This window comes from Ostrinia nubilalis, chromosome 6 (assembly GCF_963855985.1).
Source record: "Ostrinia nubilalis chromosome 6, ilOstNubi1.1, whole genome shotgun sequence".
Classification (NCBI taxonomy): domain Eukaryota; kingdom Metazoa; phylum Arthropoda; class Insecta; order Lepidoptera; family Crambidae; genus Ostrinia; species Ostrinia nubilalis.
The window spans coordinates 7,344,607-7,632,964 of NC_087093.1; the positions used below are offsets into that span (position 1 = coordinate 7,344,607).

A 288,358-nucleotide genomic window follows, 5' to 3' on the forward strand; every position below is an offset into this window, starting at 1 on the left:
CGAAGAAGTAATTATTTGTCGTCTAGAATATCTTGTTTACTTCAACAAATTGACTTACGACTACTAGCAAATAAAAGCAGGTGAACGAGGGTTTGTTTTAATCAGCCTTGTAGCTATTGAAACCGAAAGTGCTCGTAGGAAAACTACTTTCAGTGTAATAAAGTCAGAATAAGAAAATGCTATAAGTGAACAAAGAAGTCAACTAGGAGATAGCAACGAACATAGCTTCGGCCTCCCTTTGTCTAGGGAAGAATCGGCACATATCTACGCTGCGGCCATTAAGGTAAATGCGTTGGATAGGGAACGGCGAATTCAAGTCAAGGGCCCTAATGATTCAGTAAGTAGCTCGCTTCATAAAATAATACATAATTCAGTTGGTACTGTTTCGAGATGGTGCAGCCTGGTGTGAAATATTGTACAATACGCCTATTTACAAAATCTGGTGGGGAATTTATAAACCTTTTTTATTCAATTTTTCTACGGCTAAAAATAAAAAATACCTACTCAAAAGCAGGTGCGCCGCGCCGGTCGGGACTCGGCGTCTAAGTAGCAATATCGTCGTGACGCTGTCATTAGTTTTTAGGAGAATCGCATAGGTAATGATACCGTAAAGAATACAAAAAAAAATCTGAAATTAACTGTTTGTTTCATAAATGCGGGTCTAAGGCTGAGTTGCACCACCTTAATTAATCATAACCGGTGTTTTTGTATAGAGTTTGAATGACGTTTGACGTTTGTTATATTCGTAGTTAAAATAAGACGATGCGACCCAGCCTAAGAGTGACTGGTGACTTAGAAAAAAATCTACATATTTAGTAATAATCACCAGTTGCTGTGTAAAACATCATAAAGCTTCATTCAATAACTTTAATATACTTACTTACTGAATTTTACTTATATTCTTGTGACACGAGTATCAACTAATCGGCTTAAGTTTATACATCATATATTCCTATAACATTTTTCGGATTGGTTAGGTAATATGGGTACATAATACCAATTTATTTACATACCTATTAAAATATTGGCGTATGGGCCGTCTAATATTGTTACAGTATGAAAACAAACCGAGCAGCCGAAGTTAGTCAAAGATAATATTATTAGTACTGCCAGCAGTTGGTATTAGTTGGTAAAATGTGAATATTTATGAAATGTTTTAAGAGCACACTGTGTTGTTTTATTCACTTTTCATAATTAAAGAGCAAATCTCATTAAAACATAAAGGTTTTACTAAGGGCTCAATAATAAAATAGACAAAAACAAATAAAATTATCCCATAGTTAATTTTACGCCGACGTATTAGAAAAGCGCTGAAATAAGAAGTTATTAAGTACTTACAAACTTTTATATGTTTATATTCTGCCTCCATTGTGATAGTCACTTATTTAATATATTCACATTATTAAATTCAAAGAATGACTAAATACACAAAGTAAAAGTTATAGTGTAGAGAGGCTAAACTAACTTCATTAATTTATTATAAGATCTACGATTTGGCCCGTCTAATAGCAGGGTATGTGTATAAAACTTGGTCACCCCTATTACCATAACTAAGTACAGTCAGCCGCAAACATGTCTAACCGTTCCGATTTTGAAGTGCTTTGATTAAGCTGCTATTTAATTAATATGGTATCCAATTAAATGCCTAGGCTGGTCGTTGAATGAACAGGATCCTATAGAACGTATAACGAGTTGGCTGATTGAAAACTAGCCCTTTAGAAACTGGCTGGATAAAGCTGCCGCGTGATTCAAGTTTAGTTTAATTTTGGATGGCTAGCAGTTAAACAGCGACAATTATTTGATTTATTTTTGAGTCTGTGGGGCTTAAGTGATGTAGATAATTAAAATTAAATACTTAATTCTTAATTTGAGTTAAAAATAATTATGAGCGAACCGCTCAGTCGCTCAGTAAAAGTAGGGTAATTGCGCCGGTTTTCCGTCCAGCTCCTGTTTTCGTCCATTTGACCGACTTGCCACAAACAAATACGGAAAATTAGAATACAAACCTAACTTTCCGTGCAAGTTTGGACTTTTTACAATCTATAATATCTAAGTAACAGTTCTGCCTGCATGAAAATGTAATTTGACAAGTAATAAATCCAAAAAAATCTACGGAAGTTGCTGCTGCATACAGGTGAATGGAAAACGTCGTCTAGTTAGAAAAAAAACGTGCCGGTAGGGAACTTTCATGGAATGTTTAATTACTGTTTTAGCTACTTTACGTAATGTTTTTGGCACGTATGTCTAATTATTAGCATAATAAACACTATTTTAAGGGTTTATTAAAGGTTTTTTATAGAAATCTTAGATAATTAAGTGGACTAATACTAGCATAACAATTTTGCAAGATTTTGGTTTTCGTCCACGTGGACGGAAACCCTGACACCTAGTTAATATTTTTAATAATCATTTTACTTCAATTGACCTACAAAATACAATGTTTTTTCTTCCAATATGATCTTTATTGCTATTACATTAAACATTTTAGTTTACGTCCACTTTTTAACAGTGATAAACCCATAAAAACCGTTAAAAAGATGTGGACGAAAACAAAAAACAGCTTTAAACGTTGTTGTGTTTTCGTCCATGACGTCATGAGCAAGCACTGGGGTGGACGAAAACCAAAATTAGCTATTCCTGTAGATTAGTTTTCGTCCATTTGTCCTTCGACCTATTGAAATATTTTCCTAAATTTAGGTAAGAAACTTATTTAAATCTTTTTGATATCATTTGAAAGCTAACAAAATTACCTTTCAAATGATATACCACAATCCATATTTACTGTATTGTAGAATTCGTTTTAAGTGAATAATTCAACTGCACCCTTTTTTCTACACAGTGGTCGAAAACTAGCGTACACTAGGACGAAAACTGATTTTTTTGGACGAAAACTTGTGAAATCGCCTCTTTTGCATAAAATATTTTTTATAAAAAAACCCGTGGTATTTACTTATTGTCATATAATATTAACGTAAAGTAGACTATATAAGGACTAAAATGACATATGATACATATGAGTAAGGGTATTTTAAGATATTCATTTCGCATCACAAAGTTGGCAACTCCGATAATTGGACGAAAACTAGCGCACTTACCCTATATTCACATTTGTAAATGGTGTGTGTGGTTCAGGCCGACGCGGCGACGTTTGTATGCAGGATAAATATACTTTTGATTTAACCATTTGGCTGCGACATAAAAGCCTATTACGCTGTTGCAGCCGATGCGCACTGCTTATCCGAATCGAAATAGGTATATCCGACGTCCGTCCAAAATAGAGGAATTTACACAAAACTTTTCATTGAGTAGTAGTCCAGTCATTATAGTAAGTTCACCTCGGAATTCGAGATACCCAGCTGTAAGTCTGTAAATACTTGTATATTGACACCCTAAAAGTTGTCTCAAAACCTACATATGGTAGGGTGTAAGCAACTATTAAATTTTAAGGTCAACGGTCACAAAAATCGGTTTTTTGCGCTTTTTTTAGAAATATCTCATTTCTTATGGGTTTTTTGCTATTTGTATTTATTATCAATATTGTAAAATACAATATTCTCTACAAATTTTGTTTAAAATTTTTTTTTATACGGTGAACCGTTTTTTTCGAAACCTAAATTGAATCAACATTTTACACAAATTATTTATAAATTAACATTCTTCCGAAAATAATTATCGTGTTTATGTAAAGTTGTTTGCAGCTGTAGCATTCATTGAACAGTAAAATACTTGAAATACGATTACTGAAATTAACTTTATTTCTCAGTAAAAATAACATAGCAATGGAATTTCTATCTAAATGTAAATTTACTGTGTCCCAGAAAGTAGTGTTAAGTGGTGAACAACAGAAAAAGGCCTTCTAGAGCTTCCCTAATGACACGCAAGTGTTCTAAGAATTTTTGTTCTTCTTGAGAGTATTTTTGCAAAATTGCTATTTGTAAAATAGTACAACACACCAAGTACAGCTGGTAAAATTATTTTTTTTTTAATCATGTTAAAAATGAGAATCACATATTTTTGAGTGTGCAATCTTTAGCAATCGAAATTAACCGTCCATTCAAACACGGTAAAATCAATATAAGCAACAGTATCTACAACTTATTACGGCAATATTTATTCTTCATCCGTACTAAGTAGGCCTGACAGTTGCACACAATTTGGGTACGAAATATTTTTAAAAGACTGAGATAAATGATTGCAGAAATAAATACCTACTTTGAAGTTTGCAAGAGCGACTGCCGGCACCCTGAAATATCTCTACCTTCATAAATTTAAAGTAAGCATGCAAATACTACACGGTAACAAACAAAGCCGAGCTCGGAGCGAAACAGACAAAAATAAATATAAAACATTTCCAAAATAATATAACAACTTTGCAACTAATCTAAAACTTTCGCAAGCCAACTCACCCATTAGCGTGTGTTCAAAAATCATCCATTACAGTCCCATCCAGCGAACTAGGGAAACAGTTTAAAAACTTTTCAAATGCACAAAACTCCGTCACGGCACTGTGTAAACTGCACAAATTGCATCCAATTTCGCGTAGAGCACAGCGCACTTTTCTTGCTAAAGCTTCAGTTTGTAAGTTCGGCAAAGTTTCCGCAAGTTGCGTGTCTCGCTCGCGCGTGGAGCGCAGGCCGGGCGTGCAGGCGGCGGCGCGAGGTCGGCGCGACTAACGCGCCCGAGCGAACAGCGCGCGATACAAGCTCGGGCGGGCCGCCCACGGACGAAGCTCGCGAAGCTCCCCCGATCATATCGCCGCAACCCTTTAGCCGTTTCCTTGATTAAATAACAGTAATTACTCGAATGATTTCCGATATGTCACGTAAATTAGCCTTCCGGTTATGCTTGATCTCACATAAAAACATTCTTGCTTTACAAAGTGCTGAGTAATGGAGTGCGATTTATCTTAGCCATGAAAAGTTTGAGGCTTCCTCTGGGCTCCTAATACACTTTGTATATTTTCATTTCCGAAATAACATAATAGAAAAGTTTTGTTGTTCTTTTAAAATGATACGTTTTATTAACATTCGGTTGTGGTAGAATGTTGCAACCACTTAAACGTATTAAACTTTTACGTTAACTTTGATTTTTTCCTGTAGAACCAGTACCCTCATGTTGCCTTTGTTTATTTATTTTTTTACAATTTTGCCACGTGACTTTTCTCCATGAGGGTTGATACAATTTGGACACGGAGTTTTTCCCTGATCTTTCCGTAAATAAACCTACATTATGTTCATAATTACATATCTAATTATTGTTCTATCTATAATATTAAGTAGCACCACTTAAATACAATACTAAAAAAATTTTCGTTCAATCACATTTACACCGCACACCATACGCCGAACTAACCTAATAAATACAACAAGAAAAAGGCAAATTGTGCCTGTTAATTATTCACGAAATTTAGTTGTTGACGACAGCGGTACCTCGCTACATACCTCGACATAGAAGCATCAGAGGGCGGACCAAGACCCTAGATTAATCAATTCCGTGTTTGAATTTGAACCACGAGCTTCATTAAATATTTAAGCAAGCCTTTTAACTTGTCCATACGAAATGATACGTCCGGAGTACGCACAATTGTTAACATAACTATTAGTCGGGTTCACGGAGCTTTCAGCCCGTTATCTGGTTTGACAGTTTGCTTTCGAGGGACGGAAACTTTATTGAGACCTTATTTGTATTCAGAGAGACGCATGCTCGAAAAGTATCCAACATAGAGCATTATTGTGAAGCCCACCTGTTAAAATGGCCACATAGGACGATAATCACGTACGTAGCGTGAAATCTGTCGTCAAATGAAAATAAAGTTTGCAGCAATTCGTTATTTTACTCATAGTTCTATAAAATATAGACTCTATTTGGATACTTTATAAAACTGATATTATACTTATGCGTATGCCTTAATTAATTTGATAAGCTAGTTAATATTTTGAATCCGATCTCTCCACAGTGACATTTTTCATCTCTACAAAGTTTTTAAATGTTACAAAATGTAAAAACGTCTTGATTTCATGTCTGTAAAAATATATCTTATTAAAGTCATGGATTGAGAGGATAATGCGAAACAAAAAATACATCTTTGGGTTGTTTAACAAATAGGTCACGTTCTGCTTATAAAATCAAGTAACAAAGAACTCATAACCGCGACGATGAGGCAAAACATTATGGCCGCTGGATAAAAACATTGCCTTTAATTAAAAGTAAAAGCACGTTCCATTTATTGTAGAAGAATCTAAGTTATTACCATTTTTAATCACTTAATTAAAGTCATTTTACCATTTGCAAAATGTGGACAAAAGTATTTTCGAGAATTAAAAGTCTTGTGAGCTGTGAGGCTCTGACACGCTTGAGGCACCTTGAGACATAATGCTGCTATAATTGACGCAAAATGCTGTAGTTATACCGCATGTATCTAGCACAGTTTCGCTGCTCTAGCGCTGCTCATGCAAGTGTCAGTCACACAACACAATTTGATTCCATGGAACGCGACGCAACCTGACACACTAAGACCCTTATGAACGAGCTTTTTTGTATGAAACCCCTGTAAATTGCTTAATTTCGATATTTGGACCAATAACGTTTGAACAGTTTTGGCGTCATTTTATAATAAGGGTCTAATTTTCCTATGGGATGGGAAAATCCCCATGGCTGCATCAAACTCCGAGATTTTATTCCGAGATCCCAGTATAGCAAACTACGAGTTTATGAATATCATTAAAACTCATTAAAAACTCATTAAAACTCATTTATTTCTGTAAATAGGCTTAAAAAAAGGACTTTTACTAATCAAATCAAAATTTCTCTAATAACCTGCTATACAGGGTGGAAACGATAAGTGATCTCATTCGATTATTTCTAAACTATACAAGATATCGAAAAACTGGTTACTGATCCTGAAAGTGCTTCACGAGCTCTATCCAACGGTACCAATAATAGGTTACAGAATTAACTGAATCTATCCGAAAATTAAATGTTTTCAGCCTCCATACTAAATGTATGCCAGCCAAACAAAATTAGAAGTGTTATTTTTTTATTAAACAATAAACACTTAAAATGAACTCGTAAATTGCATTCTTATTTAAAATTATTCATGGAAAACATTGGTTTTAGGCTTTACTTGCTATAATATTATCAAGACATGAGTGCCATGACTGTGGCTGTACTAAATGTATGAAAGCTGGAAACATTGAATTTTAGGATGGATCCAGTTAATTTTGTAACCTATTATTGATATCGTTGGATAGAGCTCGTGAAGCACTTTCAGGATCAGTAACTAGTTTTTGAATATCTTTTACAGTTTTTAATATTATGTGATTTTACTAAATGTATGGACGCTGGAAACATGGAATTTTTGGATAGATCCAGTTTATTATTTAACCTATTATTGGTACCGTTTGAAAGAGCTTGTAAAGCACTTTCAGAATCAGTAATCAGTTTTTCGATATCTTGTATAGTTTAGAAATAATGGAGTGAGATCACTTAACGTTTCCACCCTGTATACTTAACTAAAGGAAAGTTTGGTTTGACCTAAGTATTATTACGCAAACTACAATATGGGGAGGGCTACTAAAGCTGAAGCTAAACTTAGGCATAAAATGTAGATCTGGCCCATTCTATAATTAATTCGAAGGGCAGAACTGAACTAGAGAATTGTTGGTGTTTATGACTGGACCGGGAGCACGCCCCGGTTTTGGGTAACTAAATAAACTAAATCGTTAAATCAAGCTTGAATAAGCCGGACAAAACTAAAATAAATTAATAAACCCAATGTTGTCAATGTTTCAACAGTTAACAATGGTAATAATTTACGATAGTAAAAATGAAATTATGAAAACCCACAGGTTCAAACTATCAAGAAATACAATTGCTAGTGATGATAGAATCCTCCAGTTAAAATATGACTACACAGTTACTTATATGACGATTATACGCTTTATCGTAACTCAACGACCGGAAAATTGTTACTTGTTAAGCTATTTATAAAACAACAACATGCTCTAAACAACGTTGTTATTATTTATGCTATTGTCTCGAAGTACATTAGCTGTAACAAAACGTTTTTAGTACCCATAATTTAGCGGTAGGCATGCGCCATGCAAAGCCGATTACGCACTCATAAAAGCCTTATTTTGTAAGCTTTGGAATAAACTTGCCGGCATATAGGTATGCGTAGGTATTTGTGCACGTGCATATTCTAGCAGCCTGATTCAATTCAATAACTGATAAACAATATCTTTTAAATGTACCTAAGTATATTATAAAATAGTGTTATTTTTCATGCAAATGATCCACTGAATGTAATAATAAGAACTTATGATTTAGTAGTATTTTGTGTGTTTTATTTTTATCATCCTATTATTTTTCGTTTGGATTTAAGCTCAATTGCACAACAATAGTCACACCAATTTATTCACTCTTGTTATTTCAGCGGAAAAAGGATTTTCATGCTCATAGTACAGCTCTGCTTTTATTGAAAATTTTATTAAAACAGATTAAAAATACCAAAGATTGCTTCGCAAAACTCGGGCTTATTTATTTAATGCTATTTCCTGATCAAAATATAAGGATGTTTTATCATCATCCCCTGAATTTCTAGTGCATGCGATGGGGCTAATAACCTGGCAGTGGCAGAAGCGAGAGTTGTTAACAACAACAATAATTGCTGCGCCTGAGAAGACAACTTGACTTTTTGCGGCTCCGGCAAACGCCTCGCCTGAAAGTTCTAGTTTATTAGACGCGAAGTTTCTTCGTTCGAACCAACTACATCCATGCAGCTAGCTCATAAACATGCATTATTATGAATTCATATTCCCATTACGTAGGAAACAGATGCCTTGGCCTAATTAGTGCTAGAAATTAGGTCTGATGTTCTGCCAAAAGAAATTCTCTCGGCACAGCTCGCGATAGGAAGTTCCTTCTAACCGCATTATGAAAGCTAGCATAGCATTAGTTATATGTTTATCATATAAGTGTAAAATAGTCATGAATTTCCCATTTAAGTTTTTTATTATTCGTTATTGTATAAACTTTACCGATATTTTCTTTGGCTCTTTGTTTTTATTCGCCCTAAGATAATAAAAATATTGGAGAAAGGTCGTATCGACATACATATTCAAACCAATGAGGCATTCCATGCATGAACACAACTTTAACAAAAAGCAGTGCTACGTATTATTATTATGTCCATTAATCAATTCCATTTAATTGCATTGAGCGATATAATTATAGCAAGCAAAATCGATCGTGAAATAAAATGTATGAACTCATTTCCGAGCGCGTCCCCTCTCGTCCGGCCGAACTCAGTTTTTATCATCACAAAGGCAATTTCCATCAAAATGCACGAATTTGGGACTTGGAGCGTGAAGCTGTGCACCGCTGTAAACACGTTATTCAAAGCTACGTAAAACATTACGGCACACGGAATCACTATGACGCCTGAATCCTTTCTGAAATCTTAACAATATCGGATTCACGGAATTATTTGTGTTTAGGCGTTTATTCGGTATTGTTTGAAGTCTCTTTTATTTAGGTTACTTATTGATGTTATGTAAACCTTCAAAAACGGTTTTGTAACATGAGATGGCGGGATTTTTCCGTTAGGCATTATACTTATCAAAATAATTTATTTGCTTAGTTTGGTACCTAGTCGCTGAAAATTTACGGTTGCTTTTATATGATCGCTTAGAATTAAAATCTGTAAGTAATTAAGTATTCCGGGAATTGCCTAAGCTGAGGCAGCACACGAAAAATATTTATAGATTTTGTGACTGATGGAAGACTAAAAGAGAGTAAGTATATGCTTTGAAGCCCAATATTCCTCTCAACCCCTGTATTTATTACCATTTTGACCGGCTTTTTAAAATCTAATTATACATTCTCTGTTACAGCCGCCCTCTGCAGCTCTCAGCTCCGAACCTGCTACATCTCAAGGGAAATGCAAAGAAGATTCGGTTAGTATATTTGGGCAAATTAAATGCAAATATGACGTGCTCGTATATCCTCAACGGCATTATTATAATATAGTGTGTTTTTGTAACATGTATGTTACTACCTTGTATACAAATTTTAAACAAGATGATTATAATGTTAATTTATCGGCTTAGTTAATAGTTGAAAATCACATAACTGTTTATGTTCGTTTCAGCCAAATCGTAGAGACGATGGCCGTTGAGGCAGAAAAGTTCTCGAGTGGCGACCACGGGCTGGAAGACGTAGCGTGGGCGAGCCTCCAGCTAGGTGGACCGACGATCTGGTAAAGGTCGCGGGTAGAACCTGGATGCGGGCAGCGCAGGACCGTTCTTTATGGAAAGCCTTGGGGGAGGCCTTTGCCTAGCAGTGGACGTCATTTGGCTGAAACTGTTTATGTACCTACTCGTAATGTCAATAAAAAGTAAGTTTTCTTAAAGTGGATGTAAAGCTACATAATTTAATTAGTCATCCTAGTCAGGAATCAAAACTGAAATAAAAAAACAGCAGCTGTTTATAACACACACTATCACATAAAACACACATACTGTTTACCTTAACTGTACACCTATCAATTGCCTCTACACAACGTACCTACTGACTTTAGTGGAAGGTAGTCGAGACCTTTTCCCGTAGAAAACCGCTAGATTACGTTCACATTTTCGCCGCAATTGAAAAGAATTAGCTTACCTCGGCGGATCATTCTGTACATTCCCGCTACAAACAACCGGCTATGCTGTTCTTTTTCAATGTTCTTGATTTTTAGAGGTCCTTTAATAGATATCACGTTTATGATGTCCAAAATGTATTTCTCTACTTTATAAACAGTAGCTACGTACCTAATGTATAAAATCAAAAAGATAAGGTAAAAGTTATGGTATTCACGAGTAAATATTTTTTCTGCGAAAGATACTCGTACTAAAGATTTCACAGTTTTAGAATAACCTCGGTGAAAAGAATTTGAGATAATATTTTCAATAGGGATGGAAATAAGTAAGAGTATCATAATATGTTTCTACATATTTAGTAAATTCAGGTAAGAAATGAACCTACCTCGAGAATATTTTATAAGAATAGTATTTTCTGTATAATAAACTGTTATATTTTCCTCAGAAACTTAAATCCTCACGTGCGTATCCCGAGAAAAGTATTATAATTTAAATATTCTCTTGGATCTGCCTACCAAAGCTCGAACATTTATTTGCGAACAATGACGTGTTCATACGGTCCTCAATCGCGGATGGAGAGCAAATCTTCGCACAAAACACATGTATCAGATTAAGTTAACTTAATTCAGACGTATTAGGCTCGGCGCTGGCAAGTTCCCAACCGTTCATCACGGCGAATGGCGTTCGCAGCGAAGATGTCGAGGGAATAGAGCTAAACAATATTGTTTGAAAAGTTTTCTAAATACTAGGCATTTTCGGCAGACACTCAAGCTTAGCACTAGCCACAAAATTAATTAGTGACATTAAATTTCCCTTGCGATTGCCTCCAAAAATACAGGATTAATTTTTCAAATATTATTAGTTTAGATGGCATTGGGGAATGCACTTTGTAGTCTAGACATGAATTGAAATATTATTGTAATTTTTGAAATTAGCTTCAATTTTCCGTGGGAAATGTAATACATATTCGTCTTTGACTGTAATATAATTTCAACTATGAATATTATTTTGTTTGATCAACTTGATAAACAGTTAACACACAACGAATCGTTTATATGAGCCTATCCAAATTATGAGCTACATTAGTAGGGGAGGGTTTAACTAAATGACCCAAACAATCTGTCTTCGTGATACGACGTTGCGTGTGAACATGACGCCCCGCGATAACATTACAAACAACGTGGGTCGACTTCGCAAACCACTATAATATTTCTTCTATTTCGTCTCTCTCGTTGGTGTCAATGTTCCAGGGTGTATGAGGGAGGCAAATAGAGTCGTATTGGTTAGTAATTTGAGTAGAATCGAGCCTCAGCTAAGGCAGGGCAAGTGATCCAGATACAAAAACAAAATAATGCCGCGCAGCCGTCAGGCGCGTGCGCGGGCGCCGGCCGCCAGGTGAGCCGCGGAACATCTGCCGCGCGAGGGTGGCCAGGGTCACAACAACCCCTTGTCGGACAGACGGACGATAAGCTCATTAATAGCTTTCAAATCACTATGTTACCATTCGGCAACTGATTTAGGAATCAGTTAATTACATGCAGCTACTGTCTATGATCATCTAGTAAGGCATTATTTGGTGTTTAATTTATTAATTATTTTTACAAACAATTTCTAAATAAATTAATGTTAATTTTACAAAAAAAAATTGCGACGGTTGAAAAAACCTTTTTTTTTCATATGCTATATTGTAGAGTTTCTGTCTGTTTCAAGCAAACAAAATCAAAAATCAAAATCAAAATTTTCTTTATTTGTTTAGACTAATTAAATTAGTTCTTGCAAATCGTCAAATGCTCTTAGGCCTCAGCCTCGAACTTAGCGGGCAGCGGGGCGGGAGCTGCGGCGGCGCTGGAGCGGGGCGGGCAACGCAGACCCGTTCTCGAAACAAGCGGGCAGCTCGCGCGGCGCTTTAGCGGCGAAGTGTTGTGTTCGGGGTTGTGTTGTCGAGATATTTGTTTTTATTCGCAAACGAAATGTCTGAACAACGGCGACAATTTTATTTCGATTCAAATTTATTCCTAACGCTCGATTTATTGTGGGCAAAAGAAGGAGTGCGCTGCCCGCTCGTTGCCCGCTCCCTCGCCGCTGCCCGCTCGTTGCCCGCTCCGGCGCCGCTGCCGCGCCGCTGTTTTCGAGAACCGGTCTATTTGATTTTACGCATAAGATCCTGCCGCTCCCGCGCCGCCGCCGCCGCCTCCCCGCTGCCCGCTAAGTTCGAGGCTGAGGCCTAAAGGAGCCTATACATGTCTCATTCTTTTTTTGCCCTACCAGCGCTTCGAGGTAACATTTGGCAAGTGCTGAGAAGAAGCTCCGCAACAAACTCAGTCACCACTGTCTGCCGGTTTAACAATACCTACCTAATTCCTTTTTGGAACTAAGTATGATACCTACTTCCTATAGTTTGGTAACCCTACGCGCGGTCATACGCTGTATGAAATCAACTCTACCTACAGTATGTTTACTAAAAAAAATATATCTTTCCTCCTCATGTCGTTTGTCTCTACTTCCACTGAAGTAAATCATTAACATCATCAGTATTTTGTAATTCCAAAAGAATCTTGAACCACATTAAATTCTTAACTTTTTCAAGGGTACAGTAATAATTTATTGTAATTCTCCGAATTATAAGTCAAGTAAATATAAAATGAATTTAAAATACACAAAGAAAACTATTAGTAAATATCAGACAGCACCATTTGTATAAGCCTACCCCAGCTTATTGATAAGGGAACAACTGTATAAATATGGGTCGATAAGAGTATGCGAATGCCTGTCAGTGGTCAATTGATTAAAACCCCGCGTTGACCTGATCATCGATCAGGCAGACGCTGCTATAACTTTTATATGTACGAGTATTTGCCGTTTTATAAAACAACGCCAATTTACACATACCTATGCCTTATAAAACAAACTAAACTTTATATTACCTACAGATAAGTAGGTATGTTGGAGATTCAAGAAACATTAGCGTAGAATAAAACAACAAAAAAGTTTTACTTCAAAAACAAAACCTTTTGTAACTAGTTTTTCTTAACGTCACATAAATTCGTTTTTCTTTGTAGATTCTATTTTTACTACATATTTTGCCATACCCACCGAGTATTAGCAGATTATTGTATCACAAATCAAAGGAGCGGCATGCCCTAACGAGGAGAGCTTTGTGTAATAGGAACAACAACGTCTCCCTAACTCCTTTACTTTTTCGAGGCAGCGACAAAAATTCAATTTACATCGCCTTGCTTGCCTCACAGTTACTTAATTCTTTCTCTCGGTGAAAATAAATCTCCCGTAATTGATTCCGCTTTAGTTCAATTTGTCTTCGTTAAAACTCAATTTCCGTAGTCTATTTGTGAATAATAAATTGCGTACTTCAGCAATGTGCCAGACTGGTTGTTTTGTGTATGCTCCGCACCGAAAACAATTTCGCTGCGCTCGAAACAAGTCAATCTAAATTACCGTGAAACAACCTTGACACAGCACTCTTCACTTCGGATACATTCGTTTCCAATGAATCAAACGGGGAATTGTCTGTTTATTAATGTACGTGCAGTCCCAGGGCGGGCCCCGTCTACGCCCGTACATCCGACCTGTGTCTGTGCTCGGTTTCACTCAATGCTTTTAGCAAGTCGCTATATGTATTGTTTCTGTTGATGCCGACGTGTATGACAGGGCCAGATTGCGTCGAGCTCTACCGGATGAAATCATTACTCAAATTGAACAAATATTAGATGTTACGCGAGAATAAATAACAATAGAATAAGAATAAGTATTGATAAAAACCGGCCAAGTGCGAGTCGGGCTCGCACACCGAGGGTTCCGCCGTACAAACGTAGCGGTTTACAATTTATGACGTATTAAATCAAATTACTTACTTGATTCCGTTGCGAGTAGTGGCGAATTTCAAAATATGCGGTATGATTATTTTTTATTTATTTATTTTTCCTATATTTGCATTATAGGTAGGTACCTACCTCAGCGTTTTGAATTTTTGCGTTGATTTAGAATTTCTCACAGTTTAGAGGCAATTAGATTTAAGAAGTGTTTGATATGAATTTCAACTTTAATATCTCTACGCGTTCATGTGGAAAAGGGTAGGTAGTAAGTTTATAATTATTAAAAAAATATTTTATGTCATGTAAGCAAAAATAATATTTTAAATTTTATATAACTTCAAATTTATCATTTTCGCAATTTTTCCTTTATCTGTACTATATAACGTTGCTTCGTGCCGAATTTCAAGATTCTGAGTTCACAGGAAGTACCTTGTAGGTTTTGATTCCCTAGCGTGTGACGGAAATTCGTAGGTGGTGTCGGTATAAACTGCTGTATCTTTTGATCGCGTTAACTTAGAAGTTTGATTTTTTTACTTCTTAAAGGGACAATAGATCTAGGTATTTGGTATAAATTTCAATTTGATACCTTTATTCCTTCGTGAGAAATAAGGTAGTAAGTTTCATTTTATTAAAATATTTTTATTATATTATATAACTAAAAAAATGTAATTTTCGCAATTTTTCCTATATTTGCATTATATGACAATGCTTTATGCCAAATTTCAAGTTTCTGAGTTTACGGGAAGTATCCTGTAGGTTTTGATTCCTTTGCGAGTGTCGAAAATTTGTTGAAAATATCGACATAATCGGCTGTATCTTTTGATTGGCTTGGCTTAGAAGTTTGATATTTTCACAGCTTAAAGGGACAATAGACCTGAGTATTTCATGTGAATTTTAGCTTGATACGATCACGCGTTCTTGAGATAAAGGGTCTTGACAGACGGACGGACGGACAACAAAGTGATCCTATAAGGGTTCCCTTTTTTCCTTTTGAGGTACGGAACCCTAAAAATACAAAATTGACTTACCTACTTAAAATTTATTTGTTACTTAAACTAACACCAGTCTTTTAGTGTAGAATATGGGGCAACCTTGATTTTTCAGTTTTCTAGATCTTAATCCAATTACTTTAGTTTAGAATGTCCAGTGGGAGATCCATACCTTACATTTATTTAAATTAATCTCATTTCTTACAGCATTCTATATTCTCAAGATGACTGCTTCTGATTCTTTCGATACGGAAGATTAACCTAGTTTGTAGAGTTAAATCGGAACAAAGTGAATTTACTTCGCTGCTCACTAACCAAGCTTTAGTTCATGTGATCGCTGGTCCGGTACAGACTCCAACCCTTAAACCCTTAATTTTCACTGAGTTCCACTTACAAGTTCATTAAAATGGTCTTATTTTTTATAGAAAATATTTTCAATTCGCACGAAAAAGAATATTAAAGCTTTGTTGTAGTTGAAGAAAAAACTGTAATGACCTGCCCCTTTACGTTAGAATTTTGTAGGCAGACACTCAGAAAATACAGTTTTTAAAACTATGATGAACGCGTTTGTTCGCCGCTGCAAACTCAGTGCAGCTGCGGTGAGAGTGCACGCTGCATAATAATGCCAGGTCAAACTCAACTACACAAATTTGGAGAAAAAGATTATGTTCAACATTATTTGCAGACATATTACGCACTTCCAGTTATCTGGAATTGGACAGTAAAAAGATAAGGCGAGCAGCGATGGAGTCGTCAATGTAACGATTCCCACATATTGGGTCCCCTTCGGCACGTCTCGAGCGACCCGGGCTTATCGGCGGGACATCGCGGCCGTAGGGTAAACATCTAATCTACCGCACAAACAAGCTGTCTCAATTGCCTTAAGGTTATCCAATACTAAATTAAATTGGTTACCACGTTACGATAAACCCTCTTCTGCGCTAACCGTATCCGGGAACGAAATTTACACGCACTTGTATGGACAGTGGCCTGATAAAAGGCCCTTGTTGTGGTGCCGTCTAACTGCTAAAGTTTTATCAGACCGACTGAGAGGAGTGCCGTCGTTCACATCTGGAGATAATCAAACCTGTGCAGCTGTACATCGCCGCCTGTGACTTACGATTTTTATTAATCTCTGTACTGTCGGCAGTCGGTGGTACTTTTATACATATACCTTTATGTAAAATATAAGTTATGTGAATTATTATACACACGTTTTTATTTCCAATCAGTGTTACTTAATATATTTTCAAAGAGTAGGTACACACCTACTTACCTGTAAAGCAAAAATCATGTAGGTACTTTTAGGGATAAAAATATATTTCATTACGGATAAGCATTACGCATGTAAAAAATAAACGAGCACTTAAAGTTAAGGACCTCTAAGATAAGCAGAAGGTAAAAATAATACATAAATAAAATAAATATCTTCGTGCCGAACTTAGGGGTGGGCAATCTCCAGTAGCGATCCCGGCCCTTTTTCACTATTTTTAATCCCGGGATTATTTTATGCGACAGGAGGCAAATGAGCAGATGGATCACCTGATGGAATTTCAGCAATATAAATTATTGACACCTAAATACTCGTACATTCATGGCAGGCCTACTTACCTGACTATTTGTAAAATATTTGTTAGAATCAATAATCTGACGATTGCGATATTGTTATGTACACGCTATCAATTATTGTTCTGAAGATGATGGGTCGTTTAAGGGACAGAAGCGCTTTGACATACATACTGATACTGGGTGCTGCGGAACTGTATCGCTGTTTCCGTATTTTCAGGGTTATCTATCACTGTCGCACATGCAAGCATATTTCTAGGGCTGACTGAGATGATGCATCTAAAATAAAATCAAAAAGTTGTTACTGAGAAGCTCTACTACCACTATGTCTTTAGTTCCTTGAATTTTATCTTTTAAAACAAAAAAGTGTCATTAATACAGTGTACAGTTTTTGTTTTTACCGCAAGTGGAAATTCTTTAGGTATTATATGCCAACGACTTCTCTATTTTTGCAACAGCTTCAGGGAACAGTGCGGGACAGGTCGCGATTGCTCTTGCGCTACCCGCTCATCTTTTATAAATATTGCAAGCTATTTGAAGCAAATTTCATTTATTTTCTATCTTATATCGAAAGCCCAGTGATAGCATCGATTTCGAAAAACTTTTGCTGATCTATGTTGAAGCTGTCCGTTTTTTAAATTTAATACAGACTGTAAGGAACTACCGCTGCAGTAGCTGCTACCTGCATAGAGCGTATTAAGTCGGTATATACTTAAATGGTTACGTGTGGCTTTAACCCATTTAGCCCTACCGTACCCTATGTGGTACGGTATCTTTTTGAAAATATTTCGAAGTACCAAACTGTTGTTAATTTGTAAAAATGATTGTGATAGTAAGCTTCAAGTGATTATTTTACATAAAAATATTAAAAAATATGTTTTAACAAGTGGTTTCGGAAATATTTATAAAATTCCTCGACAGAAAACCAAAAAAATATTTACAATGTATTTAAGAAGGTATAATTTCTTATTATTTATGGTAAATTTTGTTATTTATCAATTTTATTTTAAAAATAGAGTATAATAGATATCATGACTACAAAAAAAGTATTATTGAGATTATTTTTATACGGTTTATTCCAGTCTAAAATAGGTGTACCGTATAAGGTACAGTAGGTCTATGCATGAGCAAACCATGCTAAAAATATAATTTAATATTTATTATTATTATTTGTTTTAGGGTATTGATGCTTCACTATATTGTCATAAGTCATGAAAAATTTGATAATTTCAGCAAACATAAAGCAGTCTTGGTATTTTTCTACTGCTGTCTTGTCAGATGACCGCTAATGATGATCAGATTGACGAAGATTTAGGCGATAAAGATAGTGTCAATGTAAATAATAACCCTCAGAGTTTTCTTCGATGGATTTGCTAAATTTCCATCATCGTGTTGCTAAATGCGATTATGGATAGCACTAAACGTAATAAATCAGAAGAAGCCAGGTCTTCTTCAGCTATCCTCACTAACTTCGGAGAAGGTAGGAAAAAAGAACCAAATGTGGTTAGTATCACAGAAAACGGCTTACAAGATATGCCAAATTTGATACTAGTGATCATGTAATTTTATTTTTATTTTATATCATACAAAAATAAATAAAAATCTTCTTTGAACAACGACTATGTTTTGCTTGCTTATAGACCTACTGTACCCTATATGGTACGGGCTCCCCACGGCCCCCTATTTATGGAATATTTTTTTGAATATTTTTTTCATGATTTTTAAGCTTCCCTTTGTAAGTTTTTGGTGAAAAAACGATTTTTATTTACAAAAATAATTATCGGTCTAAATGGGTTAAATTAAAATAGACTTTCCAGGTCCATAATGCATGAGCGAGTAAGCAGACAATTTTCTCGTTTTACAAAAGTCAGAGCACGCGCGGCTAAGGGTCGACATAAGGTCAACAATCCTAATTAATCTTAGGAAAGCGAATTGATGAAGTTTGTTACACTGCATGGGGAGTGAAAGTTTATAAATTAGTGTTAACAAGGACGCGTTTTAATAAGCAACGTGTTTGCTCGTCGCGAATGGCAATCAGTTTCATATTGCGTCACGCGTGGACTTAACGTGTCTTCTTTGAAAAGTCAGACCGCGTCTCGGTTTTAATGAGTTTTCGTCTAATGCCTTCCTTGCCGAGCAAATTTATGTCATGAATAATAATAGATGCTAACAGAGCACCGTTTAAATCCCGTGCAGACACGTCCGACGCTAATCCTTCAAAGAAATATCTTAATAAACACTGTTAACGAGTTGACGACAAGCGAACGCGGCGAAGATTTCAGCCAGCGCGGCGTTAATATTAGAGATTACAGATCATATTATAATCATACCTATTTGCGTAATCGGTTGTTTACCATATGCGTCAAATACGTGAACATAATAATAATATTCGTTGAAAATAATTTCTTGCTTACTAAGAGATACTCTCTGAGCTAGACTCTGCAATCACTTTCACGTCCATGTGACGGAACTTCTTAATAAACGTTATGGAAATATAAGCTTGTCATAAGTACCTACAAGTTCCACGAAATCACGTTAATTTAGTTAGTCAAAAATGCAAGCATAGCAAAGAGCAGACCTTAATGACACGCCGCGCGATCTACTGATCGATCGATTACACATCTACAAATCAATATTTTAATAAAAAATACAGTTTCGTTGCCTTATTCTCTTTTTCCAAAAGTGAACCTCTAGTATAGTAGCAGAAGCTGAGCGTTAAGTATTCATATGAATTTCTAAATTTGAGCAGTAGGAATAGTGGTTAAGGTACATAGGACCTAAAAGTCCTTTGTTCTTGAATTCACACCAGCCACGTTAAGCAAATAGTGCAGTCGTGGCTTGGGATTCTGCTCTATGGAAGCCGCTTAATATTTAATTTTATAGTAGGTACTGTCCTAACATTCATGTTTTAAATTAAAATCGAGCGAAAGAATTCGCTCAAGGACTGGTTATTTTTTCTATCAATAAAATATTTAACCTGACTGATCTGACAACGCACTATATTGAGTCACATAAGTAAACAAATGTTACCTAGGAAGGTACATAATTTTCAAATTGCAATGCATGCAATGGCATTTTATTTAAAATACCACCAATACCACAAACCTCAATTTATAATTCAGTAATGAAACCATCGCATATTACAATTGTACATATTTTGTACTGTAACACTCGGAAAAACATATACGATCAGACTGCGACTTTTCGCGCATATGTCGGATTCCCCTTTCAGCGTTTAGTAGGTAACCAGCCTTTCTCACCTCTTCAGGGATGGCATTTCAAAAAGTCCCTTCAGTGCCCCTCTAGGGAACTCTAGATATTATTCACTACATACTTCTGGCTCCACCGGCTTAGGCTGTGTGTTGCCTGTCAGCCTGTAACTATGGATGATTGACTGAAAAGTAAGTTTATGAACACGTCACTTAGCGACCTTATAAAGATCGATGCTAAGGAGCTTGGAAGGTTCGTTAAGGGATATAATCCGGAATGTCACGTGATCAGGCCACCCTTCAAAAGATGAAAATATAAAAAATAAATTGTAGGTAGGTACTAAGTAATAAATAATTATTGTGATTTTTGTCCTCTTTAAGAAGTCAAGTCTAACACTTGCCGTCGATATTTTTTTATGCTTTCATAAATCTTATTTAGTCCAACACAACCTTTCTTCTTAGTAAAAACATTATTTGTCATTGTAGGTAACTCATTTTTTAAATAAATTAAATATTATGTGATTGTACAACTATAAAAATGCTGGTCTCCCACTCCATTGCAATGTTCAATCGGATTTTACGTACGCGTTCCGATGGCTCGTGAGTTCGTCAAAGGTGGTCAAAGGATTTCATTTCGTGCCGTATTGTATTATTTCCACGTGGACTCGCGCCCAACAGTCTCACTCACCGTGATACCAATATTATTATGTTTGTTTAAGCCTCTGTGGCTTAATGGTAGACAATTGGGCTTATGGCTCGTCTTCAATTGATCAACTTTTGTGGGGATTTTTCATTGACGTCAGCTTGATAAGAGTGAATGATTTTCAACAAACGCAAGTACCTGTGAACTATTACCCTGGTGTTGTAATATTAATAGTAATAATAAAATAAAATGTGCCTACGAATATTCTTATATTCCGCCGGTCGGCATTTACTATTCTACCAATACTTCCTGGAATCGTATTTCATTTTAAAGGTGCCATAAAGGGTCAGTTTTTCGTCATATTTCATTCGGTCATGTGGAACTGAAGGAAAATCGATTAACAATATTAAAGTATAGACGGGAAATATTTTCAGTGGCTGAAATTTCTTACCTACCTAAATACATGCATTGTAACGATCATGTCCATAAAAGTTTGAATAATAATGAAGTAAAATAAAATTCATTAACTATTTTCCGTTAGTTGGCTTTTAAAGAGCACTTCTTAATTACTTTATGCTGCACATATTATTATTAAGAAACGATATCCCAAAAGTCGTGAAAGATTACTCTCACTCTCTCAACCCCATGGTTTAATATTTGAGTTTTTATGTGAGCATGACATTCATTTTATAATCAATTCAGTTGAACATAGAAGAAGCCAGTTATTGTACTTACATATTTTCTGTTATTGATTCGGGAGATGGGTATTCGTACCTACTTATTAAACATTTCGCAATAAACGAGTTAATGAAATAACTTGAAATAATACAATTAAGTAATTACTATGCTCCAAATAAATTGAGGGGCGTGGGTTTAAAAAAATTTGAATAATATAACTATTTAGCATAATAGCGTGGGAGTCAGTGGCTGAATAATCAGTTTTGAATTCATGGTATCGAAACTATCGGAGCGGACGGGCGGGCGGGCGGCGGCCGCCCTCGGTCCCAAGTTTTCCCAGGGAGTGTTTTAGCGACATAAATTGCCAGCGCCTATTTACATTACGCTCTCGTAAATTAACATATCCGCGGGTATTCCCAAGCCAACAACCTGAATATCCCCGCAAAATTCACACAATTTACAGAAAAAACAGGAGGTACCTACACTGTCCTACACTCACGCAAACGAAATTGTTGAACCTTTTTTAATAAAGGAGGGTTTTTCACTTATTTTGCTTCTTTTCTGACGTATTTTCTGTTTCGCTGCTGCGGTGCATGTGTTTTAATTACGAATGTATTTAGGGGAATTTCTACCCGACCTCTCAGGCAGTTTACTTATGTCTATTTTTTTAAACATGTGTAAATACCTAGATGAAATTAACCTCTTTTAAACTTTTGATTTGGGTGAATCTTCTAAACTGTGTACATAATTAAGTTATTTCTCAAACTAAATTTACAACAACGTTTCCATTTGTTTAAGCCTCCGTTCGAACTTTATTAGCCACTACAGAAGAGTTAGACGGCCTGGGTCACTTCTCAGAAGGGACTTCGACACTATCACTTAGTTCCCAATTTAGTTAAGTGTATTATTTCAGGCTTAAATCGATCAATCTGGAAAATAAAGAAACATTGGTAAAGAACAATAGACTCATTCTTAATTAGGCCTGTAACTAAACTCACTCAACTAACTATAACGTAATTCGTTTAAAAAAACCTGCTTTAATTGAATATGTAATCAGTTAACTGAACTAAATCTCCGAGAAATGTAACTCAATTTCTAAAATACACAATGGCAGTAACAAAAAAATGGCGGATCATAGTGGCAACACGTTGTTTTTGTTAAAACATTCTCATATTTTTTGCAGGACCAATTCCCACAAAGTGCGGTGCACGTGAAAATAGACGAGACGAAATTGATAAAGCGTTCGCGGATGTTTTCAGGCGGCGACGCACCGGCCGCGCTTTGAACTTCCAGCCGATTAAAACAGATATCATAATATTTAATACATTTACCAATGTGATTTCAGGATTCATCGACACTTTGATTGCGAAAGGATCCAAAAGGTCAAGTTTATGGTAATATCAGAATAACAGGCGTTGTATTTTGTTTTTTACTTTTACGTCTGGCACAGTTTATTAATGTTTTTAAAGTTCTACTGTTCTAACCATGTTTATGTACCTATGTGTGTGGAGCCTTTATCCCCTGACCACTCTTGTTCTAGTTCAAATACTTTTTCTCAAAATAACCGAACGTTTTCCGCGGTGTACACAAACATGCAACAAAGTGCAACCACACGCGTCGACCTCGGGACGAAGTTTTCGATTTTGTATGCCAAATAGCATTTACTCAGATTAGGCACAACAATATGAACTTATGAATACAGAATACTTAACCAGCACGCAGTACTAGTGTAGTCGGCTCACAGATTTTTTTATAGAGCGAGAAAAAAGTGTGAAACTTTTAACTACATTTCACGTAAGCTTGTTATCACAGCTAGTTGTGTCTTCTATTCGGTAAATAACTGAAACTTTTTGAAATATAATTTTAGGCAAGTACTTATTAGCCTTAAATGAGTTATTAGATTTTCCTTCGGTATTTGTGGCAAAAAAGCTTTTATCATATTGTGAATGCATCCTTTTACTTTGCTTAGTACCTAACAATAAATAATCGGTTCATATAACAGTAGATATTTACGAAAAACAAACGAAGACACAATAGGAGATAATATTAGCAATCTAAATGGAACAAAAAGTTAAAATTCAACTACTACGGCTTACAATGCGGCACGTTAGACTATAAATCATTTTAGTGGCCAAATACCGTATTGCGGTGCAGTAGATGCTCCGTAGCAATATGTCACGCGCCGAGCGCTGAATGACGGGGCATCGCTCATATAAGGCACTTATTAACGGGGTACGTTCTTGTTTTCATGAGCCTGCACGCGTCGAGTGCACACTGGCGAGTTTACACCACTCTACGTAGCAATCGTGCATTCAATTACTTATCTAATTCAAATTCAAATTGTCTAATCCCAATTATACGATATATTTTATTTTTATTCAAAATCAATCATCCATATTGTATTTTATAAAATGTAGTCCACGTCATGCTTCAGCATGTAGGACTAGTTAGTTATTGTTAGATTAGATGGCATATTTTATTTTAAAATAATAATATTTTAAAGAGTTACGAGTGGTGTACGAAAAAATTTGATTAGTGCTCTTATTAGTTATTTACTGTTATGTCTAATTTACCAACTAGCACCTCTACTTAAAGTTATATAACGTAAACAAGACGATAGTTGCAGAATACCTGGTATGAAACTACAAAATTAATCAGTAGCTCATCTCAGAAAATAGTTCTTCTAAGAACTGAAGGAAGCTTGACGCTCACACTTCACCCGAAGGTTATTACCTGTATTTATTGCAACGATATTGCGCATTCAGCCGATACAGTGTCAGCGCGGTAAATATTATGATGTGGAGTGTGTTCAGTAGCCCGCCAGTATAATAATTTGAAGAGTGCAAACGCAGCCGTGAGCCGCAATATCGCGGCGGCAACGTTGCGTGCTTGCAACACCACAGATTACCGTATCAATCAACGGGCCTTTTTTCATCCCGACTTTCGCATGCAGTTTAATGACAAAATATTAAAGTTTTTCACATTTTGCATATTATTTTTGCTGTAAATTGCGCTACCGGCAAACTTTTTTAAATAGCATCGAAATAAGTCACATTAATTTTTATGTAGGTAACAGACAAATTATCAAATTACCTCAAACAGGAATAAAACTCAACATTACTTCACTTCCCACCGCTAAGCAACTTAGGTACGCTTAGATTTCTGAGAGTGACTAATATTACACAAGCCGTAACATAGGGGATGAATAATAGGCCCGAGCACGTATACGACGAGCCTAATGCTAACGTTTGTGTTGGTAGCGCAAAGGGTGTCACATAGCGAATTTCGCTATGTCCCGTTTTAATAAATCTCTATTTACAATGCCGCGCGCGCCGAGTGGAAGGCTTAAGCTAAGACATTTTTCTTCATTCGCGAGTGTGTGCTAACAAAGTCGCTGTCGGCGGCGCGGTGGGGGACATTTACCCTTCTCAAGCTCTTGAAATTCGGTTATACTGCGTTTTCACGTGACGCCCGAGCATAAATACAGATAAAGTGTGTCTCCAGTTGCCCAACCATTCAACTCTTTTTATTCCCAAATATCAAAATAAATTATTTTCCAATATGTTTCCAATTCCTATCTTTCAAAATATTTTATCGCAGCCCTTAATACACAATACCGAGAAGCAACCTAAAAAGTCCATGTTTTCATCATCTCGTTTGCTAGTTGGGAGGTAATTAATACAATAATGCAACTTAATACAAGCCACCGTTTATAGGAATCGCAATCGCAAAAACTATGGCTCTACAAATTTTTTGCATCCCACCAGCATGTATCACCATCTTGCGTTGAAGACCTACCTATGAGTTGAACACGTTACTCACAGCATGTCAGTTTCGTCATATTGTGCTCGCCATATGGTTTCCACCTTTTCCGTCGACACGGGAACACAGACCCGCGTGAATACCCTATTCCGCTCGATTAACTAAAAATATACAAATAGGGCACAATATCTAAATTAGCAATTTGCTGTGGCTTACACTGCCACTGATTTATTCAGCGTTTTGCCTTTCTGTTTGATTTATTGTACGAAATCGATGTTTCACGAATTCAGCCTTAAAGGGTAGAAAACCTTTGGGTTCAAAATTGGATTTATAAATGATAACTGGAGTTTCCTTCTTCGTTTTATTTGGAGGCATGTTGTTATGAAGAGATCAGTCTTTTGGAAAAATAAATAAAATAAAATCGAATAATCATTTATTTTGCTTTATTACTTGTAGCTACGATTTAGGAACATATCTCAGGGTTGTAATATGAAAAAAGAATTCAGAGTAAAATTATGAATTGGTTTTACAATTTTCCTAGGTTTTATTTTTTTTTATAGATAAGAATTATAACTATAGAAAACCATTTCCTCCACACTACAAAAACTGTCAATTTTATAACAAGTGTTTAACACAAAATTTTAGTTTCAAAGTTTATTTATTTGTGACTTTTATAATAAATAAAAAAAACTAAATAATAGTTTATTAATTGTACAAACGCATAGTTACAGATTTATGAACACTTGTATTAACAGCTGAAAGAAGTCTCTTGCTTTGCAGTTAATCGACTTGGAAGTGGAACCCGAGAGGGGCTTAAAAATAATGGAATGTAATACAAGCTCAGTAAATTTTATCCTCTTAACGTGAGAAATGGGAAATTGGACCTGCGGTGCAGCGCCTACAAATATCACCGCCGTAGCCTTATTTAATTTGAGACCACAATGCTTACTAACATGTAGGTTCAAAATCCCTAGGCATGGTATATAGATTCTTAGAAAGGTTTCCGTGGTAATTTTCAACTAATTGCATCGCGAAATTTTGGACAATCTTTTTTGTCTCTGGTAATATTATTAAAGTTGTTTATATCCTACTCCAGTTTATACTTCGTAGTGGCAAATATTCTCTCTTGACACTGTCACCTGTTACACCTATTTATCTTACTATACTCGAGTTTGGATATCGAATTTAAAGTTGCATCATGAACCAGATGCAGGTAGCAGAGGGAGGTAACAAGTACTTAGCAATTAACCACCAACTTTACTTGAGACCATTTTCCCAAAGCTCCCAACGCGTTAAGTTGCAGCACTCAAGCGGCATTTCTAAATGATCGCAATATCGAGTTAACTTATGTATCGGAAAAGAAATATATCACCAAATACGACATTATCGTCTATCCGCTAACGCCGCCCAAAATGATCCCATTGCGTTTTATATATCTTAAGCACTACTCGTATTCAAGACCGAAACCCACTTCCATACGTTGTCCGCGGGGTCACTCATAAATTTCAATGTACTATTCTGGCCTGCGTACTTTAAGTGAAATATCTGCTCCATTTGGGGATCCAAACACCCAAAACTACTTGATGAATTCCAATACTCTTTCGTAACTAAAAAAAATGCGGAGTTCTTTCTCTTATATCGGATTGGAAGGTCTATTTTTCTCAAATCCCGACGGTCATCCTGATCTGTTTATTCAAATATAGTTTAATATATCAAAAATAGTATATTTTAAAACACTTCTGTTTCTTGCCTCTAAATATTTATAATACCATTCTATTCGAGCACAAAAGCAGTGTACATACTCGTAGGTATACTCTAACAAAGGCACGCGGCTAATCCCTTTCTAATAAAGCGTGAGCATTGGGTAAGCTTTACATAATAAATGCAATGCTATCGACCAAATTCCTAGAGCCAAAAGAAAAGGATACTTCCTTATTCGGCAACGCTTGAGAGAGATTTATCAGTGTTGTCCGTAATCTTTTCCAGATCGAGATTCATTACTTATGAATAGGTTCGGGTGAGATTCAAAAAGTCTCCTCTGGCTAGAACAATGAAAGAAACAGGCTAGGTTTAATTGGGTCACGAACAAACCGGTGTCGAACATGGCGCGATTAATTGAACGACTCTTCCTTTACATTATCACAAGAACTCGCCCCCAAAATAATGGCCTGCGATTTGTTCCAAAATGAAAATGACGATTTTAATTTTGTGCCAATTATAAGACTAAGTTGTTTTTAGAGGTCGAGACCAGATTTTTAAGTAGCCGTTCGCTACTTCTCCTATAAATCGAGCGAGATATCGATCTCGTACTTCGTGAAATAATTTTGATTGTAATTGTGTTTTTGTGCGCCATCTCATCTGGAACCATGCATACTCGTAACTACGAGTAGGTAGGTATTAACTATCTATCTGTTCTCTCTACTTTATATAAAAATTGTCATTAAATCTTCTAAATAATAAATAAAATACCTAAAATTATCCTAGTCTATTTCCCATAGTCCCAATTAACGTAATAAACCTTCATCATATGGGGTGAAGTTGGACCCAACTTATTAAAACAACACTTTTAAGTGTGGAAGTTTAATTACTATGAATCACAACTGGGTTCTGTCCCCAGTCCCAGCGTCTACGTAATATTAGGATAAGTAATCCTAGGTTGGCAAATATTTGTGCTGCATGCTGATAATTGGAATTGTTAATTACTCTACTTGGGAATGTCGTAATGAACCGCGCATACAAAAAGCTAAGTCAACTTGGGAACTAATAAATGTGTAAAAAATATTATTCGGACTGTTGTGAAAGAAAAAAAATGATATTTTTTTGTTGTTCGGTGTTCAGTGTGGTGCTCTATATAATGTACAATCTTTAAATGCTGTATCATGAGATTTTAAGTAGATATTTACACATATTAATAAGATATCATAATTCATTTAACTGACTCAGTTATTTTTATTATTTTCCTCCTCAATCAAAAATCACTAAGAAGGGACAGCTTAGCTAGATAAAGTACCGACCGGTTCATTTAAAACTCTTACGTATTATGTACAAATAAATTCAAAGATACTGCACCTACGACTCGCTCAGAGAAATATCAGATAAGTATGTAACATGAATTGAACGCAAAAGTTGAATAACTAATTAATGTCTCTTGAATACTGAATTTGTGTAGATGAGCTAAGGAGTATCTAGAGAGCTTATATTGTCGGGCGCAAGTTGTGAAGGAGTTAGAGAGTATGGTTGTGAAGGGATGAATACAAAACTTGATCTGAGAGGAGATAACAAAAACTTAACATTATAACTTATTTATAAGATAGTAATATGTTGATGAAAATAAAAATAATAAATAAACATTTCGTAAGTTAAGATGTTACCTACTCGTATGTTAATAATTTTTGCTAACTCCCGAAAAATCTATTACACAGCTATTACACAATCACTGCTACGTAACTACGACCTTGCTACAGTGAAATGCTACGAATAACTTTGCTTTGCTACGGTTCTACAGAAACATTGCAGTGTAGCAATTGACTTGTTCTGTACAGTCGTAACGCTTAGGCCGGGGCAAAATCGTAGAATGTGATTTAATTTTATTTCAAGGGACATTAAAACTTGCTGTCACGAGTGAAAAATAATCTCGCTAAAATTATAGCTTACAAGATGAACGGCGGCAGATAAGGCCGCGGATTACCGACAACCCTAGGGGTGCCACAGGGAATACCCACTCCTATTTATATTTTTAGGGTTTATTTTTTGTACACTATTTATAAATATACCTACGATTGATTTGTATGTGCCTCTATTTACATAGCCGTACTCTAACACGTGTCTTAATATTACATTATGAGCTTTAAGAAGTATAACCAGCAATTATTTCCTTAAAGTTGGTAAACATTCTGGCAAAAAATGGCTAATCTAACATGATCTAATTAGACTGACGTAGCTTTACATAACCTTCGAAATGCGAAATAATCACACATATGAGACAAATGGTAACCCCACAAAATTAAATTAATTGCACCACCTAAGGAATTCAGATCTCCTTTTCGGAAACAAACCCTTTGTATTACAGAGGTGTGAGACATTTCGCCACTAGTCTTACTTGACATTACTACAACTCTATGTAAGTAGTATCATGAAGGTGACAATCCTGGAGCGCCCCAGAAACTTGTAGGTAATTAGTTCGAAACGAGTAAAGAGTTAAACAATTTTCCCGTGTTCGTTTTCTACTGAGATCTGCTTATTAATATGAAGTTACTTTTGAGAATTATTGTTAGAAAAATATATTACCTTTGTTAATTATTTCTTACTAAATAATAGGATTTATTGTATATTCCTTTTTAAAACCACTCGGCAAACGTATAATTACCTACCTAAATCAATTTGTTTTTTCTCATTACCTTTTCTTTTCTAGTTAATTAATAGTATTAATAAGAAGAGTAGAGAATATTTTTACCAAATACCGATGTGTTTTTCTATACTAGGTAGTAGGTAAGTAGGTACATAGCACTTGTATTTATCCGTAACAAATTCGCAAAACTTTTTGTTTCATTAATGTGAATTTTTGTTGTCTGTCTTCTATGTCAAGTATCTACGGTAAATAAATAATAATACACATGACACATCCTACCTGTTTCATAAAAATAATTTACATGGAGAATTGTAATAAGTACCTACTTAATTGTCGAACATACATAGAGTCTAAGTGATCTTCTCAACACTAAAGGAAAACATGTTTCAGTTACCTTGGACACTAATAAGCTTGAGTGGCAATTGGCTAAATAACAGGTAACGTTGTCGAACCTTCATAAAAAGGCTACCTTATGCTCCACCCTCACACACGATGGAAAGGAAATGCTTAATTACGGATGTTGTCAGACCTACGCAAACTCGTTCGCTTGCTCACGCGCCCAAGAAACTTATCGGCAAAGCGTGCCCTTCGTCCGTACCATTCGGAAAATATTTATTTAGCATCCTTTCCTTAAGCTGCCCGAGCTCAGGTGCGAGATCGCCCTAACTCAAACACAAACCAGCCATTTAAATAAGGCGCGATCTCATTACACTTGGAGCAGCATTGATCAACCTTAGCTTGGCATTTTGGGAATGATAGAGATATTTTCAGACAAAATTGAAATTATTACCTGACTGAAATTATTACTAGATACGTAAGTTAAATGCAAGAATAGGTACATTACAGTACCTACAGGGTCTACATGTTAAGTTAATGTTTAATTGAACTCGGGTCTCTGTATAACTTGTCAGGGTTTTCTTATAAACGAAACGACGTTTTTTATGTACTTACAGTTGACAAACTATTAATTATATTTATTATTTTCAAATAAATTAATAGCAGCTAGCAGGTACGGCTAGATAAGATGCTTCAGTCGTCACCTTGTCATACTCACAAAATACGGAAGAACTTCGTTCTAAGCTTCCCCATTTCATAGAAATGTACTATTACTTACACTTAAATGATAATGCACAGAGCAATAAAATAAATCAAGAGCTTAATTCTCTTTAGAAAACAAGTTATCACAAAACTTAATAATTTTAGTAATGTTTTCTCAATATCGTGAAGTTATGAATTTTGGCAAGCTGATCAAACAAAGGCTTACAAATTAATTGGTTGCGAAATAATAATGAAATGCAACGCTTTCTACTTGAAAATTTAATAAATTCTTCGACAGACAAAAGGCTAACGCGAAATAACTTGTTCAGTTAGTGGCCCTTGAGTCGCAAAGCTAAAATTGGTGGAGGATCAAAGTGGGCAAGATTTTTGTTCCCTTAATTAAGTCACGAACGTCACACAGTGCCCGCCGGCCGTTTCTGGCACAGGTAATCACGATCGGCAGCATTAATTCAAAACTCTAGTGTGCTTGTGCGGTTCGTTAACTGGCCCACTTGGGCACGTCGCAAACGAACTGACTTCAACAGGTCACCAGAAAGAAACGATTTCTTTCTTCTGGACGGACGTAAACTCTATCAAGCAGGCAAATACTACTCGCCACTTACTATTTAAAACCATTTGGTTTTACATAAAAAGGAACTTGTCAGTTTCAGGAGTAAAATGAGTAATTTTAAAGAATAATAAACTTGACAACAAGTAAGTAGGTACCTTACATTCGAATTGAACCTGCTGTGCTACACATAGGCCTTTTCTTATCAAAGGAGTGCCGTTAAGCTTGAGGAAGGAGTGAAACAAAAACATCGAAGTTGTTCTTATTGTTGAGAAGATAATTTGTGGCTCCAGTTATTTCGTTATCAGGCGTCGAGTCGTCGCGCACTAACAATTTGTTGCGCTGGCTGCGGGTTTGATGTGCTAATGAGCGGCATTAACGCTTAGTCAACGCCAGTAAAAGCCTCTTTGTCACGCGCCGAGCAGATGTACAGCTAGTAGCTACTATTTGCTCAACTGTGATGTGCGCCGTTTGATCTGTCTGCCATCCTATATGCGTCCGTAAAGTAATTCGTAGAATTTCAATATCGCTTTCAATTCAGCAATGAATTTGCCGTCACAAGACATTTAGGTATTCATACGAGTACCTACATTGCATGCAGTTGATAAATAGCGAATATTCTAATTTATTTTGCATGTTACTTAGTAGTAATAAATAAATGGTACTAAATGTTCTATTTGATGGGTGATTTCATCCATAAATGTATATTATGTATATGCTTATGCACTTGCTGTAAAATAATTTATTTAAAGCTTTTCATTGATTGGCATAGCATATTATAGAATGTAGAGCATTCAGTAGGTAATGCAAGGTCCTGTTTGATCAGGTTCGTACTTAATTTCCTGCACCAAACTATGAGAACGATATTAATTTGCCGTAGGTACCTACCTACCAATATTCTGAAACCAAGCAAATGAAACCTCCACTACATGTTTGTCTAATAACTATACATTTCTGTTTTGATTTACAATGCAAGTAGGTGTGCAATCAAACATAGGCCAAAGCTCGAATCCTTATTATGATTTAGTATGCAACTGAAGCAAGCGAGCTCCGAAAACCCGCGTCCATTTGCTAGCACTGTGTATTTTGGTGCCGCGTCGGTAAATTCCTTTATCCTTAGAATCTGTGTGAGCTGAAATCCGTGTATCTGAGCATTGAGAAATGCATGACTATGTTAGTGGATGCAAAAAACATGGCACAATAAATCTCGGTACGCGTCATAGAGACGCGCGCGGCGACCGGGCCCTGAAGTCGGGGCCAGCCGGCCGGAAAATTGCGAAATACCCATCTACTGCACAATTCAAAGTATCTACCTACTTAGTTGCTACGTATTATCGGGAACCTCATTCATAACGCCATATTTTGTGCTGGCCTATACCTACCTACCAATACTTCATTCTATGCTTCTGACAAAGAATAAGTATCAATTTCTTTCTGGATTTATCACGTTTATCCTGTCTTTTATTGACCTCGACGCCACTCCTTGTTTTATATCAAGAACTTGTGAACGTGTCAATCGTGTGCTAACATAGTAATAAGGACATCCCACTGAAATCACAAATCTTTAAGGCAAAGTGCTTTTTGTCTTTATCATATCTCAATTCTTACTTATGAAAGTTCGGCACAAATACAGGTGTCTACTTAGTCCATCAATGTTACGATCTGGATTCTTGAAATAGGTAGCACTAAAAACGCTTAGGTAAGTAATTTCATAGACTGGAAACGGAACCATGCCTAAGCTAATAAATAACTACCAGGGTTGGTTGTTGGTAGGTATGTATTCTCCATTAGCGTTAGTGGTAGTCATATCGATAGTGGAAATATCAATTACTGTAAGGGACAAAACACGACTTTTCAGGAGAGCCAAAAAACGATTTTTTTTTTCTTTATACTTCAATATCTTTTTATGTGATGTTACGATTTAAATAGTTTCTATGGCAAAGTTTCTTAGAATTTTCTGTTCTTTCATAATATAAACGCCAAATTTTCGAAAAATGGGTAGTTTAAAAGATAGCATGTCCCTTACATTAAAAAAACGAGCTTGACTGTACCTTACAATGTTGAAATTTCACAGTATGGAATGTCATGTATGTTGTAAGGTACATTTAAGAATAAATACGACAGTAATATTATTGTAACTTGACAATTTTAACATTGAAACCTGATGTAAGTAGAGGTTGCATTCGAGTATTCATTAACAAAACGAAGAGAAGAGATAGAAACAAGACAACTCAGTGTTCACAAATGCAGTTGGAGGCATCAAATACACATCACCAACAAAACATTTAGTCACTGATGATGCCTACGTCTGCATTTGTGAACAAGTTGTCTTGTTTCTATCTTTTTCTGTTCATTTTTACGCAGTTAGGTTTTTTTTTTTCAATCATCGTTCGTTCGTTTTAGCCGAATGACGTCCACTGCTGGACAAAGGTCTTCCCCCAAGGATTTCCACAACAACCGGTCCTGCGCCGCCCGCATCCAGGCACCTCCTACAACCTTCACCAGATCGTCGGTCGACCTAGTGGGGGTCTGCAGCACATTACGTCTTCCAGCTCGTGGTCGCCACTCAAGAATTTTTCTGCCCCAGCGGCCATCAGCTTTCCAAGCTACGAGCTCCATCCACTGCCACTTGATTTTAGCGATTCTGCGGACTATGTCAGTCACTTTGGTTCTCCTGCGGATCACGTCATTTCTGGTTCAATCACTACGAGCATAGCACGCTCCATCGCCTTTGACCTTGAGTCTTCTTATGAGGCCCACAGTAAGCGACCACGTCTCAGATCCATATGTTATCAAAGACTTTTGTCTTGAGACAGTGCGATATTTCAGACGTGAGAATATCACGAAGCTTCCTGAACGTTGCCAGCCGAGTTGGATTCGACGATTGACCTCTTCCTCGAAGTTAGACCTACCTAAGGCTGGTTTTAGTGTTACGCAGACCGTCAGTGCGGATCGCTCCGCACAGCCAATCTGTATGAACTGATAGGGAGCGAGCGATTCCTGCGGACCGCATTACTCTAAAACGCTTCCTCGAAGTTTACAGATCGGCTGTGTGAAGCGGATCCGCACTGGACGGTCCGCGTGACACTATAACCAGCCTAACTGGACTGTTTGTACTAGGTATATAAGTGTCAACAACTGCCGAGTGTAGAGTATCCAACCTTAAGAGGAGTGGGTGCAACACGGACATTTGACATGATTTTGTCTTGTCCATGTTTCATTTTAAGACCCCCTTGTTGAGAGGCTCGACTCAGGCCATTGTGCATTGTGCCTAGATCTTCCACGGTCTCAGCCATGGCTATGATATCGTTTGCGAATCGAAGGTGGGTTATTTACTCACCGTTGATATTTATGCCGAATCCGTTCCAGTCCAGAAACAGTTTCGGAGTTTTCAGTTCCCCCTGTCTGCTGCTGCAACTGGTTTCGAGTCTTGATCCTGGAGACGGAACGACATTGTGGCGTTTTCGTACAAGCCTTTCAACATTTCGATGTATCGATATAGGTAGTCAATTTGACACCGTTGGAGAAACTGTAGTAGGTACTGCCCAGGTCTCGATCGAAGCTTTCTCATAGTCCACAAACGCCAGGCAAAGTGACTGACTATACTCCTCGGTCTTCTGTATAATCTGCCGTGGCGTATGTATGTGGTGTACTAAAGCGATTGAGAGGCTGGAAGTCATCGAGCTTACGAGCGAGACGATTCGTAATGACTCTCGAAAACAGCTTGTAGACATGGCTCGGAAGTGAGATGGGTCTATAAAATTCTTCAACAAGGTTTTGTCGCCTTTTTTGAAGAAGAGTGTCACCACACTTCTGTGCCATACCGTAGGCGTTTTTCCTTCGAGGATGACGGAATTGAACAGCTTCTGAAGAGCCTTCAGCCCCTCGGTCAAAAACCCAACTGCGTAAAAATGAACAGAAAAAAAGGTAGAAACAAGACAACTTAGTGTTCATAAGTGCAGTAGGAGTTGGAGGCATTAAATGCATATCACCACCAAAAAAAGTAATTGATATCCTATATGCATATTAACGTAAGGGCCTAATTATAATAAATCAAAAAATTTTAAATGAAGTAAGGTTCAATGAGTTCAAAAGTTAAAACCAACAGTTTAGGGTAAGGGCTGAATTGTATTATTAAAAGGAATTTACGTCCTTTAAATCATTTGTTTCCCCAAAAGTCGTATTCAGACGACTAAAAATGTTTAAGGTAAGGGACATTTTTTTAAAGATATCAACATTTCAAGTATACCAATCGATAGAGCCGAAAATTCTGAATGCGTTGGTATATATAACTCATTTTGGCCAAAATGTCCCTTACATTAATTGATACTTCCACTATCGATATATTCTCCGCCTACCTGCATATTAGATTACTTTACAACAAATAACTTGCATCTCTGGCTGCTGCAGTGTAGGTAGGTACGAGTACGTCACAGAATTGTGATTTATGACGGCGCATTTGTGAAACTTTTAAACAAGCCTGTTCGAGTGTGGTCTTAAAAGCTTTTCCACGCGTATTTTAATAATCTTAAAGTACTTATTACGATTCGATACCATAACACAAAATAAAGCATAACGCAATTTAAAACTTAAAAAAATTTCGGTAACCATTAACGACCCACTTAATATGTAAATGAACCATTATCCATTTTTTTTTTTTTTTTTTTTTTTTATTATGGCTATGCTATGCCTCTTGCCAGTGTCGAGTTAAAAACGGGGAAACGGGAATTAAAAGGAAAAATGCCTACTTTCGGAATTTGGAAAGGAATTAATGATCAGGAAAATGAGGAATATACAGGAGATATTTATATAATATACATACGTTTATACAAAAATCAAAGCTTTATATTATTTACAGTTATAAACTTGGCTATACAATTATATACAACAGGATCTTTATGGAAAAGGAGAGACATTATAGAAGACGGGAAAGGAATGTGTAAGGAAGAGAGTTCCCGAAGGAAAGCAGAGCGGTCAAAACTAGGACAGGAGAAGAAAATATGGTTGATAGTGCCTGAATCGGTGCCACACTCACAAGAATCATCATTAATGATATGGAGTCTTGCGAGGTGAGTGGGTGTACACGTGTGACCCAACCTCATGCGTATGATAGATGAAGAAACTCTCTTATCAAATTTCAACTTGAAAAACCAAGGCTTTGTAGGTATTTGTGGCTGAAGAAGTGAAAAAAGAAAGCCTTTTGATTTGCAACTAATTTCCCAATCCGATTGCCAGGAAGAGTTTAAAGAAAGTTTGGGCAATGCTAGGAGATCATGACAATAACTCTGATAGGGAAACAAATCTCCACAGGAGACCGCCTCATTGGCAAGACGATCTGCAATTTCGTTACCTCTTATCCCACAGTGACTAGGAATCCAGGCGAAACAAACATTCAGGCCAAGTGAAATACATTCATAAAATAACTTTCTAATGTCATATATTACAGGGTACTGGTTTCTGGATTTAAAAGGAAATTGATTTAAAGCTTGAAGTGCGCTCATGGAATCCGTAAAAATGACAACATTTTTAAGTCTATATAATTTTGCATATTCTATTGCTCTGAAAAGGCCAAAGCATTCCCCCGTAAAGACGGAGGATTCTGGAGGTAATTTGACTTTTTGGACAATTTTATACTGCGAGTGGAAAACCCCGACTCCAGTAATTTCTGTGCAAGAATGTTTAGATGCGTCTGTATATATGTGATGAAAACCATTATAATCTGTGTCTAAAATTTCATTAAATTTGGATACAATGTTTAGATCTTGCTTATCAATTGGGAGAAAACAAATATTTATAGGGACTAAGAGAGATTCAATACTGCAATGAAACAATGGTAAGTGTTTTAAACGGAATATGGGAGAGGACAGAGACATTAATTTATTGTAGCTGTGCAAAAGACAAGGAATAGTTTTATGTTTCCAATAGTCTGAAATGGGAACTTTTTCTGATAAGCAGTGAAGTTTTGGGAAAAGTTGATGATTTGAGAAATTGAATGTACGAAAGAGGAATTTATCACACAGAAACTGCCGTCTAAATTTGAGAGGAGGATCACAACATTCAACTTGAAGCGCATTTACTGGACTACTTTTCATGGCACCTGTTACAATTCTGAGAGCTTTTGACTGTATCAGATCTAATTTTTTAAAAGCAGATTTATTGCCTGGCTCGAGAAGAAACATGCCGTAGTCCAGAACACTTCTGATGAGAGCATTGTATATAAGCTTCATTGAAAAAGGGTGAGCTCCCCACCAAACTCCAGATAAACATCTGAGAATATTTATTCTTTTTTCACACTTTTCTGCAATATACTCGCAGTGTTGATTTCCAGTCAGTTTTGAGTCTAGAATTACTCCCAGAAATTTGTGATGAGGTTTTACAGGAATCAAATCATTATCATAAGAAATTTGGACAGGAGGTGGATTTCTCAATCTTGAAAAAATTACTGTGGCACTTTTATTAGCAGATAAGTTTAATCCATTATTATCAAGCCAGGATTTTAAATTAGATAGTGAAGAAGTAAGTGCTGACGCAGCAACTTCTATTTTCTTATCAATATTATAAAACAGCAAGTCATCAGCATATTGTAAAACTTTTGTATTATTATTGGAAATTGATGATGCCAAATCGTGAGTGTAAGCGTTATATAACAAAGGGCTAAGAACAGAGCCTTGTGGAAGTCCTTTCCAACAAGTGCGACTAAACGTGGAGCCATCCTGTGAAAGTTCTAGACACCTTTCATATAAGATGTTAATGATAAAGTTACTAAGCATTGTGGGAACTTTTAAGGCGTAGAGTTTTTTAAGCAATATTGGAATTATCACGTTATCATAAGCGGAATTTATATCTAAAAAAGTTGCAACAACTGACTGGTTATCAGAGAATGCAAGCCTAATATCGGTGATAAATAAACTAATATTGTCCATAGTACTTTTTCCCTTTCTGAATCCAAACTGGTTAACAGCCAGTAAATCATTACTCTCAAAAAACCATTCAAGCCGATTCTTTACCAGATGTTCAGCTAATTTCAATAATACTGAGGACAGAACTATTGGACGGTATGAAGATGGGACAGATGGGGACTTATTTGGTTTAAGAACTGGCAACACTTTTTGGGACTTCCATGACAGAGGGACACTATTACCTGTCAACGCAATAGAATTGATAATTTGTAAATAATAGGAGAGAACATGATCATTTAAATTATGAAAGAAGGAGTACGGAATACCATCTACACCTGGAGACGAATCAGTTACATTTTGGATGATTCCCTTGAGTTCAAACAGTGTAAATGGCTGTTCAATAACAGACACAGCGACTGGCGATGGAGTTATAGTTAGTTTTTCAGGGACCCATGGAGGAGCCAGTTTATCAACAAATGGACAAGCAATTTCTAACGGGATAAATGGGTGGGAAGAATCTGTCATTGCAGATTTAAATCGACGAATGTTTTGCCATACTATCGAAGATGGCGTTTCAGGGGAAATTGATAAGCAAAACTTTCTCCAGCTCTCAAACTTTTTCTTTTTAAAAAGTTCTCGAGTTTCTTCAATAACTTTACCCAATTCTGAATAATTTTCATTTGTCATATTTGCTTTATAGTTGCGCTCAGCAGCCTTTCTTTTTTTGATGGCCTCTGTACAGTCACTGTCCCACCATGGTTGTGGGGGAAGCTTACGATTAGGTACTTTTAACGGAAAAGCTCTGTTCGCAGATTCAACTAATATATTGGTAAAGGACAAGGCACAAGTGGATTCATTTCCTGAAGAGACAATTGGGAGAGACGATAGATAGTTCTCAACACCTTCTTTAAAAGTATTCCAAGCATTACTAGTTTTGTCTGGTAATCTGTGTTTAAGTAATGGAACATACTTAGATGTTATAGGACTATTAAATGGAAAAGTAATTAATATGGGGAAGTGGTCACTGCCATATGATGAGGGTAGAGTTTGCCAAGATAACAGAGAGGCTAGGCTAGGGGAACATATTGACAAATCAACAGCACTTTGACTTTGGCCTGGACTGGTAAAACGGGTAGGAGATCCTGTATTTAATGTACATAAGTTATGAGTGTCAATTATATCTAATAACATTTCCCCATAGTTATTTGAAATAGAACTGCCCCATGCACGATGATGACAGTTAAAATCTCCTAAGATGATCAGAGGTTTAGGGAGAGTTGAGATTAATTGATCAATTTCACTTAAGATAGAAGAAGAGGGGTGAGGTATGTACATAGACACTAAACAAAAATTATAAATATTTATTGCTATAATAGAAAATTCGTTACTATGATTAGGGATTGGAATTGGACTAAAAGAGACAGATTTGTTGATAAATATGGCTACTCCACCATATCCATCAATTCTGTCTTCCCTGATAGAATTATAACCATTAACTTTAAATTTTTGATTGGGTTTAAGCCAAGTTTCTGCCAGAGCAAAAACAAAAGGCTCAATCTTATTAATCATATGAAAAAAGTCACTCTTTTTGCTGATGATACTCCGGCAGTTCCATTGCATTGCCTTCGCAGCCATTTTGCAGGAATCTAATTAGACTTTCAATTAAAGGGGCAACGTTGGACGGTGATTTGAGATTACACTGAGAAAAAACATTAATCAAAGTCATTATAAGGCTAGATAAATTTGTTGTTGAGTCTTCTTTAGGTTGGTTATTGATAGCACATCCATCCCTTGGGGAAGGGAAAGAGTAGTCACGGATTAAATTATTATGGGCTACCTTATCATAGCCTTTTGAATGTGAAGGAGAGGGACGGGGTGGAAGGAAGACAGTCTTTTTGTAAGAACTTGAGGTTGACTTTGAGGAACCAGAATTAGTATTATAGTAAGGCATATTTTTAATAGGTGTACTTTGTTTTACAGGACTAGAGGACAGAGCGTCTGCGTAGGACTTGGAGACTGGAGGGTGGAGCTTGGATGCCTCTGCATACGAGATGGAATTTTCAGCCATATAAGCCTTGATTTTCTTTTGGCGGACAAATTCTGGGCATGACTTACTAGTTGCATAGTGGAAACCAGAACAAAGACAGCAGGAGGCTTGGTCTTCATGGATGGAGCAAGAATCACCAATGTGGGCTTGCCCACATTTAAAACAGCGGGGCTGGGACCTACATTGGGCCTTAGTATGACCAAATCGGCAACAATTAAAACATTGAATTGTAGGGAAAATGTACAATTCCACTGACAAAGCATTATAGCATACAAAAACTCGTTTAGGTAAAGATTGTCCGTCAAATGTTACTACGACTGATTGGGAGGGTTTCCAAGAAACTGTACCATTAATATAAGACTTAAAATTCAATCTACGAACTTTTATTATTTTGCCACCACCTAATGGAACTGTCATGTTTTCTACGACTTCCTCAGGGGACCATTCTGCTGGAACTCCTCGAACTAGTCCCATCCTAGTAACGTTAAATGTGGGGATAAAAGCCTTATAATCATTGGAGTCCAGTTTAGGATGACTCATAAATGAATTAGCTTGAGAGAAATCTGAAAATGAGACTGAACATTTGTTTCGTCCAATTCTCTTTACACTTCCATCAATAATGTTGTGAAAGTTATGTCTCTTTAGAAAGTTCCCAAAAGTCACCGGATGCAAATAAACGCTGTCACTGGGAGACGATTGATTGCGTTGGACATGGACAATGTATGGAGCCGTATCAGAGTCATTGTAGAATTTCCGTCCAATAGTGGCGGGAGCAGAGCCCGAATTTGGCAAATCCTGGTCAATTGGAGTGGGAGTAGGAGGATCTACTGAAGGAGTTTTATCATCAGCGTTACTCGTACGACCATCAACCTTTTTCTTTTCCTGTCCATGAAGTTTTCTTTTCTTGTGGCTACGTTTGAGAGCGGGGGGAGCAGTAAATGAATTTTCGGAATCTGTATCATTAGTTACCGTCACATAAAACCCTACTGAAGGAGAAGAGTGTCCAGGTGAGCTGATAGGCTCATCAAAAACAGGGGGAACTGATCCCCCTGGGTCAGGAGGATCGTTCATGGTGAGAGACGAAAATGAAAAAAAACTTACCGAATATCAGCTCAAATAACACTATCTACACAAAATATACGTACACAATAATAAATATTTACACTAACACTACTTTCCTGATCACAATTACGCGAAAATTTATAAATAAAATCGGAAAGTTAAAAAAGACACCCGCCAAGTTTAACGTTTCCCGCGCTTTCCCATTATCCATTTATTACCTACCTACTATGTACCTACTTGGTGTAAAAAAACAGACTAAGCTGAAAATAACCCCCGACTGAGACAATAATTCTCATCAAAATAAATAGGTTCCGATAAATTCCCACATGCTAGTTAGGTACTGTCTGTACTTAGATCAGCCAATTTGTTCGCAAGCAAACGTAACTCCCAAAACAATTAGAAAGGATTGAATTTAGTTCGATTGAAAATGCCAACAACAGACATCCGCTAATCATCCAAATGGATGAGGTACACGACGCTTTGACTTAATTTATAGCGTTTAATGAATCAGAACCGAAGCTTAGGGAAAAGCCAAGCCGGAGAATATAGGTACTTCCTAATTGAGAGCCTTCTCCAGATGACAGCTGTTTCAGCGATCAATGGCGCTTTTCATTCTTGGGAAACTTCGAAATATCCCGTCTACCTCGAACGCTAGACAGCCTCCGAGACTTAAAGTTCCTACTTTATAGTACCCATCTACAATCTAATTGGATGAATCGCGAATCGATTAGCAACAACGTTTTGTTTGTTTCACTTCTCTTGTAGCTTCAACGAAACTTCTAAAAATAAATGTTTCATTATTAGTTTACTAGCGGCCGCCCGCGACTTCGTACGCGTGGATCTCGTTTCACCCCCCCTTCATCTATCTTACGCGGTTCAGATTTTTTCATACAAATGTTTTTTCCCGCTAACTCCCGTTCCCGTGGGAATTTTGCAATATCCTGTTGTAACTAAGCTTTAAGTTTACTAAGGTACCTGCATGCCAAATTTCAAGCGTCTATCTTACGCGGTTTAGATTTTTTCATACAAATGTTTTTTCCCGCTAACTCCCGTTCCCGTGGGAATTTTGCAATATCCTGTTGTAACTAAGCTTTAAGTTTACTAAGGTACCTGCATGCCAAATTTTAAGCGTCTAACTTAAGCGGTTTAGATTTTTCATTCAAAAGGATTTTCCCGCTAATTCCCGTTCCCGTGGGAATTCCTAAGTATCCTATAACCTGCCCAGGAGTATGAAAAATAATGGTACCAAGTTTCGTTAAAATCCGTCGAGTAGTTTTTGTTTCTATAAGGAACATACAGACAGACAGACAGACAGACAGACAGACAGACAGACAAAAATTTTACTGATTGCATTTTTGGCATCAGTATCGATCACTAATCACCCCCTAATAGTTATTTTGGAAATATATTTCATGTACAGAATTGACCTCTCTACAGATTTATTATAAGTATAGAGTATAGATGAAAATTGTTTGCTCTAGTGAGAAATCTGTACAGAAATAAGAAAGCATCAAGGCTAGCCATCTACCTACGAGCATTAGGTACTTGCAGTAGAACATCATAGTTTAAATAATTAACTATTAAAATATTTATCGCAGTCCGCCGTTCCCTTCCAGTTTTATGGAGACATTTAAGTAGGTACCTAATTGCAAACTGCTGGCAGCAAAAGTTTTAAATGACATGAAAGATAGATAAGAAGTACCTACCTATGTGGCTGGTTCGCAGTAAGGTGGTTCAAGAAGTAATAATATAAATGGTAAATCTAATGACGTACCGTACCTATACATAAATTACAAAACCTTACGTATAGTTTTGTACTAGACACATTAAGGCAGGTAGGTAAACAATGTCTCTATTCTTCAAGACAGGTAACATCGAAAAGCTTCTTAGCGAATCAGAGCGCTTTACTTTTTGCATCTTTGCACAGTATGCTTTATAAAAGTACATTGTAGGTAATAGCATTTTTCTTATAGACGCGAAACAATGGCCTAGCTAGACACAGGGCAATGTTAAGCACGACTGCATGGAGATAGCTGCCAAAAGTCAGGTCGGTAGAGTTTAAAATCCTTTAGAGTTTCCTAGAATAACAGTAGCCGTATAGGTAAGTAATGAGCCGACTATTGGAGAGCGCAGCTAAGGGCCCTCGGTAGGACAGCGCCCCTGCGAAGTCGCCACTCGACCTAATGTAACGTGACTTCGGCAGAGCAATACGATTCAGATCGAGGCTCTGACATTCCTGAGGTCGGATGCATTCTGACCGGCATCGCGGCACATTGCTCGTAGGATATCAGCTTATCTCAATTAGAGACACACTCAACGTACTGCATTTTGTGGTACTGCGAATATTAAACCAAATACAGTTTATTTAAATGTAAGCTATATTCCTAAAGCAGTATTGCACCTGTTCATTATGCTAAAATCTAATTATTTCTAACGAATATGGGAAGGTATCATTGAATTAAAACAAACCATTTTCTTCGTTGTTTTTATTGTATGATAATGAGTTAATGACAGTTCTTTAACTACCGATGTTAGTGATATACCTAACCATGGATCCAAATAAATATTAAAACCACCCCTATGAGATAAAATATTAAAATGTTATTTTATAAATTTTGGTTACACACATTAAAGTAAATTGCCAATATAGAGCCGCACACCGCAAAATGTATCAAAATAACAATATTAAATGTCTGTTACAATAGTTTATTTGTTTTCAAGAGTAAATTTTTACCTACTTACGTAGTTAAAAATAAACTAAAAAAATACTTTTTAGAGTACCTAAATTGAAATAATTTAAATAATTATAGTACTTACTTATTATATTATTGTCAAAGGAATATTTGTTTTTTTTTATGTTTGTCATGTTGATACAGAGTAGAGAGTAGGTAAATTATAATTTTAGTAAGTAGGATTGTAATAATTATATTACTGTCAAACCAATATTCAAAGTAATGTTTGTCATGTTGATACATTTATTATGCGCAATGCCTTGTAACTCTTATTAATTGAAAATATCCAAAACTATCGCAAGATTATAAATTGCTAAATATACTACTTCCAATATAACAGTAAATATTATAATAACACTCCCCGATCCGATTAACATCTTTAACAATAAAACAATAATTTCGTTAAATAAACAATAATACGTTTCTAGCGTATGAACGAATAGGTACAAGTTTTATTTAGGTACATGCATACATAAAAGTACTAAAAATATACCATTAACACAATAACATAACCATAACTGCCTGTTATTCATAATAATTAAACTACATTCAAAACATCATATAAGATTTTAAATAAATCTTCTAGCCTGTATGTCTTTTTTAAGCTTCTCAAAATTAAGATATTTTTTGAAATAATAACACTATGCAACAAATTTTAAAAAAAAATCACTGGGTTCACAGTATGTAATTATGATTTACCACCTTAATACTGTTTGAAATATTGAAATAAAATTGTTGTATCACATCAAGTTTATTAGTGAAACGCATTTATTGATTTTATTTAAAATTGTGTGAAATATGGACATAGATTGTTATTCTACATTAAAAAATTTTTTTTTTTTTATCGATTGGCTTTCCTCTTATGGTCGGTAGTGTCAGTATCCCTCTGGAGGCTCCAACAGTAATCTGCAAGCATCGCTGGCTCCCATCTACCTTGGTAACGCTTCTCATACTCTGCTATTTCTTGATGAAATCTTTCTCCGTGTTCATCACTTACTGAACCCATGTTATCCAGAAAGAAACTTAAATGGGAGTGTAAGAAATGAATTTTCAATGACATAGGTATTGCATCCTAGTTTGTGATACGCATCCAGCATCCTGTAAATTTTTTCATGAAAATCTGGTGATTTGTGATTGCCTTTTAGGAGTAAATTGACCACAAACGTAACAAAATAAGTCAGGAGAATTAACACAAACACGCGGCATTTTGTAGATTTATGAGTAATCTAAATGTTCTGATGACTTTTGTACACATCAATGATAACTACCCTCAACCAAATGTTGCGGAACGTAAATAAAGTAAGATTTCTATTATTTATGTTTTGGGACGTGATACAAAGTTATGAATTTCTTTTCTGTTGTTTACTAAGTATACCTAATACGAATCATCACTCGGGGTATCAGTGATTTTTTTGGTGTTGCATAGTGTAATAAGACCACTACAAATATGAATCACGATGTGGTATAATTGTAAATTATCTAAACTTCACGAAACCTTAGAATAAATGATGAAATAATTTGGTGTGCAATTCAAGAAGGGCTTTGAAAAAACAATCAATGTTGAGAATAAAACATTAATTGATCCACAGAGGCGTATCTAATTGTAAACAATTTCATAATTAACAATACAATAAAAGGGGGCATTTTGGTGGCATAATTTTAGTATTTATTCCATTAATAGAAAATTTAATCGAAATTATGCCACAATATGTCGCATCTAAATTTATGAGACCTATCGTTGATCCATATTATGATAGACATATTATAATGATTCATAGAGCATAAGAAGGAATGTCATCAGTAGAAATTCTATGAGATTACACAATATTAAGTCTTACTGTTAGTATAAATTTACATTACACTGATATGGCAACATCATCAAGTTATAAGAAAGTGTATGGTAACAAATGTCGTCTCATAAGATAAAAGCCTAATTCCGAAAGATTTTAAAATACGGTAACAAAGTTTAGAGTAAAAAGTCTTCGTGTTATGTGTAAGTACTTACAACTAACGACTGATCGCTTGTGATGAAAGAGCACAATAACACCACGAATATTACACACTGCGTATCACTCCGACTTAACTATCCATATAAAGAAGGGCAACACATTTATTTGAAACATGCAACATTTTTTATCGGCACCGACATCGGCAAATTTTTATTTATGATAAATCTTGCACGTTCCAAAGATTAAATGGAAATAGTAAGTAGGGAACTATATTTATAACCATTGCCAGAATGCAACTCTGATTTATATAGAAGCAGCATTTTTTATAGTCTAAACGAGTTTTATAAATTATACAGTAATTTGCTTTTTGACATAATTATAAAACGCTGTAAAAAATAACTGATTTCTTGGTAAAAGTTGGGAACTACATTTGTTCCAGCCAGCCAATGTACAGCTTAGTGATCGTAATCTGGTTGACTACTTTTGGGTAGTCGCCGATCAATGACGCAAAAATGATAACTTTCCACAATTCTCCACATTTTAACATTGTTTATAAATATAGGAATAGATATTTATGAACAACAACTGTTCGTTAAATTATAACGGTATCATCTACAAATATCTATCACCTATTAATAACCTGACCATGACCTCTTAAAGCAAACTTGTATATTTCTGGTACTAAAATAAATATTTCTAACATGTAAAAATTTATCACTTTAAATATTGCCCGTCCTTAGTTGTATAATTACGCTATTAGCAACACAATATACAGTTATTATTGAAATCTTACTCTAACTTATTCGAGATAAAACACTACTATTATATTTAAAGCAACTCTAATGTACTACATTCTGGGAATGTTGTAATTATAATAATAATCAATAGGCATAACTACGAATATATACATAACACAAATTATACAAATACACTGTGATTACAATTCATAATGCTAACATTAAAAGTGAAATCGCGTTCTATTAAGAATATAACAAAAATATATTAAGAGATTCGTTCTTTGGAAGATTGTTGTTAGTCTTATATACGGATTAAATAATCCGCAATAAATAGTAAAAGTGCCTTCAAAGATCACTGAGAAAATGAGATACCTACGTCTTAAACGACAACCCACAATGTAAACCAATGAAATATAAATGTAACATTATACACAATATAAATACTCCATAAGGCGAAGGCAATAATTTGCTACATGATTCTTTCGAATGCGTCAGTTCAAAGATGCTAGCGATTTTACTGAAATTTCGTTGAGTTTTAGAGCGCTCTATTTTACCGAAATAAGTCTCTATCACTACTCGCAATGCTAACGAAACTTACTGTCGATATACATCTTAGAAGAATTAATAGTAAAAATTAACCTAATTTCACAAGATATTCTCTCTCCAGGGTGGCGTTTATAACGTGTAATATTTAGGATGTAGTATGCTCATCGTAACTAACACCTTTCATTATCGGAGAAACATCAAATTCTTGAAAAAATACAACTAGTCATACGACAAGGTAGTTGAGCATAGTCACCGTTTTAAATATTACAGCTTCTAAACCACCACTAGTATATTTGGTATTTCATAACGGAGAAAGAGTAGTCCGCATGACAACTGTTAAATTAGCTCGCTCGATTACTAGCCCTGGACTGGAATGTAATCCTCGTCTTAAATGTACTTGTCAAATGTTAAAAAATATACATTCATGATTTAGCATTTACAAAATTCGATATGGAAAGATTATCCTCATGATAGAGATGTGAATCATCACAGATTGACGTCGTTCAATGATAAACACGACGACACACGAAGTTCACGAACTACATTGACCTCAATACATTTCGTTACTTAATTATAAGACTTTCGTAATCAGAATTTAAAATAGCCTTTACAACTTTACCTTTACAAGAGTACACATCTAATGTCGTCATTGAAGCAGGACATTTAGCTAGCTCCGCATAACCTACAGAACCTATTTACTTCACCAGTAAAGCCTTGGACTTTAACAAAGCCAAAGCAAACTTATCTATCATGTTTTAAGACCGCGCCGCGCCGGTTCGCTTATTTTTTGCACATTTATCCTAATCATGTTCATTTCTTGCTTATCTCAGACACTAATCTCAATAAACAGATCTTAGATAACTTCAGAGGTATTTCGACAAAATAGCTTAATAATACGTTTACATTTTATTTAACCATTCAGCTACACCGAAATCTTTGAATCAGCGGATTTTTGTAGGAATAATAAAATAACTAAATACACAAAAATATTTGATCGTAGTATATTAAATTAAACCACTGACAAATAAACGGCGTTGATACGTTACCAATCTAACAAAAAAATTGTGATGAAAAAAACATATAGCGACGTCATGTGCGAACGTAGCGTTTGAGGGATTATACTTCCGACATTCATACTAAAAACGTCGAATCCCGGTTGTCACAATCGACGTGAATCACGTCCGATACGCCTCGGCTGTCGCGATCAAAATGACCGACGTCCGACACGGGTCGAACGTCGCGATCAAAATGGCCGGCGTCTAACACTCGTCGGGGGTTATGATCTATGTAGCCAGTAACCGATGCGTCTAAGACATCGCGCTCAGTGTAACCGGCGTCGGACGCGCGTCTACGGCCACGAGCGTCGGGCGCGTCGGAGGCGGGTTATAGCGGCTGCGCGGCGGCGTCGGGCGGGAGCGCGTGCACGCGCGCAGACAGCAGGTTGTGCAGGATGAACACCGCCGGCTTCGGGCTGCCCTCCATGTCCAGCTCCTAGTTGAGGCATTAGGGTTAATAACCTATTCTGTCCCACTGACCAACTACAATATCCCTTCAAAGCCCCGCGAATCAAGACGCAATAGGTAACATGAATAGGGTATTTTTATTTGTCAATTTAACAAATAATTACATAGTTATGGTGCGTTGAAGTTCCGCGAGACGTCACAAAGTGCGGCACTTTTATGCACTCATTGACGTCACGGGCCTCTTCTTATGAACTTTGGCGCGCTTTATCTCTTTAAATTTTCATTAGTTTGAAAAAGTGAAAAATACGTGTAGAGTATTTTTTGATAAGTTAACTGACGGACTAATTAAAACTCTTGCTTTTTGACCCAGGAAACATCCCTATTGTTACTTGGGGATTGATGGGCTATGCCACGGAAATCATGCAACAAGTGTCCACTCGGCACTGCATAATGTGTCACTCAGTAGAGGTGTTTACTATACAGGGGAAACGATAAGTCATCATCATCATCTCAGCCATAGAACGTCCACTGCTGAACATAGGCCTCCCCCAATGCTTTCCATGTTGCCCGGTTGGTAGCGGCCTGCGTCCAGCGCCTAAACGAACTAAAGTCGCTGACATAGCCCGATGGATTAGCAAGCTGAAGTGGCAATGGGCAGGGCACATAGTACGCAGAACTGACGGCCGATGGGGCAGCAAGGTTCTGCGTACCGGAAAACGCAGCGTGGGACGTCCACCCACAAGGTGGACCGACAACATCCTGTATATTGGTAAGATAACAACCGATTCTAGACATAGTGAAAATTATTTTATTTAAATAGAATTTGGGTTTTCAATAAATAAATGATTTCCGATTTGTCTGTTTACAACAAAATTCACGAGGTATCGTCTTAAGGTAGTGACTCACCAGCGTGTCGGGGTCGGCGAAGTGAAGCCAGAGCGCGGCGCGGTCGTCGTCGGCGGAGGCGCGCAGCGCGTGCAGCGGCCGCCGGAACAGCGCGCGCGCGCCGCCGCGGCCCAGCGAGCCCGCCGCCTCCCACACGCACACGCCGCCCGCGCCCAGCGACAGCCGCGCGCACGCGCCGCGGAAGCGGCAGCCTGGGGGCGCAACCGAACTTAATGGCGGTTATCACACTGCGCCGCGCTCCGCCGCGGAGCGCAGGACGACATATTTAATCATTGTATGCAAGTATCTCAGTTTGTATAGAAAACACGCGCTCTTACGTAAAATCTGAAAATATCTCAGAGTTCCAATTTTCAGCGTGACAATAAGTGCCTCCGTACTGTCAAATAGTTGCTAAAAACGGTTCTGTTTGACGTGACAGAGAAGGCATCACGCATCTCTTTTTATCAAACAGTGTTGCTGCTAGTGTCATTTTACTCGCTCAGTTCTTCTTTGTTGTTCTATTCCGCTAGGTATATTAACTTAACGAGCCGAACATGGCTGCGTGTACTCACGGAAGATTAACTCGGGCTGCGCGCGCATAGCATGGTGCGTCCCGTCGACTAACGCGGCCAGTAGGCCTAGGATACACGCTACGATAAACTTTTGTCGAAGCATTTTATCGATTTTAAACTAAATCGATAAAATGCTTCGACAACGTCAACTTTGTACGATATACATTTGTCGTCTAAAATCGTCGATAAGATTTTACCACGGCACGCATCCTAGCCCGGCAGGTATTGCGGCGTGTCTTCATTCCTCGATAATAACACTGGTCAACAAAATTTTAACTTTATCGTGCCACACGGACTTTTGTGATATTTTTTACTTTAATTGGTGATTGTAAGAAAAAATAAACAGTTAAAAAAAATTTGCTAGACAAGGATTTTATTATATTGAATAATTTAAAATATTAAGAAAAAACACAGATCTCGTATATCAAAAGCTTATTTTTTTATAAATGACTTAATAATCTAAGATTTTCTTGATATATTTAGCTTCTGGTTGGTCCCTCTTAATTGTCCAGCAGTAATCTGCGAACATAATTGGGCTCCATAATGCCCTGGTACCGCTTTTCCATATTAGAAATGACCTGATGAACCTCTCACCGTGCTCGTCGCTGACAGCCCCTAAATTTTCAGAAAAATATCCAGGTGCGAGTCTAAAAAATGGATCTGAAGTGACATGTTGCAATCCAACGCTTGATATGACAATACTAGCTCGCTAACCAACTCTCTGTAGCTGTCACTCTTGTGGTTATCCAAAAAATTTACAACAACATTTTTAAAAGCCTTCCCTATGCAGATTTTTCTAAATCGCTTAATTTTTCTTCAAATCTTGAATCATTCATTAACACCCTAATTTGAGGGCCAACAAAATTAGCCTCTTTTATCTTTGCATCAATTTTTACGGACAACAGATTGACCTGAAGTGGACGGTTGTGAATTGTCGTTCTCAACAGAGACGTAGTTGCAACTGGTATTAGTTCTGGCAATTTTTTACAATGAGAGACTGGTCTGAAAGCCGAAGATAAGTTAGGGTAAATAACTGTGTTTTTTTTTTCTTGTAATTTATACCTTTTATGTCAGTGAGACAAAAATAGCAATCAGAAACGTGATCTCGCTGTTCAGTCCATATCATAAGTCAGCAAACGGCATAGATCGTGCACCTTTGTTCAAGACATGAGGGGATATTATGCAACAGACATGAGGGGCCCCCAGGATTTGTCTTGATAACTACAGAAAAACCAAAACATTGGTGATAACTGATAACACTCCAACACAAGATTCGTAAAATTTCGTTTTTGTTTTTTGAATGTAAGTTCTCCGCAAACATAACAAAAAGAGTTAGGATCATTATTACACTTCCTCGACATGTTCACAGGGTTAATAAATCCAAAAAAGTGTTCAAATTCAACGACAATTTTTTTTTATAACGATTTACTTGTAAGCGTTTCTGTTAATTTACTGCCGTAGTGCTAGTTATGAGTATTACCGTATCACAACAAAGATGAGGCTAATTGACATATGACAACTGTGTTTTAATAATGAGAGTAGATTGATAAAACAAAATTAGCTATCAAAGTTCGTGTGGCAAAACCAGTGTTGACCAGTGTAATATGCAACATCTACTCACGGAAGGTGAACTCGGGCTGCGCGCGCACAGCATGATGCGCGCCGTCCACCAGCGCGCCGGCCACGGCGGCCAGGTCGTGCGGCGTGTCGGCGCGCAGCGCGCGCACGCACAGGCCGGCCGGCGTGCCCGCGCGCACGCCCAGCGCGGCCGCCTGCGCGCCGCCGCGCCGCCACCACGCCAGCCGCGTGGCCGCCAGGCTGAAGCTCTCGCTGGGCGCGCACCACGCCTCGCCCGACCACGGCGCCGCCTCGTACAGCCTGCGTCAACCAGCGCAACTTGCATTATGTAGTAGTAGTAGAGTAGATGTTTTTAACCGCCTCTGTGGTCTAGTGGTAAAACCACCTGCTTCAGACGCAGAGGTCCCGGGTTCGATTCCCAGTGGGGGCAGATTTTTCTGTTCGGTTTGGTTGGTGGTAGGGCTTGTTCTAAGTCCGCCTGGCTAGCTACCACCATCTTACCTAAGTCTGTCGCCATAACAACAATGTTAACAGCATTGTTGTGTTCCGGCAGTTAGAGGTAAGATAGGCAATTCCTCCGTGGTTGAGGATTCCGGGTGAAGCTCGCTTCCACCTTCGGCCTGATCGTCACTTACCATCAGGTGAGATACAGGCCAAGAGCTTCCTCGTTGTGGATAAAAAAAAATTATACTTGTCAATTTGAACATAAATTATTGTAATGCAAGTTATCGTCGCTAGTGAGCCTCAACAATAGTTTCTACAATGTCTAATGTAGGTCTGGCGTTCACTATACTCGGCGCAGACTCGTGGCAGGCGGTGTCAAAACGTGTCAAGTGACAAGCCCCGCCCACCAACTTGACAGAAAAATTAAATAAAAATTTAGTTACCTGCTTATCTACTTAACAAACACGTGTAAATCAGCCTTAAGACTTTGATAATATGGTACTTGCGTCATTTGTTTGTTAAAAATACAGGTAAAATTACGTACCTCAACTCTCTGTCCGTTATAGCCACAAAGGTCGGCTGCCAGCCTTCTGCTTCATCGGAACTGTCTGACCCGCCAGATGCACTTATCTGAAAAAAAAAGATTCTTGACTAAGTCAAAGTCAACTAACAATTGCAATATGTAATAGCATGTGTCGTTCCTAATGCAGAAGTGTAGTTACGATTCATAAGGCCAATCTTATTTAATTTTTATTTCGCAGTAAGCAAATCATGGTTTTTTTTTATGTGTGGGAGGCAAACGAGCATGCAGATCACCTGATGGTAAGTGATTACCGTCGCCCATAGATACCCGCAGTCCCAGGGGCGTTACAGGTGCGTTGCCGGCCTTTTAAGATGAAGATACGCTCTCTTCTTGAAAGCTTGCACGTCGTATCGGTCCGTAAATTAATTCAAACATGATAATTACAATATCAAAATTCTATTTAGTCCATCAGACAGATAATAAAAAATGTTGGACAATATTTTTAATTTTTTTTCATAATCGAATAATTACAGTTTTACATTGAGTTGAAATGTCGCGTGACGTCACTTTTGAGTAAAAAATCTACTCAAGCGTGACGTAACAAAAAAGAAAATAAAAAATATGAGTCTTGTATTTTCTAATTATCTGTCTGATGGACAAATAGTTGAAATTTTGTCATCTTGACTATTATCTCACATGATCCTGCGGCGGGCGGCGGGCCAGCCAGCCGGCGTAGCGCACGTCGCCGACGAGCGGGCGCAGGCGCGGGCGCGCGCGGGCCAGCGCGGCGCGGGCGGCGCGGCGCGCGGCGGCGTGCAGCGCGCGGTGCCAGCCCGCCGCCGTGCCCGCCGACCCCGCCCGCAGCGCCAGCGCGTGCACCCCGTCCGGAGAGTACACCTCGATCGTGCGCTCCTCTGCGACAAGAGATTGGAACATTTTCATACATTTTTCACAAAATAGGTAACAAAGAAATAGTTTATTTCATTTTCAAACGTTCATAATTTTTTTTTGCGTCCATTTTGTGGTTGGGGCGTTCGTATAGCTGGAGATAGAACCTCCCTAAATTCATTCCGTTAGTTAACGTATTGTGACTCCGCTTGCGTAGCGAGATACACAGGCTTCAAATTAAAACGGGTCATTATGACCCGGCGTCATCGGTGGCGCGGTGATTTTGTGACTTACTACTTTATTCGCTTATTTTGTGTTTAGTGCTAGCTCATGTTGTTCTTTTTTAAGTTTTAGTCAAAATGTCTTTGTTAAATGATCCAGCAAGAATGTAGCGTTGCTGGAAGAGTCGGATTCCGAGATTGAAGAATTTCAGGCTGTAATAGCCAGAACTTAAAAATGGCAACGAATGTGAAAAAGACGCAAGTAATGGGACTCAGTCTTCGGATAATCTCGAACTTGCATTAGTACGACGCCGGCAAGTGCGTCATGCCACATTTACATGCCCAGACCATTTGATTACATACTGCACCAGTTGCAGCAGTTCCATGGCTCTGAATGATGAAGTAGAAGACTGATCTCATTGTATCTGCATATAAAAAGTTGATTTTATCTCTTTTTCACTATATAACATTGTTGATTCCTATTAATATTAAAAATCTTTACCAAAAACAAAAAATATAGACTCAAATGTGTTTCTATATAGCCTGACCAGGAACATAAAAACCCTGGCATAGAGGCGCGTCAATTGCATTTGATAGTGCAACACTGAGTACAGTCGTACCTGTGTTAAATTAATAGGCTAACTTTATGTATCAGGATTCAGGATTACGCGCTAATTTGTTATTTTCATAAATTAACGAAAAAATATTATTATAGGTAACCTGATTTAAATAAATTAAATGAAACCATCAATCGAGCTAGTAGAATTTATTTTATTATTCATCAATAATCAAATTCAGAACTTGAATACTCAACTGCAATGTCTGCTCATGAACGCTTCAAACTCGGTACTTCTTTCCCAATCCCATAAAATTCAACACTTAGAAAGTGACAAAAAAATTTAAAATAGGTAGTTGAAACAAACCACAGCTAATTTTCGTAGTGGACTGTACTATACGATAAACATGTCAGACAATTTGACAACCTTTGTCGGAAACATTATTCAATGAAAATATTGTCCGAACCCTTAGTATTTCTCTTCGACAAATACTTTTAACACATTGTGAACCACTTTTCTTTCACGACTATAAAAATATTTTAGCAATTTAATTCATAAAACCAATTGCGCACATTTAAAATAAAGTTTGTTTACACTTTGACAGCAATAGACTGACATGCAAGGTGACATGTCAATGAAGTTTTCAGTTACTGTTGCCATTAAAAGAAATTAGTACCATTAGTTTTCCGCAACATGGCGAGGGTTTTTATGTTCCTGGTCAGGCTATACATGATTTTTTCATGTTTTGTTTAAAAATTCATAAAAAAATATTCATTTCATGTATTCGTTTTATTTTTGTTTAATTAGCTCAGTAAAGAACCCTATATACATAGACAGTAATTAAAATTAAGATTACTTGTACAATTTCCTGAAAAATGATCTATGAAATGTGGGTCAATATGACCCGGGGTCATCGTCTTTGCAATTATTTTCACGTCATTGGCGCCGGGTTAAACATTAACACAGAATTAAAAATTAATTTTCCCTTCTTTAATGCATAACTATGGAGACTATGGTAATGGAGTGCCTACCTGGGTCATGGTGGCGAAGGTTTTTGGCTACGCAGGCCATCAATAATGGCACGTATCTCGTGTCGGCGCGGCGGCGGCGCGGTGACGGCGGCGACGGCGGCGCCTCCGCCATGTAGCCGCGCTGCAGCTCCCACCCCACCTCACTGATGATCGACGCCTTCCGAAAGTATGGAGTCACTTCTCTCAAATATTTCACTGGAAAATAATTTTTAAACATATAATATGGCAATATAGGCAGGACAAACAAGAACTTACAAAACAGCAGTGTAGCAAAATGCCATCTACAATGTTAATTATTAGAAGCCAAGAGTCAATTGAGAGACAAGATATTATGATGCTTAATTAAGAGTCAAAAGTCAACTGGTGACTGCTTAAATGTTCAAATGGTTTAAAAATATGTTAAAATTAAGATCACACAAAACTTCACACTTATAAAAAGCTTAGAAACAATTAGCAGATGCAACAAACCTTCAAGTTGGACCATTTTTCCAGCTCTCTTCAAAGCTTTGACTGCTTCTTCATGTGTAGCATCTTTCAAGTCTTCCCCGTTGACTGACAATATTGCATCACCAACATACAACTGTTCTGTAAGATCTGCAGCCATTCCTTTAAATATTTTTGATATTAATATAGGCATATTGTTTTCTATTCCACCTTTTATTGATATACCTAAACCATTATTGTCTGATTTCACTACTTGTACTAAACGTTTCTGGTTTGCAATAGCTTCTGGAACTTCTGTGAAATCACTATTTGGAGTCTCAACGTTGTTGTTATTAATCGTCCCGTTTAGAGTTGTGGTAGCGTCGTATCCATCATCCAAACAAACACTAAAATAATCATCTTCCAGTGTACAATGTACGCGGTACCAAACACCACGCACCAAAGTCTCCAAAAGCCCAGATCTTGCACAAGTTGCGCTTGGGCTATCACTGCCCCCACTGGAGGCACCGTTTTCTACCATAATTTCAGCAACGGAGATAAAATTTGTAATTCAAAGTAATAAGAGAAAATTAGTTAATTTCACTAAACCACCATATCTTACACGTTCAATTCATTTTTGGATTGAAAAGTAAATATTTTAGATAGTATAACAATCAAAAATAGGTGATCTTATAGCGAATAATGCTAATTATTTAAATAAAAATATGAATCCATTTCACAATCAATAAACAAAATTGACAGAAATTTGACATTGTCATGTCCGCCCATGGCAGCACAGATTATGTTTAGATTTGTTGTCTATTGTGAATTTGTGATATTTTCAGTCGCAGGGTGACTAGGAGTAAATAAAACACACTATAATGTAGATAGACAATAGCCCTGGTGTTCTATGAAGATGCCTTATAATATCTTTGGTTTGTCAAACTGCTGTCAAACTAACGTCAGTCTGCAGTCAATCATTTTTTTTAGATTTCCGAGACGTGCATGAATTCTTCGCTATAAAAATGTCGTCTCAAATGTCCGCTATTGAACTCCTAAATTTAGGAGATCAAGGAAGACAAAAACCATTCCTTAATAAATTTTGGCCAGAAATTATAGGTGTTGCATTCGGCATTGGCTCAGCAGCGGCAGTTAACTTCGGCACGAGACGTCCCATTTTCAGCGGTAATAATTACATAATAACAATATTAAAGCATGTAAACAAATGTACCTACCTAGTAGGTACGAGTTAAATTATGCACCTATTTTTCTTTCAGGAATTCAAAAACATATTATTGGTGTAGCTGGTTGGGTGGCTGTGTTATCATATGTTCAAAAGAAACGTGATGCATATCTGGCTGAAAAAGATGCAGTGTTGAGACACTATGTAGAGTTACATCCAGAAGATTTTGCTGTACCAGGTATATATATCAATATCAATATTTGATAATAAGAACAATCAAGTCAAACTCAATCCATTATAACACTTTATTTTTTGGTAAAAATGACAATAATGTTTAATTATTAAACTTATTAAAATAAATGGTCTTGTTGCTTGTAGTCAGTGGCAAAAAATTGCATGCAAGGTTAGCAGTGACACTGAAATTCTTTTCACTAAACATGTTATTAGTTACTATACCAATTTTTTTAATAATTGCACTAATTTATTTTCTTTGTTTTTTCCAGAAAGAAAGAAAATAGGTGATATTTTGGAGCCTTGGATTCCAATTCGTTAATGAAGATAATGGTAAATTGTAATTATATTATATTAACTTGGTAGTGCAAATAAAACAGGTTTTAAGTTTAAGCTTGTTTTAATTTTTAAACTACAACTACAGACACTACAGTTCACAAAGTTTACTATAATTATTACTAGGTATGCATTTGCACATCATATTAATTTATGCATAGATAGAAATATCTTATTAAATGTTTAATAATTTATTGGAATAGTATTTACTGTAGGGCACTGTAAGTTTTTGTATTATTTAAAGAATCATAACCCTTATTATGATTGTGTAGGTAATGTTGGGCTAATTCATTTAAATAATTAAAACTTTCACCACAAATAGCACAGTTGTGGCCTCCAACAATTTCTTTAGGTAAGACATATGGATGATGTGGAAAAGTATCTTTAACATCTTTATTTTCATATCCAGAATTTAGTGATAGTACATTTGGATTGTGTACAGATGAAGAACTGGCATTGTGTTGAGGTTTATCATTAATCAAATGTTGTATGTGATGGTTGATCTCTTTGTGCTCACCCATGGACATCTGTGACACATCTTTACCTACATCTATGCCAATAATATCTATATTGGCATTATTGTTATAATTTTCATTTTGCGCATTTAAATTTTTTATACAAACTTGATGTTTTTTCATTTTATGTAATTTCTGAAACAAATCAAAACAAATAATTTATCATTACAATTTATTCACACCTAAAAGCCTCAAAAGGCGCTCCATCGACATGAGTTAATAATAATAATCCAATTTTATTTGTTTTAGCAGATCTTTTATACTTACTACTACTACATTAAAATAAATCAATAGTACTTACAAAGTCTCTTGAGTGTATGTAAGCAGCTCCACATAAATCACATTTGAAATTTTTAACACCTCTATGTTTATTCATATGCCGTGTAAGCTCACTGGATGTAATAAAAGATTTGCTACATAATGTGCATGTCTGAAAGATAATTATTATTATAAAGTATTTTTATGGTAAAAAGGCCAATGTATTTTCTTGGTAAACTATAAGCTTACATGATCTCTTTGTCCAGTATGAATTTTCAAATGTGCTTGAAGATTTCCTTGAGCAGAAAATCTTTTACTGAAAACAAATATTAGTTTCTGTTATTAAACTTTATAACCCAAAATATCTATTTAATATATTTTTTTTTTTCATTTCATTTCATAGATTGATTGGTAAAAAATAAAAATGTATATTACCTGCAGACTTCGCATTGAAATGGTTTCTCACCAGTGTGAACACGAAGATGAATTGTCAAATTGTGTTTTTGAGTAAAACGTCGCGGGCAATACATACAAACAAAGGGTTTATCTCCAGTGTGAGTTCTGAAAAATGCATAATAAATTGTTATATACATATATTGAAAGTAAAACAGTAATATTTGTTTAAATGACTATCACTAAATTCTAAACATTGTTATAGTGGTTTTATTTATAATTTAAAGACTGAAATATAAAGAAATACATAATACCTTACATGCATGTCCAACTGTGCCTGGCATCTAAATTGTTTGTCACATTGGTAACAGCTATGAACTTGCTTGGGTTTTGGTTTTGGGCCTCGTTTCAATTTCTCAGTTTCCAACTTTCGTTTGTAGTTTGTACTACTTTTACGTTGTCCCTGCTGGCATTTACTAGAGTGCACAAATTCAAAAATAAGAAAATTAATTAATTTATTAAACTGGCATAATAATATAGCCACGATAGGGAACAGTGAAGGGGTCGGAGTGGCCGACTCGAAATCCGAGGAACGCGGGTTCGAATCCCACCGCCGCTCGACTATTGTGGTGAGCCCACTCGTAACACAAGCTTATTTAGCTTACCACGAGGGGCTAACGGGACTACCCAAGTAACATTTTACTCCATTTAAGAGTTCAATAGTCGTTCACATGTACTCCACAAGCTGTGTATGTCAGCTGTATACGAGCTGTATAGCTTGCTATAATGCTTTTATAGAACCAGTTTGGGCACAAATTAGACAGCTTTAAGTTCACTATGGCTGTACATTAGCAGTATAATAGCATTATAATAGCAGTTTAAGTAGTAACATCGTACTTAAGGCTGACTTACGGCACTATATGGGACGCAGTGTGAACCATACAACGTACGTGAGGACAATAAAGAGTAACAAGTGGCTAAATGCACAGCTTTCAAAGTTATAAAGTCCGACAAAAGTACCTACTCCAATGCTACCTAAAGTTCACGTGTGTCTTAAATTATTTCCACATTTTAATATTAGTTTGGTATTTGTACGTGAGTGCCAAGAGGGAAACAACTCGGGCGGATAATCATTTATGCAAATAATAACACGGGTTTTAAATACTTAATAATGTTAATGCCATTGGGAATGCAACTTTATCGTGAAATGTATACATATTTACAGCTAAAATATTTACGCGCCTCTGTAAAAACGCGATATTCATTTTAAAATATTTAAAACTGGCTGAGAGGAAATCTACAATTTTCAGTTTTTGATATTGGATTGGCATTATAATTATATTACGGTAATTAATTATAACATGAAACCAAAACTCAATCGCTCTATCTGCGAATTTTGTGATAAATCTGCATTAATTTTGGAGATTTATTTGGTAAATATTTTAGGTTATGTAGAACAAAATGGTGGAAATGAAATACGGCTATGTGAACTGTTATAACTCCAATTTAATGCGGTGAGCGTATATTAGGTTCACATGGTGTTCTGTTAGAATGCTGTTATCTATATGAAGTTCCACATTTGTACTACTACAGCGCTAATGTCTATAAATTTATTCTAATGTGAACTTATGTACAGCTTTAAGATGTTCCTAGTTCAGGTCAATTGTGTATCTTTAATTCTTTCAAATACTGAAATTTTAGAGATCCGCAATAAAAATTATTAATGTCCGTTAAATCGCCTAGCCCAGGTACTAATAGTCAAGTATGAATACCTAAAGCATCAGACGGTAGTGTTCCCGGTTTAAATTCGTTTATTATGCTTGATAATTTATTCAAAGCGGAATGAGGAATACGATTTTCAATAGCCCATGTTCTTATTTTTTTTTGCGAAAGGTTAAATAATTGTCCAAATCAAAATGGTATTCACTATCACAAGAACTGCAATCATCACACTCTGATATCTGGTATATTTTGAAGGGAAATTTCAGGTTCAGGCATAATATTTTCCTCTGCATCATGTACAGAACCACCATGAACAACTAAAAACAGGCTTGGGGAAATGTGTAATAGAATATCACATTCACATTCGTGTTCAGCTTAAAGCAAATAAGAGTAGTACTTGTGGACAAATAAACTGCTATTGATGTTAATGGACAACACATATAGTCCTTTTAACAGCCTACAGTGTACATGCGAACCATTGAAACACTTTTGTACAGATAGTAAAAAAAGGTTATTTTAATTATCACAAACAAGTCCTACTACAGCTACTAGCTGTATAACAGTCTAAAACAAGTAAACATAACAGCCTTTGGCTTTATAAATGACCACGTGTGTTCTATTAAAATGCTAGCTCTATAACATCGTACAAGTAGGCCGTTAAACAGCGGTTGCCGTATCTCTACCCTCCTATAATGCTCTTAGTCAGATGGCTGACTAAAGGATAGTTGTTAGAGTATTATAACACCAACAATCGTATAAAAGTATAACTCTACACTAGTCTACACTCCTATAAGTCCCTTAGACAGGTGTATAGGTGTAATTAATTGCAATAATACAGCTTATACATCACGAGTGAACTGTACTAATGCTTTAAGTACACATTGGAACTAAATGTGAACTCTTAAATGGAGTAAAATGTTACTTGGGTATTAGTAATTTGGGCAATACAAATTGCTAATAATCTTTTATTGAAAAAATAAATAATAATATTGGCCCTCTCACCAAGGAGTTGGGAGGATATTTTGTCCAGCAAGTTAAGGAAACAAAACTTTTGAAGATTCTTACCATTTTTTTATGATTGTAGCGTGAGTTGTGACCTGATAAAATGCACAATACGTTATTCATAATTCAAAACAATCATAATTAAAATACTTGTTACTCTACTTGATTGTAAGGTTTGTTTTGGCATTGCCTATGTTACATGCCTGAGAGCAGTAAAGCAAGCAAGTGTTAAAATTGAAAATACCATTGCATGTTTATCATTCATGGAAATAACTTATGTATTGATAAGCAAAAAATTGCATGGATAGATCTAATAAATCTGATAAAATACATACAATTGGATCTGTCATCACAGCCACATCAGTACGCCTGAAAATCATTAGAAATAAAATAAATAAATTATTTACTGACATAGGAGTGCTACACTTAAAACATACAACACAGTAATGCATTAGTAAGTCTATAAAACATAATGATGATATCAATGTTAATAATTATTATTAGACTAATAGATTACTTACTTTTCAGGAGTCTGTAGTCCTAAATATTGCCTCAGTCGCATGTCAGCACTCTCACAAGTTTGCTTAAAATGATATGCAATACCCAATTTGTAAATACAGTTGCTGCACATCTGTTCAGGCAAACCATCATTTTTTCCAATCTGAATTAGAAAAATTAAACATTACCTATCAAAAGCCCTTTCCACTATATAACTAATGAGAGGTTTAGACTAGTAATAAAACTTGCAGAAGTTGACTTCCGCAAGCATACAAGCAAGTACAATATTGGTACAGATATTAGTCCTCCAACACCATGTTATTATATTTTGTTTGCCCACCACGTTGATTGAATACCTACAAAGCAATTTCAGAAATTATAAGCCATTAGTCTTTATACTAACTTAGATTTGATGATTTTAAATTACCTTTAGGTTGCAACAATATTCAATCATGTCACTTAGAGACAAATTAAAATTCTTAGTAAAAATTGATGATAGTACACCTTCTTCTAAGCATATTCTACATATTTTATTCATGTTTGTTTTAACAATGACAATTATTTATACATAAAGAACGACACACATGAACGACAGTGCCTCGCACAGATCACAGACGACGAAACGAATTTTAAATTAAAATAAACCTCCCTATCACAGATATGGATTAGAGTAGATACAGCAAGTTGATCGTCAAAGCGTGCCATTCCGATATGTCCAAATGGACATACATGGTCGAGTGATGTTCATGTAATCCGATTACAACAATCGGTTACGATGATTTTACGAGGACAGTAGTTCGAACACGGTAGAAAGAAGAAATTATTTACGGATTGAGAATTGTAATTAACAGCACAAGTAACAAATAATTAATTAGAATAAAGTAGCAGTAGAAGAAGTATAAAGTAGCATTGTTTTTAATACATATCCTGCGATGTACTCTTAAGAGTTAAAACCATGGTCCCTGTATGTGGTGCACTCATACCATAGAGTTATTAACCCAGGAGTGGAACTGACAGGCAATCCCCTCTAGCAATGTGAGTAGACCAGTGGTTCACTCAGTTTATAAAAACTAGTTGCAGCGCCACCAATGACATATTCCAAATGTCACTATTGATGAGTAACGTGCTGAGACAAAAATGGTGAATTGCAGTGTATTTTATTGTAAAAAGAGATCTGAAACTTCAAATCTTGAAAAGGACAATATTACCTTCCATCAGTAAATATTATTTTATTTATTTTACATTAATTAATACACTAAATTTGCAAAAAAACTAAATTTCAAGAAGTGTTGCCACTGGAAAGCACAAATTCCTAATTTTGTAATATTTTTAAGAATTGTGTACTTACGAATATAATCGAAATTCTATGTTAAAAATTTGATACTGCCTACCTATTGGCAGGAAGTAAGTATTTGGAAAATAATTGTTTTTTTTTTTATTTGGTCAATATACTAATTAATTAATGTAAATAAATCCTATGTCCAAACGTTTGTAATAATACAATAAAACAATGTTCGTCGAATCTGCCTATTTCATTATTACATACGGTCAGTGTTTGGTAACCCAAAAGTGTACATTTTTATTTCAATACGCTGGCCACCCAGCGGAAATTTTAGTGTGGTACAGCACAATATGAAATATCGATATCGACATCGACTTGGTGATTGTATTGTTAGAAAAATGTAAGAATCTCACTTCTCCTGTAAATAATTTTACGTATAAACCGAACAAAAGAAAATTGAAACAGAGTTCCATACCATCTTTTAAAGTTCAATTTCGACGTTGAGCTACCCTTCTCAACGTCGAAATTCAATATTGAATATTGAAAGAGAATTAATACTCCAAATACCACCTCCTGTTCATCCTCTAAGGTCCGGTTTACACTAAGGCAGAGCGGAGCAGAAAAGTTTTTGAATAACCAATCAGATTCCCTTATTTGCTCATCGCCACTCCGCTCCCATGAAGCTAAAGATAAAAATGGAGGCCAGACTTGGAACAAAAACTTGAGTCAAATACCTACTTATCTCTATCTCGCTCTCTGTGGGCCGACCTCTCTTTTTAGTGTGGACTGTAGTATTGCTATCTCCTGATTTAAATCTCCTAGTAAATTCTTCGAAATAGCTAATTCACAAACCAAATCAGAAGTTAAACATATAAATAATTAAATATTTCTTTTTGACATCCCATAACTCTAGGGTATTAATACGACCACATAATAGGATCGAATGGCATATTTAATATGTTTCAATTCATTATTTCTTTTTCATTTTTCATGCAAATTCATTCGCCAAAAATACGACTATTATGTAAAACACCGTTACATTTCTTTTAAATTATGAATAATACAAACGAAGAATAAACCTCACGACATGTTGACTTAAAAATCGTCTTTATCTCCTACAAAATAAAAGCGCATATTGCATTGGAACGGTTACACTTACTGTACTGTGGTCTGTACTAGTGTAATTATTTAAACGTCGCAATTATAAAAACCAGTCATAGCGGTGACAGTTTAAGAACTAAAAATGATGATATCTTCGAAAATATGCATTTTGGGACACATGATTCTTGGACATTATAAATTATTTTTATGTACAGAATAAACCCTTAAAGTAATGGGATATCAAAAGGTTACACGTTGTATAAATATTAGGTACCTATTTCATGGGTAGTAGGGTAATGGTGGTAGGGTTAATACTGGGACGTTTTAAATTGCTTTTTAAAAGCCCTACTTGCATAAATAAATGGCTTGTTAGTTTTTTTTTTTTTCATGTAACTCATAAACTTCACAATTCGTATTGGTGCTAAGGAAGAAATGCCAAACTTCTGCGTATTTTCCTGTAAATAGAGATCTGAAACATTGAATCTTCCTTATGATAATAAATTAATTCATATTATTTAAAACAAAAACCATAGACTATGAACCATAGAGCAATGATTCTCATCGACAAAAATATCGATAGTGTCCCAGCGCCATCAGCTGTTACACAAATGTCATTACGAAAAAAGCGCGGGAAACGTTAAACTTGGCGGGTGTCTTTTTTAACTTTCCGATTTTATTTATAAATTTTCGCGTAATTGTGATCAGGAAAGTAGTGTTAGTGTAAATATTTATTATTGTGTACGTATATTTTGTGTAGATAGTGTTATTTGAGCTGATATTTGGTAAGTTTTTTTTCATTTTCGTCTCTCACCATGAACGATCCTCCTGACCCAGGGGGATCAGTTCCCCCTGTTTTTGATGAGCCTATCAGCTCTCCTGGACACTCTTCTCCTTCAGTAGGGTTTTATGTAACGGTAACTAATGATACAGATTCCGAAAATTCATTTACTGCTCCCCCCGCTCTCAAACGTAGCCACAAGAAAAGAAAACTTCATGGACAGGAAAAGAAAAAGGTTGATGGTCGTACGAGTAACGCTGATGATAAAACTCCTTCAGTAGATCCTCCTACTCCCACTCCAATTGACCAGGATTTGCCAAATTCGGGCTCTGCTCCCGCCACTATTGGACGGAAATTCTACAATGACTCTGATACGGCTCCATACATTGTCCATGTCCAACGCAATCAATCGTCTCCCAGTGACAACGTTTATTTGCATCCGGTGACTTTTGGGAACTTTCTAAAGAGACATAACTTTCACAACATTATTGATGGAAGTGTAAAGAGAATTGGACGAAACAAATGTTCAGTCTCATTTTCAGATTTCTCTCAAGCTAATTCATTTATGAGTCATCCTAAACTGGACTCCAATGATTATAAGGCTTTTATCCCCACATTTAACGTTACTAGGATGGGACTAGTTCGAGGAGTTCCAGCAGAATGGTCCCCTGAGGAAGTCGTAGAAAACATGACAGTTCCATTAGGTGGTGGCAAAATAATAAAAGTTCGTAGATTGAATTTTAAGTCTTATATTAATGGTACAGTTTCTTGGAAACCCTCCCAATCAGTCGTAGTAACATTTGACGGACAATCTTTACCTAAACGAGTTTTTGTATGCTATAATGCTTTGTCAGTGGAATTGTACATTTTTCCTACAATTCAATGTTTTAATTGTTGCCGATTTGGTCATACTAAGGCCCAATGTAGGTCCCAGCCCCGCTGTTTTAAATGTGGGCAAGCCCACATTGGTGATTCTTGCTCCATCCATGAAGACCAAGCCTCCTGCTGTCTTTGTTCTGGTTTCCACTATGCAACTAGTAAGTCATGCCCAGAATTTGTCCGCCAAAAGAAAATCAAGGCTTATATGGCTGAAAATTCCATCTCGTATGCAGAGGCATCCAAGCTCCACCCTCCAGTCTCCAAGTCCTACGCAGACGCTCTGTCCTCTAGTCCTGTAAAACAAAGTACACCTATTAAAAATATGCCTTACTATTACTAATTCTGGTTCCTCAAAGTCAACCTCAAGTTCTTACAAAAAGACTGTCTTCCTTCCACCCCGTCCCTCTCCTTCACATTCAAAAGGCTATGATAAGGTAGCCCATAATAATTTAATCCGTGACTACTCTTTCCCTTCCCCAAGGGATGGATGTGCTATCAATAACCAACCTAAAGAAGACTCAACAACAAATTTATCTAGCCTTATAATGACTTTGATTAATGTTTTTTCTCAGTGTAATCTCAAATCACCGTCCAACGTTGCCCCTTTAATTGAAAGTCTAATTAGATTCCTGCAAAATGGCTGCGAAGGCAATGCAATGGAACTGCCGGAGTATCATCAGCAAAAAGAGTGACTTTTTTCATATGATTAATAAGATTGAGCCTTTTGTTTTTGCTCTGGCAGAAACTTGGCTTAAACCCAATCAAAAATTTAAAGTTAATGGTTATAATTCTATCAGGGAAGACAGAATTGATGGATATGGTGGAGTAGCCATATTTATCAACAAATCTGTCTCTTTTAGTCCAATTCCAATCCCTAATCATAGTAACGAATTTTCTATTATAGCAATAAATATTTATAATTTTTGTTTAGTGTCTATGTACATACCTCACCCCTCTTCTTCTATCTTAAGTGAAATTGATCAATTAATCTCAACTCTCCCTAAACCTCTGATCATCTTAGGAGATTTTAACTGTCATCATCGTGCATGGGGCAGTTCTATTTCAAATAACTATGGGGAAATGTTATTAGATATAATTGACACTCATAACTTATGTACATTAAATACAGGATCTCCTACCCGTTTTACCAGTCCAGGCCAAAGTCAAAGTGCTGTTGATTTGTCAATATGTTCCCCTAGCCTAGCCTCTCTGTTATCTTGGCAAACTCTACCTTCATCATATGGCAGTGACCACTTCCCCATATTAATTACTTTTCCATTTAATAGTCCTATAACATCTAAGTATGTTCCATTACTTAAACACAGATTACCAGACAAAACTAGTAATGCTTGGAATACTTTTAAAGAAGGTGTTGAGAACTATCTATCGTCTCTCCCAATTGTCTCTTCAGGAAATGAATCCACTTGTGCCTTGTCCTTTATTTACCAATATATTAGTTGAATCTGCGAACAGAGCTTTTCCGTTAAAAGTACCTAATCGTAAGCTTCCCCCACAACCATGGTGGGACAGTGACTGTACAGAGGCCATCAAAAAAAGAAAGGCTGCTGAGCGCAACTATAAAGCAAATATGACAAATGAAAATTATTCAGAATTGGGTAAAGTTATTGAAGAAACTCGAGAACTTTTTAAAAAGAAAAAGTTTGAGAGCTGGAGAAAGTTTTGCTTATCAATTTCCCCTGAAACGCCATCTTCGATAGTATGGCAAAACATTCGTCGATTTAAATCTGCAATGACAGATTCTTCCCATCCATTTATCCCGTTAGAAATTGCTTGTCCATTTGTTGATAAACTGGCTCCTCCATGGGTCCCTGAAAAACTAATTATAACTCCATCGCCAGTCGCTGTGTCTGTTATTGAACAGCCATTTACACTGTTTGAACTCAAGGGAATCATCCAAAATGTAACTGATTCGTCTCCAGGTGTAGATGGTATTCCGTACTCCTTCTTTCATAATTTAAATGATCATGTTCTCTCTTATTATTTACAAATTATCAATTCTATTGCGTTGACAGGTAATTGTGTCCCTCTGTCATGGAAGTCCCAAAAAGTGTTGCCAGTTCTTAAACCAAATAAGTCCCCATCTGACCCATCTTCATACCGTCCAATAGTTCTGTCCTCAGTATTATTGAAATTAGCTGAACATCTGGTAAAGAATCGGCTTGAATGGTTTTTTGAGAGTAATGATTTACTGGCTGTTAACCAGTTTGGATTCAGAAAGGGAAAAAGTACTATGGACAATATTAGTTTATTTATCACCGATATTAGGCTTGCATTCTCTGATAACCAGTCAGTTGTTGCAACTTTTTTAGATATAAATTCCGCTTATGATAACGTGATAATCCCAATATTGCTTAAAAAACTCTACGCCTTAAAAGTTCCCACAATGCTTAGTAACTTTATCATTAACATCTTATATGAAAGGTGTCTAGAACTTTCACAGGATGGCTCCACGTTTAGTCGCACTTGTTGGAAAGGACTTCCACAAGGCTCTGTTCTTAGCCCTTTGTTATATAACGCTTACACTCACGATTTGGCATCATCAATTTCCAATAATAATACAAAAGTTTTACAATATGCTGATGACTTGCTGTTTTATAATATTGATAAGAAAATAGAAGTTGCTGCGTCAGCACTTACTTCTTCACTATCTAATTTAAAATCCTGGCTTGATAATAATGGATTAAACTTATCTGCTAATAAAAGTGCCACAGTAATTTTTTCAAGATTGAGAAATCCACCTCCTGTCCAAATTTCTTATGATAATGATTTGATTCCTGTAAAACCTCATCACAAATTTCTGGGAGTAATTCTAGACTCAAAACTGACTGGAAATCAACACTGCGAGTATATTGCAGAAAAGTGTGAAAAAAGAATAAATATTCTCAGATGTTTATCTGGAGTTTGGTGGGGAGCTCACCCTTTTTCAATGAAGCTTATATACAATGCTCTCATCAGAAGTGTTCTGGACTACGGCATGTTTCTTCTCGAGCCAGGCAATAAATCTGCTTTTAAAAAATTAGATCTGATACAGTCAAAAGCTCTCAGAATTGTAACAGGAGCCATGAAAAGTAGTCCAGTAAATGCGCTTCAAGTTGAATGTTGTGATCCTCCTCTCAAATTTAGACGGCAGTTTCTGTGTGATAAATTCCTCTTTCGTACATTCAATTTCTCAAATCATCAACTTTTCCCAAAACTTCACTGCTTATCAGAAAAAGTTCCCATTTCAGACTATTGGAAACATAAAACTATTCCTTGTCTTTTGCACAGCTACAATAAATTAATGTCTCTGTCCTCTCCCATATTCCGTTCAAAACACTTACCATTGTTTCATTGCAGTATTGAATCTCTCTTAGTCCCTATAAATATTTGTTTTCTCCCAATTGATAAGCAAGATCTAAACATTGTATCCAAATTTAATGAAATTTTAGACACAGATTATAATGGTTTTCATCACATATATACAGACATCTAAACATTCTTGCACAGAAATTACTGGAGTCGGGGTTTTCCACTCGCAGTATAAAATTGTCCAAAAAGTCAAATTACCTCCAGAATCCTCCGTCTTTACGGGGGAATGCTTTGGCCTTTTTAGAGCAATAGAATATGCAAAATTATATAGACTTAAAAATGTTGTCATTTTTACGGATTCCATGAGCGCACTTCAAGCTTTAAATCAATTTCCTTTTAAATCCAGAAACCAGTACCCTGTAATATATGACATTAGAAAGTTATTTTATGAATGTATTTCACTTGGCCTGAATGTTTGTTTCGCCTGGATTCCTAGTCACTGTGGGATAAGAGGTAACGAAATTGCAGATCGTCTTGCCAATGAGGCGGTCTCCTGTGGAGATTTGTTTCCCTATCAGAGTTATTGTCATGATCTCCTAGCATTGCCCAAACTTTCTTTAAACTCTTCCTGGCAATCGGATTGGGAAATTAGTTGCAAATCAAAAGGCTTTCTTTTTTCACTTCTTCAGCCACAAATACCTACAAAGCCTTGGTTTTTCAAGTTGAAATTTGATAAGAGAGTTTCTTCATCTATCATACGCATGAGGTTGGGTCACACGTGTACACCCACTCACCTCGCAAGACTCCATATCATTAATGATGATTCTTGTGAGTGTGGCACCGATTCAGGCACTATCAACCATATTTTCTTCTCCTGTCCTAGTTTTGACCGCTCTGCTTTCCTTCGGGAACTCTCTTCCTTACACATTCCTTTCCCGTCTTCTATAATGTCTCTCCTTTTCCATAAAGATCCTGTTGTATATAATTGTATAGCCAAGTTTATAACTGTAAATAATATAAAGCTTTGATTTTTGTATAAACGTATGTATCTTATTATATAAATATCTCCTGTATATTCCTCATTTTCCTGATCATTAATTCCTTTCCAAATTCCGAAAGTAGGCATTTTTCCTTTTAATTCCCGTTTCCCCGTTTTTAACTCGACACTGACAAGAGGCATAGCATAGCCATAATAAAAAAAAAAAAAAAAAAATGTCATTACCTCGTCCCCCTCAGGAAATGGCGAAATTTTTTGTATGGAAATAAACGCGCGCTGCTACTCCTGAGCCCCGATTACGGTAACTTTTAACGTCAACAATCCAGACACGCTTCTCGATTCTGCGATACGATTGGTCGTTCAACAGCGTACAACAGCTGTTTTGACCAATCATATCGCAGAATCGAGAAGCGTGTCTGGATTGTTGACGTTAAAAGTTACCGTAATCGGGGCTCTGGTTGGTTAATAACTCTATGACTCATACCGATCCCAAGGAACCGTACTTACTCCATAAAGTTAATATTCCTTCGGAATAGAGCAACAAAGAATGAGCGAGCGAGATGTCACTATCTGCAACCCTGTGTGATAAAAAGAGATGTGTGATGCTATCATCGTCACGTCAATAGAACCATTTTTGCAAAAGATTTGACAGGCAGTGACACATAGAGGCACAAAGCAGAATTTCAAATCACAGTTTTTTCTAAAAATTTCGTAAAATCCTGTATAGTTTTGGAATTTTTTTATTGTAATACAATGGTGACCTGTTCCGTCCTGGATTGTGATATAAACCAGAGAAATAATCCCGCAAAATATTCATTTCACAGGTAAATTTATTGAAATCGACACCTCCAAACTTTAGCTTTATTTTTGTGAATGCGCTTAGAATTTTAAGCACTAAGTGTGATAATTATGTTCTTTAAACATTAATTTAAGTTGTAAGCAAAGATTTGATGCACATAATCCAGAATTTATGAATATTTTGTGTAAAGAAATAATTTTCGTTTTACACTAGGGCTGTACCACAATCGATAAATATATTTTGTGCACTGTCTATCACAGTCACCTGGGAATGTAATAATATGAGTTTCTGACTATTATAATAGGTACTAATTAGTAAAGTATCTTTCAGATTTCCGACTAACGAAGATGTAAGAAAAACATGGCTCAAATTAATTAATCGTCCAAATTGGATTCCAACTAAATATGCCACTTTATGTAGCAAACATTTTGATAGTAAATGTTTTCGAAAAATTGGAGCCAGAATCACGTTGAAAAAATGTGCAATCCCTACAGAGTTTGTTCCGGTAAGTTTAATTAAAATAATACTATTTCTGGCAATAAATATTTTCATTTTCATTTTCTTCTGATGATGTTTCGTTGGTTAGTAATGTCAATTTATTACCTTGATCTGGTTGTTTTCATTGTTTTGATAAAAAATGTTTAACTATAAGTTATAATTAAACTATGATTTCTATGAAATAGTCAAACACGGGTCTTAACGCGACGTTTATTAATGAGTTACATTATGTACTCACGGCTTGACGTTTCGGCTGCGATGCTGCAGCCGTAGTCACAAGTAGACTGGCGGTTCGCGGCGTTGTCCGTTCGGGTGGGCATGAAGATTTTCAACTACCCTCATAATAATATAAAATCTTATATGATTTCTATAGTCAATTCTTTCTTTATTTTTCACAGGTGAAAGTAAAGCCAACACGCACAGTTATATGATTTCTATAGTCAATTCTTTCTTTATTTTTCACAGATGAAAGTAAAGCCTACACGCACAATGTCGTCGTACGTGAACAGAGATATTTTACCAGAGGGATCTACATTATCGTCTAGATCTCCGCCGCCGACACCACAGCTTCAGCCCACACCAGAGGGATCTACATTATCGTCTAGATCTCCGCCGCCGACACCACAGCTTCAGCCCACACCATCGACCTCTTTCCAAAAACTTAAATCTAAATGCGCAAAATTGCAAGAAAAAATAAAAAAGAAAACGCAACTCATTAGACACTTAAGATCACAAAATAAACGAACTAAAATTAAAGTTGTAACCTTAGCATCTTTGCTTGATGAATTTAAAAAATGTCCTCGGCTTTGTGATAATTTAAATGACATTGCCGCAACATGCAGTAACAAAACTATTCAGGCCTTAAACGACCGAACGAATGCTGTAGCTCGAGGTGATATATCTCAGTCAACTACATATTGTGACGAATTGAAAAGATTTGCATTAACGGTTCATTTCTATAGCCCGAGATCATACAGTTACATTCGCGAAAAATTTTCTTTTTGCTTGCCACATGTAAATACTCTGAGAAACTGGTATAAACGCGTAGATTGTGCTCCTGGATTTACGGAAGAATCTTTTAATACAATTAAAGAAGTAGCCAAAACAAAAGATCTTCTTGTAAGTTTAACTTTCAATGAAATGAGCATCAAAGAATATACTGAGTTTGTAGGTAAGAATCACTATGGCCATGTTAATTTCGGGAACGATTCACATGGGGATGAAATTCCAGTGGCAAATCAAATTCTTGTATTTATTGTCGTAGCAATCAACCACTTTTGGAAACTACCCGTAGGTTTCTTTCCAGGGCGGGCTTTTACAGCTACTCAAAAAGAAAACTTGCTGAAAATATGTCTTACTCTTTTAATTGAAACTGGATGTACCGTTGCTTCAATAACTTTTGATGGCATATCCTCTAATTTAAACATGTGCAAATTATTGGGATGTAAATTTACAACTGAATCCATCATTCCTTATTTTTATCTAAAAAACAAAAAATATTACGTTTTATTTGATCCGTGTCACCTTTTAAAACTTATAAGAGGTATATTTCATGATAAGAAGACATTTATAGATTGTAACGGAAAGAGAGTAGAATTTAAATTTGTAACAGAACTATACGACCTTCAAGTAAAAGAAGGCTTGAGACTTGCCAATAAGTTAACTTTCAGACATATAAATTTCATGAAACAAAAAATGAAAGTTAAATTAGCCGTACAATTGTTATCGGAGTCTGTTGCCACAGCCATAGAATATTGCCAAAACTTTTTGAATTTACGCCAATTTCAGAACTCAGAAGCCACTGTTAGATTCATACGCATGGTTAACGAATTATTTGATATTTTTAATTCACGGAATTTCCTTTCATACGGTTATAAAAAACCGTTATTTGAAAGGAACAAGGAAATTATATTTCAAAAACTTGATGAAGTTTACGACTATTTCTGTAACTTAAAATACGAAGATGGTACTTTAATAATAAATTCAGCAAGACATCTCGGATTTTCTGGATTCTTAGTTAATATTAAAGCTTTGAAAGGGCTGTATGTAGATTATATCGAGAAAGGTCCTTTGAAATTTTTGCCTTTATACAAACTTTCACAGGACCACGTAGAAACTTATTTTAGTGCAATTAGATCTATGGGTGGTTTTAACAACAATCCTACAGTAAGAAATTTTGTATCAGCTTATAAGAGATTGCTTTGTCACACTGAGGTCAAGCTTAGTGAATGTGGAAATTGCTTAGAGCTGGAAAAAGTAACTTTACTTAATGGTGCAACTTCTACGACAGACAGAATTAATTGCTCTATAATATTTAACAAAATGAAACAAGAATTTGAAATACAAGATCCTTTAGAAAAAGACCAGGAATATATATCAGAAATATCAGAATTAGATAGATTACCAGACTCTTCACAAGATTTTACACAATTTGTTAAGTCAGTCGTACAATACATTGCAGGATTTGTCATTAAAAAAATTCGAAGGAACATACACTGTGAAGTTTGCTTGGAATCCCTCACACAGGCTCGGGCCGACTCATTAATAAGTAGGAAAGACTTTGATAAAACTGGTGTTGGTTTTTTAATATATCCTTCTGAAGATGTGATAAATGTTTGCTTAAAGTGTGAAAAATATTTTCGAGAAAAATTAAAAACAAATTTTAATTTTGATGAAAACAAATTTGATAAGACGGTTCTAGATATCATTCGTCATATTGATTTGCAAAATCATTTTGATTCTTTGGTTGTCCATTCATTCGATCAAGATCCACTTAACAGTCACAGATATCTTATTATCAAATGTATCATTGAAACATATTTGCCTGTAAGATTGAGGTACGAAACAAAATTAAAAAATGTATCAAAGTTGACTTTGAGAAATTACTTAAACAAAATAATACTTTTCCGAGGGCAATGAGAAGTGCCCTTGGAAAAGTATTATTTTGTTATTACCTGTTAGTTAACATACTAAACATAATAATAAAATGTTCATGCACACAAATGTTTGTACTGTGCGGGAATCGAACCCGCTACCTCCGGAATAGTAGTCCGTTTCGAACCACTACGCCAAACGGCCGACAACGATAATTTAATAAATTTAACATTTAAATGAATAGACAAAGAATCAATAATGATAAATGAATAGCTGTCCTATCAAATGGCAATGCCAGATTTTGTATGGAAGGTGGCGTCTTTTTTTTTTCGCGCGGCCATCGACCAAACTTTGTTTTTTGATTACAAAATAGTGGAATAAACCAAACTTACTATGGCATGTATACCTCTAAACTCAGTCTGAACTGAGTTACGAGCATTAGAAGTTTAATGATTTTCATACTAGATTTGCTTTTTGCCCGCAAGTTTTGTAAGAAATTGTAACAAAATATTGCGCTATTTTTTTATTGCGCTGCTGCACACTGATGTCTGGATCCTTTAATGGATGGTATTGTTTGTTTACACATACAATGTCATTATTTTGTTGCAATTTCTTACAAAACTTGCGCGCAAATAGCAAATCTAGTATGAAAATCATCAAACTTCTGATGCTCGTAACTCATTTCAGACTGAGTTTAGAGGTATACATGTCATAGTAAGTTTGGTTTATTACACTATTTTGTAATCAAAAACCAAGGTTTGGTCGATGGCCGCGCGAAAAAAAAAAGACGCCAATTTCCGGCATTGTCTTTTATTATTACATCGCATTCGTTAGAATCCTATTTTTTACATTATCGTCAGAATTATCATTTTTAATTATTGACTTACTCTTACTAATTAGAAATCAGAAAGTTTGTATGGATGTCTTGATGTTTGTTGCTCTTTCAATTAAATCAGTTAAATCATTTTAATCTTCTGAGTTTTATTTTTATTTTCCACTCTCCCATATACGGATTGTATATGGACATTCTATCCTATTTTAGTTCCATTAATATTACTACTGTTAGGTGTTAATTAATATAAATCGATATCGATATTCATGTGAAAAGTAACGACATACATACATCACTAGCATGCACACATATTTATATTTACACACACAAATGACATCTCATTTTTGGTTTCGTTTGACAGCTCGTGATTGTTGCTCTATTCCGAAGGAATATTAACTTTATGACTTACTCATAACAATAAGACACACACTGATCCATGTATTCATGCACTTGACAAATTTTTATCTTGAAACGCTGGTAGGGTAAAAAAAATAACGAGATTTGACGATTTGTAAGAATTAATTTATTTAAAAAGGTAAATAAAGATGTTTTTGATTTTGTATTTAACAAATTATCAGTTTTATCGGAATTAATTAATTTTCGATTCGAGTCACACGATATCTCTGTACCCCCAGTGAAAAGGGAGTTAAGTCGAAAATGGTGATTTTTGGGAAATCGCATTTGAAGTTAAAAAAAATCCTGCTTCGTCGCTATTAGAGATAACTTGGTGAAATATTTTTTAGGTGAAAGGTAATGTTAGATATAATTAGGCAGTGTGCCAGTTTGGGAAATATAGCATGTGGTTTTTTCGTAATTAAATAAAAACCTAGTTATATCACCATGCACGACAACTTTACATTCGTGTAAAGTGATGTAATGGGATATAAATCATTTTACACCACACTGAATTAACCACACGCTAACAAGTGTAAAGTGATACATTTTCCACCATTTCTGTTGATAATTTTTTTGTTTCTTCAATTTTAGAAAAAGTTGTAAAACAAACATAAGTAATTACACTATGAGGAATCATTATTTCAGGTTATTTAGGGTAAATCGTCCAAAAATTGTTACTTATATTAATATACACCAATTTTGTGGAGAGAAAAAAAATGTGTAAACTGATCTAACTAACATAATAGCGATCTAAGTATCCTAATAATTTTGTGTAAAGTGATATAAGTGGCGACTGTAAAGGAATAAGGCTAGAATTTGAGACTGAACTCTAATTATTTACTCCTTAAATGTTTATTCTGATCTGAAACTACAATTTTATTCATTATTACACCATATACCATGAATGATATCGGCCTAAATCACATACATTATCTCCTATTATAAAGTAAGTATAGCTGAGCAATTGTGTAGTAAAGACCAGAAACAACAATGGTTTCACATGAACTAATTAGACAGGAGACAGAGAAAAGTTTGTTTTCTACAATTACCCTTTTAGGAATCAAACCCTGGACCAGAGATGGTGATGTCAAGGTATATTGATTGCCTTTTGGCTACAGAAGGATAATATAAAAGTAAATTCATAAAATGCATTTGTTTTCAACAAAGAGGCTTTTAAACAGCTCTTTAACACGTCCTAGTATTACTTGAACCCTACAATAATTTTGGGACATAAATGGACCAGTGCTGAGAAGAAGCAGCGCAAGAAATTTAGCCACCCTTGTCAGACTCTTCTTAAATAATAAATAACTTGAAAAAAAACCGAACTGCCTAGGGCGGGAATCCTCTTAAATCAATAGAGACATGAATTAACAAGACATGTTATACTTACGAGCTAAGCAGGTAAAGTCCAGCAACACATGCCATTTACATAATTATTTACTTTACACATAGTATCCATTCATAAGGACTTTCGTAGATAGTTTCTCAGGGCAATCAAATATTGCACTTAGCCTCTTGATTAGACCATTGTGTGCTATTTGTAGTTTTTCTTCCTATTCCAATCGCTCCAGATCCCCCCAAGTAGCAGCAGCCTATCTAGGTCGCTACAGGCCTTCTGCAGCGACCCTGGTGATTGGAGAATTTGAGCCTGTTGATCTGCTACGCTTGTGCACTACTTGCGCACGTGCTGCGGTTTTTCTTCTGCCTCCATGCATATTCTACACAGTAGGCTGTCTGTAACAGCTATATTGTGTAGGTGTTTGTTTAACATACCTGTTATTACACTTAGGACCTTGTGGATGTTGTCCCTGTTTAGTCTTATGAGGCTGCGGGAGAACTTTTTCGATATATCCACAACTGCATCTTTTGTTTGCCTGCATCTTTCACAATCTTTCCATTCTGTGTGGTGTTATTTTTCTATTTTGGAGCGCAGCCAGGTCTTGATCTGTGCTTATGGTATCGGCATTATAGGTAATTGTTCCGGACCAAATACCGTCGTGTACGATCCCTTTCTGGCCAGTTCATCTGCTGCGTCGTTGCCCAAGGAGTTACTGTGCCCTTTGATCTACTTCAGGAGTGCAGGGTAACGCCATTTGCGTCTGCAATGACTTAGGAGCGCGTCATGGCATTCCAATATAAGTATTATAATGTAGTATATTAAGTTGCTTTGTATTGCTTGCACTATCTGAGATTATTTTTATATTCAGACCTCGGATGTCTATGGTTGCAACCGCCTGTGCTGCTCTGATTGCATTCTGCTTGGAAAATTGTATTGTGTTTATCTAGTGTTGTAGATATTCTTAGTATATTTAGGTAATTCGAGAAGACACCAGCTCCTGTACCTTTTTGGGTTTTGGAGCCATTAGTGTATATCCTAAGTTCATTGATTCCAGAGCAATCTTGCGTTTCCGCTGTAAGCTGGATATTATATCTTCAGTCGAAGATTTGAACACAGGGAATTCTGTCGATGGGTGCCTCGATGAGAGGTATTTCTTTTATTAGGGTTTTGTGCAGGATCGTGGAATGTCCTGTCTCCTTGTTTTGCTTCTTATATTATGTCCTTGACCTTTAAGTCTTAGAGCGGCTGCTTGCGCTTCCTCCTGAATGAAGAGGTCTAAAGATCTAAGATTCAGAAGGTACTCAAGTGATGTCGATGGAGTGGTTCTCAAACAACTAGTGGCCGCTATGCTTACTAGGCGTTGCAGGCTTTGGAGTTTTGATCTTTCTGTGGATAGTTGTGTTCTATGCCACCATACAAGTGATCCATAATAATATGTGTAAGAGGGCCATATAACCGACGTGTACGTACAGCCAAAGTGTTATCTTTGGGTTGAGACATCATCTACTACCAATGAGTCTCTTGCACTGATGGAATGCTATACAGGTCATTTTTATTTTGTTCTCGACATGACTCGCCCAGTTCAATTTGTTGTCAAAGGTGATGAGTTTTGTTTATAAAGAGTTCTGGTAGTTGGAGCTCTTGTAAATTCTATAATGCACTTATTAAGTACTTTTATTGACAACGTTAGGCACTTTGAATTCAATTATATGTTTTACTAGTAGATGTTCACCATTATTTATTAAAACTATTAACTAAAGTTCTTTGATTTATAAACTACGACATTATTTTTTCCTTTAATCTGACGTTTGGGCTAAGTTATAATATCATTTTACACCAAATAATTAACCAAATTATTAGTTGCGATTTTCAAATGTTTCTGATCTAAGTAACTTATAACATTTTACACATGTACGAAACTTTTGTGGTTAATGGTATTAGTCTAATTGAATCATTATACACAAAAAAAATTACCTTTTGTTTTTTACTTTTTGTGATATAAATTAAGTTACATTCTTTTTCACCAACCAACAATACATAGTTTTTTTTGTGTATATTAATATGAGTCATCTTATATTGTTAATCACAAATTCAATCTGAACAACTTCAATCGTGTAAAAAGTAGTAACACGAGTCATACCTCTTGACACAATAAAAAATTGAAAGAAGCCTCCGGTACACTTTGTTAAAAGTAGACATGTATCAATATACACGAAAGAAAACTCAAAATTGGTTCACAAAGCCTTACTTGTATCATTTGGCACAACATTATTTTCTTTTCTATACGTCGTAGAAACATACCGATTAGATACAAAAATAGCTAATTTTTCAGAGATTCACATTATGTTATAAAGTCAATTTTGATCTAAGTCGAGTTAGATCCCTTTTCACTGGGGGTACAGATCTTTCGATGACTTTGCGAATGCAGTACGATGATACGATTATTTTTACGTTGCGGCAATCACTAAAATTCGCTAAAATGACACTAATGACGTTTAAAAAGTGGCACGCTCGGCTTCATACAATTTTTTTCACATGCTGCATCTATCCATATCTGCCCCCCTAGACAAAACGCACTTTTTGATCGAATCGAAAATCGAATCCGTCAAAACTCCATACAAAAAAGGGGGCTTTTCGACCACTTTGCGACTGGTTTGCGATTATAATTTGCACTTTGTCTAGACCCACTGTGCTCCCTATCGTTTCGTCTGCTGTCGGTCGTCGGTCGGCACCATGAAGGTCGGCACTCGGCGGTCCCACACGACTAGTGTTGCCCTTGCCGATCGATAGTCTATCGATAGCCAAACTATCGCAAGACTATCGATTGGCCTATCGATAGCTCAAAACGAGGCAATACTATTAAATCGATAGTATTGTTGCTCGTGAAGAATAAACTATAGATAGTTAGATAGCAATAAAAAATTTGAATTTGGTATTGTCGCTTTTGAATAAAAAGCTATAGATATTACCGATAGTATCGATACTATCGATTGTTCTAGACTATCGATAGTTTGGCAATTTACAATAGTATCGTTTACAATATTTGAGTATATTTCATTCATTCATACTAGCTTTTGCCCGCGGCTTCACCCGCGTGAAATTTCGTTTGTCACAGATCGTCTTAAATTATAGCCTTTATGTTATTCTGGATTTTAAACAATAATACTGCAAAGTTTCATCAAAATCCGTTTAGTAGTTATTGCTCGTCGAATCTAACTCGGATGGGCAGCGTTCGGGAAGCTTCGCCATATACTCACGTCCGAAATACCGCAGTGTCTCAAGTCAAAAGTCTGACCAGTGTGTGTTGCCAGTGATGGTATACGGATCTGAGACGTGGTCGCTTACTATGGGCCTCATAAGAAGGATCAAGGTCACCCAAAGGGCGTTGGAGCGGGCTATGCTCGGAGTTTCCCTGCGTGATCGAATTAGAAATGAGGAGATCCGCAGGAGAACCAAAGTAACCGACATGGCTCGCAGAATTGCTAAAATCAAGTGGCAGTGGGCGGGGCACATAACTCATAGAGACGATGACCGGACGAGTGGCAACCACGGGCTGGAAGACGTAGCGTGGGCAGGCCTCCTACTAGGTGGACCGACGATCTGGTAAAGGTTGCGGGAAGAGCCTAGATGCGGGCAGCGCAGGACCGTTTATCATGGAAAACTTTGGGGGAGGCCTTTGTCCAGCAGTGGACGTCATTTGGCTGAAACGAACGAATATGTTTAGTTGGTCAGTTTTATAGTGTTTTTTATCAGATCACTGCACTGTTAAAACATACCCAATACTATTGAAAATTTACAGAATATCGATAGTCTTAAATAATCGATAATATCGATACTATCAATAGTTTTTTTATTTACTAGCAACAATACTATCGATAGTATCGATACAATCGATAGTTTATTCTTCGCGAGCAGCAATACTATCAATAGTATCGATAGTATTGCGCTCATCCAATAAAATTGCCTTGTTTTCGAAAGATAAGGCTTTTTCAGATGAAAACTATCGATAGTTTTACTATCGATAGTTCGGCAACGCTATCCACGACTGTCAGTTGTCAAATGTCAAGCAAGACACAGTTGACAGAAAGACAAAGATATCATATTGAATAGGTCTACGCACTGTAACAAGGACAGCAAGCCTAGACAGTTGTTGTAACTTGTAATAATAGAGGAATTAATTCCTCTATGCTTATAATGGTATAAAATGTCTAGAAAAAAAGTTGTTAAGAAATTATCAGTGAGTGAGTAAACAACTAACGTGAAAATTGTGGTTGCAAATCAGTCGGGGCTGCCCTGCCACGCGCCTGTGTACACACGATTTCACGAGTGCCACGCTCGGTCGATCATCGTCGCAATCAAGTTTTATTGTTCCAACAGCACTGTTATTCGTCTTTATAATGAAAAATCGTAATATTTAGGATAATTAACTGTAGTAAATCTATATTTAAAAAAAACTACATTTTTTAAATTAATTTGAAATACTTATGACAACAAGCTGTAGCAAAAAAATTATTTTAGCTAATTACTTCACCGTGTCTATTTTCCGACACTACCCCTTTTAAAACTGTTTATCCAATTTCAAATTATCGCAACACTGAAGTTCAATAGTAAGTACAAAATATACAAACAGCACTAGATTAACGTTTACCAATCGTAAATTACAATCAATGCTTATTAAAATTAAGTTTTTATTTATTTTACTTAAACAACCCTGACGCTTGAGCGGTGAGGTAGATCAGATCTGAACACAAAAAAATTGGCTCCCCTCTATCTGGCAGAATCTTGTTACGCAGAAATACATTTGGCATAACTGACTTGGCATAATCTTCTTTAACCGAATATTTATAAGGCATAAACATTGTTAAATGGGTCATTCCACAAAAATATGTCAACTCTTAGTCCGCGCCACATTTCACATGGAATATTTGTTAATATTTTATTCCAAAATGGTTAAATAACAGCTCGCAATGTGTTTTATTCATCACCCATTTATATTTTTTAAAACTATTTTTCAAACATCTTAAATTCCTTTTAAATGACCCAAATCGTCATTCCCTAGGCATGTCCGTTCTCCAAAAGTTTGTATTTTGGAACCCATATTAACAGAAACATCAACTTCATGCTTTGTTTTAAGTAACGAATAATCTATTTAAACGTATATTACACCAAATTCTATTAATATTTTGCAGTTTCAATAAACAATAATTTGATTTTCTTTAGTTGAAAAAGAGTCCACAGCTTTTAGCGTCATTCCCTCGCCACGCACTGATTTTATAATTTTGCGCTTTTATATGTATTTAGAGTGAATGACTTTTAGTTGAGTTTAAAGTACGATACGAAGTTATCCTCAGACCATACTGGCTTTGCGGCAGCCGCTTTTTGAATTAGTGCAAACGTGCCAGTTGTTGCGGAAACATGTGTTGATCCAGTCACTTCGTCAGTCCCTAGTTGAGTAGCTTTATTGATTACAATAGGAAATTGTCTATAATTTAATGGTATTTACTGGTGGTTTTCGGCTATTTTCGGCACATCGTATTAAGCATCTTATATTATAAAGTTAATCTGCATTTGTGTTAAGTTTTACTCCAAATCGTCAGTCCCTAGACCGTCAGGCCCTAGCTTTAAACGGCGCTAGGGACTAAGTTACTAGTTAGGAAATGACATTTTTTATATAGTGATAATAACAAAACAACTACATGAAGTATATTAACTTATCTATAAATGTTAAGGTTATAAGTTTTATACTTTATTAAAAGTCATATAGGAGTAATGTAGTATGAAAAAATTGAAAGTTATAATTTCTCCTAAAATAAAGCATAAAGTGACTGGCCCTTTTAGACATAACATAATTAATAAATAAACTATAATTTACACTAATAAAGTATTCAAAAGCATCTTTAAAAAGTTTGGGACAAAATGACGTCGAAAATATACAGATTTTCATGGAATGACCCAAATACATATAGATGTTACGGTCAAAGTGATAAATGTGAAAATTATGAATAATCGCCGGTTATTATGAATAATTACCGCATGATTTGGTAAATGTGATTAATATGAGGTCATATATGTGTGTATAAAACTAAATAGGCGGCTTAGGGGTGGCCCAAGGGCCACCCCCGCCGCACCTTAACCTATTTTTCACTTTAAATCAAAACATTATGTTATAGGCATCATGGAAAAGTAATATTATGCAAGAAACATTCCAAACTCATTTTGCCAAATTATATTAATATATGATATCAAAACGTTCAAAAGTTTGGCTGTACACGAACACGTACACAAGATGTTGTTCTCTTTTATGAAATTTGTTAGTACCTACTAAGGTTGAATTATTAAATAATCACTGTTAAATGTGATTAATTTATCACTTTCACCGCGACTGTCGGGAATTATTCATAATAACCGGTTATTATTAATAATTTTCAATTTATCACATTAACCGTAACATAATCATCGTTTGGCAGAATGTATATGTTACGGTCAAAGTGATAAATGTGAAAATTATGAATAATCGCCGGTTATTATGAATAATTACCGCATGATTTGGTAAATGTGATTAATATGAGGTCATTTATGTGTGTATAAAACTAAATAGGCGGCTTAGGGGTGGCCCAAGGGCCACCCCCGCCGCACCTTAACCTATTTTTCACTTTAAATCAAAACATTATGTTATAGGCATCATGGAAAAGTAATATTATGCAAGAAACATTCCAAACTCATTATGCCAAATTATATTAATATATGATATCAAAACGTTCAAAAGTTTGGCTGTACACGAGCACGTACACAAGATGTTGTTCTCTTTTATGAAATTTGTTAGTACTAAGGTTGAATTATTAAATAATCACTGTTAAATGTGATTAATTTATCACTTTTACCGCGACTGTCGGTAATTATTCATAATAACCGGTTATTATTAATAATTTTCAATTTATCACATTAACCGTAACATATATATACCCGAATTTTCAATAGCATACTTTTAAGATAGCAGAATTTTATTGGGCATAATTTCGATTACGGGACTATTCCCATCTCTCGTTCCCACCACTGCAACTCCTGTGTAGCCAGGATCTACAGCTTGACCGCCACAAAAACCCAACCAATGAAGGTCAAGTTTGTCCCGGGGGAAAGTTAAACTGTCATTGGACCCGCAACGAAATTAATCAGCGGGTCTAGTCAAAACGCACTTTAAAATCGCAAACCCATCGCAAACCAGTCGCAAACAAATAAACAAATCGCAAAAGAGGTCGATAACAAAAAAGGCTTAGTCAAACGGCAAAAAATCGAATCGCAAAGCCCTACCTATCGATAATCGAAAGACTGGATTGAAATTTCCCATACAAAGGCTTAGCCAACATGCATTTAAGACTCAATCAAAATCGAATCGAATCGCAACACCCGCCATTTTCATTGCGATTACTAAAACCCCGGTGATAAGCTTCCATTTGATCGAAAACCAATAGGGTGAGTTGCACCACCTAACTTTGACCGTAACTATGACGTTAACCGGTGTTTTTTGTATGGAGTTTGACAGATTTTAGACGTTTGTCAAAGTTAAACTAAGATGGTGCAACCCATCCTAAGGCTGTTTTGACAAATCCGTATCGCGATGTCGTTTTGACAGTTAGTTTGACGGCGAAGCATAGACGTAAACAGAGAGCAGTGGGTCTAGTCAAAATGCCATCGCAAACCAATATGAAGTTTTCACTAATGTCAGTCGCCGCGTCACCAGTAATTCGATTCGATCGGAAAATGGCAGCCAAAATGCACATTGAACCACCAACGACGCGGCGACATAAAAGTTCATTCAAAATCGAATAAATGTTAAAAAATGTCTATGACTTTGCGATTGTTTTTACTTTTTTTAGCTTTTTTTTTTTAAATTAGTTTCTTCCTTCTTTCTGCTCTCTGTTTACGTCTATGCTTCGCTGTCAAATTAGCTGTCAAAACGACATCGCGATACGGATTTGTCAAAACAGCCTTAGGGTGGGTTGCACCATCTTAGTTTAACTTTGACAAACGTCTAAAATCTGTCAAACTCTATACAAAAAACACCGGTTAACGTCATAGTTACGGTCAAAGTTAGGTGGTGCAACTCACCCTATTGGTTTTCGATATAATCGAAGCTTATCACCGGGGTTTAAGTAATCGCAATGAAAATGGCGGGTGTTGCGATTCGATTCGATTTTGATTGAGTCTTAAATGCATGTTGGCTAAGCCTTTGTATGGGAAATTTCAAACCAGTCTTTCGATTATCGATAGGTAGGGCTTTGCGATTCGATTTTTTGCCGTTTGACTAAGCCTTTTTTGTTATCGACCTCTTTTGCGATTTGTTTGTTTGTTTGCGACTGGTTTGCGATGGGTTTGCGATTTTAAAGTGCGTTTTGACTAGACCCGCCGAAAGAAGGAAGAAACAAATTAAAAAAAAAAGCTAAAAAAAGTAAAAACAATCGCAAAGTCATAGACATTTTTTAACTTTTATTCGATTTTGAATGAACTTTTATGTCGCCGCGTCGTTGGTGGTTCAATGTGCATTTTGGCTGCCATTTTCCGATCGAATCGAATTACTGGTGACGCGGCGACTGACATTAGTGAAAACTTCATATTGGTTTGCGATGGCATTTTGACTAGACCCACAGAAGAACATAGGAGGAGTTCGAAATTAAGGTTCGACTTCCCTCCATTGCATAGCGGATGACAGGTGACAAACAAAGGTTTAAAACCTTTAAGAAAAGATTATGCACCACGGACAATAAATTAAATTAAGGGGGCCTATCTTATGAGCAATTAGCAACTATTTATACCTGCCAATAATATTTTTCACAAAATCGCTTAAAAGCACGGAAATTTTTCCTTGTCGCGACAAGATCGGTGTAATAAATTGCGGAAACAGATGTAATGTTGTATTGAATTAAGCATTATATCACGTTCATGTTTCCGAAGATCACACTCCCACAAGATATGATGGGCAGACTGCTCATGACTGACATCATCAGTGGAACACTCGAAAAAAGGAGACGAAACTAGTTTGAATTCGTGAAGTTTATGTTTAAAGTTGCCATGTCCCGTGAGGAACTGCGACGAGCAATGGTCGATTTCTAACCATCGCCTAGTTAGACGTTCGCGTACATTCGGGAAGAATTTATATAAGTGACATCCTTTGACTGACGTATCCCATCTTTTTTGCCATTCATTAAGTAATTCTTCTTCAACGACTTCTCGGGAATCAAATAATCGACTTATTTTAGAACGATCGCGGCTATTTAAGAAATCGGAGGTTATATTTTCCCTTGATGCGAAGTACATAGTCGCACGCTTTTGTACCTCTAAGTCGACCGGCAGTACACCAGCCAGAGCCCCGATTACGGTAACTTTTAACGTCTACAATCCAGACGCGTTTCTGATTCTGCGATACGATTGGTCAAAACAGCTGACGTACGCTGTTGAACGACCAATCGTATCGCAGAATCGAGAAGCGTGTCTGGATTGTTGACGTTAAAAATTACCGTAATCGGGGCTCAGGACTGGCAGAGCCTCCGTGCTCACAGTTCTGTAAGCTTTGCAAAGAAAAATCAATGCAAGGCGTTGACTTTGGAGTAGTTTCCGTCGAGCGGTTCCTATAGTAGCTCTGTCAGCCCAAACTGGTGCACCATAGCAAATGGAGCTTAAATAAGTGGCCGAATATATTACTCGGAGGATTTTAAACGTTAGACCCCACGTCGAGGCGTCTTTCCGTTCTATACATGGCCAGAACGCACCCATAGGAAACTGCTCGTGTATATTTTGTAGTGCCCGTTTGTAAATCTGTGACTCCAAACTATACACGAATTTTGCGTACTGATCGTGTATAGTTTGGAACAGCTGCAGCTTAGTAAAAGAAGTCATATCCAAACTATACTCGATTAGTTTCTACTACACCACTTACACTTGACTAGTGTGTTTAGTTGATATTGATTTAGTAAAATATGGAATTATATTTAAAATTACATATTTTATTCGATATTATTACATAAAATATTATTATTTTACTGAATCTATAATAAATCTAGATTTTTAACACTATTGTAAGTGGTTTTTGAAATTAAATTGATTAGGTAGATTTCAAATTAAATAACAATTATTAGTGTAATCATAAATTCATTTAAAATGAGAGAGAGTGAGAAAAGAAAGTTCAACGTGCATTATTAATACATTATGCGAGACTTTAAATGCTAGGTTTGTATTATCGGCCGTTTGGTGTAGTGGTTCGAAACGGACTACTATTCCGGAGGGAGCGGGTTCGATTCCCGCACAGTAAAAACATTTGTGTGCATGAACATATTTGTTTGTATTGGACTGGGTGTTTTCTATGTATAGTAAGTATGTATTTACAAAAAAAAAGTATTTAAGTAGGTATGTATGTTTAATACTTAGTATTATGTACAAGCTTTGCTTAGTTTGGGACTAGAAGCGCAGTGTAAAATGTCAAAGGATATTTATTTATTATTTAATAATATTATTTATTATTTAAATTCAATGAAAAAGGTGAGTAAACAATCATTATTTTCTAAATCCTTCTTATTTTTTTAAATGTTTATGTTAAACCTTAATAAAGAATACACTGTCTAAGTGGTACTAATGATATTTTATCGCTATTTGTTTATTAAGGGGTTTATGAGAGGTGGCCACTAATGGAGCCAGAATGAATGAATTTTCCCATCTTTGGCCACATGAATGGCCAAAAGTGGTGCACGAAGAACCCCACTTTTGGCCATTTAGTTTTTATCGTGATTTTTCAATTTAATTACTTAGCTATTTTGATATAAGTAATCGATTCATTTTCAGAGTTACGATTATAATGCCTCCATCGAAACCAAATTAATACTAAAAAAATCGGTGTTGTGAAAAGAAAATTGTTCCAGTATTAGTACTGTTAGTATTAGTTCCCGTTCCCGTGGGAATTTCGGGAATTCCCGTTCCCGTGGGAATTTCGGGAATTCCTTGTTTGTAACTAAGCTTTAAGTTTACTAAGGTACCTACATACCAAATTTCAAGCGTCTAACTTAAGCAGTTTAGATTTATCATACAAAAGGATTTACCCGCGAATTCCCGTTTCCGTGGGAATTTCGGGAATTCCCGTTCCCGTGGAATTTTCGGGAATTCCCGATGCGGTGGGAATTTCGGGAATTCCCGTTCCCGTGGGAATTTCGGGAATTCCTTGTAACTAAGCTTTAAGTTTACTAAGGTACCTACATACCAAATTTCAAGCGTCTAACTAAAGCAGTTTAGATTTTTCATACAAAAGGATTTTCCCGCTAATTCCGGTTCCCGTGGGAATTTCGGGAATTCCCGTACCCGTGGGAAATTCGGGAATTCCTTGTTGTAACTAAGCTTTAAGTTTACTAAGGTACCTACATACCAAATTTCAAGCGTCTAACTTAAGCAGTTTAGATTTTTCATACAAAAGGATTTTCCCGCGAATTCCCGTTCCCGTGGGAATTTCGGGAATTCCCGTACCCGTGGGAATTTCGGGAATTCCTTGTTGTAACTAAGCTTTAAGTTTACTAAGGTACCTACCTACCTACATACCAAATTTCAAGCGTCTAACTTAAGCAGTTTAGATTTTTCATACAAAAGGATTTTCCCGCGAATTCCCGTTCCCGTGGGAATTTCGGGAATTCCCGTTCCCGTGGGAATTTCGAGAATTCCTTGTTGTAACTAAGCTTTAAGTTTACTAAGGTACCTACCTACCTACATACCAAATTTCAAGCGTCTAACTTAAGCAGTTTAGATTTTTCATACAAAAGGATTTTCCCGCTAATTCCCGTTCCCGTGGGAATTTCGGGAATTCCTTGTTGTAACTAAGCTTTAAGTTTACTAAGGTACCTACATGCCAAATTTCAAGCGTCTAACTTAAGCAGTTTAGATTTTTCATACAAAAGGATTTTCCCGCTAATTCCTGTTCCCGTGGGAATCCCTAAGTATACTATAACCTGCCCAGGAGTATGAAAAATAATTGTACCAAGTTTCGTTAAAATCCGTCGAGTAGTTTTTGTTTTTTTTTGATGAATTTTGATGGCCAAAACTGGCACATGACTGTGGCCAGAAATGGGGTAAAGCTGGCCAAAAATGGCACAAATTCCCATTTCTTTTTCTTTTCTACAGGATTATTTTTCCATTGAATCATTATGAAAAAAAATGTATCCTTAGGCTAGATCTAAATATATTTAATCACTCTTTACAAGAAATAAGTCCGTGATAACAAAAACTGTAAAATGATATCGCACACCTAGATCTAAACTGAGACAACTCAAAAAAGGGCATTTTTCAGGAGGCGAAAAAAACGTATTACTACATATTTTGTTAGGGAAGTTATGAAACTCAGTTTTATTTTGGATTATTGATAGGCTGTGAAATGATCCTGTGTATTAACTGGGTCAAAAAATCTATCCTTTTTACCTTTAATCGCAGTTTTTTTAGTTGTTACATTTTAGGGGAATGACTTTGTATAAATAATAAAGTACATTTAGACTTGAATCAGTTTTTTTTGGACATTTTGAGATTTGAGTCCTCCTTTTCCACTCTTAAAATTTTTATATCGTGCCATTTAACTTGATTCCGATTTTCGTCTACAACCAAATTAGTTGCCCACATTTTTTGCAAGATTTTAGTGTCATCAAACTTTTCAAATGTCATCTCTTCCACGTTCTTTGGTCCTCTGTATTTCAAAATTTCAAGATGTGGCTGAGTCCTCTTCCTGCACTATTAAAGTGTTTTCATTGAATGTTTCGATATCCTTAATCATCAATTTAGGAATTGTTTGAGAAAACAGTTCTTTTTAACACGATTTGGATCAGCATAAGAGATATAAATGAAGATTTCATGACATGGTGAACATGATAGGTGTTTGAGTTTCTTCAGCCACTTTTTCTTAGCATCAGCTGATTGATATGTTTATTTATTATTTATTTACTTATTATAGACCTTTTTTCTACATTATTTTTTATTTCTACATTATAAAGAAGGTTTTATCTCTTGTGCAGACAACAGCATATCAGACTATACACTTGTATTACAACTACATTAGTTACTACAGTGTTTAACTTGAAGGGCCGTCGTCTGTACATCGCTATTTTAACTATCTTTACACTGTTCTCTCAAAATATTTAAAAGAAAACGACCTAGCATATTTTTTTCGGAAAATAAAGAAAATATCCACTGTAATTTTTACTTATCCAACAATAGTAAGTTAACTCAAAACACTCTTCTCAAACACAACAGTTGAACAGTTTGAATAAAACTAACTTTATTTAGGAACAGGGATTATCATACTGTACCTGATTTTAGGTGAAACATGCAAAACTACGCGTTCTGTATAGAAAAACATTGAATTGAAATTTGTTCCAACAAAACTACGCCAACTAGAAATTCACAAGTTGATTCATCAAAACAAACTCAACTCAAAATAGTAACAAAATATAAGTTACTTTATCAAACAAAACTGGAACAAGTCAAAATGATCTGGTTGACTATTGCAGAACAATTCATCAATACTGTTACTACTCAAATTAACTCATTACATATTTTCTGCTTAACTGTAACAAATCTAAATATCCGCGTTTTCGTTTATTTTAATACGTGCACTCTCTGATACTAGCGAAGGTCAACTGACAAAACGCTTGTTTAGGTGGAAGGGGTTGACAAGCGTTGATTCAACAAAAGTAAGTTATCGCCATCTAGCGGCAAATGGATCAAGGCTTTATTAAACCTGTTATGTTGGAAAGATGCGTATGATAACCGAGTATTTGAATACAAGCATAAGTCAAAATTGGCAATTTTTGAGTTGTCTCAGTTTAGATCTAGGTGTGCGATATAGCCTCAAAGTCTAAAAAATTCTTAAAATGGCCAAAACCGGGTCACCTGCCCTAGTTGATTTCCAATAAAAACTACCCATAAAACGCAACTTAACCTAAAAATTTCATTTTCAGTTTTTTCAGAAACTAAGTTTCCGATCTCCCCCGTTCACAGGGGGAGTTTCCCTACCCCCCTCTCTCCCTCCACCTCATCCCTACAACCCTTTAATAATGCGATAGAGGAATAAAAATTTAACCTTTAATAGTATGCCAAAAGACGATTCTGACTAAGAACTTTCTGCGATGATGGTTCTGCTTTTTAATTATTCGGGATTTTTAAAGTAAGTCATCATCATTTTTAAAATAAGTAAATCATCTTTAAGCCTAAAGATGATTCTGCCTTACAAAATTATTAGTTTTGAAGGTATGCCAAATGAGTGTATGTATTATGCCTAATGATTTTCTGAATAAAGAAGATTATGCCATCCGTTGTTATGCATAGTAAAATTATGATTAAAAAAGTTCTGCGAAAAAAGGTAAAACCAAAAAAATTGCACTCTTGTGAGCGTAGTAGTAAGGTGCGATTTCGAATGCACCAGTGGGTCTAGTCAAAACGCACTTTAAAATCGCAAACCCATCGCAAACCAGTCGCAAACAAATAAACAAATCGCAAAAGAGGTCGATAACAAAAAAGGCTTAGTCAAACGGCAAAAAATCGAATCGCAAAGCCCTACCTATCGATAATCGAAAGACTGGATTGAAATTTCCCATACAAAGGCTTAGCCAACATGCATTTAAGACTCAATCAAAATCGAATCGAATCGCAACACCCGCCATTTTCATTGCGATTACTAAAACCCCGGTGATAAGCTTCGATTCGGTCGAAAACCAATAGGGTGAGTTGCACCACCTAACTTTGAACGTAACTATGACGTTAACCGGTGTTTTTTGTATGGAGTTTGACAGATTTTAGACGTTTGTCAAAGTTAAACTAAGATGGTGCAACCCACCCTAAGGCTGTTTTGACAAATCCGTATCGCGATGTCGTTTTGACAGCTAGTTTGACAGCGAAGCATAGACGTAAACAGAGAGCAGCGGGTCTAGTCAAAACGCACTTTAAAATCGCAAACCCATCGCAAACCAGTCGCAAACAAATAAACAAATCGCAAAAGAGGTCGATAACAAAAAAGTCTTAGTCAAACGGCAAAAAATCGAATCGCAAAGCCCTACCTATCGATAATCGAAAGACTGGTTTGAAATTTCCCATACAAAGGCTTAGCCAACATGCATTTAAGACTCAATCAAAATCGAATCGAATCGCAACACCCGCCATTTTCATTGCGATTACTAAAACCCCGGTGATAAGCTTGGATTCGATCGAAAACCAATAGGGTGAGTTGCACCACCTAACTTTAAACGTAACTATGACGTTAACCGGTGTTTTTTGTATGGAGTTTGACAGATTTTAGACGTTTGTCAAAGTTAAACTAAGATGGTGCAACCCACCCTAAGGCTGTTTTGACAAATCCGTATCGCGATGTCGTTTTGACAGCTAGTTTGACAGCGAAGCATAGACGTAAACAGAGAGCAGAAAGAAGGAAGAAACTAATTTAAAAAAAAAAGCTAGAAAAAGTAAAAACAATCGCAAAGTCATAGACATTTTTTAACTTTTATTCGATTTTGAATGAACTTTTATATCGCCGCGTCGTTGGTGGTTCAATGTGCATTTTGGCTGCCATTTTCCGATCGAATCGAATCACTGGTGACGCGGCGACTGACATTAGTGAAAACTTCACATTGGTTTGCGATGGCATTTTGACTAGACCCACAGAAAGAAGGAAGAAACTAATTTAAAAAAAAAAGCTAGAAAAAGTAAAAACAATCGCAAAGTCATAGACATTTTTTAATGGCATTTTGACTAGACCCACAGTGGGTCTAGTCAAAATGCCATCGCAAACCGATATGAAGTTTTCACTAATGTCAGTCGCCGCGTCACCAGTAATTCGATTCGATCGGAAAATGGCAGCCAAAATGCACATTGAACCACCAACGACGCGGCGATATAAAAGTTCATTCAAAATCGAAAAAAAGTTAAAAAATGTCTATGACTTTGCGATTGTTTTTACTTTTTTTAGCTTTTTTTTTTTTAATTTGTTTCTTCCTTCTTTCTGCTCTCTGTTTACGTCTATGCTTCGCCGTCAAACTAACTGTCAAAACGACATCGCGATACGGATTTGTCAAAACAGCCTTAGGGTGGGTTGCACCATCTTAGTTTAACGTTGACAAACGTCTTAAATCTGTCAAACTCCATACAAAAAACACCGGTTAACGTCATAGTTACGGTCAAAGTTAGGTGGTGCAACTCACCCTATTGGTTTTTGATCGAATCGAAGCTTATCACCGGGGTTTTAGTAATCGCAATGAAAATGGCGGGTGTTGCGATTCGATTCGATTTTGATTGAGTCTTAAATGCATGTTGGCTAAGCCTTTGTATGGGAAATTTCAATCCAGTCTTTCGATTATCGATAGGTAGGGCTTTGCGATTCGATTTTTTGCCGTTTGACTAAGCCTTTTTTGTTATCGACCTCTTTTGCGATTTGTTTATTTGTTTGCGACTGGTTTGCGATGGGTTTGCGATTTTAAAGTGCGTTTTGACTAGACCCGCAGGTTCGTTGGAAATTTTGCATTATTATTATTATAGCCTGACCAGTGGGTCTAGACAAAGTGCAAATTATAATCGCAAACCAGTCGCAAAGTGGTCGAAAAGCCCCTTTTTTGTATGGAGTTTTGACGGATTCGATTTTCGATTCGATCAAAAAGTGCGTTTTGTCTAAGGGGGCAGGAACATAAAAACCCTGGCATAGAGGCGCGTCAATTGCATTTGATAGTGCAACACTCAATGATATTATATAAAAACAAAAGCAGATATGTTATAAGCGCTCGCGCTGTGAATACTCAAATACGTCCCAATTGGGACGTCTTGTGTTTAGTCTTCGAGTGGCCTGCGTCGTGCGCAATCGCGTGCGTACCACACCGTAAGTTCCTGTTCTTACCAAAATAAATAAAAAATGCCATCGTGTGTGTTTCGAAAGTGTACCAATTATGACTCTAAAGTAAACAAAATACAAGGGATCTCTTACCACATGTGATTATGCAAAATTATTTAGTATTTATGTTTTCAATTATTTATGCAAACAATCAAGACGCCATGCGCCATGTTCAAGTTAAGAAAGAGAAAGCGATCTTGTTTTGACGTTAGAGCGATAAGGATGCGTGCGCTACGGACATAGATTAGTTAGTGCAGAATCGTTAAAACTATAGCTATCTCTTTCATTTGCGTGCTATTTCGTATCTTTTGTTTCACTTATCAGTTACATTTGTCAATGTGTGCGATTTGGAATAGCTCGGCACGGATTCAAATCGTAATTTCTATGAACGTAACATATCTATAGTTCTTTAATATCATTGGCAACACTGAGTACAGTCGTACCTGTGTTAAATTAATAGGCTAACTTTATGTATCAGGATTCAGGATTACGGGCTAATTTGATATTTTCATAAATTAACGAAAAAATATTATTATAGGTTATTATATTATTATATTTAAATAAATTAAATGAAACCATCAATCGAGCTAGTAGAATTTATTTTATTATTCATCAATAATCAAATTCAGAACTTGAATATTCAACTGCAATGTCTGCTCATGAACGCTTCAAACTCGGTACTTCTTTCCCAATTCCATAAAATTCAACACTTAGAAAGTGGCAAAAAATTTTAAAATAGGTAGTTGAAACAAACCACAGCAAATTTTCATAGTGGACTGTACTATACGATAAACATGTCAGTCAATTTGACAACCTTTGTTTGTCGGAAACATTATTCAATGAAAATATTGTCCGAACCCTTAGTATTTCTCTTCGTCAAATACTTTAACACATTGTGAACCACTTTTCTTTCACGACTATAAAAAGATTTTAGCAATTTAATTCATAAAACCAATTGCGCACATTTAAAATAAACTTTGTTTACACTTTGACAGCAATAGACTGACATGCAAGGTTTTTTTTTTTTTTTTTTTTTGAACAGATTTAACGGCTTCGGATAGTGTCCTTACGGCCAATTCTTTAGTGAGTTATTTCTTTCTTTGTATTTTCATTCATGAGTACTTTCTGAGTGTTTTCAATGGATTTCTGTTCTTCTGTATCTTAGTTGAAATGTCTTCATAAATTTATATGTGTATTTACAATGTACTGGTAAATATGTGGGTACGTCTTTTCATTCGCTAGTATGGATGGCAAGAGGCGGGGAATATTTTCATCTTCTTGATAGATCTTCAGTAAGCCATCCACTAGCAGAAGCCTTTCCAAATTAAAGGCTGGGCACTGAAGAATAAGATGGTCTAAGTCTGCCGCATCTGCCTGGCAAAATTCACATTTATCTGTAGTGACCATTTTAATCCGTTTAAGGTGGGTTGGAAATTTTGCGTGTCCAAGTCGTAAGCGATTCATTGTAGTGATGAAACTTCTTGAGGTAGAACTTTGCGACTTGCAGTACCATGGTTTTCTTGGAAGTTTCTGTTGTATTTGTCCATACCATTTTCCTTTGGTTAATTTAGTGATATTCCACTCTTCATGCCAATTATCGAACATACGGGTTTTCAAGATGGAGTCATAGTCTGAGATGGGTACAGGGGGCGCTGGATACCGTGAATCGCCACTATATGGACTTTCTATCTTCATCAATCTGTCCACTATTTCATTGCCAGTAATCCCAGAATGCGAGGGGACCCACATAAACTCTATTTGCTTGCAATCATTATTCAATAATATTTCTCTTATTTTCGTTATGTAGATGTTGGTCTTGTAATGAATATGAGTGTTTTGAAGACAAGTGAGGACACTCAAGGAGTCGGTAACAATCAAGAAAGTATTCTCATCTCTTATTCCTCCAATATATTGCAATGCAGTATATATTGCATAGGCTTCCGCTGTGAAAATTGATGCGTTCTTATCAAGTGTAAAACATCTCCCAAACTTAACTCTTGAATCATAATACGCTGCTTTAGTGTTTTCCTCAGTTTTAGAACCGTCTGTGTATATCTTCCGATGCCGAACCTTTTCGCTATTTACAAATTGGACAAACTCATAGTTGTTATTAACTTTCTTCAAGCAAACCATTGGTATCTTAGTCTGAATTTCTAATGTACTTAGATCCCAATTTACCCTATGGTCTATGCATTTACAAATTTCTTTTAGTTCATTTAAATGCTCACATTGCAAAAGACAATTGTTGTAATACAAATTAAAGTACATTTTATTACTTAAAATCTTAACATAAAACTTTTCTGTTAAATATCTAAGTCTAACTAAGATTGGTGGAATCCCGGACTCTATTTCTAAGGAATTTATTGGAGTTGAACAAAAAGCTCCAGTTATAATTCTTAATCCCTTGTTTTGAATGACTTCTAGCTTACGATACAAAAAATTACTTAGATATCTCCCATAAACAATAAGTCCATAGTCATAATGAGATCTAACTATAGCCTTAAAGACCATATTTAAAATTTTTGGGTCCATTCCCCACGTAACACTTGCTAAGTGTCTCATGATATTTACAGTTTTTTGCATTGTATCTACAATTTTAAGCACATGAGAATGAAAAATTAATTGAGAGTCAAAAATAATACCTAAAAATCTCTTTTCTTCCACTAATTGAATATTTACAGAATTATATACAATATTTACATGATCACGAGACTGAGAATCATTTTTCTTAGTGAAAATCATGCCCGAGCTTTTAGTGGGATTTACATCTAGTTTCAACTTAACATTATAATACAAATATAATTGACGTAAAGCTTCATTAATAGTAAATTCGGCAAGTGATAAATTTCTATTAGTAGTGTACAACACAATATCATCTGCATATTGCAAAACCGATAATCTAGGAACTGAAATAAACCTATGTATTTGAGATGTGTACAGCAAGTAAATCAAGGGTGATAAGGTGGCCCCCTGAGGAACCCCTTTATAAACTAATTTTGGACCATGAAGGACATTGTTGAACTTTAAATAAACGGTACGCGAATAAAAAAAATCAAAAATCCATTTGCACACTTTACCTGGGATATTGAAGCTATGTAGAATCTCAACAAGGGTTAAAAGATTGACGTTATCAAACGCTCCACTCACATCTAAGAAGGTACATAATAAATAGCTGTGATCACAAAAAGATTCTTGAATATCACCTGTGAACTTTACAAGACTATCTAATGTAGAACGGCCTTTACGAAACCCAAATTGATCGTGAGGGATAATTAATCTAGATTCCACAAAAAGTTCTAATCTAGTCTTTAACATATTTTCAAAAATTTTCCCTACACAAGAAGATAAAGAAATAGGTCTGTAAGAATCAGCATATTTAGGATCCTTATCCGGTTTGAGAATAGGAACTACAGCGATAGTTTTCCATGACTTTGGTATTAAGCCAGCGGACCACAAATTGTTGAAAATATTAAGCAAAATTAATTTAGCTGAAGGGTCTAAGCGTTTAATCAAAATATACGGAATATCATCAAGTCCTGGAGAAGTGTCTTTTTTAGAATTTAAAGAAAAATTAAACTCTGTTTCAGTAAAAAGTGAATTCAAATGTATATTAAAATCATTAAAAACAAATAAATTGTTGAGGTGGTCAGTATCTACAGAATCATGATTAGGAGCTATTTTATCAAAAAAATCTTGTAAAAATTCTTCATCTTTGCTATCAGGCTTTGAAGCTTTTCTATTAAAAACTTTAATGAACTTCCATATTTTGCTGATTGGTGTACAACGATCAAAGCTAGAACACAATTTTTTCCAACTGATTATCTTTTGTTCTTTAATAATCAATCTTTTAGATGCTTCAAGTTTTTTATAAATAATGTAATTTTCTATTGTTGGATGACGTCTATACATATGAAGAGCTAATTTAGTTTCCTTAACTGCATTGGAACAAGTTTCATTCCACCATGGCATAGGCTTATAAACTTTGCGTCTATTATTACTATCATAAGTGTGTATCGGTATAAAATCTTTTCTCAAAGCATTTAATAAGTCACAAAATTCTGCATAAGCAAAGAGCGGGTCTGGATAATCAAGAAGATGATTAAAAATCGTTCTAGATTTGATTGTATAGCCTAACCAGTCAGCTTTTTTGTAAATAAACTTTTCAAAACTACAGGAATCTTGGTATATTTCACAATCATAATTTAAGTTAACTAAAGTAGGAAAATGATAGCTACCTAAGGTATCCTCTGTATAAACTGACCACTCTGCTGAAGCTGCTAATGAAGGAGATACGAATGCAATGTCGATTGCTGATGCCGAATGATTGGGACGGCTTAGTGTGGTAGGCTGACCATCGTTTAATATATACAAATTAATTTCATCAAGCATATCATAAATCTGAATACCTCTTGGCTTGTTTGTAGAAGACCCAAATGCTGTATGATGGGCATTGAAGTCGCCCATTACTAGAACTGGAGAAGGTAAAGAACTAATAATATTTTTTAAATTATTTACTGGAAAACGACCAGGACGTGGAGGACAATACGCACCCAAAACTGTTATTGAACTATTACGATTTACTTTTACACTAATGGCTAATGTTTGGATTCTATCATTACTTGCTGTAACAATTTCTGATGTTAAAAGAGAGTTTTTACAAATAATGGCAACACCACCGTAACCAGTGTCACTGTCATTTCTAAATATTTTATAACCTCTAAATTTTACTGAATCTGATGATTTTAACCAAGTTTCATTGAGAATTAAAATATCAATATTGAGTGTAATTAAAAGCTCACTTACGAAGGGAGTCTTAGGCTTAAGACTCTGAATATTGTGTTGAACAATAACTAAAGATTTACTATCCATTTTGAGAAACTTTCTTTAAAAACATTTCTTTAATATTAGAGGAATTAATTGGCAAGCTGTTTTCTTTGTCACAAAAAGTTAATAAAGTATCAACAATAGCTTTAATAATTAGATCATTATTGATAACATCAGTCAACAAGTTTTTATTTTTAATCTCTTTCGTGTCTTTAACATTTTGTTGTTGAGGTCGGGAACCTACTGCTTTGGCAAAAGATTTGTTTAAAGTTGGGAAGAAAGAACCCAAAGTAGTTTTGTTCATTATTTTATATTTGTTTTCTTCAATTTTCTGTTGTTTAACTGGACAAATCCTTGCCACAGCAATATGCTCGCCTTTACAATTGACACATAGAGGTTTGTTTGCGTTAGTACATTCTTTGTATGAGTGAGGTTGTGAACATATGGAGCATACGATGTTCCTTTTACAAAATTTAGTAGTATGACCAAATGCCATACATTTATAACACTGCATTACAGGCTTAATGTATTCAGTTACAGGTACAATGCTTAGACCATAGTTAACATGCTCGGGGAGTACATTACCTGCAAAGGTCAGAGATACAGTTTGCAATGGGATGATACCTTCAGGAGTGCGCTTCGTGAACCTTCTGACTGCCAGGATCTCCTGTGAACTGAGAAGTTTGTCAAATAGATGTTTGCAGCTAAGATCTGTGGGAATGTATCGTATAACTCCTATGCATTCTGATGTTGCCGCAGGGATGAAGGCTTTGATGTCATGAGAAGACAAGAATGTTGAGTTAAACAGTAACGCATTAGCATTCTTTGCATTATCAAAAATAACAGCATACCGCATTGCATTCACTCGTTTTATTTCTTTGACTCCCTTGTTGTACCGACTAAAAATGCTATTTAGGTAGATAGGGTCCTTGTTTCCAAACTTTACAGTGTCATTTGTGCTTTGTATGTATACAGGAAATATACAACCTGGAGAATTATCAGGATAACAACGTATATGGTTCTTCTTGTAGTATGGTGCATGTATAGACTCATCATCTTGTACTTCATCTACTTTTCTCTTCTTAGTATTATGCTTGGGGTCTTTACCCCCACTGTCAGAACTCATCTCGCCACTATAGCCGCTAATTTACTGTTAGATTAACTATTTAATTAAATTTTATTAAACTCGCAAAGAAAAAGTTGAACCTCCCGCCTCGAGAGCTTCCCGCCAAAAAAACGACATGCAAGGTGACATATCAATGAAGTTTTCAGTTACTGTTGCCATTAAAAGAAATTAGTACCATTAGTTTTCCGCAACATGGCGAGGGTTTTTATGTTCCTGGTCGGGCATAGAGTTATTAACCAACCAGGAGTAGCAGCGCGCGTTTATTTCCATACAAAAAATTTCGCCATTTCCTGAGGGGGACGAGGTAATGACATTTGTGTAACAGCTGATGGCGCTGGGACACTATCGATATTTTTGTCGATGAGAATCATTGCTCTATGGTTCATAGTATATGGTTTTTGTTTTAAATAATATGAATTAATTTTTATCATAAGGAAGATTCAATGTTTCAGATCTCTATTTACAGGAAAATACGCAGAAGTTTGGCATTTCTTCCTTAGCACCAATACGAATTGTGAAGTTTATGAGTTACATGAAAAAAAAAACTAACAAGCCATTTATTTATGCAAGTAGGGCTTTTAAAAAGCAATTTAAAACGTCCCAGTATTAACCCTACCACCATTACCCTACTACCCATGAAATAGGTACCTAATATTTATACAGCGTGTAACCTTTTGATATCCCATTACTTTAAGGGTTTATTCTATAATGTCCAAGAATCATCATGTATCCCAAAATGCATATTTTCGAAGATATCATCATTTTTAGTTCTTAAACTGTCACCGCTATGACTGGTTTTTATAATTGCGACGTTTAAATAATTACACTAGTACAGACCACAGTACAGTAAGTGTAACCGTTCCAATGCAATATGCGCTTTTATTTTGTAGGAGATAAAGACGATTTTTAAGTCAACATGTCGTGAGGTTTATTCTTCGTTTGTATTATTCATAATTTAAAAGAAATGTAACGGTGTTTTACATAATAGTCGTATTTTTGGCGAATGAATTTGCATGAAAAATGAAAAAGAAATAATGAATTGAAAAATATTAAATATGCCATTCGATCCTATTATGTGGTCGTATTAATACCCTGCCGTGCCGTGCCGTGTGGGGACGGCCGTTAAGAATACCATTCCCCACCGCCAACAGGAGGCGTGTCGTAAGAGGCGACTAAATCCTGTAGCACGAGATGGGCAGCAGCGTCTAGGTGCGAAACCTTATAAAAAACTGCGCTCGCCAACCCGCCTGCCAAGCGTGGCGAGTACTGGCAACTCCCCCCCCCCCCCCCCTGATGAACGGCAGAGCTAAAACCAGGCCCCCAGTCTCCGGCAGCCCCGTTGTTCCTGACTACGGTAGCGGTTGGGGTGACGACGGGGCGGGGGGTGCTAAGAACCCCCGGAGGAGGAATAGCTACCACCACAAACGACAACTGGCCCTCGTAACACACAACATCCGCACCCTGAGGTCCGACGAAAAGATTATAGAGCTGGAAGATGAATTAAGTAGGTTGCGATGGAGTATTATAGGGCTATCGGAAGTCCGACGAGAGGGCGAGGACACGATAACCCTGAAATCCGGCAACCTGCTTTACTACCGGGAGGGCGAACAACTGTCCCAAGGTGGTGTCGGGTTTCTCGTCCACAAGTCCCTCATTAACAACATCATTACCATCGGAAGTGTGTCGAGCAGGGTTGCATACCTGATACTCAGAGTATCCAAAAGGTACTCGTTGAAGGTAATCCAGGTATACGCACCGACCTCTACACACCCAGATGAAGAAGTGGAAGCTATGTATGAGGACATAAGTAGGGCCATACATGCAACTAAAACCCACTTCAATGTCGTTATGGGGGACTTCAACGCTAAACTGGGCATGCGAGGTGATGATGAGCTGAGAGTGGGGCAATATGGATATGGGCGACGGAACCCCAGGGGACAGAGGCTGGCCGAGTTCCTGGAAAAGGAGAATCTCTATGCGATGAACTCCTTCTTTCAGAAGCCGCCTCACAGGAAGTGGACCTGGATGAGTCCCGATGGTTCCACGAGAAATGAGATCGACTTCATTATGACCACAAGGCGACGAATGTTTAGCGATGTCTCCGTGATCAACAGGGTGAAAACCGGTAGTGATCACCGGATAGTCAGAGGCATACTAAACATTAACGTCAAGCTGGAGAGGTCCCGTTTGATGAAGTCTACGCTCCGCCCCTCTAATATGAGCATTAGCATTATTCAATGCCCCGAGAGCTTTCAGCTCGAGTTGTCGAATCGCTTTGCATGCCTGGAAAATTGCGAGTCAGTGGACGAGATAAATAACAGGTTCGTAGAAACTGTCCAAGCGGTCGGGTCGAAATTTTTTAGACCACGACGTAAAAATAAACCGCAAAAACTATCCGACCGTACCCTCAAACTCATGGTTGAAAGACGTTCAATGACACTGCAGACCTCCGTTGACGCTAAGGCATATCGGCAGCTCAATAGACAGATATGGAAGTCCTTGCGACATGATGTTCGCAACTTTAATACTAATAGTATTAAAGAGGCGATAGAGCGGAACCAAGGCTCCAAAGTGTTTGCAAGAGACAATTCTATTGGGCAAAGCCAGCTGACGAAGCTGAAGACGGCAGACGGTAGTGTAACGTCAACAAAAGCCGAGGTTCTGGGTGAGATCGAAAGGTTTTATGGACAGTTATTATATACCTCGGTCACCAAACCTGTTGATAGCTCAGCCACAGATCCAAGAGCTAAGCTAACCCGACACTATACCGAGGATATCCCGGATATCAGCCTATACGAGATTAGGATGGCTCTCAAACAACTTAAGAACAACAAGGCACCGGGTGATGACGGAATAACCTCGGAGCTTATGAACGCGGGTGGTACACCGATACTGAAGGTCCTTCAGAGGCTCTTTAACTCCGTTTTACTCGAGGGAATAACGCCAGAGGCATGGAACAGAAGCGTGGTGGTGCTTTTCTTCAAGAAAGGAGATAACACCTTACTGAAGAATTACAGACCCATCTCGCTTCTGAGCCATGTTTACAAGCTGTTTTCGAGAGTCATCACGAATCGTCTCGCACGTAGGTTCGATGACTTCCAGCCTCCCGAACAAGCCGGTTTCCGGAAAGGTTATAGTACCATAGACCACATCCATACGCTGCGGCAGGTTATACAGAAGACTGAGGAGTATAACTTGCCACTATGCTTGGCGTTCGTGGACTATGAGAGGCCTTTAATTCGATTGAGACGTGGGCAGTGCTGCAGTCTCTCCAGCGGTGCCGTATCGACTATCGGTACATCGAGGTACTAAAGTGCTTGTACAAAAACGCCACCATGTCGGTCCGAGTACAGGAGCAAAGCACGAGGGCGATTCCTCTACAGCGAGGCGTAAGACAGGGAGATGTTATATTTCCGAAACTCTTCACCGCGGCATTGGAAGACGCTTTCAAACTCCTGGAATGGAAAGGATACGGCATAAACGTTAACGGCGAGTACATCACTCACCTTCGGTTTGCCGACGATATCGTGGTCATGGCAGAATCGCTGGAGGACCTCGGCACCATGCTCGAAGACCTTAATCGAGTTTCCCAACAGGTAGGCCTTCGGATGAACATGGACAAAACGAAGCTTATGTCGAACGTCCATGTTGCGCCCTACCCGGTGTCGGTTGGGAGCTCGATTCTTGAGATTGTTGACAAGTATGTCTACCTCGGACAAATTAACGATCCAGCTAGGTAGGTTCAATTTCGAGAAGGAGGTCAATCGTCGAATCCAACTCGGCTGGGCAGCGTTCGGGAAACTACGCAACATCTTTTCGTCCAAAATACCCCAGTGCCTGAAGACGAAAGTCTACAACCAATGTGTGTTACCTGTGATGACTTATGGCTCGGAAACGTGGCCCCTCACTATAGGCCTTATACAGAAGCTCAAAGTTGCACAGCGTGCTATGGAGAGGGCTATGCTCGGTGTTTCTTTACGAGATCGAATCAGAAATGAGGAGATCCGTAAACGAACTAAAGTCGCTGACATAGCCCGACGGATCAGCAAGCTGAAGTGGCAGTGGGCTGGGCACATAGTACGCAGAACTGACGGCCGATGGGGCAGCAAGGTTCTGGAATGGAGGCCACGTACCGGAAAACGCAGCGTGGGACGTCCACCCACAAGGTGGACCGATGACCTGATAAAGGTAGCGGGAAGGCGCTGGATGCAGGCCGCTACCAACCGTGCGATGTGGAAGTCATTGGGGGAGGCCTATGTTCAGCAGTGGACGTCCTGTGGCTGAAATGATGATGATGATGATGATGATGATGATTAATACCCTAGAGTTATGGGATATCAAAAAGAAATATTTAATTATTTATATGTTTAACTTCTGATTTGGTTTGTGAATTAGCTATTTCGAAGAATTTACTAGGAGATTTAAATCAGGAGATAGCAATACTACAGTCCACACTAAAAAGAGAGGTCGGCCCACAGAGAGCGAGATAGAGATAAGTAGGTATTTGACTCAAGTTTTTGTTCCAAGTCTGGCCTCCATTTTTATCTTTAGCTTCATGGGAGCGGAGTGGCGATGAGCAAATAAGGGAATCTGATTGGTTATTCAAAAACTTTTCTGCTCCGCTCTGCCTTAGTGTAAACCGGACCTTAGAGGATGAACAGGAGGTGGTATTTGGAGTATTAATTCTCTTTCAATATTCAATATTGAATTTCGACGTTGAGAAGGGTAGCTCAACGTCGAAATTCAACTTTAAAAGATGGTATGGAACTCTGTTTCAATTTTCTTTTGTTCGGTTTATACGTAAAATTATTTACAGGAGAGAAGTGTGACTCTTACATTTTTCTTCAATACAATCACCAAGTCGATGTCGATATCGATATTTCATATTGTGCTGTACCACACTAAAATTTCCGCTGGGTGGCCAGCGTATTGAAATAAAAATGTACACTTTTGGGTTACCAAACACTGACCGTACTACAGTCCTCTCAACTTAAGCTGAGAATTGCATTTGTGTGAGTGCACACCGATAGTTTAGAGTGGCAATCGGCTTGAAGCGCGGTGCGTCCCGCGCATGGTTTATTATAGCAAGCGGCCTGAAGCGCGGCGCGTCCGCCACGCACCGCTTCCTTGTCGCTCACATACTTCACTTCACCCCCGGTACTGGTAGCAGATACGTGTAATTTTATGTAATTGTGTTCCAAATATTAGTGAAATGGCTCCTACTGTAAGTGAATTTCCTGTACGAAATCCATTAAGCAGCCAAGTGAAAGAAATTTTATGCAAATTGAATACGTATTTTAAAGGTGTGAACGAAAAGTTTTTAGTCTGTTTTTATTTTGTAATTTTATAAAGTTTGTCTTTTTGTTGTATTTTGTAAGGCTGGCTGGACGCCCTCTCTATAAACGGTGCTCGCAGAATATCAGCGTCGAGGTACTTCGTGCCTTGGCATATGCTGAGCGAGGACCTGTTTTTATTTATTTATTTATTTAAAAGGATGTGTCAAGTGTCGTTACATCGGCCCAATTGGTAGCAAGTGTTTTATAGACTTCCTTTTAATAAAACATTAATTTTATTTGTATGTGTTTTACTAACACTTTTGGCGAGCACTTACACAAATGCAATTCTCAGCTTAAGTTGATAGGACTGTATGTAATAATGAAATAGGGAGATTCGACGAACATTATTTTATTGTATTAATACAAACGTTTGGACATAGGATTTATTTACATTAATTAATTAGTATATTGACCAAATAAAAAAAAACTTTCTTTTCCAAATACTTACTTCCTGCCAATAGGTAGGCAGTATCAAATTTTTAACATAGAATTTCGATTATATTCGTAAGTACCTACACTATTCTTAAAAATATTACAAAATTAGGAATTTGTGCTTTCCAGTGGCAACACTTCTTGAAATTTAGTTTTTTGCAAATTTAGTGTATTAATTAATGTAAAATAAATAAAATAATATTTACTGATGGAAGGTAATATTGTCCTTTTCAAGATTTGAAGTTTCAGATCTCTTTTTACAATAAAATACACTGCAATTCACCATTTTTGTCTCAGCACGTTACTCATCAATAGTGACATTTGGAATATGTCATTGGTGGCGCTGCAACTAGTTTTTATAAACTGAGTTAACCACTGGTCTACTCACATTGCTAGAGGGGATTGCCTGTCAGTTCCACTCCTGGGTTAATAACTCTATGTGGTCGGGCTATACTATTTTATTCTTCTGTGGTTTTATTCTTGTCAGGCGTCGATTGATTTTTAATCTGTGGCTCAAACTTGCGTCAAGTGTCAAGTTGCGTGCGTCTTTTCGTTCGATTCGATGATTGAAATTGTATTGTATGCTTTTTGTTGTCATAATTTTTGTACTTTGCGTATTTTTTTGTGAAATTCCTTCTGTAAAAGTGCTTACATTAAGTAAGTTTCTCAATAAAACATTCGTGTACACGATATTATTGGAGCTTCCAAAGCACCACAACCGGGAAAATGTCAAGCACATCACAAAAGCATCGCAATTTTGTTGCGGAGCCTATGGGAGAAAAACCAGTCACTGATTTGGCTGGTGTCGGAGAAGTGTTAGGCAAAAGACTGGAAACTGCTGGATTTGATAAGGTATTATTACTATTCCTACTTAATTTTTTTTAGAAAGACTACCGGTAAATTGCAAGGTTAAATGACGTCATTGTGTTGTAAATTTTCTGTTTTCTTTCGAAAATCGCTCATTAGAAAAATTTCATCGTCTATCTGTAGTAACTGACGTCATGGCCTCCAATGTCTTGACTGAATAAAACCATCAACATGTTTTTAAATTTATATTTCAATATTACCAATGATTTCCGACCACAAGTTGTGTAGCTGTTAGACTAGGCGCAGACCACCGATTTCTAGTTGGCCGATAGTGGGCCCGATTTTAATTTGTATGAAGAGTCGGCCAAATCAAATCGGTGTAATGTGCCCATTTCCATACATGCCCATACTGATCAACTGCCCGACTAAACTATCGGCCGACGAAAAATCGATGGTCTGCGCCTAGGCTTACAGTCAAAACTCATAATCGATCAAAACCACCTTTGACTGCAAAAATCAGTCAAAAGTGGTTTTGTCTGATGCCCTTGGTCAATATGCTTTAGTCAAAATCACTTTTGAGTGCACAAAATCAGCTGAAATATTGTTTAGCCTGATTTAAAATTTTACCAATCAGTCAAAATTCATACAAAATGTTATGATTAGTGTAAATTACTTGGAAATCATAAAAATGTGTTATAAAACCATTTTAAAGTGTAACATTACTGTGATATGTGCATACAAAATGATCACACCTATCTTAGCTAGTACTTTTAAGATAATTATCTAGGTATTCGTCAGGTAAAAGATAAGTAGATTACCAATTTGTTTGGTCAGTACTCTAGTGGTTTTGACTAAACGATTTGTCAAAACCGCTTTTGACTGAAAGAATCAGTCAAAAGTAGTTTTGACCGATTATGAGTTTTGACTCTAACATAGCTAAAAAATCTATTAGAAATGAGTTAGGTACCATGAATGAGTAACCCATTTCAAGGAATGCATCGAATTACAGTCACCCTGTTAGACTCAATCAAGATGATCATGATATTCATTAATTGTACATATTGATTCATATTTGATTTTTTTTATGTGACAGTAGGCAAACGAGCAGACGGATTTAAAATATGAATAAACCATAAAATAACTATATCCAAATGAATGCCTTGTTACATCAAATGATACTCTGGGAAACAGTATTCATTAAAATATAACATAGTAAAATATAATTTAACTAATAAACATTGTATGTGAAATACTTTCCATTTATCTTCTTTATGTTATCTTGTTTGTTCATTGTTACAGGCATATGTTGTACTGGGGCAGTTCCTCGTTTTGAAGAAAGACAAGGAACTTTTTCAAGAATGGATGAAAGAGACTTGTAGTGCCAACTCAAAACAATCAGCAGATTGCTATCAATGTTTGAAGGACTGGTGTGATGAATTTCTGTAAATAATTTACTATGGCTTTATTTTTAAGTTTTACATTTTGATAAAGTAATTAATAATATTTTTTTACGAAATGTACATAGGTATAAATGTGTGTAATAAATAAGTAAAACATTGTCAATTTTCGACCAAAATATTGTAATTAGCACATTGTATGGCATTCTTTTTTTATGTCATTTAAAAACCAATGTAATTATCCATAGTTAATACAATAAATAAGTAATAAATAGGAATCCCTGATACATTTTCTTCTTATTTTTACTTGTTATGTCCTCAAATATGTATGTGAAGAAATTGTTTCTCTAAGATGTTAAACACTAAACAATTTTTTCTCTACCCTATGAAATTTTCTTAACATTGTTTAAGTAGTGACAGGTTGGCAGTTCATATTAGTTATTTCATAACTTAGTATGTACGAAAACATCGAATGCCGTAATAAAGGTTTATATTAAACTAGCGGCCGCCCGCGACTTCGTACGCGTGGATCCTGTTTTACCCCCTTTTCCCGAATTTTCTTTGCTATATGTATACCTCACGGAGCCCGAGACCTTTCCAACGAATGCAAAACCGTGGAAATCGGTTCGTGCGTTCTGGAGTTATAGCGTCAGGGAGGAAAACCCGACTTATTTTTATACAGGGTGTCCCGTAATGTAACGTCAAGCCGGAACTGGGTGTTGAGGCAAGTTGTGCTGGTTATCAGAAAAATATAAAAAAAAATCTATGTGGCATATTTTAAAAATAATAGGCATTTAAAAAAAATCAAAAAAATTTACTCCAGATGACGGTCCTTTTGCTCGTGTTACCACAAATCTTCACTTTTTCCAAATTTTTTTTTTGTTATGTAACCCTGAATAATGCTTCTCTAAATTGTTATCAAAATTACAAAACCAGCTGCTCCAGCTTGGACGAAAAAAATACATTATTCCCAAAAAAAATTTGAAAATAAAATTTTTGCCTAGTTTAAACTGACTGTACTGAAAAAAAAATGTACTACGCGAGTGTGGCAAGTGACGTCATAATTTGGCGCATTTAGTAAGGATTCCAAAATGGTATAACACTTGGTAAATTTTTGCTGTAATTGTCGACAATTTTTGATTTTTGGAAATAGTCCCGTTTTTAACTTTATCTACCTTGGTTAAAAATTATTATTCTAATGTGCCCAAAATTCAAGTTTCTGTGACTGACTACCGTACAGTCAGTCACAGAAACTTTTGTCACCATGACAGTAATTAGTAGTTGACATACTGTGACAAAAGTCACCCGTGCGCGCGCGCCTTTACTACCTGCTCTGCCTGCACTTGTACTTGGTAACAGGGATAATAAGGATATGAAGTTTCGGTTATGGATACGGTTACGGATATTAGAATAATATTATACCGGTTTCGGTTACGGTCACGGATATGAAATCATTTCAGATTATCCGAAAGTCTCGGATAATTTCGGTTACGGAATTATTAGAATTTCAAAAATGTAGGTATAATACAAATAGCAAGATGCTGCGTGAGCGTGACCCACATAGCTACTTTATGTAGGTACCAACTAAGACGACAACTATGTATGATAAAGGTAAAACAGGCTGGCATATTAGATGGTGCCAGCGAATGCCAGACAAGTTGGTAACAAATATTAAGATTTAAGGTACAATTCCAAGACGGGCCGCAGACGGTCTGCGGCCCGTTTTGGAATTGTACCTTAAATCTTCTGGTCTGCGGCAGACCGCAAACTGCAACCGCAAACTGCAAAACTATGAAATCGGCAGCGCGGCATTGCAGCTGCGGCGTGTATACTGCAGATTTCATAGAGTTTTGCAGTTTGGCCTTTATCCGAAACTATCCGTAACTTTTGAATCAGTTTCGGTTACGGTTATGGACATTTTTTTATTTCGGATATCCGATAGTTTCGGTTACAGTTACGGATATCCATAACATCCCTGCTTGGTAAGATGGCCCTCTCCGTCCCGCTCATACCTTTTAAAATGGCTTCTCCACCTCACTTAAGCCAGAAACTTGAATTTTGGGCACATTAGAATAATATTTTTAACCAAGGTAGATAAAGTTAAAAACGGGATTATTTCCAATAAACAAAAATTGTCGACAATTACAGCAAGATTTTACAAAGTGTTATACCATTTTGGAATCCTTACTAAATGCGCCAAATTATGACGTCACTTGCCACACTCGCGTAGTACAATTTTTTTTCAGTACAGTCAGTTTAAACTAAGCAAAATTTTTATTTTGATATTTTTTTTGGGAATAATGTATTTTTTTCATCCAAGTTGGAGCAGCTAGTTTTGTAATTTTGATAACAATTTAGAGAAGCATTATTCAGGGTTACATAACAAAAAAAAAATTTGGAAAAAGTGAAGATTTGTGGCAACACGAGTAAAAGGACCGTCACCTGGAGTAGAATTTTTTGATTTTTTTTAAATGCCTATTATTTTTAAAATATGCCACATAGATTTTTTTTTATATTTTTCTGATAACCAGCACAACTTGCCTCAACACCCAGTTCCGGCTTGACGTTACATTACGGGACACCCTGTATAGTAAGATTATTAAACGTGACATCGTCTTGTGCTTCTTCTCATTTTCTTCTTTTTGTCTCCTGTTCTTCTTCTGCTTTTCTTCTTTATAACTTCTTCTTCGTTTCATCTTTTTATCTATTCTTCTTCATCATGATCATCTTTTTTTTGTCTCCTGTACTGCTTTTCTTTGTCTCTTCTTATTCTATTCTTCTTCTCATTATTACTATCTTCTTTTTTTTCTTCATTGTACTATGTACCTATGTATAATACAGTGTGAATCACGTAAGTGTACATATGAATTAAAGTGAAACTAGACCTATTTTTATCGACAAAAAAGAGGTCAATTTTTTTTATTTTTATAATTTTTTTTTCTTTCAATTATTGTAAAGAAAACGTAATAACTTTTTAACTTTGAAAACCACCTGTTATAGGGGCATTTTTTAAAGAAATTTATGAAATTACCAAAAAAAACACGAATTTAAAAGCAGATTTTTTTCAAAAAGTATCATTTTTTATTATTTGTTGCCATTTTCTGAGTATTTTATGTATTTTTTAGTATTGTCTGTTATTTAGCATTATTACTGTTTATATTTTATCAGGATATACCTCTTAGTTTAAAAGTTATTACGTTTTCTTTACAATAAGTAATTAAAAGAAAAAAAAATCTATTTTTTTTTTAAATCTCAAAAAAATTTTGACCTCTTTTGTCGATAAAAATAGGTCTAGTTTCACCTTAATTCATATGTGCACTTTATCGTGACTCACACTGTATAAGAAGTAGATGAGCAGAAGAGACAAAGAAGAAAAGCATGAAAGACAGAAGACGCAAAGAAGAAAATAGAAGAAGACGATATGAGCCACGGAACATAGAATTTCTATTTATGTGTTATGAGTACCTATTCGATGTTATGCCATTCGATGAAACTGCTTTCGTTACGTTTTTGCATTAGAATAACAATACCTGCAACCTGAAATCGAACCCACAACCTTCAGCCGAAGCCCACCCGCCCGAATATCATAAATCTTAACCGTAAAAAAGGTTTTCAGCGATTGCTTAAATGGGTAGTTACCTACTAACTATTATAATAATAGATATTTTATAGGGTGTGTTTCTATGAGTTCAACAGTGATTAATACCTAATATTCGATTTGCTTTATACGTATTTGCTTCTTTTACACGAACCTACTCTGAATTAGATGTTACACACGACAGCACATTTTGTTGCAAACGCACCTAACAACTGCACAAGAACCCACAGTGGTTACGTTGACGTGCCGGCGTCTGTTCCTACCTACCTATAACTTGCTTATAATATAGAGGTACACACCTGTATACATACACACCCACACCACCAGTCGTTGTAAATAGTATAATATGACTATAGTATACCTACTAGCTTTCTGCCCGCGGCTTCGCCCGCGTGGAATTTTGTCTATCACAGAAAAACTTTATCAAAAACCGAGATAAAAACTATCCTATGTCCTTTCCCGGGACTCAAACTATCTCTATACCAAATTTCATCAAAATCGGTTCAGTGGTTAAGGCGTGAAAGACACGGCAAACAGAGTTACTTTCGCATTTATAATATTAGTATAGATTTTAAGATACAAGCTGTGCCCGCGATTTCGTAGGCGCGATAATAGTTCGTTTAATTTTTGCAACATTTGGGGGCACGGCAGTGCCCCCGCCAAGTCAAGCGCGAAGCAAACACTGCCGTACCATCCTTTACTGGAACCATTTCGCCGCATTTTCAGGGCTCTATCTATTTGAGAACCTCTGGATAAGACCAGAACGCTGAAATTTTCGTTATCTAGTAAGCTATAATCACATACTTAAAATCCAAAATTTCAAGTCTGTAGGTCATTTAGTTTCAAAGTTAAGCGAAAGCAAAGTTTCGCATTTATGACACTCACTCACTTACTGATGATCATCAAAATAAAAAAAATAAAAATAGTACAAGTTTTACAAAACAATAAAACTTGTATTATTGAGCAGAGACGATGCACAGCATCTGGTGAGAGATGCGTCTACTTCCGGTGTAGTTTTTTACCATTTTATACCTTAAATGACGTCATTTCCGCAATTATTTAATAGGAATTGATTTGACTTACTTCCGTTTGCCGCCATTTTAGTCACCTGGGGGCGAGCTTGCTCGGAGTTCTTCATAGAGAGCTCACCAGGAGGCCTTCTTGGGATGCTGTGCATCGTCTCTGCTCAATAATACAAGTTTTATTGTTTTGTAAAACTTGTATTATTCGGCATGTGACGATGCACAGCATCTGGTGAGAGACTTGTTTATTAGCTCCTGGTGACTACTTACCAATGGCGCTATGTGATGAAAGATTTTCGAGTTTCTGTAACAGAACTACACTTGCGAGCAAAAGTATGGAATCACTTACATGATGTTGTTTCCACGCGATCTTGTGTACTAACGAATTTGTTAGTAACAATAAAAGTGACACCATTTTAAAGATTAAACTTTTAACTTTAAATTGATACCAAATTCATTTAAATCACATCAGTATTTAAAAAGATATCCCGGCTGATGAGAAGAAGTAAGGAAAAAGACATGTTTCAACTCTTTGATACGTCGCGAGTTGCGGCCTATTTACCCCCTATAAAAGCACGTGTTTTCGGATTTTGCTTTCACACGTTGATCCTTACACATCTCCGCTTCTTTTGACACTTTTCCTGGTATTCTACACCTTCAGAAGCAGCACAAATCGTTGCATTATTGCAAGAAGAGCTCAGCCAGCGGGCTGTCGCACGTCAGCTCCACATAAGCCAGTCCTGGGTTTCGAAAGTTTTAAGACGCTTTCGGGAGACTGGTGGCTTTATCCCGAGACCAAGTTCTGAACAGCGCCGGTGCACATCGCAGAGGGATGACCGTTTTTTCATGTCAAACTCTCTATGAAATCGTTATTTGACTGATATCGACGTCCAGTAAGAGCTCAGAAATGTTCGTAGGATAGCTGTTAGCGAGTGGACAGTTCGTCTAAGATATGAGCAATAGAATTTGACTCCAAAAAGGTCTGCCACAGGCTCGAAACTGACGGCAGGTCACCGACTAGCACGCTTTCAATTAGCTCGCACTTATTTTGATGGGAAGGCGAGTAATGGAGGCGAGTTTTGTTCTCCGATGAATGCAGACTGTGTTTGCAGTGCAGCAGTCGAAGAGGTCGGGTCTATAGGCGGCCTGGGGAGAGATTTGTGCAGTGCTGGTTCGCTGAAACAATGGCTTATAGGGGTGGCTTGCTCGACTTCCCATCGAGATGTGTACGAGCAAATTGAAAGCGTGCTTATCGGTGGCCTGCCGTCAGTTTCGAGCCCGTGGCAGGCCTTTTTGGAGTCAAATTCTATTGCTTATATCTTAGACGAACTGTCCACTTGCTAACAGCTATCCTACGAACATTTCTGAGCTCTTGCTGGACGTCGATACCAGTCAAATGATGATTTTGTAGAGAGGTTGACATAAAAAAACGGTCATTCCTCTGCGATGTGCACCGGCGCTGTTCAGAACTTGGTCTCGGGATAAAGCCACCAGTCTCCCGAAAGCGTCTTAAAACTTTCGAAACCCAGGACTGGCTTATGTGGAGCTGACGTGCGACAGCCCGCTGGCTGAGCTCTTCTTGCAATAATGCAACGATTTGTGCTGCTTCTGAAGGTGTAGAATACCAGGAAAAGTGTCAAAAGAAGCGGAGATGTGTAAGGATCAACGTGTGAAAGCAAAATCCGAAAACACGTGCTTTTATAGGGGGTAAATAGGCCGCAACTCGCGACGTATCAAAGAGTTGAAACATGTCTTTTTCCTTACTTCTTCTCATCAGCCGGGATATCTTTTTAAATACTGATGTGATTTAAATGAATTTGGTATCAATTTAAAGTTAAAAGTTTAATCTTTAAAATGGTGTCACTTTTATTGTTACTAACAAATTCGTTAGTACACAAGATCGCGTGGAAACAACATCATGTAAGTGATTCCATAGTTTTGCTCGCGAGTGTAGATTAGAACATGATTAATTTCAGGGTATTAACATGTTTTGTTCTAAATGCCCAGTGAGAGCAGCACTAATATCACAAAGTAGGAGGGTTTGTACTTTTGTATGTTTGAAATGAATAAACTGGAAAGCTACTGAACTGAATTCAGAAATTCTTTCCTCATTAAAATGCAGATTGAGTGTGTATTAATATAATTTGCCCGCATGGCAGTAAGATTCATGCGAGTCATCAACATAAGTTTATAATACAGGCGTACGATGTGATTGAAGAGTATCCAACATGCTTTAGATCTGTTGATTGAAAGTTATTAATTAAATAATATTTTATTTGGTGTATCGGTCGTAGATCAGTTAATAAAAGTGTCTGCCTTATAATATTGCTATTATTGTTCTGCCTACGCCAATATCTCGTCATATAATTTCATCTATGGCTAAATATCAACCCAAATTAAAGATGCCACAACGAAGTCAACAATACCAGGAGAGGTTTTAAATTCAACAACCTTTATACTGTTTTTATCCATGTAGATTCCTAGTATTACTTGGTGTTGAAAAATAAATAAATAATGTGTTATTATATTCCGCTGTTCGCCTCTGCTCGCCTGATTCCAGTAACTTACGCAACCGTAGCAAGGGCATACATAATAAATGCTGTTTTTTGGGATTTGCTGTCATTTTTCCCAGTTGTTTGTATGATGCCGTAACGGTGCCAAACTTACTCGTAGGTCAAGGTTTATTAACTTAATCTTGAAATTATTCAGGTGAGACTATGTTTTGTCATGTCAGCAGCTGATGTAGATGGTAGGAGAAAAATATACATAAGCTAGTCTACGAGAAGCCTCGTAAAGGTCACATTTTAGATACCTACTGTTGGGTTTAAGGCCTTTATCAGGAAGTGAAATTGGTTAAGCTTTTATGCTTAGTAAGAAAATGAAAGTTATCTTTAATATAGTTTTAGATTAGTAATACTAAAAAATTACATGTTAACCTGATCCTGACGTGGAGGTCACCATGTGGTAAGAACATGGTGGAGATTCTATATTTTGAGGGTCGGCCTCGAGCCCTGCTAAGAAAAGCCAGAAAGGTCACTTCGAGGTGCTAAGCAGGTACCTTTTGCTGTGGTGAGAAACGGGACAGCAAAGATTTAGCCTAGTTTACCACCATAGCCACCCTGGTTGAAGTCGTTGCAAAGGCTGCTGGTGAATCTCTGTGGGGTCTCTGGATCAGTGGCGGCGTAAGGCGTGGGTGACGTGGGCCACCGCCTACGGCCTCGCGGTACAAGGGGCCTCGCGCCTCAAAAAAAATGTTTTTTAATATTAATCTAATTTTTATGAATAAAAACTTGTCAGTGTTCATTGTTTTTTTATTATTACTTTTTAGGGTTCCGTACCTCAAAAGGAAAAAACGGAACCCTTATAGGATCACTTTGTTGTCCGTCTGTCCGTCCGTCTGTCAAGACCCTTTTTCTCAGGAACGCGTGGAGGTATGAAGCTGAAATTTATATCAATTACTCAGGTCTACTGTCCCTTGAAGCTGTGAAAAAATCAAACTTCTAAGCCAACGCAATCAAAAGATACAGCCGTTTATGCCGCAAATTTTCGACACTTGCAAGGGAATCAAAACCTACAGGGTGCTTCCCGTGAACTCAGAATCTTGAAATTTGGTACGAAGCAACGTCTTATAGCATAGATAAAGGAAAAATTACGAAAACCATAAATTTTTAGTTACATCACATAATATATATTTTTTTAATAATTTTAAACTTACTACCCATTTCCTCATAAACGCGTAGAGGTATTAAATTGAAATTCATACCAAATACTCAGGTCTATAATACCTTTAAGCTGTAACAAAATCCAACTTCTATGTCAACGCAATCAAAAGAAACAGCAATTTAAGCTGCATATTTTGAAACTCGCAAGTACTCGCAAGGGAATCAAAACCTAAAGGGTACTTCCAGTCGACCTAGAATCTTGAAATTTGGCATGAAGCAACGTTTTATAGCACTTATTAAATTTTTAGTTATATTACAAAATATATATTTTTTAATAAATATAAACTTATGAATTTCATTTTGCAATAAAAATACCATAGTTATGACTCGATTGTCGTAATGAACGAACTTTGTAAACCTTGCAGGTTTGTACGGAACCCTCGGTGCGCGAGTCCGACTCGCACTTGGCCGGTTTTTTATAATTCAGTTCGCCACAGAACAAGGCCTCGCGAAATCTGTCTTGCCCACATCAAATTTAGGTCTTGCCCCGCCACTGCTCTGGATATCCAGTTTCCCGAACTTTTGGAATATATACCTTTGGATTTGAACCCAGGAGATGCCACTAAGTAGGTTGTTTCCCCCGTAAATCGACCTAGATCGTCAGATAAATTTGATTGAATCGACCTGGGAGATAATATTTTGCGCTGTCAGAGCTATTTTTACCCGACTGAACCGAAAGGAGGTGATGTTTTTCAAGTTGAAAAGTTAGAGAGACAGTTCCAATAGAGGCTCTGAATGTGCCCCTTCCTCCCTTAGTTTCGAGTATAGGCTATGCTTTGATTGTCCGATAGCAAAATTAGTGAACGCACATGAAATGAATGAAAGATCGCTGATTATGATTTCTGATATTTTGTAGACATCCAGATGGTTGTTAAGAGATGCTGAGCTGGAGTCTTGTGTATTGGATCGGTTGTGTGGGGTCGAGTTGTGATGAGCCCTCACTGGAGATCAAGCTTACCATTATAGGCACTTGTTGAGTCGTATAGATTTCGTATTTACCAACAAAACCCTTAGAGATGACGACTTGTAGAACCTGAGTTCACGTAATTGACAAGGTTTAAAGTGTTCCAGAAGATAAAATGTTACACACTAACCTTCCGTTCTAGTAGTTGCTGTCTCGTCTGGTTTGTCAAAGGTGACGAGGTTTAGTAAGTAGTTTGTGATTGTATCAATGTTTTTCGGTATGCAGTAGAGAACGAGAGATTGATAATTTTAGGGTACCTTGACAAGACATGCGGAGAGGCCGGCGGTGTCTCTGTGATCGGTATCTGCATCCAGATTTAGAATTTAGCATTCAACTACTTCAGATTGGATCAATACTTACATAATTGTATCTACTGATTAGGACGTTTAATAGAATAGGTTGTTTGGTCTGTCCTTCTTGCGAAGGGATATTGTGAGGAGCAGGCTCATGCTGAGCGGTGCCTTATCTGGTAATTTCAGCACCTGTTTTAACAGGATTTCGGTTTATTTGGTCAGCGTTAGACAGTCAAGAGTGTTAAAACGCTGAATAAAGCACGGCGTTGAAGGGACAAGCACCGGCTTGGAGGTGAATGGCAGACGCATCCCTGGAACCATTGTCAGGTAACAGGTTGACCTCCGCAGTCTGATGACGCCTGCCACTGCCTAAGATACGCTCAAAGTAGAGGTGGGCGCCGATATATAAAAGGCCGGCGGCGGCGCGCCGACTTTTTGACTTCGGCGGCGGCGGCGTCGGCGGCGTGACCTTGTTTGACCTTTATTCATTAGGTTTTTTTTTTAATTTGCTTTTTTAGTATGTGTCGTCAAGACTAATCAGATGATTTGCAGTTGGTTGGGGTTTGAAACGGTAGAGCTACTTTACCCTAGTAAATTAGCTCTCTTGATCATAGATACTTTGATAATTGGATAGCAAGTTTGGCTGAGATCAGGTTTTCGTGTATTTCCTAAAGGCGAGCGTACCAATGTGCCCTTAACATGTATTTTTGAGCTCTTTGGAGGCACACAGTTACTGTTAATGATGGATTAGTTGACTGTCGGTCGACCAAAGTTAGATGCCATAATTTATGTTCAGATCTGTTTTATTTATATTTATGATCTTTCCATGTTATCCTAGGGTCCAGAGGTGGAATTGTGTAAAGCAATCGTAATCATTTGACAGTTCATAACGTACGATAAAGTCAGTTAAACAAAGCGTTTGACAGAATGATCGTACGTTATGAACTGTCAAATGATTACGATTGCTTTACACAATTCCACCTCAGGTTTTTAATGCAGGTTGATTGCAGCAATGTGTCGAGGTCTAGATTGGCCGGAGTATAAGTTGACGACGTCTTAAATGATAATATTATTATGGTGAGACTTCGGGGTTTGCTTACATGCGCCACTTGGTCAGCCAAGCATTATTGGCATTTAGCTGACTTTGCAATTGCAACAGTCTAGTCACTTTAAGATCACAGTGCAACAGTCAACACACACATTACATTTGAGGAAAGCCGCAGCTTTCTGGTATCTGGGCTGCTTTACTAGTAAATATTGTAGAGTACCGGACCAAGTACAGAGAACTGGGGTACTCCAGCTCTGCAGCTAAAAAGAGAAGATTTTGTCACGGAGTTTGATTTAAAACTGTCTGTCACTGAGATAAGGTAGTAGAAGTTTAGTGTGCTGGAAGCTGGAAGGTACTTTTTACTTTCACAGAGTAGTCCTTTATGCTAAACCCAGCTGAAGCCACAGCAAAAGCAGCCGTACAGGGTTCTTTCTTTTTCAAACATTGTACTGATTATGGTTGGTATAGTTTCTGCCAAAATTAATGGTCGGGTATACTATATTACATGGGTTATACTTAGGCCAGGGAATAAACGAGCAAGAATGATCCTTTCCCATAATTTTAACAATACAAATGTCAGATTAATTGAGCGATAGAAGGAGATTTCGTAAGGCGACTTGCCAGGCTTATGGATCATTTCCAAAGTTAAGAGACTTGCAAGGGTCTCACTTGGAAAGGAGGCTCCGGGATCAACACATCTACATCAACTCAGACAGCCAAGCAGCACTGCTGGCCTTAAAATCCTTCGAATACACGTCAAAATTGGTCCAAACATGCACCGAGACACTGAATGCACTGGGAGATACCAACAAAGTAACGCTTACATGGGTACCAGGACATTCGAAGTAGCAGATAAACTCTCCAGAGATGGAGCCGATAACCCTCAAATCGGCGTAGAACCGTTCTGTGGCATCACTAAACAACGAGCCACCACGCTACTAACCGCCCTCTGCAAACAAGAGGCTATTGAGTGGTGGAAGTCTACATCGGGACAAAAACACGCAAAATCACTCATTCAGGGATATAGCAACAAAGTAACTAAGGAACTGCTAAAGTTCAAAAGATACAAAGCCTGTGCAGTGACTAGAATACTAACCGGCCACTGCAAACTAAACAAACATAAATCAAACATGAACATGACCGTGGAAACTCTGTGCAGATTCTGCCATACAGATGAAGAAACGGCCATGCATGTTCTTTGCTCATGCGGCCCGCTTATGAGCAAAAGAAGTATCCATCTCGGGCGACACATCATGCACCCGGATGAGATAGCAGATATCACGCTCCAAAGAATCTGGAAATTTATAGACTCAACGGGACTCAGCAGTGAACTCTAAAGACAAGGGCTGCCACAATAGATCAAACCTGGTCGAGCTGGCGCAAATGAAGGCCCAAAAAACAATAATAATAAGGGTCTCACTAAGTGTGTCATTGTCAAGAGCATGGACTGCATGGTGATCAGATCAAATGAAGGTGCTTTACGAAGGTCCATTTTGGCTATTTCTTTAGCTTAGCCAACTCTCTTAGCGTTCTTTCATTCGTTTCAGCCGAAAGACGTCCACTGCTGGTCAAACCGACTTAAAAAAAAAGGAGGAGGTTCTCAATTCGACCCGTATGTTTTTTTTTTTTTTTCTATGTTTGTTACGCGATAACTCCGCCAATTATGAACCGATTTGAACAAATCTTTTTTCGGCGTATAGATAATACCTCAAGGGTGGTCCCATTTAAATTTAATAATAGAAAAAACAACCCCCTAGGGTGGAAAATTGGGGATGAACTTTTTTATACGCAATATCTCCGCCGATTATAAATCAATTTGAACGATTATTTTTTTGTTGAATAGGTATTATCAAAAGGGTGCTTTCATGCGAATTTGAAGAAAATATTTCACCCCCAAGGGTGGAAAATTGGGGATGAACTTTTTATACGCAATATTTTTAATTTTTAGTTTTTTTTTTGTGTTCACGCATTTGAAGTCGGTTCATCCCCCAAAGACTGGTCCTGCGCCGCTCGCATCCAGGTACCTCCCGCGACCTTCACCAAATTGTTGGTCCACCTCGTGGGAGGCCTGCCTACGCTACGTCTTCCGAGTTCAAAGTGCAGCGCACACCTGAACTCGACGCGAAACGCGATGATGCAAATCTCGTCCATCTGCCGTCATCCCAACTAATATTATAAATGCGAAAGTAACTCTGTCTGTCTGTCTGTCTGTCTGTCTGTCTGTTACGCTTTCCCGCTTAAACCTCGCAACCGATTTTGATGAAATTTGGCATAGAGATAGTTTGAGTCCCGGGAAAGAACATAGGATAGTTTTTATCCCGGTTTTTGAAACAGGGACGCGCGCGATAAAGTTTTTCTGTGACAGACAAAATTCCACGCGGGCGAAGCCGCGGGCGGAAAGCTAGTTCACTATAATTATGTTGGCGGCGTGTTCAGATACTCTCAATGTGCGAGGAATTTGCCGCGAGGATCGGATATGTAAGCTATCTTCGGGTGCACCAGCGCCGCCAAGACAGCTAAGTCGAAGTGGTCACCATGACCGAAATCATTATCAGTAGGAATCAAAGGCAGGCATAGCTGCAAGTCTCGGATCAAGTTCAATAGGTACTTGATCTTATTTTTTTAATTGAATTGTGGATTTTTTGGATTATCCGTGTCGTTGGGTTTAAATAAACCGGCTTGTCACGTAGCAAAGGTCTGAGATTTTTCTTGTCAGTTCGCACTCATGTATTACCGAACCTAATAGGCGGAGAACACTTTGAGGGATGTACTTTGTTGCCTTCCAGAGTTTGTGGTTCCCATTTGCATTCCGAGACATATTTGCCAATCTCTGTGTGAGTGATTCTCTTAAAGTATAGTCCAATAGTGTAGGTTGTCTGCCAGACGAAGGCGGCGATTTTTTTCTTGCCAGCAAGAGGGAGCGGCGCCTCTCGCGATCAATTATTTACTAGCTAGACCAAGCAGCAACTTGAATAATGTACTGGATTAACTGTTAGTATTAAGTTATTCAATCAATTTATCAGTATATCAACGGCACTAAGTTCGCCTTGTGTACCAATTTATATGGCATTAAAGAATAAATATTATAGTTAGTTCTTCTGCGTTTGAAACACGAAACCAGAAAGTACAGTATAGGATTAAAATAAATTGTAAATAGTTGGTACAATATCAATATCGGCGCGCCGATAGCTGGTCGTCGGCGGTGGCGGCGTGAAAAAATTCGCGGCGGCGGCGGCGCGCCGGCGTGGCGCCCACCTCTAGCTCAAAGGCAGCCTCCGTAGAATTTGCTGAGTGGAAAGTCACTTGACTTTGCTATTCTTATTTGGTCAGCGCTAGACAGTCAAGAGTGTTAAGACGCTGAATAAAGCACGGCGTTGCAGGTGCAGGGGCAAGCACCGGCTTGGAGGTGAATGGCAGACGCATCCCTGGAACCATTGTCAGGTAACAGGTTGACCTCCGCAGTCTGATGACGCCTACCACTGCCTAAGATACGCTCAAAGGCAGCCTCCGTAGAGTTTGCTGAGTGGAAAGTCACTTGACTTTGCTATTCTTATTTGGTCAGCGCTAGACAGTCAAGAGTGTTAAGACGCTGAATAAAGCACGGCGTTGCAGGTGCAGGGGCAAGCACCGGCTTGGAGGTGAATGGCAGACGCATCCCTGGAACCATTGTCAGGTAAAAGGTTGACCTCCGCAGAATGATGACGCCTGCCAATGCCCAAGATAGGTACGCTCAAAGGCAGCTTCCATAGAATTTGCTGAGTGGATGGTCATTTGACTTATTGGTCGTCAAGGGGACCTGAAGGGACTGATTTGGAATCCTTGGCTTTTTGTTTTATTAGTATTTGACGATTTGTAAGAACTAATTTAATCAGTCTAAGCAAATAAAAATATTATTATGTTTTGATTTTGCTTGAAGTGACCGGCTAGAGAACCAAGGTCGGATTATTTTTTAGATATCACCAGTACGAGCACAGGGTGATTTTGCCGAACAAAAATCCAGCACTGGGAGGGTGCTCCTCGCACAATGGTTATTAGGAATTTTAGTCAGGATACGCTCGTGACATGTTCAAATTCAAATTCAAAAACGTTTATTGCATGTCACATTACAATTTATATGTTGTTGCAAAATAGAAGTATACATGTTCGATGCACTTAGCACATTTTGTCATACTTATTAAGCTTCATGATTTGCAAAAAACATTAGAATTTAATAATTCAAGCTGTAAGCTGGCTCAGTGTTGGGGGTGGCCACCCAGTCTACTAATAGTTGTAGTTTAAAGTGCTTTGTTGATGTGGTAAAGCATTTGTAGGTGCTTTATTTTATGAGCACAATGAGCCTTTTTAAATGAGTATTTATTAAGAAACTCGTACCAGAAAGAGTTATCGTTCGATTGTGGTGATGCTAACAACGTATTTTGATTGGTAATGTTTGCGATTGGGGCTGACGGGGCCGCCGTTAAAATTGTATAAGATGGTTGTGGGTACGTTATTCAATCTATTTATACAATATAGAGATTCGCGAGAATGCTCATTTGATCGAAAAGAGTGTTAAAGCTATCAGAATCCCACGTACCTCGTTTCATCCGTTTTGAATCTCGCCGGGGTCCGAGTTTCTCCGGTATCCGACGCTCTGGGTCCACCTACCTGCTCGTCGTCCGGAAGACACTCGTCCCCTTTGGCGCCAACCACCATCACGTACATGTAGTTCGCGGTCACACACGCGCGGTCAATTGCACTTTTTAATTTTAAACTTAGTATAAGAACGTTGAGAGATAAATTATTTCAGTAAAAATCTGAGCAGAGTTTCTGCTTACGATGTTGCTAGTTTGGAAGTTAAAGCACAGAATAATAATAAGTACTACGTACAGAAGTTTTACTTCGCGAAGGTATTTAAAAAAATGTATGCTCAATGTCATTAACAATATGGTGTAATTTAGCTTGTCTCAAGAGTCAAGCAAGTTTGTCAGAAGTTTTGTTGACAAACGTCAGTGATCGGTACTGCGCCGAAGCTATAGGGCTGACTTCGGTAAAATGATGTGACGTGAGGTGCCAATCTGCAGAAAATGGCGGAGGAAATACATGATTTAGCATGAATTATCATGAATAATATTAACTACTTATATACCTCTCAGTGTCTTCAGGCAACTTAAAAAAGTACATTCTGTGTTTTTATTATTATTTAGGCAGTTAAATACTGCACAGTATTTAGTACACCATTTTCTTTATTTTTTTCCATCATACACAAGAATACGCGTGCGTGAGTCAATGTTCGCTCGTATGTGAGGCCTTGTCGAATAGTACTCTTGTAGGGGGCAATCGTGCGTGTTTTGTTTTCGATGTAAACTCGCGGAGATGAACAGGCCTGGTTAAAGACGCTATGAAGAACTCCGAGCAAGCTCGCCCCCAGGTGACTAAAATGGCGGCAAACGGAAGTAAGTCAAATCAATTCCTATTAAATAATTGCGGAAATGACGTCATTTAAGGTATAAAATGGTAAAAAACTACACCGGAAGTAGACGCATCTCTCACCAGATGCTGTGCATCGTCACATGCCGAATAATTGTTTATTTCTGTAAATCATTTACAATAAAGTTACCGGGGTCTCCCAGAAAGTAATCGTAAGATACTTGTGTTGGGAGTACCTCGCTCTTCCACCTTAGTTACAAATTCGTTTAGATTTACGTGATAGATTTGCTAGTAGTAGGTAATAACATTGTTAAGTACACAAGGTTATAATTGAGGTAAGTGTGCATGGGTGTGATGTGTATGTATGTAAATGTGAGGTAAGTGTCCTTAGGTGTGATATGAGTAGGTATATGTATGTAAATGTTAGTATGTGAGTATGGGTGTGATGCGAGTATAAAATATGTTTGTAAATGTGAGGTAAGTGTACATGGGTGTGGTGTGTATGTATGTAAATGTGAGGTATGTGTGCATGGGTGTGATGTGAGTATATGTATGTAAATGTGAGGTAAGTATGCATGGGTGTAATGTGAGTATATTGTATGTAAATGTACAAGTGAGGTAAGTGTGCATGGGTGTGATGAGAGTATAAAATATGTATGTAGATGTGAGGCAAATGTGCATGGGTGTGATGTGTATGTTATGTTGTGTGTCAATTTCAACTTCATCTAATTCTTACGAAAATATTTTCCACCTCAACGTAATCGAGTGTAAAAAGCCAATCAGTGAGACATTTCTTACACTCAAACAGTAACTTGGGGTAAAATTAAGAATGCGATTAATTTTATTATAAACGTGTGGGGCTTGAGATAAGTTTTGCCGAGTGGCAAAGACAGTTCGCGAAGGATAGGTAGGGGCCACGATATCGCACCTTCTTTTACTGAGTTTAGCATTATCAAGAGGTAGCGTTTTATGATATCTTAGTGTCAAATGCAAAATATATAGTTTCCTGACAGTAAGTAGTTTGGAGGTTTTATATAGGGCATCGGTAGAGAATCTAAAGGGCTTACAGTACATTACCTTAATCAGGGACCTTTGAGCTCGTTCTAATTCTATAAAATATGACTTCGCTGCTCCTCCCCATACTGGGATGCAATAGGTTATTACGGACTGAGCTAGTGCGATATATATTATGTTCAGTAGTGCGGTACACATGACATGCCTCAGAGATTTGAAAACCCACATGAGTTTCCTTACCTAATAGAAAATAGAACTAGTACTTCCCATAAACTCAACTCAGAGAGCCGAAATTTGGTACAGAGTTAGGGTTTAATGACTACATAAAGAGAAAACTATAAAAACTAGGAAAATCGAAGATCTGGAGTAACACCACATTCATACTACTAGCGCCACACCGGCACCGTGGTGTTCGCCTATACCGCTCACCGCTAGATGGCGCTAGCACTTTGAGCGTCATTTTTCTGCACCGCGGTGTCCAGATTTTTTTTCCTTTCTAGATCGCCACGTCGATTAAGTTGAATGTTGTGTAAATATTTGAATTTCGTTAATTTCGTTTATTATGGTGAGGATGGCTAAGGTTAAGTTATTAAAACAACTTTTGCTTTGTTGTCAAGGCCAAGTCACACAACACTAACTATAATAATAAAAAAATTGCAGTAAGGAACCATAGACTTGGCACGACTTTGTCTAGATTTCATTACTTTTAAGAGATAAACAAGCAGCTCCATCGAGACTTGGCTAGTTTTTTACAGAATGTTTTTGGTGGGATTTTTCTTTACTGCTCCGTCCGTTCCTATTAGCTGTTGTTATAGCGCCTAAAGCTTCCTCGATAAATGGGCTATCCAACACAAAAATAATTTTTCAAATCAGACCAGTAGTTCAACATGCTAATCATGTTCAAGTAAACAAACAAACTCTTTATCTTCAACATTAGTATAGATGTTACGGTCAAAGTGATAAATGTGAAAATTATGAATAATCTCCGGTTATTATGAATAATTACCGCATGATTTGGTTAATGTGATTAATATGAGGTCATTTATGTGTGTATAAAACTAAATAGGCGGCTTAGGGGTGGCCCAAGGGCCACCCCCGCCGCACCTTAACCTATTTTTCACTTTAAATCAAAACATTATGTTATAGGCATCATGGAAAAGTAATATTATGCAAGAAACATTCCAAACTCATTATGCCAAATTATATTAAATGATATCAAAACGTTCAAAAGTTTGGCTGTACACGAGCACGTACACAAGATGTTGTTCTCTTTTAAGAAATTTGTTAGTACTAAGGTTGAATTATTAAATAATCACTGTTAAATGTGATTAATTTATCACTTTTACCGCGACTGTCGGTAATTATTCATAATAACCGGTTATTATTAATAATTTTCAATTTATCACATTAACCGTAACATAGACACAAATGTACCCAATGATAATATGCGCACGCGACGGCTACGCGGCTCCCGAAGCAACGTTTTATTATCATTCTCACGATAGAGCTCGAAGCGTGAAGTTGCGATGGCCACCAACTACCAAAATAACCCAGCCGTAGGAAATTTTATTGAATACTTAAGGATTCCAAGCGTGCAGCCAAATATTGATTATGGTAAGTACTTACATCTAATGTGTGTGATAACTTTATTAACTAAGTAGTTCGTCAATAGCATTGTGTTTCACAACACAACTCACGTCTTTTGTTTTGATCGAGGAAAACAGCTACAATCTTGCTACAATAATGTACCTACCTATGTGGAGAACATAGATTACTATACATACACAGATAAGGATTACTACAGGTTGAGAAAAATAAATAAATCTAAGTACTTACATATGAATTCATGTCAGTTTATTAATTTAACGTAACTGTTAGATAGCACTGTGTACTAGCTACCTTTAATGGAGAGATACAGAAACTTATTATAACTTTAGTTTTCTCTACAAGTTGCCATATTTATGTAAAAGCGATCACTCACACAGTGCTACGGTGTTTATCAACTCTCATCAACTGAACCGTCATCTTAGCATGGATCGTGTGGGCGGCAATTTTCAAAGATTGTTCGACAACTTTAACGAATGTGATGCATTAAACTAAGCTTTTGTATTAGTAATTTTAGTAAAAATTACAAAATGCATGTTTATTAATAAGTTCGGCAGTTACTTAGCAGTAAATTTAACAAATGAAAAATGAGCCTAACGTCGTTCTAACTTTCTTTTCTCTCATTGGAAGTCATTCCATCACCTCCCGTCTCCAACCAGCTCCACACAAAATCTTCCAGCCCCCTTCTTGTAAGAAGTCTCCTGCACCCTCCCAACTAGCCCCTAGTTTTGCACCCCGACTGACCTAGCTGTCACCGAACAGTGGAACAGTTTATCAAAAACTCCCATTAAAATCTTTAAAAAACACATGAAACATAAAAATGATAAATTTTTGAATGCTAGGTACAAAAAAACTAGATGGTGAACACACCTTTTTAGGGTTCCATAATCCTGACAAGGAACCCTTATAGTTTCGATATGTCTGTCTGTCCGAGGTTTTGCTTGGAAACTATTAGCACCAGAGAAGAGCTGTAATTTTGTGGAGGTATGTATTAATCACGTCGACAAAACGGTAAACAGATCCATGTAATACCAAGTCGGTTATTAATTTATTCAGTCTCTACTTAAGCGACTTTCTGTCTTAAATACGTCCAGTCCCTAAGACCACGATCGTGGTCCATAACAATTGAAAATCAATTGTGTCTGGAATGTCCGTACTCGAACCATTAAGTTGTTACGTAATAATTAACAGCATCTTATAGTGACGCATATCAATATTAAAAATCTTTAATAACGTTTTATATAAATATAATATTGACTATAACTACTATACGGTTAAGATACATCAGTTACTTAGTTTAGAGTAATAGTCATTTGACCCATGTACCTATTATAAAATTTCTTAACCAGTAATTAAAATCCTTAGGAGAAAATATGAAAAGTGACTTTAGATGAAGTAATTGCTTGCTTCTGAAATATATTGTGGTAACAACGGACAACTAAGGAACCCTACACTGCGTGTGGCACGACACGCACTTGGCCAATTTTTTTTCCACTTTAGTCATTAAGTAGGGTAATTGCGCCGGTTTTCCGTCCAGCTCCTGTTTTCGTCCATTTGACCAACTTGCCACAAACAAATACGGAAAATTAGAATACTATAATCTATAATATCTAAGTAACAGTTCTGCCTGCATGAAAATGTAATTTGACAAGTAATAACTCCAAAAAAATCTACGGAAGTTGTTGCTGCACACAGGTGAATGGAAAACGTCAAGTTAGGAAAAAAACTTTCATGGTATGTTTAATTACTGTTTTAGCTACTTTACGTAATGTTTTGGCACGTATGTCTAATTATTAGCATAATAAACACTATTTTAAGGTTAAAGTTTTTGTATAGAAATCTTACATAATTAAGTGGACTAATACTAGCATAACAATTTTGCAAGATTTTGGTTTTCGTCCACGTGGACGGAAACCCTGACACCTAGTTAATATTTTTAATAATCATTTTACTTCAACGGACCTACAAAATACAATGTTTTTTCTTCCAATATGATCTTTATTGCTATTACATTAAACATTTTAGTTTACGTCCACTTTTTAACAGTGATAAACCCATAAAAACCGTTAAAAAGATGTGGACGAAAACAAAAAACAGCTTTAAACGTTGTTGTGTTTTCGTCCATGACGTCATGAGCAAGCACTGGGGTGGACGAAAACTAAAATTAGCTATTCCTGTAGATTAGTTTTCGTCCATTTGTCCTTCGACCTATTGCAATATTTTCCTAAATTTAGGTAAGAAACTTATTTAAATCTTTTTGATATCATTTGAAAGTAACAATCCATAGTTACTGTATTGCAGAATTGGTTTTAAGTTAATAATTCAACTGCACTCTTTTTTCTACACAGTGGTCGAAAAATAGCGTACACTAGGACGAAAACTGATTTTTTTGGACGAAAACTAGTGAAATCGCCTCTTTTGCATAAAATATTTTTTATAAAAAAACCCGTGGTATTTACTTATTGTCATATAATATTAACGTAAAGTAGACTATATAAGGACTAAAATGACATAATTATGATACATATGAGTAAGGGTATTTTAAGATATTCATTTCGCATCACAAAGTTGGCAACTCCGATAATTGGACGAAAACTAGCGCACTTACCCTACCTAAAAACCGATGTTAATACCTTAGCTTTAAAGTCAACTAGCCTAGGCGTAATAGTAGGGCCACCTATTACTTATTCGGGATGAATTCGCGTTTGATAGTCATGTTCAATTAATCACAACACCTAGGCTAGTTGTCTTGTGAAATGTTTTATTCCAGTGGATTTGTCGATAAAATTGATCATTTACTACACCCTAACGGGTCGGACACTGTGATCTGACACACTGTATTTCATTTTTGTATTATTCATTACTGGTACTGTTGTAAAAATCTTTCTCTTAAATACTTAATTAGTTCCGGTAAATTTATGTTTGTATTGTAGGTAGTTATGTACGCACAAAACATACAGCTATGTTCTGTGATTGTACGGGAATCGAACCCGTAACCTCTGACAGCGTTAGGTACCTACATAATATTGTTCTGTGATAGGTAGGTAGGTACTACTAGTATTACTACCTCGTTTACTAGGAAACTTCCTAATTACAAGTTTGTACACAGTAATTAAGTTAGTAACCAAAATTAAATGGTAAACAAGACAGTAAACATTATCATAGATTATTTAAAATACCTCCTTCATTAATTTTAATCATTATTAGACCTACTTAATCACGCATCTAGATTTTCTAGATAGGTAGGTACCTACTATAGTAGGTAGGAAACTAGGTTTATTCCGCGCGTAGGATGTAGCAAATTAGATCATGATAGGACCCTCGCCTCGGTGCTAGTCGGGCGAGTGAATGATATTATAAATTGGATAAGTGTCAATCTAGGTAATTTTAGTAATGTAACTATTATACACGACGTATCTACTTATAGTAGTGAGATTTTGTTTAGTTAAGTACTTAGGGCCATGGGCATTGCCCCCTCCTCTGCCATACATTATATTCGATTACTCTAAAAAATCTAAATGGAACACTGTTATAATAATTGTGGTGGTTTATTTACCTATTATTAACCGATAACCATGTTTCCAATACCTATCTCTTTTTAGGCAGGTGTGTCGAGTTCCTTCGAAAACAGGCCACAGAAATTGGTCTATCAATAAAAATCTATGAAGTGGTAAAAACAAAGCCTATCGTGGTTTTGACGTGGCTTGGGCAGGATATATCACTTCCTTCAGTCCTGCTGAACTCGCACATGGACGTCGTACCCGTCTTTGAGGTAATATTGTGGCATGATGATGATTATTATATTTTTTTTGGGTGACTAATGCTGCTTATATTCACAAGAAAATGAGAGGATTCGTTTGGAATTCGGAAGCGAGTCGCTTCACTGAGTCGTAACTTCTTAGTTGAAGTTATCAAAGTTTTTAAATGTTTCAGAATAGCTGGACGTATCCACCCTTTAGCGGGCATATCGACAAAGAGGGCAAAATTTTTGCCCGAGGGTCTCAAGACATGAAGTGTGTTGGTATTCAGTATCTGGAAGCTATTAGGAGGCTAAAAGAATCAGGAGTAAACCTAAAGAGAACATTACACATCTCCTTTGTGCCAGGTGGGTGAATACCGTTCCTCCCTACTTTTATCTTATGAGAATCACAGTAGGTATCTAACTTACCTGGTAGTACCAGTAGTACGTAATTCCCTACATCATAAGATGTGGGATCATTCCATCTGACACCTTTACCAATCACGAATTCAGGACAATTGAGTCCAAAAGGCAAGAAAAGTCGTGACGACAAGCCGTTCGTGTGATACTACTTACCTAAGGTGAAGCTTATAATTTCCGGATAGTACCTATCTATTAATTTGATCGTTCATTAATTAACATAAGTGTCCTCGTAGAATAATTCTGATTTGATCCTAAATAATTGTGTAAGTATTTATTGATTTAATAGATGAGGAAATCGGGGGACATGATGGCATGGAAAAATTTGTTCTGACTGAAGATTTTAAGAAATTAAACGTGGGATTTGCTCTGGACGAAGGAATGGCTAATCCAACTGAAGATTTTATTATTTTTAATGGAGAAAGGAGCATTTGGCGTGAGTTATACACCTTATTTTTTTTTCAATAAGTACCTCTAGCACGAAAACGACTTCGAAAGGCCATTAAAAGATTGAGTAGGTACCTATGAAAACGAATCTAATTTTGACAGTCAAGGTTGAATTCGAAGGTTTGGTATCGAATTTAGTCAAATACGCGCAAACGATCTGAAAACGAAATTTTTTCGTGCGGAGGTACTACTCATAATTACCTATTCTATTTTTCGGATAAGTAATAAAAAAATCACTAGCTGTATCATCTAAGTACGCAGGCTCGAGCCTACTCCCAGTCTACTGAATTTTTCAATTGTTACTTTAGCCTACTTCACCAATGATATACTTACTTACCTAATTATTTCAGAAACTCATGTTCACTGCACTGGACAACCCGGTCACGGATCTTTACTCATACATAACACTGCTGGTGAAAAGGTAATCACTTTTAAATTATTATTTGTACCTGGTTAAATAAATTGTTAGGATGCATTAGGTTTAACAATAACCCACTACTTAGGTCGTAATAGGTAATTGAGAATGTTACTAGGTATGCAAAATCACTTGAAACCTTTGTTACAGTTAGGCTTTTACATTTACAAATACATTAGTTTTTATTTCATTCAAAAATACCCAGTAGTTATGATTTTATAGGCATTCAAAGTTCGCTTAAATATTGAGTGCCGCCGACGGTCACGTGACCCCGCGTGACGTACATTCACAGTATCCGCTTACTAGAAAACGGCTAAAAACATACTTAAATACATTTTTTTTTGTAAATACAAACTTATTATACATATTAACACCCAGACCCATCACAGAAATTAAAATTGAATCAAACCCAAACTTGATGCGATTAAGTCGTTTTATTGCGAATTACCTTCCAGCTCCATCATTAGACCCTGATTACTATATAGAATTAAAGTACTCGTCAATACAAAACGAACGAACCCAAACTCGATGGATTTAAGTCGTTTTATTATGGGTCATTCCATAAAAATCTGTATATTTTCGACGTCATTTTGTCCGTAACTTTTTTAAGATGCTTTTGAATACTTTATTAGTGTAAATTATTGTTTATTAATTAATTATGTTATGTCTAAAAGGGCCAGTCACTTTATGCTTTATTTTAGGAGAAATTATAATTTTCAATTTTTTCATACTACATTACTCCTATATGACTTCTAATAAAGTATAAAACTTTTAACCTTAACATTTATAGATAAGTTAATACACATAATGTAGTTGTTTTGTTATTATCACTATATAAAAAACATCATTCCCTAACTAGTAATTTAGTCCCAAGTGCCGTTTAAAGCTAGGGCCTGACGCTCTAGGGACTGACGATTTGGAGTAAAACTTAACACAAATGCAGATTAACTTTATATTATAAGATGCTTAATACGATGTGCCGAAAATAGCCAAAAAACCACACGTAAATACTATTAAATTATATACAATTTCCTATTATAATCAATAAAGCTACTCAACTAGGGACTGACGAAGTGACTGGAATAACACATGTTTCGGTAACAACTGGCACGTTTGCACTAATTCAAAAAACGGCTACCGCAAAGCCAGTATGGTCTGAGGATAACTTCGTATCGTACTTTAAACTCAACTAAATATCATTCACTCTAATTACATATTAAAGCGCAAAATTATAAAATCAGTGCGTGGCGAGGGAATGACGCTAAAAACTGTAGACTCTTTTTCAACTAAAGAAAATCAAATTATTGTTTATTGAAACCGCAAAATATTAATAGAATTTGGTGTAATATACATTTAAATAGATTATTCGTTAATTAAAACAAAGGATAAAGTTGATGTTTTTATAAATGTGGGTCCCAAAACACAAACTTTTGGAGTACGGACATGCCTAGGGAATGACGTTTTGGGTCATTCAAAAGGAATTTAAGATGTTTTAAAAATAGTTTCAAAAAATATAAATGGGTGATGAATAAAGCACATTGCGAGCTGTTATTTAACAATTTTGGAATAAAATATTAACAAATATTTCATGTGAAATGTGGCGCGGACTACGAGTTGACATATTTTTGTGGAATGACCCTTATAGAGTTCCTATGCCCACCTTCCAGCTCCATCATCAGATCAGCTCCATGTCATCATAATATTGCATGGTCATCCAAATCACATGTGTTTGCGAAATTTCAGCTTAATCGGTTGCCTGGAAGTGGGTCTTAATTCAGCTTGCAAGATTCCACCCATACAAATATGAGCCAGTCACTGTAATATGACGTCACGCGCATAAAATGGCGGGCCGGCCCACGGTGGGCTGATATTAGAGCTTCATAGACTTAGCGTCGCTCAAAAATCAAGTGCCTAATTTTGAAAAAATAAATATGCCAATGTGTTCCTTTACCAAAGAGGAATATTTTATGTTATGTAACGTTTCTTGATAAAGTTATTATTTAATAAGTTATTGACAATTTCCTTTTTTTTTGTATGGAGCTCAACATTTATTTTTATTTTATTCGTTATTCTCAAACTTTCTTAAGAAATTGACTTTTGTATTATGTAATGCAACATATAAGCTATGTTATCACCAAGTGTCGCATTTCGGAAATCTTCGGAACATTGTCATTTTGGACTTTAAAATAAAAAAAATAAAAAATTTTAATAACTTCCAAATTTTGTAAAAATAACTACGCCAATGTGTTCCTTTGCCAAAAAGAAATATTTTATGTTATGTAACTTTTCTTGATAAAGTTATTATTTAATAAGTTATTGACAATTTCCTTTTTTTTGTATGGAGCTCAACATTTACTTTTATTTTATTCGTTATTCTTAAACTTTTTTAAGAAATTGCTTTTTTTATTATGTAATGCATCATAAAAGCTATATTATCACCAAGGGACGAATCCCGGAAACCCTCGGAACATTGTCATTTTCGACTTTAAAATAAAAAAAAACGAAAAAAAATAAGTGCAATGTTATGTACTTTCTTCCGTACTACCCTAACGAGGTGAAGAACTAAGCACGTTTTTTATAGTGGTGTTCCCAGGAGGCCTAATCCACTTGTAAGATTATTAAAATTGTTTTATGGAAATTAAGCCAGTGTGAAGTTAAGTTTATTGGTTATTCAGAGTCAGTTTCTGAACCGTGAAATAGGCTAATATCTACCAAAGTAAAGCTTTCTTTCAGTATCGGTATCAGCCTCATTATCAAATTGATCATTTATTAATTAACTTTTTGCTGCTGTTGATAAAACTTTGTGTTTTCTATGAAGTTTATATTATTATCTATATCTGAGAATCAGATTTTAAAAATAAATTGTGTAAAATATCTTCATTAGTTGCTCTCCTGCAAAATTCGAGCATGGTGTAGTAGGGGAGAGGGGGGCAGCTTTGAACAATTTTCATACTTTATTAAATATCTTCCAAATTTGAACGATTTCATTAATTTTTTCTTCCTAGATAGAGGTCATGGTTATCACACAACAAAATAATGATGTTCTTCTTAATTATTCATGAACGCTTATTAAGATATTTAGATTTTTGCACAGACCTGTAAACGTTCAAAACTGCCCCGTAGTCGGGGCAGCCTTGAACACGCCTGGGGCAGTTTTGAATTAGTATTTTTTTCAATGAAATAAAACTGAATATTTATGAATGTGTATTTTTAAAATAATTAATAAACAAAATTTTAAATTATCAGTGTCATTTGGGATCAATTTAACATGTTTATTTTATTTTACATCACTCTGTACAAAGTAACACAAAACTTAGGGATATTATTTAAAAAAAAAGTAAATATAAGATATATCAATTAACTAAATACTAATAAACTTTCTGTTTAATGACACATCAAAGACAAAACTGCATAATTTAAAAAATATCAATCAACTACTAAAACTAGCTTTTGCCCGGACTTCACCCAGCTTGAAATTTTATCTGTCACAGTAAAGCAATCTGCTTATTTTTTATGTAAAAACCTTCTACGAAGTATTAGAAAGCTTAAGGTTTCATAATACCACTTAAAAAAGAAAATTTATAAAGTTCAAAGGTGCCCCAACCAATTCGTTCAAAGCTGCCCCATGGGTATATTTCCAGAAAAAAACATAAATTTAATAACGGAACATACTTTTATATCGCAATTTCTTATCAAATCTTCATTGAAACTATTTAAACTTCCATATAGTAAACAAACCACTCACTATTTTATAAAACTACGTCCACAAAATCCTTAGAACCAAAATAAAAAAGTGCGAAATTGGCAGTCAAAAACAAAAAACCACTTTTGCCGGTTAACCTACAGTTAGATATTAAAAATGAGATGTGACGGCTATGCGCATCAGTGCTGGCTATATAAATTATGATTTATACCATTGTAGCCTAAACCAGTGATTTTTAAATTCATTTGTTCTAAGCTGCCCCTGTCCAAAGCTGCCCCCCTCTCCCCTACTTTCTGATTGGAAGTAAATATATTTTCCGTGAGCAATAATTTTGTATGCTTGCAGGGATATACGTATATAGAGCTCCATGTACGTAGTATAGTTTGGTCTGCGAAACAAAATTTGCAAAAATGATGATTCTAGCGTTTTAGGGCAACTTGTAAGTGCCCAATTATGAACGTTCGGTTTGATGTCTCCAGATAAAACTTAATGGATGCGGAAATTGAAAATTTAATAGATCGTAATTCTGGAAGCAAAACAATCTCGTAATAACTGATTCTCACTTGATAGATAGAAAAATAATATCGTTGATAAATGGCAGCTCTGCACAAACAGCGATGTGATATTTGTAAAGCCATATCAAAAGAAATTAATAATTTAGACGTAATTGCCATCAAGAAAGGTTTTTAACACCACGAAAAAGTCCACTACAAATGATCAATTTGATGTCTAGGCTGATACTGAGAAAGAAATATTTACTTTTGTAGATTCAGAAAGTGGCTCTTGAGTCTAACCAATAAACTTAACTTCAAACTGGCTTAATTTCCATAAAACAAATATTATAGGTATTATAGTAACCTTAGTAATCATGTGGATTAGGCCTCCTGGGAACACCACTATAAAAAACGCGCTTAGTTTTTCACCTCGTTAGGGTAGTACGGAAGAAAGTACATAACATTGCAGTTTTCTTTTTCGTTTTTTTTTTATTTTAAAGTCGAAAATGACAATGTTCCGAGGGTTTCCGGGATTCGTCCCTTGGTGATAATATAGCTTATATGATGCATTACATAATACAAAAAGCAATTTCTTAAGAAAGCTTAAGAATAACGAATAAAATAAAAATAAATGTTGAGCTCCATACAAAAAAAAAGTAATTATTGTCAATAACTTATTAAATAATAACTTTATCAAGAAAAGTAACATAACATAAAATATTTCTTTTTGGCAAAGGAACACATTGGCGTAGTTATTTTTACAAAATTTGGCAGTTATTTAAAGTTTTTATTTTTTTTTATTTTAAAGTCCAAAATGACAATGTTCCGAAGATTTCCGAAATGCGACACTTGGTGATAACATAGCTTATATGTTGCATTACATAATACAAAAGTCAATTTCTTAAGAAAGTTTGAGAATAACGAATAAAATAAAAATAAATGTTGAGCTCCATACAAAAAAAAAGGAAATTGTCAATAACTTATTAAATAATAACTTTATCAAGAAACGTTACATAACATAAAATATTCCTTTTTGGTAAAGGAACACATTGGCATATTTATTTTTTCAAAATTAGGCACTTGATTTTTGAGCGACGCTAAGTCTATGAAGCTCTAATATCAGCCCACCGTGGCGGCCGCCGCCCGCACTTTTAAAATTCAATATCTTGGAAACTAATTGACGTATAGAAATAATTCTTTCACGTGCATTTTTTATTTTTAACAGAGAATACAGAAAGCTAAAAAACAAAATTAGTGAACATTCTTCATTACCAACAAAAACGTGCACATAAAAAAGAAATCAAATCGAATATCGACTTCTATTGCAGTTTGCCTACCTAATTCGTAATTAAGTAGGTAACTACAATGTTCAGTAACGTAACTATAAACTTGTTGCAGACCAAGAGCTACATTAGCAAAATTTTCTATAACCCGCATACGGAATCATAATACTCGGGAGATGTATTCTTAAAAACTTCGCGTTCTTTTAACTATCCATCACCAAACAGCTTTAAATTACTTAATACCCCAAAACCTGTTTGTTAGGTATTTCTTTTGTAGTAAATAAATTGTAGTATAGTAAAAATTGTGTAGTAAACTCATAGTAAAATTACTGAGGGGTGTCTTTTTTCAAAATTCCACACACAAGCCCCATAACTTAATGATTTATATTTCAGTTAAGGTACATAATTGATAAGTTCATGGATTTGAGAGAGCAGCAAAAGAAAATACTTGAAAGCGACTCGAAACTTACTATTGGAGATGTCACAACAGTAAATCTGACTCAAATATACGTAAGTAATTAACTTTAATTTCTAGAAGCAGTAAGTATAAGTTATTATGTCACTTTTTTATGTCAAAATACACATTTACTTATGTAAAACTACTCAATTTACTTAACTAACTTTTTAAATCTACTACAGGGCGGAGTTCAGTCCAACGTGATACCTGAAAAATTGACAGTCGTTTTTGATATAAGACTGGCTGTTACAGTTGACCACACACAATTTGAAAACATGGTGAGTACTTATTTTTTGCGAGTAAATCTGTTTGTAAAGCTATCTATACCAACTCTTTCTTGACTCCTCCTAAATTTCAGATTAAAAGATGGTGTAGCGAAGCGGGCGATGGTGTAACTTTTGAATTTGAACAAAAAAACCCTAACGTGGAATGTACGAAACTGGATGATACAAATCCATTTTGGATGGCATTCAAAAGCGCTGCTGATGAAATGTAAGTTACGTTCGCCGGAGAACCGAAAATGTCGAATTTCTCCAATAGCTTTGTAAACATGACCGACTGGAAGAAATCTCTTTATAGATAAAAGCTGTCTCTCACAGTAAAGTACATTATTACTTATGTAAAGATAAATTACTTATTTTAATGATTATTTTCCAGGAAGTTGAAATTAGATTGCAGAATTTTCCCAGGCGGCACCGACAGCCGTTACATCCGACGCGTTGGGATCCCGGCCCTCGGCTACTCCCCCATGAACAACACACCGGTGCTACTACACGACCACGACGAGTTTCTTAAGGCTGATATCTTTCTTAAAGGCATCGACATATACGTAAAACTTATTACTGCTGTTGCCAACGTATAAACGATATGATTGTAATCTAATCGTTATCTTGATGACACCATGAGCACGAGCTCTGGCACGAGTCTTCCTCAGTCGAGTTAAAGAAAGATAATATTTTTTTCTGAACTCTTTCAGATTTCGATTATTTCGATACTAACCAAACCTGCTTTTTAACTGATTGATAAATTATCATTGTTTAATACATAATTATTAAAATTATGTTACGTATTATAACTACATTATATGAATTGTTTTATCTAATAATATTTATGGCATTACGGTGGTAGGTACGAGTAAGTATGAAATCTGTTGTTATTTCAATAAAGTTATTTGCATTAACTAACCGTCTCGCATTAATTTAAACACGTACCTACCTATCTGCATTCTGCGTAGGTGAAACAAAACACGATTTTACGAATACATAGATAAGATACAAGAGAAAACATAATTTAGTAGTCCTCTAGTCTAAAACTAGGGAAAAATTGGAGCTTTAAGGGACGCAGTGTGTACACGATAGTGCCTCTCACTCCCTCACGAATCAGGCCCAGCCAGCAGCAGGTGCAGGGGAGTCCAAGACACTAATACAAGGTGTCTCAAAAGAAAGTTTATATTAAGTGGATCGATTAAAAAAAAAGTAAGCCGTGTATCGAAAAAATGTTTAGTAACTATTAAAGTACACATTTTGGGAATTTATTTCATAAAAATAATATTGTCCAAATGTAGACCCTCGCGTTCGTAGCACTCATTTAATCGAACAGTAAAATCACTTATGACGGCTCAGGCAGGTAAACTCAGTAATGGCTGCCATTTCATGACGGATATTTTCTTTCAAATACGCCAGGGAAGTTGGTTTAGTGGCTTAAACTTTAGATTTAAGTTAATTCCATAGGAAAAAGCCCATAGTGGTTAAATTAGGACTGTGTGGAGGGTAATTGATGTCATCTCTCCTGGACAGAGGCGGCGTAAGGCGTAGGCGACGTGGGCCACCGCCTACGGCCTCGCGGTACAAGGGGCCTCGCGCATCAAAAATTTTGAAAAAATGTATACAAGGTGGAGATGACAATATCACAATACGAACATTGACTATTAAATATAAATTCTTGATAGCTAAACAATGTAGTTAAAAATAAAAATATATTTTTTTCCAAACAAATTCAGCCATAATCAGACACAAAATTAAGCAACAACACGGTTTTAAGTGACGAACATTATTCTTTGGCGCAATATTCCTTTAAAAATAATCACTGAATCAAGAAATCAGAAACTGTCAATGTATAGACCTTTGACCCTTTTTTTTATTATTTCATAAAATCCGTCTTCAGGTCATTGAAGTAATATTACTACGTATAGAACAGACATCGCGAACAAAATATGTACAGTGCGGGGTGCGGGGCGGGAATTTGACGGACAGCTGTCAGTCAAATCCATGACTATCAAGTTTCATAATTTATGGCGATAAAATCTGCACCAGAAAATGTCGTACTTCATTGATAGGATTGCACGAATAGTGACGTTCCTGCGGTCGCCTCATCATAGACATTGTGAAACGATTGTGAAAATAAACAAATCGGCTAAATTGTGTTAAATTTTCATGGTGCTCAATAGCAAAAAGGTTCAGCTATTTACATTATTCTCTTATTATTTTCTTTCTGTTTCTTTTTATGTGGTGTACAATAAAGAGTATTTATTATTATTTATATTTTCTTCTTAAAGATTCTCGGAACTGGTTGTTCCGTGGTTATTATTATTATTATTATTTTATTTTATTATATTGTGCGTTTCCTGTAATGTAATCTAAGCTCCCCTCCCTTAGACTAAAATTAGCCCTCCTAGACAAGTGACAAAACGTAGCAGTTGAAACATTCTAAATCACTTCGCTCTGCCGTTTTTTGGTGTCAGTTACTTCACTCCGTGATGCGATTTTAAAATTACAACTGGCGATTCCGAATTCACAACTGAGGGGACTGAGGCTAATCGTGTTACTTGTGCTACAAGTGCGTATGGGCTTCATACTGATGCTTAAGCCATTAATTTTTTTTTTCCCATTAAAATCTAATGTAATCGATAATCGCATTGAGAATCGTCAACTGGTATTTTCTAATTCGATAAAAAAAATACCCATCTCTAGTTTAAAACTGTCATCCAACAGCGCACGAAATATTATGAGTTAAAGATAATGATACCATTACAGAGGCGACACTTCGTTTACGTTTAGTTTCTGCCTATTGAATTGGATACTGTAAGGAAACATCGTCATCATCATTTTAGCTACTGGACGTCCACTGCTGAACAAAGGCCTCCTCTAATGATTTCCACATCGCCCAGTTGATAGTGGCCTGCACCCAGCGTCTTCCTGCTATCTTCAGTCAGTCCATCTTGAGATTTTAGAAAAATTCCCACTCGTCACGGTAGGAACAAAGCTAGGGATGACCTACGCCTTCACTCCAGAACCAATAAAATAACTGAAAGTCAGAAACTTTCAGTTATTTTATTGTCTCTATTGTTAACTATCTCAGTGGTTGAGTACACGTATAATAGCTGTGAGGTAGAAGTTACGGGACTATTCCCACCTCTCCTTTTCACCGCTGCATCTCCTGTGTAGCTAGCACCTAGACAAGTTGATTTAAAGCCAAGGTATATCAGTTTATAGGTAATGACTTAGTGCATCTAAAAATGTAAAACTTTCTAGTTTTTTGTAACATAGAAAAATCTAAAAAGAAGCATCATTTTTTTTACCAAGTGTTTCTAAGAAATTTAAATGGAAGCTTTTAATGACAACGTATTGCTTACTTTTTCAGCTGTCGAACGAATCTACTTTTATACTCATAGGTCCTGTACATCGGTAGATTTGGTAAATAAATGAATCCATCCGGACTCAGAAACTAAAAAAATTAAAATAGCTGTAATTTTTTAATACTGGATTTGTCGATTAAATTGATCATATTACTGCGCCCTAACGGGTCGGACACTGGTGACCAGACACACTGTACAAATTATTATAATTTTAGCCTATCTCGTGAGCTAGGTGTAAATAATTAGGGTGATTTACTAACTAACCAGTCGCATACGAACAACAGCAGTGAGATTCAAACAAGTTTGATCCATGATGCCGCACGACTATTGTGTGAGCCCACCCGTAACCCAAGCTTATTTAGCTTAACACAAGGGGCTGGACGGGACTATTAGTAATTTGTGCAATATAAAGTGCTTATAATCTTTAAAAAATCTTTTTATTGCGGTATGCGATCCGTTTGCTCGTTTGCCTCCTATCACATAAAAAAAAAAAAAAAAATTAACCTTCCTTTTGTATACTAATTTATGCGTCAGTGTCAATTCTGCGATGTTTATTCTTTGAAATTTTCGTAAAATGGCTGCCGCCTTGTAATTAACAAATTAAAATTAAATTAGTGTTTTAAAGTGCATAAATGTACAACTTAATGGTAAAAAGTCATTCCTTGATTTTTACTTAATATGTATCTGGAGTTATTTGAACAGTATTTTCGTCTATAGGATGGCATATTTAAAAAAACAAAACTGCACTCAAGCGTGTTGTCACAGCAACCGCTGAGCACATACTAATTGAATTTCGGTCCGTGGACCTGTTTGCGTGCCAGAAACAGTCTAGTTGACATGTCTTCTCTAGTACGTAGTACATTATAACTCAATGCTTCAGGTCGCCACAGAACAAGGCCTCGCGAAATCTGTCTTGCCCACATCAAATTTAGGTCTTGCCCCGCCTCTGCTCCTGGAGATCAATTTTCCAAAGAAAATTTCACATGACCAGCCTCTGATTGGTTTCTTGGGGCTTTAACTCTTGCATCAATTGATTTTTGTAGGAGTGTAGTTTTACGTCTTTGTGAAAAATGCGGTGTAATGATGATCTATGCACATTGAAAGCACTAGTGCGCTTCCGAATTGAAGGGTTCGGGTCGTCACGAGCGGACTGATTAACACTCTCCACGTTTTCTACCGTTTTTGATGACCATAGTTGCCCGGATTTTTACTATTCCAGCGTTGTACGGGTCTCTTAAAACTTTTTGGCCCATTTCCTAATAAGAAGAATGCTTGCAGCATCATTTAAGTGGCGAAATCTACGCGCTGCAGTCGCAGAATAACCATTTTAGTAAAATTCTCGTAAGGACAACGCGCGGTCTGTTCCCGAGAAATACTCCATAGCACCTAAATTCCCAAGAGCCAGGCTACTGATTGACATAACTAATCAAATGTAAACTTTCTTTTGAGACACCTTGTATAACAAGTGGTAGGTATCTCTGCTTCTAAGATTATTTTTTTCTTAGAAGCAGCTTCTAAGACTACGTCAACGTCAAAGATAACGTCAAACGTAATAAAAAAATACTCAGTTGCCTAGCACCCCTCTTCACGCGCGCTGTTTGATAAAGCCGTAGTAAATGTTGCCTGCTTCAGTTAAAATTAATAAAGTTCTGAGAAAGGGAGAAACGCGCGCGTCACTATGAAATAGACGTGTTGACACCACTTTCAAAACTGTAAAAACGAGACTCCCATAGATTTTGTATGGCGACACATACAAGCAAGAGTAGTCACTGTTTTGTAAAACTTATTTAACTACTTTTTTCAATTACAATGCAAACAAAAAATGACAAATAGTCTATTAATGAGGGCGCGGGCGAAGTCTCTTACGAAAGATAATAATTAAGTAAGTACATACATACACTGAGATTGATTGATAGTGGTGAAAAGTTAGGCTCCCATACAAAAAAAAGCAAATGACAGTTTAAAACAAGATACTTAATATATTATTTTTATATATCATCATAACATTATCATATTGTTGAACGAGTAGTTGTCATACTAGTAAACTCAAGTAACCATTATATTGTATCAGCCCAAAAATAACAATACATATCTACATAATATATTTGTATTGATCTAAAGCTCTTTGAGCTATATTTTATGCCATTACTACTACAAAGAATATGAAAAAAAATATTAATACACCAAAAATTTTAAACATAAGAGCTCTGTTCCCTGTTACACTCTGGAAATATTTTAGAATTTCTCTGTGACCAGCTTCTACATTCATTTCTGCTTCTTGAATATTAGCATCAATTCTACCAATAGCTTCATCTTGTTCTTTTACCATATGTGCCAATTGTTGAAAAATGCCACCAAGCTCAACTATGGTGCTCTCAATATTATGCATAGTCTCTGCTCGTTGCTGAACATATGAGTCTGTGTCATCTCTTAGAGCTAGTTGTTGTGTTTGCGCCTGGAGGCTGGTAGATGCATCTCCAAAATCAATACTAACTTCATCTTGCTGAAGCAATGTTGGCACTTCTGACACCACTGGTGCTACTCTGGAGAACTGTTCACGTCTATTGTTTTGATGCTTCAAGTTTTCAGACCTCACCTCAAGAACCTAAAAGTAATGAAAGCATTTGTTTAGATTTAATAGCATTTACAATTTTATTGGCAGATTTTTTTTAATGCCAGAATAAGTAAGAACTGTTTCCCACTCTATGCAAAGCTTAATAACATCTTGAATTAAATAAATGAACACTGTCCAATCTCCTGTTAGTGGCTACTGCTGCTTAAGGTACTTAAACCTAGATACTGTTAAAAGAAGAATTTTATTTGTACCTGCTTGAATTGACTGCTCATTGATGCTAGACGAGACTGTAATGCAACAACTACACTAGAAGAATGACTGTGCATACTGCGTCTCCCCCTGGGCATTTCTCCCAATCTAGCTATCTGTTGATTTAGAGAACTGAGGTCTCCCTTGATGATGTATGTTAACTCTTGAATTTCAGTGGGTCGATCATCAAATAATGATTTTTTTTTGGCCACTGGAAAGAAATAAAACATAGTTTTAAACAGGTGTTAATTAAAAGTTAACATTCACACTGCTTAGTCAATTAAGTAAATGTTCAATGAGGTACAGATGATTCATTAGGTATAATAAGTAAGCAATTATACAAAACAAAAATAATGCAACTTACACATAGCAAGTTTTTCCAGTTTAGTGTATGTACTTGTGATATTCTTGCTAATTACTTTAGCCATACTCATAAATTGAGAGTACGTTTCGAGAACTGCAGCTTTTCGTTCATCTCTAACAACTGGTCGGGATAACGTTCGACCCTGTAAACTGCGAACTGTGGCAATAAATTCATTGGTCCTATCTCGAGCTGCCATCACTGATTCAAATACAAACTCCTGAAGGAAATCAAATTTGTAATCTTCTTCAACAGCGGTATTCACAGATTGCGTGTTATAGTAATGGCTGGTTACAGGTGTGTACGATTTAGATTGTTGAGATCCCTTTTTGTCCAATTTATCGTATGTATCTAAATTAGTCTCTAGATCCGTAGCAGATCTATCAGTCACACCTCCGATGTTTCGACGACGAGGAAGCATTGCATTCTATGGACAACTTTACAGAGGAAATTATTAAAACCTTCCCTCATCAAATACTTGAACATTGAACAGATACAACACAACACCATACACTTCGTGAGGTAGTTAGCTCAGATTAAGGACCAAGCAAAATATTCGATTTAATTATTAGCACTTAAGCCACCTTTATTAGCATTGTTTCTGTTTTAAAAATTAGTCTTAAGGTACAAGATTTCGATTGAAAGACAGACATTGAGATTTTGTGACATTTCTGACACGTCACCAATCCTCACAACATAGATAATCACATTTCGCCAAAGATAATATAAATCTCCAAGCACGCATACGGCACACGATCGTCATGCTTCATTTACATTCCAGCTGAAGTGCAATTCGGTATCACGCTAACAAAGACGAAACAACTACTAATAAAAAGTTACACAGTTGTTGAACTACTGTTATACATCGAAGACTACTAATAAAAATATTTTTGACATAAACCTTGTATATACAACAGTGTATTAAGTTGTATGAGAAGTTACCCAAGGCTTATTCACTCTATCGACCTTGTTTAGCAGAGATAAATCACAAGATGGCCGCTTGGATTGTCAGCTGTTTAGTTTTTATCAACTTTTTATTGCTTGAAAACTTATTTTGTTGTATACCTAATTATGAACTACTAGCTTTCCGCCCGCGGCTTCGCCCGCGTGGAACTTTGTCTGTCACAGAAAAACAATATCGCGCGCGTATTTGCTCACCGTTTAGACCTACCCTGAGCCCCGATTACGGTAACTTTTAACGTCTACAATCCAGACACGCTTCTCGATTCTACGATACGATTGGTCGTTCAACAGCGTACGTCAGCTGTTTTGACCAATCGTATCGCAGAATCAGAAACGCGTCTGGATTGTAGACGTTAATAAAAGTTACCGTAATCGGGGCTCTGGACAACGACAAACATTTTAAAACCAAAATCAGCTCAATCGGCCCAGCCGTTCTCGAGTTTTAATCAGACTAACGAACATCAATTCATTTTCATTTATATAGATAGATAGATAGATAAATGTGTATTTGATATAACGATGAAGAGAACAATCAGCGTACTTTACACTTAAAATGATCTCCTTTAAAAGTCCGAAAGAACACCTTATTTCTGAAATTAAAATTACTTGCGTTTAAGAAAAAGTAGCTTTCTGTCAGCTTTTACATAAAAGCACAGGCCACAGTTGCACTCCGTTCACGTTTTAGCTTCGTTTGAACTAGCTATCCAAACGATACCGCGATTTGTTATAAAACTGAATTTCGTTCGTTGATCAATCATATTCCAGCTGAAAATCGGGGCTACGTCGTGGTCCGCGTTTTATCTGATCGTGAATCACCGTAATTGCGCAATTTTAATGTTATCTTTGGTGACTCAAAAGGCGGAGCCCGGAGCCCCAATCAGTCAGTCATCATCACATGGTCCCATGGCGCAAGTACACTATGCGGGAAATTGGCCAAGAAGTAATAGTGTGAACACCACTGCTTCGGTTACTTTCTTCTTCCCTCTCATGAAGCTACAGATAAAAATGGAGGCCACACTCCGAATACCTACTTGAAGCACAAACTAAGTATCACTATCTCGCTCTCTGTGGGCAGACTCGCTCTTTCTAAATAAACAAAAAATATAAAATTGCTCAAATTCAATGAAACCAATGTAAAATCTTTATTTCTTGACATAGGTATCATTAAAAATGATAAGTGTAATTACTGGTAAAACGTTTTAGGAAGAAATTACTGTAAAAAATGTGAAAAATGTTTACAATGATCCAATGTCGGAAATCACGAAATAAACACTTACGCGTGGAATCTTATGTCACTTCCAGGACACCACGTACTACCGCAACCACGCACTACAAAATTTTGCACCAATTCTTGTGATAAAACAATGATTATTTCCTGTAAACAATCTCAAACGAAATTAACTGCTTAATAATTTTTTTTTTTTTCTAACAGGTTTAACGGCTTCGGATAGTATCCTTACGGCCAAATCTTTAGTGAGGCATTTCTAGTACAATTTCATCCATGAGTACAAGTGCTTAACAAACAAAATACACTCGACATCAAATAAATCGCACCTCCCGCGACAAGCATTTTCAAACGTATGCATCCCCACTTCCCACCAATATTGGAATCATTTAAAAGCCTAGTTCTAACCTCCATTTCATTAAAGGAAAGGTTTTTACCCCAAAAATGTGTCTTTAGAAGGATCCAGAGTCACTTCTTCAAAAAATAGGTAGTTACGCTAGAGCCAACTTTTATGGCTATAAAACTGTTAAGTTGGGATTAATCGCTCTCCATCTGTTAAAGAGGACACGTGTGATCATTATTTGGTTTTATAACCATAAAAATTGGTCTAATTGATCCCATAGGTGGGCCCAAAGTGAGGTATTTTTTCAAGTCACATTTATGGTATATGTTAATCATTTATTAAGAAATTAAATGTGTTTTTCTTTAAGGATATTTATTGGGCTTTCAAATAACACCAATATTGTTGGGGCACCATGATTGTGTCAGAAGAAAATCGTTAAAGTTCGCGTCGCGGAAGGTGCGGTTTATTTGATGTTGAGTTTAGTAAACAACCGCCATGATGGGCCGGATTGGGCGGATGTTGCCACATGGTACCGATTACCCAGGAATTGGGATTGTAATTCCCTGATTCGCCAACACATTAAGCCTAAATGGCCGACAATTTTGTGATTTTTTATTTAACTAGGTAATCTTAGTTTCAAATATTAATTATTTATTTGTTTAACTTCTGATTTGGTTAGTGAATTGGCTATTTCGAAGAATTTACAAGGAGATTTAAATCAGAAGATAGCAATACTACAGTTCACACTAAAAAGAGAGGTAGGGGTAGGGCCGCAGAGAGCGAGATAGATATAAGTAGGTATTTGACTCAAGTTTTTGTTCCAACTCTGCTCTCCATTTTTATCTTTAGCTTCATGTTCCCTCTCGCGTGCGGTCGCGCATACTTCGGTGCGCGCGGGCATGCCGCATAGTGTACTTGCTCCTCACTTCCATCACTTTTATTTATTTTTGCTCTGCGCAGTTTTTCAAGGTGACAGCTGTCAGGCCTGTCAGTCAGCCAGCCAGCAGCTGTCCATCCAAATTAAAGTCAAGTCAGTGTAAAAGTAGTTTTTTGGATGTGAATTTATACAGAATTAATTAATTGGATGTGATTGCGATGTTTACGCCAAAGTTATAAAAATTCTTCAAGCTTCAAAATTTATTAAATTTATAAAATGTTAAGAAGTTTTTACTGAGAAAGGTAGCTACCAAATTGTTACGAGTCAAGAATTTAAACAGATAATTTAATACATATTATTATCTATGTGTTGCACAATAATTAATAATGAAGACCTCTCCTATAATAATCGATGGGAAAGACTATGACAATACTTCTTTCATTATAGGATTAGCCCTTGCAATAAGTTCTAGCTTATTTATAGGTTCAAGTTTTATCATAAAAAAGATAGCTTTAAGAAAAATTAATGCATCAGGTAATGTCAGAGCTTCAGCTGGAGGATATGGGTACCTTAAGCAATGGATGTGGTGGTTAGGTTTATTGACTAGTAAGTACTTGAATTTATCTAATTTATAGATTAAATTAATCTAAGTTTTAATATGTACATGATTGTTGTTTTGGTATTTCAGTGGGTGTTGGGGAGGCAGCAAATCTATTGGCATATGCATTTGCTCCAGCAGCTCTAGTCACCCCATTGGGTGCCTTAAGTATTATTGTGACGGCAATTCTATCATCCAGATTTCTCAATGAAAAGCTTAATGTGATTGCAAAAGTGAGTTACATTTTTATAGTAGATTAGTACTGTAACATAAATATAAAGTAATAGCATAAAGTAATTGATACTCCCTATTATTTACAGATCAGCTGCTTTCTGTGCATTATTGGATCAGTGATATTTATTTTACATTCACCCAAATCAGAAGAGGTAAAGACATTCTCAGAACTAGCAGACAAACTTTGTGACTATTTGTTCTTGATTTATGTAGCAACTATAATTGTGATGAGTCTATTTGTTAAGGTAATATTTGTTCCCAGATTTGGTAATTCTAATGTTTTAGTATATTTATTAATGTGTTCATCAGTTGGTAGTTTGACAGTGGTATTTTGTAAAGCTGTTGCCTTAGGTATAAAAGAAAGTATTCATGGCAAATTAAATGTTTTTTCCCATTTTATGTTTTGGGTGTTGTTAGCTGGGTCAATTTTTTGCATAATGGTTCAAATGAACTATTTAAATAAATCTCTCGACATATTTAATACAAGTGTTGTTACTCCTGTATACTATGTCATGTTCACAGTGTTAGTAATAATTGCTTCTGGCATTTTATTCAGAGAGTGGCATTACATGTCACCTGCGGATATTGCTGGATGCTGTTGTGGTTTTTTAGTTGTCACAACAGCTGTATTTATGCTCAACATATTCAAAGATGTACCACTTTCATTTAGGGAAATAAATATGAACCCTAGGGTTAGATGGAACTCAAATGTTGAAGAATTACCAACCAATAACTATATGTTAAACCACTAATAAAGAAAAATATGAAGTTAATGTGATTGTATTAAGATTATAGTAACTAGATTAAGATACCTTTAAACTTATTTGTTACAATAATAATTTATAATAAATGTTATGTAATCAAAATACTGAATTATTTAATTTTGTATTTGTACCTACACAATTCTTGGATTGGCTATATTGCTGTGATTCCCATAAGTATTTCAGTGAGTTACTGTGTTGGTGGCAATTAAAAATAATAAAAAGATTAAAAAGTTTATTCAACAATCTCACTAACAAACTATTTTTATACAAGCAAAATTATAGATCATCCAAAGCAAGGAATGTTTAATAGGAAAATTGTAAAAATCACAAGTACACTGTTACAGAGTGATAAATAAATGTTCTGCAAATAGGACAAGTTCTTTGATATCCATAAAGTCTTCTGCAACATTCAGCACACAAACACACATGACGACAAGGTAACGTCAACACACACTTTTGTCGTTCCTGACATATAATACACAAAGCATCTGCACTTCCATTGTCTTCATTTTCATTATTAACACTCAAATCAGAATCTCTGGTTTCAATACTCTGACCATTTGCCATATGTGCAATCACCCTCACTTCTGAATCAGTCACATAATTATAGAGTGTATAATACAAATATAATATTTTTCTTATAACTGACCAGTGAAGGTCTATCATTTGTGAAATAATCGTACTTCTAAAATGTACACAGAGACGAACTAATATGATACCACTCACAATACCAAGGAATGACTCCAGAGGCACGTCTGTCATGAAGTTGGTCAATTTTAGTAATGCCATGTAAGAATCCACAATGGCATCACACACTGCATTTTTGACAAACCCAAAACCAATTTGTAAGAGTAGTGGAACTTGTAACGGTAGGAAAGTTATAATCAGCCACAGGGTATTGCCCACAAATATGGCAGCATCTTTCAGTAAGAATAAGACTTCACTTACTACTTTCATGATTGCATCGAAAATGCTTAGAAATGTTCCAAGTACTACCCCAATCTTATAGTTGACATCATTAAACAGTAATCCCAAACAACTTAAAACATAATGAATCTGGCTGTCACAGGTATCGACAGAATGTTGAACCAAATTCGGTATATCTTCTGTAACTATTTTAAGGTTATCTTCATAAACTATTTGCAGGAGTAACGCCAAACTTGCAAAAACATTGTTTATAGCATTTGCAATGCCTGCAGCAGTCGCAACTATTAGTTTTCCTATATATGACACAATATAAAATACTTTAACAATGGTATCCGCCACTGAATTAATAATTGTTGCTATAATTGAGATCATAATTGCAACATTCTGTATTGACCTTTCAAATTGCCTCAAATGTGTAATATTTCTTTCAGTAGTAACGTTTATTAAATTGCAGGGAGGTGGTGAAACTTCGAAAAAAAACTGTTTGTTTACACCAAAGTTTTCACCCGCACGCAATGACAGGTGACTGACGTGACAGACCACAGAGTACGTGACAGACAATAATATTGGGGGCGTTTGGCAGAAAATAGAATTCTTAGCGTAAAAAAAATGGCGTTTGTTTAGCGGTAATAATATCACTGCTGAAAAAATGTATGGAAAATGTCATTATTGAAGTTAGCAAACGTGTCCTCGCTAAAAACATGATAAAGTTTTCGGCGATTGCCATGGCGATCGCGCCATATTTCTTACAATTTCTGTTTTCGGCCTAACGCCCCAATTTTTTATTATAGCCACGATAGCCGAACGGTGAAGGGGTCGGAGTGGCCGACTCGAGATCCGAAGATCGCGGGTTCGAATCCCACCGCCGCTCGACTTGTGGTGAGCCCACTCGTAGTCGTAACACAAGTTTATTTAGCTTAACACGAGGGGTTAATGGGACTATTAGTAATTTGGGCAATACAAATTGCTAATTTAATAATCTTAAAAAAAAATGTCATCATCGATCAGCACCCGCGCAAAACATTACCCGCACTCTTGATAGCAGGATAGATCAAAAAGTAATAGGTACACTGAAGGTTTATTAAGGACTAGCTTTTGCCAATGACTTGCCCGCGGCTTCACCCGCGTGAAATTTAGTTTGTCCTTAGAGTTTGTCACAGATCGTCATAAATTATCTATACTAATATTAAAAATGCGAGATGCCGGTATCACAAAGTCCTTTCCTATCCCCATACTTTCACCCTAAGAGAACGGACTAGGTAGTTGTGAATTTAACCGCAAGAAAGAACCGCAAGTACAATAATAAAAAATAATTAATTTTTGTTTCAGTATGTACTATCGCCAACAGTGTTAATTGCCTATTGAAAGTCATGTCATCTCGTTCTATCGCAAAGAATCGCCATTTGATTAGAGCGAGAGCAAAAACGGAAACGGATAGTTAACAGTGTGGGAGTTTGTACATACATGGGAATCAATTTTATAAATAAAACAATTTATTTTTATTTAAAATTGACATATTTATTTTGTTTTACATAATAAAGCATAATTAAGATTGAAGACATTTTCACGGAAGAAGACCTATTGCCTTATTAGCATTAATTAATAATAATCTACCCTCAGCGCGGTGCTTCTATCGTGAAAAAATATCTCTGCATTGACAAAACACATATAAATTACGATTAAATCTGCTCCGCTCAATTATTATTAGATATTTTACTAAAGGATAGACTATACAGGGTGTTAGGTATATGGGTATATGAGCCGACATTAGCCCATGTTAACATGGTCATATAAATGGTATGATGAAGTCAGAAAATTGATATCTTCATTTTAATTATTTTAATTTTCATACAAATCGGATTTTATCAAATTTATTTTGTATGGAGATTAAAAAAAATAAAATGATGATATCAAATTTCTGACTTCACCATACCATTTATATGCCCATGTTAACATGGGCTAGTGTCGGCTCATATACCCATTTACCTAACACCCTGTATATGAAACATGAGGATAAACTAAGCGCCGCTGCGTCTTTACGTAAAAGCTGACAGAAAGTAACTTTTTCTCAAACGCTTCACGAAAATTTGCTGTTTAAGTAATTTTAGTTTAAAAAAATTGTTATTTCGTCTTTGTTAGCGCGTGAACTTTACCGCGATACCGAATTGCATATAAGCTGAAATTAAACTGGACCGGAAGTCGGGCGCGACTGGAGATCAAACGCAAATGAATCGGAGACATTACAAATTCATGGGGCTTAGTGTGAGTTTACATCAAACGAATTCGATATCGAGTGCGTCAAAAAATCTATGAAGATTTTAGTTTTTGAAAGTATCCGCTAGGGACGCTCTACAATCCGTCATACATATGTAATTTTTTGACGCACTCGATATCAAATACGTTTGATGTAAACTCACACCCTGATGATGACCCATTACACCCCATAGTTTTCATATAGTCGATCCTCAAGTAACTTTTGCTCTCCCAAGATAGATATTAGTGATCCATTTTAAAAAGTGGCACAATGACCAAAAACTTAAATACTAGTACTAATTGATATCGTTAAAACTTAGCCAACTGTGATTTAATCTTATTTCAATTTACGTTACTAATGCATGTAAAAGCGACAAAATTATGATCCACAACTTAAACATTCGTCTTTGTTTTGCAAGGAGCAAGTAATTGCTGCCATATTTTCATCTATTTCAGGCTTACCATTTTGTGCTGTATTCTTAACTTTAGCTTTGTCAACAGTAAATTGAATGGCATTTGCAGCGGGTTTCGTTCGCAAATAGTACATGCCGGTTTTGAGCCCCAATTTCCATGCATAAAAATGTATAGATGTTAATTTTCCATAATTTGGCTTAGCAACATGTATATTAAATGACTGACTCTGATCGATGAATGCACCTCTATCTGCAGCCATCTGAATTGTTGTTTTTACAGATATCTCCCAAACTGTTTTATATAAATCTCGAATGTCTTTGGGAATAGCTTCTATTTCTTGAATAGATCCATTGTTATGAATAATTAAATTCTTCATATCTTCATCCCACAATTCAGCCTCAGTTAAATCACGTAGTAAATGATGATTAACAACTTGAAATTCTCCAGACAACACTCTTCTTTGATATATGTTGGATGTAAAGGGTTCGAAAGATTCATTATTGCCAAGGATTTGAGCAGTAGATGCTGTTGGCATTGGAGCTAATAGCAATGAATTTCTGAGACCATGTTTCGCAATTTTATCTTTAAGTGACGACCAATCCCAAAGGTCAGAAGGCGTTTTATCCCACATATCATATTGTAATATGCCTTGGCTGGCAGGACTTCCTGAATAGGTTTCATAAACTCCATGTTTCTCAGCTAATTCGCAACTAGCTTCTAAGGCTCCGTAGTAAATAGTTTCAAATATTTGTTGATTTAACTTAATGGCTTTTTCACTTTCGTATGGAATGCGCATCAAAACAAAAGCATCAGCTAACCCTTGAACACCTATACCGATAGGCCTGTGCCTCATATTAGATTTTCTTGCCTCTGGGACAGGATAAAAGTTGACATCTATAATTTTATTCAAATTTTGGGTAATGGTTTTTGTAACTTCTTTTAATTTCATAAAATCATATGTTTTATCATCATTCACAAACATGTTTAATGCAATTGAAGCCAGGTTACATACTGCTATTTCATCTGCTGATGTATATTCCACGATTTCTGTACATAAATTGCTGCATTTGATGGTTCCCAAGTTCTTTTGATTACTTTTTCTGTTGCATGCATCTTTGTACAGCATATATGGGGTTCCCGTCTCGACTTGTGCCTCAATAATGGCCTTCCACAAAATTTGAGCTTTTACTTGTTTCATGAATCGTTTTTCTTGTTCATATTTTGTGTATAATGTTTCGAATTCCTCTCCCCAACAATCGGCTAAGCCAGGACAGTCATGTGGACACATCAGACTCCAATCTTCATTTTTTTCTACTCTCTTCATGAATAAATCTGGTATCCACAAAGCGTAAAATAGTTCCCTAGCACGTGTTTCTTCCTTTCCAGTATTCTTTTTCAAGTCTAAAAATTCGAATATGTCTGCGTGCCACGGTTCTAAGTACACAGCAAAAGCACCAGGACGTTTGTTACCACCCTGATCGACGTACCGAGCAGTGTTGTTGTAAACTCTAAGCATCGGAACAAGTCCGTTTGACACACCATTTGTTCCAGCAATATATGATCCTTTTGCCCTTATACAGTGAACATGAACTCCAATACCACCAGCAGATTTCGATATTAAAGCACACTGTTTCAAAGTATCATAGATTCCTTCAATGCTATCATCTCTCATGGCTACAAGGAAACAAGAAGACAACTGAGGACGAGGTGTCGCAGCAGCGAACAAAGTAGGGCTTGCATGGGTGAAATATTTTTCCGACAGTAAATTATAAGTGTTTATAGTGGCATCGATGTCTTCACCGTGAATACCAATAGCACATCTCATCAGCATATGTTGTGGTCGTTCAGCTACCTGAAAAAGAAATTCCAAAATAAATCAAGTTTTATGTCTAGGAAACTGGACTTAATTTGCTTAGCCCTAATTAGTAGGTAATTCAGCAAAAACTTGCAGATGCTGCTGTGATTACTTGCTCAGTGGATGCTGCGACGATTTTAGTACAGTATGTTACTTAAATGTTTTGCATATTTCCTAATAAACTTGGGGGAATTATTGTCTTTCTATTTATCAGTATGATTATTTTTAGGAGCGACTCGGTAAATCGATTTACGTAAAGTATTTTTTTTTTTCATATTTAATTATTTTCATCAGCTGCATGCGGTTTCAAAATCACTGCGTGTGCCATACATTTAGACTAAGCGCAGACCACCGATTTTTAGTTGGCCGATAGTTGGGCCCGATTTTAATTTGTACTAGCGGCCGCCCGGCCGGCCGGACTTCGTACGCGTGGATCCTGTTTTACCCCCTTTTCCCGAATTTTCTTTGCTATAAACCTCACGGAGCCCGAGACCTTTCCAACGAATGCAAAACTGTGGAAATCGGTTCGTGCGTTCTGGAGTTATAGCGTCAGGGAGGAAAACCCGACTTATTTTTATATAGTAGATGAAGAATCGGTCAAATGAAATCGGTGTAATGTGCGCACTTCCATACATGCCCATACTGATCAACTGCCCGACCCATGTGCCCGACTAAACTATCGGCCGACGAAAAATCGATGGTTTGCGCCTAGGCTAACTTTGTTAAAAATACGTCAGTTAACTGTAACTGCAAAGTTTATTAGACATTATGGTGCGCGAAAATAAGCCTTAAAGGCTTCCACAGACCAAACGCGGGTCAGAAGCAGTGCGGGTCAGTTGTAGCGCGGCTGAGGCACACTGAAAGCAGGCCAGTTTCAAAGCAGTTGCAACGCGGGCGGTTGTCAAAAATTTAAATATTCGAAAACCGCTTTCAACGCGCTGCTACCGCCCTGCGTCCGGTGTGTCATGCCAGTCATGCCAACAACAGCCAACAGCGCGGGTCCGCGCTCGCGCCGCTTCTGTCCCGCACCCGCGCCGCCTCGTTTGTCGTTCGGCAGTTGCAGTGCGGCGCAGTTGGAGCGCGGGCCCGCGTTCAAATTTGGTGTGACACACTTCAAAGAGTTTCTTGTATTACAACTTGCGCGGGCCCGCACTCAAACTGCGCTGCTACTGCCCCGCGTTTGGTCTGTGGAAGCCTTAAAACTTAAGAATCACCCGTGGCACCAGCACCTGCGACAGTATCTTAAAAATTTTTTTTTTTTTCGAAAAATACTTCATAAATTAAACATTTTGACATCACTAACTGTTTGCAAAATCACCCTATGAGTGTTTCTTTAAGACTAGGTGATAGGTACTTAAAATAAAGATGATGAAGGTGGTCTCTTGAGTTACTGACTTTATCGCGAATTATTATCTTATTAAGTGTGAATATCTATGTATAGTATAATCATGAATTCTATTTGTCTATGGAAAAATCTTATCTATACAGTGAGAGTCACGTTAAAGTGTACATATGAAAATAGATGAAACTAGACCTATTTTTATCGACAAAAAAGAGGTCAAAAAATATTTGAGATTTTTTTTAATTTTTAATAGATTTTTTTTTCTTCCAATTACTTATTGTAAAGAAAACGTAGCTAATAACTTTTAACCGCTTAGAGGTATATCCTTAAAAATAAAAACAGTAATAATGCTAAATAACAGGCAATACTAAAAAAATACATAAGATACACAAAAAAGCCCAACAAATAATAAAAAATGACACTTTTTGAAAAAAAATCTGCTTTTAAATTCGTGTTTTTTTGGTTATTTGATAAATTTCTCCAAAAAATGCCCCTATAACCAGTGGTTTTTATTACTTTGTATTATTCTCTATCGTATTACCTTCGTAAAACCAAAAATCGCATGTCTCTATCCCTATCACAATGTTTGCAATGATCGTTTGAATTAAGCCTCTCCGAGCGCGCTATTCAACCCTTCGTTAACAACGAAACTAAAAATGGCTCTAGATTTGTAATTTTGATAAAGACAAGTTAGATTTCAAATAAAATCAAAAGATTTTGAAGTAAAATAAGCATTTTAGTTAAAATTAAAATTGTCTCTACCTGTAGCGGAGAATAATGTTGTGGAAGGCCTTTGTTCAAACGATCATAGCAAATGTTGTGGTAGGGATAGAGACATGCGATTTTTGGTTTTACAAAGATAATACTATAGAGAATAATACAAAGTAATAAAAACCACCTGTTATAGGGGCAATTTTTGGAGAAATTTATCAAATAACCAAAAAATCACGAATTTAAAAGCAGATTTTATTCAAAAAGTATCATTTTTTATTATTTGTTGGCATTTTTTGTGTAATTTATGTATTTTTTTAGTATCGCCTCTTATTTAACTTTATTACTGTTTTTATTTTATCAGGATATACCGCTTAGTTTAAAAGTTATTACGTTTTCTTTACAATAAATAATGGGAAGAAAAAAAATTGTAAAAAAAAAAAATTTGACCTCTTTTTTGTCAATAGTTTCATCTATTTTCATATGTACACTTTAACGTGACTCACACTGTATACCAATGTGGAAAGGGAATATTTATAATTTCAGGGAATAAATGTGTAAAGAAAAGAAGGGAAAGTAAGGAAACTTTCGTAAACAAGTTACACTGCCAAGAATTTTGACATTGATATAATTAATTAGCTAGTTGAATAAGTTTATACAGCTGAGTTGCACCACCAAACTTTAACTGATATGTTATACACGGTAGCATAGCATCATAAATCATCAAGTAACAAAGAAAAATGTAGTCTGATGTGCTGTTGACTTACTTATATATTTTTTATTATTGTATGAAAATAAACTCTTACCAAAGCTTGGCATCATGAACTACTAAGGCAACTAAAACTTTACCTGTAAAATTTAAAATAGTTTCTTGCTGATAATAAAGTAACACCAGATTATTTTAGCTGTTAGTTACCTTATTATTTATCTTCAATAGATAAGACCGTTCTAAAGTTTTGAAGCCGAAGTAGTTGTATTTAAAATCTCTGTCATATACAATAGCCGAATCCAATCTTTCCTTGTTTTTCATAATGATGTCATAGTGAAAATCCGATATCATAGGAGCTCTTTTTTTTGTATGTGGATTTACAATGTTGTATAAATCTGTCATTACATCTACAAAAAAGAACATAAATGTTATACAGACCATCATGAGTATCAGATAAACATATACATATAAGGGCCCTTACACATTGTGATTTTTTGCAGCAATATTTAAAAGCATATTCTTTGCTGTCATAGGCTAACAATTTTCTAATGAATTAAACTAACCTGAAAAGTGTTTTTTTGTTTCTTTGTGCAAGTTAGATATAGCTAAACGTGCAGCTAACAGGGCATAATCTGGGTGATCCGTAGTCATTGTTGCTGCAGTTTCAGCAGCTAAGTTGTCTAATTCAACGGTGGTTACCCCGGAATATATTCCATTAATGACTTTTAATGTTATGGATACCTGTAAAACAAAAAGTTCATTTTGTTCAAGATAAAAACCTGGGAACTTTTAAGTAGAGAAACAAGGGTTAAAATCTTATAAAAAAACCTGGAAACTAGGCTGCTTTATGTTTGGAAAATCTTGAATCTGCAATCTTTTATAAGCATTTTAGATGTTTTATAAGCATTGTATAAAAAATCAAGGGGAAAAACAAAAGGAAGCTAAGTACTGCCTGAATGATTGCAGCAGTTATAATTTCGCTATTTTATCTCACATTCAGGTATAACATGGGGATTCCCCAGCTCGTGGGGTTTATATGATGAATAGTAAAGGCTTTTGTTCCCATATCATAAATGTTGTATAGGTAGGTATTGCTATATTTTATGATACAACTAGCTGTGCCTGTGACTTTGTACCTGTCTAATCATCGTTATCTAATTAAGTCAGATTATAGGCTGACAAGAGTTCACAATTTTATGGTCATATACAAACTACTATGTGACTTCATAATTAGGGAATATGCATCAGGAATAAAGTTTATAAAAGATTCTTATAAGTATTACTTTGCATTCAGTGAAATCAGACTTGATATAAAAGAAATACTCACAGGATCCACAAAATCCATATTTAATCCATAGCAAAGCTTTTTGATTCTTGATGTAATCTTGTCTATATGAACCTCCTCCATTCTACCTCCTGAAAATTAGATTTTACATTTTGTTGTTTCTAACCACTATTAATCTAAAACACTTCTTTAAACTCACTCAGAATTATATTATGTCCGGTTTCGGGCTATACAAAATACAAATAGAACCCACTTTTTATTTCTGGCCCCGTAGGTAATCATTAAAGTTATTATGCTTGTAACGGATTGAAGTCAAGTAAAAAGTGGTTTAGATAATATTTTAATGAAATTTTCTACAGTTATAAGTAGTAACAAAAAACTATTTCATTTGGTTACATCAGCTTTGCTTACCTCTCTTCAGAACGTAAAGTTTATTTGTCTTTCCCACCATAATTATAACGTGTCAATTACTTGAATACTTTATAATTAAACTTAAATCAAATGCAAGCGTCTTTTTCCAGGAACAAAGCCTAGAAGACAAGATTTCAATCCAGTTCGTCGAGCACCTGCTGTTCTTCTTTGGTTCCGCCGTCGGATTGACATTAAAATAAGCGGGAAAAATTACCGAACTCAACCAATGGGAGCGTTTGGGCGAAAATAGAATTTGTTAAAAAAATGTTAGGAAAATGGCGATCGCCATGGCGCCACATAAAGGAATTAACGACAATTCCTCTATGCGGCGCCATGGCAACCGCCGAAAACTTTAGCATGTTTTCGGCGAGGACATTGACGTTTTCCCTTTTTTTAGCAGTGATAGCACATAAAATATAGGTCTACCAGAATCTCATGGCAAACGAAAATATTGGAAAAGTGTGTTTTTCATATGGCAATTGTCTATGGCTTTATTGTCACCTGTCAAAGAAAATTATGAAATCTGTCAGCCGCTGCAAAAATTTTGTAATCTCGTCTTGACTATTTGTTATTTTTATGTAAAAGTCGAAAAAGCTCAAGCAATTCATATTGTTTTCAATGTGAATTGTAAAATATGGCATAATTCAAAGTCAATCTTTGATTTTAAAGCGCGTCGTCGAGTTGACAGTAAGTTGAACTAAAATGTTTTGATACATTTAGTTTATTACTCAACTGCGTCAGAAGGAGCTTAATAGCTACTTTATCGGGATTTTCAGGTGTATCTCACAAATTGGTATAGAAGAATGGTCAAAATGTTATGTCCATGTAAAGAAAATTGAAAAAGATTTTATCAAGCAAGATTGAATAATGGAAAAGTTTCCAATTTTTTTCTTTTAAATAAACTTGAAATAAATATAAGTAAAACTCATAAAAATTTGGAGTATAAACAGTAAATCACCCCTCTGGTCCAGTGCTGTTGACAGATCCATTTTTTTTTAAATCTAGCAGTTTTTAATTTTTCAGCTAGGGTCACTCAAGATTCTTTCTTAGTAAAATTTTGTAACCTTTTTTTAAAAATATCCCAGACCCATATACAAAAAGAACGGCACCGCCTATGTTTCAGTTCCACGCGAAAATATATAGGTAATTTAAATAATTAATTTCTCAGACATTTCTTGATGGATTTCAAAAAAAACTTCACCGTCTTTTTAGTTCTGGTCTATATTTTAATCCCATTCAGAGAAATATAATGTTTTTTTAAATGCTGGAAGAGCAATTTATTTACAATACCTCTTTATCTTGATCTATTGAAGAACAAGAAATGCAAGTGGAGTTCTTATAATCGTTTTCTAGTTCTGAATGAAGTGATAAGTTATAAGTACTATGATGCATACTAAAATTAGTTACCTACTTAAAGTAATATACGATTTATTAATTTTTCAAGACATTTTCCTATGTTAAAAACCCGATGTATAACAACATTCTTCATACACATACCAACCTAAAATGTATATTCGTACTTCATGTTCATTAATACTAAAGTCATAAAAATTAAACAGTATCAAGATCGTTTATTCTAATTTCCCCAGTATTGCTCTCAACAAAGTTTATTTTCCCTATTTGCCATGAGATTCTGGTACACCTATACCACTAAACGAACGCCATTTTGGTGGATTTTACTGCGACTGCGCGAAAGTTAACCAAGTCAAGTCAAAGAACAGTGGGGTTGTGGGGATGAAATAGGTATGCATGATTTTCATCCCCACTCCACTGTTTTTTTTGAAAATGTGCCCTTTCTCTTAATAGCGCTAACAATGCTATTTTCGGCCAAACGCCTCCAACCAATGAGATAGTAATACCAATAGACTGAACCAATGTTATAGTTTCATGGTTGTGCTTCAAGCATGAAGCTATAGATAAAAATGGAGGCCACACTCCGAATACCTACTTGAAGCACAACCTTTGTATCACTATCTCGCTCTCTGTGGGCAGACTCTCTCTTTCAAAATAAACAAAAAATAAAAATTTGCTAAAAGTCAATGAAACTCAATGTAAAAACTTTATTTCTTGACATAGGTATCATTAAATGATAAGTGTAAATACTGGTAAAACGTTTTAGGAAGAAATTACTGTGAAAAATGTTTACAATGATCCAATGTCGGAAATCACGAAATTTACACTTACGCGTGGAATCTTAAGTCATTTCCAGGACACCACGTGGCACGTACTACCGCAACCACGCACTAAAAAATTTTGCAACATTTCTTGTGATAAAACAATGATGATGTCCTGTAAAAAATCTCAAACGAAATTAACTGCATAATAAACAAAATAGTAAACAACCGCCATGATGGGCCGGATTGGGCCGATGTTGCCACATGGTACCGATTTCCCAGGAATTGGGATTGTAATTTCCTGATTCGCCAACTCATTAAGCCTAAACGGCCGACAATTTTGTGATTTTTAATTTAACTAGGTAATCGTAGTGCAAATATTTAATTATTTATTTGTTTAACTTCTGATTTGGTTAGAATTTCGAAGAATTTACTAGGTGATTTCATTCAATAAGAAGATAGCAATACTACAGTCCACATTAAAAAGAGAGGTCGGCCCACAGAGAGCGAGATAGAGATAAGTAGGTATTTGACTCAAGTTGTTGTTCCAAGTGTGGCCTCCTTTTTTATCTTTAGCTTCATGGCTTCAAGTAGGTATTCGGAGTGTGGCCACAGAATAATAATAAGTACTACGTACAGAAGTTTTTCTTCGCGAAGGTATTCAAAAAAATGTATGCTCAATGTCATCAACAATATGGTGTAATTTAGCTTGTCTTATGAGTCAAGCACCGTTTTGTTGACATACGTCAGTGATCGGTACTGTCTTGATGCCATAGGGCTGACTGCTACAAGAAGCTACTGTGTCGCCATCTAGCGCACCACACTTGCATTCACTGCTCTTCGCGGCAACGCGCAGCTACATGCGGCCGCCAGTTATATAGTGTAAGAGCTAGCACCTAAATATTTTATAACACACATAACTGTGACAATTTATTTCACGTGGGCGAAGCCAAAAAGCTAGTAAGAAATAAAAATTCAATTCAGTAGGTATTTCAAACCAAATTTTATTACATAAACAAACATTATACTAATTTCATTATGGGCCCTTAGTATGTGAAAACTGCAATTGACGATATTTCGCACTGTTTTCAATATTATGTATTACAGAACGTATGTGTGATGGGATGACATTTTCGAAAACACGATTAGAAAAAATTTTTCTCGAAAAAAAAACATTTACCTCTGGATTTTTTTATAAAAGTTTAATATGACCGTGTTTTACAATAAAATTCCTATAAAATCACAAAGGTATCATGTTTGCCTCTTTGATTTCCTGGCTGTTTTAGATTTCAAAAACCTAAATATATTAATTTATTAACTTTCTGATAAAAATGTGAATGGCTCTTACGATGTCCCCCCCTTAAATCAAAATGTCTTTATTTGGTCTATATGCCCATCATCACTACGTAATAATTATAAAAAAAAGTCGCTTTCCTGTCTGTCTGTCCCTATGTATGCTTAGATCTTTAAAACTATGCAACAGATTTTGATACGGTATTTAGGGTTCCGTAGCCAAATGGCAAAAACGGAATCCTTATAGATTCGTCATAGTCTGTCTGAAAATAGAACGTTTTTGTGCACTTTTTAAAATGAGTTAACCAAGTATATGGCTATTAGACTTGCACACGTCCGTCCGTTTTTTGTAGGATTAATATAATTAAGTAACATTTATTTTTTGCATTCGGCTCTTGGTCTAACCCAAACGAAACACGAACAACTAATGAACTAACAATGAACAAAGTTGATAAATTAGTAATATGTAAATAATGAATTTGTTTTACGAGCTGTCCCGGCGTACCCGCAAATTAATATAAAGTTGTTTAAGTGATTTATAAAATCGCAATATTAATTTTTGAAAGTAGGGTCATTGTGCTGGTTTTCTATCTAACTTCGGTTTTCGTCCATTTCACTGAGCTGCCATAAACACATGCGTAAAATTTGAATACAAAGTATTGTATTCACAGAAGGCAGTAGCCATCCCGCGCTAGTTTTGTTGCAATCTATAATGCATAAGCAACAGTTCTACCTAAATGAAAATGTAATTTAAAAAGTAGTGAGTTCCAAAAAATTACGTATGCGCGGCCATACACCGGTCACCGGTACATTGCAGAAATCATCGCGCTATAAAAAAACGTGCTGACAGGAAAAGTTTTTGGCACGTATGTCTAATTGATAGCATTATAAACACAATTTTAAGTGTTTATTAAACTTCTTCATACAAAATTACACAAATTACACAATCACATCAAACAGAGAATGGGCAGCAGCGCTCTCTGAAAAACATCAATCTTTTAAACTGCGATCTCCAACCCGCCTGCCTAGCGTGGAGATTATGGCAAAACCCTCCACTATAGTGGAGGAGGCTCATAGTCCAGCAGTGGACTGTAAAGGGCTGTTGATGATGATGATGATGATACAAAATTAAATCTTAGATGACTAACGGCCGAATACTGAAACGCTACTCAAATCTTTCACTCAGCTGACGGGCTCCTAAATTTAAGTATCCTTCAATTTTAAATGGTATTCTCAAACGCTACTCAACGGATTTGAAGCCGTGATCAGCTAAGCAGCTCTCAAATGTTTACATAATGGCAACATTTACCAAAAAAAAGTATGTTTTCATTTACACAAATGATAACTTTACGTCTTTTATCCATTACACGCAGCATCGTTTGGTTATGTATTGTCTTTTATGGAAATATAATCAATCAACTTAACATAGAACAGTTTATTTTTAGTTTCTATTATATATAAATCTCGTTTTATCATATAAAAATAATAATGCTTGCATTTTTATTTAATTAAAAAAATAATTTTAAATATGATACTTTTTATTGTTGAAATCTATTAAGTGGCGATCGTGGACCGAAACGTAACCACAATTGACATTTATCATTGTTGACTGACAGAGCATCAAATTGACAAATCAACAACTCTTGGAAATGCTGCTATGCGATGTCCCCTTAATCCTCAGAAATAGGCATGTTTATGTAAAGCGATTTCATAGCAGCTATTTTGGTTGTTACTTCGTGCACTATACGATGCACAGTTGGCTGTTAGATGTGGAAGATATCACCTAGTACACGTTCATAACTTCCCGTTGCGTAGAACAGTAGGGTTATAATAAGTATTTGGTCCACTGGTTGTATGGCATTTGGTGAGGGGTTTCAAAGAGCTTCCAAATTATGAATCCAGAAACAACACCGTTTCTTTAGAGACGCGGAACCTCGCTCGGAATTGCATGTCATTATAATAATATTTTTCAATAGCGTTCAGCCTTATTGCGTTCCTGCGATTAGATCTAGGTATTTCCTCGAGGCTCGAAAGAAATGATAACGATGACACACATTATTTACCACTATTTAGGTCGTTTTAGGTATAAGAATAGGATTTAAGATACCGCGCAAGCACTCTCAAATTTAACAGCTGCTTAAGACGATTTGACAGTTGTTTGAGTAATGCTTAGCGTTGAATGGCGTTTCAGTATGCGAAAATTCATTTAAGTGGCGTTTGAGTGCAACTTAATTTGAGAGGTGCTTAAAAATTGAGAACTGCTCAGATATTGTTTTGAGTATGCGAAATGTAAGTTTAGGAGCTGCTTAACTATTTGAGAAGCCGTCAAATATTTAAATGGCGTTTCAGTATTCGGCCGTAAGGGTCATTTTTTTAAAGCAAAGCTCAGGTCATATAGCAGGCAAATCAACTCGGAAAGGGATCAACAACGTATCGCCTTTTGTGGCATGGAGGTAATAGTGGAGAGGAAATATAGATCTATACAAAAATTCGACAAATTAATGACAAACAGCTGTTTATCTCTTTCTAACTTACCCCTGGTGATGTATAAAAAAAAGAAATAGATAATGTTTGGTCACAGTACTCATTCTGGCAACATTTTCATGTGACGTCACTAACTACCTGACTTGTGCCGAGTAGGTACCTACATACAAGATTTAAGAAAACAACATATTTATAGGCAATCAGCTGACAACTACACGCACACACACACACAAATACCTGTCAGCTGATTGCCTATATTGCGGCCATGTTGTTTTCTTAAATCGTGTATGTATTTATAATGCGTGTAAATGTGTGCGTAATGTACCGAGTACGTTTATTTTAAAGTTACGCCAAGTCCATGAGACATTGATATGTAACGTCAGTGTTTTGCGAGCTGTCATTGCCCTTCGCGCACTGTCATCGGCGAGGCAAGGCGTTTACGTTACGGTGCGGATTGTTTGTGCGTTGCAGTATGGACTTTAGTTGACTGCCTTTATGAGCACTCGAACGACATAAAATAATATGATACAATTATGTAAGGGTATTTTAAGATCACAAAGTTGGCAACTCCGATAGTTGGACGAAAACCAGCGCAAAGACCCTATCCTGTTTGACACCTATAATAATTGACAATAGCTGGCTCGGCGAACTTCGGCAAACTAATGTGTGACGTGAAGTGCCAAATCGCAGAAAATGTCGGAAGAAATACATGAATTTGCATGAATTATCAGCTTTCCGCCCGCGGCTTCGCCCGCGTGGAATTTTGTCTGTCACAGAAAAACTTTATCGCGCGCGTCCCTGTTTCAAAAACCGGGATAAAAACTATCCTATGTTCTTTCCCGGGACTCAAACTATCTCTATGCCAAATTTCATCAAAATCGGTTGCGAGGTTTAAGCGGGAAAGCGTAACAGACAGACAGACAGACAGAGTTACTTTCGCATTTATAATATTAAATAAAATAAATATAGTTGGGATAACAATAACCACTTATTTACCTCTCAGTGTCTTCAGGCAACTTAAAAAAAGTACATTGTGTGTTTTTATTATTATTTAGGCAGTTAAATACTGCACAGTATTTTTTTATTTTTTTTTCCATAATACAAGAGTACGCGTGCGTGTGTCAATGCTCGCTCGTATCTCGTATGTGAATTGTGACGCCTTGTCGAATCGCCTCCTGTAGGTGGGCTATCGTGCGTGTTTTGTTTTCGATGTGAACTCGCGGAGATGAACAGGCCTGGTGTGGCCTCCATTTTTGTAGCTTCATGTGTGCTTCGTTTATTTTACATTTTTTGCATTTTCCGTTCATTTTGATTAAGCGGTAGCCGTTGTGGGTTGCCATTTTTGCTAAAAAAAATTGTAATGCTATTTTCCGCCACACGCAGCCATTTACTTGAACAATATAAACCATAATATAAACTGAATACTTGGCTGTATACCATTGAAGTAATATTACTACGTATAGAACAGACATCGCGAACAAAATATGTACAGTGCGGGGTGCGGGGCGGGAATTTGACGGACAGCTGTCAGTCAAATCCATGACTATCAAGTTTCATAATTATAGCGATAAAATCTGCACCAGAAAATGTCGTACTTCATTAATAGGATTGCACGAATAGTGACGTTCCTGCGGTCGCCTCATCATAGACATTGTGAATCAATTGTGAAAATAAACAAATCGGCTAAATTGTGTTAAATTTTCATGGTGCTCAATAGCAAAAAGGTTCAGCTACTTACATTATTTTATTTTATTATATTGTGCGTTTCCTGTAATGTAATCTAAGCTCCCCTCCCTTAGACTAAAATTAGCCCTCCTAGAAAAGTGACAAAACGTAGCAGTTGAAACATTCGAAATCACTTCGCTCTGCCGTTTTTTGGTGTTAGTTACTTCACTCTGTGATGCGATTTTAAAATTACAACTGGCGATTCCGAATTCACAACTGAGGGGACTGAGGCTAATCGTGTTACTTGTGCTACAAGTGCGTATGGGCTTCATACTGATGCTTAAGCCATTAATTATTTTTCTTCCCGATTAAAATCTAATGTAATCGATAATCGCCTTGAGAATCGTTAACTGGTATTTTCTAATTCGATAAAAAAAATACCCATCTCTAGTTTAAAACTGTCATCCAACAGCGCACGAAATATTATGAGTTATAGATAATGATACCATTACAGAGGCGACACTTCGTTTACGTTTAGTTTCTGCCTATGGAATTGGATACTGTAAGGAAACATCGTCATCATCATTTTAGCTACTGGACGTCCACTGCTGAACAAAGGCCTCCTCTAATGATTTCCACATCGCCCAGTTGATAGTGGCCTGCACCCAGCGTCTTCCTGCTATCTTCAGTCAGTCCATCTTGAGATTTTAGAAAAATTCCCACTCGTCACGGTAGGAACAAAGCTAGGGATGACCCACGCCTTCATTCCAGAACCAATAAAATAACTGAAAGTCCAAAACTTTCAGTTATTTTATTGTCTCTATTGTTAACTATCTCAGTGGTTGAGTACACGTATAATAGCTGTGAGGTAGAAGTTACGGGACTATTCCCACCTCTCCTTTTCACCGCTGCATCTCCTGTGTAGCTAGCACCTAGACTAGTTGATTTAAAGCCAAGTTATATCAGTTTTTAGGTACTGACTTAGTGCATCTAAAAATGTAAAACTTTCTAGTTTTTTGTAACATTGAAAAATCTAAAAAGAAGCATCATTTTTTTTACGTTCAAGTGTTTCTAAGAAATTTAAATGGAAGCTTTTGATGACAACGTATTGCTTACTTTTTCAGCTGTCGAACGAATCACTTTTATACTCATAGGTCCTGTACATCGGTAGATTTGGTAAATAAATGTATCCATCCGGACTCAGAAACTAAAAAAATTAAAATAGCTGTAATTTTTTAATACTGGATTTGTCGATTAAATTGATCATATTATTGCGCCCTAACGGGTCGGACACTGGTGACCAGACAAATAAAATAAATAAATAAAAATATTTATTTTCTTCACAATGGGCTTACAATTTGTTGTTGTTGAGACAATATTTGACAAGTTATTAGGTACACACGACAGCACATAGGAAAGATACGATAGTTTGTCATTCTGTGATATATTATTTGCTAGTGTGCTAATCGGTGCTTTGGCCTGGCATATCATATACCCGTATTGTGAAGACTGGTGCCTGAAGTAGGTTCTGAAAGAGCCTGTATTACAGGTCACCAGGGACTCACACACGGCATAATTACATTTGTGGCCTGTAGTGGATACTACTTATATCATTGTTACACTAAAAGTAGGAAGGTAATTTTATAATACTAGTCTATAAGTAAACAATTTCCAGAGTTAAGCTAAAGTGTATGTGTGTTTGTTGGGTGAGAGTGATGTGTTAGGTGTGTGTGTGTGTGTGTGTGTGTGTGTGTGTGTGTGTGTGTGTGTGTGTGTGTGTGTGTGTGTGTGTGTGTGTGTGTGTGTGTGTGTGCGTGTGTGTGTGTTGAGTGTGAGAGAGCGCCTTTATGGGAGAGCGTAAGAGGGAGACACCCACGTGACTAGGCTAAAGGCAGTGTTGCCAACAGCTACCAAAGGCTCGTAGCTAGGAATTTAACAGAAAGTTGCTAGATTGAGTATTTTTTTCTCCCTAAAAAGTAGCTAGAAGTAGCTGAATTCCGAAGTAAATAAAATACTAAAGAAATAAAACACTGAAGTAAATAAATCAGCTATAAACTTTAATCAACTTAACTTTAATACTGTGACTACTTAATTAACAAAAAAAAGAAGACAATATTTTGATTATCTACCGATTTAAGTGAGTCGAATCGTAATTGCTAATACTAATTTTTTTTGTCGGGTATGCCGCTACCATAACTTTGTAAAAATATATCATAATCAATAGTTGCTAGAAAAAGTAGCTAAAAAGTTTAGCTACAAGTTAAAAATTAAAAGACACACTGTACAATTATTATAATTTTAGCCTATCTCGTGAGCTAGGTGTCAATGATTAGGGTGATTTACTAACTAACCAGTCGCATACGAACAACAGCAGTGAGATTCAAACAAGTTTGATCCATGATGCCGCACGACTATTGTGTGAGCCCACCCGTAACCCAAGCTTATTTAGCTTAACACAAGGGGCTGGACGGGACTATTAGTAATTTGTACAATACAAAGTGCTTATAATCTTTAAAAAAATCTTTTTAGTGCTGTATTTAACCTTCCTTTCGTATACTGATTTATGCGTCAGTGTCAAGTCTGCGATTTTTATTCTTTGAAATTTTCGTAAAATGGCTGCCGCCGCGGTGACGCCTTGTAATTAACAAATTAAAATTAAATTAGTGTTTTAAAGTGCATAAATGTACAACTTAATGGTAAAAAGTCATTCCTTGATTTTTACTTAATATGTATCTGTGGGTCTAGTCAAAACGCACTTTAAAATCGCAAACCCATCGCAAACCAGTCGCAAACAAATAAAAAAATCGCAAAAGAGGTCGATAACAAAAAAGGCTTAGTCAAACGGCAAAAAATCGAATCGCAAAGCCCTACCTATCGATAATCGAAAGACTGGATTGAAATTTCCCATACAAAGGCTTAGCCAACATGCATTTAAGACTCAATCAAAATCGAATCGAATCGCAACACCCGCCATTTTCATTGCGATTACTAAAACCCCGGTGATAAGCTTGGATTCGATCGAAAACCAATAGGGTGAGTTGCACCACCTAACTTTAAACGTAACTATGACGTTAACCGGTGTTTTTTGTATGGAGTTTGACAGATTTTAGACGTTTGTCAAAGTTAAACTAAGATGGTGCAACCCACCCTAAGGCTGTTTTGACAAATCCGCATCGCGATGTCGTTTTGACAGCTAGTTTGACAGCGAAGCATAGACGTAAACAGAGAGCAGAAAGAAGGAAGAAACTAATTTTAAAAAAAAAAGCTAGAAAAAGTAAAAACAATCGCAAAGTCATAGACATTTTTTAACTTTTATTCGATTTTGAATGAACTTTTATATCGCCGCGTCGTTGGTGGTTCAATGTGCATTTTGGCTGCCATTTTCCGATCGAATCGAATCACTGGTGACGCGGCGACTGACATTAGTGAAAACTTCACATTGGTTTGCGATGGCATTTTGACTAGACCCACTGTGGGTCTTCTTCCTTCTTTCTGCTCTCTGTTTACGTCTATGCTTCGCTGTCAAACTAGCTGTCAAAACGACATCGCGATACGGATTTGTCAAAACAGCCTTAGGGTGGGTTGCACCATCTTAGTTTAACTTTGACAAACGTCTAAAATCTGTCAAACTCCATACAAAAATCACCGGTTAACGTCATAGTTACGTTTAAAGTTAGGTGGTGCAACTCACCCTATTGGTTTTCGATCGAATCCAAGCTTATCACCGGGGGTTTAGTAATCGCAATGAAAATGGCGGGTGTTGCGATTCGATTCGATTTTGATTGAGTCTTAAATGCATGTTGGCTAAGCCTTTGTATGGGAAATTTCAAACCAGTCTTTCGATTATCGATAGGTAGGGCTTTGCGATTCGATTTTTTGCCGTTTGACTAAGCCTTTTTTGTTATCGACCTCTTTTGCGATTTGTTTATTTGTTTGCGACTGGTTTGCGATGGGTTTGCGATTTTAAAGTGCGTTTTGACTAGACCCGCTGGAGTTATTTGAACAGTATTTTCGTCTATAGGATGGCATATTTCAAAAAACAAAACTGCACTCAAGCGTGTTGTCACAGCAACCGCTGAGCACATACTAATTGAATTTCGGTCCATGGACCTGTTTGCGTGCCAGAAACAGTCTAGTTGACATGTCTTCTCTAGTACGTAGTACATTATAACTCAATGCTGTATACCATAATAACTTTGCCTTTTCCTAAAAACGAAAGAATCGAAAAAGAAACTCGTTCTGTTCTGTCAAAGTGACAATAGATGTCAACTTGTCAAGTGTCAACTGTCAAGTTAAAAAAATAGAAATTCGTCTATTTCTTTTGTGTCTGCCTGTGAATAATCCAATTTAATCCCCATTAATAAAAGCGGTTTCAAAAAATTTAAGATACAAAAAATGGCACCAAAAGCTGGTGGTGATTCTGCGAAGGTTAATTCTGCTGTCTACAAAGATAAAAGTAAACCGACAGATATACGCCAGAGTAATATCAATGCCGCTAAAGGTATCAAAACATCTGTTTCTTTTTATCGAAATTAATAATTGTATAGGCTCTTAAAAGTGTATACTAATTACCTATTCAATAGCATTCAATCTAAACTTTATTTTTCATAAAAATAAAACTAATATCATTTTTATAAACTTATCTTTTGTCGTATTACGATGACTAATAAACTTAACATCGATCTAGTTTTTCTTTACTAATTATCTGTTATATCATAAAATAACCCTGTAACCTTTTTTCCAGCCGTATCAGATGCCATTCGAACTAGTTTGGGACCCCGTGGTATGGATAAGATGGTTAGTATTTTGTCTAATTATTATGATAGTAATTTTCAATAAATAGTTAGGTATACAATCATGACTTACTGATGATTATCATGACTTTCTATTCAAAAATTAACAATATAAAGGTAATTGATAAAATTAATCCTCAATTCATTTACAGATCCAAGCAGCCAATGGGGAAGTGACTATTACTAATGATGGAGCTACTATCTTGAAGCAAATTAGTGTTGTCCATCCTGCAGCCAAAATGGTAATAAATTAATTAATTTAACAGCCATAATAGTTTTTGTTTTTTTATTTAATATTCTCATCAGATGTCCCATCTTTTCTCCATAATAATGTTTTGGTTTGTGTTCAAGCTGGTTGAGCTGTCCCGTGCACAAGACATAGAAGCTGGAGATGGGACTACATCAGTTGTTGTGATTGCTGGAGCTTTACTGGATGCTGCTGAGAAGTTACTGCAGAAGGGTATACACCCTACAGTGATATCTGATGGCTTCCAAAAAGCCTTGCAACTAGCTTTACAGGTAAACAATTCAGTTGTGACTGTGCATAATAATAATACTTAATAATTTTATATGAACTGCTTTCTATTTATTTATTATGGTAAAATAGCATAATAACTTTAATTTTTCTGATACATTTTCTTTTTAAATATTATTTTCATAAATTTTAATGCCACTTGTGGTCTAAACTGAATAAATATTTTTGATTTTGATTAGATTTTTTATTATTATATTTTATTATAACACAAGTTTTCTTAGAGATATGTGAATTATTTCAATTTCATTAATGTTTATGTAGGTGGTGGAAGGCATGTCTACTCCTGTGGATCTGGCAAATGAAGATGCTTTACTAAAAGCTGCTGCAACATCCCTTAATTCAAAAGTTGTGTCACAACACTCAACTATTCTAGCACCAATAGCTGTACAAGCGATCCGTGCAGGTATGTACAGTTATTTAAGCCTTGTAAACATTTCATACATTCATAAGCCAGCATATTATGTCCAATATTGGACATAAGCTCATAATTGAATCAGTATCTTTGTATCAAGAAAAGTTACATTTGCTGATATCGATGGCTCCTACGTATACTGGCGTAAGTGAAAAAAGTAAATTTTACAGGAGAGCCATTTTAGTGGCCAGAACCATATTTTTGGGTCATATCTTCTGACCTACTAAAACGAATTTAATGAAATTTCACATTTAGCCTTAACATGTAATGCTTTTGCTACTGCTGTTATCAATTTTTATATTTTTCTTATATATTTTGAGATTTTACGCATTGCCCTTTTACGTCGTCACATTTCTATAATTTCATGTATATTGTTCAACGTAAAGAGACTTAAATGACAACGTAAATATAATATTTTAAGCGATTACTCTCTTTATTTATGCATGTAATTATTTTAATTGTTATCATGTGCTATATCAATAAAAAATCAGTTAGAAAAAGTTGTTTAATGTATCGTTATTACGTTTTAACGCAAATACGCCCATATACTGTGCTCGAGATTTAGTTAGGTCTTTTAACATAATGTGTCATATTTTCAAAAATTATAAATAACTTGAAAAAATCGAACTGCCTAAGGCGGGAATTGAACCCACGATGCCTTAGGCAGTTAGATTTTTTCAAGTTATTTATAATTTTCAAATTAGTTTGAGATGCGACTCTTAACGCTAAAAATTAAATAACTATATAATGTGTCATAATTTATAAATAAAACAATTTGCTAAATATTTTCGTGGCTTTATTTAAGGTTTGGATTATAAAAAATATATATTTATGTAAGCAACTACTCGTATAGATTGACGAATCGTATGATTGGGCTTTATACGTGGCGTAGTTTTGCACATACGCCTATTTGCCTAAAATTTTATTTTGTATCTAATGGAAAAAAATTTTTTTTTCTTACTGACGTTATAGATTACAGCAAAATGAAATCATTGCTTAAATAATTGGAAAAAGGCGTAAGCGGCAGTTTCGCCTTTATACGTAGGAGCCATCGATATAGTAACCATAAACGCAGGCAACAATTTGATGCATGCCCCTCATGAACGCCCTTTTTATTGTTTTTACATAAAACAATTATCAACAGTTATGGACCCTATACCTGGAGGTGTTGGTGCGCGAGTAGACTTGCGTGATGTGAAAGTTATTGAGCGGATTGGTGGAACCGTAGAAGACACTGAACTGATCCAAGGGCTGGTCATCCCTCATCGTGCTTCTAATGTGAATGGTCCTCATCGCATAGAAAAGGCTAAAGTTGGACTTATCCAGTTTTGCATTTCACCGCCTAAAACTGACGTAAGTGTTTGTGTACACTTTTTTAAAAGCATATTCAATCATAGAAACCTGTTATCAAGTTATCAGAATACAAATTAAATAAAAATAATATACATTTCAGATGGATCACAATGTTATTGTATCAGACTATGCTGCAATGGACCGTGTGCTAAAAGAGGAACGTCAGTACATTTTAAATATTGTCAAGCAGATTAAAAAAGCTGGTTGTAATGTTCTGTTAGTGCAGAAATCAATCTTAAGGTAATTTCACCAATTAATATTAGAATAGTTTTCTTTCTGTATACCTTTATTTACGCCCAGTGAGCTCACTATCCAATACTTACTTAGCACCCACCACCACCACCACAAGCTCCTTGGCTAGATAATATCTGCTTTCCAATTTATTACTGCTTTTGTAATATTTTTGTTTGTTGTTTAATTTCAGAGATGCTCTTAGTGATTTGGCTATTCATTTCCTTGATAAGATAAAGACCATGGTCATCAAGGACATTGAACGTGAAGACATTGAGTTCGTTTGCAAGACTTTGGGATGTCGTCCGATAGCCTCACTTGACCACTTTACAGCAGAAAATTTGGTAAACGTGGACTTGGTTGAAGAAATCAATGAACCTGGTGGAAAGTACATCAAGGTAAACTTCTATAATCATTTGTTCATTCATGATTAAATAGAAAACATTTCATTTGCATCAGTAACATTAGAAGCCCCGAACATTATTTTCATATCCTTTGAAACACCACACCTACAGTCTCTAGTGTGTCATGAACCCACTGCAGTTCAACGGCAAGAGCATAAGTATCAGTACTAAAAATTGTGCCCTAATATGTAAAAGTCTGTTCTGCTAACTAACAAGCTTCATCTAGCTTTACATTAGAGATGAAACGGATAGTTGTTTGGCCGGATATCGGATACCGGATATCCGGCGAGCTGCTAGGCCGGATAGCCGGATATCCGGCGGCCGGATAGTTGTCCCATTGTCATATTGCATGTCGTAACGAGTTTAGCGCTGCACAGGTGCTTCGAACGCGATCAGTAGGTCTAGTAGACTAGACAAGTCACACTTTTCGAAAATCGAATTCGTTCGAATAGAATGTCAGATTTTGCCACTCGTCTAAGGGGCAGATCAATTCGGGTGATTTCGGTTGCCATCGTGAGTATGTGATTGAATAGCGAAAATTCAATTAGTTTACTTGCTGCGTAATCTGAATGAACTGCATTACAGGGTGACTTTGAAATCATTCTTTTTAATTTAAAAAGTGGCATCGTCAGCAAACATGACACACAAATGGTCTACGACACGAGGAAATTCATTTACATAAACTAGGAATAGAAGAGGTCCCAGAATACTGCCCTGCGGCACTCCAAGATTGATGTTTTCATAAATTGACTGTACTCGTTTAATGGTCTTTGATTTTTTGTCATAACTGTCGAGTATGGTCGCCTGAACTCTATTTGTGAGATATGACTCCATCAAGCTCAAGGCACGCCCACGGATTCCTATATGATCGAGTTGTTTTAATAAAATTCTATGCACTACACTTTGCTTGAGTATATTAAATATGGCCATTGTTGTATTTTTATGTATTCGTCATTAGAGTGAATAGCCCAGAAAAGAAATTAGTTTTTTGAAAGGCTTAATATGGCTTTTTTGTAACTTTTTGGACTTTAGATAAAAACCGCCATTATTATAAGCCATTTTATTGATATTTGACTCAAAGATTAATGTGTTTCATTTTATTATAGGAAAATTTCGTAGTTTTTTTAATATCCGGTATCCGGCCGGATAGTGAGCTACTATCCGGTATCCGGCCGGATAGTAAATTTAGGCCGGATATCCGGCCTACCGGATAGTTGCCGGATATCCGTTTCATCTCTACTTTACATATTGTGCTGGAGTCTGGTAATACATAAGGTGCGCGCACGCAGATGACCGGGTGCAACCAGGGCGGGCGCACGGTGTGCGTGGCGGTGCGCGGCTCCAGCGGCGCCGTGGTGGCGGAGGCGGCGCGCTCGCTGCACGACGCGCTGTGCGCCGTGCGCTGCGTGGCGCGCCGGCCCGCGCTGCTGCCCGGCGGCGGCGCGCCCGAGGCGGCGGCCGCGGCCAGCCTGGCGCGCGCCGCCATCGCCGCGCCCGGCGCCGACCACTACTGCCTGCGCGCCTACGCTGATGCGCTCGAGGTCGTGCCGTCGACGCTCGCCGAGAATGCTGGTGAGTGCTATTTTATTCAGTTTATAATATACTGGCCTTTGTAGCCAGTCTCTACTCCACTTTGTAGGTAGAGACACCAAGTTTTGCCAACATGTTTAAATTTTATCCTTGCAAAGCTTTTGGCACGAGTCCCGACTGGGACAACAATTAGGAAACGAAAAATATGATCCAAATGCGGATTACAACACCTATCGTGATAAGCCGTCTTCAGGTTTATCTGTAGCTGTAGTCAGTTCATTGATTGATTTGGGAGATAATCCTATTCGGACCGTTCGTTATCTGCCAGCACTATTGTCGCCACTGAATTCCACTCGTTGCTTCTATTGGATTGGGTTTACGCTTAGGGTATTGGGTCAGGGGCCCGTGCATTTTGCCAGCCCTGCCGCCCTGTAGTTACGCCACTGAGTCTGATTAACTTATCACCATTGAAATTATCTTATTAATTTATCACACTCATCTTCATCGATGCACAGGGCTGAGCCCCATCGAGACGGTGACGGAGCTGCGCGCGGCGCACGCGGCGGGCGCGGAGAGCGGCGCGTGGTCGGGCGCGGGCGTCAACGTGCGGCGCGGCCGCGTCACCGACATGCGCCACGAGCACGTGCTGCAGCCGCTGCACGTCACCGCCTCCGCGCTCGCGCTCGCCACCGAGACCGTGCGCGCCATACTCAAGATCGATGACATCGTAAGTCACGGACTGCCACTTACACCTAACACCACTATAAATAGTACTTTACTGCCTTTTTAGTGTAGGTTGCACGAGAAGGAAATGGATGAATTTTGAGTCATGCATGAGTGGATTTGCACTTGTCTGAATGTCAAATTAAAAATGTATTTCTTCTACATTTAACTATTGGAGATGATTATGTATTGTTTCATTCAAATATTTTCTAAAACGGCTTACCTACATTTTTTTACTGTGACGCCCCCACAAGTCTTTTTGCGACGCCCAAATCTCAAAATGGGGCTCAAGTTTGGAAATTTCGACACATCTCTCTCTCTCTGCATTTATTTTCGATCGCCTCCCAACGCCCGCGTCCTTGGGATAAGGTCGAGAAGCCCTGTTCTAATAATTTTATTATTAGCTAAGAAATAATAATTTGTAGTGATTAAATTAGCATTTAGAGTTGCTACTCAAACTAATTAAAAATAACTTGAAAAAATCGAACTACCTAAGGCGAGAAATTATTATTTAGTGTGTGATTGCAACATACTTATTGTTTTCTTTTTTGTTTCAGGTGAATACATTGAATTAACAACTTGATGACCATTATTCTTCTTTTAGCTGATAGAAATTTGAAACAGCATTTATTGTGTCTTAATGCTTCCGTCTAATACTATCAATGTAATACCTATAGATGGATAGGTGACTGTCTACCAAGGAACATTATTAATTTAATATATTAATGTCACAATGTAAGATAAATACATTAATTTTGTGCTTTTATTTTATTATATTTCGCACGTATATTATCTGCGGGCTTAAACCTTCACTAATTATTAGTTTGTTCGAAATAAAGTATTAATATCCAAATATTGTCACTTATTTTATTATCCTACTAATATTATAAATGCGAAAGTTAGGATATCTGGATGTTTGTTACTCTAACGCAAAAACTGCTGAACGGATTTTGATGAAACTTTACAGTATTATTGTTTGTAACCCAGAATCGTGGGTCTGAAGTGTAGTAGTTTAACGAGACCCACGTCACCAGGGGTATCATGGGTCTGCAGTGCGGAAACGCGTGCGGTGCGCCCGCGCAGGCCCTTTACCGGCGTGTATTTGTTTTTAAGCTATACCTGTAGGTTCCTCTTCTTGACAGTTTGTTGTAGGTACATCAAACTATTAGAGATGAATTCTTATAGATAATTTTTTTCAAAATATATTTTGTGAAATAAAAAGCTATCTTTAACCCTTATTCAAATAAAGGTAGATATATTACCACTTCGTTTACTTTTAAAAAAGGATCCTAATTTTCGATATAGTGATACTTAAAGATATCGTGGTCACTTATTTATATTTTTAAATATATTTTTTTACTTATCTATGCCATCTTACAACTTTTCAACGTCATTTGTCACTGTCAGGTAATGTCAAAGTCAACCAAACGGTTTTGGTGTGAAAAATTTCAAGTTTTTAGCGCGCGTTTTTGGTATTTTTGAAACTTTGTTCAACGAAAATTCTGATAAGTGCTTTTTCGATTCAAAATCCTAAACTATAACATTAATTGTATAGTCTCACTTATAGGCAGCGTCTGCAATTGATTTATTCATATAGTTTAGACATTTTAAAGAAGTGGTAAATAGTTTACCACTGTCCGATCCCGTCTTGACAAAAGTTTGATGATATATAAAAATAACTGTTGTTTTTTGTATGTGCACAAATAAAACTAAATAAATATTTGGAGAAATTTTAAGTTATTTTGATAACTGTTTACGTAACGTTTTGACATTACGTAATTAGTGAATTTATTGTTAGTTTCAGACTCAAGGTAAGCATAATAATTGTAAGCATAATGACCAATATTAATAAATATTATTTTTATAAAAACAATATTATTTCATTCCCAAAATATTTAATAAAATATAGGTAGAACCAAGAGGAAGTCACTAGTCAAGAACCAAAAATAAACCAAAACGGACAATGGTAACTATTTTACCACCAACATTGAATAATTTGTAGTCATGAATGGATAATGGTAAATTATTTACCACCCAAAAAACTACCCCTTCCCCTATTTTTTAATAAATTTTGATCAAAAATATGAAATAAGTGACCCACAAATACCCAAAATCCACTTCAACTTTGTAAAAAAAATGCATACCAGCTCGCATTTGAATAAGGGTTAACTACAAGTTGTACATATTTATTTATCGTTGATAAGGATGTATCTGGTTAGCAGATTTTATGTTGGTCTTGATGGCTGATGGTGCTTTAGGCAACGTCGGTGCTGCCGGTCCGGGTTGCGGGGTAGGCCCGCGCGATGGACCCATGCCCATAGGACCGACACCAGCTGGGACTATTGCAGGCATTCCAGGTCGCAGCCCTTTGCCAGTCCCTACAGCTGTCACCAATGCATGCGTGTCGGCGAGGATATGAGTAGGTTGCATACCTGTAAACAAGAACAAATCAAATAGATACTCAGGTGTAATAAATTAAAAATAATCTTACCCAAATATTATCTCAATAGAATTAGGTTATAGGACATCACAATGAAACAACCTTGAGCCAAATTGGGTAGGTCCCCCATATGTGATAGTTTTAAAGAATATTACCTACATTAAAACTTGAAGAGTAACAACAAAAGAACAATAATTCCTTTCATTAGGTAATAACTAGAAATTAGATTACTGAACTGTTTTTGTATGTGTATATCAATGTGTGCGCAATTACCTGCTGCTCTCATGGATTCTCCTTCCCAGTCCTCGCGACCCTTGGATATAATTTCCCATACATGACTAACCACTTTAGCAAATTGAGCCACTTGTTTCTGTAATTAAATAAAATTGACAAAAAAAATACATAATCATCTATAGACTCACATTATTTTTCATAAATTAAATGCTCAATCTATTTTAGATAGGTGAATATTCCAACATTGACACATACATTTACAATTTGGTCAAAACAATCAGAGTTTATGAAACTGATAACCTGATGATTGTTTTATTAAAAAAATTGTAGTGGTTTTAATATCTTTTTGTAACTTTACCTGTGCTGTGTCATAGCTAAGTGTGCTAGCTTTATGATTAAATTGCTGAAGCCTTTGCTCAGCTTGTGGTTCAGGCTTTGTTCGTAGTAAATCTGGAACTAGATCATGGGTACATGCTGGCACCCTCCCTTCTGTCAGTCTAGCCAATGCCTCATCTCGTTCACAGCCCAGTTGAAGTGGTAAAACAATACGAGAACGTAAGGACATTGCTATTTCTGCTTGTAAAATTTTACTCAATCCAGTAAGCTAGAAATGAACAGTGGACATTAGTTAACATAATAATATAGATTTAATAAGAAAATAATAACAATCTTATTATTTACTTACATGTCCAGATAGAATAGCATAATTATCTAGGAAAGTAGGCCAGTTTATAGTTTCATATTCAGTTTCTAATTTTGTAATGAGAGCCTGTATTGCACCTTTCAAATCATTCACTCTATTTAATATAGCTTGTATAGTAGCCTCTAATTGTTTTTCTTCTCGTTGTTGCATATTCATGTTCATGTTCATTGTGGAAGCAAACTAAATATAATTAATGTATATTTTATTTGTTAGTGTTAATGTGACATAAAATAACCAAAAGATATTATTTATCACAATCCAATCGAGAATATAGAATAATTATTAAATTATATTATTTTGTGAATTTTATGGAATTGAAACTAAAATGCTGATGATAGTGCCTGACGCTTTTTTTGATAATAAAAATGACAGCAGTGTTGTTCCTGACAAATTTAGGGTTGCCGTATTCTAATTCCAAAATTGCCGTATTTTTAAGGAAAACTAAAAAAAATTGCCGTATTGTACAAAATGTTTAGTTGGTAGGTTTAAATTAAAAAAAATACAAGTGATGTATTATGTACTATGCGTATACTGTTATACTACATTTAAACTTACTTATTTTATTCGTCACTTAAAGGTTTTGAATAGTTGTCCTAGAACCTACCCGAATAAAAGTGAAGAATCTACCAAAAAGAGGAACTAACGATTTTAGACATTAACAACTCGGAGATAAGGTTGCATTTGATTAAATTCTGTTGACGTTTCTTTTATATGGTTCACAAGTTGGTGTGTTCCATTAAATGAAATATATTTTTGATTACTAAAATTCATGAAAAACTCATAAAACTCAACCTTAATCAATTGCCGTATATTTTGATACGGTAATGGAAGAGCTGCCGTATACCGTATTTATGGTGCCTAGGATGCCTAAATGCCGTATATTACGGCAATTGCCGTATCAAGAACAACACTGAATGACAGACAGACAGACATGTTTTTTTTTATTTGTCAGTTTGATAGTGATGTGCCTACTAAAGTCTAATCAAATTAGATATCGATAATCGATATTTAGATTATCAAGACAATTTTACATTGACATAGTAATGTAGAGAGAAAGCAAAACTGCAAAGTAGCTGTAAGTATGCAATCGGCTGACAAATATTTCGAGTAGTCAATCATTTTTCAGCTGATTGTCTTACGATTTAGGAAAGGAACATGGCGGCCATGCCTATTGCGGCCATGTTCCTTTCCCAAATCGTATATGTACCAAACCAAGCACGTTTATTTTAAAGGTTTGCCCGGTCCATAGAGTATACGTCAATACTGTCGACTGTCAACCACAGCTGTCCTACTGTCGTCCTGTCAATAGTGTCAATCAATTTTAGGAGGAGGAGGCTTGGTGGGGGGCCCACCCCTACTCCCAAAAGCTTCTTTATAACGCCATCGTTCGCAGCCACTTTGATTACGCGTCTTTTCTTCTAGACCCTTGCAATAAAGTTCCCCTCGATAAATTAGCTAAAAGCCAGTCAAAGTGCTTACGTATTATTTTGGGAGCCATGAAATCTTCGCCTATAAACGCGTTACAAGTTGAGTGCGTTGACCCTCCCCTCTATTTACGTAGGCAATACCTCAGCGACCGTTTCTTTGTCAAGGTCGCTCAGAATGCTTCCCACCCTCTTTTAGAAAAACTTGAGCTTCTCTCATCTCCTAATAATCCATCATCTTCTCAAAAAACCCCTTGCATTCTGCTAAGCTTCCAAAAATTTGGTCGTCTCCCATGTCCCATTACTAAAATTACTACTTTCCCCCTCTTCTCAAACAGCTTCGAATCCTTAATATTTCAACCCCCTATTATTCTAAATTTTGGTATTTCAAAAGACTCTCCTACAGCTCCTCAAGAATTCAGAAATATTCTGTCCGAACACTGGCAAGGATGGCTCACGATGTACACAGATGCGTCCAAGCTCGCTGATGACGGCTGTGTCGGCGCCGCAGTGTGGATACCTGTGTATAAAGTCGCACTTAGCTTTAAATGTCCCCCGGTTACATCGGTTTTCACCGGTGAAGCTACAGCTATCTTAGAAGCCATACTTTATGTGAAATCCCATTCGTTAAATAACGTTTTAATCTTCTCGGACTCCCTTAGTTGCCTACAATCAATTTTGGCTAACCCTTTCAAATGCAAAGTAAAATTCCCCACAGTTCTAAAAATAAGACAAGCCCTTTTCGATTGTCGACTGAAGGATATCAACATAGTATTGGCTTGGATTCCTAGTCACAGAGGAATCCCAGGTAATGAATCTGTCGACTCGTGTGCTAAACATGCCATATCCTTTGGTTCACTAGAACACTACTTTTTATTCTCACACGATGCTGCATCTCTCTCTCAAGGCCATCTCTATAAATCGTGGAGAACTCATTGGGATAACTCAAAAAGGTTGGCTGGCAAATATTATGCAGATATTCAAAAAGATATTCCCCCTAAACCTTGGTTTTTTAAATACAAACACCTTCCTAAAAGCTCTGTTTCAATTATATGTCGGTTGCGAATTGGTCATGCGTGTACTCCGGTTCACCTAGCGAAGATGCATATAAAGGATAGTTCCTTGTGCGAATGTGGCTTAGACGAAGGCACAACCAATCATATTTTTTTTAATTGTCCAAACATAGGTTCCTCCTTATTAGATTTCCTCCCTGACAGCGTCCCTCGCCCTACTAATATTAAATGTTTACTAAACTCCATGAATCCTCCGCTTTTAAAACAATTATCAAAATTTATCCAATCCCGAAAAATTCGCTTGTAGGTATAATCAAAATTATTTTTCCCCTCCCAATCTCCCATCCTACCCTCCTTCTCCCACTATTTTAACCCCTGTATTATGTATATATTTGTGTTGTCTCAATTTGTGACGTCTTTTTTGTTTTGTTTTAGGTACTCACACAAATAATTTCGCTTATTGTTAAAAACTTAAATATTTTCTCTTTTTTTTTTTTTTTTTTTCTCTTAAAACCCTGTAACTTTGTCAAAGCTGTTTACGTGACATTGGCGAAATCATGGTTCTCAAAACCAAGCCGTCGCCAAAATAAAAGAAGAAGAAGAAGAAGGAAAGGAACGAACTTGTAAAATTTTTGGAGTTCAAGTGGAAATAGTGATTAATAATAAATTAATTTAATTGAATTTATTACGAGCACCATGGACGAGATCGAAGAAGAGGCCAAGGCAGCTGCAGAAAAAATGGTTATGAATATGATGCAAAGGCCTGGACAACTTGAAAAAGTACGTATAAAGTACTTCTAAACACAGGTTTAATATTATTTAAACTTTATCAGTAATAAATAATTGCAGTGGAAACTATTATCACTTACATTCTTTTGAATTTTATAAAATTTTTGTGTAATTGGGGATGTACTGTAGATAATTTGCGCCACTTTATACATGTACTTACTTTCTGACTGAAGTTTTACGGTTGCTTTGAGTTTTCTTTAGTTGCCGCTCCACACATTGATTGCCTATTACGTACTTACTGTTCTATGGTCTTGAGACTAGTTGAGTTGAGTTCTATTTTGATCTATGTCATAATAATTCAATTGACCCTAAATAGGTATGTGAGATAATTAAAGCTGACTCATCATGATTTGGGTTCACAAAACATGCACTCTCAATTATTATGCTGTTTGTTTTAGGTTGAGCACTATAAAAAGAGAATTACCCATAAAAAAGCTTCAATTGAAGCTCAGTTGAAGTCAGCAGTCCAAGGAAAGCTGGATGGCGTCAGTGTTGGTCTTAAACAGTTGCAGGAATGTCTGGACGATGTTCAGGAAATTAGTGTAAAGTAAGACTTCTCAGTAGTTATTTTTTAGTCTTTAACATACTTGTATCATTACCAACATTGATCTGGAATTCTTCTATCAACCTGAAAATAAAATGTTTTAGTCGAATTTGTTTAAAACATACAGAATATGGATCAACAATAATATTTATATTTTGTAAAGGTAGTATAGGACCTTCCATTTTTTTATTTTTATGTTTGATATTGAGTATAATATAATATAGTAAACCCTGTAAATGTTTAATTTGATGTTTCTATAATAGCTGTTACTCATAACACAAAGATAAAAGTATAGAATACAGCTTAAAATGTTCACTTTGTAAATTAAAATAGTATTACATGACAACTACCGACTAATGAATTATTAATTTAGTAATCATTCATAATTTAGGATGGATGAATTAGAGGAGCTGTTAAAAGGAGTTCCTCCTCTGGTTGCGTCCCTGCAAGCTGTGAGGGAGGAGGACTCCCGGCACTCGCAGTACGTCACTGCCATGGACAGCTTGAAGCACATCTTCACGGTCCCTGAAAGTGTTGCCAAAACAAAGCAGTGGATTGGAGAAGGAAAACTGTTACATGCCCACCAGGTAACAAAGTTGCATTTGTGACTCAATGAAAAAGTTTTGTTTCAAAGCCATTCTTTGAACCATAAATTGGTTTTCAAAAGATTAATTTGTATGAAATGGTTCAAGGTGTTCAAAGCATCCATCCAAGAATAATATGTGTTTATATCTTCATGTTCACCTATAAGTATACAGATACTTTATTTACTTTATACATAGACATTATTTATTTTTAGTGCCTGAATGATTTGGAGAACTCTAGAGATGATTTGTTATATGAATTACATAGATTGCCAAACCAGTCATCACATGACAAAATTATGTTGAAGGCATACTTTGAAGATGTAGAAATGGTTTCAAATCTACTTGAAAAACAAATAAAGCTTATTTTGGCAAGAACTTTGAATACTGTTCGTAAAGAGCCCACTGTTATTGTGACTGCATTAAGAATTATTGAGAGGGAGGAGAAAAGAGATCAAATGGCTTTACAGGTTTGTATCATTTTAAAACTAAATCTATTATGTGCATTGTTTTCTTCAATAAAAATAGACAAAAAGTAGGACTACATGGTTTTTTATGCACATCTTATCTATTGTGTGTATTTTTGTAGTGGCATATTGTTTTTCAACTCTGTAGTTTATTTGTGTCATCCTTTACCGCAAATAATTACTGATTATTGTTCAGTTTCCATAATGTTGTATGTTTTTGTATTTTAAAATGATTTTTTATTTACAGCAACAGTCTCAAACTGGTTTTATGCCGCCTGGTCGCCCTAAGAACTGGCGCACCAAAGCTTTTGAGGTGTTAGAATGTGCCGTCGCTCAACGTATCGAGGGAACCCGGGTGGATGAGCGAGAGGACAATAAGCTGTGGCTGGTTCGCTACCTCGAGTTGACGAGACAACTCATTTTGGAAGACTTGAGAGTAGTTAAAACGCTTTGTGTACCGTGCTTCCCGCCGCACTACGACATAGTCAATAAATATGTAAACATGTACCACACATGTCTGTCGTCCAGTGTAAGTGTTTAGTAATTTAAAAAATCATTTAAAATAGGGAATTAACAAAGACAGTTTGGCCACCACGCGTCGTCGCGTTGCGCCCTTTCTCCAGTAGAGTCCTTCTCCTTTATCAAAACTACTGTACTACTTACTATAAAACGAAACAGTTAGTACTAAGTTCATGGCGTAACATAATATGTTAAATTATTATACATTTTCGTTTGCAGCTACAAGATGTAGTTCAGACTGGTATAGAGGGCAATGAATATGTTACCTTGCTATCTTGGATCCTGAACACATATCCTGGGCACGAGTTGATGGGAAGCTTGCAACTTAACATTGATGTTTCTAAACTGCCTCCTTTGCTCAGTGAAGAAATTATGCAAAAACTACAAGATGAATACTTACAGGTACCTATTGTATGATGTGATTATTGTAATGTAATTGTAAGTTAACTTAAAAACTTATTGTTATGCAATATGTGTACAGAAAATGGAATCAAACTACATGGAATGGATGGAGAAAACTCTCGAGTCGGAGCGAGCAGAGTGGAGCGGACAAAGGGCCCCCGAAGTGGAGCCACACTCTAACGCCTACCACACGCATGCACCCGTCATTATTTTCCAAATGATTGATCAAAACTTGCAGGTAAATATGGAATCAAAAATAGCTTTTTTGTTATGAAAAAAATTATAGGTACATACTCATGTTATGTTAGACAGGGACAGACAGAACCTAATAGGTACTACGTCGTTTCTTTGAATTTTCAAATATCAAGGGAAATTCAATAGCCTCAAAAGACTGGCAATATTTACGAATTATTATTTTCAGGTGACAGAAACAATAAGCAAAGAAATAACATTTAAAGCACTGCTGCTGAGTATAGATCAAGTTACTCGATATGGAAATATGTATAGGGAAGGCGTTATACAATTTAAGGTTTGTAATTTTTGCTATTGCATAATATAGTGTTTATAATGCCAACTTACAGGGGTGAATTTTTACAAGTATTTTTAATTTTTAGAACAGCCATTTCGCTGATCGTTCCCGCGTGGCGTACTTCACGCACCACATGATCACGATCGTGAACAACAGCGAGCAGATGGCGCGCCTGGCGCAGCAGACGCAGGCGCGCCACTGGCCGCCCGGCCGCCACGACCCGCCTGCCGAGGCCAAGTTCGACAAGATGCTCGGCACCTTCCAGGTACGGACTATGTGACTAGTGCTGCGTGTACCACGTGACCACTACAGTGAACAACAGCGAGCAGATGGCGCCACTGGCCACTGCGACCCGCCCGCTGAGGCCAAGTTCGACAAGATGCTCGGCACCTTCCAGGTACGGACTATGTGACTAGTGCTGCGTGTACCACGTGACCACTACAGTGAACAACAGCGAGCAGATGGCGCCACTGGCCACTGCGACCCGCCCGCTGAGGCCAAGTTCGACAAGATGCTCGGCACCTTTCAGGTACGGACTATGTGACTAGTGCTGCGTGTACCACGTGACCACTACAGTGAACAACAGCGAGCAGATGGCGCCACTGGCCACTGCGACCCGCCCGCTGAGGCCAAGTTCGACAAGATGCTCGGCACCTTCCAGGTACGGACTATGTGACTAGTGCTGCGTGTACCACGTGACCACTACAGTGAACAACAGCGAGCAGATGGCGCCACTGGCCACTGCGACCCGCCCGCTGAGGCCAAGTTCGACAAGATGCTCGGCACCTTCCAGGTACGGACTTTGTGACTAGTGCTGCGTGTACCACGTGATCACTACAGTGAACAACAGCGAGCAGATGGCGCCACTGGCCACTGCGACCCGCCCGCTGAGGCCAAGTTCGACAAGATGCTCGGCACCTTCCAGGTACGGACTTTGTGACTAGTGCTGCGTGTACCACGTGATCACTACAGTGAACAACAGCGAGCAGATGGCGCCACTGGCCACTGCGACCCGCCCGCTGAGGCCAAGTTCGACAAGATGCTCGGCACCTTCCAGGTACGAACTGACTGGCGTAGCAGGTACTGCACGCATCACGTAATCTCCACAGAACAAGAGCGAGAGGCTTAAGCAAGTTTAGTAATGTTATGAAGATAGTAAAAACTGTAATAACGTAATGCACGAAATCTTTTGCATTGCACAAATGAGTACTGCACCCCCCACATGACTATTAGAGTAATCTGCGCGACTTTTGTCACCCCCTGATGCTTGGCACCCGGGGCGGGCCCCCCCCCTTACGCTGCCACTGGCCACTAGTCGCCCGGCCGCCATGATCCGCGCGACAATAATAGGTATATTACTCAGCCAGCACCTGTATGGACCACGTGACGTGTAAGATAAGTAAAAACTACTTAATCCTTCAAGGCCCGCGAATCTAGACACAATAGATAATCAATTGTTATGGCATTAATGTATGCCGTCTGGGACTTTAAAGGTTAATGAAAGTAGAAATGCACTAACGGAACCACTACATTGAACAAAGCTAGTAGATGGCGCCACTGCCCATCTGGATTTAACTGGTCGATCCGGGGCTAAGTTCAGCAAGATACATAACACAATCCAGGTATCAACAAATACACAGTAGTCAAATATTAGCACGAAGGTTTTATGTGTATGGATTATGTGATTTTAATGAACAGTGAAAGAAATACCCTCTAACTTTATTTTATATCTAAAGCAAATAATTAATCATATCGGGAAACACGCGGGCGGAACCAGCCTCATAATAATCTCATAAAAGTATATGAAGTGGCGCTGCCATTTAGTATTCTACAGACTTGTGCAGAATATTGAGGGGTGGGATTTATGACAATATATTTTCATTCTTGCGCATTTCATCCCACGCACTGTGCTGAATTTTGATGAGATGAACGTCGCCGCTAAACGTATGCCATTCAGCATCTGCCTATTACCGAAATTAATTTTGTCTAGAATATTCCGAATGAAAATAATTGTAGAATAAGTATAGGATAGATATTTAATTAATTATTTTATTTCAGAATTTACGGGACGAAGCTGCAAGATTCCTTCTCGAAGAAGCATTCTTAGACTTAGAAGTACACTTCGATTCGCTATTCACGTCGAAGTGGCTACCTTCTAGCATCCCAGTTGATACCATTTGCATTACCCTCGATGACTATTTTCAAGATTACAACCATTTGAGAGATAAAAACTTCGAATATGTTATAAATGAGGCGCAAAATCTTGTTTACAAGAAATATATTACAGCAATGTTATCAAAGAAAGTAGTTTTCAAGACTGTCGAAGAAGCTCAGCAAGCAGCCACAAAAATTGTGAAAGAGGCGAACCAAATTAGATCGTTCTTCAAAAAGATCGCGCCTGAAGTTGTGAACGTAGACTGGCCGTTCGAAGTCATCAGCATGTTAGCTGAGGTAAGCTGTTTATCCTACTATCCTACTAATCTATATATATAAAAGAAAGTCGTGTTAGTTACTCCACTTATAACTCAAGAACGGCTGAACCGATTTAGCTGAAAATTGTCAGGGAGGTAGTTTAGAGTCAGGAGAAGGACATAGGATACTTTTTATCCCGTTCGAAATAAAAAAAAGTCTGCTTATTTATTGCCATTAAGGCGGAACAAAGTTCGCCGGGTCAGCTAGTATTATATGTTTGTGTGGATGTCTGGATGTTTGTTACTCTTTCACGCAAAAACTACTGAACGGATTTTGATGAAACTTCACAGTATTATTGTTTGTAACCCAGAATAACATATAGGCTTTCACGCGGGTGAAGCCGCGGGCAAAAGCTATTTATATTCTAAATCATGAATTGTTGTATTCTGTGCATCAATTGGGATTGTAAGCATTACTTGAAATATTCATGTTCAATGAAATGCTAGATTAACTTTCAAAAACTAATGAAGAAAAGCTTGCAGTTTTATGAATTATTGTGAAAAAAATGTTAATGTGCATTAACGGTTTTGACCGGCAATGTAGTATGTTCAATTACTACATCGACGGCACATCTGACTATAACACACATTTCTATTGCAAATAGCTCTCATTACAACTACATAAAGCCTCCAGACTTTATCTCTTGGCATCCGACCTACCAATGTGTCTTTCCATTAAATCCTTGAAGAAGAGGCTGACAATAGTGACTGAGTTTCTTGCGCTGCTTCTGAGCACTGGCCCATCTATTGTCCTGCCTGAAGCAGTGGTAGGGTTTGTAGTATGTATACGCGCCAAACCTATATATTTGACGTTGCTGCGTAAACTGACGCACTCAAATATACTAGCATCGCACAGTATAGACTCTTTCATTGTCAACTCCCGGTCCCCACATTACATGGCGACCCTGCCAGTGCTGCCTTAGGGCAGTGCTGTGCAATTAAATAATGAATTAATTGGTGTTAAATAAATAATGTGATTTTTTTTAATAAATTGACTGAAATACGAAAATTGGTGAAAAATAAAATCGAATAAAGAAGATGAAGACTTTAATTTGAAGAACAAGTGAAATAAATCGAATGTCGGAGAATTTTAAGAAGATCTAAAACTAAGAAAAATGGAAATGCTGGCTGCCGGGCGTAGATGGTGCCAGATGGAGGTTTGGTGATGTGCAGGGCGCTGGGAGTTTGTTCGAGTCAGATGATGGAATTGTTGCTGGCTGCTGGGAGAGTTCGTGTCAAGGTTCCGGATGCCGCCGGGTGATGAAGCTCACGTTAAGGAGATGAAAGAATTAGCAAGTACCTACTAAATTACGTATTTCTTCAACTTTTACATTATTTTTGAATATATAAAAAAAAAAAATATTTACATTTAATTTTAAATACTTAAATAACTAATTTTGTAATTCATATGTGGCCACTGTGTAATTTGTGTATTTTTTAGAAATTAAGAATTTAACGTAGAAGGGTCAAATTAAGTAAGTAATTTTGAAGTCTGAATAATGTCCAAAATTATAACATTATTAACACATTTTTAAATATTTTATATTAATTTGCAGTTTACTTCATCAAAATATAAATTTCAATATTTTTAAAAGAAATTGGTTAAAGACTTTATCTATTAATTGTTCATTGTAATTAATTTTGTTTGCTTAATTAAAATAGTTTTAATTGCAGATTTAATATCACTAGAATTGGTATTTGAAATTATTCATTTCACATATTTTTTAAAATATTGGTTGTCATTATAATTTTCAGTGGTAAAAATAAATATTTATGTAGAATCCATAAAAATCAATTAAGTTTTAAATTTTGAAATGTGCTGTCTTGTGAATACTTTATTACATAATTATCTGTTTTGATTTATTAATGGCAAGGAATTTTATTTATTAATCCAGGGTATGCATTTTCAAATCGTAATTTCAACTATGTATTAGAAATTAATTTTATCAAAGTACCTAAGTAAGTGTCGAGCTATTTGCGGTTCACATTCGTCAGCAAATTCCTTCGTAGTCATTGTACTGTTTCGTTAGTTGGTTTTAAATTTCATTATTTCTGTGCCAAATAACTGATAAAAATATTTTTATATGCATAGCATTTTTTGTATTTTTCAAGACGATAAATTTAAAGTTAAACATCATATTTTCAATTGAAATTTCAAACAGTTTTAATTCTTCAATTTTATTTCTTATATTATATTTTTGTAATAAATGTGCAAAAACGTACTTATTTTTTTAGTAAATTCAAATAACTCTATGACTTATTTACGATAGCAGAGATTTAGTTGTAATTTACAAGAATCTTTTCAAGCTCAATGCACTATATTGAGCAATTTCTACCAGTCAACTTTTCATTTCACAACTTTAAATATTCTATTTGATTGAAATTATACATTTTTAATTTAATAAATTGTATCGATTTGATATAGCTAAACTACTTAATATTTTAACGAATGATTATTTAAAAAAAAAATAATTAAATGTAATTTACTCTAAATACAGCGTTTATTAACTTTGTTCAGTTTATCATGATTTATCTAAAAATCTAAGTAAATAATTATTGTGATTTATCATTGTTCAACATTTTAACTCGATCCGATTTTTTTTTTTCAATTTAACTTTTAACACGTCTGTAACGTTTTATTTACAATAATAGATTTATAATTTCGACTTTAACAGTATTTTGTTTTTACTAATAAATAAAGAGTACTTAAATCACGACAATTAAAGCTAGACCAATGCCTGTAAATTCTTTAACACTTTATACTTTTATTTGTTAATTTCGAATTTTTCGAGATATTATTTAATTTTGTTTCGTACATAACTATCATCAGGATTAGATAATACCCTTGAAATTAAATTAAATTTTCATTTTGATTAAATTCATAACTACATTTTATATTACATATTTTTCATTTACTGTATCACTTTCTTTTAAATACATAATAGGACATTTAAATTAATAACATAATTTATGATTACGAGCCAGTACTATTGTTAAAGTACTTAAAAAAAAAATCAGCATATTATTTCGAATAAAACCTAAACTTTTATTAAAGAAAACCTATTTGTAATAATAAAAAGTATTCCATAACTTGAATACTTATTTTGACTTATATTCAGAAACTTTAATAGTAACTTTCTTATTAATTTGATTGACAGTGTTAATATTTCACATAAAATATTTTTTGAGACTTTTATCTTGTAACGCATTTTAAATATTGCAATGTATGTTATAGAGGATTTTTCGATTTTATAATTAATTGTATATTCACATAGTTCACAACTTCAGATAGTCGTATTGCGCAATAATTGCATTGCCTACTTACAAGACTGCACGTGTAACCGCATCAGCATTTTTGGTTAGTGACGTTCATCAGAAAGTAATATGAAGCTATACCTTAGTGGGAAAGCAGTGAACAACAGAATATTGTAACATAATAACTTGTTTGCCTGACATCATTTTATCAGTTCTTTAGAATTAGTTGTTTAATGAAATGTTAAACGTTAACATATTTGGAACAAGCTAAATACGTAGAATGATTTTGTTTGATAGTTATCAAGTTTTGTTTTATAGTGGGTTCCTAATATTACAGAAAGATTTACTTTGAAAACTTTTGATGAGATAGATGGATTTATTTTTTGTATTACGAGAGAGATATTAGAAATCAGATTTTGAATAGTTTTGGTAGATTGAAAGTACGAATGTATTAAAAAGCTTTTGTAACAATAGAGTGCATTAGTTACATTCGAATGAACGATGTGAAAAAGGAATGTGAAATAAATGGATGTTAAGGATTATGTTATGTGATTGATAGATTGTTTTGATTGTAGAATGGAAAGTATTATTTTAAAAATAGGGAATACTTTAGTAGAGATATTTTGTAACACTAGTGGAATGATCAACCACAAGTAAACAAAATCATTTATGCTAAAGAATTCAAACGTTTGATTTTATTGTTTGGAATTGAATGTTTATGAAAGAGAAATAAATATGTTGTAAAGCTAATTATGGCAAAAAAAGGAGGTACAAAACGACGTCGAATCCTTCAGTTTGATCATGGTGTAAACGAGATTTCTCTGTGTAAGCTGTTGGAGGTCAAAAATACCTTAAAAGAGGACTCGTTTATATAAAATAAGGGCACAAGGTACAGTCAAGGGAATCAGATCCTTCATTTGATCATGGTGTAGACGAGTTTCTCTCCGTGAAAATAGTTGGAGATCGAGTGATCTTAAAACATGACCCTTAATAAGTCTATGCATAGCAACAAAGACTAAAATGTCTTATAAAAAGTCGACTATAAAATAAACAGACTGTACCTAAAATAAAATAAAATAAATAAAAAAGTGAGTTATGAATAAAAAATAGAGCTGGCCAGCCTAAATAAATAATATGTGTCCATATACCCAATAAGAGGTATATAAATAAATAAATAAAAATAGTACCTACCTAAATAAGTGAATATGCCAAGTAAGAGAGATATTATTATGCCCAAGAGGTAATAAATATAGGAGAATGTAAGAAAGATTATGTTTATTGAGATGTGTTTAAAAAAAAGTTAAGATTGTGTTGTGTGTGCAAAACCTTTTACAGGCAATGTTATATGATTGAGAAATATTTATCATTGTTAAATATGGAAAGTAAATGGCAAAGTTATGAATATTTTAGTTTCAGTTGTTTCGATACAATTTTGAAGTTATGGAACTGATATAATAATAATATGTTTTAACATTTGTAGAATTGATAATTTGAGAATAATATTTTGAGATAGTTTAAGAGTAATGTTATATTAAGTTACCAATATTAGGATCCCACTACACAATTTTATTTGTTTAAAATAATACTATGAACATTACGAATACTTGATATCATGTTTACGATACCTAGTTAAAATAAATAAAATGGTAAATGTGTCAGAAATTAAATATGAAATGCATCAAATTGTGTCTAATCTGTAAACTCTATCATTATTTTATCATGGTAAACAAGGTTATTGAAAATTTTACAAAACTGAAATGACATATTATTTTGTAGTATGTGTGTTTTATAAATTAAACAGTAAATAATTTTATTATCAATTATTAACATTATAATTAATTTGACCCAACTACTCAATTATATTATATAAAATTATAATATCATTGCAACTACTGTAATGTAACACTTTAAGTACTTAATATATTTTAAATTCTGTAGATAAGAAAACTTTGCGATGTATAATTTTTGTGGCGATATTTTCATGGTATGTAGGTGTCTAAATTTACTATTGAAACAGAAACCTTGTAATTACTATTTGAATTGGAATTTATAGTTTTGTATATCTAACAATTACTTTCTTTAAAATTTAAATATTGTCTGTTTCGTAATAATTTGGAAGTAATGAAATTATTTTACAACATCTAAATATTTAATTTATACTGTAACATCTTTAAAAATCTGTTTTTCTGTCTGTGTAGATTGTTATGTTTGATAGTCAAAAAATTATCCTATTTAAATATCAGTTTATGTGGAATTTTCTAAATTAGTCAACTCATTTATGTATTTCTTTTTCTCTAAAAATATGAATGTAAAAACAAAAAAAATATTTTGTGGTCTGTAAACTTTTGGTTTTTTTTTTTATGTTCAATTACTTTTTACAATTATGATTTGTAATGAAAATTATGATCATTTGAAATTAGATTTTATTTTCGGATTTTAATGTATTTTGATATTTTGTTTTGAATTGTTGTAACTAAATTTAATATTTGAAAAAATATTGTAAACCAATTTTTTTCTTTTAAAAAGGGGGGAGGTGTAGTATGTATACGCGCCAAACCTATATATTTGACGTTGCTGCGTAAACTGACGCACTCAAATATACTAGCATCGCACAGTATAGACTCTTTCATTGTCAACTCCCGGTCCCCACATTACAGGTTAATACTGGGACGTGTAAAAGTGCTTTTTAAAAGCCTACTTGCATAAATAAATGAGTTTTTTTCGGCAGGTGCTCCGCTGCCAAGACATCGAGATGCTGTCCCTGGACCTGCACGGCGTGGTGGCCAAGTGCCCCGACATGTCGGAGGAGCAGCTGGTGCGCCTGCTCAGCCTGCGCGGCGACGTGCCGCGCGCGCACGTGCGCGACACCGTGGCCATCGCGCTCGCCACGCGCCCGCCCGCCCACACCAGGGCCCCGTCGCACCCGTCGCTGTTCAAGAACATCATTTTCAGCGATAAACTACTGTCACACTTTGCCTTGTGAAGCGCTCCCGGGACAAAACGGATAGAAGTCGCAAGCGCGTCGTATTTCACCTGTCGTGCTTCAAAAATCCATTCAAAGACAATGTTACTCTAGCATTCCGGCTTGTAGATCACACTCTGCTCCTGCGAGGTGACGTACTGCGCGCGCGGTGAGTACTGAGCCAATACTAGAGTTCCTTCGCACCCGTCGCTGTTAAAAACATTACTTTCAGCGATAAACTACTGTCACACTTTGCCTTGTGAAGCGCTCCCGGGACAAAACGGATAGAAGTCGCTAACGCGTCCGTTATTTCACCTGTCGTGCTTCAAAAATCCATTCAAAGACAATGTTACTCTAGCATTCCGGCTTGTAGATCACACTCTGCTCCTGCGAGGTGACGTACTGCGCGCGCGGTGAGTACTAAGCCAATACTAGAGTTCCTTCGCACCCGTCGCTGTTAAAAACATTACTTTCAGCGATAAACTACTGTCACACTTTGCCTTGTGAAGCGCTCCCGGGACAAAACGGATAGAAGTCGCTAACGCGTCCGTTATTTCACCTGTCGTGCTTCAAAAATCCATTCAAAGACAAGTTACTCTAGCATTCCGGCTTGTAAATCACACTCTGCTCCTGCGAGGTGACGTACTGCGCGCGCGGTGAGTACTGAGCCAATACTAGAGTTCCTTCGCACCCGTCGCTGTTAAAAACATCACTTTCAGCGATAAGCTACTCTCGCATTTTGCGTTGTGAAGCATCGAGAGGGGGGGTAGTGAGTTAGTCCCTTAGGGCTAAAAGCTGCGAACGCCCATGCTAAAAAGCGTGAAGCGCGTCTGTTATCTCATCTCCCGGAATGGTGATGGATAGAAGCTGATAGCCCGCTCTCACCTGTTGCGTTTCTTATTAACTAAATATTGCCGCATCGCGCTTTGCAGGCGTCTACAATGAATGATTGAGAATGAGGTGCTTAATAGATGGCGCTGTGTTGTCTACGTACGTATTTACACCGCGCCATAAACACAATGAAACGTTGTAAGAAATTATTTAAGTAATTGTAAGTAAAAGTATTATTTTATTTTAATCATTTGTATATTGGGATTGCAAACAAAATTAGTTTATGGTCAAAATTTATTTATGATTACAATACATTAAATCTAGCTTTATATTCAATGTACCTATGTACTTTATTATTATTCAGTATATCCAAATACTTTTTTTATTATAATATGTTCTAAGTAATTATTAGATAGATTATTTTCATATACAAAATATTGTATACCTACCTACTCACTCAATAAAATTGTCCATGGTTTAACATTACATTTTAATTTTCCAAAACCTAGTTTATAAAAGTTCTTACCAATTTTTTTCACATTAGTTCTTATCAAAGTGCATAATTCACTTCAAACAACAAACCAAAAATTTAATACATAACGAATTACGTAATTTATAAACGGAACAGCGGTTAGGTAATATCACAATCACTCATATTTAATTATATTACGGGTGTTTGTATCTAAGGGTGGATTCGTCCAAACACGAGTATATATTAATCTCAGAATAAATTCGACATTTTGACATAATTATTTCCCATACTAAAACTGTCAATGTGCCAGTTATACCAGGAGTTATTCTCGGATCAAAGTTTGGTCGAATCGGGCCTAAATGTACTTAATTTACTCTCACTCATCCATATTTGATACATGAATGAATGGGTGCTTGTGTTGTAACTGTATGTAACCATACCGTGTCCCTCTGCAGAGATTTGTCGTATATCAATCTACCTGATGCAATGCACGCTGCAACGAAGCAAGGTCAATTGATAAGAAATTGCTCTTCCGGTATGTCACACCAAACCAGGATGTTATTTTTCTAATGCTCTAAAAGTGCGTAACATATACTCTAATTGTAAGTACATCTTACCTACTCCTCAGTATACAAATTCTTGCAAATGCGAACAATCATTTTAGTGCTTTGAAAGAGAAACGAACAAAAAATAAGTGTTGCTTAAGCTTTGTTATAAATCGCCGCAACAAACTCTGTCACCATCACCACTGTCTGCCGGTTAAATAGTGGGATTTGGAAATTAAACCCAGTCCTACACGCGAATCGAGAGTTCCAACTCTTAACCACGGAGCAGTAGGAACTCGGAAATGCCATGAAGTAAAAAATATATCACGTGCTTGGAAATAACTCTGTGAAAAAAAAAGATCTTTAAAAATCCCGCACCTCGCAGTATAATGTTTTAGCGATAGAATTTAATTTTACATGTTTTAAGAACTTATTTACTTGCTAGAATAAATTTTAATCCGTAACCTAATTCAAATAGGCAAACAGGAGACATTTCCTAGCATTGCATTGCAATACAATAGGATCATTTGGTGCCGTATAGAGTAATAATCGCGCGCGAAATCAAGGCCAATTTATGGTTCGAAGGGCGGGCGGGCGTATCACGAACCCACGGGCAGTCAGTCGCTCCGCTCGCGTCCCGTGCCGCTGCCCGCGCCCCACGCCTGGCTGCGATGCTGCGAACGTGCTGCTTGCTGCTGCTCTGTATAGCAGGTGAGCGTCGACAGTGAGTGTTTATAAACACAGTGTATCCGTGACATTGAACTGCATAGCTAATGAACAACTTCCTACTTTCTTAAGAGTGAAGCAAAATCTTTATAGAGTTTGAGTTTTTTAACATCTTAGCCAAATCTCAGTCTCGTATGTAGTGTGACATTTATTTGTTTAATGTTTGCCTAAAGTTTACTTTATTACCGTGTTATTTATTTGTGTAAGAGCGAAGAGAAAAGCCGCAAGAGAGTTTGGGCGGTACATTGTCTTTGCGAAAATAAGAAAATTTAAATAAAATGAATCGCGGTTTAAATCTGCGCGTTAACGATAGGCCGCGCGGTATTTTTAACATTCCCGGACCGCCTCAAGGTTGACCAAGATAGTCGCTTATTCATTGAGATATGACCTAATTTTCTACTACGGCTTATAAATAGATCCTTCAGTAGGTAAGAATGCAATCCGATTTTAGATTTACGACCGAACTCGGATTTGCCGCGTTCGCTGTAATTATGAAGTTCATTATCGTTGTGTCGTAATAGAAATTTTGTTCATTTAATTTTATTATTATATCTATACTATATTTACTATAAGAGTACAAGTCGGATAGATTAATCAGTTCAATTTTTGGATAAAATCTAGACTAAGATTCTAGACTACGCATCTTGACCATAAAATTTATTTGTGCATGGCTGTACGAGTACGTAAGACGTTTAAAAAGGGATATGACGTGGATATTACAATATGTCTGTTTACACTGGCCAGGTGCTGTAGCACATGGTGGGGTATGATCACCACTAAGCACACAGTACAAAATAAATCAGTTTTATAGACAGACAGCATCACCGCACCTCCTACTGACATGTTCCGGCCTTAGATTTCTTTTAATTAAAAAATTGCTATCGTGGGTGGACTTGAGATCCTGGGAGAACAAACATCGTATGAGGTGTTCGAATTCATCCGTTTTAGTAAATGATGAATTGCTTATTTTGTACGGCTTAGACGTTAGTTATATCATTAAAACAGGTATTAGTATTTTTATGGATACTTATGTTCCCCGTATTCATAGAATGGCTTGGCATTAGCATGGGTTGGATGAAATTCCATTAAACACCTAAAAATCGCGCAGATGCGATTTTTTGTAATTAATTTTATTACTAAATATCCACCTTTTCAAGTAAAAAAGTATGAACAATATAATTTGGATATAATATGCAGTAATATTTATTATCTTGTGCATACGCGTACATTCGACAGCAACTGCTCCAATAGTGATGTTACATAGGTACTTACTAACACTAACGTTTCGCAAAAACATTAGAGAAATGACAACATTTCCATTACGTGTAAGGGATAGATGATATCCAAGACAGTTTGTTTTGTATGTGGTAAGTTCAAGGTAAATATTTCGTTTTTGTAAGCTACTTTAAAAGTTTTGAATTCATAAAATTGGTTATGTATTTTCCAGGCAGCCGACAACTGTCTATTACGGAGTTTGCCGTGCCGAGTGCCGTCGAGGCCGGGAAGAATGCCGAGTTCCAGTGCCGGTACACCGAAACGGAACCGATCGACTACATCAAGTGGTGGTGGACGCCGCTCTACGTGCCCAGCGATGACAGGAACCGAGTCCTTCTGTACCAACGTCTGCAGGGCCAGCCTGCCGAGCTAGCACGGAAGAATATTGGTGAGTTCAAAATACATAATACATAGGTGTCATTACAAGTAGGTAATCTGAAAAAGTAATTATGAAATCGTCTTTCTAATAACTTATTGGAACTGTGTGTATCTCTACAAAATTACGAAGGTTCGTCTGTCTCAATAATTCTTGAATCTGATTTTGATAAATCTGTTATTGATCGAAAGGATATTTAGCATTAGACCACTCTAACTCGATCTATTTTCTTTATCTTCAGAGGGGAAAGACAATGACGCTATCCTGTTAATGGACCTGGAACCAACCGACTCCGGGATCTACGAATGCGAAGTATCTGGTGTAGCGGAGGTTCGCAAGCATCAAGATTTGATTGTCTTTTGTAAGTATTGTTCGGGGCCAATTTAAACCGATGGTTTTTACTTTATTTTGTGAAATGGTCGATTTATGTAAAAATAGTCTGACTAATGAAAGATTTCACTAAAAAAGTGGCAATTTCAATTTACTTAATTTTATGGAAAATAGCTTATTTGTGAGACGCGGGTGGCAAAAACTTTCCCATGAAACTTTTTTTAAAATTCATAATCGCCTAGTGCAATAACTGTAATAAGTAATTGTAAATTCCAGCAAATGCCACCGACATGCATTTGAATACAACGACACTGGTTGACGAGATGTACCCCGACCGGTCGGAAGAGGAGGTGCTGGTGGAGTGCGCGGCGACCGGCGCCTCGCCGCAGCCGGAGCTCGCGATCTATGTCAACGGGTCAGTGATGCTAAACTTATAAGGGCGCTTTCAATTTAGGCCGGGTTCCCACTATGCCGGACCGGCATTTCTGCCGGAAACCGGACACCGGACAAGGGTGTTCACATTACTCCGGATCACCGGATCCGAAATCCGAGCCGAATGAAGTGCGGGGAGCACGCGCGGGGCGGGGCGGGAAGCACGGGCGCGGCGGGGTGGGCCGCAACTCGTTCACATTACTCCGGTACGGTCATTTTGCCGGCATTTTGTAGCGACAAAACGCTCGGTAAAAATGCCGGGCTCGGCGAAAAAGCCGGATCCGGGATAATGTGAACATCTTCATACAATTTGTACCGCCGCTAGGCCTTCCGGCGATTTTACCGGACCGGGAGATCTGCCGGTCCGGCATAGTGGGAACCCGGCCTTAGACGTTTGCCGTGCGTTTGCAAGACCGCACAAAAACTATTGGTAGTTGTCAATTTTATTCCGACGCAGTTGTCATACAATTTACCGTGTGCGGTCCGGCAAACGGCCGACACGAAACGTCTTAATTAAAAGCGCCTTGTTCATATTAAACGATCTGATTGTACCAAGTATTAGCGTTGGGTTTCTTCCCACGGCACGGGTTATTGGTTTTTGATGAGTATCAACACCTCATTCAGTCGATTTATGACCATGGGGGAGGCCTTTGTCCAACAGTGGACGTCATAGACGACCTAAAATTTGTTATTTATGTAAAAATATTATATTATATTCAACGTCATCATCATTTTCAGCCATGTAAAATTATTGTGGATATAAAGTAGGTAACTAAATTCTCCATTTTACACTATTAAGTCTCATACTCCTTTTCATAGACAGATGGTATATGTATGTATAAACCATATAAGGACAATAGTTATAGTTATTATATTTCCCTAATTTCTGATATTTATGTAGGTTTACAATATTACAACATTTTCACCACCTTATTCTTTACCATACACGTGCGTCTTCCTTCTTTCTTTTCCTTCTTTTTTTTCAAGCAAGAGCTGAAAATCAGTGTTCTGCTCATTTCAGAGCAGTGTCTACACTGAGCTCTCTGCTTTTTTGCATCGCTGCGGCACACTTATACCTTAGCGCGCAGGATTTTCTTTCTTTCTCTTTGTAATGTACTATATCTTTCCTGCTACTCCTGTGTTTATTAATCTTACGTTTTGCTTCTTGTGTGTCAATGTGTTTTGCAAATAAACCATTTATCTATCTATCTATCTATCTATCTAAAACGCTCGCGCCTGCGCTGTGACACACTTCTAAACAGTTTCTCTAATTTTTTACTAAAGAGATCCTGTATGCCTGTTCTCCCCATGATTTTTGTCCCCATGATAGGGCACTGGACCATAAGAACTGGAAACCGTTACATACCTACAAATTACTTAACAATAGTTTGTTCATTCACAGGGAAGAAATCGTCAATTTAACGCAGTTTGTTTCTGGCGGCGAGGCCGGATTCTACAGCGTGTACGCCAACGCAACCGTCAGCAAGGAGGAACTTGAAGACTCCGAGATTCACTGCGAACTGTTCTTCGAGAACAGGAACATTACTCATCCTCCCTACGTCGTCAAACTACTGTATTCGTCAGGTATGGGACCGTTTGTTTAATCATTCCAAAGAATTGGTAAAACAAATGTTTAAAAAATACGAACATAGCTGTTTTTAAATTTGGTTTGCTTTCATTTAGTTTATATGTGAAATATTAGCTAAAATTAGGAAAAAGGTTTTAAGGATAAATCATTAAATTTAGCACATTATGTAGATTATACAAAGATGGAAACCGGTTGTATTTAAATTGATAACATTAATAAGCTTTGCCATATGCAAAACCATTCAATAACTATTTTCCTTTTAGATTACATTACCCTATTTATCAACCATGTAAACAATAGACGTTGATAAACAGCGTTGTAAATATTGCTATTGCACATTTCAGTTAGTTATAAAAGGTCAGGGTATGATTAGAAGCCATATCCATTGCCACAGCATCATTGGCCGTTTGAGGATGATCTGACTGATCTAAGACAGAAGAGTTTATGTAAATGTAGAGGAACTTTAAGAAATCTAAAAATAAGACTTGTTAAGGCGCTACCTCGTAAAAGTTTTCGGCCGACTGAATGCCTCGCACACAGAGGGATAGAAATATGATTTCTCAGTGCGAGGAAAGGGACAGCAATAGCGCGCGCGGCGCGGAATAAAATAACGTAAGCGACAAAAATCGGAAATCATGTATTTATTGAAAAACCAAACACTATTTAAAGAAAATAACTCGACCAGTACTTAGAATATGTTATTACCTTACCAATATACAAAATTTGGTATTGAAATATTAGCCTATCTGCTTATGAAACGAAAAACCGAGTAGGTAATAGAAGGGTCATCTTTGGATTTTTTTTCTATCGAGAAAATTGTTTCCATTCATGTTTCGGCTTCGACCAGACACTAGATTTATTAGTCAACTATGACATATTTCAAAATAAGAACATAAGTAATAAGAAAAGTACGATTAAAACTAATTCTGCGCTTCTTTAAAACGCCCAATATTCGCAAGGCATCACCTTAAGTACAAACATTACAAACAAAGGGTTTCTTAACCTGGGGTATTCTAAACGTAATTAGGGTGTCCAAGTGTTGCAAAATAAGCGCGGAGCATCTTGCGTGCAGTGTACCTAATTACCCACCGCACTACATTACTCCCCCAAGCAGGAGCACTGGATACACAATTTTCGGCATTTCTTTATAAAAAAGTTAATTAATGAGCCCAAATAGTGTTTAACACCACGTAACTTACAAGAGTTCTACTAGGACCGAATCGAATCGCGTCTTGACCGTTTGTAATTTTGAAATTCATAAGCGCGTACTCGGGATTTTATGCGTTTACTGTATAGTACTGTATAGCACTTTTACGGTGCTATCAGATAATTTTCGAACATAAAAAACCCGTGATAAAAATCTGAACTTATAGAAAAATTAAAATTGACTGTTTATGAAAAGGTTAAGAAACTCTTCTGTAAAGTTGTTACGAAGGATCAGTAAATTATTTTTAAGCCCTAATCTATAATTTAAACAAATAATTCTTCAAAATCGTGTGCACGTCATGCACCCGACAGTAGCAAAGCATTAGATGTAACGTGTTCACTTACCCCGCTTCGATCACTTAGTGCAATGCAGTGCAAGCTATAAACGTTTGGCGTATGTTGTGGGAGCGGCGATGTTGCATGCGCTGCGGCCGCGTGTTGTATGTGCACTAACGTTGTTGGTTGTTGCGTGGGCCAGGCGCTGGCTGGTCTACGACGGAGGCGCCCGAAGACACGACCCTCTCAGAAATGGCATCCGAATTGCAAAACAGTAAGTTCAGACCCCCTCAACATTCGACACATTATACCTTCCGAACACTTTACAGTTTTTATTGGATGTCTTATTATATTTATTTACTACTTACTACTGGAATTTAATTTGATAATAAGACCTATTACATCTACATAATACAAATATGTACTCAAGTTTACCATTGAGTACTTTATCAATATTTATGTGTAAACAAAACTACATATAAATAACTGAAAAAGCACCAAAAATATTATCTGTTTTGTAACTGAATGTTATAAATAGTTTGATGTAATAAAAAAATCCGTATACTTATTTGGCTTGTATTTTATTTAGCTTTTGTGTATGTTTCTGGTAACACATGGGACTTGCATGGCTGCACCAGTACCCACACAATAAAACAATTGAAGTAATGGTGACGCCAGCAGATTTTCAATCCCATGTGCTGTAACTCCGCATCTTGTACTAACAAAATAATAAAGTTTTTAGAAATCTCTGGCCAGTATTTTCACAAAATATTTATTGTATTTGTAGACACGTAACGTGTGAACTTACTAATAACTATAAGTGATTTAAGTTACCTTCATACGTAGCATTTTATTTTTCGTAATTTACTAATAGTCGAACTACTTATTACACTTAGATATTAATTTCAATATAATGTATTACGTAATTTCAATTTTAATTTTTAACGAGGGTTTACATAATTACGCTCACCAGTTTGCGCCACTAGTGATAGGACCTTATTCGACAGTGCAGCGATAGCAAATGTGATAGTTCACCTGCCGCTTAACCAGTTGGCGCCACTGGCGAGTGCAATTAAGGAAACCGCCTTTTTGGTTGTAGAAGGAACCCAATTTATAGGTACTCCCCTAATAGAATATGGCTATATTGCGAAACAAATGAAAATAATATGCTCAGTCTAACTTAACTTTTTGTTATTTCAGACGGCGTCAGTGGTCTTCACGCATGCTTATGGATCGTAAATGTGGCAGTCATATTACAATTGTATTTTCATGTTATTTATTGAACTCATGATGTGATACTAATATAATAATTTACCATGTTATGGTTATTCAGTATTAATTCTAATAAACTTTTGATTACTTATCTAATACGATTTTGTATTTATTTAAAGTTTTTCATATTCGTTACTACGAGTAGGAACGTATTATACACGTGTATTGAGCATCTTTTACATTCGAACAGATTGCTTTATATTTTTACATTCTACTCACAGAGAATTTATCGGCTACCATATCAGTCAGTACCTAACAGACAGTAAACGCGCGCTGAGCAGGTACACAATATTATATGCCAATCTAAAATACAATTGGAACAAACAAAATTAGTAACGAAAATCCGATGTTAGATGGATTACCTTTCCAGCCAAGATTGCATGGAACTAGTGTACCTGGAAAACAAAAACATGATTGTATAGGATTTACTATTACCGCGTAAATATTGACGCCCCATCTCGCGGGAGGAACTTCTTTCTATATATTCTAAAGAGAAGCATTGGAGATCCGAGCTAGGTTCTCTGGGTTTGTGGCGACTCCACGATAGACCCGCTGGGTAAGAACGGAATAGCTTTATACTTAGTTACGAATATGATAGATATGGTAAAATATGTAAAGAAGAGAAATGAAAAGGGATTCACTTGACCTAAAAGATAAAGTTTACCACAGATTTGGCATGTTTACCTACCGATGTGTAGGAGTCTTCTTTTTATAGCTGTGTAGTCGGCTTGAGGTAAGTGTAAGCGACACGTCACTTCCAGCCTGTCGCCACACTCGGGGACCATCAACTGTGCTGTACTCTCAACATCATACAGCAAATTTTGTCTACGCCATACACGTTGCGTTTGCTGTGATATCGGCTCTCTGTGATTTATTTATTATAATTTTATTCTTAGTTTCTATCCTATCTTACTAATATTATAAATGCGGATGTCTGGATGTTTGTTACTCTTTCACGCAATAACTACTGAACGGATTTTGATGAAATTTTACAGTAATAATGTTTATAACCCAGAATTAGGCTATAATTTATAAGGATCTGTGACAAACTAAATTTCACGCGGATGAAGCCGCAGGCAAAAGCTAGCATTACATACGTTCATTCAATGTATGTGAAGCTATAGTACCTAGTTATTCGAATTTTCTTACCAATCAGAGAAATGCAATGAAGTCCTGTGCATATTATCTATTATAAATGTGATCAAGTGTGGTTTGTAAAGGGTTTATCCCTAATTACCTGTTATATTCAACTGTTAAATCTGGCTGAGGATGAACAGATTGGGCATAGCACGTGACTTCCACTAGGCGATTGAACTTGTGTTCAAATAGTAATTCAAACTCCTTTTCTGGTGCTGAAATTAGGAATACTTGGTTAATTTTTAATTTTAGTAGGTAGTTACTCGTAGGTACTAAGCTTTTTTATTGTGAACTATTCTTCTATTTAAGAAATCCAGCGAGACGAGTTAGTGGAGTGCTAGAGAACTGTAAACGATCCGAGACTACTTAAGTAATTTTGATAACTAAGACTCTACATAATGTCTGATCTTGTGCGTAAATCCTCATACTACGTATTCGGCTATGGATACTTCAAATGTAAGTTTTTGAGTTCTCGTGGTCAGTTGTCAGTCTCAAAGATGGCACGGAGACTGCTAAGACTTAGTAGGGAGCAGAAGCAGCAATCCATAACCATAGTAATTACACGGTCTTACCTAACACTTGCATACTTTTTGTTTCCTGCGACTTTACTCCATTATAGTTTACCACACATGTGTATTCTCCACTCAACTGGGGGTCCACTTGGAATATTCTCATTTCGCGATATTCTTCTGTAGCCAATGCTGAAAATCATAACATTAAATAATTACCTATGTCTATTTTAAATATTGCCTAAGCCTAAGGGCCTTACTGCAACTGTTAATACAAAACTTGGGAACAGAAACAAATTCAAAATTAGATTACATATCTAAACATTTTTATTGCATTTAAACAACTTAGAAGTCCTCTTAAATTTATCTTACGTGAAACTTTATATGATAAATCAAGTCGTCCTTTTAATATCCCGGTCACTCGGGGTGCAAGGGGCGGCGTCCATTCGTACACAGGGGCGTCGCCGCCGCTGAACCACCACTGCAGTGTGAAGTGATGGTCCGGCACGGAATATTGACAGTCTAGCACCACGTTGGTTGAACCGCTCTGCACTATTGCTGGTACCACAAGTTTATCTATTTTTGCTGAATTCAAAACATCTGCAATCAAGTTGTGAACTCAATTCCTTTTACGTTTTAAAAATTAACTCTATGCATGAAATTCGTAGCGCTTGAGTTGTAAATAAATATGTAATAGGTACTTACTAGCTAGAAACAAATATCCTTTTAAAAAAGACTTGGGAGATTCACTAACCGACATATTTACAAAAATAGTGTTCATAGAAGAAGATCTTGCTCTTGCTAGCAAATACCAGTGTACTGATTGTGAATCTGAGAGCAAGTAGGTAACATCATGGAATTTGTGATCTCACTTACATCGACTTCGACACGCAACCGCTAGTCATTACCACATGCTCTACCTAAGTGTATTAATCTTTATTATCATATCTCTGTCATCAGCGATATTTTAGTTTTAAGAAGGAAGCTAGAATAAAACTCAGAATTCACTTAATATTCTTAATGGAAAGAAAAAAATACAAAATGTAATATAGGTATCTATTTAATTGTAATAATACAATAACGACAACTTCGATAACTGCTTTATGGTAGCGAGTTCGAATCCCGCACGTATAGGTATGTTTGATTATGAGGACTGATCAAAATAGAGAAGTAGATAGATAAACTACGCATGGATGTGGGTGGGACAGAATGTGCGTGCACGCACGGCTTATGTAGGTAGGTACACAATACGAAGTGTACATAATGGTGAGCACCTGAAACATTACTTTTTTATAGAGGCGGGCCAAGAACACGTACTTAATACAAAATAGTAAGTTCCTATTTAGTACTTTGTCGTAGTTCTTAAGTAGTCTAAGCTCATAATATATTTACGTGACTGGTCACCACTGCAAGCCGAAATCAAAGGAGCTAACGCGGGTTCGTCTTTACCGTGGCGTGGGACTATTGGACCATTTTTTGGGTATGGGCGCGTAGTCAGGACAATTCCACTCTCTCTACTCAATAAATCACGACGTAGGTTCTATGATTGATTACAGAATAGTAAAAAAACTCGATTTTCTACTCCAAATAATTTATTTACTTTCTTCTACACACAAAGTCATGACAACTTAAAGCTTGCAAGTATTTATTTGGTGTCCTTTTCACTTAGGTTCTTACCTATGTAACAAAAGTAATAAATATTTCTTAAATTGACAATATTGGCGATTGTATAAAAGCTTGTGATATCTTATATTATGTAAATATTAACGAACGTTCTATAGCAATAAAAATAAACAATGGCAACCTTAGGCAAAATGTATTACATATTATACATTGCACTTTAACTACTACAAACTTAATAATAACATACATTAACAACAAGTATGTTTACGTAAAATGCACAAGTCGCACATAGGGCCTAGTGTGAGTTTACATCAAACGCGCTCACTAGAAAAAATTACATTCAATGTATGACGGATTGTACAGCGCCCCTAGTGGAAACGTTCAAGAACTAAAATTTTCATACATTTTTTTAACACGCTCACTAGTGAGGACGTTTGATGTAAACTCACACTCAGCCCACAGAGATGTAGGTACTTATTACGTAAACGACACGTACACACGGCCACACTTAACTATCCATTTCCGTTTTTGCTCTTACTCTCATCAAATAGTGATTCTTTGCGATAGAACGAGATGACATGACTGGCAATGGGCAGTTAACACTGTTGCCGATAGTACTTAAATAATTAGTATTTAATATTTATTTTCCTACAATCTGGCCATTCAATTTAGTTTCGTTTTTACCATACAAAATTAGTAGACCATAATATTAAATAATTTATCGTGGAAATTAATAAGATTTATTTTTTTATACAGGGTCTAAAAAGTAGATACCTTTACAGAGGTACCAACCTAATTAAATATTATTGATTTTAGGTAGAACACAGGCCTTTTTCATTAAAAAATCTACATTGTTAATAAACCTAATTGTAAGTTTAAAAAAAATCTAATAACTGCCTAAACTAGATAGTGGATTGCTGTATACCTATGTGCTCTTTTGTCATCTCACTAATCATTGCTTAAGCCCACCACTTTATTACACCCTGTATATCTATGCATACATAGAATATGATGAATAATTGTAGATTATTTATATTTATTCATAATATGTACTTAGTTATCCATTTACCTAATGTATTTAGCTTTGGATTCAACTTTTAAAATATAATTAATTAATTATTAAAAACATCAATCAATTATTGTAAATTAACTCACTACAAAGAACGAGTTTAATTAATTTTGTAAGAAATAATAATATCTGTTACATCGATCGACGCGTTATAGCTCTATTCAAATTGAGGCGAGGTACATAAAGCATACCCGCTTATTTAGGTATAGATTGTTTCATCCAGGAAGACACTACAATAATGACGCTCGGATTGCTCGGATCTAACTCCCCGCACCCCGCGCTTCCCTCGACCAAAAAGTGGTGGGGCGCGTCTTCAAGGATAATACGATCTATGCTGCTATCTAACGATAGTTTCGTTTTGAACATTTGCCTCAGTTTGAAAAATCATGTAGATATTTGACTGATAGGAAGACATTAATTAAGGTATAAAAATATTCAATTATTTTTGGAAAATTCTTGATCTTGATTATTATGAATTATGCTAAAATCCTGATATTGTCTATAATTATTATAATTATGTTTTAATCTTTGTTGATTTAATTAAAATCTAAATTCTAGGTACTCAATTTTACTTATTTTTTCTTTGGCACCATCAATTAACTTTAAATTATTTACAATTTATCCCTTAAACTTATGGTGTTGATTAAGTATGTATGTTATTAGATATAATATTACTGTTTCTTTTATGCCTCTGCCCAATGCTCATCCTACATTTTATTAAATCTTAATTATTATATGGTTTCGATTATAATAAATAATGTACCATAATTATTACTGACTATCATTATCAATATTCATAGCTCACTCTGCTAATGGATATTCTCTAACTTTCTTGTCATTCTGTCTGTCTAGATGGCTTACATTTACATGTTAAGTATTTCTTCCTATATAAAATATAAAGGTATGTAAATGAGGGGTCTACATCATCCCTATTAGTTATGGATAGCAACTGGCACATAATAAAAATCTGCTAACTTCAATCTCACATGAACCTTTCAATAGTTTTAGACAAAAATGTGAAAGGGAATCAAATACAATAATATTATACCCTTTTAAATGATTATTTACCTTGAACACTACTTGGACTTCCACACATAATACTACAAGAATTATGCCTGGTTTTACGAGGACCATCTAAATCGATGTCTGTTCCTGCAGCAACAGAAGTCAAAGCAACTGTCTTATCGAAATCAATTGTAGTGTATCCAATAGTAGCCGATGGTACAGGCCCGACAACACTCGCCGTGCCAGTTTTTTCTACACTAGTTTGTGAAATTAGACGACCACGTGGATTTGATGAGCAAGATGCAGTACTTTCATTTCGTGAACTATTGTAAGACTGATTTTCTGGAGAAATTATATCTCTAGTATTTTTTACAATTTCCTTGCTAGAATCAATGTCCAGTATGGCATAATTAACTTCTAGTTCTTCCACAGGTGACATAGAAGTGAAGGTATCTGATTCTGAATATTTTTGGTTATGTTCTGACATAGAATTGAAGTTTAAAATTTGTTTTACATTCTTTACACTTTCTCCCATTTCTCCTAGTGTAATATTAGCATATGAGTTAACTATTTCTGGTTTATATCCAACAGTCAGATTGCAGTATTCAACTTGTTTCGGAGTAAGTGGTGTGGTAGGTGCTGCATCATTTTTATTCACTTCTGATGCATTTTGCTCAGTGGGGACAAGATTTACATATAATCTAGCTGCTTCTTGTTGTTCTATACTGAGCTGAGCATAATGCTCACTGCTGTTGCTCAATGTTGGAGACAAAGGATTAGGATTAGCTTCTCTATTTGGTATACTTTCATTAATATATCGGCTTTCTAGAAAACGGGTTTCATCTTCTATATCTCTCATTGTATTTAATACAGTTTCCTGTCGCAAAGTATTCCGTAAAATAGCCAAGTCTCTGTTAATATCATTACTATAAACATGTCGTGGATCAGGTACTGTTTCTGCTTGGTTATTATTATGTTCTCTCTTGAAGTCTCTCAGTTGATAAACATTTGTTACTTGATTTCCATTTGCTTGAGCGCGTGGATATAATGGCATGACTTCTAATATGTCTGCACTAGATGGTGATCTTGGTGACTGAGTAACTGGCCTTGGCACAACTGGATGTGGTGTTATATTTGGCATGTTAGTATTAGGAACTGGTCTGACAGTGTCAGTTTGACCATTGTCTATTGAGGATCGATGGATAACACTAGCTTGTAAAGTTTGTCTGCCTTGAGGAGATGGAGTCAGACGTGCAACAGGATATGGAACTGAATCATGTATGGCATTTCTCAGCTGAATTTGTTGTTGCAATGTGTGAAAAAGAAGTGCGGCTCTTCTGCATCTAAATGCATATATGCCCTCTCCAGTCTCACATCTTCTTCCTGAAATTAAAATAAATCACATAAAATCTTTGTTTACATAATTTTCTTAACTTTTTTCTAGGCACTTAAATGAAGATGATGACAGAAAACCAAGGTTCATGTTGTTAGGTTATAGAATTTTATCATGAGATGAAATGTTGCTGGCAGGTTTTAGTTTAAAAGTAAACAGCAATAGAATGAAGTTTGAAAATAATGACAGGTGTAGAAAAGCGAGACAATGTGACATTGTATTATTGAAGTTCGATAGATTCAGTTGTAAATGTTTTAATATTTAATATGTAATAGATTTTGATAATATTTTAATAATAAAGTGTGTGTGAGTATTGAAGTGGCGTTATTATGATTGAATAACCTCCCAGGAGTTGTGTGGAGAGGCACACTCCTCGAACAGGTTATGGGCCCAGCGTACGTATCCAGAGGGCTGTAAGAATTATCTCTTGAATAAGAAGAATGAAAGTGAAAGATCTATCCTGATTTTGTTTTTGAAAATTTTACAATATGTCGGAAGAAAATTTTAAATTATCAACGTTATCAAAAGGAGAAGACTATACAAACTGGAAGAAGAAATTGATATTGTTATTGACAGCGAAAGATATAGATTGTGTTTTGGAAAATAATGCTGAGAGCAAAAAGGATTTTAATAGAAAGGATGCAAAAGCAAGATACATCATAATAAGCTCATTATGTGATAAATTTGTTGTATATGCATTGAATTGCAATACAACAAAAGAAATTTTACAAAAATTTGACACATTATTTCTAGGACATGAAGATACACAGATCTGTCAACTTTTGGAACAATTTTACAAATTCAAATTTTCAAATTCGGATTTGATGATTGACATAGCAGAAATTGAAAATCAAGCAATAAAATTAAGAAATTTGGGTTACAGCATAGACGAAAAACAAATCATGATTAAAATTTTATCAAGCTTACCAGAAAAATTTGCCTTTTTTAGAACTGCGTGGGAGTCAACCCAAACTTCGGAAAAATCACTAATAAATCTACTATCAAGAATAAATCTAGAACTTACTATGCGAAAAGAAAATCAAAATCTAAATTTGGAAAAACCTGAAATGACGCCGTCTACGTCAGGAATAGAAACAAATGACAACGCATTTGTAGTCAAGAGTTGTTTTCAATGTGGCAAGAAAGGACACATTGCTAAGTATTGTCGGCAGAATATGAATGCAAATCGTGGATGGAGAAATAATAACCTGCAATGCTTCAGATGTCTGAAGTTCGGACACAAACATACGGAGTGCAGTCAACAAACGAACTGTATGTACTGCAAGCATAATTCTCATTACACGAAATTCTGTCTACAGCAACAACAGCATGTGAGTAATTTTATTCCTTTAAAAACAACTGTGGACTTCATCCTGGATTCAGGAACCAGTAGTCATATTGTTACGTCTGAAAACTATCTGAATGACAAAGAAGACATAAATTATAGAATTATGACTGCTGATGGAAACATACATCCAGTTAACACCATGGGAAATATTTATACAGACAATATTAATTTTAAGAATGTTTTATGTGTACCCCAACTTAAAAAGAATTTATTATCTGTGTCTAAATTAGCTGATGATAATTATACTGTTAAATTTTACAGAAATAAATGCCAAATCATGGATCAGAACTCTGAGTGTAAGCAGACAGGAGTTCGCAGAGAGGATGGCCTTTATTATATGAAACTGCCAATGGACATGTCAAAGTCAGTCGTGCATTCGAGGTCAGACAAAACATTCCTTATTAAAGGCTTCTGGCATCGTGCCTTAGGTCATGTACATATAAACAAGACTAAAGACCTTGTTTTAGGTATAGATAGAAACTTAGTAGATGATGTAGACATCTGCGAAGTCTGCATACAATCTAAGCTTTGTAGAAAACCTTTTAAAACTGTTAGATATAGAGCTACTAAACCTTTAGAAATTATTCACAGTGATATTTGTGGTCCTATTGGAAAGGAAACATGGGATGGCTACAAATATTTTATTACATTTTTAGATGATTATACACATTTTGTTAAAGTATTTCTTCTTAAAAACAAGAGCGAAGCTTTTTCGAAAATTTTAAACTTTATCAATTTGGCGGAAAATCATTTTAACACAACAGTTAAAACATTCAGATGTGATAATGGTGGAGAATACACCAGTAACCAATTTAAAACTTATTGTATTTCCAAAGGTATTAATATTGATTATACAATTCCGTATACTCCTCAACTGAATGGTAAAGCTGAACGGTTAAATAGGTCCTTAATGGAACGAACAAGAGCTTTACTCTTTGATATGCAGCTACCACATGAACTATGGGGTGAAGCGGTTTTAACTTCTGCTTATTTATTAAACAGATGTTCAAACACAGTAAACATTAAAACACCGGCGGAGATGTGGTTTAATAGAATACCAAATTTAAAACACTTAAATATTTTCGGATCATTAACATATTTTAAAAATAATTTTCAGTTAAATAAACTTGACTCAAGAAGCAGTAAAGGGCTTTTAGTAGGTTATACTAATAACGGATATAAAATATGGGATCCTTTACATTTTAAAATCTATTATTCAAGAGATGTAACGTTTAATAATAGTAAGAGTGATGTTAGTGAGTTTTTAAAAACGTGTTATAGGGAAGTGAGACTAAGTGATTTAAATAATTTATTTAAAGAAATTAGTGTTGATATTAGTGATGAAGTTATTAATGGTGATATTAATAGTGATATTAATGGTGATATTAATAGTGATATTAATGGTGATATTGATGGTGATATTTGTGATGAAGTTATAAGCGGTGGTGTTGGTAATGAGGAAGTTAATGAAGATATTAGAAATGGTGTTGAAGATAATGGTGTTTGTGAAGAAAGAGTTACTGATGTTTTTGAAGATAGAGTTGAAGATGTTGAAGTTGATGGTGGAAATACTGAGAATATTGAAGATTGTATTGAAGAAAATATAAATTTGAGAGGGGAGGTTAGAGAAGATTCAGCTGTTGAAGACAGTGATGGTTTAAGGATTTTACCAAATAGAGAGAGGAGATTACCTTCTAGGCTAATGGATTATGATTTAGAGAGTTCGTTTTTAACTTTTACGGAAGTTTTGAGTAGTGTTGATAAAGATTTATGGAAGAAAGCAATTGATGAAGAAAAAGAATCTTTAGAGAAGAATAAAACATGGGAAATTGTAGAAAGGCAGGAAGCAGGAAATAGAAAAATAATATCAAGTAAATGGATTTTTACAATAAAGCCTGGTGGAAGATATAAGGCTAGATTAGTGGCAAGAGGTTTTTTACAAAAGTATAATGTTAATTATAAAGAAACATATAGTCCAGTGGTAAACACAACAAGTGTTAGATTGTTGTTGGCTATTGCAGCTCAACAAGGGTTTAAAATAAAGCAGTTCGACGTGAAAACAGCATTTTTATATGGGGAATTAAATGAAGATATTTTTATGGAGATACCCTTAGGATACAACATAAAGGACAAAGAAAATAAGGTGTGTAAATTAAAGAAAAGCTTGTACGGGTTGAAGCAAGCGCCACTTATGTGGAATAAGAGGTTGACGGAATTTTTGAAGAAATTGGGATTGATACAAATGAAATTAGATCCATGTGTGTTTCATAATAAAAATAAAAATATATACTTAGCAATTTACGTAGATGATGGTATTTTGATTGGTAAGGATGAGACATGTTTAAATAAAATAATAAATCAATTAGAAACGGAATTTGAAATGCGGAAATTTGATAAAACTGAAAAGTTTATAGGTTTTGATGTGTTAATTGAAGAAAATTTTATAAAAATTTTTCAGGAAAGTTATATAAATCAACTTTTAGATAAATTTAAATACAAAAGCTTAAAAGATAGTAGTCATCCAGATATTTTGGTAGATACACATCAAGAGGGGAAAGGTGGTGATGATGATGTGCATCGTTATAGGCAATTAATCGGCTCGTTGTTGTATTTAGTGAACAAAACAAGATTAGATCTGTCGTTTCATGTTGGTTATTGTAGTAGACATCAGGAACATCCTAATTTGAATGATTTTGCAAATATTAAAAACATTTTTAGATATATTAAAAATACAGTTAGCAGTGGTATAAAATATGTTCGTGGTAGCGATCTAAGTTTAAAAGCATATTGTGATGCAGACTTTGCAGGTGATCCTGATACTAGGAAGAGCACGACTGGTTTTGTAGTGTTTTATGGTGGTGGTCCAATTCACTGGTGTTCTCGCAAACAGTCAGTAACTGCTTTGTCTAGTACTGAGGCTGAATATATATCTGCAGCAGAGTGTATAAAAGATCTGCTTTACATTCAGAGTTTGATTCATGAGTTGACAGGGGAGTTACCAAAAACACAATTGTTTGTTGATAATCAATCAGCAATAGTTTTGATTAAAAACGGAATCTTAAATAGGAGGAGCAAGCACATTGATGTGAAATACCATTTTATTAAGGAGAAATTAGATAAAAATTTATTAGAAATTTATTACTGTCCTACTAAAGACAATTTGGCTGATATTTTAACTAAACCACTGGATAGAACAAAGTTTTTGAGACTTAGACAATGTATAGTGAGTGATACATAGTGGACATTTGTGATGTGACGAATTATGTAGGTTTATTAGAATATAAGGTTTTTGGGAGTTAACTTGAAATTTTAATTTTAAGTTAGTTATGTAAGGTGTTTAGGATAATTAATTCAAAAGTATATTTGTTGGATGGTTGTATTGGGTAAGTTAGTTAAGTTGGGTTTTAAGGAGTAGATAGGTAGTTGTTATGATTATATAAAGATAAAATTCAGAGGGGATGTTAGGTTATAGAATTTTATCATGAGATGAAATGTTGCTGGCAGGTTTTAGTTTAAAAGTAAACAGCAATAGAATGAAGTTTGAAAATAATGACAGGTGTAGAAAAGCGAGACAATGTGACATTGTATTATTGAAGTTCGATAGATTCAGTTGTAAATGTTTTAATATTTAATATGTAATAGATTTTGATAATATTTTAATAATAAAGTGTGTGTGAGTATTGAAGTGGCGTTATTATGATTGAATAACCTCCCAGGAGTTGTGTGGAGAGGCACACTCCTCGAACACATGTATCTCAGACAAAAATGTAAGATGATTTCAATAGAATCATTATCAATTTACCTGATTCAAAACTAAATAGTTCTCCTTCAAATCCATATCTTCTGAGGGAATGTAGAGGCCATACAGTTGAATCTCGACCCTCACGGTACAATATTATATCTGATTCAGTTATCTCAAGCTGACCCGAGCAGAGCTCTGCTCCATTTTCATCTATATTCACTACTCGAAATACGTTGGGATGCAGATCTGAGGACTCCTTTTTACTGTGTAAGCACCCCATTCCGTACAACCCCGATGGCTTTGTTACTAATATTTACATTAATAAAATTTGCAAGAAATGTTTACTATCGAAAAATCAGTAATGCATATTGCATTTAACTTATTAAATATGCATGAACAATCAAAATTTATTTTGCTATAAGCATATTTTTTATCACAAGCTCCACCACACACAACAATATTTTCATTCTTGTGTCAATGTCATGAACGTCATTATAAACGTCACTTAAAAAAGACCACACGCATTATCTAGGTGCTGTGTCGTGTCGTATAATCATACATAAATCGTAAAGCAAACTTGGCCGCATTAAGTTATTGCGGCCATGTTTCTCTCAATCTTTCCATTTTTGCCATTATGCCTATCTGCCCCTATAGACAAGTTTCACTTTTTGATGGAATCAAAAATTGAATCCGTCATAAATAACTCCATACAAAAAAGGCCTTTCGACCATTTTTCGACTGGTTCGTGATTATAATGTGCACTTTGTCTAGACCCACTGATTGCTATTGCGGCCATGTTCCTTTCCCAAATCATGCATGTCTTGTACTAAGCGCGTTTATTTTATAGGTATGCCCGGTCCATAGTTTTTATACATTGTAGTATACATGCATTATCTGTGACTGTCAATTAGTGTCAATTTTTTTGACATTGACTGACATTTGACAGTTTTTCGTGACTACCAAAAGACCAAGAAACTTTGATAAATTTACTGATACTGTTAAAATAAAAAATATTGTATGAAATATAAAATTATATCTAAATACCTTATACAATGTCTTGTGAAGTTGAGCAAATAGCAGATTGCGGAGATATATCAAATTTAGGACGGGCTCTATTCGTTACGGAACGTGAAGGTAGTATTATTAATTTCTTTGTCCTTTCTTAAAATATGTGGTTTTCAGTCATTGAACACTAGACTAAATTAAACATTAATATCACTATAGAACTTTCACGAGCAATTGTGATTTCTTTCCTAAAATTCTTAATTAAAGCTGATCATTACCTACATTAATTTTATAAGCATGAATATTAGGTACTCAAGAGGTACAATATTGCTTCACGATTCTCGATTTATAGTGGGAATTTAGGACTATTCTCATCTGTCGGGAACTTGATCTAAATATTATTTTGTAAAAAGTTTTGGATAAGAATCAGAACCATCTTTTATTTGCTTTAGGGCTGATTTTTCAATCGTTGGATAACTTTTAACTGAGGAATAAGTTTGGCACATTGACAGTTTCAGTATGGGAAATATGTCAAAATGACAAGTTTATTCTTCAGATAAAAGTTAACTGACGGTTGAAAAATCGGCCCTTAAATGTGGATTATACTTTTGCAAGATGTTAAATATATTACAGATCCAAATTGGCTGACTCAGTGTTCTCTCTCGTTGTCATCGTGTGGTAGTCTACTGGCTGTGGGGCACAAGACCCGCCTGTGCTTGCTCACCTCCCAGTGGATCAGTTCTACAGACAGCAACACATACTTGGTCTCATGGAGTGGAACATTACCATCTGATATTACAACATTACTAGCATTACCAATATGCCCATCACAACAGTCATCACAGGTTCATATTTATATATTCTAGTAATAATAGCCAAGTATTTCCTTCATAAACATTCTTGAAGAATTGTATACTTTAATTATAACTAGATAAATTGATTTATTTACATTTAGTGTCAATACTATGAAGGAAGAAGTTACATTGTAGATAATATTGTTAAATTATTTGTTAAGATAAATGACATATTTTTGTAACATAATGTACTAGTATTATGTTATCTGTAGTAAATTATAATATTGTATTGTTCACAGAATGGCCCAGACTGGTTTTGCATTATAGTTGGCTTCAAAAATGGCAGTGTGGGATTTTATACCAATACTGGACATCTATTACTCCTGGAAAAACTTGATGAGAAACCAGTAATGAAGATATCTTGTCATACTGGAACATATGGAACTTTACCAGATGACATCCACATCTTATTTCCAACATGTGAATGTATTGTATCTGGAACCAGTTTATTTCAAACATTAAGAAATGCAAAGTCGCAACTAGCTCGAGGTAAATATGACAACAAAAACTGTATAGAAATTCAAAATGTTGCTATTGCCCACCTAGTAGATTAAATTGTAGAAGTGTGTAACTTCAATGTATTGTAAAATGTTATGCTGCAACTTTACTTATTGTGTGTGTTAAATGGTTTTGCAAATAAATGATTTGTTGTATGCTACTATAAAGTTGATGATTATATAAAGGATAAAAATGTTTGGAATGTTTAACTACCTAGCTCGCATTAATACTTATGACTATAATTTGTATATTTTAAAGACTGTAAAACCTTGAAAAGGAGGCTGACAATAGTGACTGAGTTTCTTGCGCTGCTTCTTCTCAGCACTGGCCCATTTATTGTCCTGAAGCAGTGGTAGGGTTAATATTGGGACGTGTAAAAGCGCTTTTTTAAAGCCTATTTGCAAAAATAAATGAATTTTATGAATTTTAATTTTTATGAATTTTATCTTAGATCTGAAAATTTCATCTGATTCTGTTCTTTGTGTATTGAAAATCTCCTTGTTAAATCTTACTTTAACAGATATCTTTTTTAGTTCAAGCTGGTATTCAAGGTGCGTATGCTGTTGACAGCAGAAATATTAATATTAGAAAATGGGTATTTACTGATCATGAGCCCATCAATGATGCTGAAGTAGTGGGTCTTGAATTAAAAAATGCATATGATCACTTATTAGCTGCCTCAACTTATGGTGGTTATGATACATGGTAAGTAAAATTTTTCTTAACTTCCTATGACTGATTAATTAAATCCAGTAGTGGGTTTACCAGCAGGCTGAAGCCTAGGGCGGCAAATGTTAATGGGTGGTAGATAAAAAAAAATTATAGGTCTGATAAGTATATCTGTATGAATATCCGAAATTGGAGAGAAATTGCCACACCAACCGCTATCTTGGTTTGAATTACATAACAACAACAATAAAATGTATAACTTGAAATAAAAAACGTATATAATATTTTCCATGTGCTTTCATTGCACTATGAAAAATGTAAACTATAATTATTTTTGTTAAGGTATCGCTCAGTGCCTCCCGTCAACTCCTTGATACTCGGAGTTGGTGCGAAACCATATGTCGGATTCCATTACGCACTTGAAGGCGGAACCACACCGCCGCTTCACGATGTCGCAAGGGCGGTGGCTAACAAAATCAAATCCGCATTACCGTAAGTATGTGTCGGCAGACACAATAGACTATTTGATAACATTCAATAATTCGAAATCACAACTTTTATTAATATAACTGCCAAAGTTAACACGATTCAAAGCGGCGTGGCGTCGGGCGACGGCCGATCTTCCGGAAGGTCCGCGCCGCTCGAGCGATTGAGTTGACAAAATTCAAAATAGTGACGTCACTTGCATGTATTGCCATACAAAATCTATGGGAGAGTCTCGTTTTGTCAGTTTAAAAATGTATCAATCAATTGATTGGTGGTGTCAATGTCAACACGTCTATTTACAACTCGACATTGTCACGTTTGTATCGTGTGCAGTTTCGAGACAAACGCGTCAATCGTCTTTCGCTGCGCTCCCCGCTCACTCGCTTACTCAATCGTATTACCTATGTTTATCATGGTATGTTGCCCTAATTACATCGAATAATAAACCATCAGTATCTGGTGCTCTCATTTACCACCGCATATTCTGTCAATGCGTCAACACCTAGGACATATTGACTTAGATATCAGTTAATGTTTAGTTTATGCTAGAGGAACCACCCAAATTCCCAATTTCTCCATCTCACAATCTAGTATACTATACTATACTAGATTGTGCTATACTGAGTGTGACTATAATGTGCGATAGTTATGTCATAACATGTTAAAGACATCTTTCGAGGAGTGGCCTGTGTGTGAAGTTACAAACTAATTTTCCAGGGGTTGGCTTGGCGGCAGTAACTCGGAACAAACAGCACAAACTTCAGAGCCGCTTGTTAAGTCCGAGGCACTCACATTACGCAGTGGGCTGTACGACACTCAAAGACAAGGCTCGTCAGTAGTGATATCGCCTGACCGCCGCCTCGCGGCCATTTCGGACGTCTTCGGGCGCGTCGCCGTGTTAGACGTAAAGAGAGGGCATTTAATTAGGCTGTTTAAGGGATATAGAGATGCTCAGTGTGCATTTGTTCAGGTAATACTTAGTTTTTACTTGTTATGTTATTATTATAAACTGCCTTTTAGCTGTGTATAATATTGTTTTACTGTATTTTACAGATTTTTGATGTAGACCACAAAAAACCCCAAATGTCTGTAGTAAAAGAAATTAAAAGGGCAATATTTTTAATAATCTATAACCCGAAGAAAGGTTTGATAGACATAAGATTAATGCAAAGAGGCAATCGAGTAGCGGTATTCACAGCGACAAAAAATGGCCAACTCATTTATAATACTTGCGGTTTAGTTGGAGCGGAGAAAAATTATACCCATAAAAGGTTAAACGTGCCCGAGTTTCAGTGCGTCTTAATTGATCCTGATGGCAAGTTGAAAAGGTTCTGTATACCGTTTTTCTACGCTTTGGACGGCGAGCATTCGGAAAGGTCTAAGGACTTGCATACTCTGCGCGAATTACGTGATAGTATAAAGAAAACTTCAACTGTCACTGCTGACTTTGGAGAAGACATAATCGCCAGGGCCGCAGAGCTGAAAACGTTACAACTCAAAAAACACTGTTTGGAAATGTTAATCAGAAACTATGGCATACCATTGAACATTGTAATGTCTTGCTTGAAAATATTTTGGGACAGCATTCAACACGATAACATGAATTCACAGGAAGAAGAAATTAAAAACTACTTTGTCAATCTGGGTTTATTAACTCTGTTTTACCGCAATATAAACAGTGATAATACTAATGACATGGAAGAATTGCTTTCGGAAATCTGCAGTTGCTTTGATTCACAAGAAAATGTTGATCCTGAAATTGCCAATATAGATCATACGTGCGGTTTCCACCTCTTAGAAGATGACAATTGTATTTTAGAAAGACTTTTGCACTTAGCACAAGAGAGTGATTACAAGGAACAACAGCATGCCAGAGTTAAATTTGCTGATTCTAGTACTAATAGCTACAAAGAATTTATTTCATGCTTTACCTTGGACCGAAATGCCAGTTGCATCGTTTTAAAGTCGGACGTGCCTGCAGAAAAGCTTAACAGCCTGGCATCAGACACATTCAAAGCCATTTTCAAAATGAAAGAACTAAAAATGCTTACTGACTATGTAAAAAAAAGTAACATTGACCCAAAAGACATTGTACAACTCCTGATTATGCATTTAACTAATATGCCTTTAGAAGAAATAACAATTGAATTGATTGAAAAATTCATAGAGACGTTGTATTATTTGTGTTGTGCTACAGAGCAGGCAATGTATATAACATACAATGAAGTGTCGCCGTGGTGGCAAAGTATACGTGATATTTTGGTTGAGATGTCTTGTCCACTAAGAAGTATGATAGTAGCAATGGCCTGTAAAGCGGTAGGTAGAATATTCGAAAGCAAAGAAGAAGCTTGGGAATCAGTTACAAAAGAAAACGCTAAATGGGGAATATTAATTGGCAAATTAGAGGACATTTCAATTTTAAGCATAATTTTGATGTTTAAAGATGAATTCAAGGGCAAAAAATTCCCGAAACTACAATTTGATGATTTCAATATAAATTTGAAATACGTCTATACTAGAGGTAAAGGTTCTATAACTGAATTAATAGCAAAATGGCTTTGTGGTATGGGCGTCCCTCCTGAGGCTGTAGTGGCAAATGAGTTACTGGAGATTGAAACAGCTTCTAATTTTGATGAGCATAAAATTGTTGATGAGTCCGATGTTGATGCAGACGCACCCGAAAATCTCTTCCTAGAAAATCATCGTAAACTAGTTGACGATAATCCCAAAATTTTTAAATGGTTGTCTTTATTGCGTCGTCAATTTCCGCTTAGTACTGTAGCAAACTATATCATTGCTAATATGTGTTGGGAGAATGCGATCGCCTGGCAAAAGAACATGCACAATACTAGTGAATTACAAGCGGTCGTTTCGTGCTTGACCAATATAAGCGACTTACATATACGATTGGGATTATTTTCTATTATCTGGTCAACGTACGTAAAACACGCATTTGAAGTTATTTGCAGACTCGTTAACAAAGTTGGTCGACTCCCAAAAGATCCTTTATGTTTGCAAGATGTCGGCCTTAGTAATACGAACATGATAGCATTTCTAGAAGTTGTAACAAATTATTTGAATAGTTTTTCTGAATGTTCGTCTACTTCAATAAGCGAGGAAAAAAATAATATAAGATATGAAAAAATGTGGGATGAAAGTACACCTTCTTTGGTAGAAGTTGCTCAAGGTGCAAAAACTGTCAATTGTGATATACTGAACCTAAATTACCAAATCGCTTGTACCATATACTATCAATGTCATTTCAATATAAAATGTTCGAAGCCTCTTGATACATTGTACGACATAGACTATCAATATATCATAGAAGCCCTGGCAGGGAATACTGTGCACAGAGAAATAAGTTTAAAAGCATCTGAGAAAATCAGAAACCCCCGATTGAAATTTATTACTAAACTTATTCGTGCGGCGATTGAGACAATAACAGTTAACGAAAATGGTGAAACGCATATCGGGTATAACAATCAGGAGTGTACTGTATGGATTGAGAAAATTCTCGTACTGGCTGACCTGTGGAACATAGACAATGATTTTATAAACCGGCAACAGGTTGGTATTAGATACGATCATTTATTTTAAGAATTGTTAATTTTATGAACTGTGTTATTTAAAAATAATAAATAAAATAAATAAACCTAAAAATTATCCAGGTTATTGGCTTGTACCACATGGGCTACGACATGCTAGCAGAGAGTATACTGACCTACGTCAAGGACCCAGAACTGTTGATGCCGCCGCTGCTAGCCATATCCATACAAAGACTAAAACGGAGCCTTGAACATTCTTCAAACCAACCAGAATGGATCGTCACTATCTCACCAAATCTGTATAAGCGACTTCAAAACACGGTATGTTTAGAAGAAGGTTAGCTTTACTATCTACCATGCTGTTCAAATATGCTACTATCGTCCTAACCAGTCGATAGACTCCGACAATTTCGTAATCATTAAAATTCGAACACTATCTTTAACTTTTTTGTCTATCTTATAGTATAGACAAAAAAGTATGGTGTCTTTTTTGTTTGAGTAATTGCCAGTTTCTGTTGCAATGTACATTTATGAACCTCCCTCTTGAATCATTCCATCTATTGATGTAAACCGCATTAAAATCCGTTGCGAAGCATAAAAGATCTAAGCGTGTAGACAGCAGGAGCGACATGTTTTATACTATGTAAAGATTACACTTATGTTGCAGGTACTGGATACATCGGTACCGGCCCATCCATCGTTGTCAACAACAGTGATCGTACTCCAAAAATTACTATACCAAATCCATAAAAGAGTAAGCGATTCACCCTCTAATTTACAAAATATCAAATTAACAGAACTTATAATTGAAAATTGCGAAGTTCTGACTAAAAGAAAGTTGTAAAATAGCTATTATTTTATGTAACGACGACAGCACATCAAGCTAAACACAGTGGCGTATTATCTCGTAATACAGGCTATGTTGCTACAAAAATGTATAGGTTGATGTGATGTCGATTGTACATAAATATTATATTTAAGAAAATTTAAATATTATGTTGATCTACAAATGATTTTATAACATTGATTATTTTAGTCCTATTTAATAAAATGCTGAGAGGATTTTCTCATTGTGCAATTCTAGCTAGTAACAACGGTTAAGGCTAATTTAATTAACTAGCAGTAAAAGTACTTTAGTCGATCTACTATCTTCATCCGTGTGGTTTAAATTCGTGTTTGCAATTGAAATTAACGAAATCATTATTATACTTGACTAATTTACTTTAGTTTCGAGATGAATTTATCGGATGCGTCGTAACATTTAACATTTTTATAGATATCCCTTACTATCTCATCTCACGTCACGTTTAGCGTTTTCCTGTACTGTCTTCAGCCATATCAATATTAACAATTAAATAAACCACTGAGATGAATCACTTAGTTTTATTTGTTTTTTTAACCAACTTCAAGAAGGAGGAGGTTCTCATTAATTAATTGAAAGGATTTTTTCGTTTGCTCTATTTTTAATCATTATTTTGAATCATTAAACTACATCAAAAAAGATTATCTAAGCTTATATGTTTAAAGAAATAATTAAGCATTACTATTCAATTCAACATTGGATTCCTGTCTAAGGGCCCTCGCCCACGGTGACTTTCGCCACTAACGCGCATTAGTCGCATTTGCAACGCACTACAGAACTCGGAAGTGATGCCAACGTGCTACTAACGCACTAAACAGCGCGACGGCATCGCTACAAAAAGTCGCCGTGGGCACGTGGGCGAGGGCTAAGAAGTTTCATACAGGATGATTTTGTTATCGGTATCCAAATTAAAATCCCGGGGCGATCACCCCCATCATAAGTCCTAAGGCACCCCTGGTACCCTCCTAGTAGGGAATTTAGTGCAAGAACCCCTCCACTTTGGTATAGAAGGCTCATTTTTGCACCAGTTGTTCTTTGGATGCTCCTGAGTAGATTTCCGTCGGTAGACATCGGGAGCCCCCCCCTGTGGTAGCAGGGGGAAGGGGAGCAAGTTTCCTTCTGCCGCGCTTCACTTTAAGGCCCATATCTTCAAAACTATGGGTATTAGCAGGCCTGTTCATCTCCGCGAGTTTACATCGAAAACAAAACACGCACGATGGCCCACCTACAGGATACTATTCGACAAGGCCTCACATACGAGCGAACATTGACTGACGCACGCGTATTCTTGTGTATGATGGAAGAAAATAAAGAAAATGGTGTACTAAATACTGTGCAGTATTTCACTGCCTAAATAATAATAAAAACACAGAACGTACTTTTTTAAGTTGCCTCAAGACACTGAGAGGTAAATAAGTAGTTAATATTATTCATGATAATTCATGCTAAATCATGTATTTCCTCCGCCATTTTCCGCAGTTTGGCACCTCACGTCACATCATTTTACCGAAGTCAGCCCTATAGCTTCGGCGCAGTGCCGATCACTGACGTTTGTCAACAAAATGGTGCTTGACTCTTGAGACAGGCTAAATTACACCATATTGCTAATGACATTGAGCATACATTTTTTTAATTACCTTCGCGAAGTAAAACTTCTGTACGTAGTACTTATTATTATTCTGTGGTATTAGGGCAAGTGTGGTGTCATTTTCGGATAATTAAAGGATGGCGAATTCATTTCTAGAACAAACTTTTTGCCTTTTCATACAAAAAAATAGAAATATTGAGTAAAATTCACAAAAACCAAAAAGTATTTTTTGAATAAACGTCGTTTACTTTTAAACCACTGGAGATAATCTAATAAAAAAAAATATGTCCTGAAAGCTACATTTATCAGGATTATAAATATATGGGTCATTCCACAAAAATATGTCAACTCTTAGTCCGCGCCACATTTCACATGTAATATTTGTTAATATTTTATTCCAAAATTGTTAAATAACAGCTCGCAATGTGCTTTATTCATCACCCATTTATATTTTTTGAAACTATTTTTAAAACATCTTAAATTCCTTTTGAATGACCCAAAACGTCATTCCCTAGGCATGTCCGTACTCCAAAAGTTTGTGTTTTGGGACCCACATTTATAAAAACATCAACTTTATCCTTTGTTTTAATTAACGAATAATCTATTTAAATGTATATTACACCAAATTCTATTAATATTTTGCGGTTTCAATAAACAATAATTTGATTTTCTTTAGTTGAAAAAGAGTCTACAGTTTTTAGCGTCATTCCCTCGCCACGCACTGATTTTATAATTTTGCGCTTTAATATGTATTTAGAGTGAATGACATTTAGTTGAGTTTAAAGTACGATACGAAGTTATCCTCAGACCATACTGGCTTTGCGGTAGCCGTTTTTTTAATTAGTGCAAATGTGCCAGATGTTACCGAAACATGTGTTAATCCAGTCACTTCGTCAGTCCCTAGTTGAGTAGCTTTATTGATTATAATAGGAAATTGTATATAATTTAATAGTATTTACGTGTAGTTTTTTGGCTATTTTCGGCACATCGTATTAAGCATCTTGTAATAGAAAGTTAATCTGCATTTGTGTTAAGTTTTACTCCAAATCGTCAGTCCCTAGAGCGTCAGGCCCTAGCTTTAAACGGCACTTGGGACTAAATTACTAGTTAGGGAATGATGTTTTTTATATAGTGATAATAACAAAACAACTACATTATGTGTATTAACTTATCTATAAATGTTAAGGTTAAAAGTTTTATACTTTATTAGAAGTCATATAGGAGTAATGTAGTATGAAAAAATTGAAAATTATAATTTCTCCTAAAATAAAGCATAAAGTGACTGGCCCTTTTAGACATAACATAATTAATTAATAAACAATAATTTACACTAATAAAGTATTCAAAAGCATCTCAAAAAAGTTACGGACAAAATGACGTCGAAAATATACAGATTTTTATGGAATGACCCATATACCATTGTATGGCACTTTTTTCGAAAAAAGTAGGTGAAAAAAAATTTTTCTTCAGGACACAGCGGGCAAATTTTAATGCGCGTCGGAAAAAAATATTTATTTTATCCATGAATTCATACTATTTGGTTCATAAGCAAGTAAAGATTATTATTTTAGAATTTATTTAGAGTTCCTGGCACATCATGCTGCCATGATTTGTATTTTTCCTTCAATTAATTTTGAACTCTATGTGTTAGACATAAGGTTTAAAATAGTTTAAATACATTTTATTATTTAAAATATCATATGAAGAAAGCATTAATTAAAGAACTAGAATTATTTGTCTAAACGTGTAACATCTCACCTTTTCCAGGCAAGCTTCTGATTCTGCGATACGATTGGTCAAAACAGCTGACGTACGCCAGCGTAAACAGCGTACGTCAGCTGTTTTGACCAATCGTTCGTATCGCAGAATCGATGAAGCGCGTCTGGATCGTAGACGTTAAAAGTTACCGTATAGATGACCCACGCTGAACTGTCCCACCAAACTCAATGACAGGGGGGCGCTACCATCGTTCAACTATATGGTTTCCAACATGGCAAAAATCGGAACCAGCGATCCGGTATTGACGGTGGCGCCCCACTGTCAATGTCATCGATAGGACAGTCCAGTATTCTGGAACTATAATCGGGGCTCAGAGCGCTGAACTGTCCTATCCACAGATATGGATTAGAGTAGATACAGCAAGTTGGTCGTCAAAGCGTGCCATTCCGATATGTCTAAATGGACATACATGGTCGAGTGATGTACACGTTGTTAATTGTAATCCGATTACAACAATCGGTTACGATGATTTTACGAGTACAGTAGTACAAACACGGTAGAAAGAAGAAATTAATAACGGATTGAGAATTGTAATTAACAGCACAAGTAACAAACAATTAATTAGAATAAAGTAGCAGTAGAAGAAGTATAAAGTAGCATTGTTTATAATACATATCCTGCGATATACTCTTAAGGCTTGGTATTTCTGCTAAAGTAGGTATTTCGCGCTGTCAAAATCTGCGCGCGCAATACTTCGCCGAAGACAGCGCGCCAAAGAGCTCTCGCGGCTACACAGTATAGAAATACGCAGTTGGTTAGGTTAGGTTGACTTCCTTCCGTTCAAGCGTCACACTCACAGCACTTTCTAATACAAATCATATCCAAGTGATACAAATTAAAACAACTTTCAAAATTTTTGGGAATATATTTTAGAATCGAATAAATATAGAATATAACCGTCACCCGACCTTCCGGAAGTTCCGCGCCGGCTAAAAGAATTTCAAGATTACGTCACCCGACCTATCGGTAGATCCTCGGGAGCTTGAGCGATTGGAAAAACATTTTATGATCAGTTACTCGTAGTAGCGATTATTTAGAGCTTGGATAATAAATTATAGTTGTTGCAATTCACAAAGCTTTGCATGTGGTTAATTACATTAATCAGTACACGCATCAATTTTGTTCAGTCTTTTTGTTTATTAATAAATAAAAATATCATACTAAAATTGCATACATATTTGTTTGTATTGGTCTGGGTGTTTTCTTTCCATAATTTATGTATAACGTATGTACGGGGCTCTGTATCGAAAATCACTATGAGCAATAAGCATCACACACGGTTACCTGGAGTGCATTACCGCAGCAAAAAGCTTGCCATCTTAAATGAACGGTATAATATCGAGGTTTCGTCAGTACAGTTGCGAACAAAGGTGTTTGTGTAGTGTAGTTGAGTTCGATGGGTGCCGGGAATAAAGCCACAATCGACAAAACACATTTTACAGGAGAAGAGATTTAGTGTCAATTTTGAATAATTCTAAACTACGAGGCGTATCAAAACGGTTTGTATATCAAAAGATGCGTTATTTTTTCTGGAGTAACATTTAATGTGCATAAGGTTATAGTGCTTAGAATATACTTTAAAAAGGTAGAAATACATGTTGCCGCTTCATACATTGAAAGTCGATTCCGTAAGAGTCCATTGTGGTTTTATTCCGGTAAAAAGTGTGCAATTAATCAAACAGCAATAGTGTATTGCAGCCTCGGGCGCTGATCTGAAGGATACAGTAATAGCCGTTTGCTTGTAGAAGATTTAAATAAAAGTTTTAACATTGTATATGGCACGATTATTTCGGTCAACAAATTTTAAATGATGAATGGGAATAACGATTCAATATCCATAGTGCTTTTGGTAAATCAGGCAGTTTCAAAGATAAAATTCTGAAAAAAATTCAATAGGTGTATAGGGACCCGCAGTTTACTAAAATCACTTAATCGGAAAACTGCTGCTGTGGCTATTGCGGCTTTGTTCCAGGCACCCATCGAGTTGAGAGGTCAGATTATTGAAATAATAAAACGAACATTTCATTTTTTAAATACATTTTAAAAATAATTTACATTACAGATAACAATGAGAGGATGACATTGCAAGGTGGTGCCAGTCCAGTCTTAAATCCGTTGATATATCGATACCTCTGGGCTCAAAGGTCGTAAAGGACAAAGTACGACTTTTCAGGAGAAGCAAAAAACGTTTTTTTATTTTTTTAGTCGACGATAACTTTTTTGTTTTTTGAGCTATTAAATTATGACTTATGAAGAAAGTGCTTAGAATTCACAGCATTTTCTGAAGAGGTATTGAAAAACTGGACTAGAGCTGTATTTACTGAGATAGATTTCCTTTACGCCCTCAAAATTACAATAAAAAGACCTTTACGCCCCTCAAATATTCGTCCTAGGCAAGTTACTTAGGTCGTAAGTCTATTTTTATTTCACAAAACTACAAAACTAAGGTAATAAATGACAATTTACATAGTTTTGTAGGTTTTCATGGGTCGTAACGGGACACCCAGGTGAGGTATTATGAAAGGGTAAATTGATGATTTAGCTTAAATATTTAATATTTTATGGTATTTCATATGTAATATACCATTTCTTCACATATTTTAAATGAATTATGGTCTTTTAAATGAAATAAAATGATTTTCCGTAGCTTCATAATTTAATGCACACAATTTATGAAACTATTTAAATAGAAGTTTTGATATCTTCGAACTTGAAGAAACTATTTCCGATATAAAAGCAAATTTAAAAAATAAATATTATGACGCTTTTAAATAAAACTTCATAAATGTCTACTTTATAGGAAAAACCGAAACCAAATTAATTTTATTTATTTATTTAATCATTATTATTGTTTCGAAAAACTACAAATAGCGGACTTAATTCCATAGGGCAGTCTGTCCACCAGTTGACCTTATGATAATGCAGATAATATAATAGAATTATTAAGGACAAACGAAAACCAAACTATATTATTATTTATTATATTATTTAATAAGAATTTAGAATAATTATTATTCTAAATTCTAAATAAATTAAACATTATTAATTCATAGTAGCTTAAAATTATGTCATTGTACTTGGTATAAAAGTAGAAAAGTTAGGTAAGTAAGATTACAAGTAGGAAGATTTTCATTCCAGTAAAGTACATCCACTTACTTTACTCCTACATAATACCGTTTTTAAAAGCCAATTATTTTTAATATAAAAATACAACTTCGAAAAAAACTGCATTCACGCTTTTTAGTAGATTAAGAGTAGGTGCACACCGTTGATTTTTAGTTGGCCGATAGTTGTGCCCGATTTTAAATTGTATGAAGAATCGGCCAAATCGAATCGGCGTAGTGTGCGCACTCCCATACATGCCCATACTGATCAACTGCCCGACTAAACTATCGGCCGACGAAAAATCAACGGTGTGCGCCTACTCTTAGTCTCAACATATATTTTCCCATGTTGTGTAAATATTTTTCCTACTAGTTATTCTTTATTAGCTGATCCAAATAACTTTAGAAACTATACTAATTTATTATAATTGTAACAGTCAAAACTCAAAAGTGGTTTTGACCAAGGGCGTTAGTCAAAATTACTAGGAAATCATTAAAAATAATTGTAAAGTGTAGTATTTGTGTGATTTGTGCATACAAAATAATGACACCTAAGGTACTACAGTAAGGTGACTTTTTTTCTCATAATATTTTTAACAAATCTAGCTTTTTCATTTTTTCAATTTTTGTGATGACTATCCTAACTTAATTAGGTAATACGTTATTTATTTTTATAGCATGTTTTTATTTTCTTAAAACATCTTTTAATAATTATCTTTTACCAAACTTACTTTTGACAAATACAAATATCAAATACCAAAGTTTCTTCAAATATGAGAAATAATAAAAAGCAACATTACTTTACCCGATGTGGGTAGATGTCATCATTTTATATTTATAAATCACATAAATTACACTCTAAAATAGTTTTATTATATATTTTTGATGATTTTTTACGTTCTTTCGTTTGTTCCAAACGCACATAGGGTAAACCACCCAATCATTGGCACTCGACCAATTTATTGGCATGCTCCAGTTTTTTAAGAAAATTAAGGTTTTTTGTAGCCAAACCTTATATTTTTTAGTAGAAATTGTACAGTAATATCATTTGTTACTCAACTGGCTACACACGTTTTTTATTTTTTCAAACATCGCGGCGCATCAACCATTTGTTTGACAAACCGGGACCTGTGCGAAAAAAACAATCGAAATATTCATTTTTTACTAAGGTAAGAGCTATCATAATCTTTAAAAAAAATGCAAATCTATTTTGTTGTCCCTATACATAATCATTTTGTCTTGTTATTGAATATATTAACTGCCTTTTTAAAACATTATTTTATAATTTAACCGCCAACTTTTAATTATTTGTGGTGTGCCAACATTTGGTATGCGTAAAATCTGTTTATCCATTTTATTGGCACACGTGCCAATAAAAGGGTATTCAAAATAATTTGAGTTTATTAAAAATTATACCTAGTTTGTCTCAAAATTGAGTTTAAATTGCATTTAAAATATTTTTTAACATTTTGGATACACCAATCCAAATGTTGGCCCACTGCCAATTATATAAAATCCATTTATTGGCACGGGTGTCAAACATTGGTTAAAAAGGTGCCAATAAAAATATTATCTTTTCAGCCACTTTCAAAGCCTTTCAAAGTCTTATTCCACTAATCCCCGTTGACAATCCCCGTTAACGCCAATGGAGTTTATGATGGGGATTAATGAACTAAAAAGTTAATTAATCCCCAGTACGTTAAAAATAAAATACTCATGTAAGAATCAGGTACCTTCTATTTATTACTGGATAAGAACTCACTTATTATTTTTATTATCAAATTAAATTAAATTTAAGACTGATTAAAATACTTAAAAAAACTTACCTGATTAACCAAAAGCACTATGGATATTGAATCGTTATTCCCCATTCATAATTTAAATTTTAAAAGAAGATGGAAACGATTACACATAAATTTGGGCCAAGATGTAACAAGATAAAAATGGTGTAAATTAATAGCTTTGTAATCAGGCTTAAATTTAATTTAATTTGATTATAAAAATAATCAATAAGTGAGTTCTTATCCAATAATAAATAGAATGTACATGATTCTTACATTAGTATTTTATTTTTTAACGTAGTTTTCTGAATAAAGAAAAATAAAATAAACTAAAAAGTTCATTAATCCCCATTATAAGCTCCATTGGCGTTAGCGGGGATTAATGAATAAAAAGTTCACTAATCCCCGGGATTAGTGGAATAAGCCTTTGAAAGGCTTTGAAAGTGGTACCACGGTCTACTATACAATTCAGATTGAAACATCCTGATCATCGCTCTAAGCCCGGTCCGTTCACAATTTTAACTGACGAGGAAGAACAGCTTTTTGTTGACTGGTTAAAATAAAAATCAGTAGCAAAAAAGTATTTCCGAAGAGAAAAGAAGATTTGATAAAAGTGTTTATGGAAAGTTTAAAACCATATTTAAATATAAGCGTTTGAACTGATATGGTATGTTCCTATACAAATAAATGTTACTTTTCTTATAACAAATGATTTTATTTTGTTTATTTCTATCATGAATCTCTTTAAAACCTCTACATAAGACCTAGCAGCTATTTTTCAGTCTTGCGAGAACAGTGCCAATAATAGGTAATTATCACTGCCAATAAAAGGTTTGGCTATGCCAACAACTGGTATTTTGAGGTATTTTTTTAAAAGGTACACTATATTGAATAAATGATTTAATTTATTAATGATAAGTACTTTATAATATTCTGCAAAGATTAAAAGACCAATATAAATGTTTTTTTCTTTGATAAAACATATTTTTACATGCAAATTTTATCGGTTTTGTGAAGTAGCTGCTTAAAGTGCCAATAATTGGGTGGTTTACCCTACTTAAATACTATAAGAAACGTCTATAAAATTTACCTTCACGGTTATTTTAATATCCTCACTGTGTAGATTTTTAAAATATTTGTTTAGATAATCTAAGAGCGTAAAGGACAAATTATTTAGACTTGGGTATGAAAATGTAAGGTTGTATAGGACAATAGATATACTACATGTACATTATACGCCCAAAAATTTGTGTATTCTTGTTCTTTACTACCATGGTAACTGTACTAAAAAATCAAATGGTATTTACATCCCAATTTTCACTATGAATTCTGTTTAGCTTATCAAAAATGATGGGTCGTAAAGGCACTTTTTTTGGGAATTTCGACAAACTAAATATACAGATCGATAGAGAATTAAATTCTGAGTAAAACTGTATAAATAACTCATTTTCGGTATTTTGTCCTTTACGACCTTTGAGCCCAGAGGTATCGATATGCTGCATCTGCCATGTTTTTGGCTAAAAGATTCTTCTATCTTGCAGTTTAGACTTTTATTACAGACCTCAGACAGTATTTTTGGAAAACTTTTACGCATGGTGGAGGAAGGGACGCTCTAGAGACTCAAGTCTAGAAGGAGTCACATGAACTCCAAGTTTTAAATCCGTTGACATCTGCTGCATCTGCCATCTTTTTGGCTAGAAGATTCTTCTATCGTGCAGCTTAGACCTTTAGCTACAGACCTTAGACAGTATTTTTGAAACATTCTTACGCATGGTGGAGGAAGGGACGCTCTAGAGACTCAAGTCTACAAGGAGTCATATGAACTCCAGTTTTAAATCCGTTGACATCTGCTGCATCTGCCATCTTTTTGGTTAGAAGATTCTTCCATCTTGCAGCGTAGACCTTTAGCTACGGACCTTAGACAGTATTTTTGTGAAAATTCTTACGCATGGTGGAGGAAGGGACGCTCTAGACACTCAAGTCTACAAGGAGTCACATGAACTCCAGTTTTAGATCCGTTGACATCTGCTGCATCTGCCATCTTTTTGGCTAGAAGATTCTTCTATCTTGCAGCTTAGACCTTTAGCTACAGACCTTAGACAGTATTTTTGTGAAAATTCTTACGCATGGTGGAGGAAGGGACGCTCTAGAGACTCAAGTCTACAAGGAGTCATATGAACTCCAGTTTTAAATCCGTTGACATCTGCTGCATCTGCCATCTTTTTGGCTAGAAGATTCTTCTATCTTACAGCTTAGACCTTTAGCTACAGACCTTAGACAGTATTTTTTATTATTTATTTGTGTCAGTGTGCTCTTCTAAAGAGTGTAAGACGATTGTATGTAGGTACTATTAAAATGAAATTTTAACGCATTGGTTTTGTCTCATATTTGAGGAATGTACTATGTATCATGAGTAGAGTCTTCGTTTAAAAGGATGCGAACGATTTAAATTTCAATAGGTAGACAAAATTGATAATTTTTAATTACAAAAATTTAAGCTTTCTCCAGTAACACTGATATTATTATACTGTGACTCATCAAAGTCATCATTGTCAAAAATATTGACAAATCGCGAACTGTCACGGCCAAAAAACTGACACGCGTCCATCCTCCGTAAGCGCCACCGCGCGACTGATTGAGATTGTCCAAGCCGTCATGGACGATTTTTTCCACATTTTTTAACATAGTAACTAAATAAGACGCAATATAAAAATTTCATCCGTTAAAAGCCCTCAAGTTATTTCTGAACTTTAGTTTAGTAAAAGATTTAGAATCTCAAATCGCTTATTTTAAAAATAAAACCATAAATAGAAAACGAATAGAGGTAACTTTGGGAATTTATTCTATCGAGTCAACTTCATCAAATCGTGTTTCCATCCGTTAATAGCCCTAGAAAATATCCTCAACTATGCCCAATAAAAATCTTAGCCTTTAATTTTACTGTTTAGTACCTCAAAAATGAAAAATGAAAACCTCATTTTCGCCATTTTCTCTGCTACCCGGCCTTAAAACTATGGTCCCTGTATGTGGTGTACTCATACCGATCCCGAGGAACCGTACTTACTCATAACAATAAGACACACACTGATCCGTGTATTCATGCACTTGACAAGAAAAATAATGAGATTTGACTATTTGTAAGAATTTATTTATTTAGAAAGGTAAATAAAGATGTTTTTGGTTCTTTGTCGGGCCCCCGGAATAACCCAGTGCCAGACTTTTTCAAATAGACAGAGTAGAGAGGCATCTGCCTAAGGAAGTTCTATAATTTTGCAATTACTTACCTTTTTTATAAATGACGGCGGAAGAACAATTTTATTCAAACCTTTTGATTTGTTTTGATTATTTTTATAGGGCTCGTCTAAAGCATATAATTATGAAGAAAAATCTATTGTATTTCATTTTACTTCGAACGTTTTTTACTACACTGGATTTTGTCGTTTTAGAAATATTATCTTCAAAACTAGGTACCTGACTTAGCTTTATGAAACAAAACGTATTGGCAAAACTACGCATTTGTACATTTTTTATTAAAAATAAAAAGCTTGAGTTAGTCTTTATTTTGTGAAACTAGGTTTTTTTAAAGTATGGAATTAATTATGAATTACTAGTTAGTACTATTTAACATAATGGAATAACGATCATTACTTTCATAAACATTAAGCACAACAAAAATATTATTTACAAATTAATATGAAAATTAATAATGTAGAATAACGTTTACCGCTACAAAATTATTTTAATCCACAGTCAGACTAGCTTAGTGTCCGACCGAATGTTCGGTTTCGGTTTCGTTTTCGGTTGAGTTTCGGTAAAAACACGAGTTTCGGTTTAGTTTCGTTTTCGGCGGCAAACTTGCCGAAACTACGACCGAAACCGAATGTGCATTACGATCGTAGTTTATACTTAATTTATAGTATTATACAATGTGTCCGGGCATGTAGTGATCAAACTTTAAGGGCGTGATCTATGGACAATTTTATCGATGAAAATACTTCAAATTTGGGGCTTGACCCATTTCTCAAAAAATTACAAGGCTTAAAGTTTTTAATTTTTAGAATTCACCTCTTCCTTCAAAAACAAGTGACTGCGTGGGCACCTTAACACTAATGAGCAAATATTTTATGTCATGCGATAGCTGATAAAATGATCTATTAGTAAAGTTGAAAACGACACAAGTTTCATACATTTTAAGGAAGTAGGAATGGATTTAAGTAGAAAAAAACATGACTATTTTCACTTCTTTTTCAGTTATTTTCCAACACAAGAAAAACCAGGTCGTTAAAGTATGTCTTATTTGCATTGTATTATTAGTATTTGAGCTATTCTACAAAACGAATGTAAATTTATTAGTCTACGTCTATTACTTTCGAAGCTATTGTTGAACAAAGATACCCCTTCCCAGCCGGTTCCATAGCGCGGCTAGTCATGTAGTCGGAGTAGGTTGTGCGATTCTTTAAGGCAGTGCATTTTCGCATTTATTTATTATTCCCTCAAAATATGAGCCTTGTAAGGAAGTTTCGGTTTCGGTTTCGGCCGAAATAGACACCGTTGCCGAAATTCGTTTTCGGTTTCGGTTTCGGTCGTAAAACTAGTTTCGGTCGGACACTAAACTAGCTATAAATTTAACAAAATATCAGTTTTATCGGAATTATTTAATTGTCGAATCGAGTCACACGATATCTTTCGATGACTGCGAATGCAGTACGATGATTCGCTTATTTTTACGTTGCGGCAATCCACAGTTATGGATAGATGCAGCATGTGTCAAAAATTGTATGAAGCCGAGCGTGCCACTTTTTAAACGTCATTAGTGTCATTTTAGCGAATTTTAGTGATTGCCGCAACGTAAAAGTAATCGTATCATCGTACTGCATTTGACCTGAATGTCTCCAACTTCCTCATTGGCCCTAGAGCAATTCCAAGTATACCATCAATAAAAGCCTAATTAGAGTCATCAAACCTCTCAGTCATTCAATTAGAGCCATTAGAACTTCATAACTATGAGTTGTTTTCTGTGTGTAAGCTGAGGACACGTGTCCCCAGCTGACACATCTGTATCTTCGTAAATATTTATGCTACGATAATTATTATACCTCAAAAATTACAGTCGAATCCAAATAGTAGGCTTTCCAATTTTCAAGACTTTAGCTCAAATACTGTTAAAACCACGATCAAAAAACTATGTGCGAGCTGGAGTACCGTGTCTCCAGCTTACACATCTGTATCTTTGTAAATATTTAAGCTACATCAATGTTTTATATCTCATAAATTAAAGTCGAATAAAAAAACCCGACTTCAAATCTTTCAAAGCTTTATCTCGAACCGTTTTCGAACTACGAACCGATATGTATGTGTAAGCTGGTGACACGTAACACACGGTGGATTATTAAAACCGTATAAGTTAGAGTTGCGTTTTAAAGATCAAATAATTCGTTATAATTAAAGTACACACGAGACATAATTTCAAATCTCTAGGCCTCTTAGTTTCAGAATTAAAAGCCAAAAACTATTTTCCCGCCAAATAATTCAAATAATGTGGGTCGACTGCGACGTTGCCGTTCCGTGCGTCCACTAGAGCAGTCGAATTTGAACCTAAAAACTAGTAGCGTTTGAATCATTTTTATTTGTAGTTTAAATCATTTAATTTCGATTATAAGAATTTTAGACTAGGAGCCGGCTGATTTGTGTATTGAGTAGAGGTGGGCGCCACGCCGGCGCGCCGCCGCCGCCGCGAATTTTTTCACGCCGCCGCCGCCGACGACCAGCTGTCGGCGCGCCGATACTGATACTGTACCAACTATTTGCAATTTATTCCTCTCCTATACTGTACTAATTTGTGTTTCGAACGCAGAAGAACTATTTTTTAATTGAGTTGAGCGGCTATTATAGTTCAATAAAGTCCTAGTATCACTACGACCGGTACCGATCTATTGTGATCGCCGCTATTTTCCTTACAGTTCGTCTCCGAGTCCTGCATCCATTAGGAATTGCAGTATCTTTTGGGGGGCGATATGTTTTACATCTTGCGGGCTTAGGCAGTGTTTGCCCAGGTGTAAGCTCCGCTTGCGCATCAAAGGTCCGCAGCTGTGAGAATGTGTAGTGGCGTTTCATCTGCCTCTTGGCACATCCTGCGCGTTCTTGATTCGGACAGTCCCATAGTGGACAAGTGCTTGTTTAAGCTGCAGTGTCCAGTGAGGACTCGAACTAAGATGCGCATTTTGATACTACTCAGTCCTATGATCTGCTTAGAGCATTTTCGGTCATAGGCTTTTATGAGAGCTTTGGAATGAGTAAATCCTGGCGTGTCTGACCATGCCTTAAAGGATTTGTTTAAACAGATGTTCTCCAGGGTCATTCGAGCGAGACTTTTGGGAATGCCACAAAAGGGTTCTGGACCATATTGTGTTCCCTCCGCTCCCGCTCTGGCCAGTTCGTAGGCATTTTCATTGCCACGATTCCCGCGTGACCTGGAACCCATTTCAGCGTTACTCTGTTACGTTCTCGGGTATTCAGTCGACTCATGCAGTTTTCTACCAACTTTGAGGTGATTAAGTTGGAGTTTAAGGCCATCAGCGCGGCCTGACTGTCTGGAGTTAATGTAAATTATGTGGTTGGCATAATTTTTTCGCAGGTTAGCTTCCGCACATTCAATAATGGCGTAGACTTCTGCCTGAAAGATAGAGGCAAATGGCAATGCCAGATTTTGTATGGAAGGTGGCGTCTTTTTGCGCTATCGCGGCCATCGACCAAACTTTGTTTTTTCATTACAAAATAGTGTAATAAACCCAACTTACTATAGCATGTATACCTCTAAACTCAGTTTGAACAGAGTTACGAGCATTAGAAGTTTGATGATTTTACATACTAGATTAGACCAGACCACGGGCTGGAAGACGTAGCGTGGGCAGGCCTCCCACTAGGTGGACCGACGATTTGGGGACGGTCGCAGGAAGTGCCTGGATGCGAGTGGCGCAGGACGTCTTTCGGCTGAAACGAAAGAACTAACGCTAATAGAGATGGCTAAACTAAAGAAATAGCAAAAATGGACCCTCGTAAAGCACTTGCATTTGATCTGATCACCATGAAGTCCATGGTCTTGACAATGACCACACTGAGTGAGAACCTCGCAAGTCTCTTAACTTTGGAAATGATCCATAAGGCTGGCAAGTCGCCTAACGAATTCTCTTATCGCTCAATTAATCTGACATTTGTATTGTTAAAATTATGGAAAAGGATCATTCTTGCTCGTTTATTCCCTTGCCTAAGTGTGACCCAAGTAATATAGTATACCCAACCATAATCAGTACAATGTTTGGAAAAGAAAGAATCCTGTACGTCTGCTTTCGCTGCGGCTTCAGCTGGGTTTATCATAAAGGACTAGTCTATGAAATTAAAAAGTAACTTATAGCACACTTCTACTACCTGCTGATGGATTCTTATCTCAGTGACTGACAGTTTTAAATCAAACTCGGTGACAAAATCTTCTCTTTTTAGCAGCAGAGCTGGAGTACCCGAGGACTCTGTACTTGGTGCGATACTCTATAACATCTACTAGTAAAGTATCCCAGACATCAGAAAGCTGCGGCCTTCCTCAAATGTAACTGTGATCTTAAAGTGACTAGACTGTTGCAAAGTCCGCTGCTTGGCTGACCAAGTGGTGCATGTAATTAAGCCCCGAAGTCTCGCCATATTATCATTTAAGACGTGAAACTTATCCTCCGGCCAATCTAGACCTCGAACCATTGCTGCAATCAACCTGCATTAAAATCCTGGACCGTAGGATAACATGGAAAGACCATAAATATAAATAAAACAGAACTGAATATAATATTCCACCGACAGTCAGCTAATCCAACATTAACTATGTGCCTCCACATAGCTCAAAAATACATGTTAAGGGTACTTTTATCGGCACATTGGTACGCTCGCCTTTAGGAAATACACGAGAACCTGATCTCAGCCAAACCCGCTATCCAAATATCAAAGTATGTATGATCAAGAGAGCTAATTTACTAGGAAAAATGACTGCTCTAGTGGCTCAAACCCCAACCAACTGCAAATCACCTGATTAGTCTTGACGACAGATACTAAAAAAGCAGATTTAAAAAAAAAACCTAATGAACAAAGGTCAAACAAGGTCACGCCGCCGACGCCGCCGCCGCCGAGGTCAAAAAGTCGGCGCGCCGCCGCCGGCCAATTGTATATCGGCGCCCACCTCTAGTATTGAGTACCTAATAACCTATATTTTATTAATAAGAAAAAGCTAGGTAAAACAAAATTATATTTTAATATACAGGTAACGAACTTGTTTCCAAAGGCTCAAATATTTGTGGCGTTTCTAAACGCAACCACTTTAATTTTTATTTAAATACCGTGAAGTCCCACGATTCTGCTACGTCAAGTGGCAAAAATGGGCAACAACTATATTTTGCTCTATGACAAACACAGTTAACAATGAGGGTTTTCGCGATTGAAAAATCCGCCAGATGGCAATAAGTAGACGCGAGGTCCAAATGCTGCGTTATTGGTGGATTTTGACATATCTGTCAATGTCAGTCATGTCAAAAATAACCAATCATGCAGCATTTGGACCTCGCGTCTACGTATTGCCATCTGGCGGATTTTCCAATCGCGAAAACCCTCATTGAATTCTTCTTCTTTTGTTGAAGAATCAAACAAAAAAAATATTTACTACAAGAATAAGCGAACATAACGACATACAAGGTTTCCCAAAAAGTACTGTCAAGCCGAAGCCCAGAGGTAGAGTATCACTAGGGCTACCCGAATACTCGATTTTTTCAAGTTATTTATAATTTTCAGATGATTTATGATGATGATGAAAATCTTTATCATATTTCAAAAACCGGGATAAAATCTATCCTACGTCATTTCCCGGGACTCAACCATTATTTATTATTATTTATTTATAAAATATAGGTTATTAGGTACTCAATACACAAATTAGCCGGCTCCTAGTCTAAAATTCTTATAATCGAAATTAAATGATTTAACCTACAAATAAAAATGATTCAAACGTTACTAGTTTTTAGGTTCAAATTCGACTGCTCTAGTGGACGCACGGAACGGCAACGTCGCAGTCGACCCACATTATTTGAATTATTTGGCGGGAAAATAGTTTTTGGCTTTTAATTCTGAAATTAAGAGGCCTAGAGATTTGAAATTATGTCTCGTGTGTACTTTAATTATAACGAATTATTTGATCTTTAAAACGCAACTCTAACTTATACGGTTTTAATAATCCACCGTGTGTTACGTGTCACCAGCTTACACATACATATCGGTTCGTAGTTCGAAAACGGTTCGAGATAAAGCTTTGAAAGATTTGAAGTCGGGTTTTTTTATTCGACTTTAATTTATGAGATATAAAACATTGATGTAGCTTAAATATTTACGAAGATACAGATGTGTAAGCTGGAGACACGGTACTCCAGCTCGCACATAGTTTTTTGATCGTGGTTTTAACAGTATTTGAGCTAAAGTCTTGAAAATTGGAAAGCCTACTATTTGGATTCGACTGTAATTTTTGAGGTATAATACATTATCGTAGCATAAATATTTATGAAGATACAGATGTGTCAGCTGGGGACACGTGTCCTCAGCTTACACACAGAAAACAACTCATAGTTATGAAGTTCTAATGGCTCTAATTGAATGACTGAGAGGTTTGATGACTCTAATTAGGCTTTTATTGATGGTATACTTGGAATTGCTCTAGGGCCAATGAGGAAGTTGGAGACATTCAGGTCTGCATTTGCAAAGTCATCGAATGATATCGTGCGACTCGATTCGAAAATTAATTAATTCCGATAAAACGGATAATTTGTTAAATACAAAACCAAAAACATCTTTATTTACCTTTTTAAAATAAATGAATTCTTACAAATCGTCAAATCTCGTTATTTTTTATACCCTACCAGCGTTTTAAGACATAAATTTGTCAAGTGCATGAATACAATATGGATCAGTGTGTGTCTTATTGTTATGAGTAAGTACGGTTCCTTGGGATCGGTATGAGTGCACCACATACAGGGACCATGGTTTTAACTCTTAAGAGTACATCGCAGGATATGTATTAAAAACAATGCTACTTTACACTTCTTCTACTGCTACTTTATTCTAATTAATTATTTGTTACTTGTGCTGTTAATTACAATTCTCAATCCGTAAATAATTTCTTCTTTCTACCGTGTTCGTACTACTGTCCTCGTAAAATCATCGTAACCGATTGTTGTAATCGGATTACATGAACATCACTCGACCATGTATGTCCATTTGGACATATCGGAATGGCACGCTTTGACGATCAACTTGCTGTATCTACTCTAATCCATATCTGTGCGGCAATCACTAAAATTCGCTAAAATGACACTAATGACGTTTAAAAAGTGGCACGCTCGGCTTCATACAATTTTTTTCACATGCTGCATCTATCCATATCTGTGGGTCTAGTCAAAATGCCATCGCAAACCAATATGAAGTTTTCACTAATGTCAGTCGCCGCGTCACCAGTAATTCGATTCGATTGGAAAATGGCAGCCAAAATGCACATTGAACCACCAACGACGCGGCGATATAAAAGTTCATTCAAAATCGAATAAAAGTTAAAAAATGTCTATGACTTTGCGATTGTTTTTACTTTTTTTAGCTTTTTTTTTTTTTTAATTAGTTTCTTCCTTCCAGTGGGTCTAGTCAAAATGCCATCGCAAACCAATGTGAAGTTTTCACTAATGTCAGTCGCCGCGTCACCAGTGATTCGATTCGATCGGAAAATGGCAGCCAAAATGCACATTGAACCACCAACGACGCGGCGATATAAAAGTTCATTCAAAATCGAATAAAAGTTAAAAAATGTCTATGACTTTGCGATTGTTTTTACTTTTTCTAGCTTTTTTTTTTAAATTAGTTTCTTCCTTCTTTCTGCTCTCTGTTTACGTCTATGCTTCGCTGTCAAACTAGCTGTCAAAACGACATCGCGATACGGATTTGTCAAAACAGCCTTAGGGTGGGTTGCACCATCTTAGTTTAACTTTGACAAACGTCTAAAATCTGTCAAACTCCATACAAAAAACACCGGTTAACGTCATAGTTACGTTTAAAGTTAGGTGGTGCAACTCACCCTATTGGTTTTCGATCGAATCCAAGCTTATCACCGGGGTTTTAGTAATCGCAATGAAAATGGCGGGTGTTGCGATTCGATTCGATTTTGATTGAGTCTTAAATGCATGTTGGCTAAGCCTTTGTATGGGAAATTTCAAACCAGTCTTTCGATTATCGATAGGTAGGGCTTTGCGATTCGATTTTTTGCCGTTTGACTAAGCCTTTTTTGTTATCGACCTCTTTTGCGATTTGTTTATTTGTTTGCGACTGGTTTGCGATGGGTTTGCGATTTTAAAGTGCGTTTTGACTAGACCCGCTGCTCTCTGTTTACGTCTATGCTTCGCTGTCAAACTAGCTGTCAAAACGACATCGCGATACGGATTTGTCAAAACAGCCTTAGGGTGGGTTGCACCATCTTAGTTTAACTTTGACAAACGTCTAAAATCTGTCAAACTCCACACAAAAAACACCGGTTAACGTCATAGTTACGGTCAAAGTTAGGTGGTGCAACTCACCCTATTGGTTTTCGATCGAATCGAAGCTTATCACCGGGGTTTTATTAATCGCAATGAAAATGGCGGGTGTTGCGATTCGATTCGATTTTGATTGAGTCTTAAATGCATGTTGGCTAAGCCTTTGTATGGGAAATTTCAATCCAGTCTTTCGATTATCGATAGGAAGGGCTTTGCGATTCGATTTTTTGCCGTTTGACTAAGCCTTTTTTGTTATCGACCTCTTTTGCGATTTGTTTATTTGTTTGCGACTGGTTTGCGATGGGTTTGCGATTTTAAAGTGCGTTTTGACTAGACCCACTGTGGTCCTATCCATGACATTGATAGCGGGGCGCCACCGTCAATACCGGATCGCTGGTTCCGATTTTTGCCATGATGGAAACCATTATAGTTGAACGATGGTAGCGCCCCCCTGTCATTGAGTTAGGTGGTGGGACAGTTCAGTCTCATCTGTGGGGTCATCTACATCATCTATATCACAGATATGGATAGATGCAGCATGTGTCAAAAATTGTATGAAGCCGAGCGTGCCACTTTTTAAACGTCATTAGTGTCATTTTAGCGAATTTTAGTGATTGCCGCAACGTAAAAGTAATCGTATTATCGTACTGCATTTGCAGTCATCGAATGATATCGTGTGACTCGACTCGAAAATTAATTAATTCCAATAAAACTGATAATTTGTTAAATACAAAACCAAAAACATCTTTATTTACCTTTTTAAAATAAATTAATTCTTACAAATCGTCAAATCTCGTTATTTTTTTTACCCTACCAGCGTTTCAAGACATAAATTTGTCAAGTGCATGAATACATGCATCAGTGTGTGTCTTATTGTTATGAGTAAGTACCGTTCCTTGGGATCGGTATGAGTGCACCACATACAGGGACCATGGTTTTAACTCTTAAGAGTACATCGCAGGATATGTATTAAAAACAATGCTACTTTATACTTCTTCTACTTCTACTTTATTCTAATTAATTATTTGTTACTTGTGCTGTTAATTACAATTCTCAATCCGTAAATAATTTCTTCTTTCTACCTCGTTCTACCTGTCCTCGTAAAATCATCGTAACCGATTGTTGTAATCGGATTACATGAACATCACTCGACCATGTATGTCCATTTGGACATATCGGAATGGCACGCTTTGACGATCAACTTGCTGTATCTGTCGCAGGCAAATTGTATGATTCCGCATTTTACAAACGGCGTCGTCAGTTTACAAACGCTCGCTGTTCTATGAAATGCCGAAGGCATATTGGCGACTCGTTCAATTAATAAAATTTCGACTATGATTGTTGCAATAGGGTGACCATCATAAAACACATGTTGGACAAATCAGACTTAATTTCAGAAATCAGGTAGGTATCAGGTAAGACAAACCTAAAATACTAGCTACTCCTAAAGTAATTAAAATATTTTCATACTAAAAACAACACTAAACTAATTTAAACTATTGACGTATCTATAGGTAGGTACATAAAACTATGACATAAAATAAGTTTCGATAGTCAGTCCTTTAATTTAGTCTTACATTTTAATTATACCTAGAAGAAGTCTGGAAGACAACACAATAATTTTTTAAACCAATAATATTCCGCAGCAGTCCTCCACCAGTCCGAGCACCAGATTCCATTATCACCTTAGCGTTTTTTACGTGCCGGATAACCTCAAAAACTATTTCATTTTTCCATAGTTTTTCACAGCTCCTATTTGTGAATCGTAAAATATTTTTAATTCACTAAGTATAATAAATGTCTTTTTTTGTGAAAAGTCCTTTGAATACGTAGAATTTGCATTGTTTTCTGTATCACAACAACACGACTCGACGCCATTTTTCTTGTTTTGATTAGCAGCGCGTCGCGTGGTAAGAAAAAGAACTAAATACTTCAATTTGCCGCGGCATTTTGTAAACAGCAATTGAATTGGCTATCAAATGTTTTGGCATATTATAAAGTGCCCAGGCAATTTACATTTTGCCTTCGGCATTTCATAGAGCAGCGAGCGTTTGTGAACTGACGACGCCGTTTGTAAAATGCGGAATCATACAATTTGCCTGCGACATATCTACTATAATCCATATCTGTGATCTATATCTATGGGGGGGGGGGGGGCGGTCTCGGTCACGTGTCAGTCGTCCGTCCACAGATTAGAGAGTATGGCCGAACAGTTTGTTGTTTATTTATTTTATTGAAATGGAGTTCACCGGTTGAATTGTATTTTCGTTTGTAGTTATTTGTTACAATTTTAAAGGCATGTGCCATAGTTGTCATGTTATAGTAATATTAAAGATATAATCATTACCATTATAAAGTAAAATTTTTCGTACGTGGCCCGAAGTGGTTGGTTATCATGTGGTCTCTAATTATAGTGATAATTTTATCATTAATTGCATATTTCGTTACGGATGGGTTAATTCTTAATCTGAAGAATTTATTTATAAACGCTAGTTTATACGGAATAGATCTATGTAAAAATAATAAAAACAAAATGTAGGTATACTCTTCCTAACTACATACATCTTTGTTTTAGTTTCAAGATATTATTGTTAGTTTAGAACATTTTTAATGCTGTTTTCAGACCAGAGGCTCTTGGTGTGGTATCAGGATGCATTTTCCTAGTTACAAGTTTTACTTTCATACCAATAGTGTTTGGAAACAGTCTCATGGATCGAGAATCTTTTCCACACAATGAGGTAAGACAACAAAATCACACAGTGCTATTGACCTATTGCAGCACCCCTAGTAATTCAAGTTTAATTCTTTTTATAGTTTGCAGAAGTTTTAGCAGCACTTTTGTCCATATGTTGTATGCTACTTCTGGGATTTGCTGATGATGTATTGGATTTACGATGGAGGTACAAGTTACTGCTCCCAACAGTAGCATCATTACCATTACTAGTGGTGTACTATGTGAACTTCAATTCTACCACATTTATATTACCAATACCACTTCGAGAATGGTTCGGTGTATCCATTAATATTGGTAAATAAATGTTTTTACCTTTTTCATTGCACTGAATAGAATAAAAATTTCTTTAAATTTTGCTCATCATCTATCTTATGAGTAAGCCACCTACATGTCACACTAAGCCTGGTATTATTGTTTTCAGGATGTTTTTATTACATATACATGGGAATGCTAGCAGTTTTTTGTACAAATGCTATAAACATATTGGCTGGAATCAATGGTCTAGAAGTAGGCCAGTCGGTGATAATTGCAATCTCTATCATTGTGTTTGATATAATAGAGTTGAGAGGTGATCAATACAAAGCCCACATGTTCTCTTTGCGCATTATGCTGCCTTATTTAGCCACAGCTTCAGCATTATTGAAGCACAACTGGTAAGAAGAACCAAACCAAATTTATGCCCATTTTAAACAAAATTTTACTATAATAACATAGTCACTAATCCAGAAAAATTTGATGATGCAGGCTTAACTTTCAGACACAATTACATACTTGCAATTTTCCTGATATGTATATTTTTAGACCAAATATTTCATTTGCTTATGGTAAATTGAAGAGTGTCATGCTCCTGCAGTAGAAACTATAAATGGCTTATGACCTGATGATGAAAATTTTTGTAAATCTGGGACAGGCTTAAATACTTTTAAGAAACTATGATGCGACATTGTGCCCCTTAAGAAACCATTAGAGACATCTGCACAATAAGCATAAAAGTTGTATTGCATTAGTAGGTACTTAATTACTTGTATGAAATTGAATGAAAAATTTTATAGGTATGACTTTTTAAAATGTTTAAACTTTTTTTTCAGGTACCCTTCAAAAGTTTTCGTAGGTGATACATTTTGCTATGTTTCTGGTATGACTTTTGCTGTAGTAGGAATATTAAGCCACTTTAGTAAAACAGTCTTATTATTCTTTTTACCACAAATTATTAATTTTCTTTATTCAGTTCCTCAATTATTTCATTTTGTTCCATGTCCAAGACATAGGTTACCAAAATATAGTGCTGAAACTGACTTATTACAAGCAAGTAGAACTGTAATTATAAAAAAAGATTTAAACTTTATTACTAAAACAATAGTACAAATACTAAGAATACTTCATCTAGTAGATGTGATAGAAGATAATGATAGTATAGTCATGAACAATCTGACGTTAATTAATTTATTTTTAATTAAGTTCGGTTCTATGTCTGAAGTAAGGTTAGTCACTATGTTAATGGCATTTCAGTGTTTATGTAGTTGTATAGCGTTTATAATCAGATATCCATTGGCCTCCTATTTCTATGATTCATAAACATGAAGGCCAGTGACTTTTAGTTCCACAGAATCCACTGACCTTATTCATTAATTGGATGTACCAAAGGAGGCGACGTATTAGGGCACATTGTAGTAGCATTTTTTTGCTTCCAAATATGTACTAGGTAGGTATGTATGGGTCATTCCATGAAAATCTGTATATTTTCGACGTAATTTTGTCCCAAACTTTTTTAAGATGCTTTTGACTTAGATTAATTATGAGTGTAAATTATAGTTTATTTATTAATTATGTTATGTCTAAAAAGGCCAGTCACTTTATGCTTTATTTTAGGTAAAATTATAATTTTCAATTTTTTCATACTCCTATATGACTTTTAATAAAGTATAAAACTTATAACCTTAACATTTATAGATAAGTTAATATACTTCATGTAGTTGTTTTGTTATTATCACTATATAAAAAATGTCATTCTTTAACTAGTAACTTAGTCCCTAGCGCCGTTTAAAGCTAGGGACTGACGATTTGGGTCATTTAAAAGGAATTTAAGATGTTTGAAAAATAGTTTTAAAAAATATAAATGGGTGATGAATAAAACACATTGCGAGCTGTTATTTAACAATTTTGGAATAAAATATCAACAAATATTCCATGTGAAATGTGGCGCGGACTAAGAGTTGACATATTTTTGTGGAATGACCCGTTTATTAAAATGTATTGTTAGTTAACCATCTTAGTACATCGTAATACAGAAACGCGCCAAATCGAAGCAAATTCCTGTAACGTAAAACATTTTTGGTTTGGCGCGCTTCACTTAGGCGTTTGTTACACTTGATGGAAATGGTCGTCGCGGATCTTCCGCAAAGCAAGTTAGAGCTTATAAATCGGAGCGACCGGTCATCATGTAGTGTGCCCGTTTTAGTCATTTATATTTTATGCAATGACTTGTACAGGCGGAAGATCCGCGACGGCCACTTCCTTCAAGTGTAAAAGCCTGCTGACTGCACCCTATCGTCGCCAGGCAGATAGAAATCGTTACTGTTTTTGAGATATTGTTATGTTTTTATAGTACAGTACTAAGGAATAAAGAATTATTGACAAAATTCCGAGTTATTATTGAAAATGATACAGGTTGTTTTTTATACTCAATCAAACAAAAAGAGTTGATTCTACTGTCCAATTGCGAAACTACTTTCCCTACAACAAGACCTACATCAAATTCCCAAAAAAATTAACATCCCCATACAGATGACTATTGACTGCTGATGATAAAATTATTAATACTCAATAATTTGTATGGAAAGGTAATTTTATTTCAGTCTTTTGGGAGAAAAGTTGTCTCATCTCAAATGTATTAAGCAGTAGAATCAACCTTTTTTATCAAGTAGCTTTCATGGTCACTCACAGAATATCCCGTCAATAATAATTACCCGGTATTAGGGTTTTTTTTTTAATTATTAACTTGCTACTGCAAGATATTTCCACTACTCAAAAACATTAGATAACCTACCTCTTCTTTCTCATAGAAGCTGTTATTAATTAATATTTTTTTGAGATTTAAAAATTTACCTCTACATACCTACTACATATAAAAATATTTTATTTAAGAAAGATAATTAGAATTGAACTAAGTTTAGGTCAATAATTTATAAGTTGTTTATTCCCATAATCACCAAGATTTTAGATTTTTCTTAAATAATTATACAAATTAATAATACACAATACAGGATATTTCATTTATCAAAATATTTTCTAAGAACATTGTACATTTAGATACAGAATGATTAACAATTTTACACTGGATAATAATTATCATAATAATATTAATAGATACATACATACAAATATTTTTAGTTTAATTAATTTAACCAAATATCATACAATATATTATCTTCTGCATCACTTTCGTTTATTACTCGTAGCGTCTTGAGGGTTTGTAAATAAAAAGTTAATTCTGAAGTTACAACTCCATGTTGTGGACTTCCATTAGCGACTATGTTCATCTTAATCAGTTGTTCTCTTAATTTGTCTTTAAAGTTTTCATGTACTCTTTTATATATGGTCCTTATTTGCTCAATTGGTAATATATCAATTAATGCTTCATGCAATTTAACTAGATGTTTGGAAATGTTGCGGAATGTTTGTGAAGGTACAGGTGGCTTTGCGTCCCATCCAGACAACTGTGAGCTTAACATGTTACTTACTATGAGGCAAATCTTACTTTCTATTTCATTCTTATGACTAACAATATCACTTTCCATGTTACTAAATCCAGTTAGATGAAGTGATAGTTCTGCAGAATGAAGATTTTCGAGAAGCTTTTTTATAAGAGGTAAAAGCCATAAAATGACTTGGAGTGATCGAGATACTAAAGCTAAATTCGATGTTGATATTGTTTTTAATCCTGCACTTTGGATTGCTCCAGCACCCAGTACTAACTGGCAACAGCGCGAGTTAAATAGTCGTATTAGTTCTATCATACAGTGAATTATGTACTGGACTATAACTGGGGATTGCTTGGTTGCTTCACAATATTCCAGTAAGATTTTTATTAGTAGTTGCACAGTACCAACAACTGCATAACTTTCATTATTAATTATTAAATATTTTCCATCAGGTTTACCACTTTGATACAGAAGTGTTGAAGGAATTTCAGAATTTTCACATATTTTATCAATTATATTTTGTAATTCACAGGGAACTTCAGCAGATTTCCACCTTTCAGCATTAAGAGTTGAGGTGAGCTGAGATCTCCTATCAGTATGTAGGATTTGTATATATTTCATAGCAAAGCTTCTTAGTGCAAGCCTCATTGCATTACTGTAATGACCAGTAATTTTTTCACACTCATTTGAAAAATTGTCAATTAGTTCTGATATTTTTGATAATTGTGATAAATCAGAGAAGGCATAGTCTTTATCACTTTTAGTGACAATCAAATTAGCACAGCGTTCATTACAATAATCAGATAGAGATACTATTAACTTCTTTAGTTTTTCCTCTACCAATAGTAATTCTTCAGCTGTCCAAGCTTCTTCACTTTCACTACCGGTTACATCATCCATTTGACTTATTTCTAATATCAAATTATTCAAGGATAAAATTCTTTTGAACAATTTTATTAATTTTGGAGATGCCTTCTCAAGGAATGTAATTCCTTCATTACACAACAAATGTGTGTTATCAGCATTTGAACCACGAAGAACTATTTCGGTATTGCCATCTCTTACAGAAATTATTTCAATAACACATTGTTTTACGGTGGCCTGTATAGATGTAATTGCTTCAAGCTTAAAAGTATCAATGAAATCGAACTCTTTTAAGCGTAAAATCCCTGATATAATCGACACTATTTTGTCTCTGTCTGGCAAATCATGTTCTTGTTGATTCCTATTTAAATCTGCTACTATGTATCTTTGAAATTCATTGCTAAGCATTTTGTGAATCAATCTCTTCATTTCAGTCAATTGTGGGGATAGATGTCGAAATGCTTGCACCCCAGACAACTGATTAGACAGCACTCTTTGGGTGGAACTGATCAAATCTAAGGCAGCCACATAATCTGAAGTACTTAGAAGTAATTGAATCATTGGTTGGGTTTGTTGAACTGTACTCATTAACTTTAATAATTCACGGACATTACCAAGATTGTGATTGATCCTTGTTAAGCTTATTAATTTTAAAGGACAAAGTGTCAAGTTTTCTTTAACGTTTTTAATATTTTGTCGTGTTACCTGCACTGTTTTTGCAGCTCTTGCCATTTGTTCCATAATAGTATCATGGGATAGCATAGCGTGAAAGAATGCATCAGACTTTTGTGCAACTTGCTTAGAAATTTTCATTTCTATAACATCAAGGTATGTACTCAATGTTTCTTGCAGAGATCTGATTGCAACACTTGAATCTTCTGAGTCCTTTAGGCTAGGAAAGACTTTATAAAAAATGTTGGGGTCATTCAGTGGCAAGGACTGCTCAAAAAATACACCAGGAACTTCACACAAAGCCTCAACTACTGGCAACTTTGTTTTAGCAGGTAAATTTTCTTTTAGTCTACAATGTCTTCGTAATCTTCTAGTTATTCTTTTGCAATATGGTTCAAAATGTGATAAAGTAATTTCAGGCAAATAAGGACTAGGAGAAAGTTCTACTTTATCAACAAAATTGTCACCCCATGTTTTAGTAAAAAAATTACTTTGTTTACCTCTATTAGGATCATTCAATACTGCCGGAAGGTTCTGTGATGATGAATAGAATGTCCAATCTTCAGAAGTGCTTTTAGAATACAAGTGATATTCCCTCACGTGATACTTGAATCCTGCTTTTCTCAAGTCACCAAATTGCAAAGCTGAACAAATACCATTCTGACCATATTGGCACAGAATAATGGATCCTTCTTTGACTGTGTGTTTATCTTGAATATGCCTGAAAGTAATACTAGTTGTAGTTTGTATAATCTAATAATGCTAGACATTATTTAAAAGCTACACTGTACCAAACAGAACAAACCTTTCGAACTCCGTGGCACTACCGAATACCAGACTTGGGCAATGTATACAGTTCTGCCAAGTGGGCGTTTTCTTACAAGAGGTAGTTTCGTCCTCCATGACATCTTCGAATTAACAGCTACAGAAAATAAATGTAGCGATCAAACTATCATTTCTAAATAATTATTTAATATTTCTAGGTACTTTTGGATGTGCACATTCAGCATCAGCAATTGTTGAAAATTGACACATGACAACAAAGAGCATAAAAGAGTATGACAATTGACATGATGACAAATGACAAGACAACGTTGACACCACCATGAAGCTAAAGATAAAAATGGAGGCCACACTTGGAACAAAAACTTGAGTCAAATACCTACTTATCTCTATCTCGCTCTCTGTGGGCCGACCTCTCTTTTTAGGCCTCAGCCTCGAGTTTAGCGGGCAGCGGGGCGGGAGCGGCGGCGGCGCGGGAGCGGGGCGGGCAACGCAGACCCGTTCTCGAAACAAGCGGGCAGCTCGCGCGGCGCTTTAGCGGCGAAATGTTGTGTTCGGGGTTGTGTTGTCGAGATATTTGTTTTTATTCGCAAACGAAATGTTTGAACAACGGCGACAATTTTATTTCGATTCAAATTTATTCCTAACGCTCGATTTATTGTGGGCAAAAGAAGGAGTGCGCTGCCCGCTCGTTGCCCGCTCAAGCGCCGCTGCCCGCTCGTGGCCCGCTCCCGCCCCGCTGCCGCGCCGCTGTTTTCGAGAACCGGTCTATTTGATTTTACGCATAAGATCCTGCCGCTCCCGCGCCACCGCCGCACCCGCGCCACCGCCACTCCCGCCCCGCTGCCCGCTAAACTCGAGGCTGAGGCCTTAGTGTGGACTATAGTATTGCTATCTCCTTATTTAAATCTCCTAATAAATTCTTCGAAATAGCCAATTCACTAACCAAAACAGAAGTTAAACAAATAAATAATTAAATATTTGAACTACGTTTACCTAGTTAAATTAAAAATCACAAAATTGTCGGCCGTTTAGGCTTAATGTGTTGGCGAATCAGGGAATTACAATCCCAATTCCTGGGAAATCGGTACCATGTGGCAACATCGGCCCAATCCGGCCCATCATGGCGGTTGTTTACTATTTTGGTTATTATGCAGTTAATTTCGTTTGAGATTTTTTACAGGACATAATCATTGTTTAATCACAAGAAATGGTGCATAATTTTGTAGTGCGTGGTTGCGGTAGTACGTGGTGTCCTGGAAATGACTTAAGATTCCACGCGTTAGTGTTTATTTCGTGATTACCGACATTGGATCATTGTAAACATTTTTTACATTTTTATCTATAGCTTCATGGACACCACCATGAAGCTATATATAAAAATGGAGGCCACACTCCGAATACCTACTTGAAGCACAACCTTTGTATCATTATCTCGCTCTCTGTGGGCAGACTCTCTCTTTATAAATAAACAAAAAATAAAAATTTGCTAAAAGTCAATGAAACTCAATGTAAAATCTTTATTTCTTGACATAGGTATCATTAAATGATAAGTGTAAATACTGGTAAAACGTTTTAGGAAGAAATTACTGTGAAAAATGTGAAAAATGTTTACAATGATCCAATGTCGGAAATCACGAAATAAACACTAACGCGTGGAATCTTAAGTCATTTCCAGGACACCACGTACTACCGCAACTACGCACTACAAAATTATGCACCATTTCTTGTGATTAAACAATGATTATGTCCTGTAAAAAATCTCAAACGAAATTAACTGCATAATAACCAAAATAGTAAACAACCGCCATGATGGGCTGGATTGGGCCGATGTTGCCACATGGTACCGATTTCCCAGGAATTGGGATTGTAATTCCCTGATTCGCCAACACATTAAGCCTAAACGGCCGACAATTTTGTGATTTTTAATTTAACTAGGTAAACGTAGTTCAAATATTTAATTATTTATTTGTTTAACTTCTGATTTGGTTAGTGAATTGGCTATTTCAAAGAATTTACTAGGAGATTTCAATAAGGAGATAGCAATACTACAGTCCACACTAAAAAGAGAGGTCGGCCCACAGAGAGCGAGATAGAGATAAGTAGGTATTTGACTCAAGTTGTTGTTCCAAGTGTGGCCTCCAGTTGCGCGCGGGACGCGGTGACGGACGCACGTAGCAGTAATTCTCACCAAATAGTAGTGTACTTTTTATCAACTACCCTCCTTTTATTTTATAATGGAGGAGGAGAACGTTTTATGTGACGAAGATAAAAGTGATACTGACGAAGCTTTGAAGGAATGTGAACGAGAATTACATGCAATTCAAAATGAGAAATATGATAAAAGACCTCGAGAAAGTGACGGAAGCAGTGAAGAGGGTTTTATAACTGTGTGTAAAAAACCGAAAAGGCCAAAACACATGTCTGGAAATTCAACTAACACGATTTTGGAAATACAGGATGATTTGAGTGGAATAGAAGAAAATAAATATGAAGTTTGTTTATTTTCAACTCAAGTTTTACCTAAACAAATGGGTTTAGCAAGACTATTGAAAGGTGAAGGTATTACCAACATATGCAAAATCAAATACAAAAGTTCATTCAAGACATTTATAACCTTCAATGATAGAAAACAAGCTGAAAACCTTCTGATAAACAAAAAAATTGCTGAAATGGATATAAGATCACAACTAACAGATGAGAGCAACTTATCTTATGGCATTATAAGAGGAGTAGATCTAGATATGAGCGAAAAAGAACTTATGGAAGTTTTAAGTGCACCCTGTGATATCATATCGGTGAAGAGAATGAAACGTGTGAATTATAATGACAAATGGGAAGACTGCGAGACTGTCCGGTTGGGTTTCAAAAGCAAAACGATCCCACCAAGTGTAGACGCTTTTGGGTGCAAATTTGATGTCGAAAAGTTTGTATTCCCTGTGACGCAATGCTCAAATTGCTGGAAATTTGGACATGTGAAGAAATTTTGCTCTCTAAATAGAATTATATGTCCAAAGTGCGGTGAAAGTCATAACAACTGCGAAACAATGACATATAAATGTCCAAATTGTAAAGGAGCGCATATGGCATTGAGTAAAATATGTCCTTTCTTTCTCAAGGAGAAAGAAATTCGTTACATAATGAGTAATAACAATATTACTTACAAAAAAGCGTTGGAACTTTTCTTGAAAGATAAGAAGAAGAAAGAAAGAGAACAAGAAATATCAACACAAGGAAAAAATGGATTACCATCATCATTCCTATCGACATCAGACAATGACTATAGTTTGCCAATACAAAGAACATACAGTAGCGTAGTTAAGACTTCAGCAGAGATACATACTAAGGAATGCGAAGAAGAAAGAGAAGAATGTGTTAGTACAGAAAAAAAAAGTACATCGAAGAAAAAGAGAAATAAAAAATCTAAAAATAGACAAAATAGGCAGCAAGATATCATAACTGAATGTGAAGATATGGAAACAGAAAGTGAGGACCGGGAAAATAATGAAGAGAGAAATACAGTAGATTCGTCCAGAGAAAAGAAAGAGAAGTTTGACTTTTTGGGTTTAATTTTGAAATTGAGGAATATCATTATATCCAGAGAAACCTTGGAAGAGAAGATTTTTTTGTCCTTTATAGTGATATTTGAAGAACTGAAACTATTTGCCTTAAAATTTTTAGCTGGTGGAGATTTAGTTGAACGTTTTTTTAAGTGTTTTAATGAAAAAAGTACATAATATTAATATTGTGCAATGGAACTCACAAAGTTTGCGGCCTAAGTTGGTGGACTTTGATACACTGCTATGTCAAGAAAAAATTCATATAGCATTAATTAGTGAGACATGGTTGGATGAGGATGAGTTACTTCGTATTCGTGGCTACAATGTATACCGTAAAGACAGAAATGATTCTTATGGAGGAGTAGCTATCATTATTCATAAGTCACTGAGTTCACAGGTTTGTTCCATAAGTGGTATCAACCCAGGTATTGAAGCAATACACGTTAGGATCTGTAATTGTGAGTATATTGAAAACATTATTTCTGTTTATTGCCCATCCTCTGTGCATACAAGTCAGACAGATTGGGATAAGATTTTTAGTTTAGCTAGCACAAAAGCATTAATTGCAGGTGACTTTAACGGTCACCATTCAAACTGGTCGTACAAAAATAATCAAAGAGGTTTTCAGTTGTTTGACTCATCATTAGAACACAGTTTTATATCGCTTAATAATGGGCAAGCTACAAGAGTGAAACTAGTTAACGGTAACTTACAAAAGTCATCCCCTGATGTGTCATTTGTATCCTCCGATGTTGCTATACATTTTAGGTGGCAAATAATGAATGAGAATTTAGGTAGTGACCACCTGTTTATCAAAATTTCTGTAGACGACAACTCTAACGATTTTAGTAATAGACGTAATTTTAAGAAAGCTGATTGGGCGGCTTATAAACAGGATCTATTAAACTCCTTTTTTAATTTTGATAGCTTAGACTGTAGTAGTGATAACATTCAAGAATATTATGATCTTTTATTGGATCAAATGAATCGATCTGCCAACAAAAATATCCCAAATATAAAAATAAGTAGGAATCCAGCCAAAAATTTTAAACCAAAAGAATATTGGAGTTCTTCTATTTCTAGAGTCGTAGCTGAACGTAGATTAGCGTTAAAAAGATTTAGGAGAAATCCCACCCCAGATAACTTACAGCTATTTGAAGAAAGTGTTGCAACTGCTAGAAAAGAAATAGAGCAAGCCAAAAAAGTCAGCTGGAGAAAGTTTTGTTCTGAAATAAATGAATGTTCATCTGTTAACGATATGTGGAGAAAAATGCGATGGTATAAAGGCTATCGTCAAACAAAATTTTCAGCCCCAGAAAATAAAATAAAAGATTTACTTCATTCTCTTGCACCAGACACAGTGGCAGGTTGTTGTCCTGACCTTAAATCGACTAATTTCAAACTTGAAGCTCCCTTTACAATGAATGAAATGGTGTGCTTACTGAAAAAAGTTGATACGTCCCCAGGTATTGATGGCATTACATATTCCATGGTCTTCAACTTGCCTCTCTCAGGTAAACAATTTTTGTTAAACTTATATAATGCAATTTTTAGGCTTAGTGTTATTCCGCATCAATGGCGATCGATATTAATAGTACCTATACCAAAAACAGGGAACGAGACTAATTCCGACATTAAACTGAGACCTATATCCCTTATTTCCTGTTTATGCAAATTATTTCACATTATGATAGCTAAAAGACTTGAGTGGTATATAGAAAAAAGCAAAATTCTATCAAATTATACATGTGGTTTTAGAAGAGCACAATCATGTTTAGATTGTTTAACTAGAGTAGTAACATATATTCAAATAGGATTTTCTAAGAACTGTCCAACAGCAGCCTGTTTTCTGGACTTAGAAAATGCATACAATAACGTGTTAGTGGAGAAAGTTGTAGGAATTTTGGACGACTTAAAAGTTGGAAAAACTATTTGTTGTTATCTATGGTCATTTTTGAGTGATAGACATTTAATGATTAAGGGGGATAAAGAAGGAGTTCCTTCTGAAATAAGACATACTAATAAAGGACTGGCACAAGGCGATCCAATCTCTCCTTTATTGTTTAACATAGCCACTTTTAATATATGTCATCAGATTGGTAACGTTAATATATCTCAGTATGCTGATGATTACGTTCTTTACATTAGTCACAAATATATAAATAAATGCGAGGTTGAACTACAATCAGCGATTGACATTATGATAAACTTATTAGACAGTATTGGTCTTCAGTTATCTGCAAACAAATCAAAATTATGCCTATTTAGTAGAGGTTTTAGAAGGAAAAAAGTAAGGATTAATATTGGTGATAAGTCATTGGCAACTGAAAACACGATTAAATATTTGGGAATTTGGTTGGACAATTCGCTTCGGTGGGGCAAACATGTGAACGAAGTGGCTCAAAAGACCTCAAAATTTTTAAATATATTGAAATTACTCTCGGGATCAGGCTGGGGCATGCATCCTAAACATGTTCGCCGATTATATATTTCATTAATTAGAAGTCGGCTTGACTTTGGATGTTTTCTATATGGAAATGCAGCAAAAACAAATCTCGATAAATTAGATCGTATCCAAAATCAAGCCTTGAGAATTATAGGTGGATTTGTAAGAAGTACGCCAATCCATGTAATGGAAACTGAGATATGTATAACGCCTTTGTTCATTAGGAGACTATATCTTGCCTATAAGTATTGTATTAAAAGTATGTCTATCCTGGATAACTTGACAGTTAAACTATTGATGGAATTATGTGACTCGAATAATGATAGCTATTGGCAGAGAGTTAAGAAACCGTTGCTTTGGTCTGTGTATAATGACTGTAAGGAATGTAATATACACAGTTCAGATCCTATTGAAATGTTCAAACTTGATACTTGGGTAACCAGTATTCCAATTAGCGATATAATACAGCTCAATTTAGATTGCATTAAAGGATCAAAGCGTAACCAGGAACACACCATAAAATACGAAGTAATCAAAGAATTGCATGTTAAATATGCTGATTGGCATAAATTGTTTACTGATGGATCAAAGAGTGATAGTGGTATAGGAGCGGCATATTATGATTCGAATAGGAAAATATCTGGCATGTACAAAATTGCGGAAAGAGTTTGCATAATGACGGTGGAACTCATTGCTATCTCAGAAGCACTTAACTATATAGAAAGACAGGGAATTACTAAATGTGTAATACTTTCAGACAGCAAAAGCGCCCTACAACACTTGGCTCGGTGCGCTTCTGGTTACAGCAGAGGTGTTCCGATAGCCTATGACGTGCTAAATACTATACAGAAATTGGATAATATAGCGCTGAGATTGCAATGGGTTCCATCTCATATTGGCCTTAATGGTAACGAGGAGGCCGATAAGTTAGCAAAATTGGCATCATCTTCCGGTTCATATCATTCGATTCTTCCATTTTACTCTGAACTACTTCCAAAATATAAAAGCATTTGCTTTCTAAAATTCAAAGAATATTTTGACAAAAGAAGTACTGAAAAAGGTATATGGTTTAGGACAATTCAATGTCAACCTCCTCGAATTCCATGGTTTTTAAATTTTAAAATAAATAGGAAATATATTGTATTGCTCCATAGATTACGATCCGGTCATTATCCGTCTAATAAATTTGCATACCTTATGAAGAAGGTATCCTCACCTAATTGTGATGTGTGTGGCTCCTTGGAGGATGTCCACCATATTCTCATAGAATGTGTCAAATTTCAAAGGGAAAGGGAATTATTTATGCAAAAATATAGTCTGAATAATTATGACATAGGTGTATTCATAACAATTTTAGCTGAACCAACATCTGAAGCCGCTAAACATTTGGCAGATATATTTTTCTATAATTGATTCCCCTGTCCCGCTGGCGTGACATCCATTAAATTGTAAATTTAGTTTAAGGTTCGATGGGGCTGTCGTGTCTTAATAGACAAAAGCCTCCAAATAAATAAAGATTAAAAAAAAAAAAAAAAAAAAAAGTGTGGCCTCCATTTTTATCTTTAGCTTCATGGACACCACACACCACAATTGACACTAAACAGCGAAGATAAAAAATACTCCACAGATATATTTTTTTCTAGTTTCACAAAGTTGTTTCTTCGAGCAAATAAAATTTATGGGGACGACTTAATCCAGCTACTCTGTTATGAACGAGCACGATCGATATAATATTTAAATTATAATTTATTTATCTAAATTAATGCATATTGTTTATAAGCGTATGCATAGAATATAATAGAATAGAAGGTGATTATTAGTTATCTTAAGAATCCACCTTTGTTTTCTACATTTCCACAAATCGAAAAGAAGCTGTGAGTGCCGAAGTGTGAGAGTTCGAAAGAGATCGCTTCATAGAGATAAGACCGTCTAAATTGAGCCGTCTACTCTCTTGGGTCTGCTTGCTGGTGCTGGTGATTCTGGAGATTGATTACACCAAGGGACAACGCGTGTGCATCACGCGCTAGTGACTTGCTGTGCTGCGTGCTGCTTCGATGGGAACAGCTCCTGATATCCGGTTTCTTGTGCACGACGCGACGCCATTTTGTTTCTGTGAAATGGTTGCATCTAAATCTTTGTTCCTGTGTTTCGTATCGTGGCCATTAATTCATTTATTACGTAAGACTATTTTGAGGGGGGGGGGGACGCCCTGCTCGAACAAAAATTGGCACTTTAAACTTTAATAATTTGCAAACAAATCCCTAAATGGAAGTATAGTCCCTATGTATTACTTTTCTCTATGGTATAGTCTTAGAGCCTTGTCAGGACTACGGAACCCTAAAAATGAATAGGTAGGTAACACGTTTGACGACTAAGTACTTAGTACACAAGCAGAGAATTCTCGGGAGGCGCAGTGCGGTCCTTTATCATGGATATGGTTACAGTTAATGTAAGTACTTACCTACGTCGCAGTTAAATGAGATTTCGCGCCTATTCGTTTAATATTAATTTTGTTTGTACTGGTGACTCCATAGCAACCGTTAAGTAAATGCATACAACTAGAGTAATGTGAGGAAAACATGGAGTAATAGTTAACAAAATGGATATTGAATATAAAGTATTAAACTTATTCAGAACTAAACAATACGACGAATGCATAAAATTATGTTACGTTACACTTCAAAATAGAAGTGATCAAATGATAGAGTTTATTCAAATGCGTGCTATGACCATCCAAACAAAAATTGCTGGTAATGGTTACGAAGAAGTCGATTATTACCCGCAACAAGATGATGATTACTTTACCACCGCAGTTGCTAGAACTCCAAGGGTGGGTACAGCGTTTTTAAGGGAATCTAAGACTGCGCAACAATTTAACGTAAGTCCTATATTTATTATTGGGTTATTATTAGTAGGTACTTACTGCGAACACATTTTAGACATAATGTACATTTATTAAAGAAAAAGAAAGGTACTAGGTAGGTCCATCTTCTAGCAGAATAACTCAAAATACATTACTTAAACGTTACGCATGTTTCAGAAAACTGCTAGTGCAACAGCAACTTCTAGGACTCGTGGTTACACAAAAACTGGGCGAGCCCGAAGTGCTCGAAGCGCCCTGCACACTGCATCGAGGGCATCAAGGGCGGCCACCGCACTAGCAGGCGGGACTTCTTTTACCTCTGGAACTCCACTCTCTCTTAGATTAATATCAAAAGAAGACAAATTGTTTTCTCCTGCATCAAAAACTCTTTTCGAGTATGTTTATTATTGTGAAGGCGATGTTCGAAAGGTAAGCACTTTCGATAGTAGGAGGCCTACAATTTGCGATTGAGTGTAGGTAGGTACCTACCTACTTACCTACTTAAACTATACTTATCAACATCTTTAAATTTAATACGATTATTATTAATTAATTACATTTCAGGCTATGGATATTGCATTTCAAGCGCAGAAACAGAATGACTCCACTGATTGGTGGTGGAATTTTTCATTAGCTCGGTGCTATTACGTGCTAGGAATGTTTCGAAACACGGAGGATTGCCTTCGCAATGCACTTAAGCAAAATAAACACATTTCAATTTATCTACGTCTGATAGCAATGTATGTGAGCTTAAATCAACCTTTAACAGCTCTGGAAGTATGTAAACAAGGCCTGTCTGTATTTCCTGAGTATACGCCACTGACGCTGGAGCAAGCCAGAATTCACGACCAAATGGGGAACACGACATTAGCTTTAAAAGAATATCGAAGTGTGGCTTTGGAGGATCCCTCTAATACCGAAGCTATTGCGAACATTGCTATGTACAATTTTTATAATGACCAACCCGAAATAGCTCTGCGTTATTACAGGTAATACCTACTTAGAAATCTTGCATATGTACCTACAATACTTACTTTAAGTTATAACATTGTAGAACCCCGCTGACATTCGTAATCCAATGAAGTGAAATTTATTACGACACGTGCTCATTATCATCGGGAAGTATACCTACCTACTTCCAACTGCATACTTACCCAAATTGAGTTACCTATTTATTTTAGACGCTTGCTGGCTACGAACATACCAGGGTCAGAAATATACAATAATCTTGGACTTTGTTGCCTTTACTGCAACCAATGGGATCTCATACTGCCCTGCTTTCGACAAGCTCTCTACTTTTCCACAAATCCTGAAAATAAGTCTGATATTTGGTTTAACTTGGCACATGTTGCTTTGGTGAGTAAAATGATAGTAGGTAAGGCTTTTAAGTATAAGTATGGCGTAGATGGAACTCCACTCCCAACTCCAAAACCGCTAAGCGGTTAATTTTTAACGTTCTGTAAAGGCTACCAATACCAAAGACAGCCAGGAAAATCCTAATAAGGACCCTTTATTAATATATTTTCCTGGCTGTGTACCTATATTATTTCAGCGAGTTGCTATATTATATGCATAGTCATATACTTAATCCGTGTTATCTGCGCACCTGGCGGCCGTGACGTTATACCTACATTTATAAATCGACTAGCTTTCCGCCCGCGGCTTCGCCCGCGTGGAATTTTGTCTGTCACAGAAAAACTTTATCGCGCGCGTCCCTGTTTAAAAAATCGGGATAAAAACTATCCTATGTTCTTTCCCGGGACTCAAACTATCTCTATGCCAAATTTCATCAAAATCAGTTGCGAGGTTTAAGCGGGAAAGCGTAACAGACAGACAGACAGACAGACAGACAGACAGACAGAGTTACTTTCGCATTTATAATATTAGTTGGGATGCTGTAATATGAACGCGGGGTGAACGAAGGGAGATTTGTGCGGGTGAGTGGAGTCGCATTCCAGCGAGGTGCGCAGTTAACTCGACCGGGTTGTAGTTGTAATCTAAAGAAATCTCATACAAATTATCATTTTCCTATTCTGTACATTTCAGTCTACTGGTGATATGGCTCTCGCTCGTCGTTGCTTGCAGGTGAGTATGGCTATTAATTCCGAGCATAGCGCTTCAAGACAAGCACTACATACGTTAGACGCAAGGATTTCGAGAATCCGGAAGACGTAAGGTCATTTTATAAATAAATAAAGTACGTAGTTCAATATAATATTTATTTCTTTTATTTTGTAACCAGCTTCCTAGGTTCGTACCTATGTCTACTTAGGATACCTTTGCATACCTTACCTACTCTTAATTGGGTACTTAAGGAATTTATCCAACCTAGATATATTAACTTAACCCTCCTTCTGACGCAGTCAGGTAAAAAGACACACACACGAGTCAAAACAAAGTCTATGTTGTATGCTATTGTTAAAATAAATAATTTAGATTACCTACATTTGTTTAATGAAAATTATTAAGTAAGTAATCTCCAAGGGAGATGTCCAAGGTATCAAGATTTCGTAACTCCTCGAATTTCATCGCAACTTTAGCATCCAGTGATGACTCTAAGTGAGCCTGCTGTATTCCCACTGTGCCTTCGCTTAATGGTGGCAGTTCAGTATCGAAAGAGATTCTTGATAGGAGCTGGGCTTTCACCTGGAAAAACAATATTTTTTATCTTCATAGGCATAGACATAAATTTATGACAAGAATTGGATTGGATAGGTTCTAATTTTATTAGTAGACAAGAGGTGGTAGGTTTTACTTACGGAACTTGTTACTTACTTGTTCCAGAGTCGACGCTGTCACACCAACATTATCCCAGGAATCGGTACCTTTCGGTATCATCAGCGGTTTTGTAAAACTAAATATTTTGTCCTTGTTTGGTACTCCATTTCCAAACCCTATGCCATGGAGTATGTCTTTTGCCCTTCTGACTAGATTAGGCTCTTTTGATGAATAAAACACAATGTGTCCTTTAAACAGTAATGCGACTGATCTTAATGTTGTGCATATAAGTTTTTTGATTTCGGCATCTGCAAATTAAGTGTAGAGTTCAATGTTTTGTGGATTTCTCTATGAGCCGCCGCAATACATGTCATGTAACTATTTTGGTACGAGACGTAGGTAGGTACGTATACCTACTTAGGCTTACTTTCTACAGAATCTATAGTAGGTACTAAGGCCTACTTACATTATTATTCTTACTTACCATAATTTTTAAATATGTCGTATTTACCACCAATTATAAGGAGTTCTATAGCAGACTTTTGTTCAGCATAAGACGTTAACATTGCTTCAATGCAAGTTTCTAAAGTATACCATAAACTTTTTATTTTAGCTAAATCGATCATGATACAATAGAAAAATTTTCCCATAACTGGTATTGATGGCAAGATATTTTTAAACGTTTCTAATTTTCCTCCATATTCCCATACATGGCATATCGTCTTTTCTATTCCTTGTTTCTGATTTGTCTTTCTTCCGAAGGAATATTCCATCACTAAAGTTTCCCGAGGAGTATCATTTCTGTCCAAGAAAGTATTGAGTAACGTGGATTTACCCTGTAAGAAATGTTAATAATTTTATGAAAGACAACCAAAGTGCCCATCATACAGTTCCAGTTTCGATTTCCGGTCATGATCTCGTTATATGGCGAAGAACTTGGGTATTATTGGTTGTTGATGAGAGTGAAAGAAAAAAACGGAAATGGTAGGTAGGTACTTGGTGGAACTGTGGCCTGTGGTAAGTAGGTACCTAAGTACCTATACAATTAATGCAAAATATAAAAATATTTTTGATGTCGGTTGTACACAATGTATTCTGTGGTTGTACCATATAATTAGATGCGGACTTACCGCCGAAGAACTTCCTACTAGGCAAATAGAACAGGAGTTATCATCACTAATATTTGTAAGTGATTCCTCTACCAAACTTGCAGCAATTTCTGGGATAGACAACATTTTTATGCTGTTCTAGGTTGCACTAAATTTTGCTGTTGCAATTAAGTCCTAGGTAGGTAATTAAGATCTTTTTCTACTTGTATCCGGGTCCGGGAGTTTGTTTTGTTGTTCTATTTTAAGTTACTAAGCAACCGTACGTACGTAAGTCACTTCACATATTTAATTTTCACAGACGAAGACATTTTTTTATTTCGATGCACCAGTACCTAGTTAGCTGCTTTTTCTGAAAGGGATTAAGTAAGTACTTAATGTTCGTTAAGCGCCAATAGAATCATTTCATTTCCACGTTACATTCGCTTACTACCCGTTCGCGCTGAGTTTGCCGGTCCGAGGAATGCGCTTCCCCTCCCCCAACTGCGATTAAACAATTAACTAGTTAGTGATTAAACGCAATTAATGTGTCTTATTTTACGCAAATACACAATTTTTATCAATAATAATAAATAAAAAATATTTTAAATATAACTACCTACCTACTTAGGTAGGCTTAGTTTGATAAAGTTATAGACGCTTCCCTTCGAGTGACGTCATATCGCCAGCGGCAAACTTAGCGAACGGATAGTAGCACGAAATGGTTTAGGCGTGGTTTAGGGCGGCTCCATTGGTTCAACGGCACCTGTCCAACGGATGGAAATGCCTAGAACAGGGTTTCCAAAATTTTCTTTGCCAAGGAACCCTAATTGATTATACTTTTCCTAGCGGAACCCCCGTACTACTCCGCCCGCACGCCCTGCCCCTCCCTTGTGCGTAAACAAGTCGGTGCGCGCGAACAACGTCGATCACGAAACGTGGGATAATATTTTTTACGGAACCCTTGCGGCCTTTCCACGGAACCCTAGGGTTCCGCGGACCACCATTCGGGAACCGCTGGCCTAGAAAATAGCTTGTCCCACCAACTGTGCACCAACGCTCTAGAAATCTAGATCCACACGTTGGACGAGTGGTGTTGGGAGCAACGTGTGAAGCCGGTTAATAGCCGTTTCTGTCGACCTTGCCGACAAAATACCGTAGGCTCGTACCGTCAAAGAACAAGTTAAAAAAATGTTTATGTTACTTGAAGTTTAACTGGCGCCCAACGTGGTGCGTTATTTTTTATTATTATCGTTATTTACCGAGAATAACTGCTATTATCAAACAAGTCACTTTAATCCTATTGTAAAACTAAAATCACGAGTTAGTATTTGGTATTACTGGTATTGTAAGTACGCCTGAACTGTTTAGTTAGAGAAATTTTTTACGTGATATCCAGTAAGGATCACCGGAAGTATGACATTTATTTTTACAGTCGGAGGAAGTTGGGGCATATTAATTAGCAATGTCTTTGGGTTTAGTTCTGTAACTAATTACCAAAATGGTCTGCAATTTTTTTTTTCATTATAAGAGTAGGCGCACACCGTTGATTTTTAGTTGACCGACAGTCTGTTGTGCCCGATTTTAATTTGTATGAGGAATCGGCTAAATCGAATCGGCGTAGTGTGCGCTAGTGTTGCCGATCGATAGTCGACTATCGATAGCCACACTATCGCAAGACTATCGATAATATCGATACTGTCGATACTATCGCTTTTTATTTAAAAGCGACAATACTATCGATAGTATTGCACATATTCAATAGTATTGCCTCGTTTTGAGCTATCGATAGTATGGATAGGCCTATCGATGGAGAAGGCTTTTTCGAATGAAAACTATCGATAGTTTTACTATCGATAGTTCGGCAACACTAGTGTGCGCACTCCCATACTTACTGATCAACCACAGATAACTATATAAGGTGTTATTTTTTGTACTGATCATACTTTACCAACGCATCTAATAAAATCATACAAATACAACCCAAGTGTTTTTAAAAAAAAATTCAGGCTAGTTTTTGTTTTTACTTTTCCTAACAAAAAAAAGATATTATTTTTACAACCATCCTGTCTTCACTCACTGCCTCTCTCTCTTTCTTTACTCATTTCATTCATACGAGTACGAACAATGGCCGCGCGCATTCATTCAACGTTCACACACATAAAGGTTAGATTACACTAAACCTACGTTACCAAAAATTATCACTCGTGAGTATGTACGATGTTACGTCATGTTAATAGGTACTACGCGCTGGGAGAAACAAAATCTAGCTACATAAGTAGGTAAATAAGTGTATTTTCATTAGTGTAATAGCGGGGGACTTTTCCAACGAACCGAGGCGAATCATCCGCGTTAAACTAGAAATTTAAAAAAGGATAGAAATTGGAATTCAATATCTACGGTTTCGTAATGCCTACGCAATTTATTTAGAGACGTAATAAAAAATTGATAGGTACATACCTATTACTACTTCGCTTCGCTTCAGTGGAAATGCACCCTAATATTGAATATGAATAGATGTTGTAAATAAAACTCACTGATCAATTTTCCTGGTTTTAATTCCTAAATTATGATTTGCCATCACACTTTAGATTCATTGATTTTACTTATTCACACATTTACCTATTTTGAATGTTGTTATTTAAAGTTCCTAGGTTATTATTACACTAATCACAATACATTTTGAACGTCAAGCCTTTGTTGAATGTTCACGTAAACACTGTCTTGCACTGTCTAATCTAGCCACGATCGAATTGAGGTAATGCTTTCGGGCTGCACACTTGCTTGCTGTTCACTAGACACCACGTCGGATGTTGTATTCACAATTCGCGCACTAACTTTTTTACGGAAAAAGTCCCTTTCGCGTAAACAAGCACTCATCTGTCCAAATCACACTGTAGGTATGTACCTAGGTAGACTTCCGCAATAACCATCGATAGAACTAGGTCGCGGTCGTGGCCCTCTGGCAACAACTCCTTGATAAGGCATTCCGTATTTTTACGCAAAAGCCGCCGTCTGCGGCGCTCGCATCTGGGTACCGCCAGCACTGTGCCGGTGATTGAAACTGAAATCCAGAACTTCGTCCTCGAAGCGCACGGAATCTCGTCAAGTCAGGATACGGCTGCGCTCCCTGAAGCGCTGCGCGGCTCCAAACAAGCAAGGTATGAAGGTTTTCGACTCGTCAATGTTTCTCGTCGGCCAGTTAGTGTGCCCGAAACATAATTTCACCTGCGTTTTGTTATTGATCAAGCGCGGCATTGTAATAAATCACACATACACTGCAATACGTTTGGGCGCATTGGACGGACTGGGACGATTATTTATGTTGTTGCGCTCCCGCATGCCGATCGGCGGCTCGGCGCGGGCTGTGGGCGCGGAGCGACTGGCAGCGAGCGATATCAATATGGCCGACTCACGCGGCGCGGCACGTGGCAGTGGTCGTTGCCCTCGGCCGGCTACTACGATAGTTGTACGCGTACAAACGAATACTCACCGCGCTCAAAGGATGATTTATTTTTTATTTTTTTCGAAACATTCTTTGTCGTTTTACTCGAAAACTAGCCTGAATTTTTTTTTAAAAACACTTGGGTTGTATTTGTATGATTTTATTAGATGCGTTGGTAAAGTATGATCAGTACAAAAAATAACACCTTATATATTAGTCGGAGACAGATGGGACAGTTACGAAGTTGACGTCTAGTACCAAAAGTATGCGCTAAGCGCTAGTGTCGCAACCACAGATAACTATACGTCGCAATGTCAATTAGTGATGACCCACAGGATACTATAACCCACGATAAACATTCGATTTAAACTCAGATTTTTAATTCGACGGAATTTTGACATTTCAGAAGTGTTACCAACATTGAAACATTCCCACTAAGAATGGAGAGCATTTTTACAAATTAAAAAATAATCCTTTCTTGAATTTAAGGTTTCACTTGAAAAACTAAGGCTTAAAAATGTACTAATCATTTCAAAATGGTTATTTGAATTTTTATTATCATATTTTTGAAGTTACAAAAAAAATTGGGAAATTATTTTTCTATTACTGGACACCCTGGCCAATAATTCATGGGTTACAAACCTTTTTTATGAAAATCATTTTGTGAATAAAATCTTAGCTTCATAAAATAACCAATTTAACAAGATGCCACTTTTATAATCCAAGTTGATTATGATGACGATAATGATGATTGATGATCAATACATATTTTCGTTTATGATAATATGTTGTTTTACTGTGTTAAAAACACGTTTTTTTCTATTTAATCTCTAAAATGTACATAATAATTAGTGTACATTGAATTCACAAAACAAACAATAGTTCATTCTTGTAAGTTGTACTTGATGAAATTTCATTTCATATTATTTATTAATAATTCAAAGCAAAAAAGGCTTATTACATCTGAATTCTCAAAAAATGACAGCTGTCAGAATTCCGTCGAATTAAAAATCGGACTTTAGAATATCGATAAAATAGTGATGTACCGTGGACAATTTTTCTAGGGTTAATTTTATTTATTTTTAATTTTATTATTTGCAAGGTAAAAAATAAAACGACTAGTTTTTGCTTTTTACTTATTGATCTTTATTTTTTTCCTCTTAACCTAAGGGCTTTATATTTTTCAAAGGCTATTAGTTGGGGTGCACACATCCTCTTTACAAGTTTTTCTTGTATACCACCTTTTAAAATTTTATTTAATATGTTGCACCAATTGTGCACATGCACATGCATGCGTATGATTAAATTGAGAAACCATTCCTGTACTTCTGTGTTATGTTGTGTACACCCCAACCAATTTACATTAAATTTCTTTAATATATCTAATTTTAAATGTTTTTTTACACATTTTTTGTGAGCATATTTGTTCAAATTATCATGGATAAGGCCGGAGATGTCTCTATATAAAATTAAAAATTTCTTTGATGGATAGGCTAAATTGCGATGTTTTAAAAGGTTATATTCCCGTTGTTCGATCCATTTATGAAAAACATCTATTTTTGTCTGGGTATAGGTCTCAGAGCATTCTCTACACTTAAATTTTTTTGTCACTCTTCTGCACAAATACCCAGCTGTATATGCAGAAGAGTGCACACGCAATCTTTCATTTGCTGGATTTAGCGATTGGTTGCTATTATTGCTGATGTTTTGCGTCACAGTTATGGGTCTACATATCATAGAGTTTTCTTTATCCTCATCAAATGTTGATGAGGAACTCTCATCAACATTTGATGAGCACATCAGTTTTACAAAATCGACTACCGTGTCTCCAGTGTCATCCTCACAGTTGGCATATATTGAATGAGGACCCATAACGTTTGACATTAATAACGACTTGAATGCATTCATGAACGTGTTGGCATCAGGATTAACGTTCCTGTGATTAATGGCTCTGATCCGACCAAAAAAATTCTCAAGAGGATCTTGATTAATATTTCTGGGATAAAAATACTGTAAGTGATATTTCTCAAACAATAGTTTAGATAACCTTTCAAAACTTTCTAAAGTTGTGACCCATCCATTAAGTGAAGGAACTCTTACATTATAGGCCTTATTATTTTTGCGGGCTTTCTTACTGTGTTTGTCAATAAACTCAATATTTTTCAATATTTGCTTCGCTTCGGACCAAAAATTGAAGTGTTGTTGATCGCTTGGCTTTATCGGCCTGCGCAGTTTGCCCCGAACAGCGCTCCCTCGAGATCCATTTACACTATCGAAGAGCTTGTCGATAAACTCAACAGCTTCGCCTGTTGTGGCCATTGTCTCACTGACCTTTGAACCCGAAGCTGTAGTTTCTGAAATGTTACATAATTACTCGTAATTAAATTAATAACATAATTGATTAATAAAAAACCAAACAAAAATAACAACTAATTGTTTCTATTCTATCAGATTAAGATAGCGTACATTTGCTTCTTGTTTTGTTGGAGACCCTAATTAAACAAATATAAAGTTTAAGTTAGTTTTCAAATTCAAAGTGAGTGAGTGATAAAGTGGATGATTTTTGTAATGCTTATTGTTAACAAAGTAAACAACTTACGAAACAATGCAGTGTATTTAAGCATTCCACTGGTTGTTGCACTCAGCGTTTGAGCAGCTACACTAACTTTCATTTTCTTCATTTTCGCTGCATAAACATGGTGCTCTGTTAACTTTTTATGCATTCTAGTGTGACCTAGTTGGCAATCAGCGTCAAATACAGATTCTATGTCTTTCCAAGTGGCAACTTTGCCTTTGAAGAGCATGTCTTTAGTGAGAAGGTTGTTTCGAAGGCCCTTAAGTAGGTGCGGAGGATCATATACTACACTTAACGGTAGTCCTGAAATCTCAATAGTTCCATCTGCAAATAAAAAACGGTATTGAGTTCACAATCACAAGTTACTTTGCCGAAAATTTAAAATAATATCAAAGTTTACAATATGTTTGATGACACCCTCACAAACTTTCGCATTTATTATAACACTAGCTGTGCCCGCAACTTCGTACGCGTCAAAAGCAAAACCCGTTCCGCAACATTACACCTATTACTCGTAGCGTGATGGTAGCCTATAGCCTTCCTCGATAAATGGGCTTACTGACACTGAAAGAATTTTTAAATCGGACCAGTAGTTTCCGAGATTAGCGCGTTCAAGTAAACAAACAAACAAACTCTTCAGCTTTATAATATTAGTATAGATTACAACTTATACACAGAGCAGACAATGGGAATGCAAGTGCTATTTAAAAGACAATTTATTTACTCACCATTAGATTCCTCATTTGAAATCCTTTTGCGTTCAGTTTCCAATTTCAGCATATTTATGGCTGTTCTAAATGTAGAGCCCTGGTCACACACAATGGCTAAAGGTATCAAGCCTGACTCTGACACTCTAGTGACCACTTCTTTTAAAATTCTCACTACAGTAGCAGCTGCAGTTGTGCCCTCACAAAAATAAAAACAAATAGGCTGTTTCCAGTTTGAGCACACTCCTTTTAACATTAACACTAAGGCGTGATCACAAAACCTTAGTTCTCTTTCATATCCAAAATCTTTAAAGCCTCTTATCTCATCTTGGGACTCGACATAAGTGAGATGAGGTGTAAGAGACACTTCATCAAATAAAATAGAGCACAGTTTCTTCTTTGTGTCCCATTTCCGAGTTTTGTGCTGTAGTACTCTAAAAATATTGTCATTTAGCCCTACTTTGAACATTATATTTTCAGCCAGACGGTTTAGTGTTCTTTTACTAGGCAAATTAAATATTTTCTGTAGTAATCTATATGCTTTTGGGCTTTGCTTCATTAGGGTCAAAGCTAAATGCTTTTCATTGGTGGTATATCTCATTGCCTTCTTCTTTTTATTTGCCATTTTTAACTGCATGAGTATAAAATCTTGGGCTTGTTGTGATATTTTATCAAAATTTTTAGTAAACAAGTGGCTGCAGCTCAGGGTCTTGGCAGCATCCAATCTTTGTAGAAATGGCTTACTATTGTTTTTATTGGCAATTTTTCTGATTTTTTTTATAAAGCACCGGGTGTTTGAGGAAAATTTATTACCTGTAAAAAAATTATCATATTATTTACTTAATAAACTTTGTAAAATACTTTTTAGATTCCATCAATAAAACAAAAAAGTGTACAGAATAATCAATAAGTAAATGCATTTTAGAATTTAGAAATTTTATCATAGCTTTTTGTGTGTAAAAAATTGTTGATTGAGTTTTCAATACTTACCTACTTTATTTTTCTGTAACTATTTATTACAGTAAGATTATGTAAAATTTATTTTTTAAGTTTTTGTGTTAAAAAATAAAATGTTTTACCTCTTCCCCTAACACCAATTATTTTTGGTGACTTAGTTATTGATTGACTTTGCTCCACATTGCGAATCACATCTGCAAATAAAATAAATAAACATTCAATTAAAAATGAATAAAAATTAAATAATGTAAGGTCGATTCATCAGGATCATTAAGAATCCTGCCTGAGCAATGTTTTTACATTTGCCATCACACTATTTCTTAAACTAATATTTTTTTCAATCACATCTTATCCAAAGTAAGATAAAAATAATACTTTTCAAGAGATTAAGTAGCACATTTGGTGTACAAACTGTACCTACTCTGTTTTAATTTGTTTTAGGTTATTAAAAGATTACCAACAAAGTAGATGTCTTATGACAATGTTTAAATATTTTACAATTAGGCAAGTTTTTGTTATTCTAACCTTGAGATTCCAAAGAGTCAATTTGTATATTATTAAGATGTGATGACTGTTCACACTTGCTTGTAGATTGTATTTCATTCGTTTCAAAGACATTGGCTGTAGTGATATCTGCAATGAAACATATTAATTTAGTAAATTAATATTTTTTTCAAGAGTGTAAAATGGAAAAGAGTTGAACAAGTGGCTCTGAAGAAAAAAGAAAGGCTGTTCAGTGACAAAAACACCAAGACGTTTTTGAGCCTTATTGTTAGGTGTTCTTCAATGATTTTTAAATGTATTGTGTCCAAGTGGGTTAATGAATTGTTTTTAAAAATTAAATTACCAGTATTTACAAGTGAAGGCGCAGGAGGATCTGCATATATATCTGCTGTTCTTGAATAAGAATGATCATCTGGATGTTCTAAAATGAGAAAAATGAATATCAGACCATTTATTTACTCACCATACACCAAACAGTAACTTATTATTTTATAGCAAATCATAAATATTAATCAAAAATGAGTATCATACCTTGGGTCACAACTAAATTTTCAGCAACGTCCTCCTTTTCAGCAAAGTCCTCCTTTTTACTGTAACTATGATCATAATGATCACCTGAAAATAACCAAACATTTGAGCACACATTGACATACCTACCAGTGTTGGCACTAATCAATTAATTTTTTAATCAATTAATTAATTTGATTAATTTTAATCATGATTAAATTAATCCTGATTAAAATAATCATGATTAAAAAAGTAATCATAATCATGATTAATTTGTTAATCATTAATCAATAATCATTAATTTGATTAACTTGATTAACTTCTTAAATGTTCTATCGAAAACAATGTTAAAACATTGAATTCTAATATTAGATGTTTGGTTTTAGGCTACAATTCTATGACAGGTCATACCTAGATAAATATAAGGTAACCTAGACTGCCCCTCGCCCCCTTCCCTCGCTGAAACTTCCGGTGCAGTCTTCCGACCTCCCGTAGGAGGATATCAGTCCACTTCCCCTACCGTTCCAGCACTTACTTGCAACCCCACACTCCCACCACCTGCCCCCCACCCCTAGCCTCCCCTGTAACTTCTGGTACGAAGTCTCCTGCACCTCCCCAACACGCAAAACCTCCTAGTTTAGCAACCCCACCCTTCTATTGAATTGCCCACGCTTGCCCCTCCCCCCGAAACTTCTGGTACGAAGTCTCCTGCACCTCCCCAACACGCAAAACATCCTAGCTTAGTAACCCCACCCTTCTATTGAATTGCCCACGTGTGGGCCTCCCCCCGAAACTTCTGGTACGAAGTCTCCTGCACCTGCCCAACACGCAAAACCTCCTAGTTTAGCAACCCCACCCTTCTATTGAATTGCCCACGCGTGGGCTTCTCCCCGAAACTTCTGGTACGAAGTCTCCTGCACCTCCCCAACACGCAAAACTTCCTAGCTTAGCAACCCCACCCTTCTATTGAATTGCCCACGCGTGGTCCTCCCCCCGAAACTTCTGGTACGAAGTCTCCTGCACCTCCCCAACACGCAAAACCTCCTAGCTTAGCAACCCCACCCTTCTATTGAATTGCCCACGTGTGGGCCTCCCCCCGAAACTTCTGGTACGAAGTCTCCTGCACCTCCCCAACACGCAAAACCTCCTAGTTTAGCAACCCCACCCATCTATTGAATTGCCCACGCGTGGGCTTCTCCCCGAAACTTTTGGTACGAAGTCTCCTGCACCTCCCCAACACGCAAAACTTCCTAGCTTAGCAACCCCACCCTTCTATTGAATTGCCCACGCGTGGTCCTCCCCCCGAAACTTCTGGTACGAATTCTCCTGCACCTCCCCAACACGCAAAACCTCCTAGCTTAGCAACCCCACCCTTCTATTGAATTGCCCACGCGTGGGCCTCCCCCGAAACTTCTGTTACGAACTCTCCTGCACCTCCCCAACACGCAAAACCTCCTAGCTTAGCAACCCTACCCTTCTATTGAATTGCCCACGCGTGGCCCTCCCCCCGAAACTTCTGGTACGAACTCTCCTGCACCTCCCCAACACGCAAAACCTCCTAGCTTAGCAACCCCACCCTTCTATTGAATTGCCCACGCGTGGGCCTCCCCCCGAAACTTCTGTTACGAACTCTCCTGCACCTCCCCAACACACAAAACGTCCTAGTTTAGCAACCCCACCTTTCCGTTGAATTGCCCACGCTTGCGCCTACATTGGGAGGGGGGGGGACTTCTCCCCTATCGTCAGCCAGCCCGCTTAACTTCGATCCTGACCCAATTTTGCTCGAGGATACCGGAAGAATAGAAGGAATTGTGAGAAACAAAACTAGTGCGATAAGTGTTTTGAGTAGTGAAAATTGACGCAGTTTTTTGGGAAAACTACAGTACAACTCCAGATCCCCCCTTTGCTAGATATTTTATAAGTCGCGGGTACCTTTTCATACACTCCCAACCCTTTTCTTATGAAAATAGTAGATAGTTAATCAAATAATCAAATTAACGATTAATGATTATGATTAATTCCGTACCGCGCGGGAATAACTTGACATCTCGACCTGCACTTTTTTTTTTTTATTAGCTTAAGCGCTTCCTCTACCTTATACCCTACTGGTATAAAAAACTCAACTCGAAATACCCAAAAATACTTGAAATACAGCTCTTGTTCATAAGTAAATATCTCTAATTTAGGCAATAAATATTTGACATAACGATATATCCAATTAATATTATTCTTACAAACATTTATATTTCGATTTATCAATGTATGTCAGAACATGTATTTATTAATATCTAGACTTATACATTTATGGATTTTCGTTTTTAATTTGACAAAAACAGTTATCAAGTTATGATCCCCTCTGAGTACTAAACACATCCATGATATGTGCAGTTGTCTTGTTATGCACGCAGTCAAGAGTTTGGATATTTGGAGTTATCCAGCTATTACCTTCGTATAATCATATTTTTATATGTGTCATTAGCAGTTGTTAAAATATAAAATTGTCAGGATTTCGAGCGTCTTTAAATATTTTTTACTTACCAACCCCTGAAAATATTTTTTAAATATAGTTAAGCGTTAATTATTACTTTTATTACTATTTTCAATAGTTTAAAACTAAATTAACGTTTAAATAGCAAGTTGAAAGAAGAAGGATAAGTTTAGTCAATAGGTAGGTACTATCTACTAATGTTTTTTCCTAACAGACTAATATTTCGTTTTACAACAGAATTTAAGTAAAAAATCTAATAATAAACTTTTAGGTCAATTTTAAGTTCCGGATAATTTTATTTTTATAGTCTATTTGACTTCAATAACATTATTTAGGAATAATGATGAGGTAAAAGTAAGTAGGGTCGATACGCCAGATCTCGTCCATTTAGTGAGTTGGTAGATTTGAGGAATAAAAATAATATACAATTTTTCGTAATCATTTTGAACGAAAAATTGTTGTCATTCAGTCATTATGCTCCCTTTAGTCTTTATAAGTATAGTATTAAACTTGCTCTAAACCATTAGAAGTTTTAATATTATCTTTGTAATATTAATAAAATATAGAAAAAATGCATTCAAAATCACTAATTAATTAATAACAGCATGGAAATAAAAAAATATAAATAAAATCTTACTAATTAGTATTCAAAATATTTAGCTATCACACTTAATAATTATAAATATTTTTAAATATTTTTTGAAATTTCAATAGTATGGCTCAATTTGCAATATGGTATCCTCTTTAGGCACAGTTTGCTTTTTAATATTATTTACAACGTCTGTATTTAGAAAATAGTCGTGATATTGTGGACGCAAATTGGCTATCACAAGGGTAAGCTACATTAAGAGCGTGTATTAGCGTCCAGGAAAAGGCCTAAGTACTGAAAAAAATCTTCGTGTTCGATACGTCATGTGAATAACGTTTTACATGATATAAAACATGCATTGTTTTGTATATTTTGATATCTTAGACCCAGTTAGACCAGATCGCGATCACTTATGACGCAAAGTGGAAATTGCATTGTAGTAAATTCGCATCCACCTTATTTTAAGTGTCATTTAATAAAGTACAATCACCGATATCATTATCCGTATTGTATGGTTCATGGTTAAGGCTTATAGACTGCGGTGAATCCCAAACTAGACCTAAATATATTAAAAACTTACCTTGAAACGCGCACCTGCTCATGTGGGATTTATTTTTGGCAAAAACGGTCGCATGTTATAGGATTTTTTTAATGTGAGTTTACGTGTCATACATTCAGGGAATCATAGCAATAGCTTTCGTTCTAGAGTGATCCGTCATTTGGACGTGAACTGGGCGGTGGACGCGAAAGGGCGTGTCGACCTTACGTAAAAATGTATCCAGCTAATTTTAATTATTTTAAGCTTAATGGTAAGCTTAAAATAATTAAAATTAATTGTGCTTGTTATGAAGCATGGCTTTTGTTCTTTTATTTGTCTTTTTTAAATTTTAAGTAAACGTACAATTACCTGATCAAAAGCGATCATAATCTGCGATTATATTTGATTTTTCTAATAAATTTGCTACTATTTCATTGCAAAAGTGATAAAAATATGTTCTATTTTTATGTTTTGTTTTTTTACTTAAACTTCATTCAAAATAATTAACTTAAATCCAATTTTTACACCTTAAATATTTGTTTTTCTTTGGTGAATAACTTGACAAGTCGTCGGTACACAACTTGACAAGTCTTTTTTTTAATAGATTAAGAAGATAATTTAATCAAATTCTTACGCCAATCGAAAGATATGCATCAAATTAGCTTATTTCAATCATAAAAATATCAATTATCATTAATTCCGATTTACCAGGGAACTCTAAACTTTAAAATCGCTCCCCTGAAAAGTACGCAAAAATGACATGTCAAGTTATTCCCGCGCGGTACGGAATTAATCTTAATCAAATTTTTTGATTAATGATTAACTAATCATAATCAAAAAAATTTGATTATGATTTTAATCATTAATTTTTAATCATTAATCAGATTAACTTTTTGCCAACACTGATACCTACGCAGTTTTAGATGTTTAGAATAGTAAAGTTTGACGGAAAGTTAATACACTTACCAGATAGAGGCACCCCATGCTCGACTTCTTCAGTAGAAAACAAACATGGATAACCATGTCTGAGACGATTACCCTCCCCATCCAGTTGGTATTTGTCAAAATGTTTTTGACACACACGTTTATTCAATAACTGATCCTTTGTTAGTCAAAGAAGTTCGGAATTTACTGACACCAAAAACGACAGCCACAAAGCCCTAACTTTATCGTCCTTTGGAAAATTAAAAAGGCGATGAGTTTTGTCGGTTGAAGCACAACCGACAACACAGCATTTGATAGGCGCCATGGCCGCAGGGCGTGGGCAAAAGCACAAGAACACTGCAGTATTCGTTTCGAGCAAGGAACTTGGAATCAATCTCAACTCAAGCAATAAAGCGAGGAGAAGGACCCATCAGCACACGACGTTCGACACCATAGAGAAAAGTAATACATAGGAAATAGAGAACCCTCTCTGTCAAATTTTTGAGCCTACTAATTGATAGCCTGGTGTTAAATTCCCTGTACTTAACCTACGTACGTAACGCTCACATACATACATAGTACACGCACACATACATACATAAAGTCCACGCACACATACACACAGTTCACGCACACATAGGCCCTCATAACCTTCAAAGAATTATTGTTTTTATGATGTACAATGTAGAATTTTTTCAAATCCATTATTTTGAAAATATTTATCTTTATGGTGTACGTATTTTCAAAACAATGTATTTGGAAAAATTCTACATTGCACATGGAAATGCAAATAAGTAAACAAAAACTTTTGAATTTAATAATTTTACTTTATTTATGAACACACATAATATTATACACCAAAAGCGTCTTTTCGCAAAGTTTTCAACACTAAACACAGAACACAGCACATTGAGAAAACTCAGATCACTTGTGAACATAACAGAAAGTTTCTTCGCGATTCACGAAGGAACGAACAAAACTCCGATGAACCAGAACAGCAGCAGGTACGAAGGAATGAACTTGAATTTGACTCGACTCTTCAATACTTTAATAGGGCCACAGAACTCATAAACGATGGCTAAGAAAACAATAAATAATGCATTCAATTCAACCTAACAAAAACAACACCGGCCATTTTGGAGGAAAAACAAAGTTGCCATATGTTAAATAGTAATTTCTACTACTCTATTATGTAAATTATAACAAAAATGTCAATGTTCAGTTTTAAATTAAAACAAATTAATTTCATTTAAAAAAAGTTTTCACATTGTAATTAACAATATTCTCAAATATATTTTAATTAAGAAAAAAATGAAAATATGAAGGAAACAGGAGCAGCGACATCTAGAGCGTTTTAGGGTAGTTAAAAAGTATTTGAATTTATTCACCGATGTCGCTGTTTGGAAGCAAGTTTCACTTCGATGACCGTTGTATGGAAGTTTCTTCACCCTGTTCGACACGAATGACGCCATTTTCAATCTGTCAGTTTGACATAACGGCCAAAATGGCTGCTACCAACATGGCTGCCGATAGTAGCGCCAATACGCATTTTTTGGAACTAAGCTGTCACAGGCCTGTGATCAACTGCCCGACTAAACCATAGAGAAAAGTAATACATAGGAAATAGAGAACCCTCTCTGTCAAATTTTTGAGCCTACTAATTGACAGCCTGGTGTTAAATTCCCTGTACTTAACCTACGTACGTAACGCTCACATACATACATAGTACACGCACACATACATACATAAAGTCCACGCACACATACACACAGTTCACGCACACATACACACAGTTCACGCACACATAGGCCCTCATAACCTTCAAAGAATTATTGTTTTTATGATGTACAATGTAGAATTTTTTCAAATCCATTATTTTGAAAATATTTATCTTTATGGTGTACGTATTGTATTATTTTCAAAACAATGGATTTGGAAAAATTCTACATTGCACATGGAAATGCAAATAAGTAAACAAAAACTTTTGAATTTAATAATTTTACTTTATTTATGAACACACACAATGATATTAAACACACATAATATTATACACCAAAAGCGTCTTTTCGCAAAGTTTTCAACAACACTAAAAAAGCATTTGCACATTGAGAAAACTCAGATCACTTGTGAACATAACAGAAAGTTTCTTCGCGATTCACGAAGGAACGAACAAAACTCCGATGAACCAGAACAGCAGCAGGTACGAAGGAATGAACTTGAATTTGACTCGATGACTCTTCAATACTTTAATAGGGCCACAGAAAACTTAAATGATGGCTAAGAAAACAAGAATGCATTTAACATAACAAAAACAACACCGGCCATTTTGGAGGAAAAACAATGTTGCCATTTATGTTAAATAGTAATTTCTACTACTCTATTATGTAAATTATAACAAAAATGTCAATGTTCAGTTTTAAATTAAAACAAATTAATTTCATTTAAAAAAAGTTTTCACATTGTAATTAACAATATTCTCAAATATATTTTAATTAAGAAAAAAATGAAAATATGAAGGAAACAGGAGCAGCGACATCTAGAGCGTTTTAGGGTAGTTAAAAAGTATTTGAATTTATTCACCGATGTCGCTGTTTGGAAGCAAGTTTCACTTCGATGACCGTTGTATGGAAGTTTCCACACCCTGGACTAAACTATCGGCCGACGAAAAATCAACGGTGTGCGCCAGGGTATGGAAACTTCCATACAACGGTCATCGAAGTGAAACTTGCTTCCAAACAGCGACATCGGTGAATAAATTCAAATACTTTTTAACTACTCTAAAACGGTCTAGATGTCGCTGCTCGTGTTTTCTTCATATTTTCATTTTTTTCTTAATTAAAATATATTTGAGAATATTGTTAATTACAATGTGAAAACTTTTTTTAAATGAAATTAATTTGTTTTAATTTAAAACTGAACATTGACATTTTTGTTATATTTTACATAATAGAGTAGTAGAAATTACTATTTAACATATGGCAACTTTGTTTTTCCTCCAAAATGGCCGGTGTTGTTTTTGTTATGTTAAATGCATTCTTGTTTTCTTATCCATCATTTAAGTTTTCTGTGGCCCTATTAAAGTATTGAAGAGTCGTCGAGTCAAATTCAAGTTCATTCCTTCGTACCTGCTGCTGTTCTGGTTCATCGGAGTTTTGTTCGTTCCTTCGTGAATCGCTAAGAAACTTTCTGTTATGTTCACAAGTGATCTGAGTTTTCTCAATGTGCAAATGCTTTTTTAGTGTTGTTGAAAACTGCGAAAAGACGCTTTTGGTGTATAATATTATGTGTGTTCATAAATAAAGTAAAATTATTAAATTCAAAAGTTTTTGTTTACTTATTTGCATTTCCATGTGCAATGTAGAATTTTTCCAAATCCATTGTTTTGAAAATAATACAATACGTACACCATAAAGATAAATATTTTCAAAATAATGGATTTGATAAAATTCTACATTGTACATCATAAAAACAATAATTCTTTGAAGGTTATGAGGGCCTATGTGTGCGTGAACTGTGTGTATGTGTGCGTGGACTTTATGTATGTATGTGTGCGTGTACTATGTGTGTATGTGAGCGTTACGTACGTAGGTTAAGTACAGCGAATTTAACACCAGGCTGTCAATTAGTAGGCTCAAAAATTTGACAGAGAGGGTTCTCTATTTCCTATGTATTACTTTTCTCTATGGTGTGCGCCTACTCTTATTGATAGACGAGCTAAAAAAACGATTTGTACCAGAGTTGAATAATTGACGTTATTATTTTTTACTTTAGTGGTCTTATTGACTTTAAATACTTCTTTAGAAAAGGTATGCCGATATTAAGGTCACAGGCGGCGGATATTAGGGTGTTAGAGGCCGATATTAAGGGAAATTGGCACAGTAATTAAATAAAAATTTAAGGAGTCTCCCATACAACAACAAAATTGTACAAAACCCTTCGTGCATGACCTGTAAATGAATGAATAAAGTAAATAAACCAGTGCATAATTCATAAAAAAGCTTTATTGTTGTATAGCATTATAATATTATGTCAGTGAAAATTGGTTACAAAGTATTATATTTATTTTAATGAATCTAATTTTAAATACTATTTTACATTATGCTATCCAAATGTATTAATATTATTTTAAGGACTGCAAATTTTGATATTCAATTTCTTTATTCATAATTTCCTTATTTAGGGTTTGTAGTATCTCCAAAAACCTTTGACGTAAGGTCATATTTTCCATTCCAGCAATTTCATGTTGAGTTCGTTGTCTTCTTTGTTTTAGTTCTTCCAATTCAGTACTAAGCTGCTGTAATTTAACACTCAAATTACTATCAACATTTCCTTGAAGAAAATCATCAATAGAATATTGTTCTCTGCCTTTATAAATGGTTTCAGATGTGCTCGGCAGCCCTTCTGATGAATAAAACATTTCAGAGCTAAATTGAGTTGCAGCTCTAGAGCCTTTGAAATCAGAACTGTGAAGCGAGTCTGAGGGAGGATCATCATACGCAGAAAGACGACTATCTTCAATGTCCACATTTATATTTTCATCTTCCAAATCACTATCACTTAATGCCCCTCCAAATATATCCTCAACTTTGGATGATGATTTATTGGCTTCCATTTCATGTTTAACTCCATGGTCCTTCTTGATTTTAGTTTTTTCAGGTTTGACAGATAAATGTGGCTCATGTTTCTCAGCTCTCTCCTCTTCTTCATTGATTATCTCCCATGTAAAACTTACAGCCTCGTTATCCGCTCTTAGAAGCCTTTTAACTTCCTTTTCTATTTCTGGAGCTTCTATATTCTTCTTTTTTAGTGTTTTTCTAAAGCGTCTTTTGCGAACATTTTTAGTAGGAGGTGTAATACCATGTGGCCAAAGAAACTTCTTATCAACTTTAAAGGGATCCTTTTTTTTGTTTTTAGTAGGTGACTCTTCTTCAGTTGACGACGGGTCTAGTTCATCTTTGCATATCATTATTTGACAAATATCTGCAGTTTTATAAACACTCTTCCTGTCTATTGTTTTGTGCGATTCAACTATTGTAGGCAAGTCTACAATTTTGCCATGCAATAGCCAATTATCAAATCTTATTTCACCATGTCTCATATCATTTTCCATTTGAATGGCAAGCCTATTTTTTAAATTTTCACCAGTGCTAAGAACATTTCTTAAAACTTTGGCAGGTTCTTCGGGTAATCTCATGATGAATTGAGACTCTAATTCAACAGGATAGTCAGGTTCCCTTTTGTCCTTATTCATAGCGATGATAATTGAGTTAAAGCCTTACACTATTCACAAGACCGATAATGTTGATGTCCAATTAAAGACAAGTAATTAGCTAAACTTAATTGTTCATTACAGTCACCACTGAGCAAGTAATCAAATCTTTTATTTATTTTTACAACAAAATTGACCACACACCATACATTGCGACCACAATTTTGACAGACCCGACATGACAGCAGTGTTGCCAGTCGGGTCTTGTCAGAAATTACCAGAAATATAAAAAAATGTAACCTTTTTGAATAAAAAGTAACCTTCATACGGGGGGGGGGGGGGGGGGGGGGAGCGATTGTGTAAGGTTGTTCATGGATGGAAAATGAATACAATTGATCATCAATCGTTTACCTACGAAATTTTGACCATTCCATGAAGACCAAAAAGTGACCGGTCGTATAAAAACATTTCATGGATTTGCGTTTTATTATCGAAAAACATTCGCCAAAACTCATTTCTTTTAACAAATAATAAATCTAATTCATGTTTAAATGCAGTATATGACATAATTTTTAAATTGTCACTATTAATATTTTTTACTGAATAACCTGTAAAAGTTAATTCTACAATTTCTGAAAAATCACCTAAAAGTAACCTTTTCATTATGGTAACCTAAAAGTAACCAATGCAGTTCAAAAGTAACCTAAAAGGTTACAAAAGTAACCTTCTGGCAACACTGCATGACAGACAGTTGGATTGGATCACAGATAAGGATAGATGCAGCATGTGTCAAAAATTGTATGAACAGTGGGTCTAGTCAAAATGCCATCGCAAACCAATGTGAAGTTTTCACTAGTGTCAGTCGCCGCGTCACCAGTGATTCGATTCGATCGGAAAATGGCAGCCAAAATGCACATTGAACCACCAACGACGCGGCGATATAAAAGTTCATTCAAAATCGAATAAAAGTTAAAAAATGTCTATTACTTTGCGATTGTTTTTACTTTTTCTAGCTTTTTTTTTTTAAATTAGTTTCTTCCTTCTTTCTGCTCTCTGTTTACGTCTATGCTTCGCTGTCAAACTAGCTGTCAAAACGACATCGCGTTACGGATTTGTCAAAACAGCCTTAGGGTGGGTTGCACCATCTTAGTTTAACTTTGACAAACGTCTAAAATCTGTCAAACTCCATACAAAAAACACCGGTTAACGTCATAGTTACGTTTAAAGTTAGGTGGTGCAACTCACCCTATTGGTTTTCGATCGAATCCAAGCTTATCACCGGGGTTTTAGTAATCGCAATGAAAATGGCGGGTGTTGCGATTCGATTCGATTTTGATTGAGTCTTAAATGCATGTTGGCTAAGCCTTTGTATGGGAAATTTCAATCCAGTCTTTTGATTATCGATAGGTAGGGCTTTGCGATTCGATTTTTTGCCGTTTGACTAAGCCTTTTTTGTTATCGACCTCTTTTGCGATTTGTTTATTTGTTTGCGACTGGTTTGCGATGGGTTTGCGATTTTAAAGTGCGTTTTGACTAGACCCACAGTATGAAGCCGAGCGTGCCACTTTTTAAACGTCATTAGTGTCATTTTAGCGAATTTTAGTGATTGCCGCAACGTAAAAGTAATCGTATCATCGTACTGCATTTGCAAAGTCATCGAATGATATCGTGTGACTCGATTCGAAAATTAATGAATTCCGATAAAACTGAAAATTTGTTAAATACAAAACCAAAAACATCTTTATTTAACTTTTTAAAATAAATTAATTCTTACAAATCGTCAAATCTCGTTATTTTTTTTACCCTACCAGCGTTTTAAGACATAAATTTGTCAAGTGCATGAATACATGGATCAGTGTGTGTCTTATTGTTATGAGTAAGTACGGTTCCTTGGGATCGGTATGAGTGCACCACATACAGGGACCATGGTTTTAACTCTTAAGAGTACATCGCAGGATATGTATTAAAAACAATGCTACTTTATACTTCTTCTACTGCTACTTTATTCTAATTAATTATTTGTTACTTGTGATGTTAATTACAATTCTCAATCCGTAAATAATTTCTTCTTTCTACCGTGTTCGTACTACTGTCCTCGTAAAATCATCGTAACCGATTATTGTAATCGGATTACATGAACATCGCTCGACCATGTATGTCCATTTGGACATATCGGAATGGCACGCTTTGACGATCAACTTGCTGTATCTGTCGCAGTCGGATTGTATAATCCGCCGTTTTACATTACCACTAGGCATTTTACATTACAGCTCTGTTTTGTAATACGGCGGTTTAACGTTTAGGCGGATTGTCATTGCGATACGTTCAAAGACTACTATTATATTTCTTCAATACGGCGGCCCACGTTTAGCCGCATCGTACTACTATAGATTGTAGGGTGACCATACTTACAAAATAAAACAATGTTTAATGAAAATAAATTTTAATAAGACAGATTTTAAGAATTATTATCTTCGTTACTGTATACTAAATAATATATTTGGCTTCAGTATTTTTTTTTACTTATTTATAAATCACAAGGGATAGCCATCTAAAAAAAGTAATTCAAAACAATTAGACTTTTCTAAACATTTTAAGAATTAATTAGATATTTGGCTTTAGTCTTTTTTAGACATTAAAAATGATCACAGGGAACAGGTAACTCAAAACAATAAAGTTTGAGTCATTTTTCTGGGTTATTTTTCTTTAAGATAAAATTATCTTCACCGGCCACAGCCATGATTTCATATTTTTACACTAATATTATAATATTATTGTGTAGGATTCCGCCGAACACCAGAATCCATAGCCACTTTGTCCGGCAGCGCCACGGTATTGAAAATAGGAACTAAAAACTATCGAAGCGGCGGGTAATGACACGCTGTTTTACATTATACGGCTAGCCGTATTGAAGAACGTTTGGCGCCGAATACATTCCGGCGGATTTTCATTCAGCTGTATTCAATCCGCCTAAACGTTAAGCCGCCGTATTACAAAACAGAGCTGTAATGCAAAATGCCTAGCTGTAATGTAGAACGGCGGATTATACAATTTGACTGCGACATATCTATAGATGACCCACGCTGAACTGTCCCACCAAACTCAATGACAGGGGGGCGCCACCATCGTTCAACTATACGGTTTCCAACATGGCAAAAATCTGAACCAGCGATCCGGCATTGACGGTGGCGCCCCACTGTCAATGTCATCGACAGGACAGTCCAGTATTTTGGAACTATACTCTAATCCATATCTGTGGATTGGATACTCTATTCTATAATCTGTGGTTGGATGTCTGTCACAAACGTCACAAATGAGGTTGAGTTGACACAATACGTAGAGGGAGAATCACAGATATGGATTAGAGTAGATACAGCAAGTTGATCGTCAAAGCGTGCCATTCCGATATGTCCAAATGGACATACATGGTCGAGTGATGTTCATGTATTCCGATTACAACAATCGGTTACGATGATTTTACGAGGACAGTAGTACGAACACGGTAGAAAGAAGAAATTATTTACGGATTGAGAATTGTAATTAACAGCACAAGTAACATTAGTTAATTAGAATTAGGTAGCAGTAGAAGAAGTATAAAGTAGCATTGTTTTTAATACATATCCTGCGATGTACTCTTAAGAGTTAAAACCATGGTCCCTGTATGTGGTGCACTCATACCGATCCCAAGGAACCGTACTTACTCATAACAATAAGACACACACTGATCCATGTATTCATGCACTTGACAAATTTTTTTCTTGAAACGCTGGTAGGGTAAAAAAAAAACGAGATTTAACGATTTGTAAGAATTAATTTATTTAAAAAGGTAAATAAAGATGTTTTTGGTTTTGTATTTAACAAATTATCAGTTCTATCGGAATTTATTCATTGTCGAATCGAGTCACACGATTTCTTTCGATGACTTTGCGAATGCAGTACGATGATACGATTATTTTTACGTTGCGGCAATCACTAAAATTCGCTAAAATGACACTAATGACGTTTAAAAAGTGGCACGCTCCGCTTCATACAATTTTTTTCACATGCTGCATCTATCTATATCTGTGGGGAGAATCCATAAAGATGACCTACGCTGAACTGTCCCACTAAACTCAATGATAGGGGGGCGCTACCATCGTTCAACTATATGGTCGAACATGGCGAAGTTATGGCCAAATAAAAACATACTAAAGTTTTCGGCGGTTGCCATCGCGTTCTTACAATTTTTATTTTCGGCACCGCGCGCCAAAGCATTTCCCGACGTTAAAAAAAACAGAACGCCAAAAACCAGACACATCAGATGATCAGAGACATCACAAAAAAAAAGTCAAATGACAATGTCAAAAAGATCGTCTTGTGTGGTCTTGTGTAAATAACACAATCGCGATTATTTTTTATTTCAATGTGGAATTAAAATACAATTATTGACACGTTGAGTCGACGGAATAAATTAAATATTCTGGTGCACCATTTGCTGAC

The 288,358-nt window shown here is 36.0% G+C and overlaps 24 protein-coding genes and 1 long non-coding RNA gene across 29 annotated transcripts in view; 12 read left to right on the plus strand and 13 right to left on the minus strand.

The window, feature by feature from the left end:
• Positions 1-51,769: 51,769 nt before the first annotated feature.
• On the minus strand, positions 51,770-56,701 carry LOC135072537 (beta-1-syntrophin-like). Its single transcript, XM_063966484.1, has 5 exons — positions 55,874-56,701; positions 55,406-55,600; positions 53,405-53,622; positions 52,730-52,815; positions 51,770-52,041 (listed from the first exon to the last, which is right to left on the minus strand). The coding sequence occupies exons 1-5, from the start codon at positions 56,367-56,369 to the stop codon at positions 51,777-51,779; spliced, it is 1,260 nt and encodes a 419-aa protein (XP_063822554.1). The 5' UTR covers positions 56,370-56,701; the 3' UTR covers positions 51,770-51,776.
• An 80-nt stretch (positions 56,702-56,781) lies between these two features.
• Positions 56,782-57,635, plus strand: LOC135072544 (NADH dehydrogenase [ubiquinone] 1 subunit C2). Its single transcript, XM_063966497.1, has 3 exons — positions 56,782-57,013; positions 57,106-57,249; positions 57,515-57,635. Exons 1-3 carry the CDS (start codon positions 56,854-56,856, stop codon positions 57,562-57,564), a joined length of 354 nt encoding a protein of 117 aa, XP_063822567.1. The 5' UTR covers positions 56,782-56,853; the 3' UTR covers positions 57,565-57,635.
• Positions 57,624-63,277, minus strand: LOC135072538 (zinc finger protein 271). 2 transcript variants are annotated; one of them, XM_063966485.1, is made up of 9 exons: positions 62,394-63,277; positions 61,990-62,129; positions 61,804-61,837; positions 61,532-61,563; positions 59,059-59,220; positions 58,787-58,912; positions 58,601-58,667; positions 58,395-58,523; positions 57,624-58,228 (listed from the first exon to the last, which is right to left on the minus strand). In XM_063966485.1, the coding sequence occupies exons 1-9, from the start codon at positions 62,502-62,504 to the stop codon at positions 57,785-57,787; spliced, it is 1,245 nt and encodes a 414-aa protein (XP_063822555.1). In that variant the 5' UTR covers positions 62,505-63,277; the 3' UTR covers positions 57,624-57,784. The 2 variants fall into 2 exon arrangements, with proteins under 2 accessions (XP_063822555.1, XP_063822556.1); XM_063966486.1 differs by having other exon boundaries at positions 62,370-63,277.
• A 7,545-nt stretch (positions 63,278-70,822) lies between these two features.
• LOC135072507 (uncharacterized) lies at positions 70,823-75,453 on the plus strand. Of its 2 annotated transcripts, XR_010257452.1 has the most exons (3): positions 70,823-71,136; positions 71,442-71,616; positions 72,075-75,453. It is a non-coding gene; the product is annotated as an uncharacterized LOC135072507 (long non-coding RNA). The 2 variants fall into 2 exon arrangements; XR_010257451.1 differs by having other exon boundaries at positions 70,823-71,616.
• A 19,658-nt stretch (positions 75,454-95,111) lies between these two features.
• On the minus strand, positions 95,112-99,885 carry LOC135072799 (uncharacterized). Its single transcript, XM_063966836.1, has 2 exons — positions 99,345-99,885; positions 95,112-95,878 (listed from the first exon to the last, which is right to left on the minus strand). Exons 1-2 carry the CDS (start codon positions 99,883-99,885, stop codon positions 95,112-95,114), a joined length of 1,308 nt encoding a protein of 435 aa, XP_063822906.1.
• A 6,278-nt stretch (positions 99,886-106,163) lies between these two features.
• On the plus strand, positions 106,164-108,144 carry LOC135072920 (barrier-to-autointegration factor). Its single transcript, XM_063966939.1, has 2 exons — positions 106,164-106,505; positions 107,760-108,144. The coding sequence occupies exons 1-2, from the start codon at positions 106,380-106,382 to the stop codon at positions 107,904-107,906; spliced, it is 273 nt and encodes a 90-aa protein (XP_063823009.1). The 5' UTR covers positions 106,164-106,379; the 3' UTR covers positions 107,907-108,144.
• Positions 108,145-126,409: 18,265 nt separating this feature from the next.
• Positions 126,410-138,667, plus strand: LOC135072539 (aminoacylase-1-like). Its single transcript, XM_063966487.1, has 9 exons — positions 126,410-126,538; positions 130,132-130,301; positions 130,463-130,634; positions 130,978-131,124; positions 131,486-131,556; positions 137,424-137,540; positions 137,670-137,765; positions 137,846-137,979; positions 138,145-138,667. The coding sequence occupies exons 1-9, from the start codon at positions 126,451-126,453 to the stop codon at positions 138,347-138,349; spliced, it is 1,200 nt and encodes a 399-aa protein (XP_063822557.1). The 5' UTR covers positions 126,410-126,450; the 3' UTR covers positions 138,350-138,667.
• A 4,409-nt stretch (positions 138,668-143,076) lies between these two features.
• Positions 143,077-145,968, minus strand: LOC135072541 (syntaxin-5). Of its 2 annotated transcripts, XM_063966494.1 has the most exons (4): positions 145,880-145,968; positions 144,310-144,743; positions 143,948-144,156; positions 143,077-143,726 (listed from the first exon to the last, which is right to left on the minus strand). In XM_063966494.1, exons 2-4 carry the CDS (start codon positions 144,725-144,727, stop codon positions 143,259-143,261), a joined length of 1,095 nt encoding a protein of 364 aa, XP_063822564.1. In that variant the 5' UTR covers positions 144,728-144,743; positions 145,880-145,968; the 3' UTR covers positions 143,077-143,258. The 2 variants fall into 2 exon arrangements, with proteins under 2 accessions (XP_063822564.1, XP_063822563.1); XM_063966493.1 differs by lacking the exon at positions 145,880-145,968 and having other exon boundaries at positions 144,310-145,115.
• A 1,838-nt stretch (positions 145,969-147,806) lies between these two features.
• Positions 147,807-149,414, plus strand: LOC135072508 (magnesium transporter NIPA2). The gene is made up of 3 exons (XM_063966449.1): positions 147,807-148,320; positions 148,403-148,545; positions 148,633-149,414. The coding sequence occupies exons 1-3, from the start codon at positions 148,101-148,103 to the stop codon at positions 149,296-149,298; spliced, it is 1,029 nt and encodes a 342-aa protein (XP_063822519.1). The 5' UTR covers positions 147,807-148,100; the 3' UTR covers positions 149,299-149,414.
• A 113-nt stretch (positions 149,415-149,527) lies between these two features.
• On the minus strand, positions 149,528-150,754 carry LOC135072509 (uncharacterized). The gene has a single exon (XM_063966450.1). It carries the CDS (start codon positions 150,607-150,609, stop codon positions 149,635-149,637), a length of 975 nt encoding a protein of 324 aa, XP_063822520.1. The 5' UTR covers positions 150,610-150,754; the 3' UTR covers positions 149,528-149,634.
• Positions 150,755-151,729: 975 nt separating this feature from the next.
• Positions 151,730-159,422, minus strand: LOC135072511 (ribonucleoside-diphosphate reductase large subunit). The gene is made up of 5 exons (XM_063966451.1): positions 159,218-159,422; positions 158,849-158,937; positions 158,085-158,262; positions 157,729-157,928; positions 151,730-154,756 (listed from the first exon to the last, which is right to left on the minus strand). Exons 1-5 carry the CDS (start codon positions 159,255-159,257, stop codon positions 152,870-152,872), a joined length of 2,394 nt encoding a protein of 797 aa, XP_063822521.1. The 5' UTR covers positions 159,258-159,422; the 3' UTR covers positions 151,730-152,869.
• An 11,617-nt stretch (positions 159,423-171,039) lies between these two features.
• Positions 171,040-177,607, plus strand: LOC135072512 (T-complex protein 1 subunit delta). Its single transcript, XM_063966452.1, has 11 exons — positions 171,040-171,274; positions 171,518-171,570; positions 171,719-171,808; positions 171,918-172,085; positions 172,363-172,504; positions 173,658-173,866; positions 173,967-174,106; positions 174,291-174,495; positions 175,791-176,073; positions 176,547-176,758; positions 177,312-177,607. The coding sequence occupies exons 1-11, from the start codon at positions 171,169-171,171 to the stop codon at positions 177,327-177,329; spliced, it is 1,626 nt and encodes a 541-aa protein (XP_063822522.1). The 5' UTR covers positions 171,040-171,168; the 3' UTR covers positions 177,330-177,607.
• Positions 177,608-178,919: 1,312 nt separating this feature from the next.
• LOC135072513 (mediator of RNA polymerase II transcription subunit 8) lies at positions 178,920-180,472 on the minus strand. The gene is made up of 4 exons (XM_063966453.1): positions 180,114-180,472; positions 179,787-180,032; positions 179,468-179,564; positions 178,920-179,186 (listed from the first exon to the last, which is right to left on the minus strand). Exons 1-4 carry the CDS (start codon positions 180,297-180,299, stop codon positions 178,945-178,947), a joined length of 771 nt encoding a protein of 256 aa, XP_063822523.1. The 5' UTR covers positions 180,300-180,472; the 3' UTR covers positions 178,920-178,944.
• A 2,697-nt stretch (positions 180,473-183,169) lies between these two features.
• On the plus strand, positions 183,170-196,402 carry LOC135072514 (exocyst complex component 3). Its single transcript, XM_063966455.1, has 11 exons — positions 183,170-183,348; positions 183,756-183,904; positions 184,293-184,488; positions 184,701-184,955; positions 185,200-185,481; positions 185,691-185,873; positions 185,953-186,111; positions 186,295-186,402; positions 186,488-186,667; positions 188,461-188,853; positions 194,857-196,402. The coding sequence occupies exons 1-11, from the start codon at positions 183,265-183,267 to the stop codon at positions 195,109-195,111; spliced, it is 2,244 nt and encodes a 747-aa protein (XP_063822525.1). The 5' UTR covers positions 183,170-183,264; the 3' UTR covers positions 195,112-196,402.
• Positions 196,403-196,510: 108 nt separating this feature from the next.
• Positions 196,511-204,515, plus strand: LOC135072516 (uncharacterized). Of its 2 annotated transcripts, XM_063966457.1 has the most exons (7): positions 196,537-197,649; positions 199,112-199,327; positions 199,557-199,676; positions 199,922-200,060; positions 201,480-201,661; positions 203,350-203,421; positions 204,348-204,515. In XM_063966457.1, exons 1-7 carry the CDS (start codon positions 197,610-197,612, stop codon positions 204,428-204,430), a joined length of 852 nt encoding a protein of 283 aa, XP_063822527.1. In that variant the 5' UTR covers positions 196,537-197,609; the 3' UTR covers positions 204,431-204,515. The 2 variants fall into 2 exon arrangements, with proteins under 2 accessions (XP_063822528.1, XP_063822527.1); XM_063966458.1 differs by lacking the exon at positions 203,350-203,421 and having other exon boundaries at positions 196,511-197,649.
• Positions 204,516-204,609: 94 nt separating this feature from the next.
• On the minus strand, positions 204,610-207,221 carry LOC135072517 (uncharacterized). Its single transcript, XM_063966459.1, has 6 exons — positions 206,771-207,221; positions 206,438-206,665; positions 206,129-206,257; positions 205,657-205,771; positions 205,108-205,283; positions 204,610-204,814 (listed from the first exon to the last, which is right to left on the minus strand). The coding sequence occupies exons 1-6, from the start codon at positions 206,844-206,846 to the stop codon at positions 204,723-204,725; spliced, it is 816 nt and encodes a 271-aa protein (XP_063822529.1). The 5' UTR covers positions 206,847-207,221; the 3' UTR covers positions 204,610-204,722.
• Positions 207,222-207,639: 418 nt separating this feature from the next.
• LOC135072515 (fibroblast growth factor receptor substrate 2) lies at positions 207,640-216,704 on the minus strand. The gene is made up of 2 exons (XM_063966456.1): positions 216,306-216,704; positions 207,640-211,145 (listed from the first exon to the last, which is right to left on the minus strand). Exons 1-2 carry the CDS (start codon positions 216,523-216,525, stop codon positions 209,818-209,820), a joined length of 1,548 nt encoding a protein of 515 aa, XP_063822526.1. The 5' UTR covers positions 216,526-216,704; the 3' UTR covers positions 207,640-209,817.
• Positions 216,705-217,208: 504 nt separating this feature from the next.
• LOC135072518 (rab3 GTPase-activating protein non-catalytic subunit) lies at positions 217,209-224,675 on the plus strand. The gene is made up of 9 exons (XM_063966460.1): positions 217,209-217,379; positions 217,884-218,095; positions 218,344-218,593; positions 219,136-219,307; positions 219,614-219,763; positions 220,475-220,727; positions 220,811-223,324; positions 223,426-223,623; positions 223,970-224,675. Exons 1-9 carry the CDS (start codon positions 217,298-217,300, stop codon positions 224,144-224,146), a joined length of 4,008 nt encoding a protein of 1,335 aa, XP_063822530.1. The 5' UTR covers positions 217,209-217,297; the 3' UTR covers positions 224,147-224,675.
• Positions 224,676-246,220: 21,545 nt separating this feature from the next.
• LOC135072519 (UDP-N-acetylglucosamine--dolichyl-phosphate N-acetylglucosaminephosphotransferase) lies at positions 246,221-248,521 on the plus strand. The gene is made up of 5 exons (XM_063966461.1): positions 246,221-246,545; positions 246,634-246,748; positions 246,825-247,038; positions 247,166-247,397; positions 247,833-248,521. Exons 1-5 carry the CDS (start codon positions 246,406-246,408, stop codon positions 248,317-248,319), a joined length of 1,188 nt encoding a protein of 395 aa, XP_063822531.1. The 5' UTR covers positions 246,221-246,405; the 3' UTR covers positions 248,320-248,521.
• A 22-nt stretch (positions 248,522-248,543) lies between these two features.
• LOC135072521 (vacuolar protein sorting-associated protein 54) lies at positions 248,544-253,003 on the minus strand. The gene is made up of 2 exons (XM_063966463.1): positions 252,787-253,003; positions 248,544-252,702 (listed from the first exon to the last, which is right to left on the minus strand). The coding sequence occupies exons 1-2, from the start codon at positions 252,882-252,884 to the stop codon at positions 250,140-250,142; spliced, it is 2,661 nt and encodes an 886-aa protein (XP_063822533.1). The 5' UTR covers positions 252,885-253,003; the 3' UTR covers positions 248,544-250,139.
• An 8,358-nt stretch (positions 253,004-261,361) lies between these two features.
• Positions 261,362-263,844, plus strand: LOC135072921 (tetratricopeptide repeat protein 8). The gene is made up of 5 exons (XM_063966940.1): positions 261,362-261,648; positions 261,811-262,062; positions 262,198-262,622; positions 262,815-262,989; positions 263,680-263,844. Exons 1-5 carry the CDS (start codon positions 261,370-261,372, stop codon positions 263,806-263,808), a joined length of 1,260 nt encoding a protein of 419 aa, XP_063823010.1. The 5' UTR covers positions 261,362-261,369; the 3' UTR covers positions 263,809-263,844.
• A 28-nt stretch (positions 263,845-263,872) lies between these two features.
• On the minus strand, positions 263,873-265,828 carry LOC135072922 (cytoplasmic dynein 2 light intermediate chain 1). The gene is made up of 4 exons (XM_063966941.1): positions 265,482-265,828; positions 264,836-265,187; positions 264,409-264,659; positions 263,873-264,279 (listed from the first exon to the last, which is right to left on the minus strand). Exons 1-4 carry the CDS (start codon positions 265,584-265,586, stop codon positions 264,085-264,087), a joined length of 903 nt encoding a protein of 300 aa, XP_063823011.1. The 5' UTR covers positions 265,587-265,828; the 3' UTR covers positions 263,873-264,084.
• A 4,185-nt stretch (positions 265,829-270,013) lies between these two features.
• LOC135072744 (uncharacterized) lies at positions 270,014-280,142 on the minus strand. The gene is made up of 9 exons (XM_063966781.1): positions 280,059-280,142; positions 278,713-278,848; positions 274,156-274,239; positions 273,968-274,045; positions 273,646-273,753; positions 273,243-273,314; positions 272,185-272,976; positions 271,481-271,780; positions 270,014-271,235 (listed from the first exon to the last, which is right to left on the minus strand). Exons 1-9 carry the CDS (start codon positions 280,140-280,142, stop codon positions 270,028-270,030), a joined length of 2,862 nt encoding a protein of 953 aa, XP_063822851.1. The 3' UTR covers positions 270,014-270,027.
• Positions 280,143-282,653: 2,511 nt separating this feature from the next.
• Positions 282,654-284,141, minus strand: LOC135072924 (transcription initiation factor TFIID subunit 7). Its single transcript, XM_063966942.1, has one exon. The coding sequence runs from the start codon at positions 283,919-283,921 to the stop codon at positions 282,791-282,793; it is 1,131 nt and encodes a 376-aa protein (XP_063823012.1). The 5' UTR covers positions 283,922-284,141; the 3' UTR covers positions 282,654-282,790.
• A 4,052-nt stretch (positions 284,142-288,193) lies between these two features.
• The window catches only part of LOC135072543 (uncharacterized), a 3,058-nt gene continuing 2,893 nt past the window's right edge, over positions 288,194-288,358 (plus strand). Inside the window, exon 1 of the mRNA XM_063966496.1 lies at positions 288,194-288,358. This exon is cut by the window's right edge and continues 336 nt beyond it. The gene's annotated coding sequence lies outside the window, so the exon portion shown is untranslated.

What these genes read in the sequence shown, in the direction of transcription:
- LOC135072921 (XM_063966940.1), top strand. Translation starts at nt 261,370, where the DNA reads ATGGATATTGAATATAAAGTATTAAACTTATTCAGAACTAAACAATAC. An exon ending in AGACTGCGCAACAATTTAAC is followed by an intron (nt 261,649 to 261,810) that starts GTAAGTCCTATA and finishes CGCATGTTTCAG; the next exon opens with AAAACTGCTAGTGCAACAGC. An exon ending in ACTTGGCACATGTTGCTTTG is followed by an intron (nt 262,990 to 263,679) that starts GTGAGTAAAATG and finishes TGTACATTTCAG; the next exon opens with TCTACTGGTGATATGGCTCT.
- LOC135072508 (XM_063966449.1), top strand. Translation starts at nt 148,101, where the DNA reads ATGAAGACCTCTCCTATAATAATCGATGGGAAAGACTATGACAATACT. An exon ending in GTGGTTAGGTTTATTGACTA is followed by an intron (nt 148,321 to 148,402) that starts GTAAGTACTTGA and finishes TTGGTATTTCAG; the next exon opens with TGGGTGTTGGGGAGGCAGCA. An exon ending in AGCTTAATGTGATTGCAAAA is followed by an intron (nt 148,546 to 148,632) that starts GTGAGTTACATT and finishes TATTATTTACAG; the next exon opens with ATCAGCTGCTTTCTGTGCAT.
- LOC135072799 (XM_063966836.1), bottom strand. Translation starts at nt 99,885, where the DNA reads ATGAGTTCTGACAGTGGGGGTAAAGACCCCAAGCATAATACTAAGAAG. An exon ending in TGTATCTCTGACCTTTGCAG is followed by an intron (nt 95,879 to 99,344) that starts GTAATGTACTCC and finishes CAATTTTCACAG; the next exon opens with CGGAAGCCTATGCAATATAT.
- LOC135072511 (XM_063966451.1), bottom strand. Translation starts at nt 159,257, where the DNA reads ATGGTGGGAAAGACAAATAAACTTTACGTTCTGAAGAGAG. An exon ending in ATATGGATTTTGTGGATCCT is followed by an intron (nt 158,263 to 158,848) that starts GTGAGTATTTCT and finishes TTTGTTTTACAG; the next exon opens with GTATCCATAACATTAAAAGT. An exon ending in TATTGAAGATAAATAATAAG is followed by an intron (nt 154,757 to 157,728) that starts GTAACTAACAGC and finishes TTTCTTTTTCAG; the next exon opens with GTAGCTGAACGACCACAACA.
- LOC135072518 (XM_063966460.1), top strand. Translation starts at nt 217,298, where the DNA reads ATGTCTTGTGAAGTTGAGCAAATAGCAGATTGCGGAGATATATCAAAT. An exon ending in CATCACAACAGTCATCACAG is followed by an intron (nt 218,096 to 218,343) that starts GTTCATATTTAT and finishes TATTGTTCACAG; the next exon opens with AATGGCCCAGACTGGTTTTG. An exon ending in TATGGTGGTTATGATACATG is followed by an intron (nt 219,308 to 219,613) that starts GTAAGTAAAATT and finishes ATTTTTGTTAAG; the next exon opens with GTATCGCTCAGTGCCTCCCG.
- LOC135072519 (XM_063966461.1), top strand. Translation starts at nt 246,406, where the DNA reads ATGTGGTCTCTAATTATAGTGATAATTTTATCATTAATTGCATATTTC. An exon ending in AAAAATAATAAAAACAAAAT is followed by an intron (nt 246,546 to 246,633) that starts GTAGGTATACTC and finishes TGCTGTTTTCAG; the next exon opens with ACCAGAGGCTCTTGGTGTGG. An exon ending in CGGTGTATCCATTAATATTG is followed by an intron (nt 247,039 to 247,165) that starts GTAAATAAATGT and finishes TATTGTTTTCAG; the next exon opens with GATGTTTTTATTACATATAC.
- LOC135072516 (XM_063966457.1), top strand. Translation starts at nt 197,610, where the DNA reads ATGCTGCGAACGTGCTGCTTGCTGCTGCTCTGTATAGCAG. An exon ending in GCTAGCACGGAAGAATATTG is followed by an intron (nt 199,328 to 199,556) that starts GTGAGTTCAAAA and finishes CTTTATCTTCAG; the next exon opens with AGGGGAAAGACAATGACGCT. An exon ending in CAAACTACTGTATTCGTCAG is followed by an intron (nt 201,662 to 203,349) that starts GTATGGGACCGT and finishes TGCGTGGGCCAG; the next exon opens with GCGCTGGCTGGTCTACGACG.
- LOC135072744 (XM_063966781.1), bottom strand. Translation starts at nt 280,142, where the DNA reads ATGGCGTCATTCGTGTCGAACAGGGTGAAGAAACTTCCATACAACGGT. An exon ending in GCTTCCAAACAGCGACATCG is followed by an intron (nt 278,849 to 280,058) that starts GTGAATAAATTC and finishes TGACTAACAAAG; the next exon opens with GATCAGTTATTGAATAAACG. An exon ending in TGACTCTTTGGAATCTCAAG is followed by an intron (nt 273,315 to 273,645) that starts GTTAGAATAACA and finishes TTTTATTTGCAG; the next exon opens with ATGTGATTCGCAATGTGGAG.
- LOC135072544 (XM_063966497.1), top strand. Translation starts at nt 56,854, where the DNA reads ATGTCGTCTCAAATGTCCGCTATTGAACTCCTAAATTTAGGAGATCAA. An exon ending in GAGACGTCCCATTTTCAGCG is followed by an intron (nt 57,014 to 57,105) that starts GTAATAATTACA and finishes TTTTTCTTTCAG; the next exon opens with GAATTCAAAAACATATTATT. An exon ending in AGAAGATTTTGCTGTACCAG is followed by an intron (nt 57,250 to 57,514) that starts GTATATATATCA and finishes TGTTTTTTCCAG; the next exon opens with AAAGAAAGAAAATAGGTGAT.
- LOC135072517 (XM_063966459.1), bottom strand. Translation starts at nt 206,846, where the DNA reads ATGAACACTATTTTTGTAAATATGTCGGTTAGTGAATCTCCCAAGTCT. An exon ending in AGGATATTTGTTTCTAGCTA is followed by an intron (nt 206,666 to 206,770) that starts GTAAGTACCTAT and finishes ACTTGATTGCAG; the next exon opens with ATGTTTTGAATTCAGCAAAA. An exon ending in AAAAAGTATGCAAGTGTTAG is followed by an intron (nt 205,772 to 206,128) that starts GTAAGACCGTGT and finishes TCCTAATTTCAG; the next exon opens with CACCAGAAAAGGAGTTTGAA.
- LOC135072509 (XM_063966450.1), bottom strand. Translation starts at nt 150,609, where the DNA reads ATGATCTCAATTATAGCAACAATTATTAATTCAGTGGCGGATACCATT.
- LOC135072924 (XM_063966942.1), bottom strand. Translation starts at nt 283,921, where the DNA reads ATGAATAAGGACAAAAGGGAACCTGACTATCCTGTTGAATTAGAGTCT.
- LOC135072521 (XM_063966463.1), bottom strand. Translation starts at nt 252,884, where the DNA reads ATGGAGGACGAAACTACCTCTTGTAAGAAAACGCCCACTTGGCAGAAC. An exon ending in AGTGCCACGGAGTTCGAAAG is followed by an intron (nt 252,703 to 252,786) that starts GTTTGTTCTGTT and finishes TATTACTTTCAG; the next exon opens with GCATATTCAAGATAAACACA.
- LOC135072920 (XM_063966939.1), top strand. Translation starts at nt 106,380, where the DNA reads ATGTCAAGCACATCACAAAAGCATCGCAATTTTGTTGCGGAGCCTATG. An exon ending in AAACTGCTGGATTTGATAAG is followed by an intron (nt 106,506 to 107,759) that starts GTATTATTACTA and finishes TCATTGTTACAG; the next exon opens with GCATATGTTGTACTGGGGCA.
- LOC135072513 (XM_063966453.1), bottom strand. Translation starts at nt 180,299, where the DNA reads ATGAACATGAACATGAATATGCAACAACGAGAAGAAAAACAATTAGAG. An exon ending in ATGCTATTCTATCTGGACAT is followed by an intron (nt 180,033 to 180,113) that starts GTAAGTAAATAA and finishes GTTCATTTCTAG; the next exon opens with CTTACTGGATTGAGTAAAAT. An exon ending in AGAATCCATGAGAGCAGCAG is followed by an intron (nt 179,187 to 179,467) that starts GTAATTGCGCAC and finishes TCTTGTTTACAG; the next exon opens with GTATGCAACCTACTCATATC.
- LOC135072514 (XM_063966455.1), top strand. Translation starts at nt 183,265, where the DNA reads ATGGACGAGATCGAAGAAGAGGCCAAGGCAGCTGCAGAAAAAATGGTT. An exon ending in ACACATGTCTGTCGTCCAGT is followed by an intron (nt 185,482 to 185,690) that starts GTAAGTGTTTAG and finishes TTTCGTTTGCAG; the next exon opens with CTACAAGATGTAGTTCAGAC. An exon ending in AGATGCTCGGCACCTTCCAG is followed by an intron (nt 186,668 to 188,460) that starts GTACGGACTATG and finishes ATTTTATTTCAG; the next exon opens with AATTTACGGGACGAAGCTGC.
- LOC135072541 (XM_063966494.1), bottom strand. Translation starts at nt 144,727, where the DNA reads ATGCTTCCTCGTCGTCGAAACATCGGAGGTGTGACTGATAGATCTGCT. An exon ending in ACTGGAAAAACTTGCTATGT is followed by an intron (nt 144,157 to 144,309) that starts GTAAGTTGCATT and finishes ATTTCTTTCCAG; the next exon opens with TGGCCAAAAAAAAATCATTA. An exon ending in TGAGCAGTCAATTCAAGCAG is followed by an intron (nt 143,727 to 143,947) that starts GTACAAATAAAA and finishes CATTACTTTTAG; the next exon opens with GTTCTTGAGGTGAGGTCTGA.
- LOC135072922 (XM_063966941.1), bottom strand. Translation starts at nt 265,586, where the DNA reads ATGTTGTCTATCCCAGAAATTGCTGCAAGTTTGGTAGAGGAATCACTT. An exon ending in TAGTAGGAAGTTCTTCGGCG is followed by an intron (nt 265,188 to 265,481) that starts GTAAGTCCGCAT and finishes CATTTCTTACAG; the next exon opens with GGTAAATCCACGTTACTCAA. An exon ending in CAGCGTCGACTCTGGAACAA is followed by an intron (nt 264,280 to 264,408) that starts GTAAGTAACAAG and finishes TTGTTTTTCCAG; the next exon opens with GTGAAAGCCCAGCTCCTATC.
- LOC135072515 (XM_063966456.1), bottom strand. Translation starts at nt 216,525, where the DNA reads ATGGGGTGCTTACACAGTAAAAAGGAGTCCTCAGATCTGCATCCCAAC. An exon ending in ACTATTTAGTTTTGAATCAG is followed by an intron (nt 211,146 to 216,305) that starts GTAAATTGATAA and finishes TTTTAATTTCAG; the next exon opens with GAAGAAGATGTGAGACTGGA.
- LOC135072538 (XM_063966485.1), bottom strand. Translation starts at nt 62,504, where the DNA reads ATGAATAAAATATGTAGAATATGCTTAGAAGAAGGTGTACTATCATCA. An exon ending in AATATTGTTGCAACCTAAAG is followed by an intron (nt 62,130 to 62,393) that starts GTAATTTAAAAT and finishes TTTCTAATTCAG; the next exon opens with ATTGGAAAAAATGATGGTTT. An exon ending in CAGTTGGACATGCATGTAAG is followed by an intron (nt 58,913 to 59,058) that starts GTATTATGTATT and finishes TGCATTTTTCAG; the next exon opens with AACTCACACTGGAGATAAAC.
- LOC135072537 (XM_063966484.1), bottom strand. Translation starts at nt 56,369, where the DNA reads ATGGTAGAAAACGGTGCCTCCAGTGGGGGCAGTGATAGCCCAAGCGCA. An exon ending in AAAAATGGTCCAACTTGAAG is followed by an intron (nt 55,601 to 55,873) that starts GTTTGTTGCATC and finishes ATTATTTTCCAG; the next exon opens with TGAAATATTTGAGAGAAGTG. An exon ending in CCTTCGCCACCATGACCCAG is followed by an intron (nt 53,623 to 55,405) that starts GTAGGCACTCCA and finishes CTCTTGTCGCAG; the next exon opens with AGGAGCGCACGATCGAGGTG.
- LOC135072512 (XM_063966452.1), top strand. Translation starts at nt 171,169, where the DNA reads ATGGCACCAAAAGCTGGTGGTGATTCTGCGAAGGTTAATTCTGCTGTC. An exon ending in TAATATCAATGCCGCTAAAG is followed by an intron (nt 171,275 to 171,517) that starts GTATCAAAACAT and finishes CCTTTTTTCCAG; the next exon opens with CCGTATCAGATGCCATTCGA. An exon ending in CCCGTGGTATGGATAAGATG is followed by an intron (nt 171,571 to 171,718) that starts GTTAGTATTTTG and finishes ATTCATTTACAG; the next exon opens with ATCCAAGCAGCCAATGGGGA.
- LOC135072539 (XM_063966487.1), top strand. Translation starts at nt 126,451, where the DNA reads ATGGCCACCAACTACCAAAATAACCCAGCCGTAGGAAATTTTATTGAA. An exon ending in GCAGCCAAATATTGATTATG is followed by an intron (nt 126,539 to 130,131) that starts GTAAGTACTTAC and finishes ATCTCTTTTTAG; the next exon opens with GCAGGTGTGTCGAGTTCCTT. An exon ending in TGGAGAAAGGAGCATTTGGC is followed by an intron (nt 131,125 to 131,485) that starts GTGAGTTATACA and finishes TAATTATTTCAG; the next exon opens with AAACTCATGTTCACTGCACT.